At 49.2% G+C, this 282,655-nt stretch overlaps 4 protein-coding genes across 9 annotated transcripts in view; all 4 read left to right on the top strand.

Annotated features, from left to right (window-relative positions):
- The window catches only part of DNAJC6 (DnaJ heat shock protein family (Hsp40) member C6), a 56,341-nt gene extending 13,299 nt beyond the window's left edge, over positions 1–43,042 (top strand). For all 3 annotated transcript variants that reach the window (XM_063406896.1, XM_063406897.1, XM_063406895.1), the window contains 18 exons: positions 15,870–16,020; positions 16,760–16,809; positions 16,909–17,057; positions 21,868–21,990; positions 24,882–25,015; positions 26,461–26,655; positions 28,436–28,553; positions 29,088–29,167; positions 29,339–29,532; positions 29,644–29,724; positions 30,338–30,781; positions 32,916–33,062; positions 33,821–33,889; positions 34,487–34,621; positions 37,830–38,087; positions 38,587–38,732; positions 39,744–39,920; positions 40,812–43,042. In XM_063406896.1, coding sequence (XP_063262966.1) covers positions 15,870–16,020; positions 16,760–16,809; positions 16,909–17,057; positions 21,868–21,990; positions 24,882–25,015; positions 26,461–26,655; positions 28,436–28,553; positions 29,088–29,167; positions 29,339–29,532; positions 29,644–29,724; positions 30,338–30,781; positions 32,916–33,062; positions 33,821–33,889; positions 34,487–34,621; positions 37,830–38,087; positions 38,587–38,732; positions 39,744–39,920; positions 40,812–40,913 — 2,753 coding nt within the window. In that variant the 3' untranslated portion in view covers positions 40,914–43,042. The remainder of the gene's footprint in view (positions 1–15,869; positions 16,021–16,759; positions 16,810–16,908; positions 17,058–21,867; positions 21,991–24,881; positions 25,016–26,460; positions 26,656–28,435; positions 28,554–29,087; positions 29,168–29,338; positions 29,533–29,643; positions 29,725–30,337; positions 30,782–32,915; positions 33,063–33,820; positions 33,890–34,486; positions 34,622–37,829; positions 38,088–38,586; positions 38,733–39,743; positions 39,921–40,811) is intronic.
- Positions 43,043–43,977: 935 nt separating this feature from the next.
- Positions 43,978–49,037, top strand: LEPROT (leptin receptor overlapping transcript). Of its 2 annotated transcripts, XM_063406893.1 has the most exons (5): positions 43,978–44,106; positions 44,315–44,390; positions 45,137–45,323; positions 46,453–46,587; positions 48,611–49,037. In XM_063406893.1, the coding sequence occupies exons 1-4, from the start codon at positions 44,091–44,093 to the stop codon at positions 46,567–46,569; spliced, it is 396 nt and encodes a 131-aa protein (XP_063262963.1). In that variant the 5' UTR covers positions 43,978–44,090; the 3' UTR covers positions 46,570–46,587; positions 48,611–49,037. The 2 variants fall into 2 exon arrangements, with proteins under 2 accessions (XP_063262963.1, XP_063262962.1); XM_063406892.1 differs by having other exon boundaries at positions 43,986–44,106; positions 46,453–49,037.
- Positions 49,038–64,747: 15,710 nt separating this feature from the next.
- On the top strand, positions 64,748–91,994 carry LEPR (leptin receptor). Its single transcript, XM_063406966.1, has 18 exons — positions 64,748–64,787; positions 66,895–67,188; positions 68,728–68,839; positions 73,168–73,373; positions 77,072–77,229; positions 77,886–78,033; positions 79,016–79,312; positions 79,581–79,695; positions 82,344–82,543; positions 84,033–84,184; positions 84,957–85,116; positions 85,198–85,280; positions 86,502–86,718; positions 87,416–87,598; positions 88,099–88,194; positions 88,558–88,660; positions 89,252–89,327; positions 90,304–91,994. Exons 1-18 carry the CDS (start codon positions 64,748–64,750, stop codon positions 91,054–91,056), a joined length of 3,393 nt encoding a protein of 1,130 aa, XP_063263036.1. The 3' UTR covers positions 91,057–91,994.
- A 10,970-nt stretch (positions 91,995–102,964) lies between these two features.
- Positions 102,965–280,001, top strand: PDE4B (phosphodiesterase 4B). Of its 3 annotated transcripts, XM_063406891.1 has the most exons (17): positions 102,965–103,281; positions 123,084–123,192; positions 125,221–125,453; positions 216,839–217,033; positions 218,861–218,897; positions 218,985–219,055; positions 224,140–224,189; positions 251,302–251,414; positions 267,530–267,623; positions 271,171–271,349; positions 271,706–271,804; positions 271,923–272,087; positions 272,606–272,705; positions 273,347–273,501; positions 273,594–273,716; positions 275,118–275,300; positions 277,966–280,001. In XM_063406891.1, the coding sequence occupies exons 2-17, from the start codon at positions 123,151–123,153 to the stop codon at positions 278,329–278,331; spliced, it is 2,205 nt and encodes a 734-aa protein (XP_063262961.1). In that variant the 5' UTR covers positions 102,965–103,281; positions 123,084–123,150; the 3' UTR covers positions 278,332–280,001. The 3 variants fall into 3 exon arrangements, with proteins under 3 accessions (XP_063262961.1, XP_063262958.1, XP_063262959.1); XM_063406888.1 differs by lacking the exons at positions 102,965–103,281; positions 123,084–123,192; positions 125,221–125,453; ... (3 more) ...; positions 224,140–224,189; positions 251,302–251,414 and adding an exon at positions 253,995–254,202; XM_063406889.1 differs by lacking the exons at positions 102,965–103,281; positions 123,084–123,192; positions 125,221–125,453; ... (3 more) ...; positions 224,140–224,189; positions 251,302–251,414 and adding an exon at positions 255,747–256,001.
- Positions 280,002–282,655: the final 2,654 nt, after the last annotated feature.

Raw genomic sequence — 282,655 nt, 5'->3', positions numbered from 1 at the left:
GGTGTTATAAACGCCAGGACAAATTTATTGCCAAATTCAATAGTTTGGTTTATTAACATCCAAATCACAAAATTTAGAATCAAATTATAACAATTTCAAACAATAAAAACAAAACAATACGAACCCCACGAACAGCAAACTTACTTGACCGAAGTTCTCCCGGGAAAAGTAGAGCCAAGGGTGACCCCAGAGACACAGGACCTGGCAGCCTTGTCTCTAGCTGGGTTCACAAACTTGCCCACCTAAAGACCCAACTTAAATACACTTAGTTTCCCCCTCGGCAACTTTCCTCCCATTGTTTCTCTAATCATCGACCATTAACTTTATTTACATTAATTCCCGAAAGGGTCCCCGGGCACATTCAAATGCTAATGTCCAGAGTTAGTCCTTGCTTTGAGTAACTGTCGTAGAGGTGTGTGATGACCGGTGTAAGTCCTCGCTGGCACGTCTTTGCTGGCACGTAGCGTTTGACCTGTTGCGAGTCCCAATGAGTTGAGCTGCACGTAGGCAGGGGCAAGTCGTTCTCACCTTCCATTTTTGGAACCCGGAAGATCAGGGAGGTGCTTTACAGAAATTCATACAATATATATCACAGTTCCCAATCTATAATTATTTATAAAACATGAATTAAATAACCATATTTCCCACAACTCCCCCATTTCTTTTCTTTTGTCAATAATTTTAATTCATGTTTTGTATTTAACTTAATTGTTTTCCTCTCTCGAGTTTCCCGTTCCTTGGAGAAACACCTGACCAGCGATTCCTGAACCATGTTTGCCTTTTCTGCTTTTCTTCTATCTTTCCAATTCCCATGTCCCTGACTGCCTTTGAGTGCCAGCTAGTTACTTGTGTCTTAACAGGGGTAACTTTTTGGAGGAGCCTTATGTCACACTCCCTAGAGTGATCCGCAGAGGCTTCCCTCTGTCTGGCCCAGCGTCTGTCGGGTTGCAACCGAACAACGGGGAAGTTTCTTCGCGACAGCAGGGGCTCTCTGCTCGGACCCTCGGGGTGGTTCGGACGGCACACCTCCTTTTTTAAAAATTCCCCACCGAGATTACTTTACTTGCTCTGCCACCCACGGCACTACATTAGTTCGACGGCACTCCGTGGCTAACACTTGGGCCTTTAGATCCAATTTTCCCTTTAACCCCTTTTCGTATATTGAATACCACCCGGGATACTTTGGTTCTATCAATCCCAAACGTGTGGCACAGTTTAAGAATCGCATAGTCAGAGTCTGTTTTTCCTCAGAACACCTGGGGCATAACCCCAGCGGCCCCCCCACCCCCACTTGCAGTGCACCACCCAAATTTCAAGACAATAATTGTATTTGAAATGGATATATGGATTGCAGGGGGGCATCCAGGTTCAGAGCAGCGCATGGATATTTCTTCTGCCATTTGTTTCTGATATCCTGGGGTTGGAGTTCTTTCTCTTTAAATTTCTGGAGCTCCGGATTCACCCTTCCTGATGTTCTAACACCTTCCTTCTGGTTACCCTTCCCTCTCTCAGTCCTCCTTGTCGGGTGGTTATTAAGTTTCCTTTGAGGCTCCTCTAGGCTGCAGCTTAATGTTTCCAGGGTGTTGGCATCCTCGGTGCAGCCGGACCCTCAGATCTCCGGGGGAAGAGATGACCTTCCATTCGGGGTTTTCCCTCGGGGCTGTTAGTTTCTTAACCCTGGAGGCGTGTGTCCAGCCTCTTTCAGCTGTTCGGATGGTTGTATCTGTAGTTAAAAGGACAAGAAAGGGTCCCTCCTAATGAGGGGTTAATGACACCGCTTTCCAAGCTCTGATCAGTACTTTACCTCCTGGTTGTATCTCATGAATATACATCGAAATCCTGCAACTTCCTCAGATTGAATTTACCTAATACAAAATTCCAAACCAGCCCAATACTACAAGAATATTGTATAAAGAGAATCCCTGTCATGTCTACCATTCAGAAAATCTGAATATTAGAACAAGTTATCTAATAGTACATTCACACCTTTACCATAAAAACAATTTTGTCCCTGGATCACTATGATTCTCACCTCACTATCCACCCAATGTACCATACCATCCAGAATTTTTCCCCTTTTTTGTACTGTTACAAGAAAAATCAGAAAGAAAATTTTACTTCTTATTAAACATACAAACAATTCTTTTTACATCCTACCAATACTTCTGACAGTGTCCACTGGATATATAGCGAGCAAACAATAAACACTAAGACTACTCCAAATCCCATAGTATTAACACAGGTTTTAGCTTTTTAAAGAAAAATTCAGTTTAAAAAATCATAGATGAGCACAAACAATTTGGGCTTATTTCAAGAATCAAACTCAGCACATTCAGAGTGATTTGGCATACAAACAAACATTCATAAAACCCAGTATCCTACAATGCTCGGTGACAACAGCAGTTTCCAGGACAATCAGCTGTTAAGGTTACACACATCCTCACTCAGTTTCTACAGCCTCAGTGTAATGAGTCTGCACTGCTGCTAATTAACTGAACTACAAATTTATATTCCAGACCCCTACTCAGCACATTCTCAGATACACACAGCCAAAAGAAGGACGCAACTTGAGTGAGACAATGAGACCACCTTGTCCCTATTTTCGATGTGCACCCTGCCATGGCCATTCTCACTCAGCCTCCAAGAAGCATCTGCCTTCACAACTGCTTCTCACCCTTGCTTCAGCCACCCCTAATGATCAGCAAAATTAACACAATTCCAGAAGCACTATCGGACCTTTCAGCTCTGCTGTTAGCTTGATGGCGACACTTCTTATTTTGGTTTGTAATTCCACTGCCTCGTAGCAATTGTGACTACACTCCTCAGATCCTCCCCAGGACCGAAACTGGGCGGGGTTTCAAGCAGCAGCAGTACGGAGTTCTAACTCCGGGGAATTTACCAGAATTGCCTCATATTTCAATAGCCGGGATTCAGTAAGCCATTTAAAACATACCCCACCGGTTTCCTGGCTCCCGCCCACTCCTGTGTAAGAACTCCATACGCCGTGTGATTGCTAACATCCACGAAAAGCTGGAACTCCCGGTTAATATACCGGGGCAGTTCCCATCAACTACTCGTGCAGATCCGTCTACAAACCATTTCTCACAGACAGGATCAGCTGCAGACCCCTATTTCAGCGTGGCAAGATACAATCCTGCAGCAGTAGCTGAAGTGACTTCTTCCCTTCATCAGAGAGCCAATTCAAACAGTCAGTGAGTAGTACAACTTAATAAAGGATAACTTTAAGCAAAATTTGTACAAATTAAGAGAAAAACTTAAGACCTCACCCATAATCCTGGGGGAGTATTTTAACAAGACCGAAAAAACAAAGCACACCAAATAGAAGAAACTATTACAAAGAGCAGAACTTACTCTGTAATAAACCATACATTACTTAAATTCGGAACTTAAAACCCAGAAGTTTTCCAAAGCCAGGAGTCACTGTAAACATCAGGCCCCGGTAATCAGACAGCTTTATCTAGTACAATTATCAGAACATTAACACTACTGCTTTTTACTTCAGTCCAAAAAAACTTCACAAACTTAGCCTTTCTTAACAAACAAACTCGAGATAACTTGTGCCTAATTCCCAAAGTAAAGCTCCTGTATTTGCTATACATTCTTGCGTATTATTAAACTTAAATACACAAGCAAACACCGACCAAACTTAACACCGGTGACAAAATGCTGCCTCTCATACATCACTTACTCTCCACCAGAAAAACACAGGCACCAGGGCAACCTCAAGGTTCACATCCTCCAAATTGAGGAGCAAGTAAGAAGACATAATATCAAAGGGACAACACAAACCATCTAAAATTAAGAATCCCGGTTCCCAACTAGATAAAATACATACAGAATAGGAACTGCAAAGAATAAAGAAAAATCCTGTAACTACCAACACAGAGAATTATACCACTTTCCCAACTTAATACTAGAATCCTGACTCCAATTACCATTCCAACACTATCTCGACAGAAAGATTTAGTTTCCTGCCTCTCAACAGCCGCTTTAATTTGGACTTCACCGGCCACATGCTTCAACCTTTTGAAAGAAAAACTGAAACACACAAAACCCTTGCAGTACACTGTCTGCCAACACAAATGCCATATTCCTGCTCAAGCTGACAATCCGAATTCAAAATGTAGCAATTGTTTCAAACATAGACGAGCTACATCCACCATACTATCAACCTTTTGATTTGCACAAAATCCTCACATACAGTAGACAGACAACTAAAAGGAAGATATATTTTCAGCTTTTCAAGAACAAACACCTAGGTATTTCCTACGCATAAGTATAGCTCCCATTCTTGGTCTCTTCTCTCAATACTTTTATCTATTTTTGCTTCTTATTTCGCCTTACAGGGCGGTTTTCTGCCCCGGGCAGCCTTGTCTAATCACTTTAAAACTGCCGCTTTCCTTCGTCTCCCGGCAACCATGGACTGACTCGCCCTGCCGCTTGCGGGAAGGGGCGGGTTTCGTTCCATTCCCACGTTAGTGAAAAGAAAAAGAAAAAAAAAAAACAACTCCGCCGATCTCGTCCAGGAGAAAAAAAACTCTTAAAGCAAAATACACAACTCTAGGGAGTCTCCAAAATGTATTCAGCCTGAAGTAAAAGATCTACCACCACCAAGGAAAAGAGTAGGCAAGATTCCTTTTAATCCCTTTTCTATCTTTTTCTCCTTTTGCAGACTTGCGTGAATTTTCGCATTTCTAATTTGCACGCTTCCCAACACCACTAGTTATTCTCTAATGCATTCCAATTCACCTTTGGTAATTTCTGTTTTGCTCTACTGTCAAATTTCTTACGGGAATGCTTCTTTTCCCCCATTTTTCCTCCCGGGCCATTCTTGCTCTCACACCAACTGTCCCACCCCGAATCCCTCCCGGGCTCTTCAAGATCTCCTTCGGGGGTCCTGGTTTTAGCCAGGGCTCTAACTGGTATATACCTGTCTGGTTTATTCTTCCACCCTTCGTTTTCCTTACCCTTCTTCTCTTTTTCTCCATATTTTAGCGTCGGTGGCCGAGGTGCGGGGTCAGGACCAGAAACGGGGGCAGGATTCCCTCTCGGGAATCTCCTTGAACGGGAGGGAGGTTTCTGGAGTGGCCGCTGAGCTCGGGGCTCCGCATGGGTCTCGGATGGCAGTGTTAACTCTGCCCCTGAGAAGGCCGGGGAGGAGGAAGTGGTAGGGGTAGGGGCTGGCAGGACGGGGGCCACCGAGCCGTGAGAGAAGTTTATCCCGTAGTCCAGTTCATTCCGTGTTTCCCTTTCCTCAGAACACAGCTTTACTCGTACCTCATACCATAACAGAACATATGCCAATTCCTCAAATTCTCTCCTTTTCTTCTTCGCTACATGTTCCCACAGAGCTTCCCACGCCCATTCGTCAAAAGTACCAAACACAGGCCATATAATATTAGGTCCTATCTCCTTTCCTCCCCAAACATTCATACACAAATAAATCATCCGATCTTTAGATGCTCCTCTCCTAATTGGGCATTCTTGCCAACCTTGCAACAACTTTCCTAATGGACTTTTCCGAGGAATTTCAAGATCAGCCCTCGCTGAGGTTTCCCTTAAAGAATCCTCCCGATCTCTGCTGAGATCTGATCCCATACTCCCCGTGGCACAGAAGTTATGGGATACCAAAAATTAAATCCCGAGTTTCCGAACTCGATGCCGTTAACTTAATGATCCAGCGGATGACCGTTCCGTGGATGTTCGGTTAACGGCGGGGCTCTGTAACCGCCACCGAAAAAATTAAGCGACCCCCCTGGTCGCGGTCAAGAAGGCTTACTCGTCCCCGAACTCAAAAAGGGACGTCCTCTTTCCTTCAGGACCCCTGGTGACCTCCCCCACCCCGTCGGGTAGCACTCACACACGAAGCGAAATATCACACGTTCCAATCGCTTCCCCGTCGGTCGGCCGTGTCCCTCGCGGGAGCAGCGGAAACGCGACCTTAAGGTCCGCTCTCGCTTCGTGATAAATCACGTCTCATTCACACACACACTCACACACATACACGTTCTCAAGCACTTGGTCACCCCCACTCAACCACGCTATACTTACGGTCCTTTTCCTGCGTGGATTCTTCGTGCACTTAGATTTTTACGAGTGAAACAATACCGCGGTTCCAGGGGAAAACCCCTGCTGAGTTCCCGAGCCCCCCCAAGCTAGCTTGTCCTAATGCCTAATCCCTTTGCTGTTGTGGGTTCTGGGTTCGTAAAGCCAGTTCGTTCTTCCGGACTTACCCGCTCTGCCAGGCCGCTTTTTACGGCGGGGCGCCCCCCGGTCAGAAGCAGGGATCCGTAGAATATTCAAAACTGGCCCCGCTGTTGGGCGTCAAAATTGTTATAAACGCCAGGACAAATTTATTGCCAAATTCAATAGTTTGGTTTATTAACATCCAAATCACAAAATTTAGAATCAAATTATAACAATTTCAAACAATAAAAACAAAACAATACGAACCCCACGAACAGCAAACTTACTTGACCGAAGTTCTCCCGGGAAAAGTAGAGCCAAGGGTGACCCCAGAGACACAGGACCTGGCAGCCTTGTCTCTAGCTGGGTTCACAAACTTGCCCACCTAAAGACCCAACTTAAATACACTTAGTTTCCCCCTCGGCAACTTTCCTCCCATTGTTTCTCTAATCATCGACCATTAACTTTATTTACATTAATTCCCGAAAGGGTCCCCGGGCACATTCAAATGCTAATGTCCAGAGTTAGTCCTTGCTTTGAGTAACTGTCGTAGAGGTGTGTGATGACCGGTGTAAGTCCTCGCTGGCACGTCTTTGCTGGCACGTAGCGTTTGACCTGTTGCGAGTCCCAATGAGTTGAGCTGCACGTAGGCAGGGGCAAGTCGTTCTCACCTTCCATTTTTGGAACCCGGAAGATCAGGGAGGTGCTTTACAGAAATTCATACAATATATATCACAGTTCCCAATCTATAATTATTTATAAAACATGAATTAAATAACCATATTTCCCACACAGGGAACAATTCCTGCCCAATCTCCCACCCATCCCTGCCCTCTGGCAGTGGGAGCCATTCCCTGTGTCCTGTCCCTCCATCCCTTGTCCCCAGCCCCTCTCCAGCTCTCCTGGAGCCCCTTCAGGCCCTGCCAGGGGCTCTGAGCTCTCCCTGGAGCCTTCTCCTCTCCAGGGGAGCCCCCCCAGCTCTCCCAGCCCGGCTCCAGAGGGGCTCCAGCCCTGGAGCATCTCCAGGGTCTCCTCTGGACTATCCCAAGCACAGGGATGGGAGATCTGTGTCCTGGACAGTTCTGGGAATGATGCAGGGTCACAGCTCCAGCTCCTGGCAATGGCCAGATCCTCCTGCAGATACCCTGGACTTGGGATGGAGGTTTGGGAATGGATGAAGGATGGTTTGGGAATGGACGAAGGATGGTTTGGGAATGGACAAAGAGAGGTTCAAAGAGAGACCTGAGCTGAACCTTACAGGCCACAAACCACTGCCAATTTAAAAAAACACATTCCAAGAACAGCCTCTACTCAGAGCTGCTTCTGTCTCTTCCTTTTTAAGTGGCTGCAAGTGCTCACAAGATGAGGACCAGGCAGTGAAGGAGCCAATTTATTTGGGTTTTTGCTGTGGCATTCAGTTCTGCTTTCTTAGCAGCTGGCTGAGCACTGAAAGAAGAGGTCCTAGGAAAAAAGATGCAAAAGTAACAGCAAGGATAGTTGCTATGAAAGGGAAAAAAAAGTCTTTCTGTGCTGTTCTGTGGTGTTTATAATCTAGAAAAGCTAGAAAAGAGCTTTTTACCAGTTGGAGCACAGACTTGCTTGTGCTCTGTGCCTCCTTAGGCGGAGCAACCAGGGAGAAAAGCAGGGAGCAAAAGCGTCTGAAAGAAACTGCAAGTGGTGAAATCGAGATTTCTTGAAGCGTTTCACACTTGCAAGCACGATGTCTTGTGCTCTGGTGATTCCTTTTCACTGAGTCAGAAGAGAGACATCTCCATGTCACTGGCACGGGGACAAAGGCCTGGCCTGACAATGTTGCCTTGTGTTTGCCTTTTCAAACGGGGAGCTTGGCTTTAATGACTCCTTTGTTTGCTCGGTGTGTTTTTGGACACTTGAATGGTTTGGTGCTGGCAGGGGTGTTGTCTTTTTTCAGTTGTTTTGACAGGGAGGAGAGGCAGAGCGAACATCGATCAGCCTCAGAGGCCCCCGGTGCCCAGCCCGGCCTGCACCCTGCTCGCTGCAGGAGGGCTTTCATGAGGGGAAAATTTTAACAAATGACACAAATCTGGCCGGTACTGGGTGGCAATTCACCCCCTCCTCTCTCAACATCACTATTCTGCTAAAAAAGTGGAGTAAACCCCTCCTTTTTGTGGGAATCCTCCACGGTTTTTGGTGCAAGCTGCATTCCCCAGTTTTCTCTTCTCAAGCAAAGGCAGAACTACCTTAATTCTTCAACTTTCCATGAAGTTTACATTTAAGCAGCCTCAAACGAACTTTTGGATAAAAAGGGGTTTGTGCAAATGTTAGTTCTGGAATTTTATCCCAGCAAAGCTCAAAAAGAGGTTCTTGAGCTGCTCTACCCCAAAGTTTGCTGCCGGGGCTCCGAGTGCTTCCCACAGAGCAGGGACCCTCTGCTGCCCAACAGAAGCACAGAATTATGGAATTATTCAGGTTGGAAAAACCCTCTGGGACCACCCAGTCCAGCCATTCCTCATGTCCCCAAGTGCCACATCTTTAAAGGCTTTTAAATTCTTCCAGGGATGTCTCCTGCCAGGGCTGGGCAACACTTTTGAGGGAGAAATTTTCCCAATATCCAACTTAAACCTCCCCTGTTTTGGGGCATTTTCCACATCTTTAAAGGCTTTTAAATCCTTCCAGGGATTTCTCCTGCCAGGGCTGGGCAATACTTTTGGGGGAGAAATTTTCTCAATATCCAACTTAAACCTCCCCATATTTTGAGGCATTTTCCATCTCTCCCTGGCAAAAGGCCTGGATGGGGCAGTACCAGTTAATTGCTGGAGAGCTGCAGTAAAAACCAAACCAAATAATAACCTCATAAACAACAACTCCCTACTCAGTTGAATAAATTATTGAAGGTATCTTGATGCTGGGGATGCTTCTGTGCCTCATGATTGTCTGCTTAGGAGAGAAATATTCTGGCTTTACCCTTTGGATGAGGGCCTGGAGTGACAGGAGAAGGGGGAATATCTGGAATATCCCAGAGGAAAGGCTTAGATGGGATATTGGGAAAGAATTCCTGGCTCGGAGGGTGGGGATAGAATTCCCAGAGAAGCTGTGGCTGCCCCTGGATCCCTGGAAGTGTCCCAGGATGGGGCTTGGAGCAGTCCAGGATAGTGGAAGTGTCAGGATGAGGGAAATCTGGGCTTGGGGGTGTTTCAGCACTGGTTTTATCAAATGATCAGAGCCTCTTCTGCTGCTGTGGTCCTGCAACTCTGCTCTGCACATGTTTCCCTGCTTATTTTTATGGAATAACACTTTAAGGTGTCTGTGCTCATCCTCGTAGGGGACCTCACTCTACCAGGAATCTGGGACAGTGGAGGAGGAGGAGGGGACAGATGGGACTGGTAGCAAAAAATTAGATGAAAAATAATCTATGTAGGGTCTGTGGGAGTCTGAGGAACTTCCCAAGTAATTTCTGCAGGTTTTCCCTGTGAATCCCCCTTTATCACAGTTTTAGTTGCCTCTGCTGGTGGTGATTTCTCTCCCAAACCATCACCCAGTGACTGGTGAAAAGTTGATGTGACTTTGACACTTGGGCTGTGTCTGACCTGAGGCAGGATGCAAGTGCCCATAACAGCATCCATGCTTTAGTCTTGGCTTAAATGTGGTAAAGCTCAGCTCTGTGGGTGAGAGGAGTGTGCTGGAAGGGAGGTTTGGCTTTCAGGATGTGATTTTGTACCCTTAAAACATAACTAGAACCAGAGAATCATAGATGATTTGGGTTGGGAGGGATTTTAAAGCCCATCTCCATCCAAGATTCCACATTCCCAGGCTGTTCCAAGCCCAGCTGGCACACGAAGCCCTCAGATCTCTGCACTGCTGATTATCCCTGGATGCACAGGAGCCACTGCCCAGAGATTCGCTTTTAGGAGCTCTTGCCACCCTTCCCCTGGACAGGGAAGGTTAAATTCCTCTTTGCAATCCTCTGCAGGATGGAATGTGGGCAACAGCAGGAGCTGGGAATGCTGAGGGGACCCAGGGATGTGGATTCTTGTTGCAGTGCACTCCCACACTTTAACAGATGTTCTCACATTAGGAAAGAGTTTAAGTTCCTGAACTTTTAAGAAAGAAGAACCAGAAAATTCCATGCTCTCCTTACCATAATTAGCCCAGGGCCAGGACAAAGGCACCTGTTGGATCCTTGAGCTGTTCCTCAAGGAATGTGGCTGTTTTCTCTTAGGCATCATGCATGTAGTGCTTTCACGTTGGCCAATTTCTGTTTGCCACATTTAGTGCAGTGGTATGAGTGTTTATTCTCTTTTTCCCTCTGTGAGATAGGATCAGGAGAAGCAAAGCAGGCCCAAACTTTAAGATATAAAGATAGATTTATTAACGCACACTAAAAGAAGGAAACGAGAATCAAAATGAAACTTTCAGAGCACTCTTCCTCCCCCCACAAGTGTTCACTTTTCCCCAAACAACCTAAAGAGACAAAACTCAGAACTCAGGTCGGTACCATTTATAAAATAGTCTTTCATTCAGCCCTTTTAGAGGGAAAAGTCTCTCCTGATTTTGTTCTGGTAGCTTTCCACAAGAAAAGCAGGCTGCTTGTGGCCTTTAACTCTCCCAACAGCACCTCCCCAGGAACTCCTGCAGTTGTGGACTCCCATATCCCCCAGCCTTTCCCATGGCTCCACACGGGCTGTGGACTCATTCATACTGGGGTGGATGCTCAAAGCACAGGTTTCCTCCCAAATTTGCCCTAAACCAGGACAATGCAAAAACCCCTCAAGGATCCTTGAATACTTTAGACAGAGCCCAGAGATTCTCAGGGCATTTTCGAGGTGTCTCAGCAGGTGCAAGGGCCCTCCCTGCACTGTGCATGGCTTTCATTCTTTTATTCTGTATAGTTTGTTGTTTTCTCTTTAATTAAAACCTTTTTGCTTCTCCAAACACTTCTGATCATTCCATCTCACTAATTTTTTCATAAGCCATTTCTGGGAGGCTGCTGGCAACCCTCAGAGTGTGATAAACCTTGGTGGGGCTAAAAACTCTCTGGCCCCCCACAGAAATGTATCAGATTCTCTGCTCTGCCTGGGTAGGTCTGCAGCCAACACCCTTCCATCCGTGATAAACCCTTCAAAGATGCTCCAGCCCTGTTGGTGCAGGGATTTCTGCTCCAGGGCTGCTCCTGCCTTCCTCCAGACACTTCCAAGCCTGAAGGAAAGCCCATCAGTGTGATCCTGGAGTTGTGGCAGCCTGGCTTTCCTCACTGAGGCTGGTGGGAGAGCACGTCCCACATCAGGCAGGCTCTGCTGGCTGTGGGAGGAACGTGAGCTCTGCTGCTCCTCCGCTGCCTGCTGGGGGGGAGAGGCACAAAAAGCAGCTTTTTTTTTTTTGCTGAGTGTTCCTTCAAAACAATCCAGGCTTTGTTGTTGAAGCCACAACAACAGAGGCTCGGCTCCTTTCAGTGCAGGGAACTTTCAAAGGGCCATTCCTGCCCAGGCGCAGGGCAGCCTGCACCTCTGTCTTAGGGGACAGAACAAGCAAAATCCCCTTCTTTCCCCCCAAAAAAGACTTTGTGGGGAGGAAGAAGGCTGCAACAAACAGATAAAATCATCTAGAAATGGGGAATTTGGGACACAAACACTGGAAGAAACAATTTCTTTTCCCCAGTGTAGTGCCAGGCTCTTGTGGTACCATTGGAAGAGAATTCAGAGGGGATTTAATACTCCCAAACATCTTTTCTTGGGAGGGTGGAAGATGAAGTTTTAATGCTTTTGTATGTGGACTGGGCAGCTGGAATGAGTTTTTCAAATCCCAAACCATTCTGTGATTCCATGATGAAGAACAGGGACTATTTAGATCCTTCCTCACTCCACCCCTAACAAAAGCACGGGCAGCAGCTCCCCAAACAAAAAACCACCAAACCCTTGTTTGACATTGAAGATAATTTTACACAAAATCTGGGGAGACTGAGGGAAACCTACTTCCTTTCCTATGGCTTCGTGTCTGCTTTTTGCCTGCCCTTTCAAGGCAAAAAGGGTCTGTTCCCTCCTGCTAAGTAACCTGGGAAAGGCAGCACTTCTCTGCCAAGCCTCGATTTTTTCCAGGCGTCTTCCTTCCACCTCCCCTCTCTCAGGCTCAGAGTTGCTTCATCAGCGTAAATATTCCGACTGACAGAGTCTTAAATGCCTTTTAAATGTCAGCTGGTTTCCCCTGGGCTCTCTGGGGAGCTGGAATTCAGGCCCTGTGGCTGGGAGGGTTTGTGGTTTGCCCGGGGGGGCTGCTCAGGGACCTCCCCAGGCAGAGCAGGCCTCCAACCGTGCAGGTTTTGCAGGGAATGGCTCCAAATCTGGAATTCCCGGCGGTTCCAGCAGCAGCACCTCCCTCAGCCGGTGGCAGGGTGTGACCCTCTGCTGCTGGTCACCCTGGGAGGCTGCAGGTGCTGAATGTCCCCATCCCTCCAGGTGACACCCGTGCCATCCACGCATTTCTGCCTCCAGACACCCAGATTTAAAGCAGGGTTGGTCTAAATGTCTTTGTTTTTCAGAATAAGCACAAGCACTGTTCGTGGCACCGCAGGGGACAGCAGGAGGGGTATTTCCCTTCTGGATTTGGGGGTTCTGTCCCTTTCCCTGTGCAGGAATGAGTTTCCTGGCCACCTCCTCCAGGCATTGATGGTTTTGCCACCCTCAGCTCCCCCTGCACTGAGCACATCCCTCTGAGCTCCCCTGGATCGCTGTTCTCTTCCAAAGCTCTCTCTGCCCAGGGAGGAGGAGTTCTCCTGCACATCCTTCTCCTGATCCTCTCTAAAATTACCCCTTAAGTGCTTTAATTGAGCTTTCCACACTCTCCAGCTCCCATCCTGTTCAACACCAGGCTGGTGCTGTCAGCAGGGCTCCTTCAGCCAAAATCTCACTGCTGAGGGCAGGAATGCTCCTACCTGACATATTTCACTTTTGTTAGGAGGTGCAGCAGCTTGTTGCTGTATTTGGGATTTCCTTATTGCTCTCTACATCCCCCTGGAAGGTGCCTGTGCTCAAGTGGGGTCGGTCTCTCTCTCCAGGCAGCACTGACAGAAGGAGAGGACACAGCCTCAAGCTGTGCCAAGGGAAATACAGGTTGAATATTAGGGAAGAGGTTTTTACAGAAAGTATAATAAATTAACAAAATAAAATTAATAATAAAAAGTTTATTTTAATATAATTTATATATATTTTAATAGGTATAGTATAGTATAGTATAGTATAGTATAGTATAGTATAGTATAGTATAGTATAGTATAGAATTTAATTTAATTTAGTTTTATATGTAATTTTAATTTAATTTTACTTCTATTTCTAGTGTTATATTTATATATATTTATACATATATTTATATATTTATACATATATTTATACATATATTTATATTTATATTTATACTTATACCTATACTTATACTTATACCTATACTTATATTTATTGATATCAATATCGATATTGATATTGATAGTTAATGAATGAAATATATTTAATAATAAACTAATAAAATAAACCTTCCTTCCCTTCTATAAAGCACTGGAATGTTCTGCTGGGAGGTGGTGCAGTCACCATCCCTGGATGTGTTTGACACAAGACTGGACGTGGCACTGGTGCCGTGGTTCAGTTGAGGTGTTGGGGCTGGGTTGGACTCGATGATCTTGGAGGTCCCTTCAGACCCTGTGGTTCTGTGATTGAGTCTGTGACTGGTGACTGCTGGAGGTTTATTCTGAACACAGAATGCTCCAGCCTGGCCTTGGGCACTGCCAGGGATCCAGGGGCAGCCCCAGCTGCTCTGGGAATTCTCTTCAGGACCTCCCCACCTTCCCAGGGAACAATTCCTGCCCAGTCTCCCGTCCATCCCTGCCCTCTGGCAGTGGGAGCCATTCCTTCCTCAGCCATCCTTTGTGATTCTCTGCTTTAGGGACACAGGAAACCTGGAATTGATTCCTGCTGCTTCTCTTAGAAACACAGCGAAAGTCTCCTTCTCTCTGTTTCTCCTCTTCTCTTCACTTTTTAAATCTTCAGATTGATTGCCAAAGATTTTAAGTTCTCCATACTCTCGGAGCCCTTCTGTTGCTCTCCTACAGCATTTCCAGCTGTAGGAATTTGCCCAGTGCTGTAGAACCTCTGATCCTTTGTCCCCTTTTCCCTGTTCCAAGCTACCACTTTCCTGCCTTCCTTCCTTTAAAAGCTGACCTGCAGAACTCAAAGTCCTTTTTGAACATCTCCTCCTTCCACCCCTGGCTCTTCCAGCACAGAATAACATGAAAACAAACTTTTTGAGGGGAGATCAAACACTGATTCCATGCTTGGAAGCCAACAAGCTTCTTTGATTTTTTTTTCCTTTCTCATTTTTATTTTTTTTATCATGCTCACAGGAAGTTTGGCAAAAGAAATATTCCTGTGCCTCGAGGAGGCATCTTCTGTTCTGAAGCTGGCAGAGTGTAGAGGAGAGGGGGCCTCTAATTTTACAGTCTAGGACCTGGATCAGGTCCTTGTGGGTCAGAGTAGCATCATTTCCCAAGAGGATCTCCAGTTTAAGGATTTATGGATGGCTCACCATGGGTGAGGCTGCCTGAGAGCGGGCGTGGTGCATTTGCAGCTCAATTATCATTTTATCACGGAATTGTTGAACAGTCTGGGTTGGACAAGCTTCAGTGAGGTGGCAGCTGGGATGGTTGCCCTGAAGGAGGTCCCAGGGAGCTGGGAGAGCCTTTTTCTCAATCCTGAGGTTGTTGGTGGTGATAAACAAATCAGCCAGGCTGGGTTGGGTTGGAGGTGAGGGAGCTTAGAACACAGAATGGCTTTGGTTGGAGGCGACCTTAAAGATCACGGAATCCCCAAATTAATTATGTTGGAAAAGCCCTCCCAGACCACTGAGCTGTGCCCAGTCCCCACCTTGTCACCCAGGAAGGCCTGGACACCTCCAGGGGTGGAGAGTCCAACCCTTCCTGGGCAGTTCCAGTGCCTGACCACCCTTTCCATGGGGAAATTCCTCCTATGTCCACCCTGCCCCTCCCCTGGCCCAGCCTGAGGCCGTTCCCTCTCCTCCTGTCCCTATCCCTGGGATAAGATCCCAAATCCCCCCAGCTGTCCCTTCCTGTCAGTAGCTGTGCAGAGCCACAAGGTCCCCCCTGAGCCTCCTTTTCTCCAGGCTCAGCCCCTTTCCAGCTCCCTCAGCCCCTCCTGGGGCTCCAGCCCCTCTCCCAGCCCTTTTCCCTTCCCTGGCCACGCTCCAGCCCCTCAATGTCCTTCTTGTCCTGAGGGAAGTGCCCAGAACTGGACACAGCCCTCGAGGTGTGGCCTCACCAGAGCCCAGCACAGGGGGAGAATCCCTTCCCTCTCCTGCTGCCACACAATTCCTGCACAGCCCAGGTGCCAGTGGCCTCTTGGCCCACCTGGGCACACCTGGCTGACGCTCAGATCACCCAGTCCCACCCCCAGTTCAGATCCCACTGTGCTGGGACTGAACACTCAACCCACACACAGCGCCGAGAGCTCTGAGCCCGGCTGGCGGGAATGAGCCATCCCTCTTCCCTGGAAAACCACGGCTGTGGGGAGGAAAGGCACCTTCCCCCCTGCCCGGCAGGCAGCAGCTCACAGGAGGGGTTTGGTGTGGGCAGAGCAGAGGGGCTGGCTCCAGACGAGTGAGGCTGGCTCGGCTTTGCTGTGTTGAAGGTGCCTCGTCACCAGACATGGAGTCCAGCTACGGGGGAGGCCTGCTGGACATGGTGAAGGGAGGAGCAGGGAGGCTCTTCAGCAACCTGAAGGACAACCTGAAGGACACCCTGAAGGACACCTCCTCCAAGGTCATGCAGTCTGTTGCCAGGTACGGTGCACCTGAGGCAGGAGGAACAGGGAGCTGCTGGTCCCGCTGCGCACAGCGCAGCTCCCAGGGATTGAGGGAGGAGGGGGAAAATCCCAAATGACTTCTGTGGTTCTGTCTCATAATTGGGGCTTGGCCTCAAGGAAGCGGGGAAAACCAAAGTAAAACAATGTCAGCTTCATAGTGAGCACCAGCACCCTGAAATCGGGAAAATGCCAGTGAAAGTGGAGCAATTCCTGGAGGATTCCCTGTGGGATCCTTCCAGTGAAGCACCACTCAAGTATTTCTTCTGTCACTGGTTTTGATGCCTCTCTTTGCTGTGCTTGCTGATATTCCCATCCCTAAATCCACCTTGGAATGGAAAAAGGCTGAGGTGACTTTGCTTTGGGGACTCTCCTGGTGTCATCCCCGTTGCCCAGCTCCAAGGGACAGGGGCTACAAGAAATTAGGGAAATTTATTGCAAGACCCCAGAAGGTTTGAGGGATCTGCAAAGTGCAAACTGCTGGAGATTTCTCCTGGAAACTGGCACTAAAAATTAATGACAAAAGGGAAAAGGGACCTTCCTTGCAGGTTTTGCATCCAGTTAATTGCATGTGGAGAGGGGGAGGCTGGGTCACTGTCTGCATCTTAAGAATTCATTCCAAGATGATTTTTCCTTGCGTGATAAGTAGATTTTTCTGGGCAAACACTCCTAATGTGCTGCTAAAGTGCCTAAATTCTGTCTCCTGCTTTGTCTCTTAGTTACACCAAGGGAGAGCTGGATATTTCCTACATTACCTCAAGGATCATAGGTGAGCACTGCTCCGTGGAGAAATACAACCTGTAACATCCCCAAAATATGAAAGAATTCCATAACCCCCCCTCATCCTGGGCTCTCCTTGCTTTGCCAGTGATGTCTTTTCCTGCTGAAGGCGTGGAGCTGGGATTCAGGAACCACATCGAGGATGTCAGGACGTTCCTGGACTCCAGGCACCCTGACCACTACACCGTGTTCAACTTGTCACCCAAATATTATCGCAGTGCCAAGTTCCACAACAGGGTGAGTGCCTTGCATGGGGGCAGCTTCCTCAGGGAAAGGGGCAGCAGCTCCTGCTGTATCCAGAATTTAGAGAGATTTAGGAGCTAGAGGTGTTTTTAAGCTGCTGGGGTGGGTTTGGGAGTTCTAGCTGGATGAAAGAGCTGGAAAGTTCAGGGATAATGTTCACATGAGGAGCCTGGGAGAGGGAAAGGCATTTTTGCACGGAGTGGAGCCTGGGCTGCAGGGAAATTGAGAATAAAACAGAGTTTTACAGCTGCTCCTGCAGAGTGTTGGAGCTGCTGCAGGGAAAGAATAGAATGAAAAGCCTTTGGAAGGAATCACCAATAGAAGAAGGGAGATGATTTCTTTGCAGTTGGGCTTTAATCAAGCAGGCCAAGCACGGGATGGAAACGGGATCTGAGGGGCATTTTGGCTCTCGAGGCTTTAAAAAGCCACGGGATGGAAACGGGATCTGAGGGGCATTTTGGCTCTTGTGGCTTTAAAAAGCCACGGAATGGAAACGGGATCTGAGGGGCATTTTGGCTCTTGTGGCTTTAAAAAGCCACCTGCACTGCCTGGCCCAGTTTCCCTCTCTAAAACCAGAGCAGCATCAGGGAGCACTGCGAGGCTCTGCTTCATTAATGGCTTTTAGAGGAAAATCTCTATGAAATGCTGCTGCTGAAATGCAAGATTAGATTTAATCTTTCTGAAAACTTCCTGTTCTTTCCCTCTCCCACAAGGGAGTGCTGTGTTTTGGTGGTTTTTTTTTTAATTTCTAACTTTTTGGTGCCTCCAACCCAAAAGGCAACAGCAGTTGGCAGGCTTAACCCTCAGTCAGGGTAAATGAATCTAATCTAAGCCTAATTTAGTTTTAATTTGAGGTGTAGCTGAATTTATCTGCAGTAATTCTGATCACCAGAAACCACTCACTGAGACTTGAAGCAAATTTCTCTGTGGTCATCAGTAACCAGACTTCAAATAGGAGTAAATGAACAGGGAAGACTAATTATGAGATATTAAGAGCTCTGAATCTTCAGTCCTGATTGATTTTGGTGCACCACTGAGGCTGTTTGTGGGTGGAGAAAAATGTATCTGCTTCTGAAAGGCCATCATTAAAGATCTATTGCTGTGTGAGCTGGCCATAATTCCTGAATCCCTGGAATTATCTCCCATCCTACCCAACACCTCACAAGTGAATTTTAACGTCACTCCCAAAGGACAACTCAGTGCTTTGGAAGCATTGCCTTGACTCACACAGGAAGAAACTAAAATTGTCTTTTGATAAAATATTGTGTTTTCAGTTTATGGGCTGGGCAGTCCTGATTCCAAATGTTTTTCATGAGAAAGAAGGGTGAACAACACAATACACGAAATAATCACCAGGCTGAGCTTGGAGAGGAGAGGAGAGGAGAGGAGAGGAGAGGAGAGGAGAGGAGAGGAGAGGAGAGGAGAGGAGAGGAGAGGAGAGGAGAGGAGAGGAGAGGAGAGGAGAGGAGAGGAGAGGAGAGGAGAGGAGAGGAGAGGAGAGGAGAGGAGAGGAGAGGAGAGGAGAGGAGAGGAGAGGAGAGGAGAGGAGAGGAGAGGAGAGGAGAGGAGAGGAGAGGAGAGGAGAGGAGAGGAGAGGAGAGGAGAGGAGAGGAGAGGAGAGGAGAGGAGAGGAGAGGAGAGGAGAACTCCCACGGGTCTTAGAGCAGTCTCAAAACACAAAACTCCAATCTAACATTAAACAAACCCAAACTTCAAAGCCCCCCATGGGTCACATTCCTGGCAGTTGCTGCCCTGCTGCTAAAACCAAACAAGTGCTGAGTGCTTATTCCCAGAGCTGGAGCATTCCAGTTGCTTTTCCCTAAGGTTGTCTGTGCTGAGTGCTGGTGAGGTTCTGTTTGATAGAAACACCAAGCACACATTTAATTTCCTAATTGCGAACCATCAGGCAGATGTGTAATTAGAGGCAACGTAAATATGTAATTATGGGCTGGTGGGAAATGTGTATTATTTACTGGAGAAGTGATAATGGCTTTTCCAGATGCTTGGCAGAGAGGTCTGCTCAGAGGACTGTCAGTGGAGGGGTCACTGTAGGAATTCTAACAGGGAAAATCAAGGGTGTGCAAGAGAAGGAACAGAACAAACTCTGGAGACAGGAGAAAGTGGAGAGGGTAAACAGGGAATGGTCACTCCTTGCTCTCCAAACTTGGAGCACTGTTTGATTTGTTCAGTGGCTTCCACAACACAAAACCACATTTGCTCACAGCAGGATATTCTGGAGACCAGAACCTTCACAGATCTAAAAAGCAATCGGACAAACATCTAATCTGCTGTGAGACAAAAGTGGAATTTGCCAGCTTGGGCTGGCCCCGCATCCCGTGGGAGCCTTTGGGATCCTTGTTGGACACGGCACAGCCTGGGGGGCTCTGCTTGGGATCTGGGAGCTGTTTCTGCTCCAAGATGTTGTGCAGGTGTCAGACAGAACCTTAAGTGCAGTTTTTATAAAACCTGGAGCATTTCCTTCCTCTGAGAGATGAAACAGTTCTGGGGATCATGTGGCTGGTTAAGAACATCTGGCCAAATCATCTCCTTCCTTCCCCGATCCCATTAAGCAGCAGCCAAATGTCAGCTGAGAGAGAGAGAGAACCAATTCTTCAGCAGAGGACAAGCCTCGGGACATTTCTCCTTTAAATTTCTCCTGGTCAGAAATGCCTTTTAAAAAAAGATATTTCAATTAAAACCAGATGAAAGGGAGATGTCTGTCGAGGGCTATTTGATGTGACTGCAAGGACTGATTCAGACCCAGCACGCTGAGGAACAGGAACCAGACATAACTTAGGATTTGTGAGGTTTCATCTCTAAGGAGCCATTCATTTTCATGGCTCATACATTAACATTCTTACTCAGATAGGATTATTTTTAGGTTTTTTGAGCAGAACTTTCCCTTTCATCAGTTTAATATCTGTCACACAGGGCTTGGAAATCCTGCAGCACAGAAAGATTCAGAACAACAGATGCTCAGTGCCCTGTGCAGATCAGAGCAGTTTTTGGGGACACGTCGTACAAAGGCTTTAGAAATCAATGCGAGACTGGAGCGTTCTGAAAGAGCCCCTCCAGATAATCTGATGTGAAATGTAAATTTTGAGAAATGTGCAGCCAGGAACAACACATCAGCCCGGTGTTATTTCATTGAGAAAGCTTTTCCTTCTGCCTCCTCGTAACTCATGCGAGGCACGGCGCCGAGTTACGCACGAGGAGACAAGGAGTAGGTTTGCAGCACGTAACTCCAGGTTGTAAAGGACAAGTGGGTTCCTTGGCAGGGAGAACTTGTAGAGCAGGGCTTGTTTAATGCTCTGCCGTGATTTGGAAGGACAGGTGTCTGCTAAGGAAGGCAGGAGCTTCCCTTGGAATGGAGAATGTAAACCCCTCCTTCTAAATTATTATAATTTTGCAATTAAGAGGCTTTCAGGCAGAGATACGGGAATAGGAATAACAGTTCTTTACTAGGAATATTAAAAATACAAATGTAGTAGTACAAAAAAGCAAATAAACAAAAATAAACCCCTGCCAGGGTCAGGCATAGCCTGGCACCTGCTGGTGCTGCTCAGGGCGCTGCAGCCCAGCCCAGCCCTCCTGCAGTGCAGCTGTGGCTCTGTGGGAGCAGAGGGGATCCTGGAGCAGGGGCAGCTCCCTCTGGAGGTGCCGTGGGGTGAGATGGGGCTGGTGTTCCTCTGGGAATGCAGAGCACACAGGCTGTGCTGGGCTCTGAATGCCAGGGTTTATCCAGGTGGGAATGCAGTGCACACAGGCTGTGCTGGGCTCTGAATGCCAGGGTTTATCCAGGTGGGAATGCAGTGCACACAGGCTGTGCTGGGCTCTGAATGCCAGGGTTTATCCAGGTGGGAATGCAGAGCACACAGGCTGTGCTGGGCTCTGAATGCCAGGGTTTATCCAGGTGGGAATGCAGTGCACACAGGCTGTGCTGGGCTCTGAATCCCAGGGTTTATCCATTGGGAATGCAGAGCACACAGGCTGTGCTGGGCTCTGAATGCCAGGGTTTATCCAGGTGGGAATGCAGAGCACACAGGCTGTGCTGGGCTCTGAATGCCAGGGTTTATCCAGGTGGGAATGCAGAGCACACAGGCTGTGCTGGGCTCTGAATGCCAGGGTTTATCCAGGTGGGAATGCAGAGCACACAGGCTGTGCTGGGCTCTGAATGCCAGGGTTTATCCAGCTGGGAATGCAGAGCACACAGGCTGTGCTGGGCTCTGAATGCCAGGGTTTATCCAGGTGGGAATGCAGAGCACACAGGCTGTGCTGGGCTCTGAATGCCAGGGTTTATCCAGGTGGGAATGCAGAGCACACAGGCTGTGCTGGGCTCTGAATGCCAGGGTTTATCCAGGTGGGAATGCAGTGCACACAGGCTGTGCTGGGCTCTGAATCCCAGGGTTTATCCAGGTGGGAATGCAGAGCACACAGGCTGTGCTGGTGTTACAAATCCCAGGGTTTATCCAGGTGGGAATGCTGGGCTCCTCCCCTGGGTGCAGCATCTCCCATGGGTGATGGAATTGGATCAGCCCTGCAGGGAGCCTCGATGGCCCCTGGACAGCAGAGATCCCCTGGGGGGAGGATGGGTCCTGGAAGGGATAAAGAACCCTGCCACAGCTGGGTTTAACAGCTGCCCAGTGACAGAAGGCCCCCAACCCCTGGATTTATGAGGAGTGGGTTATACAAGAGAGAAAGACAACCAGTTTCAACAATGGCAAACAGAACACAACTTTTGGTTGCACACTGGAACCCCAGCCGTGCTCCCACAAAGCTGTTTTTGGTGGCTGTCACCCCGCAGGTGTCGGAGTGCAGCTGGCCCGTGCGGCAGGCGCCCAGCCTGCACAACCTCTACGCTGTCTGCAAGAACATGCACAACTGGCTGCAGCAGAACCCCAAAAACGTCTGCGTCATCCACTGCATGGTGAGAAGCTCTTTATTGTTTATATGAAGTTATATTTGTACATTTTGAAACTGTTGCTCATGTGATTACGCATTACTTGGTTGGTGCTTGTATTTTGTTCACCATTTTAGTACGTACTTTTTAGGAAATATGATTGGTTACAGTTTAGTGTTTCACGGTCCTCTTTTATTTAGTTCTTGCAGTCTTGGTGTTTTGTTTTTCAGTCTCTCCTTTCTTATTTTTGAACAATTTATGTCTTAACTTTGACGAGGTCTAGGGGGTTCTGATAAGAACGACTAAAGACGGTTTGTCTGGAGCACGCTGTGGCTTAATTTGTTCAAATACTTTGCTGCATGTGAGATGGGGAGAATTCCTGAGAGAGCAGGGGTGGGGTGGGATGGGATGGGATGGTATGGGTTGGGATGGGATGGGATGGGATGGGATGGGATGGGATGGGATGGGATGGGATGGGATGGGATGGGATGGGATGGGATGGGATGGGATGGGATGGGATGGGATGGGATGGGATGGGATGGGATGGGATTGACCCAGAGGAAGGTACATCATCACCCAAAGCTCAGCTGGAAGAGAATCACTGAATGAGAAGCAGGAATGCAAGGAGAAGCAAGGGAGGTCCAAATCATTCTCTAGGAGAACGGTTTGAATTTCACCCAAGGGTTGGCAGCTTGCTGTGACTTGCCCAGGTTGCCCAGAGCAGCTGTGGCTGCCCCTGGGTCCCTGGCAGTGCCCCAGGCCAGGCTGGAGCAGCCTGGGACAGTGGGAGGTGTCCCTGCCATGGCAGAGGTGGCCCTGGATGGGCTTTAAAGTTCCTCCCAACACAGCCCATTCTGTGATTTGCATTTTAATCGAAGTGCTCACAGGAGAAACTGCAGCCTTTAGACTGAAGGGGGCTGGAAATTGGGCAGGAAACACAGAGGTGGGAAACACAGGAAACACAGAGGTGGGAATTGTGTCCCGCTGTGAAATGGAGGCTGTTGAAGCCTCCTGCCCTCAGGAGGGCTCAGGCCTGGCTGAGGAGCGCAGCTGCCTCTGCTGTGGGACAGCCCCACGGGATTATCCAGCAGTGCTGGGCTCTGGGACAGCCCCACAGGGATTATCCAGCAGTGCTGGGCTCTGGGACAGCCCCACGGGATTATCCAGCAATGCTGGACTCTGGGACAGCCCCACGGGATTATCCAGCAGTGCTGGGCTGTGGGACAGCCCCACGGGATTATCCAGCAGTGCTGGGCTCTGGGACAGCCCCACAGGGATTATCCAGCAGTGCTGGGCTGTGGGACAGCCCCACGGGATTATCCAGCAGTGCTGGGCTCTGGGACAGCCCCACGGGATTATCCAGCAGTGCTGGGCTCTGGGACAGCCCCACAGGGATTATCCAGCAGTGCTGGGCTCTGGGACAGCCCCACAGGGATTATCCAGCAGTGCTGGGCTCTGGGACAGCCCCACAGGGATTATCCAGCAGTGCTGGGCTCTGGGACAGCCCCACAGGGATTATCCAGCAGTGCTGGGCTCTGGGACAGCCCCACAGGGATTATCCAGCAGTGCTGGGCTCTGGGACAGCCCCACAGGGATTATCCAGCAGTGCTGGGCTCTGGGACAGCCCCACAGGGATTATCCAGCAGTGCTGGGCTGTGTGAGGGCGCTGTGATCCTGGATCACTCCGGATTTACTCCATCCAGCCTTTCACACTGACAGCAGTGCCCAAAAGCAGAGCTCTGCTCTGCTTCTGGAGCCTCAATTAAACCACGAGGCTGTCAGCCCCCATCAGCAGAGACTGGGAGGAAAGGAGGAAATGACTGATCCCAAATTGCACCCAGCTCCCATGAGAGTCTGGAATTTCTGCCTTGCACAGCACAGCCAGTGCCTCCGGGACATAAATTCCCTTCAAACAGAGAGAAGGATGCACTTGATGCCTCCAATCCTGGAAATCAAGCTCAAAAATCCAATTCCTTTCCTGCCCTTTGAGCAGTGGATCTCAGGATAATGTGATAAAGGACAGGCTGCCTAACCAGGCTGCAGAAACCCACTCTAGTTTATGTGAGCCTGAGAGATCTTGTCAGAAACAGCTGGCAGGGGCTAAACTTGGAAAAAAGCAAACAGCCTCTTCATGTCAGCAGGGTCCTGGGGTCTGGATCAGCTCCAGCACGGAAAGTCCTACAGAAAATGGCTGGAATGCCTAAAAGGTGCCTGAAAAAAACAATTACAAGGAGCAAGAGCGGTGAGGCCTTGAGGAGTTGTGGATTCCCCATCCCTGGAAATGTTCACAGGGGTTTGGAGCAACTTGGGATAGTGGAAGGTGTATATCAGGAACCCAGGGCACTGGGAATACATTGATTTTCTCCTGCTCTTCATACATTTTTGATCTATCAATATGACTCAGCAAACTTTCCCCCATAATCACCTTAAAAAAACCCATCAGGAGCAATCTGTAAGCTCAGAGCTGTGGATGTGTTTGGGTGAGGGAGCCTGGAGTTGGATTTTTGGTTTGTTTATCCTTTTCCAGGATAAATTTCTATTAGAGGAGTGCCTGCAGCTGTAGGATGGATGCACTCTCGCCCCCGTGGTCACTTCCAGGCCTATGTTTGAAATAATTATAAAATTACAGCTGGGGAGCAGCCACAAAACACCAACATTTGCAGCCAAAATGTTCTTGTGGGCTTTCCAAACAAGTGTCAACCACCCTCAGCTTTGGCTGCTCCCTGGATTTTATCTTAGCTTTGATTGTTCACTGAAGTCCTGGGTGTTGAACAAATGACACAGAACTCAAAATTCCCCATCATCTTGTGGTTTCCTGGACAAATTATATTTTGTGATTTCAGGAGGAGTGGAGAGCTCAGATTGAAAGGATCTTTCTGACACTCACAGTTTTTCCTCTCTGCCCCTTTCCTTGCCAGGACGGCCGTGCAGCCTCAGCAGTCCTGGTCAGTGCAATGTTCTGTTTCTGTCACCTCTTCTCTCACCCTGGCCCCGCTGTGCAGCTGCTGAACACAAAGAGACCTGGAATTGTACTGTGGCCATCTCACAGGAGGTACAGAACCCTGGCTCAGCACTTCAGCTCCGTTCTCGTGCTCAAAGCTGCCCCAAGGCCTGCCAGGGGTGCTTTGGCCCCAGGCTCAGACAGGCTCCACACCCACAGTTCCTCAGAAATGAGGGGGGATCAGGGGCTGGGAGAATTGCCCAGAGCACCTGTGGGGTTTCTTTCCTTGGAGATCCTCGGTGGGGTGCTGGTGCCTTGGGAAGGCTGAGCTGGAACAGAGACTGGACAGAGCCAGAGAATAAAGCAGAGATTTATTGAAAGGCTTTTAGGGTACACCTTGGGCAGGAGAAGAGCCTGTGCTACACCCAAGGTGGGCCCAAAATTGACACAAAATGGACAAACGGTCATGAGGTTTCACACTTTTACAAGTTTTGGTCCATTTGCATTTTGAGGTTTAATTGTCCAATTCCAGCTCCAGGCTGGGAGGTCCCATCCTTCTTGTTCCTCCCTCCAGCCACCCTTGTTTGTGCTTTTGGGCTGAAAGTTGTCCTTGGTGTGCAGCAGGGAAAGGATTTGTTTTGTGTCCCTGCTGTGTGCAGAGCTGAGTGACCCTGAGTGTGAGCTCAGAGCTGCACCCTGGGCAGCACAGGGGCTGGAAAACATGAAAGATAAAACTTGAGACATCATTTCCCCCCTTTAGAGGCTTGACAAGGCCTATTCCTTGTTGAGTCTCTATTCTAAATATCTACTAATAATAGGTATTAACTTAAGGCATCAGTATCACCCTAGCACAAAATCAAGTTCTGAGACAGAGCTGTGAAGCTGCTCCTGCTCAGATCTCCCAGCCTGAATTATTCCAGTATTTAAGATGTCTCTGCTCATTGCAGAGGGTGGGATTAGGTGACTGCTAAAGGTCCTTCCTACCCAACCCTCCCATGCTGAACCTGTGGTTAACAGGGCCTCGCTGAATCCCTCTCCTGTGCCAGCTGCATCCCTACAGAAACAGAGCTGGAAGTGCAGATGCTGGGCCAGCTGCAGGGATGTGGGAGCACATGGAAACTCCAGTCCTGCCTCTGCAAGAATAGCACTGGCACAGGATTTTGAGGCAGATTTTGAGTACGAAATGAAAGCAACGGAGATTTCATCCCTGGTTGTTCCATTCCCCTGTGGGAATGGTTTCTCCTCCCTCAGGGACCCCTAGAGCTTGTGCCATGTAGTTTGACTCTTCCTTCCCTTTATTGACCCCCTTGGCTGTGTTCCAATTGCCCCACCCTCAGAAGTCCTGAGAAAAGACCCTGTTCCCCTGGGCACATCCTCTTTCCCCTGGAGACCACCTAGAATAAACATCTTACTGCAGCTAAGGGTGAGAGCCTCTTTTGAGTCCTTTTTCCTGTCTTTTGATATATTCCTCCAAGGCCTGAGAAAGACTGAGCTATCTTAGACCCTTAAGGGAATTAAAGGAAGATTTATTTATCACTGGTTTTCTCTGCCTGCAGGTACATAGGGTACATTTGTGACCTAATAGCAGACAAACCTGTCATCCCCCACTGCAAGCCGCTCACCATCAAGTCAGTCACGCTCAGCCCCGTGCCCTGCTTCAACAAGCAGCGCAACGGCTGCCGGCCCTTCTGCGACATCCTCAGCGGGGAGACCCGCATCCTCAGCACCGCCCAGGACTACGAGAGGATGAAGTGAGTGCGGAGCCGGCCCCCGGGAGCCCTGCACCCTGCTGGGGAACACCGGAGCTGCAGGCACGGCCTGCGCTGGGAAATGGGGAGAGCCACGGAGAGAGCCTGGGGTGGAGAGAAATGGCCAGGGGGATCTGAGGGTGGCAGGAGTGGATAACTGCACACACATCAGGATCTGGGGATCAGGAGTGGATAACTGCACACAGAGCAGGATCTGAGGTGATCAGGAGTGGATAACTGCACACAGAGCAGGATCTGGGGATCAGGAGTGGATAACTGCACACAGAGCAGGATCTGAGGGTGGCAGGAGTGGATAACTGCACACACATCAGGATCTGGGGATCAGGAGTGGATAACTGCACACACATCAGGATCTGAGGGGATCAGGAGTGGATAACTGCACACACATCAGGATCTGAGGGTGGCAGGAGTGGATAACTGCACACACATCAGGATCTGAGGGGATCAGGAGTGGATAACTGCACACAGAGCAGGATCTGAGGGGATCAGGAGTGGATAACTGCACACACATCAGGATCTGAGGGGATCAGGAGTGGATAACTGCACACACATCAGGATCTGAGGGGATCAGGAGTGGATAACTGCACACACATCAGGATCTGAGGTGATCAGGAGTGGATAACTGCACACACATCAGGATCTGAGGGTGGCAGGAGTGGATAAGTGCACACAGAGCAGGATCTGAGGGTGGCAGGAGTGGATAACTGCACACACATCAGGATCTGAGGTGATCAGAAGTGGATAACTGCACACACATCAGGATCTGAGGGGATCAGGAGTGGATAACTGCACACACATCAGGATCTGGGGATCAGGAGTGGATAACTGCACACAGATCAGGATCTGAGGGTGGCAGGAGTGGATAACTGCACACACATCAGGATCTGGGGATCAGGAGTGGATAACTGCACACACATCAGGATCTGAGGTGATCAGGAGTGGATAACTGCACACAGAGCAGGATCTGAGGGGATCAGGAGTGGATAACTGCACACAGAGCAGGATCTGAGGTGATCAGGAGTGGATAACTGCACACACATCAGGATCTGAGGGGATCAGGAGTGGATAACTGCACACACATCAGGATCTGAGGTGATCAGGAGTGGATAACTGCACACACATCAGGATCTGAGGGGATCAGGAGTGGATAACTGCACACACATCAGGATCTGAGGGGATCAGGAGTGGGTAACTGCACACACATCAGGATCTGAGGGTGGCAGGAGTGGATAACTGCACACACATCAGGATCTGAGGGTGGCAGGAGTGGATAACTGCACACACATCAGGATCTGAGGGTGGCAGGAGTGGATAACTGCACACAGAGCAGGATCTGAGGTGATCAGGAGTGGATAACTGCACACACATCAGGATCTGAGGGGATCAGGAGTGGATAACTGCACACACATCAGGATCCGAGGGTGGCAGGAGTGGATAACTGCACACACATCAGGATCTGAGGGGATCAGGAGTGGATAACTGCACACACATCAGGATCTGAGGTGATCAGGAGTGGATAACTGCACACACATCAGGATCTGAGGGGATCAGGAGTGGATAACTGCACACACATCAGGATCTGAGGCTGGCAGGATCTAGGATACCCTCCTAGTGCTCTGTTGGTTCCCCCTGTGGAATATTTTAGTTTTAACCATGCAGAACACTGAATGCTCCTCCTTGCTGGGCCTGCAGGAGGTGAGAGCTTTGACACGTGGCAGAAGGGAGGTTAACCCTTCTCCCTTTCCCCCTCTTCCCCTCCAAGAGAATACCGTGTGCAGGAGGGGAAGGTGCTGATCCCTCTGGGAGCCACCGTCCATGGAGATGTTGTTGTGTCCGTGTACCACATGAGATCGACCATCGGGGGACGCCTCCAGGCCAAGGTGGGAGCTGGCTCCACTTCTCCTGTGGAGGCAGGGAGGGGAACTCAGGGCTGGAATCCCCATAATTTCCCTGAGGATGTATTTGAAACCTGAATGTTCAAGTGGCAGAGTGGGCAGTGAATATTTTCCTCCCCTCCCCATGTCATTGCTGCCCTTTGCTGTGTAGATGAGATTTCCCTGAGGCCTCCAGTTCAAGTGAAATGGTTTTGTGTTTTTGGGGACACAAACCTGTTGCTCCAATGTGTTCAGTGGGAACAGCCTAATTTCAGTGCAAAATTGATAAGCAGATCCCAGAAATAAGGAGAAGCAGGGAAAGAAGGCCTCTTCCTGAAGGTTTTCTGCTGCACAGAGGCTGCAGCAGCAGAGTTGAAGGCAGATGGAAATACTGGGAATATTTGTGAATATTGAGAAGGAATATTGCCTGTAGTAGAATGAATTCAGTTATGCAGCAGTGAAGATTAGAGTAGACTTAACTAACTCCTGTATTTAAGCCCTTGTTCAGTCTGGTTCTCTCTGCTTTTTTTTTCTTTTCAGATGACCAACACACAAATATTCCAAATTCAATTTCACACTGGATTCATAGCCCTGGGAACAACCACTCTCAAATTCACCAAGTGAGTGTTTGAAGCTGAACATTAATCAAACCTGATGCATAAAAGCCTGATGAAGGCTGAGGGAGAACAGTCACAAATGAAATATGAAAAGCCTGAATATACTGAAAGCCTTTTTATAGCTTTCCAGAAATATTCTTCCCTTTTAAACTGGACGACTCTTGTCCCCTTTAGGCCTGAGCTGGACGCCTGTGACTCTCCAGACAAATACCCTCAGCTCTTTCACGTTATACTGGACATAGAAATACAGTCTGCAGACAGACAAACTGAATTAACTCCCCCATGGGAGAACTTCACGACAAAAGACATCAATCCCTCCATTCTCTTCTCCTCCCACCAGGAGCACCAGGACACTCTTGCTTTGGCAGGTAAGGATAAAATAATATAATAAATCTGCATGGATTTATTCCCTTTCCCTGAATCCTTCCTGCTGAGCTGGCTGTTGTTCAATCCCACCTCTCTGCCGCTCTGTGCCGCAGGTAGAGGTGCCACGGACTCCCCCCAGGATAACATCAGGAACGTTGGGCAGAGCGCATTCTTCTCCTCCCTCAGCTGGCAAGGTAGGCAAGGCTTGGTCTTTGGAGTCCAACCTGCCCCAAAGAGCACACAGAACTCCTGTTCCCCTGCCCCGAGCACGGAGCGAGGCTGAGGGGTCCCCCCATAGCACGGCTCTGCTGTCAGACCCCAATGTTGCCATGGAATGGGAATTCCTGTCCCACAGCATCCTCTCCAAACTGGGCTCTGTGGGACCATTATTGACACAGTTCCTGGGTGAACCTTCACCCGAGGCCTTCTTTGTGATAAAACTCGAAATAAATAAGCCTTGATGAGAAAATTTAGGTTAATCTTGGCAAAGGAATCACGGGATCATTTAGGTTGGAAAAGACCTTTAAGGTCATTAAGGTCATTAAGACCATTCCCCAGCCAAGGCCACCACTGACCATGTCCCCAAGTGCCACATTCTCCATGGATGGGGCCCCCAGGTGTGCCAGGGCTGCAAAACCCTTCTGGGGAAGGAATTTGCCAGCTTTTATTTTAAAAAGCAAAATTATATTAGCCAAATGCTGCTGTGCTGTTCTCAGCTTTCTGTTCTGCTTGTAAGCTGATTTTTTACGGGACCTTTGTGATGACCAAACTAACAGCTGCCTAATTTTATTTTCAATCATCATTTAGATCAGAAATCTGACAAAAGTAGCTCTCACCCCACCTCAGAGGATCGAGCAGCGTTGGTGCATGAGGAAAGCGAACAGTCAGATGACGAACTCTTGTCCCTTTCCAGTCAGCACAGCAACGCCAGCGGTGACAAACCCCACGGGACACCCAAACACAGCAAAAAGCAGCCAGAGCCTCCAGCAACAGCAGCGCCTCCCCCTGAAGACGTGGACCTGCTGGGCCTGGATGGCAGCCCCACGAGCAGGAGCTTTCCCTCGCAGCCCAGCGCTGCCCCCTCTAACTCCGACCTGCTGAACGATCTGTTCGGGGGCGGCGGGCCGGGCGCGCAGGGCGCAGCCGCTGCCGAGGAGGTTTTCCCCGGGGGCGCACCCGGCTCTGTGCACTCCACCCCGCGGCGCTCGGCAGCTTCGGCGTCCCCGTCCCCGTCCCCGAGGGTAGGAGAAGGTAATGGCGGCTTTGCCGAGCGGGGGGACCGGGGCTCGGAGGGTCCCTCTGGGGGAGCTGCCCCTGGGGGATCCCCCCTTTCACCTGGGGGATCCCTCTGGGGGAGCTGCCCCTGGGGGATCCCCCCTTTCACCTGGAGGATCCCTCTGGGGGAGCTGCTCTTGGGGGATCTGGGCGATCCCTCTGGGGGAGCTGCCCATGGGGGATCCCCCCTTTCACCTGGGGGAGCTGCTCTTGGGGGATGCCCCCTTTCACCTGGGCGATCCCTCTGGGGGAGCTGCTCTTGGGAGATCCCCCCTTTCACCTGGGGGAGCTGCTCTTAGGGGATCTGGGGGATCCCTCTGGGGGAGCTGCTCCTGGGGGATCCCCCCTTTCACCTGGAGGATCCCTCTGGGATAGCTGCTCTTGGGGGATCCCCCTTTCATCTGGAGGATCCCTCTGGGGGAGCTGCTCTTGGGGGATCTGGGGGATCTCTCTGGGGGAGCTGCTCTTGGGGGATCCTTCCTTTTCACCTGGAGGATCCCTCTGGGGGAGCTGCTCTGCTCTTGGGGGATCCCCCCTTTCACCTGGGGGATCCCTCTGGGGGAGCTGCTCTTGGGGGATCTCCTCTTTCACCTGGAGGATCCCTCTGGGGGAGCTGCTCTTGGGGGATCCCCCCTTTCACCTGGAGGATCCCTCTGGGGGAGCTGCTCTGCTCTTGGGGGACCCCCCCTTTCACCTGGAGGATCCCTCTGGGGGAGCTGCTCTTGAGGGATCTGGGGGATCCCTCTGGGGGAGCTGCTCTTGGGGATCCCCCCTTTCACCTGGGGGATCCCGAGGTGCCAGCCAGCTCCTCTGCTCTAGGCTGGTGCATCCTCACCAAACCAGTCCCTGCTGGGGCACACCTGGGGGTTTGGAGGCTCCTCACACCAACAGCCACTGGGGATCCTCAGTTTTGCCCTCATTTTGTGTCCAGTAGTGCACATGAGGGGATTATGAGGTTTAAAAACAATCCTCTGGGTGTTTGGGTAGACCTACAGCACTGTGAATTGAATTTCTCTTTTAACTTAGGGGGTTCGGAGCTGTGAGAGTGATCTGGGTCTAGGAAATAGAGAATTCCTGTTTCTTCCAAGACCAGGCTGCAGGAGTGGTTGGGTAGATATTAGGGAGAGGGATCTTTTGAAGGATACAGCAGAGCAAGTGCAAAGAGAGAGGAGAAGAATCCAAGTTTCAGTGGAAGAAATTGGTCACTTGTGCCTGGAGAAGGTTTCTCTTGCTGTGGCTCTTGTGGGCTCAGTCTGAGACCTCTCACCCAGGGGAGGTTCTGCAGACACATCACACAAGAGGTGCAGCAACAGATCAGGAAAAGATTTAGGGATTTATCAGAGCCAGAATCACACAGCTCAATGGTCCCAAGCCACGAAAACAAGGATAAGAGCTTGGGAAATGAGTGAAGAGTAGTGACTGAGTAACATAAGTAATGAGTAGCATCATTAACACACTGCAGAGCTTCTAGGGATTGTACCTTTCAGGATGCTTCTAACCTTAAATTTGTTGACAAGAATCTGAGTGACTTCACAGGAATTTCTTTTGGTTGAGTTTGTTGGGGTTTTACATGAAAAAGAGAAGACTGAACAAATTGATCAGAAATGGAGTTGGAGAAGAACTGGATTTTTGTAACAAGAGATGTAGGAAACATATCCATTATTTCCTAAAGCTGTTTCTAAAAGCCTTTTTATCCCCAGCATGGATAACCTTTGCTAGCCTGAAATCACCTTGAGAGGAAGCAGGGATGGCAGGGATTGCACCAGGGCAGTAACTCCAAGCTCCAGACTGCCTTCCACTCTCTACTGGCAGTTCAAACCCCATCAGAAGTGCCTGCACACTTTAATACTCGCTTTGCCTGGCTGTAAATTCAGCCTCCCTTAGGAAACGAGAGATGGGGTCAGTTTGTTGCCATGACCAAGTCATGGGGCTCTTTAGGTGCCCAGAATTTGGGATATTTTTGCCCTCCAGTTGCTCCCCCACAGTCTCAGGCTGTCTCCTATTTGCTACCTGCAGGTATCAGATTTCCTCTCCCCACAGCACCCCCTTACCCTGGAGCACATTCCTGGTGCAAGTTAATGATTTCATTTTCTCAAATATGTTTTCACAGCCTTTGATCCATTTGGGAGTAGCCCCAAGCAAACTGGTCCAGACCTCCTGGGTTCCTTCCTTGGCTCCTCAGCTGTCCCTGGGGATCCTTTCCTCCAAGCCACAAGAAGCCCTTCCCCAACTGTGCACAGCGATCCCTTTCACATGGGTAAGAGAGGGGAGGCTCTTCCAGGCTGTTTAAATAAATGTAAAATGTTGCTTTGAAATAGAAATGGAGCCATTAAGTATAAACTGATTCTTCCCATAAAACAACTCTAAACCACAGAAACCCCACGAAACAGGAAAGAGCTTTTTGTCTCTGGACTTGAAGTATATTCAGCATCTGAAGTGTGGTAGGATGAGCTGAGTTTTGCTCAGGTCTTAGACTTAATTAATAGGCTATTTGTAGAAATAAAAAAAGAGGCCATGAGCAATGTCTGCCCACATATTCCTGTGGTTATGAGGTCTCCTTTGAACCAAACTACCATTAATTGCACCAAACTCAGCCATATTTAGAGAAAACACACATCCTTGGGTGATTTTAGTTGCAGGCACCAACTTTCTTTAGCTCCAGTACTAACCCTAACCAAACTCACAGCCGAATTTGACTGAAGGGAAGGAATTTTCTTCTCTTTGTTTAAAAGTTCCCTAATTTCCTCCTTCTCATCCCAAAATTTAGCATGTAACCCTGTCTGAAAGACATTCAGCCATGGATTTGTTGGTGCCTGATCATCTAAAACATGCTCCAGGGGAGAATCTCCCTGGAAAGTTAGGAGGGATCTGAAAGATCATCCAGTTCCAGCCCCTGCCGTGGGCAGAGCTGCCTCCCACGTGAGGTTCTGAGGCTTTGTGGGGTCCCGTGGCTCCCTGGGCCATGCTGGCTTTGCTGCACTGCTTTGAGATTCTGATACCAACCATTCTCTTTAGCTTCGAGCACTCCGACCGTTTCCATCCAGCCAGATGTTTCCAGTGGTTGGGACTGGCCCAATAAGGCAGGTATGTGTCCTAAAATTCAGGGTGGTTAGCAAAAAAAACCCAAACAATCCAAACCCAATCCTTTAAGGAGCTCTGAGAAGCAGAGGGAAAATGCTGGCAGTGACTGCAAAGAACAGTTCCCTCCAAAGATTTCCATACTAAAACAAAAATCTGGGTTTGTTTCCTCCAGAGCAGCACAGGTGAGGTCAGAGTGTCCAGAGGTTGTTTCATTCCATGTAGAGCCATGGAAAAACCTGGGAAGTGCTGTGCATTCCCAGGATGCCACTAAAGGACTGCAGGATCCTTTCTAATCTTGGGAGAGTGTGTATGGCCTCCCAGAGTTGCTTCCTGAAGGCTTCTAGTTCTTAAAATATATCCGTGTGTCACAATTCCTGTGGCAGTGCAGACAGTCTGGGAACATTCCCGCTGCTGCTGCTAATTGGGAGTGGGAGTGCAACAAGTCTGAGGCTGCTGAGGAACCTGACAATGGCACACTCAGTTTTAATAGCAGTCTTCTAATACGTGCCTGAGCACTGGGGAAGAGCTGCACTCACATCAAACAGGAGGAAAAATGTTCCTTTTTTCTTTTATATATATTTTTTTTCCTTTCTTTTTAAGGTGGTCTAGGAATGGGAAGTAAGTCTGCTGCCACCAGTCCTACAGGATCCCTCCACAGCACTCCCACTCATCAGGCTAAACCCCAAACTCTGGATCCCTTTGCTGACCTGGGAAGCCTTGGAGCGAGTTTAGCAGGTTTGCATCCCTTAGTAAAAAAAGGAAAATAATAATAAATTACCAGCATTCTTTTAGAGAAACAGGCTGAGCAGCCTGCTATGTGTGGGGCCTGTCAACCCACCCGGCTGCCAGCGCTGCTGCCAGGCTTTCCCTTCTGCCTGATTCTCTGTCAACTCTCACAAATCCCTGCTTCTCCTCATCCCCAGTCAAAAAATGTGCTGGCAACGTGCAGGGAGCTCAGCAGGCTCCAGGATTGCAAAGCACAACCTCTGATAAGTCCCAACACGCTCTGGCTGAGGATGCTCTGTGTTCAAGTGCTGCTGCACGCCTGGGAGGAGAATTTGGCTCTGCAAAGCTGCTGGGGTTCTTGAGGAACTGCTTCCTCCTAGACTTGACTCATTTTCCTGCTTTGTGAGAAAAGCTGTGGAATTGATCTGCCTCTAATTTGCAGTATTATCTAAAGTGGGGTATTTGCACTGGGCTACAAAGCTTGGCTGCTTAGAAAAGCCTTTTTCCCTCATTTTATGTCATGAAACAATCACCAAATGCTCAATTCCATGTTTAAAAGGCAGTTCTGAGAAATTATTGAAGCTTTCCTTGAGCCCAGCATTGTCTGAGTGTGGTAAATAGATTTTTCTTGCCTTTGTTGCTGCCCTCAGCTCCTTGTGAGCCCGTGTGGTTTGGTGTGATGTTTGTTTTCCCCTTTGCGTCAGTCCCAGCATGGCTCTGGAATTCGGTTTCCCAGTTCCCTCTGCTGGATTTCAGGCTGCTCTGCAGGAGCAAAACAAAAAGGCTGCCAAGCCCCATGTCAGAGGCACCGAGGTCCTTTTGAAACTCCCATTCTGTAGGAGAGTGGTGGGGTATAAAAACAAACGGCTTAGCATCCCCAGGATATTTAAGCACATTTTTGTTGATCGTGACTAACTGAAAAGCACTTCATCCAGTTTCCATGACACATTTCCGAGCTGGGAGCTGAGTGTGGATGTCAGTGTGAAATAATAAAACCCTGACACTGGGTACCTCCCACAAACACAACCAGAGCCAGAGGAGCATCCCCTGAAGCAATGAGGTGCTGGGACACATCCCTGTGGATGGCTTTAATCAGCACAGCGTGAGGAGGCACGAGCTCAACAACACCAGCTCTGTGTGGGCACTGGCACAGGCTGCCCAGGGAGATTCCTCATCCCTGGAAGTGCTCAGGCCAGGCTGGATGGGGCTCTGAGCAACCCAGGAAAGTGGAATGGAAGTGGATGAGCTTTCAGGTCCCTCCCAATTTTAATCATTCCATCATTCTGTGTTGCCACCATCCACACGGAGCTGTGGCTCCTTTTTAGCTACATCCATCTTCCCCTGTTTCCTCGAGGCACCTCCAGTTCCTCACATCCTCAAAGGCAGGTGCTGCCCTACAAACACTCACAGAGCACCCTCGGTGCAAAAGCGATGGTGTAAAAATCCACGGCAGAGTTTCCATCCCCACAGTGAGCCCCTCCTGTGTGCAGGAGATGTCCCGGTGCAGAGAGGTCAGAGGAGGTGCAGAACCCCAGGCAGCTCTGCTCCAAAATGCTGTTTATTGCAGAGGTGGCTTTACAGCAGTGCAGGCTCGTGGGTGAGACAGAGCCCAGCCTAAAAGCTGCCAGCTCCAGCTTAGAGCCATGCCTGAGAGACCCCTGAGTTCTGGTTACAACACATTGTCTCTTTTTCTGTACTCAATGTGCTAATTTACAACATCCAACCAGTAAAAGACACAAATCCTATAGAATGCTATACAGCCTATTAGAAATACTACATTACCATACTGTGTTACATTTTAAACCCTAAAAGCTGCTTTCTCCACCCCTTTTCTCTTCCCTGCCACATGGGCAGGGTCTCCCCTGATTCTTGAACCCTTGGCATCCCTTTATTTGCTGAGGGTATTGTTCGATCCAGAGGGATTCTCCCTCAGCTGGCCAAACCCTTCTTTTCCAGTTGTTCAGTAATTAAGGGCTCGGCATCTCCCATCTCAAAGCTCACCTTCATTGCTGCTTCACTTATAGGCTTCACATCCTCGAAATTGTTAGAAATTAGACGCTTGACACGGCCAATAGATCAAACAGCAATTCAATTTAATAATTAATTAATTAACATGGTAAAGTGTGAGCAAAGGCAGCGCTGGGTACAGCGGAAGGATTTTCCCTACCACTGCACACCCATTGCTGGACTTGCTGGGATTTTATTTGCTATATTCATACATATTCATAAACTTTCCCAGCAGTTTCCATTTCTAGTTTTAACATCACAATTCAACACTTAACAGTCATAAATCCATAGTTGATCCTGTATAATTCTATAGGCTGTTGTGATCTATTTCGATATTTCAGTATTCCAGGATGTACACCCAGGATATGTCTCCCAGACTGGGGGGTCCATCAGTTGTTTATTAGAACTCACCTTTATAACTGTCCCATGGCCGTGTTCCACAACTACAATTACACAGATTCTCTTCATTTCCCTGACACGAAACACAACTCTGTATTTCACAAAATCCTTTGCCAAGTGTAATAAACCCTAATCGCTTGGTTTTGAAATTTATGAAAGTTTAATACAAATAAAATGGTTATAAAAAAATAGTAATACAAATATAATAATAAAGGTTAAACAATTTAGAGTTAGGACAATTAATAAGACAATAATAGCAAAGAGTTACAGCCTGGGCTGGGCCCTCCCCCTTCCTAGACAAAAGTCAGTCAGGAGAAGGGCAACGTCAAAAGAGAATTCACCCCTTAAGAGGAATAACCTCATAATTTATGCATATTTTATTTAAAACAATTCTGTTTGTCTGGTACTTGTCAGAAACTTTCTGTTAGTCCCCTAGGTGCCTTTGAAGTCTGAGTCAAGCTTGAAGAGGTTGTTTCTGTTGATTAGGAAGCCATAAGTCTCTCTCCTCTGGAAAATTTAGGGGTTTCTGTAATTGATATCTCTGTGCGAAGAATTTCTTGGTTATCTTCTCTTTCTCTTGAGCTAAAAAAAAATATCTCACACACATAATTTTTATTTTTGATTACTAAAGCTTAATTTTAATTACAAAACTCCATTTACTATATTATTCAAACACCAATACAGCATAACTTTTCAACTTACCATACTACATATAGCAAATATCTGCGTAGAGCCATATAATACGCATTTTTCACACCAAGCAATCATATTTCTAAAACTTTCCCGTTCCATCTTCCCTTGCCGTCCGCAGGTGGCCCCTCGTTCGCCAGCAAGCCCACCACGCCCACGGGCATGGGCGGGGGCTTCCCGCCGTCGCCGCAGAAGGCGCCCCCGCAGCCCGCGGGTGGCAGCGGGTGGCAGCAGGGCCCGGGCTACGGCTGGCAGGGGACAGCGCCCAAACCCCCGCCCGGAGCTCCCCACGCCTCCCCACAGAACAAACCCAACTACAACGTGAGCTTCTCGGCCACGGGAGCGCCGGGAGAGCGGGGGAAAGGAGCCGCCGGCGCCGGTAAGAGCGGTGGAATTCAGCATCCCTCCCCACCGCATCCGATATCCCTTTAGGGCTGAGCAAGCCAGGCACCGTGGTTATTTGGTGCTTTATGCTGTCCTAGATGCTAAATTGTGCTGTTTATTCCAGATGAGCTTCCAAAATAATCCTGGAAGTGTCCAAGGGCAGGGTGGATGGGGCTTGGAGCAACTGGCGTAGTGGAAGGTGTCCATGCCCATGGCAGGGGGTTGGGACTGGATAAACTTAAAACTTGAACTCCCTTCCAACACAAACCATTCTGCGATTCCATAATAATAATAATAACAACTTAAAAGTAACATCTGAGTTACTTAAAGTTACTTAAAAGTTACACTGAGTAACATCTTTCATGAGAACCTGCATGTTCATTAGCACTGGGAGACTGTTAATGTGATTAACCAAAGGATGTATCTTATGTAGAAAGCCAGTGTTAAATGCACCCATGCCATGATGATAATTTCAAGTCTTCTCGGTTTTCAAGATTCCAAGCCAAAAGTGTCTGCAGATTTTGAAGATTTATTATCTGGTCAAGGGTTTAATGCCCACAAGGACAAGAAGGGCCCCAAAACAATAGCTGAGATGAGAAAAGAAGAAATGGCAAAGGAGATGGACCCCGAAAAACTAAAAGTAAGTAAAATTCTTGGTGATGTTCTCCCAGTCATTCAATGTCCTCAACAGATTTAAAACTGAAGGTTACATTTCTGTCCTCAAGCAGACCACATCAACAATGCCTCGCTCAGTGCCACTGTCTGGGCTGCTGCTGTTCCACAGCACTCCAGCCCTGATTAGCAGGCGCAGCTAATTGAACTAATCCTCTGCCTCATTAATCCTGCCTGCTTTGGAATTCTCTCGTCTCTCCTCAATAAATTGCCAAACTGCAGATCTCTTATGAAAGGGAAGGGAATTCAGTCTGTCCTTCTCTGTATGTGAAATATGAGACTACAAATTGGAATTACAGAAGGAGAGAGAACTCAGAGGAAAAGCTGCAGCAGAAGCCAAGCAGAGTTCTAGAAAACAGAATGATCCTCTCACAATTTCCTGGGTTTAGCCTTGTGAAAGGTTTTAACCTTTGGGAAGTGACCACACTGAACACCATCAGCCACAACAGTTGGACAGAGGTCAGGCCGTGGAGTGGGCAGGAGTTCTCCCAGCTCCCATTTTTATCCCCACAAAAGCTGTCGAGTCCCTGAAGCTCCCAGCTGATTTGTCCTTCCCAATGTAATTCTCTTTGCTCTGATGTGTTTTTATTTCATTGAGGCAGCTCAGCCTGGAACTGTAAAGTAGATTTATGCTTTGGTGTTCACATTTACATTTTAGCTTAGCTGAGCTTAGTTTAGGTGTGCAATTAACCTTGCTAAAGAACCAGACAGTTGAACACTTAATTTGTCCTTTGACTATTCCATCAAGCATTACTAAGTCAGTGTTTTTAGCAGGGATGTTGCTCAAAGTCTGCCTTAACTTTCAAGCAGTGATATAAAAATTAACGACAATTAGACAAAGGTATTCTGAAGGTTTTCTAAAGCACAGAAAGAAATTTAAGATGCTCGCCGGGGTCACAGCTATTCAAATGAAGAAACTCTGTCCGGGTAGAATATCTAATGTGAGGCATAAACAGAGACTTTACCCTCCTTTCTGCAGGTGCTGGAGTGGATCGAGGGGAAGGAGAGGAACATCAGGGCGCTGCTGTCCACCATGCACACGGTGCTGTGGGCAGGGGAGACCAAGTGGAAGCCTGTGAGTATGGCAGACCTGGTGACCCCAGAGCAGGTGAAGAAGGTGTACAGGCGGGCTGTGCTCGTCGTCCACCCCGACAAGGTAAGGCTGGGCTGCCCCCACCTCAGGGGAGGTTAGAAAATGTTGGGTGGGATCGCTGGGATCACTGCTGCAAACAGCTCTGCAGAAAGTGGGAGCTCAAGATTTTTGCTGGTTTCGGAAAGTTGTGAGCTCTAAACTCATCCCTGGAAGTGTTCAAGGCCAGGTTGGAGCAACCTGGGTTGGTGGAAGGTGTCCCTGCCCATGGAACCATTCAGTCTTTAAGGTGCCTCCCATCCCAGACCAGTCAGGGGTTTTGTGAAACCACTGCCAGCCCCAAGACTGTGCCTGGAACCCGCTGCTTGGAGCAGCAGAAATTCAGAGCTTTTGTCCCCCTCACTCTGACTCTCAGCCGTTCTGCTGCTGGACAACAGTTCCTGCTAAAGGAGATCCAAATCCAGCTCCCACAATGGAACCATCAGCTTGTTGGGTTGCCCAGCTTGGGGCTGGTGCCCTGGCTCCTGCCACAGGGAGCAAGGACTCCATCTGGGACACGGGGAGGAGGGAATTCCTGGCAGGCAATGGAAGCCCTGAGAGTCTCAAGGCTTGGGAGGATGTGGAATTCTGAGTTCATCCAGGAACTGCTCAGGTGGCAGCTCTTCCCCTGCCGTGCAGGTGAAATTCCTCTCCCAATGCCAAAGTTATATTGATTATTTAGAATGTTGCATTTATTATGCCCATGGGACAGTGTTTTATCCCACTCTGAGGATTGTCAGCTCTGAGGAGCAGCAAAGCCAAGAAATTCTTAAGGACAGCAACCCTCCAGAGTAGCTTATTCTTGTCAAGGAAAAAGTGAAAATTCATGGAACTGCTTGGGACTCTGCTCACGTGCCAGCTGCTGTGGTTGGGTTTGGGAGCTCTGATGTCCCTCTTTTCTCTCTCTTTTCATTGCAGGCTACTGGGCAGCCATATGAACAATATGCAAAGATGATCTTTATGGAGCTCAACGATGCCTGGTCAGAATTTGAAAACCAAGGACAAAAACCCCTGTATTAGGTACTTCCTCAGCCTCCAGACCCGTGCTAGTGCTTATAGAGTCTCTTGTCACAAATGTCACAGGTCAGCCAAACTCTGGCTGCAAATTCAGAAGTTTCAGAGAACTAAGAGCCTAATACTTATCATGAAGAACACGAGAAAGGTTTCCTAACACTTGTCTCCAGAATCCTGAGCTCAGAGGAACTCTGGCCACCTGGCTCACCCTACCAGAGCCACAGGGCTGCAGTTTCTGGTAACTTTTCTATTTTCTTTTGGATTCCAGTGGGACAAGAGAGAACACGTACTGGGGAAAGGTGGAATTGGTCTGTCTCCAACAAAGTGTAGCTGGTGAATTTCCTACTTTTGTTTTTTATTTTGTGAGGTGTGATACGGCAACGCTTCAGTTGTGTCCAACAACTGCTGGTGAGGCCCAAACTTCAATGTACCTTTTTTTTCCTGGGTTTGGATAGAATTATCCAGTTGAAGTGCTCAGCTGTGGTTTAGGCACACTCCTAACAGTCACCATTTGCTGCTTAATTGCTCATCTTTGTAGTCTGGCTGAATAGAGCCAAAGCTGAATCGTGGGCTGGGTCAGCGTGGCAGCCTCTCGCTGCTTCTGCATTAATTCTGCATTAATTCTGCATTAGTGCTGTGCTTCCCCTCAAGGCCCCGCAGTGAAATGTGCAGGCAGAATTCCTCAGCAAGAGCTTTGGGAAGCAAGCAGCGAGTCCTTGATCCAACAGCCCCTGTTGGTTTGTTAGGCAGCAGTTTTGGGGGGAAGGTGAATCCACCTTGTCCAAGTGAGGAATGAGCACGTGCTGCGTTTCCTATGGTTCTCATCAGCAGCTTGAAACCATCCAAGAAATAGCAACAACTTAAAATTCTGCTGGACAGGTTTAGAAACTTCCCAGCTTGTCGGTAACACTTCCCCTGCTGAGCATTCAGAACTTTCTCCAGCCCACTTGTATCACCTTTATGCCTTTATCAGCTCCAGAGCACTTGGCCAAGGCTCTTGGCAGGCTGAAACCTGTTGCAGCTTCATTTTTCAGATCATGGTGTACGAGCTGTCACACAGACACCCACAGACCAGGTCTGATTTCTGAGGTCACTCCAGTGCAAATTGATTATCTTAGAAGTTTATATTGGACCAAAGCAATAACATCACAAGGAAATCTCTCTGTTGCTGAAGCTGAAGCAGCTTTCCTAGTTCAAAAGCGAGTTGAAATTCAAACTTCACCCCAAATTCTGGCGTTCTTTTGTAGAGTAACTTAAGCTAGCAGTTTATTTACCAACACCTATCTGCATTTGAGGGATACTCAGAAGATGGGCAGGAAATAATGTGAATTTACTGCCTCAGGAACAGGTTGCCATCGGATGTGAGTCTTGAAGGCTGGTGGTTTTTCAAGACAATCCACTACTTGTTGCACTTACATTTTCAAGTGGCAAAGCTATTACTGCAAAGACAGTGTGTCAAAGTACATGGCTTTCTGTATAAAACTCATCCTTTTGTTGTACTGGTCCATTATTTACTGCCATTAACTGAAAATGTGAAACCAACACATAGGTCTCCTTTTATATAAAAGACCTTAAGATAATAGTAACAAACTGGATGTTATTTATTAATGTTTTGATCCAGTATGTGCTTGTCTTATTTAAAGAGATAACTGGAATGTGAATCATGTTCCTGTGATTTGTTGGTTTATTGTTTCTCATTCACATTTGTAGATATTGTGACCTATGCCTATATAATAAAAAAGGATCTCATTACTATAACGTACTTTTTTTAATGATGAAAACCTCATTAGCTTTGTATCGAGTTTGTCACAGCACATAACTCTGGATACTCATCCATTCACAAAATACAAATCCACCATTAAACTTTACCAAAAAAAACCCCACCCCAACCCTCTACCCCACTTAAGCTTTGATTATTTCCATCCCTAATGTTTTTATGGATGCATGAAGGTATTAGGACGTATGTATATCCAAATAGTTAACTAAAAAAAAACCCCATTCTTGTCATATCTGGTAGTGACAGAGGTTATCAATGTTCAGGTTTACTGTTTGACTAAATTATTGTAATTTTTGTAAATACGGTATATACTCGATGAAATTGTGACTGGTCTAAAACATTTGTACATACATTAAAAAGCTCAAATTAACATATTTAGGTATCTTTTGTGCTTGTGACCACGAGGTTCAAGTCCCACATCTGCTCCTGTGTAGCTGGGTCAGTTTTGTCACTGTCATTATCCCCAGGCTGGTATTCCAGGTGCTTTTCCCAAATTATTTGGAAACAACTTGGCATTGCTGTTGTTAGGCAAACAAGTCAGTGAACCAAATTTTTTAAATTTTTTAAAGTATTTAGTGGATAAAGCCTGTTTTAATAAGCCTTCTGGCTCAAAATAATTTAAAATCATGAAAAAATGGGATAAAAATATGGATCCGGGAACATATAAAGAGAAGAGCTGAGGAGGGAGGTATCTGAAGAAATGCACCCCCGGGAGGGTTATTGAAAAAGCTGTGCAAAATGTACCTCTAAAAGGCTTTTCTTGGGACAAAAATGCTGTTCTTGGAGCAAAAAGACCGTTGCTGAATTAATAAGGCTGTTCTAGGGTTGGAAGACCATTGTAGGGGCAAAAAGGCTTCTCTTGGGTCAAAAATGGGAGCTCCAAAATGTCACCTCAAAAAATCCAGAGCTTGAAAAACACGGCTTTAAAAAAGAGCTGTGCCTTTCTTAGTGCGGATTAGCAGAAGGGTGGATGATGTAGGCCCTGCTGGAGGCAAACCGGCTCCATTTTTGGGGTGAAACCAGCGGTTTTCAGGAGCCCCCACAAAACAGCAGTGCCTGAGGGGCGGGGGCTCTTTAGAGCGGTGTTGATGGATTCAAACCGCGGCTGCGCGCAAATACACCCTTCTTACGCACACATATGAGTTTAATGCGCACGCATATACATTTATTACACTCATACGTGGCTTATATATTAAAATAAAGCCATTTGTTTGCAAGGGTTACGTGCGTCAAACCCCACCCCGGGGCTGCCCCTCAGGACGCCCCGCCCCCTGTCGCGAGCGAGGGCGTGGCGGGAAAAGGCGCTGCCGCGCCCCGCCCGCCCTTTTAAATGCTCGGTCACGTGACGCGGGGAAAAGGGGCGGGGCCGGAGGGCGGAAGTCGCGCGGTGCCAGCGGAGCCCGGACATGGCGGGCGTGAAAGGTACCGGGGGTGCCCGTGAGGGAGCGCGGCCCGGGCAGCGCCTCGGCGCGGGGAGTGGCGGGGAGGGGGGCCCGGCGCCGGGGGAGGCAATCCCGGCCCGCGCTGAGGGATGCCCGGCCCTCGGTGAGGCGGTTGACGGTGCCCCGGGAGGGATGCTCGGTGCCCTGTGCGGCCGCCCCCCCTCACCGCCCGCCCTGTGCCGTTGCAGCTCTCGTGGCCCTGTCCTTCAGCGGAGCCATCGGGCTGACCTTCCTCATGCTGGGCTGCGCCCTGGAGTACTACGGGTGAGCGGGCCGGCGCCCTTCCCAAGCGTGTCCTGTTTAAAATGCATTAACTGAGGCGTTCCCCCATTTCATGGAGCTGTTCGGCTCCTCTTGCAGCCCCCCCGCGTGCAGGCTCTCGGCACGTGGCAGTTTGTTGTGATTTAACATCACTTCCTCAGGCGGATTTGCATTTCTGTTAAAATAAAAAGCCCGCAAGAGCTCTGTGCTGCCTCGGGAGGAGTTTGGAGCCTCACACAAGCATTTTCCGTAATTTCCCGTTTCTCTGAACAATCCTCCTCCCAAGTTTCCATTTGGAATGACCCCGCCCAAGGCAGGGGCTGGAGCTGGGTGAGCTTTGGGCTCCCTTCCAGCCCAAACTGTTCATTAATTCCGTGATCCTGTGTCTGTAACACTTTAAAATTCCAGGGGAGGCTGGTGGGAGCTCTGACACTATGGTGAGGTGCCAGGGTGTGCCTGCTTCACCCCTGGAATTTGGGAAAGCTTCTCCTCCCCTGCCCCAGTGCATTTCCTGCTTCCCGACTCTGTGGCCAGGGTTGAATCAGCAAAATGATCCAAAACTGGATGCAAAAGTGAAATAAATCCACCCTTGCTCCTGTGAGAGGGTGGGTGCTGCTCTGTCAGTGCAGGGAAAACGAGGTGGGATTGCCCCATTTGAAGCCAAAAATCAGGATTAGGAGTGTTGCACCAACTCTCTGACTGAAATACCAGTTTTAACTGCTGTGCATTTCTCTTTTCCCCCTGCCCAGTGTGTACTGGCCCCTGTTTGTGTTGATCTTTTACTTCCTCTGCCCCATTCCCCACTTCATTGCCAAGAGGGTGGGCGATGACAGCGACGCAGCCAGCAGTGCCTGCAGGGAGCTGGCCTATTTCTTCACCACGGGAATTGTTGTCTCTGCCTTTGGACTCCCTATCATCCTTGCACGGGTGGAAGCAGTAAGTCCTTGCTCATTTTTATTCTCAGACACCACTTGCTGGATCTCCCCTTCAGTCCTGCTTTTGTTTCATTGTTGTGCTGTCTCCTGGTGAAAATAATCCACTGAAATTTGAGCTAAAAAAAAAAGAACTGACATGACTGAAAAGTTTTTAGCTGTTTTTTTTCCCCCTCCAGCCTTGCTTTAGTCCAACACAAGATCATCTCTCCTCCTCCACCTCATGCCTCTCTGTCTCATGACCCTTTGCATCACTCCTTCCTCCAGCTTCCTTGTTTTTCTCTTGGAATGCTTTCTCCATTTGGGATGGAGATTAATGTTAGGAATTAAAAGTAAAAGGCCAAGCTTCCAGAGCTGCCCCTGTGGCTCCCAAAGCCTTTCCCAAGCTTTGGCCCCTCAAAGCCTGAGGAAGCCCTGCCCCAGTTCTCTCCTCTTTCCTTTCTGGACTCTCCAGTGGGGACATTTTGGTCACATTTGTCAGAAAGGAAAGAATCCCCCTGTCCCAACCACGCTGTGATCTTTGACTGAGTCCTCTTGGTTTTCTCCTTCACTTTCCATCCTTTAAATTTTGTGTGCTTGCTCTGAATTTACTTGCAATGCCCTGTTCCCCTGATATTTTTATTTTGGAGCTGTGGCCTGGCAGCAGCAGAACAGCCACGAGAGGGAACTCTCAGTCATGTGTTTTAAGAGCAAATGTTTATTTAAGTAAATTACTTGTGCACTCATTAAAAAAACCAAACCCTGTTTACTTTTAAATCCACGTTTTCCGTGCCTGTGACTTGTTTCAAAGGAGATCTTTTGATTTTGTTGCATGGCAATGAAAGGAGAGCACTGATTTCACCAGATTTCTCTCTGATTTAGGTGTGTTTTAATGATTTGTAAGGCAAGTCATCATTTCCTTCTAAATCCTAGCAGTAGCTTGGCTGAAATGTTTATTAGTGACACCAGTGGCTGCTAACTGAATAATTAGTCACACAAATTGAATTATTTATTGTTTGCCTGTTCTGCTTTTAGCATCCCTCTGTAGTATTTTGATTTTTTGGTAGTGTTTTAGCTGATCTAATGCCTAGAAATAACTGCCCTGAGCGTCTCTTCCAAGAACTGCCTTGACTGTTCCATTTCTTGCATTTCAGATCAAATGGGGAGCCTGTGGCCTGGTGCTGGCTGGCAATGCAGTCATTTTCCTTACTATTTTAGGCTTTTTCCTTGTGTTTGGCAGAGGAGATGACTTTAGCTGGGAGCAGTGGTAGGAGCTCGCTGTGGTGCTGGTAATTTTGGATATTTTACAGCTTTTTTTCTCCCCTCCCTGTCCTGTGTGTATGTACAGATATTATAATATGTGTGGTATGTTATCCAATTCACGTGGCTTTATGTTATCACTTAATAATTTGCTTTTTTAAATGCACTTCAGCCAAAGGGACCTTGCTGACAGTTGGCTTGAAGTAGTCACTAAAATGTGGAATTATTAGGAATTTATCCTTGAAGAAGTTTACAGAACATAAGCAGTTTTACCCATTTTCACCCTATTTGCATTAATTTTTGGTTTAATTGCAGTGTCATTGAGCCATTGGTCACTATTCCTGTTGGGGTTTTAACCATATAATCAAAGAATAATGTAAAGATTATCCTAATTGGGATTGTTCAACTTGATCAGTCTTTCTGCTTTAATTAGGATGAGTTAGTATTTCATTTACATCTCATTAATTGTCATTTTTCTTAATGATAGAAAGCCAAATGTAAGTGATGTCAACCCTTACTCCCTAATGAAAGCAAGAGACAATAACCCTGGTTAAAAACCCTTCCAATTATGTTTGTTTAAAGATCAGTTTCTCCCCACAAAGGTATTTTCTGTCTCTGTTCAGTTCAAAAATTGTGGCTACATTTGGGGGATAATATATTTTAATACATCTTAAAGCTGCCATGACTTCTATGAAGGTTCACAGAAGGAGGAACTACCCTCAGGACACTCAAAAATCACAATTTAGTGTTCAACTCCGTATTTTTATGGGTGTGAATTGCAAGGAATTGAGTGTTCTGCTGGGTGGGATTTCTTATTTCCTCCTTGCTTTTAAAACACACTTCTTCAGCTCCTATTTTTTTGTCTGGAAGGAGGTTGTTATTCCATTAAAACACTTTCTTTTTAAACAGCATTATCCTAGTAACCATTGAAATAATGACACTTCAGCAAGTATAATTTTATTACTTTAGTTTTGTAGGAATAGAAGGAATGGTCAGTGATTAATTACGTGAGCACTCTGAAATGGGGACAGAAATAATTTTGTGGTCCCCGTTCATGGGCTGTGGCTCAGGCAGGACTGGGAAATGGAGTTCCAGGGAGGGTAATTCCATGTTTTCAGTGGGAATTTCTGCTGTGAGAAGGAACAGTTGAGTTTCCAGGTTGCCTCCTGCTAAAAGAAGAATTAACATTAAAGGATGGGGGTTTTTTTGATGTTAATGCTCCATCCAAGACATAACAGGATAAACTTATAAAAATCCTGGGAATAACAAATTATCTGAGTGTCTTCTTCCTGCTTTTGCTGAAATCTGTCAGAACTGGGGAATTGACTTGTTTTAAACCAAATTCTTCAGATTAAACATCATTTCCATGTTTAAATCCAGCTTTGATTTTAGAGAAGATGCCTTTTTCCCCTACACAGTGGCATTTTCCACTCAATAATGAAACAAAAAAGTGAAATAAAACCCAGTCAGTGCCTAATGAGAAATTCTTAATGCCATTGCTAACAATTCCATTTAACTCCTCCTGGATTGGGGTTGGATCCTAGAAAGCTTTTACTCCATTTATGTACCAAAGGCTGCAATAGAAATCTACAAAATACTGAATTCCTGGTGGGGTTTTGGGGAGGAAATCAGCTGAGATGGGATTTTTCCTTTATTTAAATCCTTCTCTGTGGGCTCTGCTGTGGGGTGTGACAGGAGCAGGGAGCAGGGACAATCTGAAGTGACCAGGAGAAGCAGAAAGTGCTGGTTTAAATTTGCTTTTTGCCAAATTTTTCTGTTGTACTGTATCCCCTTTGAGCTGTGTTGGTGGGTGTTGAGGGGAGAAGGTCAATGCTTTTTTTATTGTTATTTTTATTATTGTTATTCTTTGGAAGTAGCTACGTGCACTAATCCCTAATGTGAATTTCATGCAGTTTTCACCTGGACTTTACATTTAATGTTTAAAATTGTGTTGAAATCATGGAGATCTCCCTTAACCTCTGTAAAGCACATTTACTTTGTTATCAAATACGGTAAAAAATAATATTTCAGTGGGTTTTTTTTTACCTCCAGAGCTTCATTGCCACTAAGCTCTGCGGGTGTGCCCTGGGAGTTGTGTCCATCCCTGCAGGGGAATCACTGTGCTTTCTCTGGAATGCTTTTCCCTGTGGAATACTGTGTATCCAAAGTGCCTTAACCTCCACACAACGCTGATTTTTGTGCACCCACATGGCAAGATCAGCGTGCCAGAAGCAGCTGCAAATCCATGGCTGCGTTTTCCAGAGCTTCCTTGTGGGCTAATCCCGTTTCCTGCCGTGGGGAGATGAGGGCAGTGCAGCTTTTGTACCTTTTGTAAACTGTTTTTATCTCTGTGATCACCACGTCCTTCAGATCATGGAGTATCAAAGCACGGACATTCAAACATATTCTACTTTTCTTTCCAAGTTGCCTACTAAAACTGACTTTTGGAATTGTCTAATAAACATATCTGATGCTTAAAGGTTTGTCTGTCTTAAATTTCACGGGGGGAAGGTAAAACATGTCCAGTGCTGCTTTCCTGATGGTGGAATGGACAATTCCAGCAGCCGTGGAAGTGGAATTAACGTGGAACGTGCTGGAAAGGCAAAGGATCATCACTTAGTGATGATGAAGTGGCGAGCCTGGGAGGTTTGTAAAAGCATTCCATGAAAAGGATGGGATGTGAGGTGGTGCCTGAGCTTTTCCACAGCCCTTTCTTCCAGGGAGTCTGGAGTTCTCTGCCAGCAGGGCAGGGATGCCGAGGGCAGCAGAGCTCTGCTCCTCTTCCAGGTCACTTCTGCTATTAAGGCGATGAAAATATCAAAGTGGGGAGCTCTGATCTCCCCAGAGCTTGGGAAAATGGAGTTACTGAATCCCCCAGTGTGAGGAGGAGTGTGTGGTGTCTGTGTGGAGAGGCTGGAGCTTTCTCTTCACAGGTGAAAAGGTGAGGTCAGAGCTGCTGCCTGTGCTCAGGAGATTTTGGGGATGCTGCTCACCCTTGGCAGAGTCACTCCAGCCCTGGGCTGGCTCAGGGAGTTTTTGGGAATGCTGTTCACCTTTTTTTCACCACTCCAGCCCTGGGCTGGCTCAGGGAGTTTTTGGGAATGCTGCTCACCCTTTTTTCACCACTCCAGCCCTGGGCTCGCTCAGGGAGTTTTTGGGAATGCTGCTCACCCTTGGCAGAGTCACTCCAGCCCTGGGCTGGCTCAGGGAGTTTTTGGGAATGCTGTTCACCTTTTTTTCACCACTCCAGCCCTGGGCTGGGTCCTGAGCTCCCTTTTTTGACTGCTGCTGCATTTGGGGGTGGTGTCTGTGCGGGGTAACTTTGATCTCCTGTCCCTCCCACCCTTGCTCAGGTGTTTTTCTTTGGTTATTCCTGTCACATCCATTGAGTTGGATTAAAAAAACCAGTCTGGCACTGGTTTTGTGGGTTCTTCAGTCCTTTCAGAAGCTGGTAACCTTCCTGAGCAATTGTTACAACCTTGGGTGACTTCCTAAAACCTTTAAACATCTTTTAATGCCATAAAATAAGTTTAAGCTCATTAACATTGATACCCAAACAAAGTGTCCTGGTGAGACACAATTCAAATTGTGGTGTTAAACTGCAGGTGATGGAAAGCTCATTTTAGATAAAATGGGTGAGGAGGCATTGGCTGCTGAGTTGGGATCACATTTTAAAGATCAGCTGGAGACATTTTCTCCAAAGGCCTGTGCTGTATTTGTCTTTCCTTATTGGTTTGCTTTTGCTCTTTATTTTGAGGTTCAGCTGTTTCTGGGTTATATTAAAAATGGGTTACAGGTGTTTATTCCCATGATTGGTACATTTTTTAAAATGGATTTATGACTTCCTATAGAATAGTTCTAAATTGTAACAAATATTCTGTATATTAATTTTCCAGGATATTCATATTTCTGGATATCCATTTTTGCCCTTTATTTTGAGGTTTGGTTCAGCTGTTTCTGGGTTATATTAAAAATGGGTTGCAGGTGTTTATTCTCCCTGACCAGGACTTATTTTTTTTTTAATGGATTTATGACTTCCTATAGAATAGCTCTAGGTTGTAACAAATATTCTGGATATTCATTTTTCTCATGGACTGCTCTGCCTGTGCAGGAGATTCCACACTTGGAGCTGCCTCTGGCCACCTCCGAGGGAGCTCCTGCTGGGGAGACAACAGGAATTATGAAAACATCCCTCTTTTCCCTTAAAAAATTCATAGGGAACAGGTAGGAGCTTGTTTTCAAAGTGAGACTCAACCCATGGCTTTCTATAATAGAGTAATTTAGAGGTAGTGAACGTAACTGTGCAAAATGACACATAATAATAATAAATCCACATAATGTTAATAATAAATACACATTATACAGCATAATAAGCCTTCCTTTTGCAGTTTTGCATTCAGAGAAGGTTGCTGTGAAGTGATCAGAAGAGGAATTTCACATCAGCCCAGGTGCTGGCTTCTGAACCCCTCATATTTTTTAGCTCCTTGCCTGCCACAGCCACATTCAGATGGAAATTCCCTGTGGAAACTGCCTGTGTTGCATTTTTATGTATTTTTAATTGCACGTTTTTTTGGGGAATGCTGAGAAAATGAAGTGCTGGCTGTTGTGGAGTTAAAAACAAAGCAGAAATCATCTTCAGGCTGGAGTTTTGTATTATTTGAAACCCTTAAAAGGAGAATAATGCTGAGATCCACAGAGCAGTGTTGGTGTCCCTGGTAGGTCCAAGGGGTCATTTCAGGTTATCAATGCCTCTGAATTGATCTGAATTTTGATTTATCACTGCTTGGAGCTTCATTTCCCAATGCCCTGACTGTGCTGCTTTCCTTTCCTTGGGCCTTGTGAATAAATGGCAGATGCTGCTTGGGTGTTTTTGGTTTTTTGAGGATTTGGGGACAAGTTAAAGGGTGTTTAAAGTGCCTTTGAAAGCAGGGCTTGGAATAAGAGGACGGAGGGTGACATTTGTGTGTTTTGCTCGCCCTTTGTTGGGGCTGTTTGATCTGGGGTTGTGATTTTGCTGCTCTGGCATTTCCCAGGATAACAGGAGCCTTTGTTCCCAATTTTCCATCTTTAAAGGGAAAAAACCCAAAACAACCAAACCCTTGACACCAGCCAGGAACAAAAGCTGCAGGAGCTGTCACCTTCTGGCTGCAGATCAGATCTCCCTTGGGAGCTGATGGGGATTTGGGATGGGGAGGATGGGAATTTGGGATGGGAAGCTGATGGGAATTTGGGATGGGGAGCTGAGGGGAATTTGGGGTGGGGAGCTGATGGGAATTTGGGGTGGGAGAGGATGGGAATTTGGGATGGAAGCTGAGGGGAATTTGGAATGGGGGAGGATGGGAATTTGGGATGGAAGCTGATGGGAATTTGGGATGGGGAGCTGATGGGAATTTGGGATGGAAGCTGATGGGAATTTGGGATGGGGAGCTGATGGGAATTTGGGGTGGGAATTTGGGGTGGGAAGCTGATGGGAATTTGGGATGGAAGCTGATGGGAATTTGGGATGGAAGCTGATGGGAATTTGGGATGGGGAGCTGAGGGGAATTTGGGATGGGGAGCTGATGGGAATTTGGGATGGAAGCTGAGGGGAATTTGGGATGGAAGCTGATGGGAATTTGGGATGGGGAGGATGGGAATTTGGGATGGAAGCTGATGGGAATTTGGGATGGGAAGCTGATGGGAATTTGGGATGGAAGCTGAGGGGAATTTGGGATGGGGAGCTGATGGGAATTTGGGGTGGGAAGCTGATGGGAATTTGGGATGGGGAGCTGATGGGAATTTGGGATGGGGAGCTGAGGGGAATTTGGGATGGAAGCTGATGGGAATTTGGGATGGGGAGCTGATGGGAATTTGGGATGGGGAGGATGAAAGGCTGATGCAGTTGGGTTGGTGACCCCTGGAATGTGAGTGGGGCTGGCATTTCTGGGGTGGTGCATCCCCAAATCCCTGCTTTAGACACAGGCACAGGATTTCCCAGCTTGTCCTCGTTCCTAGGAACAAACTCGGGCTCACCCTGTGTGGGCAGGTTTTTATCACCAAAGAAATGATGCAGGCAGACATTCAGATGTTTTAAACAGCTCCAGGATGATAAAAGCATTTCCCAAATAAAATATCCCAGAAGAAAACTCTGCTCTGTTGCATTTTAACAGATTAAGAAATGCAGAATATTTCTCCTGCTTAAATAAATAAATAAATTAATAAATCTTTTACATCAGATTATACAAACTAATATAATTTAGCCAGTCCAGAGTATGCTGGGTTTCCTTCCCATTCCTTTAAAGATTGCATTCCTAACAAATATTTTGCTGCTTAATTAAAATCTACAGCAGAAAATAAATCAGTTTTCATGGATCTCTTAATAACCAGCCAGTCATTAGAAACAATTTCCAAATGCCCAGCCTTTGTCTGGGAGTGTGAGAAGTGGGGAATGTGCAAAGTTAATTAGGATTCCTCCAATATCCTCAATTAGGATTGGGATTATTCTCTCCCTTTGGACACCTGAGGATCATCACAGGTATCTCTGTTTCTCTGCTCTTTTACAGGGGTTGATTTGTCACATTTGGAAGGTTTTAAATTCAGAACAATTCTTATGAAACATAAACCCCTCATCAGCGTTACCAGGTTTTGAAAAGAAATCTGTTTGTTTTGCTGTGTGATGTTTTGAGATGGTTTCTCAAGCTCTGTGGGCCGTGAGGTATTTTTAACACGTGGCCTTTGATTTAATGTGAAAAATGGCCCAATTAACTTAATTTTAGTCTCATCTTGTTGATGCAGTGATGCTTCTGACAAGTGATGGAAGTCACAGTGAGTGACAGCGCTGCTCCCTTTTCCTTTAGTGATGGGAATAATTAAAACAGCAATAAAGTCAATTTGAGGGATCATTTCCAAATGGATCCCAAACTTTTGGATTCTTTGCAGAATTTTAAGTAAATCAAAAGGCAAACCCAATTTTCTGCCACCTGCTTGTCTGACATTGAAGGGTTTCTATTGCCCACAACTCTTCAGTTTGGTGTGAGGTGCTCCAAGTTCCTGCAATAATTGTATTTTCTGCTCTGTAATGGGCAGGCAATGAGGTAAACTCATTTTGAGGGTCAGTGAACACCTGATTTCCTGTAGCACTTTTTGTAATCTCATTAAATTAATAGTAGCTAACTTTTAAATGGCAGTAATAGGTCATTCCTTAGGGCTGTATTTTTATTTGGAGACTGAGTGTTGGCAGCAGGATTTAGGCTGATTCGGTCCCATTTAGACTTCAAAACTGCCCCCAAATGAAACCTTTTGAAATTAACATTATTAATCAAGTTTAATAGTCAATTTTATCTCTTATTAACCCATGCCCAAAGAAATTGGAGTGGTGATGTGGAACTGGATGATTCAGGGGTGCTCGGATGTCCTGCAGCCAGATCCAGGATGGAATAACTCTGCATTAAATCAATAAATGTGACCTTTCTGAAGGGAAAACCTGTCTGCACTGAATAATCAAATCAGCTTTGTGCCTGACAGCCTTCCAGGGGAGACCTTTTGCCACAAATACCTGATCAGTAGGGGGAGTTTGGAGATGTAGAGCGTCTGTAAAAGTGCAAAAATGAAATTTAAATGGTTCAGGGCCTGGGATGTGAGCGGGGGCTGGAGCGTGTTGTGAGTTTGAGCGTTCTGCTCCTGCCTGGTGTGCTCTGAGCAGCTCTGGCTGTGGAAGGCCTGGAATTCCTGCCTGATTTCCTTGGAATTCTGATTTTTGGGGGGATTTGCTGAATGTGGGAGAGTTGCTCCCATTTTCTGCCAAAAACTGGGAATGGCTGTCCCAGGCACTGCTGCTCCCATTTTCTGCCAAAAACTGGGAATGGCTGTGCCAGGCACTGCTGCTCCCATTTTTCTTCCAAAAACTGGGAATGGCTGTGCCAGGCACTGCTGCTCCCATTTTTCTTCCAAAAACTGGGAATGGCTGTCCCAGGCACTGCTGCTCCCATTTTTATTCCAAAAATTGAGAATGGCTGTCCCAGGCACTGCTGCTCCCATTTTATTCCAAAAACTGGGAATGGCTGTCCCAGGCACTGCTGCTCCCATTTTTCTCCCAAAAACTGGGAATGGCTGTCGCAGGCACTACTGCTCCCATTTTTCTTCCAAAAACTGGGAATGGCTGTCCCAGGCACTGCTGCTCCCATTTTTATTTCAAAAATTGGGAATGGCTGTCCCAGGCACTGCTGCTCCCATTTTTCTTCCAAAAACTGGGAATGTCCCAGGCACTGCTGCTCCCATTTTTCTGCCAAAAACTGGGAGTGGCTGTCCCAGGCAGTGCTGCTCCACTTTATTTTTCTGTCAAATAGAGGGAACAATTTCAGCATCCAGCATCCCAGTGTTCCCACCATCCCATAAATCTGAGGGCACAGCATCCCTGCCTTTCAAGGTTTCACCCTTTCTGGTGGGACTCGGTGTCCTTGCCCCTTTTCCCGCTGTCAGAATTCCAGGATCATCCCTTCACTCACACTTCCTCCGTGCCAGCACTGTCTGGACACATCATTCCCGCCCCAGAAGGATCCATCTGCTCCTTGTTCTTGCCTCTTCCCATATCTTCCCTCCCTAGCCCAGTTTTTCCTGTTTTCCCACCGCACACTCAATAGCCCTGTAGTTTTTCCCCTCATGCAATTCCTCCTCACTTGTTGTTATCTAGAAAACCAGCAGAAAATCAACATCTCAGCAGATGGATCCAGCCATTGCACACTCCAGCTAAACAGGGATGAAATGCTGCCAGATTCTGGACACTGAACCCCAAATCTCCCAAGGATTTACCCCAAAATTAGAGCCCAAACCTGTGCTTGGTAGGAGCTAAAAACTGGACACTACTCCAGCACTTCCCTTGATGTTTAGGTGAAATAATCGGACTTTTGAGAATAATGCTGCTGAAAAGAGCCACGAAAGATGTGTGAGGTTGTCTCTTATTTAGGAATGTTTTTTTCCCTTTTGGAATGAAAGATGTGTGAGGTTGTCTCTTATTTAGGAATTTTTTTTTTCCCTTTTGGAATGAAAGATGTGTGAGGTTGTCTCTTATTTAGGAATGGTTTTTTTTTTTCCCTTTTGGAATGAAAGATGTGTGAGGTTGTCTCTTATTTAGGAATCTTTTTTTCCCTTTTAGGATGGTGGGACAGGGTGGGGGAGGATCCTTGTTCCAGTTGTCAAACTTCCTTCTCTAATGAAAAAATGGTGGCATTTTTAAAAAAACTTTAACGCTCCTTCCAACCCTTCCATGATTTCCATTTGTTGTGGGCATGAGTAGATGGGGTTTCTATTTCATGTTGGATGAAACTCATCACTGAGATATAAACATTTAAGTAAAATCTTCTCTCCATAGCCAAAAACACAAGAGTGGCCTCAATTTGGATTAAACCACCCATCTGATATTTTTTCTGAGTCTGTAACTATCACAAACTGATTTTTTTTACAGATTTAGAAACATTTAAATCGATAAAAAGCCTAGAATTTTAATATTTTTTTTTTAAATGAAGGCATTTATTGAAAATCCCTCCTCATTTTCTGCAGCGTTTCTCTCTCTGCAGCTCCGTGCTGTGAATCCCTGGCCTCTGGGTGAGATCCCACTTGAGAACCCAGACTGGTGCCAGCTTTTCTGCAGTGCTGCTGGAAATAGCTCCCCACACCGCCCCCTGAGGGGGAAAATCGTGGTGTTTGCTTTCTCCTCGCCGAGGTGGAGCTGAGTGTGTCATCCTGGCAGGGCTGTGGGGATAACAGACCAAACAAACTCGGGAATCTCAAGTAGATCCTGTTTTTTTTTCATGGTTGTGACATCAGCAAAGCTTTCCATGGCCAGCAGTGTTTGGGTTGTTCCACACTCCCATCCTTGCACGTTTGCACTAAAATCTGATTTCAGGTGATGCACATCAGGTAGAAAACAGCAGGAAAATCAAGCCAAGCTGTTGGAGAGGTGATGGCTCTAAGTTTCCTTCACTCTTCCCGTTATCCTCCTCATTTTCCAGCTGCTAATTCCTGTTAAGGGCATGCACGACTGAAAAGTCTTTTTCTGGGAATGGAGAGCCCTGGATGGTTTCATTTCCTCACCCCTGGGGGATATTTACACACGTTTTGCTGTGTAAATATTCGGGTGCTGTTGAGTGAAAGCAGAGCTGGACCAGGAAAACCTCATGGAAGAGTAAAAAAGCAAAATTTGTCTTATCTGATGGAATTGTGGAGTCCTGGAATGGTTTGGCTTGGAAAGGACCTGAAGCCCATGGCAGGGACACCTCCCACTATCCCAGGCTGCTCCAAGAGCCCAGCCTGGCCTTGGACAATCCCAGGAATCCATGGATTTCCCCATGCTGCAGTTTCCTTTCCATGCAATCCCTGTTCTCCCTGGCACCAGGAGTGCTGTTCCCACACACGGGGCTGAGTCACTGCAGAGCCAACCAGCTCAAACGCATCCTCATTTCCAAGCTGAGACGGAAAACACGGAGGAAAAAAGGAAATTATTTATTAGAAAACAGGCTTGCCATGTAAAACATCGGCGTGAAGCACAAAGGTGAGCAGAGCAGATTGCTTTTCTGTGCCTCAGAGGCAGCGTGAGCACAACCTCTGATGTAAATGTTACTATAGTAACAGTGGTTTTATTTAAGAGCCCATTAAATAGACATATCAAACACATCCAGCCTGTCAAAATGAAAGTTAAACCGCACAGCCTGCTGCTTCAAGGACCACTTTATTTTTTTTTTTGCCAAACTTGTGTATTTTGCTGCAATTTCCCCCTTGGATGCACTCAGGATCCTCTTCTTGCCAAATGACACTGTGGCACTTGGGAAATAAGCTGCACTAATGGTGACAGCACTAATTACCTGGGACCTCTCTCCAGCCTTGTGAAGGCTTTAAAAGGGATGGAAATTCCTTCTGGGAAATTTGCTGTACATCATTCCCCGCTGCTTCCCTCAAAAGCTTGTTCCTAACAGAGCTTAATGATTTAAAAAATGAAGAGTGTGGTATGAAATATTATCTATTGGTCTGGTTCAGCTGAACTTCCCTTGGGAGGCCAAGGGTGTTTGGTGCCACTTGGTTTTCCTCCCTTTTTTCCTTTTTTCCTCTCCATCAGCAGCTGCTGTGGCTCTGCCCCTCCTGGCCTGGTGTCAGTTCTGCCTCTCAAACCATGCTTTGATTCTAAAGTAATTACAAATTTGCAGAAATGAAGAGTTATATCTTGTTTATAGGGTTTATGGGGTTTGTGCTCATATTTTTCACTTTGGGAACTTCCCAGTGCTTGCTGTGGTGTAAACTCCTGGTGTTCTTTGCTCAAAAGATGAATAGTTCTGAACAAGCGATGGAGGGACAGGACACAGGGAATGGCTTCACATTGAAAGACAGCAGGTTTGGGTTGGATATTGGGAAGGAATTCCAGACTGGGAGGGTGGGGAGGGGCTGGGATGGAATTCCCAGAGCAGCTATGGCTGTCCCTGTCCCCTGGCAGTGCCCAAGGCCAGGCTGGGACACCCTGGCACAGTGGAAGTGTCCCTGCCATGGCAGGGGTGGCACTGGGGGGGATTTGAGATCCCTCCCAACCCAAACCCAGCCTGGCATCTCTGCTCCTCCTCAGATAATTCATATGGATGTAAAACCAGGAGATCACTGACTCAGGAAAGCTGAGCAGGGCATTAGCAATTTTTATTTGTAAGAGATCAGGGAATTATTATGATCTGCCCCACAGAGGCTCGGTGACTGTATCCAGCATAATTGGTGGAAGGAATTGCTTTAATGTCACATTTTTAAAATAAATAAACCCTCAAGGCTGGAGTTTTGTTCTGTTGGAGAACAGTTCTGTTTCCTGCTCACACTTGGATTCAAAACATGCACATAGGTCACTGAAATCTTCTCATGTGCTTTGCAAAACCACTCGGGGCTTGGTATTTTACGGTATTTTGTTATTTTTCAACATGAAACTCATTGAAAGGCTTCTGGCCCCTCGTTATTTTTATAATGCTTTGAGGGAGAAAATCTGAGGTGAAATGTGGGGGCTGAGAGGAAAAACCAAACATTTCCTTGTTTGTATTTATAATAAAAGCCTCTCCAAAAGTTGTTTTAATTCCACAAAAGGGGGAGGCCCTGAGCAGGGGGGATGCTGTGCTGAGGCTGGAGAATATCCTGAATTTCCATATCCTAGTGAATAAAGCACTGAGAAACTGAAAATTCTGGAGTCAAAGTGGCACTGGCAGAACAGACCCTGGGTGAGGTAATTCAGACACGAAGAGAAGCACAGAACAGGGTTGAAAATGTTTGAGCATTTTCAATAAATGTCAATAAAGTAAGAGAATCCCAGAATTTAAGTTGGAAAATCCCTCCAAGGTCAGCGAGCCCTGATCCCCACCCTGTCCCCAGCCCAGAGCACTGAGTGCCACCTCCAGGAATTCCTTGGGCACCTCCAGGGATGGGAACTCCAACCCTCCCTGGGCAGTACCAGTGCCTGAGCTCCTTTTCCATGGAGAAATTCCTGCTGCTGCCCACCCTGAGCCTCCTGTCTTGTCCTGTCCCTGTTCCCTGACTCCCCCTGGTTCCCCAGTCCTGGCAGGGATCTGTGGAGAGCCAGCTCAGCCTTAGGAGCCCTCCAGGAAAGCTGATCTATAAAGAAAGACAGAATTAAACTGGAATTGAAGTTTACACAAAGGATGGTCAGTGTGAAACAACAACACAGCACACGTCAGAGAACTCTGAAAGGAGGAATTACCTGTCTTCTGTCTGCCCCAAGGGGATTAAGCTCAAGGAAGTTTTAGTTTAGGTATTATGAGAGGGGAAAAAAGCCTTCAAAAATAAATAAATATGCACTAGTGGAGGCTTTATAGGGGATTTTTTTTCCCCTGGTTGGCTGAGCAGCAGTGGCACATGGGAAAGTGAAAGAAAACTCTGTCAAATGTTTGTCTCAAGATATTCTAAATAAAAGGATTTGCTAGTGGCAGCTTTTGACAGCTTTTGCTTACACTGTGAAAGACTGGGATACGAAAGCTTCAGTGGCTTCCTAACCTCAGACAGGAGCTGTGTTTAGTCACATTTCCCAAACTGCCATATCAGAATCAGGAAATACTTTAAAAATAGGATTTGCCAATTACGAGAGGGTTATTTTAATAAGGAGTGAAATTGGCTGATGCTGCTTTGAGGAAATGGATTGTGAATTACAGAAAGTCAATAAATGAATTAAAGCCAGTCACTGGGTTTGCTCATGGGAAAAGAGTTTGCAACACCCAAAAGATCGTTTCAGTCTGGTTACTTGAGAAGAGCTTGCAATAGGGAAACAAAAATATTTGTCTTTATACCTCATGAAGAGATAGTGGGTTTGCATTTCTTTTAAAATAATATTGCTGAAAAGAAAAACCATTGTATAAAACCCTCAGCTGGGCCTGGCTGGGACTTTCCAGTCTCTGGTTCACTGGTTCTAAATTTTTGTTGCCTTTTACAAAAGGATGAGGACAAACAAAATTAAAGGTCCATCTTTCCTAGCAGGGCTCGGTCCTTGCTTGAAATGCCTTGAAATAATTTTTGGGTGTTGTTTTTTTAATTGCAAGTTCCTGTTAAATACGTGGTGTTGCTTTACATCTGTCAGCTCCTCAAACACTGAAGTGCAAAAGGGTCAAAAATGTGATTTAGTCCATTACTTGTGGAGTAAAAGATAATTGATATCAACTGCTCTTAAATTAGAGCCAGCAGATAATGGATGTGTGCATTACAGCACAACCAGGTCTTGAGATATTTGAATTAATTAACATCATTAAGAGGCGCCCGGCCAGGCTGGATGAGCCTTGGACAAGCCGGTGTAGCAGAAAGTGGCACGGGTGCAATGCAATGGGCTTCAGCTCTTCCAAGGCTCTCCCTGCTGCTGTGTCTGTGGGAATTTCAGTTTCCTGCTCCCTTGTTATCCTTCCTGCTCCTGGTCAACATTGGTGTTTTTATGCCAAAGGGAGATTCTGACTGAACGTGAGGAGCAGATCCTAAACTTCCACAGGCTGTCCCCTCCTGTCAGGAGCTGTGCAGAGCCACAAGATCCCCCCTGAGCGTCCTTTTCTCCAGGCTGAGCCCCTTCCCAGCTCCCTCAGGGATTCTCCAGCCCCTTCCCAGCTCCCTCAGGGATTCTCCAGCCCCTTCCCAGCTCCCTCAGCCTCTCCTGGGGCTCCAAACCCTTCCCAGCCCCTTTCCCGCTCTCCCGTGTGAGGGTCCCGGTGCTCCAGACTCTTCCCGGCTTCATTCCCGCTCTCCCGTGTGAGGGTCCCGGTGCTCCAGACCCTTCCCAGCCCCTTTCCCGCTCTCCCGTGTGAAGGTCCCGGTGCTCCAGACCCTTCCCAGCCCCTTCCCCGCTCTCCCGTGTGAGGGTCCCGGTGCTAAAGACCCTTCCCGGCTTCGTTCCTCTCTTCCGTGTGAGGGTCCCGGGGCTCCAGACCCTTCCCAGCCCCTTCCCCGCTATCTCATGTGAGGGTCCCGGTGCTCCAGACCCTTCCCCGCTCTCCCGTGTGAGGGTCCCGGTGCTCCAGACCCTTCCCAGCCCCTTCCCCGCTATCTCATGTGAGGGTCCCGGTGCTCCAGACCCTTCCCCGCTCTCCCGTGTGAGGGTCCCGGTGCTCCAGACCCTTCCCGGCTCCGTTCCCGCTCTCCCGTGTGAGGGGCCGGGCCGGGCGGGGCGCTGGGCCGGGGCGGGGCGGCGGAAGGGTCGGGGCTGAGGGGAACCGGGGGAAACTGAGGGGAACCGGGCTGGGGACGGAGGGATCGGGGCTGAAGGGAGCGGGGGGAGGCTGAGGGGAGCCGGGCTGAGGGGAGCCGGGCTGAGGGGAGCCGGGGAAGGCTGAGGGGAGCCGGGGAAGGCTGAGGGGAGCCGGGCTGAGGGGAGCCGGGCTGAGGGGAGCCGGGCTGAAGGGAGCCGGGCTGAGGGGAGCCGGGCTGAGGGGAGCGCCCGTCCGGGGCTCGCCATCGGAGCAGCACCGTGGCAGCGTCGCTTCAGCCGCCAATCGAAACCCCGAGAGCGAGGAGAAGCAGGTTGGTGAATTTACTTTTATCTCCTTTTTCATCCGCTTTCCCCCACTCCAATTTCCTGAAGCATCCCCCCGAACACAGCCCCAGCCGGTCCCACATCCCGCTCGCAGATCCAGGCGGTTTCAGTGTTCCCCAATCAGCCCTTTCCTTCCTTATATTCCCTGGATTCAGTGTCAGAAATAAAAATAAATCTCGGTGAATGTGGGCTGTGAGTCCCCGCTGCTGCGGGATAGAGGAGAACTTGGGAAAGTTCCCGGGTGGTACAGCGTGTATAAATGGAGTTTATAATGACCACTGAGAGCCCTTCCATGTGTGCTATAACGTGGATAAAACCTTCAAGTGCCAAGGAATCCCAGGAGCTCTGCACGTAGGAAAGGACAGATCCACAGCATGAATTAGGATGTTTTCACTACAAACAGCAGAAATTCCACCATCTGGACAAAGTTCTTTGAAGAGTTCGGGACGTTTTGCTGTCGAGTCTTTGGGGAGAGGCTCCACCAGCAGGTTTAGGGTTGGATTTGTGGCTGTGCTTCTGCCCAGCTTGGATTGCCTTTATTAAAGCTTTAATATTAGCAAAATTATTCCGTGTGGGTCATACCCATTTCTATTTTGTGTGTACCACTTATCAGAACTCTTTATTAAGAATGATTTTTAGTATATTCTGTGGCAAATTGAATTCCATGCTCAGACCAATAGGACTGGAACTTGGCACCATTAAAGAGCATGTCAGAAGATGCTGTGCATGGATATTGTTACTAAAATATTTTTATGCTTTCTAGAGATTTTTAATGTTTTAAACCAGCTGTAGTGCATTGCTTGCAAAAGTCAGGGATGGTTTATATGGTTTTCCATGCCCAGTGCAGGTGTTTGTGAGTCCTGCTCATTTCAGGTTATGCTGAATGTGTTTCCCATGCTGATAAACGAGGGAATTTTATCATTTCTCACCTCTCCTGCAAATAAAAGTGATCTTATTTCATTGCTCTCCCCCTTGCCTCTCATATCTGTTGTGTTTTAGTTTTAATCCCAACTCTTGCTGAACTGTCCTGTGGTTGATATGGAGAGGAATATAGTAGTTACATAAGAAATCAGAAAATTTCTTGGACAGCAGCAAGTCAGTGGTTCCAGAATAATTTAAGATATATTTGTTTAAAAAGTATGCCAATTCCTTCATTTTGTGTGGACACTTCCCCAGCCACAAATAAAAAATAAAAAACCCCAATTTGTCCTGGCTGTGTTAATTTATTCTTTCCAGGACAGCACTTAGAAGTTTTAATAACTCTCTTTATTTCACTTCCTGTTCCAAAAGTTTTAATAACTCTCTTTATTTAACTTCCTGTTCCCTATAAATGTTCCTGTAAAACTTGTATTCTTTCTTACAAAGGAGCAAGGAATTCTGGCAAGTTTTCTGTTCTCAATGGAAAGGATTTGGGGGAATCCTTGTCCCCTCCAGTATTTCCTTTATCCTGCCCTGGGATTTACCTGGAGATGTCTCTTTTTACCCAATTCTGCTGAGTTTACCCAAGGAAAGCTGAACTTTGAGCAGCAGAGGGGCCTCCTGCTCCAAGTGTTGAATGAGTGCTGAGATCAGAATCTCTGATTGCTCTGTCTGGCCATTTTTATGTCAGAATGTCATTTTTATGTCCTCCAAGACCATCAAGTCCCACCTTGTCCCAGCCCAGAGCTCTGAGTGCCACCTCCAGGAGTTCCTGGGACACCTCCAGGGATGGGCACTCCCTGGGCAGCCCCTGCCAATCCTGACCACCCTTTCCAGGGAGAAATTCTCCCTTAATTTTTTTTTCATGCCCATCAGGAAATTAAAAAGCCTTTACCTTCACTAAATTACACGTAAATTATAATTTTCCTTCCCTGTGGGGTTCTGGGGTTCTGTAGTTGTTTTCTTCCCAGTGTAAATGGGTATTTCATGGGGGAAACTCTGACACCCAGGACCTCTGGATGACTTTTATAAATTTTGGAAATGGATGTCCAGTTTTCCTGGGAGTGATCTCTGCCACTTTCCTGCTGGGAAGTGGCTGAAGGATGGACAGGGAATTTTTTGTTGCACCTGTAAAACAGAGCTGTTTCTCATTAAACCATTTAATAGTGTGAATAATGTACATTTTTGTTGAGTAAACTCTTTTAAAAGGTACTTTAAACTTCTGAAATTAGGGAAAATCTACCTAATTTCAATTATTTGGAAATAATTCCTGCCTGTATCTCTGTGAAATGACCTGGTAGCTCCATAATTCCTCTGGGCCTCTGATAGGAATAAACTGATGGAAAAGGAGCAGGGGAGGGTATCCAGCTACCAGCTGTGCTGAGAGCCAGATTGTGCCCTCAAACGGGCTGGGAAAATTCAAGATTCCCTCCTTAATAGCTGAAAATGAAGCTGGAAAAGCAGATGGATGGGGAGAAAAGTGGCTGGGATTGACTGATCCTGCAGAAATTCAGGGAGAGCAGACAGGGAGCTGGGAATTGTGACTTCCCTGGGCAGCAGGCTGCTGCTTCAGGGATAGGGAATAGATAAAGAAATAGATTTTATAGAATAGAATAGATGCAGCCCCAAACTGCAAGGCCAGTGCATTACATAACCTTGGCACTGCCTCTTTTGGCTCCGGGGGTGTTCTCAAGGAAACTCAGAAATATTTCAGGAATTTCTTTGGAGGGATTCCCTAACTCGAATTTCTTGCCCTGGAATTTGCTGTCTGACTTGAGCTGTGGGTTTTACTCAGCACTCAGTTCTTGACTGCAACAGCAGCCAAACTCTGCTCTGTGGAGCTTCAAGTGTAAAATTATAGTTAGATTTTAGCAGAATTTATGTAACTCTTGGATGAAAATAAAAAAGAACAAAGTATCTGAAATGAAGGAACAATAATGAAATGTTGCTGTAAAGTTTAGTGAGGTCTTCACTGTTGAAATGGGTGAGGGCTTCTGTGTATGCTGCTCTTGGAAAATTCTCATTTTTTCTCATTTTCTGGCCTGTTCTTCCTCTCCTGGTATAGAGAAAAGTGTCTCTCTCCATCCCAGAGTGCTGGAATGAGATGATTTTTAACTTCCTTTCCAAACCACTCTGGTTTTCCATGATTCTGCTTACAAAGGTGTGAGCATCAAATGAACTGAAGTGCACCAAACGAAATAATTATAAGCCCTCAATTAATTTTCTGCGTGTTTTTCAGGTCAGCTCTACAAACCAAGATGTGTTGGCAAATCATCCCAACCCTGCTTGTGCTGATGGGTAAGTCACTAAAAAACATCCCAAAAACCAGACTGGGTTTTTCAGATCAGGAAACGTCAGTAAAAAATATGTACTGAGTCAAGACAAATCCAAATAAATGCCCTGATGGGATAAACATTTGTTTGGAGTTTGTCTTTTTGCCCCAAAGTGCAAGGAAAGATCTCTGCTCCCATGGGCACAGGGCTGCCAAAGGGTGCTCAGCTCGCTGCAAATGCTGCACTGATAAACTGGGAAATGCCTCTGACAATATTGGCATCTGCTCTGCAAGGACAGCTGGTATTTGCCTTCCTTTTTTATTTTTTTTAATTCAAATAAGGGTTATTTAAAGGGTTTTGATGGTGGCGCTGAGGGAGAAAGCAAACCCTGCAATCCAGTGGAGTTATTGGGAAAATTTGTGCCATCTTTACAAAACAGGAATCAAAAAAATGACAAAATCATTAGATTTAGGTACCTGTTATATACATAAACAATTTTATCTTGCTCTATATATACTTTTATCCACTCAGTGTCAAATATTGCATTGTTGGAATCCTTTTAAGTACCTTTTGTGATCTGGACACATTGAGTAGCTTGGACTGGAGAGCCTGGATGCTGCAGGGAGGTTTGCTGGGTGTCAGAGCAGTTTGTCACCATCTGATGGCCCCTCTCACCCAGCCACGCTGCTGCTCTGGGGCAGAACTGCAAGTCAGGCCTTCCTCTGCCTCATTTTAATTCATTTTTTCCTTTTCTGATGAAAGGGGCTGAGCACGTTTTTGGCTTTATGAGGTTTAATTAATCCCTGGAGATGATCTGTGATACTCGAGGGGGAGGTTCCTTAGAAAAAGGTGAGCTGGGGACAGTGTTGGTTCTCTGTCCTGCTCTGTGTCACTTTTTTATCCCTTTTTAAACCATGGATTATGGCCTGAGAGTTTGTTTGCTGCACTCCTCCTGCCGGAGGCCTAACGAAGCTGGGATTTACAGAGGCACAGCCTGTTCAGAGGGAAAGGAGGGGGCAGCAGAGCCCTGCAGGAGCCCAAATCTGTGTGGAGAGAAGGCAAAGCCCTCTGCAGATCAGCACTCTGCATCTCCTGGTTTTAACAGCTTTTTGAGAGCTCTCATCTCCTATTTTGGAATTATTTAACTCACGCTCTGTGCTCTGGGATGAAAATAAAAAAGAACGAAGTATCTGAAATGAAGGAACAATAATGAAATGTTGCTGTAAAGTTTAGTGGAGTCTTCACTGTAGAATCACTAGAGAATGATGAATTTCTATGAATCAAACAGTGCCAGAGATATTCTGGCATTTCTTATTTTGGCCCTTTGCAAGGCATAGAGCATCAATTAATTTCTATTTAATGACCTGCTTAAAGTTTCTGCCTGTCCTGAGCTGAATGAGAAGTGCACCAATGCCCCTGTGCCTTGCTGCAAGTAAAGTTTAATCTTTAAATTCACAGGGTGTTTTACAGGAAGTTGTTCCCTGCTCATCCTTCTCTAAACCACTGCGAGCACAATTCAAGCTGTGACATCAACAAATGTGCTCAGAGTGCTTTTATTTTAAGTCTGATGGGAAAAAATAACATTTTCCTGCCTCTCCCTTCCCAGAGAATGTCCTGGGGTTGTGCAGTTGCACCCACAGCAATATTGTCCTTTTTTATTTAAGAGGTACAGTGGGACCATGTTTTATATTTACAACAGGATTATATTTTTATGGAAATTGAGCTGTTTTAAAAGAGCTGGAGGGGATCTGTTCCAGGGAAGATGAGACTCGCAGCCAGTTTAGGATTCACTGTATTTTTGGTTAATAAAAGCAGTTTATCCCAAAGAGATGCTTTGCCTACAATGTTGGCCTTGACTTTTTTCAGGAGATTGAGAAAACAAAAGTTCAGGTGCAGTGAGGTTGGGTAAAAGGCTGTGACACCGTTCAGAGAGGGTGTTTTTAATAATTCTGTCTTTACCTAGAGGGGATGTTTTTATTAATTTTGTCTTTACCTCAGGGAACAACCCCTGGAAACAACCTGATTTTTACCTCCTGAATGCATTTCTGTATCACATCAACCACTCCCTTTTAACTGTTTAAAAAAATGAACTTTTCCTTTTATTTCCAACGCTTTCCCCTTTATATTTGCAGGCTTCCTTCAGGTGGCAGCTGCCCATTGCATGGTGCATCCAGTTCCTGCCAGGAATTTCACTCTGCCCTGTGTGCTGCTCAACGAGACCTTCCTGAGCCCTTTCTCAGCTGGGAGCTGGGCTGGACTCAGGAGAGAACTTGGAGCATCCCAAATCAAACCTTTAATGAGTGAAGAAAGTTTTCTGTGTTGCCTTTGGAGTGCCAGCAACATTGATTGTTCTTTGTACACAGCAAGCATGCAGGCAAGGAAGTTTATTCCTTCAGAAATAAATCTCTCTGCTCCTCAGCAAATAGGTGGGTTTAGCACTCGAGGGCACAAGGAGTTAATTCTTCAAAAAATATTTAGGGTTTTTTTTTGTTGTTTGGGAGGAGAGGGGTGGATTAATGGGGATTCACTTTTATACTGGGCAGGCAATGCAGTGTGATAAAATTCTTCCTCAGTGTGATAAAATCCTTCCTCAGTGTGGTAAAATCATTTCTCAGAGAGGTAAAATCCTTCCTCAGTGTGGTGAAATCCTTCCTCAGTGTGGTAGAATCCTTTCTCAGTATGGCAAAATTCTTTCTCAGATAGGTAAATTCCTTTCCCAATGTGGCCAAATCCTTTCTCAATGTGGTAAAATCCTTCCTCAGTGTGGTAAAATCCTTTCTCAATATGGTAAAATCCTTTCTTAGAGAGGTAAATTCCTTTCTCAATGTGGTAAAATCATTTCTCAGAGAGGTAAATTCCTTCCTCAATGTGGTAAAATCCTTTCTCAATGTGGTAAAATCTTTCCTCAGTGTGGCAAAATCCTTCCTCAGGGTGGTAAAACCCTTTCTCAATGTGGTAAAATCCTTCCTCAGTGTGACAAAATCCTTCCTCAGTGTGGTGAAATCCTTCCTCAATGTGGTGAAATCCTTCCTCAGTGTGGTAAAATCTTTCCTCAATGTGGTAAAATCCTTTCTCAATGTGGTAAAATCCTTCCTCAATATGGTAAAATCCTTTCTCAGAGGGGTAAATTCCTTCTTCAATGTGGTGAAATCCTTTCTCAGTGTGATAAAATTCTTCCTCAATGTGATAAAATCCTTCCTCAATATGGTAAAATCTTTCCTCAATGTGGTAAAATCCTTCCTCAGAACGTAGTGGAAGGTGGAGGAATTGTACAGCACAGTTTCAAAAGGGAAAGAAAGGTTGGCTGCCTTTCCAGGGGAATTGTCAATAAAATATGGAGCACTGCATAGGAGGACATAAACCCAGATCTTCAAAGGAGTTTAGACACTGTGAGGAACATTTGAAATATTTTTGGTGGATGTGGGCTTTAAGCTCCATCAGCAGGCAGGGGAGATGGAGAGCACATGGCATCATTTCCACATGAACTATGAGTATTTAAATAATAAATGTGCAGTCAATATCTGTAGATGGATTAGGAATTTTTTCCCAAGGTTTTTTCCCTGTCCTGTCTCTGAGGAGCACAGAGCTGGCATCCTGCTGCCAGGAACCTCATTGACCTCAGAAAGAAAATTGCATTTCACCAATCCCCAGCTGAGGCTGTGCCACTTCCCAGGACTCAGCAAGCACCATCAGCTTCATTTTTCTTCACCCTGCAGCCTTGTCCCTAGCTCCAGGTAAAAAACATTCCTTCTTCAATCGTGACAGAGCAGAACCACGTGGATTGTGAGCCTTGGAAGGGTTTAAGGTGCCCAACTCAGATTATTCATAAATATTTTCCTGTTTGTGGTGCAGCTTCACTTTCAGGAGTGTCTGTTCCTTGTGCTCTCTTTGTGAGGGAGTTCTGTCCAGTGTTTTATTTTGTTTTGGTGCCGTTCAGAAGTGTGGGATCCCTTTCTTTTGTCCAGATTGGAGTGTGGAATGCTGGATTAGAGGCAAGCTGGACCTGTTGGTTTGTAACCTGCAGCTTTTGAGGCTGGACCTGAGGACTGACCTCAAGGTGAACCTTTTATACTCTGAGTAAGTACAGGCCCTGATAAATTTGTCTGGAAAACTGAAAGCATTTCCTAAAAGAGCAACATTCCAGCTTCCAGCATGATGGGAGCTTTAGCTGTGCAGGTTTTACTGTGTCCTGTCTAAAAGGAATCCTGAATAATATGGAGAGTTTGTGGTTTTTCTAATGAAAAATGGTTGGAATGGAGAGTCCCCCTTCCATGTGCTTCCCATGTTTCTTAAAGTATTTTAATGAAATCAGCATTGACTTCTGAAAGTATCTTTGTTGTTAGAATTTCTTAATTTTACATTCTATATTCTGCTTTTTATTTGTTTTTTGGCCATAATATTGTCTCTCCTGAAGTAACGTGGTACTCAATGTGTGATCCAATGCAAATGCTGCTAAATCTCATTGTCACTGGAATCTCAATATTCCCTGGAATGCTGAGGGATGGAATCACCCTGGCTGTGCCACGGGCAGCTCTCAAATACATTGGTTACAAAAAGATCTGTTTGATTCCATGAGCCCACCCTGGTTTTCTCTGGGTTGTTGGGAGGTTTGAAGGATTGGTGTAAACACCCAGACTTCCTTTCCTTAGGGAACAGGATAAATTAAAAAGCCAAATTAGCTGAATTTACAGGGGAGGCCTTTCTGAACAGCCAGAGGTTGTTTGGCACAAACCATCCCTGTAGTCAGAGTAGAAACCAAGTGCATTCTTTAGGAATAAATATAAAATAAGGTTATTTAGCTGCCACAATATTTTAGTGCCATTTTGTTGAGGTGGGCACCCATTCCCCGTGTTCCTCATGACTGTGATTCCTGAAATACCATTCCATGGGAGTTTGTGGGGGAAGCAGCTCTGGCTTTGCTCTGCTCCATCCAGGCTCAGCTGCACAGGAGAAGCTTTGCCACTGATCCCAGTGCAGAAATCTCTGGACTGGAATTTTTTGGGATGCCACCAGTTTGGAGCCCCAGCTGGGCTGAGGAGGTTCCTTGTGCTAGGAAGGGAATTCAGTGGAGAATTTAGGAGAGCAGGCCCTGTGGACTCACCAGAGTCTCTGATTCTTCTTTGCTGCAAAGCAAAACCTTGGAGAATTCATTTCCCTCCCCACATTCCATATTAATATTTTCCTTTTAGGTCCCTGTGTTCTGGGGGAACAGCAAGCACAAGCATTCCAGCCTTTGGGAAGGTGACAGCTTTCCCTGTTGGCTCTCTGATACCTTAACATTTTATTCCTGAGCCAAAATACCTTGAAAACATTCCCAGTTTTAAAAATATGCATTCCTGGCATGTGTTTCTCCCTGGGAGTCTGGAGATCCAGCCAGGATTCTCACATCCAGGGCAATGCACAAAAATAATGACACAGGAGAATCTACAACAGAAAAGCTTGGGCCTCTCACAGCTTTTCAACATTGGAGAAGTCTCCTCTCATTTATCACATCCACAGTTTTCCTGCTTGGAAATAATCAGGAATGGGAATGTTCTGTTCTGCCCATGGCAGTGCTGGGTGAGAGGCTCAAGTGAGGGAGGTGATGGGGCTTTGGGAGAGAAAAGGTTATTCCAAAAGGACAGGAAAGAAAAGAGGAGAAAAGGTTATTCCAGAGCTTCCTTGGACAGGTTGGGTTAATTGTCTACCAAACATCTTTGCAGCTGTCTGATCCCAGGAATGCTGTCAGCCCAGGGTTAATTCCATCAGCTGGAATCTTTAGCCTCAGGGATCCCCTCTGTGAGTGCTCCCAGTTTAATTTTGAGCACTGATTATCATTTGCCCTTTGAGCTCATGAGGCTGCATTCATATTTTGACTTATTTGAAGGCTCTTCTGCAGTTCTGGGACTCAATTCCATGTTTTTTAAGGATAAATCAGGCAGTTTGCCTCGAGTGCATCAGTTGTGCATTGAGCCTCTCCAGCCAGAGAAAATCAGCCTCTCATTAGAGATTGATGAGCTCAGCAGCCCCAGATCTGCTGCAGTCTAACAGGGCAGCTTCTTCAAATAAGGATTTTTCTAGACCTACCATCCATCAAAAACTTTGGAAAGTATTTATGGAAAAATCCTGGAACCCCCAGGCAGCTTTGCTCCAGCCATTCCCAATAAAGGCAGTGTTGGGAAAGGATATAGGAATAATGTGACAGAGTTACAGTGGTGACCCTATTTCACACCACCTGGCTGAGATGGACCTTTCCTGAAAATTCAGGTAATTCTTCCTAAAAGAAGTTCTGGTTTTTTTATTATTATTATTTTCACTTGCAAGAACAGGATTGAAATTCAGCCAGGACATTTTGCAGCATCTAATTGAAAGTCTCCAAGCTCCCCATGGGGCCACAGATGAATTTAGCAGGAGAAGCATCACCTTCTGAAGGGGATGAATATAAATATAAAACATTTAGGACTTCCTAAATGTTTTTTTTTCTGAGGTTTTCCAAGGTGTTGGCTAAAAGAACTCTCTGTGACAGGGTTTGAGTGGAGGAGCCCCTGACCTCTCCTCAGCTTGTGAGGGTTAATAAGGGTCTCTAGCATTTTTCTCCCTTTTTTTGGTGCAAACAAATTCATTTGGATGGTTAAAAATTGAAATAAATATTAGGAATGATGAGAGGCTGGTGTGGTGGTCACCACTTTCCAGACAGATCAGATCAAAGACATGGTCTGAAGAAAAAGCTAAATTTTCATGGATTGACTGCGGCTTTTGGAGAGCAATAAAATCTGTTAACAACAGGAGAAGGCAGGGAGGCTTCAAAGAAAATTCTGCAAAGTCTTTCAAAGGAAATTCAGGAGAAAACAGTGCAGCCACATCTAGAAAAACAGAATTATTCCAAGTAATTTCAGAGCTCCATGTCTGCCAGATACCATCAGCATAACTCCTGTGTCCCAGAGTCTGTGAGTCCTGGTGGGAATTACTGTAGGAATGTCAGGATTGGCTGTCTGGAGCATTAATAAATGTAAACCATACCTTGATATGGACCTGCCTGGGGCTGTTCCTGCAGAGCACAGGAGCTGGGAGGGCAGGGCTGCTGAAATTCCGTGTTTTTCCAGCCTCAGAGGATCCCAGGATGCAGAAAGATGAGTGAGGGATGAGGGGAGCGGGGCTGGGATGATCCAGGAGCGGTTCCTGCAGTCCCAGCCTCGGCTCTTCCCATCCTCTGTAATTCTCCTCAGATTTGTGACCTTTTCCTCTCTGAGCAGGGCAGGATATGGAAATGGAACTGGTGAATCATGCCCACTTCCCAGTGCTCTGCTCTCAGATAAATGGAGCAGATAACAAATGGACTAAACCCAAGAAATAAAGCAGCAAATCTCGTCCTTCCCTCCCCTCCAATGCAGGGATCTCTGCCCTGCCTGAATCCGAGTGCTCAGTGACTCATGCCAGCTATAAAACCATTGGAACAATGCACAGAGAGGCTCTTATTCCATGAATTTCCATTCCTTTCTCCGAATTCGTGAAACAAAACCCTTACTGGACAGAAATAATTCCAAAATCTCTTCAGAACAATTTCAAACAGGAGCTTTTTCTTTTTTTTGGGTGAGGATGAAACATGAAAAGCAGGAGAGAAGCCGAGGTGATTGAACTGTCAGGGTTTGTCTTGGCTTTGCCGCTGGGAGAAATTTGGCCACAAGTTATTTGCACTATTAAATTCCCAACCTTGGGGAGGCTTTAGTCACTGGATACCTGCAGAATTCCATAAATGTGGCTTTCTGGAAGAGCCTGAAAAGCAGAGATGAGGATGAAGAATCCTTTGGGAGCTGCTGCTTCCAGAGATTTTGGTGGGATATTGGGAGGGGATTGTTCCTTGGGAGGGTGAGGAGGCCCTGGGATGGATTTCCCAGGGAAGCTGTGGCTGCCCCTGGATCCCTGGAATGTCCAGGGATGGAGCTTGGAGCAACCTGGGGTAGTGGAAAAGGTCCCTGTTCATGGCAGGGCTGGATTGGGATGGGATTTAAGGTCCCTCCCAATCCAAACCATTCCATGATTGTAATATTCCCAGTAATGCTCAATGTAGGAGCTGGAGGGAACATTAAATTGTTTTGGTGTTGTTTCAGTGCCTCACGAATGGAAATTAGAAATTCATCTCTTTTGGGATGGCAGGGAGCTGGGAAGGTAAAACAGCACTGTGTGCCTAAAAAAGATCTGGGAATGCTGTCATGGAATTGTGTTCATTACTTGAGAACCATTTAGAAAGGGAAAAGCAGCAAAGTTAAAGCAATTGGTTACAATTATTATTTTTTCTCATTAACTTAATTTTTTGATCAATAAACCATATCCAGATGGCCAAGACTATTGAGATACAGAAAAAAACCCAAAATACTGAATTGTTTTGTTTCCTGGTTTGTTTTGTGTCTGTGGTTTGTCCCCTGCAGGTCGGAGCCGTCCCTGGGTGCTGCCTCCACGGGCTCCCTGCAGGGCAGGGTGTGGGTGGCCCCGTGTGGCTGCGGGGGCCAGGCCACCTGTGAGTGCCTGGTGGCCTCCCCCAGCCTCAACCACTCCTACCTGCTGTGGCTGGAGGGGGTGGCGGGTGCCACCGCCCTGGGGTCCCCGCCCATGTCCCTGCGGCCCGCGGACCTCGGTGAGTGACGGAGCTTGGTGTGGGCAGAGGGAACCACCCCTCGAGATGGGCCCAGTGTGGGGCTGAGCTGCAGCCTCCAGAGGGGAACCTGGGGGGCTGGCAAGAAAGCCAGTTAGCAATAAATCCAGTTAGCAAGAACTCCAGTTAGCAAGAACTCCAGTTAGCAATAAATCCAGTTAGCAAAAACTCCCGTTAGCAATAAATCCAGTTAGCAAGAACTCCAGTTAGCAAGAACTCCAGTTAGCAAGAACTCCAGTTAGCAATAAATCCAGTTAGCAATAAATCCAGTTAGCAAGAACTCCAGTTAGCAATAAATCCAGTTAGCAAGAACTCCAGTTAGCAAGAATTCCAGTTAGCAACAACTCCAGTTAGCAAGAACTCCAGTTAGCAAGAACTCCAGTTAGCAAAAACTCCAGTTAGCAAGAACTCCAGTTAGCAAAAACTCCAGTTAGCAAAAACTCCAGTTAGCAAGAACTCCAGTTAGCAAAAACTCCAGTTAGCAAGAATTCCAGTTAGCAATAAATCCAGTTAGCAAGAACTCCAGTTAGCAAGAATTCCAGTTAGCAATAAATCCAGTTAGCAAGAATTCCAGTTAGCAAGAATTCCAGTTAGCAATAAATCCAGTTAGCAAGAACTCCAGTTAGCAAGAACTCCAGTTAGCAACAACTCCAGTTAGCAAAAACTCCAGTTAGCAATAAATCCAGTTAGCAAGAATTCCAGTTAGCAAGAACTCCAGTTAGCAAGAACTCCAGTTAGCAAGAACTCCAGTTAGCAATAAATCCAGTTAGCAAGAACTCCAGTTAGCAAGAACTCCAGTTAGCAAAAACTCCAGTTAGCAAGAACTCCAGTTAGCAAAAACTCCAGTTAGCAATAAATCCAGTTAGCAATAAATCCAGTTAGCAATAAATCCAGTTAGCAAGAACTCCAGTTAGCAAGAACTCCAGTTAGCAAGAACTCCAGGTAGCAATAAATCCAGTTAGCAAGAATTCCAGTTAGCAATAAATCCAGTTAGCAAAAACTCCAGTTAGCAAAAACTCCAGTTAGCAATAAATCCAGTTAGCAAGAATTCCAGTTAGCAAGAATTCCAGTTAGCAAGAATTCCAGTTGGCAACAACTCCAGTTAGCAATAAATCCAGTTAGCAATAAATCCAGTTAGCAAGAATTCCAGTTAGCAAAAACTCCAGTTAGCAATAAATCCAGTTAGCAAAAACTCCAGTTAGCAAGAACTCCAGTTAGCAAAAACTCCAGTTAGCAAGAATTCCAGTTAGCAAGAATTCCAGTTATCAGGAAATGCTTTTTGACCTCCCGTGTATCGAGTCTGAGGGCTGACCTGCAGCCTCCAGAGGTGGCTCCTTGGGTGTGTTTTGTAAAGCAAAGGCTTTAATAAAAGAGAAAATAACAAACAATACAGAAAGAAAAGAACAAAGCTGTGCAGGTAAGCATCTGACACCTGGCTAAGACAGCCCAAGAAGCACCTGAGCACCTCTGTGCCCCTTCTGGAGTATACAGGGATTGAGGGGGGATAATTTGGCTACTGCCAGTAGGAACAGCTCCAGGTTTTGAGAAATCTCCTGTGCTGGCACTGGGCCGATTCCAGTGAGAAGGGCATGCAGGATTCTGCCTTGGCTCCCTTACACGTGCAGAGGAAAATCAAAACTTTTGTCCTCAAACAGAACCATTTGCTTGGTGTGGAAATGCCCCAGGTGAGCAGGGCTGAGGGCTGTGTCCATGGAGAGCAGCAGCTCTGCTGGGAAAGGGGCACAGACAGGGCAGGAACAGCTCCCTAATCCCTGTCTGGGCTCCAGTGCAAACCACACCGAGCACAGCCCAGGCACTCCATAAATTATTTCTCATTTTTTCCTCTCTGATCAGGACCTCTCTGTGCCCAAGGCTGGCCCAGTGGTGGAGCTTGTTGCTGAGGACTTAAATTAAATTTAAAAAGCTGTTCCCAAAGTTGCTTAGCAAAGAATCCCACTCATTTTCCCAAGCAGCTCTCTGATCCTGATGTTTTCCTCCTCACCCATGCAACCCCAAACATTCCTGTGTGTTTGATCAAGCTCAAGCTCTCCTGACATGATGAATTTGATATGTGTTGCTATCCAACGTGCCCAGTTATTGCAGATTTGGGCAGATTTCATAAAGGCAGGAGCTGTCAGCTGCAGGGAAAGAAAAATTAAAGTTTTATGAACATCTTATTAACTTAAAAACTTTGGAATTTTATAAACTTCCTCCTAACTGATGTGCTCTGCAGACAGAACCAGTTAAAATCTCTGGGTGGGCTTGTTTGGAAGATGAGAGGTGGCATTTTTCATCCTGCTGGTTTGAAACGATGCTGCAGGAAGAAATTAAAAATTCAGCCTGGAGTCTGCCAGTATTTAAAAATGACACAATGAGTTAGCTCTGCTTAGTGAAGCATGTTTTTAAAAATGCACAATATTAATATATGTTCTGCCAAGATTTAGCTCAATTAAAACTGTTTTGAATGTACAGCTCGGGAGTTCTTGGAGCACGTGGATTTAATGTGCTGATTGTGGAGCAGGTGGCATCACAGCCATCATAATCTGCAGGGAAATGTGATGGAAAAGCCTCTGGCTTCTGTTTGCCTGCTCCCCAATCACTCCCTGCTGGCCTTCATGAAGTTAATTGCTTTGAGACGGTCTAGAAGGGGAAATTAAATAAAATCTGACTTGGTGTGGTGGATTTATACTGAAAATAATTAGAGTTATTGGATATAACTGAGTGACATTCCAGTAATGCATTTAAAAGGGACACTTGGAGAGCTGGACTCCAGTGCAGATGGAATTTGAAGGGAGCTTTGTCCACAGCCCAGAATTTTTGGGAATGTTTTCCCTTCAGCTTCTGCACGTGGTGCTCATCCTGCAGTGGTTTGGAGCAGGGATTTACTGATCCATGGGAAAAACTTGGCTGTGGGTGAGGACAGGGCCAGCCAAGGTCTCAGCCCCAGGTGAAAGCAGGGCTTGGTTCCTTTTCTTTCTCCAAGCAATGGAATCCTCAGGACTTCCCCTCCATTCCCCACTCCAGAGCTCCCTTCCTCCTCATGGGAATATCCAAACTCTCCACTTTGACTTCACCCTCACATAGCTCTCCTGGAGACCTCCTTTCACAGCCATGATCCCTGTGGAAGGTGGGAATATTTAGAAAATCCTTGTAAGGAGCAAATTGATTTTCTCAGCATTCCCATCCCTCTCTCCCTCATTCCCTCTTTCCAGCAAGGCAGGTAAACCAGGGCTTGGCTGCTGGGAAAAGCTGTGGCCAAAGGGCAGAAATTCTACAGATTTGAGGGAGATGGGAGGTCAAACAGCATTTCTTGATAAATTTAACAGCACCAGGGGGATTTTCCAGGGATGTGACACAACATCACTGCCATGGAGTAGAGCAGCTCTTGAGAACTGAGTTTGAGAGAACTGAGCTTAAGAGAACTGAGTTTAAGACAAATGAGTTTGAGAGAACTGAGTTTGAGAGAACTGAGCTTAAGAGAACTGAGTTTAAGACAAATGAGTTTGAGAGAACTGAGCTTGAGAGAACTGAGTTTGAGAGAACTGGGTTTAAGAGAACTGAGTTTGAGAGAACTGAGTTTGAGAGAACTGAGTTTAAGGCCCGAATTGCGACTCAGTGGAATGCAGCAGGCTGGGACAGCGGGGTTGGGGTTAATTAATTGCTGATTAATTTGTGTGCAGTGAGGCCCGAAGCCCCCGTGCAGCTGCACCTGGAGCTGGCTGAGCGGGGCCAGGTGAGGCTGTGCTGGTCCAGCCCTGCTGTGCTGCCCTTCCCTCTGCAGCACCAAGTGAGGATCTCTGCTCCTCCGGGACACGGGGACAGCCAGGTGAGGGGCTCTGTGCCTTTCCAGGGAGGGGATTCCCAAATCCCACCATTCCCACCACCCTCATGGTCCTTGCATTGAGAGCTGGGCTGAGCACGTGGTTTTTTCCTGGAAAAAACAGATTTTACATCTGTCCACCCTGAGAGAAGCCCCATCTCCTGCTGGCTCTCACAAACAAACTCCCTTGAGTGAAATCCTGGTTTCTGTGAAGTCCAAACCCATTTTCTTTCAGCATTCTGTATGTTCTGTAATACATTTGTATTTAATATTTATTTTGTATTTAATATTTATTTATATTTATAACTTTTAATATAAATAGGGGTTTTTTCTGTTCCTACCACGCAAGTGGCTCTGGAATAACAAGCAGCTGTTAATTAGCAACCCATAATGAAACAACTCATTTCCCACAGAGTTATACTGCTGCCACTCTCACATTGACAGTAAATTTAAAGAGGATTTTTTTACCCAACTTGCTACCTAAAAACTTAGAAAACCCTTGTCTATCTCCTGTCTCTTAAGGAGCAAATTGATTTACTCAGCACTCCCAAAAACTGAGTGTAAAGAGAAGGCATGAAAGGGAATTCAATGAATGCTGACTCCATCCTATTTATTTCTGTTCCCTGTGTCTCTTTTCCTGTTTCCTTTCCCAACGATGGGTTTGGATGGCCCAGCAGGTGCTCCAGGTGGCTCTGGACAGCTCCGTGGCCATTGACAGCGCCCTGCTCGACTGCCCCTGCTCAGTGCAAGTGAGGAGCAGGAATCTCCATGGCCCAGGCTTCTGGAGTGACTGGAGCTCCCCCTACAACCTCACCTCGGGAGGTAGGACCCCACAGGGTTCTGGAATAAAGCTGATTTTTCACATTTTCCTGTTGGTTTTGTGGATTTGGTATTGGAGGACTTGAGCTGGGAGGAAGAATCCTGTGAAGCTTTTCCTGCCTGAGGCTCGGCTCCTTCCCTGTGCCAGGCTGGCACTGGGAATTCTGGAGAATTCTCTGTGGCTGTCACTCCCTCAGCAGCACCTGCTCAGACCCACACAAAGCTCTTTTCCCCAGAGCTTTTCCATTTCCAGCTCCAGCTGGCAGTGCTGAACCTCCCCTCAATTCGAGATTTTTCTCCTGATGCTTTCTCTCACTCCTGATTTTGCTTTTGTAGCTGAACTGAAGGCCCAGAGCAAAAACAAATGTACTTTTTATACAGTCCAGCCTGGTTTGTGATGCTGAGCCCTGTGCAAAACTGGCTGTCTGATTGTTTTGTTGTATTTTTCCATGCTCTGCTCAGAATTCCTTGGGAATATTTTGGTCTCTGCTGCCTCAGGAATTCTCTGAACTCAGTGCTTTTCCTGAGCCTATAAATAAGGACCTGCACCAAAGAAAGAACTAAACCTTGGGAAAAAGAGCTTTTTTCCTAATAAAACCTTAAACAACAGATCCTAAATCTGCTTCACTGCCTGAGAAAGGGAAACCAGTTTCAAATCTCCATGGATTTTTCCCCCCCTTTTTCCTTTTGTGTAGCCTGGGGGATATTAAAGATTATTTTAACCAGAACTGAGAAACTTCAGGTGTGGAGGGAGACAGTCCAAGGCTAATTTCTGCTCTTGTTCATCGTGATTAGGTTGGAAAGTTAGAAATACAACTGGAGGATGATAATAACAATAACAATAACAATAACAATAACAATAACAATAATAATAATAATAATAATAATAATAGTAATAATAAAAATTGACAATTGCTTTTGTGTTTTTTGTTTCAGCTTCAAATCTCAATGGATTTTTTCCCCCTTTTTCCCCCTTTTCATGCAGCTCAAGTCCTGTACTTCCCTCCCAAGACCCTGACCAGTGCTGGCTCCAACATTTCCTTTCTGTGCATCTATAAAAACCACACGCAGCCCGTAGAGGCCCGGGAGGTGGTTTGGTGGCTGAATTTAGCAGAGGAAATCCCAGCCAGCCAATATTCCCTTGTCAACAACCGTGTAAGCAAAGTTACTCTTTTCAACTTGAAAGCAACCCAGCCTAGAGGAAGTTTCTTCTATAACGCTTTGTACTGTTGTCACCAAAGTAGGGAATGTCACCATAGATACGCTGAATTCTATGTAGTAGGTAAGATTCCAGAGGGTTTTCCATTCTCCTTTGGGGGCATTTTCCTAGGAAGGATCTAATATTTCCAATATTTCCATTTAAAATCCATTTATTGCCTTTGTTGGTTGGGTCTTTGGTTGGGTTTTTTTTCTTTCTTCTTTTTTTTGTGTGTGTGTGTTTTGGTTTTTGGGGTTTTTTTTTGTTTTTTGGGGTTTTTTTTGTGGGTTTTTTTTTTTTTTGTAGCAACCATATTGTCATATTAATTAAGCTTTCCATGTCTTTTAATTAGACATGGATTTTAATATCTCCTGTCAGACTGATGGATACTTGACCAAAATGACTTGCAGGTGGTCTGCAAATCCAACCACCTTGCTCCTGGGGAGTTTGCAGTTAAGATATTACAGGTAGGGATGGGATTTAATTCTCTTTTTATGTTTGGCAAGCATTGCTCAAAATACTACTGTGCCAAAGAATTCTGGATAAATGTAATGATAGAATTCTTTATCCAGAACCAGAGATACCTGAGTATGTAACAGATCTTATTTATAAGGTTTTTCAGCGTTTTTCAACCTGTTTGGGAGCCAGTTCTCTCCAAGAAGGTTTCTTGGATCAGTTAAAAAATGATTCCAGTTGCTCCTATCTACAAGGTGTAAGGAAAAAAGGGAAAAGCCCATTCCCAGTGGGAATGTCTGCCTGGGGGAGCTGTGGAATCCCTGCTCTTGGAGCCTCTCAGATCCTGACAGCTCCACCCGATGTGAATTTAACTGCTCTGAGTCTGAGATGGGCTCCTGAGACTCACTCCTGGATTTTTCTATAATTTTATATCTTTTTTTTTCCCTATGTAGACGCAGGTAAAAATAGAGGATGAAACAAATTCATTCCAAGGTGGGGAAAAATCTTGCTTAGAGAACCGAACCTGAGCTCATGAAGGGAATATTGCTCTGTGAGGGCAGCAGCTTGGGCTGCAGCGAATCCCAGATTACTGGAATCCTGGAATCCCAGAATCCTGGAATCCCAGAATTCCGGAATCCCAGAATCTCAGAATCCTGAATCCCAGAATCCCGGAATCCCGGAATCTCGGAATCCCGGAATCCCAGAATCCCGGAATCCCAGAATCCCGGAATCTTGGAATCCCAGAATCCCGGAATCCCGGAATCCCAGAATCTTGGAATCCCGGAATCCCGGAATCCCAGAATCCCAGAATCTTGGAATGCCAGAATCCCAGAATCCCAGAATCCCGGAATCCCGGAATCCCGGAATCTTGGAATCCCAGAATCACGGAATCTTGGAATCCCAGAATCCCGGAATCCCAGAATCCTGGAATCCCAGATTCCCAGAATCCCAGAATCCCGGAATCCCAGAATCCCAGAATCCCAGAATCCCGGAATCCCAGATTCCCAGAATCCCGGAATCCCAGATTCCCAGAATCCCGGAATCCCAGATTCCCAGAATCCCAGAATCCCGGAATCCCAGAATCCCAGACTGGTTTGGGCTGGGAGGTGCCTCACAGCTCATCCCATCCCACCCCTGGTATGTTGAGTTTGAGAATTTCCTAGAACCACTCAGACAGACAGACAGACAGACAGACAGACAGACAGACACACAGACAGACAGACAGACAGACAGCTCTTCCTGAGGCAAAAATTCCATAACTCCACTGCTCTGCTGGGCTGGATGTGCAGAAATTTTGGCAAGCAGCTCCAGCAGCTCTAATCCTTTGGGAAGCCAGCCTGTGTTCTGTGGTGGAGTTTGGACAGTCCCGGTACCCAGGTGAACACTTCCCAGGATTTGTGGACTGAGGGAATATCTGGAATGCTGGAAAGTTCAAGTGGAGGCTTTGGGGCAGGATTAATGCCTGGCTGAGCGCTGAGGCAGCTTTTGTTTAACCTGCCTTCAAAAATAGGAATATAATGAGTGCCCTGCAGGGCAGGGAGCTGGGAATAAACCCCCTGCTGCTCATCAGGGCTTTTATTCCCACTTTCTCACTGCTCAGGTTTAGCTAAAAATGTAATTTTCTAGTAGGAGGTGATAATGTGGAGATTTGCTCATGTTCCTGCGAGATCAAACAGTGACATTACCACTGCCTGCAAATCCTTGCCAGGCGCTGCTGATCCTTCTTTTTGCTCTGATTTTTGTGGTTGCTGGTTCAGAGTGAGACCTGAAAAAGAGGAAAATGCAATAAAATAAATGCAATAAAATGCAAAAAATGCAATAAAACTCCTGCTGCTGCTGTCCTTTGCTGCTGCTGGGTTTTGTGTGATGCTCTGGCTGCGGGGTTTTGTTTTGCTTGGGCTGTTCCTGCATCTTCCTCTGCAGGCAGAGCTGCCAGGAGCAGCAGCTCCAGAGGGAGCATCCTGTGGGAGCAGGGAGGGCTCCAAGCCCTCCCGAGCACCAGGCACTGCTTTCATCCTGGGGGCAGCGAGAGGAAACTGCAACCAGGTGTAACCCTGGTGGTTCGGCTGAGTAACTCACACCCTGCCTGTCTCCTCTCCTCACAAGGCTGAGGGGAAAGCTGGAAAATTCTCACTCCAAGCATTTATCCAGTTCCATTTCATCCAGAGCCCAGGGCTCCTCTCTTGTGTTGCCAGGGGTGATAACTGGATTTTTAATGGGGATTTTTAATCCAGAGTTGATGTTTTTATGGGATTTCCATCTCCTGGAGACCTCGGTGGGTCTCTGTGGCAGCTTCCCCCTGGTTGCCAGCTGGGATTTTGGAAGTCATTCCCGACTGGAGTCAATTCTTGGCAGATTTTCCTCGCTGTGTTTCTTGCCAATCCCTAAAATCCCACAACTGACGAGGATTTGGAGCTGCCTTCTCTTGCTGTACCTGTTGCTTTTTGTTGTTTGTCCTGCCTTTTCCAGAGCCAAAGCTTTGAGGAGTGCCTCTGAAATGGTTTTTATCCATTCAGTGCAGATTCAGGTTCAAGATCCAAACAATCCTCAAAATCCCAGGACATTTCCAGCGCCACCACTCCTTTTAATTCCCTCCAGATTTACACTTGCAATGCATCAACCCAATGTGGTTTTTTTTCAATTTTTTCCCTCTTTTAAGGAGCCAAATTTATTGCTCTGACTTTCCAAGCCCCCCTCCAAGCTCGGAGGTGAAGGAATGCCGTTTGCAGAGGAATCATTCCTACGAGTGCACCTTCCAGCCCATTTTCCTTTTGTCTGGATACACCCTGTGGATCGAATTCCAGCATTTCCTGGGAACGCTGCAATCCTCCCCAACTTGTGTCATTCCAGCAGATGTGGGTAGGTGAATCCATGAATCTCTCTTCCCTCATGCCCTCTGGATTTTAAATGGTGTAGGGAAAGAATTTTTCCACCGGTTTTAAATTAAAATATGAGAGTTTTGATGTTACCTTAAAAAAAAAAAGGATTAAATGTCATTTCCATACAGGAGCAGATTTTAAATGAAACATCCACTTCCGCCTGTTATTCCCTCTACAGAAAATGCAAGTGTTGTATTGCAAAATGCTCATTTTTAAGGTTTTGGTTATTTAATTGTTCAGATTGATTTGTCTTCAATTAATTAAGTTTATACCTCAGTACAGTGTATTATTTATACAATTATAAATCCATTTAAAACCATGGGGACTGTCCCTGCTTTTCCATGCTGGTACAAAGTTTTGTGATACACAGAGAACTTAAATTTGGATCAAAACAAGAGGCAGGAGCAGTGGCTGAGTGTTTTAAAAACTCCAAAATGTGCAAATCACCTCTTCTTATCTGCTTTGTGATGGAGAATTCACTGGGAATTTTTTGGACACCAATGTGAACAGGGGTGACAGCAAACAAGGCAGCTGGAACCCAGAGGTGCTGGGTTCCATGAAATAAATTGGAGTTATAAAATTATGAAATAAATTCGAGTTATAGAATGATGAAATAACTTAGAGTTACATAGTTATGAAATAAATTTGAATTATATAATTATAAAATCCATTTATAATGTGGTGACAATGGATGGAATGATTTATCCCAGATGCAGGGTGCTCTGTGTTGTAGTAAGGCAAAGCAAACCTGTTCCAGCACCATCCAAAAAGAAAAAAATTATTTTTTGTTGATGTTTTTTCTCCTCATTCACATCTGATTTTCCAAAATAAGTTCATTTCAATTTGGCTTTATTGACAAAGAGGTGTTTTGGGGGATTCCTGTTCTGGAGAAGCTGGATTTGAGGAGAATTTCCCATTAATAAAATAAAAACATTTCCATTAATCACTGCACAGTGTCTGCCCCAGCCTGTGCAGGAGCTGCTGCTTTCTGCAGGGGTGACCCCATGAAAATCATGGAATTGCTAAGGTTGGAAAAGCCCTGGAGATCACAGAGTCCAACAATTCCCGAGGCCACCACTGACCCCGTCCCCAAGTGCCACATCCACATGGATTTTACATCCCTGCAGGAATGGGGATCCCCCCTGCCCCACAGCTGTTCCAGTGCCTGATCACCCTTCCCATGGAGAAATTTCCCAAATATCCATCCTAAACCTCGAAATTTATTGCCAGGCTCTGTCTTTTGCTCTCGATCCCGGGGCAGGCAGCACCAAAAGAATCTGTTGTGCTTTAAATGGAAATGAAACTCATGGAAACACTCCCATGGATTCTGTGCTTCCAGCCCTGCTTTTTCTGGAATAGCAGAGGCCGTGTGTCACCCACCCCCTGAGGACAAGGAAAATCCATGATGTGATTAATGGGAAGTGTCAGTGCAGACACCGCAGTCATTTTCTCATCTTTCCCTTTTCCAGTGAAGCCTCTCCCGCCCTCCAGCGTGGGAGCAGAGCTCAGCAGGAGCGCGGGGCTGCTGAACGTGAGCTGGAGCCGGCCCGTGTTTGCCAGCAGGGACCTGACATTCCAGATCCGCTGGAAATCAGGGAATGGGCAGGACATTCCCTGGCAGGTACAGTCTGTCCCCCCGGCTGCAGCAGGGTCCTGACATTCCAGATCCGCTGGAAATCAGGGAATGGGCAGGACATTCCCTGGCAGGTACACTGTCCCCAGGGCTGCAGCAGGGTCCTGACATTCCAGATCCGCTGGAAATCAGGGAATGGGCAGGACATTCCCTGGCAGGTACACTGTCCCCAGGGCTGCAGCAGGGTCCTGACATTCCAGATCCGCTGGAAATCAGGGAATGGGCAGGACATTCCCTGGCAGGTACACTGTCCCCAGGGCTGCAGCAGGGTCCTGACATTCCAGATCCGCTGGAAATCAGGGAATGGGCAGGACATTCCCTGGCAGGTACACTGTCCCCAGGGCTGCAGCAGGGACCTCTGCACTGCTGCCCTGCAGGGTGGAGCTGCTCTTTACGGGATTTATCCACGGAGGAAATCACGGGTGTGTCAGAAATGAGACCCTTGACACGGCCAATAGATCAAGCAGCAATCCAATGTAATAATTAATTAATTAACATGGTAAAGTGTGAGCGACGGCAGCGCTGGGTACACTGGAAGGATTTTCCCTACCACTGCACCCCCATTGCTGGACTTGCTGGGATTTTATTTGCTGTATTCATCCATATTCACAAGCTTCATATACATAGATATATAAAATACATATATAGCATAACACATATACTAAATATCTGCATAGAGCCATATAACATGCATTTCTCACAGCTCTAAGAGCTGCCTGAGCACCCCCGTGTTCTCACGTGGCTTTCCCGTCTCCCGCAGCTGTACTCGGTGCCGGAGGCGGCGGGCGGCGGGGCGGCGCTGGCCGTGCCGCAGCTCTGCGTGCCCTACCTGGTGCAGGTGCGCTGCAGGGAGCGCCGGGGTTCCGCCTTCTGGAGCGACTGGAGCGGCACAGCCCGAACCCTGGTGCGGGACATCCGAGGTGTGTGCTGCTGGCAGGGACACCCCGGGCTGGGCTCTGCCAGCCTCGGGGGACTGTCCCGCCCCAATCGTTGTTTTGCAGCTCCCTTGCAAGGCCCGGAATTTTGGAGAGTCGTTTCTGAGGATCCGGCGAGGAAGCAGAGGAATGTCACGCTGCTGTGGAAGGTGGGAGCAGCTGCGTTTGGGGCTTGCCCTTTGGTCCTAAATCCAGGGGGATTTGCCAGAAGGGGAGTCTGACAGTTCTTCATGATAAGTATTAGGCTCTTAGCTTTCTGAAACTTATGAAAAAAAACCCCCATACATCGAAGTTTGGGCCTCACCAGCAGTTGTTGGACACAACTGAAGCGTTGCCGTATCACACCTCACAAAATAAAAAACAAAAGTAGGAAATTCACCAGCTACACTTTGTTGGAGACAGAGCAATTCCACCTTTCCCCAGTACGTGTTCTCTCTTGTCCCACTGGAATCCAAAATAAAATAGAAAAGTTACCAGAAACTGCAGCCCTGTGGCTCTGGTAGGGTGAGCCAGGTGGCCAGAGTTCCTCTGAGCTCAGGATTCTGGAGACAAGTGTTAGGAAACCTTTCTCGTGTTCTTCATGATAAGTATTAGGCTCTTAGTTCTCTGAAACTTCTGAATTTGCAGCCAGAGTTTGGCTGACCTGTGACATTTGTGACAAGAGACTCTATAAGCACTAGCACGGGTCTGGAGGCTGAGGAAGTACCTAATACAGGGGTTTTTGTCCTTGGTTTTCAAATTCTGACCAGGCATCGTTGAGCTCCATAAAGATCATCTTTGCATATTGTTCATATGGCTGCCCAGTAGCCTGCAATGAAAAGAGAGAGAAAAGAGGGACATCAGAGCTCCCAAACCCAACCACAGGCACGTGAGCAGAGTCTGACAGGCACATGGGGCTGGTGGAAATCAGGATTTCCCTTGCTCTGTGTTCCTGACAATTGCTTGGCTCATCCTAGAGGCAAGAGGCGAATCCTGGTGGGAATTCTGGGCTAAAATGGGAGATGGTTTTGCCTTCTTCGCCTTCAAATGTTAATGCAGGACAGGAAAAGTCCCTCAGTGCCCGTTCCTGTTTGCTCATGTGCTGCTCTGGGGTTTGAACCCTGGAAAATGTCAAACAGGGAATTGCTGTGGGAATCTGGAAGTTTGGCTCTCCTTGTCCTTCCCTTTGCTGGGAAGAGAGGGAATGAGAGTGAGCTCTCAGAGGGAAATAAAGCCTTTAAAGGGACTCCAGTCCTAGAAAGGCAAGAGCCAGAATATCTTTATTGGCTCCTGTTTCCTTAAAATTGGACCTGCCCAACCACTGCTCTGGGCATCAGGGAGTGGGGAAGGAATTGAGGAATTAACACCCATTAATTAATTAATTGCTGCAGCCTCTGACGGAGAATCAGGCATTGTGCAGCGTGAGCAGATACATCATAAAGCACCAGAGCCCAGGGAAGAGCTCCTGGGAGGAATCTGTGGATGGTGGCACCAGCTGGACCTTCCCCTGGACTGAGCCGAGCCACACCGTCACCGTCCTAGCCATGAATTCAGTTGGGATTTCTGCCTTTAATTCCAATTTAACTCTATCCCAGCAAATGAGCACAGGTAAGAGCAGCAGGGAGAGGCATGTGGGAGATGCCAGGAGTCCTGGTGATGTTCATGGGCAGAGCTTTCCTTGGGATAAAATTCCCTCTGGTGGAGTAAGGAATATTTTGTGGGGATTCAGCACCAACAGAGCTGTTGGAAAACTGAGATTTCCATCATGAAAATCCTAATGGGTTTTGGGTTGGGAAAAGAGTTGTCTTGTCTCTGGGCTGTGTTCCCATCACTAATAAATATAAAGTAATTAATCAAAGAGAAATAAAATCCTGATGGAAAACCATTCTTTCATCTCCTTTGATTTGGGAACACCCAACATTCCTGCTGGGGAAATGTTTTGTTGTTTCCAAAATGAAACGTGGTTGTGTTTTGGGCTGCCAAGGTCCTCAGACTTCCTGAGCAGCAATTCCTGGATTTGGCTGCACCCTGCTTCATTTATTCTGGAGGATTCAGGAGTTTTTAATTTTTTGGTTAAGGATAATGAAGGAATTGCAGGTGAGAACTGGGATATTTGATGTCTGTAAGAAACTTGATCTGTTTAGTGCTTGGGACTGGTTTAGTGTAACCCAAATTTTGATGGCTTGAGGAAAAAAAACTCTCAGCTGCTGTGGCTTTATTATACAAAAAATAATCAAAGTGATGAAGTGGTGAAACTTGAGCAGTTTATGGGATGTGGATCCGGGGTTTTTCCCTGTTTTCCCAGTGGATGCTGTGCAGTCCCTGAGTGCTTACCTGGTGAACAGCACCTGTGTGGTCGTGGTTTGGAGCCTCTGCCCCCAAATCCCTGGGATAAAATCCTTTGTGATTGAGTGGAAGAACCTGAACAAAGAGGAGCAGATGAAATGGCTGCGAGTTCCTCCAGACCGCAGGAAATATTTTATTTATGGTGAGTGTGTGCTTGAAAAAAGAATTCTTGCTGTTAATTGGTGTGGAACAGAAAAATGTGGAATTTCTGAGCCCCTTTTCCCCCTTCCCTGTTTCTGATCACTTTTATTGACCAATAAACCAAATTGGATGCTCATTAGAGGATTGCCTGTTGCAATAATAATCACTTTAAGCTCTGGAGTGAGTTCATTTTGTGACAACACAATAAAAATTAGTTCTGGAATATTGAACATACCAGCTAATTATTCAAATTAATATCTGCATTTGCTTTGCATTTTGACTTTACTCGTAGAAATTACCACAGCAGCTCCATAAGGTGTTCATTCCATGACAGAATAATGCTGGATAAGTTGGGACGTTGGGATTTTGAAGCTCTATAAAAGATGGGTGCATTATTTCTCTCTCTGGGCTGATCTGAGCTCTGATCACAGAGCCTCTGTGGGGGGAATTGGTTAAAACGTGGATAACAGTGGATTCCAAAGGCTGATCTCCCCTTTCCAGATCACTTTCTCCTGATTGACAAGTACCACTTCAGCCTCTACCCTGTGTTTGCTGCAGGAGTTGGCAAAGCCAGAGCCACGGATCAGTTTGCCAAAGGTGACTGACAGGATCTTTTTTATGAAGTAAAAGTGACCTTTAAGTGCAAAATCTCTGTCTCATCTGAAAAAAAATAGTAATAAAGTCCCTGTAATGTACCTACAAACAGTGAGCAGATTTCAGCTTTAATTTGAAAACTCTGTGGGCTGAGCTGAGTGAGGGATTAAACTCCTATTTAAAACAATTCCTTTTTGTCTGTTTGTTCCCACGGGGAAGCTTTGTCCATGTGCAATAAAACTGTTGCTCAAGGTTATTTCCCCATCTAAGCTGTTGTTTCCACTGTTTGTTATTTCCCTCTTGCCAACTATTTGCTCCCAGACAAATAATTTCGCTGCATTAATAACCAAACTCCTTTATTTCCAGGGGGATTTGAACCTGGGAGCAGTGGCAGCCTCCACATGGTTCTGCCAATTGTTTTTTCCACCTCAGTTCTGCTGCTGGGAGTGTTGCTGGTTTCACACCAAAGGTACCTTGTGCCTTCTTATCCAGAATTCCAGGTGGTGCAGCTGCACTTCCCTGCACTCTGCTGAGCTGGGGGCACAGAATCCCAAACTGGTTTGGGTTGGGAGGGACCTTCAATCCCATCCAGGGCCACCCCAGGGACACCTTCCACTGTCCCAGGCTGCTCCAGCCTGGCCTTGGGCACTGCCAGGATCCAGGGACAGCCACAGCTGCTCTGGGAATTCTGTTCCCGGGCCTGCCCACCCTCCCAGCCAGGAATCCCTTCCCAGTATCCATCTAAATCCCCCCTTCTCCAGCTTGAAGCCATTCCCTGTGTCCTGTCCCTCCAGGCCTTGTCCCCAGTCCCCCTCCAGCTCTCCTGGAGCCCCTTCAGCCCCTGTGGGTTGTGCTCATTCAGCACAGACTGTGCCCTTTCTATTTTCCCAAACTGCCACCTGGAATGTCCCTTCTTTATGTTTGGGATTCAATTTGGGTCATTTATCATCTCCCCACTGATTATTCCATGGCCATAGTGCTGTGGATAAATCAAATGGCAGAGATTCCTTCCCTGCACAGTGGGGACAGCACCAGCTCCAGGTTTTCCCTGACATTCCAGGGTGAAGAAGCTGCTGTGGGAGGAAGTTCCCAACCCCAAGAACTGCTCGTGGGCACAGGGAGTTGATTTCCAGCAGGTTGGTATTTCCCTGGGGCTGCTGCTGCCTCCACCCAGGGCTGTTGTTCCAGCTCTGTCTCCAGTGGAAATCCAGCCCTGTTCACCCCTCTGGCTCCATCCAGAGGTTCCCATTTCCCAGGATTATGCATTGGATGTGACAAACACCTGCCAGTTTTTAGCAGGTGACAGATGGTGGCCTTTGCCAAAACACCCCTGGCCGTGCCTGGGAAGGGTTTCCTGTGTGTTTGCTGTGGTGTCCATGGAGAGGGGAAGGGATACAAACATCTCCATCACTGATAAACCACGTGCATGAGGAGAAAAAATGTTATTTTCATTGTTTGAAAGCTGCCTGTTCATTTTGATGTGGGAAGGTGATGGATCTGTGTGGGGAAAATCCCAGATTCAGGGCCCAGGTGTCACCAGCAGCGAGTCAAATAATTTTACTCTTTGCTCTAACTCCCCACTACCCCGAGTATTTTGACATTTTCCTCATTATTTTGGCAGCTTCCCTGCTGTAAAACATGGTTTGTTAATCCACAAAATACCTGGGTTTATCTGTTTTGTCCTGAATTCATTAGGAACTACAAGGGAATTCTCCCTTGGAGCTCTGGAGCTGCTGTCAGCTCATCCTGGTGGATCATTCTCGTGTGCAGTAAATCCTGCATTTCTCCCAAACAGAGGGGTTTCACTCAGTTCAAACATGCAGGTGGGAATGCTCCAAAAATCCTTTGGAAAGGCTGAATTTGACCTGGATAATCCAGTCCTGGCAGGGAAGGTTCCTTCAGCTGATGTACCAATGATTAAATCTGAGCAGATTCTGTTGTAGAGGATTTTCAATGATAAATTCTTAAAAAACGATGTGTGAAGTCGATGTGGCAAAATTCCAGGCTGCTGGGAATGACCTTTGGTGTGGGGTGCTGCGATCCATAAAACCTGGAGAGTGAAATAAAGCTGTTCCATGATGAATGAGCACTGAAATCCCTCTTTTTTTCCAGCCTGAAGCTCTGGAACATCTCTTTGCCAAGCACCCCGAGCTGACGCCGTGCGAGCCGCTCCTCCCGGAGGCAGAGCTGGTGCTGGAGGACATCAGCATCACCAAAACCATGGAGAAAGAGGAGCCGGGGGATTTTTTAGGAATTGAATCCACGTTTCCACCCCCCCAGGACTCGGGATGTGACTCCAGCATGCCCTTCCAGAGCAGCAGCTCCTCCAGGAGCTCCCGGGACGGGGAGGGCTCGGCTCAGGGTGACCTCAAGTACGCCACGGTCATCAGCAATCCCCGCTGCAGCGGGCTGTGCCGGCGGAACCGCAGCCCACGGGGCTGCCTGGAGAGCTGCAGCCCAGGGGAGGGCTCCATCCTCTCAGAGGCCTTCTCCAGGAGTGCCTGGGTCGGGAACGGGGCGCTCCTGGTGTTCCCTGGCTCCCAGCCCGGCAGGGCTCTGTCCCTGGTTTCCTCGGAGGGGTTCTCGGAGCCTTTGGATGAAGCTTTCCCAGGCAGCGCCGAGAGGAGCCTGTGTTACCTGGGGATAACAGCCCTGGAAAAGGGACACAGGGATGTTTTCCTGCCAGACAGCTCCAGGGGGCCGTGTCAGCTCCACAGCACGGATCTGCTCACGGAGAGGGGACACATCCCAACAAATGTCAGGGAGTTTATCCACAGCAGCCTCAAGCCTAAAGCCACCGTTCCCTATGTCCCACAGTTCCGGGTGCCTACAGCCAAAGGGCAGGAGGCCACGGAGAAAAAGTGACATAATCACCCCCAAATTCGGTATTCCTGAAGTTTGTCCAGGTGTTGATGCATTCCCCCCTTTTCCCTCCCTTGATTTATCCAGCTTGTTCTGGGTTTGGGCTTCACTGGAGCGCCCAAGGGTGAGAGAGCTGATCCTGGAATATTTCTGTGGGAGAAAAGCTGGAATGTGCCATTTCCCTGGAATGATCTGTGCCATGCAGCCTGGATGTGGTGGAAGGAATGGATCAAGGATCAAGGATCAAGGATCAAGGAAAGGTTCAGGGTACTGCAGGAAGAGGAAGAGAATCCAGATTCCTGGGCCTCCATTAATTGGATAAAATGATGTATTTAAAGTAAAGTGTCCACATTTTATTGTGGAACACAAGATTCCAAGTGGTGCAGTTTTACACCGACATCTCTTCCCAAGCTCTTTCCTGAGATTCCATGGGAGAAAAGACAGCAATTTGATCCAAGGACCCTGCATTTTTGATTTTGGGGGATCCAACCTGTCTGTGTGGCCTTGGAGAAGTCACTTTGCCTCTACAACCCTGCCAGGAAGCCTCGGGTGGGAGTAAATCAGGTCTGGATTTTCTGGGAGAAGCAGGGAAACAAACCCACACCTATTTGCAAGCCAAAGCTATTTTTCCTTTTTATTTCATAGTTCATAAATATTTTTCTACACCTGCCATTTCAGAGAGCTATTTTGAGGAGTGAAGGAGGATGAATTTATTGTGTATTCCAAAGAATAAATTTCTGTCAAACTTCAGAGAGACAAAAGTAAAAGGGCAAAACTGATGTTAAAAACCAAAGCAAGGGTGAATTTAAACCCAGCTTAACACAAAACCCCACTGCTGGTTTTTGTTAAGCTGCTGGCCTGGCTCTTGTGGGGCTGTTTAATGCTGGATGTGACACAGATCTGATGTTCTGGTTTCCAAAATGTTGTGTGGGGTGAGGAATTAAAACCTGGTTTGTATTAGGAACCAAAACTTGTCACTGTGATTGGAGATGAACCTGCAGGCTCCTGTAGCATCCCAGGCTAAAGCTGGGATGGATCCTGGCCTTGGGATTCACTTCCTGCTGTTGGGAAGGGACAGGAGAGCTCATTTCTCTGGAGAATGGAATGATCCTTCCATGGAAGCGTCCAGAAAAATGAGTTGGTTGTGTTTGAAGATCATCTTTCTGCAGAAATAAAAAGCTGATGTTGATTTTAGCCTGCCCAGTCCTTCCCCAGTAATTCCATACAAACAGAGGGAGCTTAACCATGGGAATGATCAGCTGAGGGGCCAGGGAAGGTTTCCCTGGGAACACGGGGAAATTCAGGAATCAGGAGCTGTGCAGGAGGTCTCAGTGGGCACGGGCACATTCCCAGGTTTCTTTGGGAGCCCAGCCCATCCTCCCACTGCATCCCATGATTTTCCTAATGGCCTGAGCAGGAAAACCAGTGGATCTCCTCTGCAAACTCCTGCGGGAAATACAGCAAATCCGAGCTGCTCCAGCAAAAAGAGAAGATTTGGGGTGTGATTGGATCCCTTCCTGGGCCGTTCCTGTGCACGTCTGCCACCCCAGAGTTCCCAGGGATGCTGCAAATCCAGGTCCTGACCCACAGCTCCATCAATAATTCCTGAGCCCGGCGTTTCCATCCTGACGGAAAGGACACCCGATGCCGCTCCTCACCTCTCCGTGCTCCCACGGAAAGCCAAAATCTGCATCTCCCGAATGCTCCATCTGCTGCCTCCGCCCCCGGCACGGCTCCGGCCGCGCCCCGGCTGCCTCGGGGAGGGAGAACGGGGAGCTGGGGAGGAGCGGGAGCTGGGGCCGGTTATTTTCCATCATTGTTCCCCCCTCAGCTTCAGGTCGGGTTGTCTCCCACAGCTGAGCCCTGGGGGATCGCTGTGTTTGCAGCCACAGGAGCAAAATCTCCTCGGCTTATTCCTGGCTGAGCTGGAGGTGGGAATGTGCAGCGCCGGGGGGTTTTGGAGGGCAGGGAAGTTTTTGTCGGACCCGCAAGAAGCTGCCGCTCATTCCTGAAGAATTGTCCCTGTGAGGGACGCGGGTGTCACCCCGGGGAGGGCTGGAGGGGCTTTGTTCCAGGAGCTGTCCTTGAAAATGTCTGGAGCAGGGAATCTGCGCTCCCTTGGCAGGAGAGCTGGGAAAGCCCTGCCAAGGAACAAGGAGAAAGTAGGGAACAGGGTCATGCCAGGATCTGTGCTGGGGGGAAAATGGGTTTAAAGGGAAGATCTTCAGCTCCAGCTCTGCTCTGAGGGGTCTCCTGCACCCCTGGGTCAGTGCCTGCCACATCCAAAGGGATTCACCTGCCCCCGGGCATGGGGAGGGAGCAAACCCCATGGAATTGCGCTTGGGAGCAGCCCAAGAGCAGCCACAGGAGTGACCCAGCACAGTTTCTGTTTCCTTCACAGGGAAAACGCTGCTGCTTCTCCAGAAATGCTCCTGTGGCACAAACAATCCCGAGCCAATCCCCAGGGAGGCTGGGCATGTTGCAGAGAAATGGGATTTTTTGGCCGTGGCCTCGCACTCACCAGGAAAGGCCTTTTCAGTCTGAACCAAGCAATTTTAGGAACCATGTGCAGCTTCTGAAGTACAAATTAACATCCTGCAGATTCGTTTTGAAGAGCATTCAGGAGTGCAGCTCTTTTATGTAAGAAAATTAATCAAATGTGTCATTTTCCCTTTCCCATGTCACTTGCAGCTACAGTTAAATTCCCCCTCCCTTTTTGTTTTTAATTTGGGATTGATGTTTGAAGCAGCAAAACCTTCCCATGCCAGGGATTTGGAACTCGATCCCCTTTAAGGGCCCTTCCAACCCAGGCCATTCCATGATTCCCTGATTTAAAAGCACAGAAGGGATCAATGCATCCTTCAAATCCTTTCCCAGGCCATGACCTTGTAGTGGGTATTCCAGATTTTGTGTTCCCTGCTGGAGAAAAGGGAGTTAAAAAGGGAGTTTAAAAGGGAGTTAAAAAGGGAGTTAAAGGTTTCTGGTGGGAATTTCTGCAACAGGAAGGATCCCATTCCTCCAATCCTCCTCCTGCTGGGAAAACAACTTTCTTTCTCAAGGTTTGAATTAAATCCCTTTGGGGGTGTGCATCCAGGTTTTTCCCGGTAAAACACCAGGATTTCAGCACCTGTCCAGAGCCTGCTGTTGACAAGGACACAGCAGCACCAAAAGGACCCAAAAAACCCCAAATTCCTTTCAGGAAGAGCCAAACTGGGAAGCCGGAGCATCCCTGTGGCCGGAAAAGCATGTGGGTTTGGCAGGTGCCCTTTTGCCCGCTAATGATCCCAAACAAAAAGCCGGGAATGGTCTGTGGGGTCTCTCATTAATTAATTAATGACTCCCTGTCAGGAGCTGGCAGCGGCAGGGCCGGCTCTGAGAACTCTCCCCGGGAAGCTGCGAACCAGCCCTGACGGCTCGTGGAGTCCTGCTGGGAGGGGATGGATGGAAAAACGAGGGAGGGAGAGGGATGGAGGAAGGGACAGCCCGGGGGGAGGATGCTGAGGAGAAGCAGCGAGGTCTGGGGGCCGTGAGAGGCAAAGGCCACGGCAGTGCCACCTCTGGAGCTCAGAGCTGATTAAAGGGTCTCCTCTGGCCTTCTGATCACCTCTTTTCCCTCTTTTCCCCCTTTTCCCCCCTTTCCCCCCTTTTCCCCCTTTTCCCGTCATTCTGGATGGGCCCTTTTGGGATGCAAATGAAGTTTATTTCCTAGCCCTGAAAATTCCTTCAAGAGCAGCCATTGATACCTTCGGGTCCAAGAGGGGAGTGAGGGATGGGACACAAACACAAACCCAGCCGGTGCTGCTCTCCCAGAGCTTTCCCAGCAAAGCAAGCACTTCCATAGGGATCCAGCACCTGGCAAAGGAGGAGGAGCAGCCTGGGCTGGGGGAAGGTGTCCCGAGCCTTGGGTGGATGAGATGGGCTTTAATCTCCATCCAAATCCAAAGCGTTGTGGGATTTTAGAATTCTGGGAATTCTGTGAATGGGATTTTAGAATCTGTGAATGGATGGGATGGGAAAGCCAAGGAGCAGCTCTCTGCTAGATCCCCCAAATCCATCCAGGACACACAGGTGGGCAAGAGACCCAGCTCAGGCTGCAAAGGAGCGCTCAGAGCCTCACCTCGAGCTTCCAAAAATGATTAAAGATCTGGCAGGGAAAGAATTGTTTAATCCTGTGCCTGCCTAATGTCAGAAGCTCGTCAGAGACCGGCTGCTGTTTGCAGGAACAGCTTGGAATCCCTCTGCTCCAGCTGGATGGTCAGGAAAACTCCAGCTGGATCTTCAGGAAAACTCCAGCTGGATCTTCAGGAAAACTCCAGATATATGGTCAGGAGAAATCCATCTGGATCTTCAGGAAAACTCCATCTGTATTATCAGGAAAACTCCAGATGGATGGTCAGGAGAAATCCATCTGGATCTTCAGGAAAACTCCAGCTGGATCATCAGGAGAACTCCATCTGGATCATCAGGAGAAATCCATCTGGATCATCAGGAGAAATCCATCTGGATCATCAGGAGAATTCCAGCTGGGAGAGGACCCCCTCCCTCCTGAGCACCGGGACCAGCAGGGACGGTGATGGACTCAGCCCTGCTCCCCATTTCTGCCCCCTGGACTGTCCCTCACACCCTGGGAACAGCTCCTGCCTGGAGCAGGGATGGTTCCAGAGGGATTTCTTCCACCAGCTCCAGCCGAAGTGAAGGATTTGGGGTTTCTTTTTGTTTTCAGTCGACAGCATTTTGCATGTGCTCTGAAAGTAAAAGGATTGGTTTAGGTTGTTGTCTTGGAGCTGGGAAGGATCTGGAGCAGCAGATAGAGGTGGGAAGGGTCTGGAGCCCCAGGAGAGGCTGAGGGAGCTGGGAAGGGTCTGGAGCCCCAGGAGAGGCTGAGGGAGCTGGGAAGGGGCTCAGCCTGGAGAAAAGGAGGCTCAGGGGGACCCTGTGGCTCTGCACAGCTCCTGACAGGAGGGGACAGCCAGGGAACAGGGACAGGATAAGGCAAGGGCTTCAGGGAAGGTTCATCTTGGGTATTATGGAAAATTTCTTCATGGAAAAAGTCTTCCAGCCCTGGCCTAGCTTCCCAGGGCAGTGCTGAGTCCCCATCCCTGGAGGGGTTTAAAAGCCCTGTGGATGTGGCACTTGGGGACACGGGGCAGTGCTGGCCTTGGCAGTGCTGGGAAACAATTGGACCTGATGGTCTCAGAGGGCTTTTCCAAGGTTAATGATTCCAGGATTTATGGTTTTATAACTGTGGGAGCCTTTTTGTCTTTTCCCATCATCTGGATGTGAAAATAGATGTTGGAGTGGGAGCCCTGCCCTCATCCCTGTGAGGACTCCAATCCAATTCCCTGCCTGGAGCTGGGAGAGATTGCTCTGAACCCCTCAGAGCTCCTTGGGCTCTGGCTGAAATAGGGAGCTAAAAACTGCGCAGATGGAAATTCAGGAGATCTGAAGATTATTTCCCTGCAAGTCCTGCTCTGTGTCACCTGCCCAGACCCTTTCCGTGGTGACAGCACCCAGAAACACAAGCCAGGGTTGCCAGGCTAAAACACAGAAAGGTTTCTTGTTGGTTTTAAAATCTGCTCTGTTTTTTGGGTTATTTTTTTTTGTAGGCAAAAAGACAGTGGAACCTTTCCTGCCAATTTGAGATCCCTTTTCCCACTTCAAATAAACCAATCCCAGGATTAGGGGCTAAAATCTTTATGGCCACTGCTTTGGTGTGGCTTTAGGGAGCTGATGTTAATTAACTGAGCTCTTTACAGTGAGGAAAATCCCTTCCCTGGGCACTTCCCAGGCTCTCCCTGGCACAGATTTCCTCTCCCTGCAAGTGTCCAAGGCCAGGCTGGAGCAACCTGGGGTAGTGGAAGGTGTCCTTGCCCATGGAGGAGGGACTGGATAATCCCTGAGCTCCCTCCCAACCCAAACCATTCCAGGATCCCATTCCATGAGGAATTCGAGCTTTAATCTTATATCTCTTCAATGTGTTACTTGTGTTTATTCAGACAAGATTTTAGCTGCTTCCTCCATCAAATCCAAGGACCTTCCAGCCCTGGCTGTTTTACAGGATGAATAATCCTGTCAGTGGCTATTTATTCCCAGGATTCATCAACTTCCAGACGCAAATCCTTCCTCCAGCTGGATAAACTGGGCTGGGGACAGGCTGTGGGTTCAGAGAGGAGAACATTCCCCAGCCCCTCTCAGCCCTGACCCGCAGCTCCTCCCGCACCCTGCCAGGGCTTGGGATGCTCCCCGAGAGCTCGGCGGGATGAGTCAGCTCCGTGTCTGCCAGGCTGTGCTGAGGGGGAGGAAGAGGAGCGAGGAGCCTGTGCTGATCCAGGGAGGCTGCAGCACCAGAGAAAAGTGACAGGAGCTTCTTCCTTCCTCCATTCCTTGCCTGGAAAATCCACCTTTTCCTGTCCTGCCTGCTAAAGCCAACACCTGACCCCTCGGTGCCACCTTTGAGGCAGTGGGAACATCCAGCTTTTCCAGAGCAGGCACAACACGATCCTAATCCACCTTCCTGCTGGTATTTTTGCTGCTCTGTTCCATGTTTTTATCCAGAGCATCCAGCACTTCCCAGCTGTGTCAGGGATGATGCCCGTGGCTGAGGACTCAAGCCCATCCTGCCTCCTAAAGCCCAGGCTACAGAGAAAATTGGGAATCTGAGATCTCAGCCTCACATCCCAGGAAATGCTGCAATGTTCCTTGCTGTTGTCTTTCACCAAAATATTTGGGTTTCCAAAAGAAGGAGAAATCCTCCATGGAATTACCCTCGTTGTTTTGGGGCTGTGAGAAATCCTTTCCTCTTCCCATCTCCTGCACCTGTCTGCTGCTTTATGGATGAGAAATTCCAGCGGTTCCATTCCAGCCCTGGCGGTGCTCCAGGGAAGTGTCTGCCTGTAAAAACTGCCCAGCATTTTCAAAGGAATAAAAAGTGGCTCCATAAGCTCCTGCCCCTTTCCCAGGAAAGCTGGTTGGTTTTTTTTAGGGAAGCCACCCTGCTGGAGGGGAGCTGCCTGGGCTGCTGGTTTATCCATTTCCATGCAGGATTTAGGAACCCACAGCAGCTCCCCAGAGTGAAAAACCTCATCAACGCCTCCCGAAGGGATTTTTGGAGGGGTGGGAAGCACATCCTTCACTGCACAGCTGCTGCTCCATGCACTTCTCCCAAATAAATCCCTAATAAAGCTCCAGGAAGCAAAGGAGGGATGGAATGTGTGCCCTGCACCTCTTCCCTCCTCGCTCAGCTCCTCTCTCCCTCTTGATATCAAAACCAACAATTCTTCCACTCCTGGTATGAAATGGGGAGGGGAAATTCCATTGCCTGGTCCCAGCATCTGTTATATCCCATTTAATTCCCGTTTATTTGATATCCATGAGCTCCTTCAGCTGGAGGGACAGAGAAGGGAGCACAAATATTCATTAATTCTGCCCAATTAATTAATTAATTCACATATCTCATACAGTATCTGGGGTATTTGTTTATTTTCCCAGTTTCTATCCTGTCCTGGTAATCTCCCAACAATCTGCAGCCTCCCTCAGTTTTCACCTGAGTCCCTTTTCCTGGCACCAATATTTTTATGGAAGAGGAGGAAAGATGACAAAGACATTTGGGTTTGATGAGCTAAGGCTACAGAGGAGGAAAAAAAATCCTGTGGGGAGACCCTGGCTGGCTTTGCTTGGTGTAGGCAGTGCCAAGAAATCTCCTGATCCTCCCTGAAAAGAGGGATTTTGGAAGGGGAGGGCATCCAGAAAATCAGGGAAAATACCCCAAAATGGTCTCAGGGGAGGTTTGAGGCTGCCTGGGGTGTGCTAGAGGGCTCCTGTTTATATCAACCATTCTCATTCCAGCATTTCCTGCTGCTCGCTCCCTGTTTTAATGGGAAATGTATCCTTTGACAGGACCTCACGGAATCCATTTATCCCGTTCTGTTCCAGCTCTCCTGCCACATTTATCACCCAAGGATCTGAGTGCATTCAGCACAACCACAGACATCTGCCAGCTTTTTTTTTTTTTTTTTGCCTCTCAGTCTCCTCAGGAGAAAAAATGAAATGAGTGCAACAGTTTTCCTATTTTAGGAAGTTGGACTTTTCCCCCAGCCTCCCTCCCACAAACATTGCTTTAGTATTTTTCTAGCAGAGAAAACAAATCCCCACAGGATCCACATACTCAGGTTTGATCCCGACACAGTTTTACTTTCCAGAAACCAAGCTGGACCATCCCTCCACTGCCCAGCTCTAGGGAAGGGGGCAGGAATATCAGGAATTCTCTTCCTCTCACCAGGGAACTTTTTGGCTGGAGGATTGGAGATGTGGGAATCTTGCACCACAATGGGACAGAAGTGGTTTCAAGTCACAGGGGAATGAGGAAAAGAATCACCTGGACCCGTGAGAGCTCTGTGTCAACAATGGATCCCAAAAATCCTCCTGAGTTACTGCCTGAAGTGATCCCTGTGCATCACCCCTGTGGTGCTGGATTTAAAAAATCATGGAATGGTTTGGGTTGGGAGGGAGCTCAAACCCATTTAATTCCAAACTCTGCCATGGGCAGGGACACTTCCACTGTCCCAGGCTGCTCCAAGCCCCATCCAAGCCCCTGGGACACTTCCAGGGATCCAGGGGCAGCCACAGCTTCTCTGGAAATTCTATTCCAGGGTCTCTCCACCCTCCCAGCCAGGAATTCCCAATTTCCAGTCTCCCATCTAGCCCTGCCCTCTGGAAGCCATTCCCTGTGTCCTGGCACTCCAGAGCTCTGGAACCGAGGGTTCACCCACAAATGTTCACCCTGTGCCTGTTTGGGACCTTGCCAGGGGAGGAACACGGAGAGAGGGATGTTCCCCTTTATCATGGGAATTATCCTGGGAATTCCTGTGTGGAAGGCAGCGGGATCCCAGGTTAAAAGTTGGGAAGAGAGAGGAGCTTCCCTGCCGCTTGCTGAGGGAGCTGTCCAGTTCCTGACCGCCCGCAGAATTCCTTCATCCCCTTCTGTGCTGTCACAGAGATCCTTTGGGCAGCTTCCCTCAGGACCCTCCCAGGAATGGGGAGGTTTGGCCAGGAAGAGAAGCAGGATAACCAAAAACCTCCAGGAATTCACAGGTTTGGGTTGAAAAGGGCCTTCAAGATGACCTCAAAGACGATCTCAGAGCTCCTGTGTGTGACTGCTGCGTGTTGGAGAGCTCAGAGCAGCTGTGGCCACTAGGAAGTGCCTTTTCCCAAGGCTGGCAGGATCTCAGCTGGATTTATGGATGTGAAGTCCTTCAGGATGGCCAGAGCTTCTCAATGATGAAACGCTGATGCCTGTGAGCGGCATTTGGTGCCTGCAGCAGGCAGGGAGTGCTGCAGCTCTCAGGGTTCCCTTTGGTGTGGATCAGGAGCGCTCAGGGAATATCTCAGTGCCAGGAATGACTCCTTGGAGCTGGCCTGGCACACTCAGAGGAGATGAGAGTAACTCGAGCCTGTGATGTGATCGCGGCTCTGAGGAGCTCCTTCATTTCACCCTCCTGCTCTCAGCGTTCCCTCCCGGCACCCGAGCTCCCAGGGGATGGCAGGGAAGAGAGGAGGGCCCCTGGGAGCTGCTGCAAACAGAACAGCCCCGTCCTTCCCAGCAGGGTGAAGCACTGCCACTGTTCCCAGCCTCTGGAATTGCATCCGTGGCTCTGAATCGCTGCCTGAATCGGGAGTGCTGATCTCTCCTGTTGCCAGGGAGTTGAAAGGCTTGGATGTGCTGCCTGAAGGCTGGGAATGACCAAGAGCAGCAGTTGAGTTTCCCTGGCCTTGTAGTCTGGAAGGGCAGAGTTTCTCTCAGCTATTTGGGAATTCTGTATCCTGCCCTCATCTGTGTTGCTCAGAAGAGGCAATTCCTAAATATTCCAAATATTTGCCTAAAGCACAGGGTTTACACCTGGAATCCAGGGCAGGATTGCAGAAGTGACTTCTCTGTGGAGTTTCACAGGTTTAACACCTTTGCACACCAAACTCTGGGCCAGATTCCTCACATGTGATCTGTGTCCAAGGCAGCAGACAGGGACAAAAATTCACCTTGGTTCTCCTCACCGCAGCCCAAATTTTGTAAAAGGCATTGGCACGTTGAAATTTGATTGATAATGAGTTCTATATTTTAAAAGAAACTCCTGTATGTTACAGAAATCTCTCCATTAATAATTAACTCTTAATTTTACTGAGCTGGACAGACAATCTTTTCTCCTCTGCATGATTACGTGGCACAAAACCTTCATTCAATATTGTTCTTTCATTGCATAAAGAGTGGTTTATCAAGATCTGCTGTGGTCTGCCCTGTGGGTCTGTGGGATCTTGGGCCATGGGATGGGATTGGAGCAGGAATCCCAACACAGCAGCCTTCTGTTCACTTCTCAGAGGCTGCAGTCATGAATCCCTGGAAAAAATCAAGGGGTGGTGTGTCATCCACAAATAACCAGCTTAACTCTTCTTTTAAAAGCTTTGATAATGAATAGATTTTATTTTTCCCTGCTGGACTCTGAGGTTTTGGGGAATTGGGGTGGGTTCTTTAAGCCTTTTAAATGCTTCTCCCCGGCCCTGAAGACCAGAAAATTCCTCTTTTACCACGTGAGCCAAGTCTTCATGTTATTACTCCAGAAACTTGGCCTTTGATGAGGACATCAAACACCCAAAGATCTCGTGTTTAGGATGAAACAGAAGTGAGAAACCATATAAAGAGAATTACCCTTTATGTGCTGGGTGTTTGGGGTGGTGTGACCGGGCAGCAGGGACATGGGACATTTCATGGGATGTAAAATCTTTGAGGTGAGCAGCTCTTGTTTGCAGGGCCTCACCTCCCTCACAGGGAGGAATTCCTCCCCAAAATCCCATCCCGGCTGTGCTCGGTGCTCTGTACCTGCTCCTCCCCTGGCTGTGCAGTGTCCTCTGCTCCGGGGAGAGTTCCCAAACCACCACCAGCCGCCTCCTCTCTCCTGCCCCTGTGGATGCAGTGATATGATATATGCAGTGATATGATATATGCAGTGATATGATACATGCAGTGATATGATATATGCAGTGATATGATATATGCAGTGATATGATATATGCAATGATACCATATATGCAATGATACGATATATGCAATGATACGATATATGCAATGATACCATATATGCAATGATACGATATATGCAATGATATGATATATGCAATGATATGATATATGCAGTGATATGATATATGCAATGATATGATATATGCAATGATATGATATATGCAGTGATATGATATATGCAATGATACCATATATGCAATGATACGATATATGCAATGATATGATATATGCAATGATACGATATATGCAATGATATGATATATGCAGTGATACGATATATGCAATGATATGATATATGCAGTGATACCATATATGCAGTGATATGATATATGCAATGATATGATATATGCAATGATACCATATATGCAATGATATGATATATGCAATGATACCATATATGCAATGATACCATATATGCAATGATATGATATATGCAATGATATGATATATGCAGTGATATGATATATGCAATGATATGATATATGCAATGATAAACTGGTGTTTCATTCCTCGGAATCCCAGCCCGGTTTGGGTTGGGGAGGGACCTCAGCGCTCCCCTCATCCCACCCCCGCCATGGGCAAGCCATGCCACGCACTAGCCCGGTTGCTCCCAGCCCCATCCAGGCTGGAATTTGGCTGGATTTGCTGCAGAGCCGCTCCCGGAGCTCGCCTTGGCTCGGACCCGGCCGAGGGGGGACCCGGGGCCGGGGCTGCGGCGGGGGAGGGCCGGACGGAGCGGGGCGGGACGGGCGGAACCGTGAGGGGAGAGCGGAGGGAGCGCGCAGGGAACGGGAAGGAAGGAGCAGAGCGGCGAGGGGAGGGAAGCAGAGGAGCAGGCGGGGAAGGAGAGGGAAAGGAAGGGACGGAAAGGCAAAGGAAGGCGAGGAGAAGGAAAGGAAGGCAAGCAGAGGAGCGGGGAGCGAAGGGAAGGCAGGCGAGCCGCCGAGCCGTGCCTGAGGCGCTCCCCGCGGGGCCGGCCCCGCTCGCTCCGCAGCGCCGGGGAAGCGCGGCCGCCGCTCCGCCGCCAGCGCCGGGGCCATGGAGCGCTGAGGGGCTGCGGGAGCCTGAGGAGAGCCCGAGGGGAGCCCGAGGAGAACCGGAGGAGAACCGGAGGAGAAGCTGCGGGGAGCCCCCGGAGCCGCCGCCACGGCCGGAGGAAGGTAAGCGCTGCTCGCCTGTGGGGCCGCGGCCGCCGCCCGGGCCGGCGCTGAGGCGGCCCCGGGCTCTGAGGGGACCCTGCCCGGCCCTGAGGGGACCCGCGGGGTCCCGGTCCCTGCGCCGTGCCCGGGGCCGATGGAGCCCAAGGACCGAGTCACTTGTGGGGTGTTCGCGTGGCCCCAGTTAAGTTTTGTCGTGGGGAATCACCTGGCCTTCAGAGAAAAAAAACCAAAACAACCAAAAAAAACAAACCAACCCAAGAAACAAGGGTTGCGGTTTGCCAGAGAGCGGATGTGCACTTTAATTGTTTTTTTAAATCACTTTATTTCTGCGCTCTCTGTACCTTCTGGATATTCTGTGTATGTGTTTATTTCCCGTTTTCTTTCTCCCCGGGTTCCTGCCGGGATCTCCCGTTCGATCCGGCCGTGCTGGGGCTCCTGTGCCGCGGCCGCTCCTGGAGCCGCAGTCCGGGCTTGGCGCCTCGCAGTGCCCGGGACGGGGCTGCCCCGCCGGGCCGCCCTCCCCGGGCAGCGCAGCCCAGCCCAGCCCCGGAGCGATCTGCGGCCCCCATCCGCCAACCCCGGCTGGGCTGAGCCCGCCCGGCGCTCCTCTGCCAGAGACATTTCCTCTGCATCGCCTCCCTGCCATGTGCTTTGAGCCAGTTTGTTTTTCCTGAGCCTCCTTTGCCCGGTTCGGAGCCTGGTGGGAGCTGCGAGTTCAGAGAGGATCTGGGAGCTGTTCCCTTGGTGTGGCTCCGCATCAGCTCCACAAAGAGGAGCTTTTCCCCCTCCTCAGGTGGAGTTACAAATCAGTTCTGCTGAGGAACGAGGTGTTCGCCGTGGTCTCTGGGGCTGGGATGGAGCCACGAGGGCACAGAGTTGTTTTGTGTGATGCTCAGCATCTGTTGCTACGGGGAACATCCCAAGAGATCCTCCACTGAAGAGAGAATCCCTGCTAGATCCCTCTTGCACGAGACTCTTCCCACCAGAATCCAGACAATCTCTTTTATTTTTTTCCCCTGGAATCCTGGTGTCCATAGGAAGCAGCAGTGAATAAGCTGAATAATTGCATTTGCAGGTCATAAATCCAGTGGAGCAGGGAACTTTTTTAGGCCAATGTGAGAGAGATGCTCATTTGTAGTGTTCCTCATTATCAGCTCCAGAGAAGGAGCTGATGGTTAAAAAGGTTATGAACAAATCTATGATCCATAAATCATCTGGAATAAAAGCTTGTTAGCACAACAAGTGCCTTTGCTAGCAGATTATTCATTGGAATTCTCTGTCATCTCATCTATTTTAATGTTTCCTTATGCCTGCTCAGGTGCTCCAGGTATAGCTGTACCCTACTTTATTCTCCTTTTTGGACATTTTAGATTCCAGGAGATAATTTTTAGTGCAATGCTTTAATGTGAAGGTGAAGTAAAGGACGATATTGAGCCTTTTTGGCTGTTTTTTCCAACAACATATTCAGGTTTTCTTCACCACTTTTGTATTTACTTCCCAGCTCTTCCCACGTCACATGGAAACCTCTCCTTATTCAGCATTCAAATCCTGATTTATCCATCAGGAAGCTTAACCCAGATTAGCTGAGTAATCGTCTCTGGGAACACGAGGCTCCTTTAAAAAGTCATTCCAGTCAAATCCCTGGAATTTCCATGTTTGAAATGGACACGGACGGAGCTGGGAAATGCTGCCTAAAATGGCAGTTTTAAATTGGAATGATTTGTTTAACACAAACATCCTTTCCTTGGAGTGATCCACGTGGAGCTGTCCATGGAGCAATGTGGGAAGTTTTAAACATTTGGGGAAAATAGTGACAAAACCAGTGCTTGGAAACACCTTTATTCCTTTAAATTAAGTGCCTGTCTTTCCAGTTTTCAATCTTTATATGGTTCCCTCAGCAAATAAAATTGGGTAATTGTGGCAGTGGGATAAATACAGCCTTGGCAGATAGGGAAAAATAATGGAAAGGTGTAGGACAAATAATGAGGTAAAAAACCTCCAACTTGATGCCTGTTGCAAACAGATGAGTGGATATTTATAGGAAATATTGCTTTGAAGGAAAAGCATTTTAACCTGATGTTATTACTCATGCTCTGGGGTGTTTTTTTCCCCCTCTTTTCCTTCAGTTTAGAGAATGAAAATAATTTGTCAGCTTCACTTTGGGCTCCTTGCTGCTGCAGTGTTTTGGTTTCAGGCGATGCAGGGGGATGCTTGAGCTGGGGTAGGTGAATTCAGCCGAGTTTCTTTAATTATGAAAGCAGCTCTCAGCTTCAAGCTTGCTTTTACAAAAAGAAGAACAAATTGATACCGTCCTGTTGCTGCTAAAACACGCAGGGAAAGCCAGGCTGTGCTTCCTGTTACATCTCTGAGTGTTCCATTCATCTGTGAGCCCTTCATATCCCAGATAATTCAAGGATATATCCATTATTCAGGTCAGAGTCTTAGAAAGAGTTTGAAGAATGGTACAGAGAAAGTAAATTAAGAACTTTTCTCTTGGTTATGCAGCGAAATTGAAAAATCTAAGCCTTTGAATTTAATTTTTAACTTGATTTTTCATTAGATGTCTAATTAGACCAAGGGCTCATTCGCCAGAGTGTTCTTGAGGCACAAAACTTGGCAAAATAATTCCTGTCAATCAAGAGGAATCCAGAAGTCTGAGAAACTTTGCACAAGGAAAAAGACAATTTTAGAGAACAACAAAGAAAACATAAAATGGTTCATCCTTTGTGTTTGAAAGCAGAGTGAGAGATAAGAGGGAACTTCCTGGGAGAGCAGACGATTCCATGTCTGCCTCCCGTGGAATTCCTGCGCTTTCTGCTGCAGCATCTGGCACTGCTGGCAGTGATGAGAAAACAGATTAGAGGATGAGGCTGGGTTAAATCCGGCCTTATTCAGGTGCTTAAAAAATGTCATTTTGTGCACCCCGAGTTTGGTTTTTCCTCATGCTCGGCCACTTAAGGATACACTTTGTTTATAAATAACTCAGGGGAGGAAAATCCAGAAAATTCCTCTTCTTTGGTCTTTGTTTCTCCCTTTTCTGTCTGTCCATGTGGGGTTTTATGTGTGGATTGTGGGATTTTTTTTCCTTTCCTCCATCCATTTTCTTTCCTGAATTTCTCTCCTCTCTGGAAGCCAAGCAAAGAGGGTTGTGGATATTTTTACCCATGGGAATGAAGTAGAACCAAGGCAGATCCAGGGCCTGGGAGAAATTAAGGACAATCTTGGTGGTGCTGAAAATATAGGTTGGGAATTGGGACAGCATGGAGCAAAGATATTGCTTAGAGTGAGATATTTTATAGAGCAAAATCAGAGAAAAAAGTGCTTATTTGGGGTAAAATTACAAAACTTGGCACCCTCAGGGCTGAACACCAGAAAAATGCTGAATTATGGACTTTAAACTGTGGGGACTGGAGCCAGGTGGGCAAAATCCCTTTGGGTTGGAGACGAGCTGGAGTTTGGACCCAGTTTCCATGAAAACCTGCTGTGGGTCTGGGATTCCCTGTCAGGATTTTCCCTGAATTTTCCTGTTGGTTGCCCAGGGAATATCGCGGCATTCCCCCTGTCCCGTGGGCTCAGGAGGAGTGAGGGAATGCCAGCATTTGATGGGTAAATTGGATTAGTTTGTGGTGAGAGGAAAGCAGCAGAAGCCCCAGGATCCCCATGTCCCCATGGGTGAGGGCACCGATGTCCCCTGGGTGTCTCGGGGTGTCCTGGACGGGAGGACACTTTCCAGAGGATGGAAACTCCCCAGGGATTTGTGTTCTGGGAAGAGCTGGGCTCTGTTCGGTGGATGCAGCCTAGGTGACATTTTGAGGAGTATTTGGAATATTCCTTTGCAGACAGCTGTTGAGAACGCCCCTCTGAGCTGTTCAAGAGTTAACCCAGCCTCGTTGCTCTCTAATTAATTTGCTGGGGGATAATACCTCACGTTTGACCTGATTTTGGCGGCAGATTTGGTGGGGGCAGCTGCTGGTCCTGGCAGTGCAGGAGGTGTTGGGGGGCAGGGGCACCACGAAGAGCACCCAGAGCCCTTCCCCAGGAGCTGCTCCCTGCCCTGGCCAAGCCTGAGGAGGGAGCACAGGGATTGTTGGCAATAAAATAAGGATTTGTTCAGAGCTCCTGGAACCACGGGCACAGCTCGCTGTGCTGCATGCAAAGGTGTAGGAAGAGAGAAGAGGGGAAAGGGAGGTCAGCTGAAATGAATCCAAGGAAACAATCCACCCTTGGAGACTCCAGGGGAGCACGGCAGAGGGGAAACAGAAAATAAACTGATGTAAGCCAGAGAATTCACCTGAGCTCTCCCAAATCCAGAGGGAATCTCCACCTGCTGCAGGGACAGCAATCCCTGGGTGGTTTTGATGGGGGAGCTGAGTGGAGCTGCCAGAGGATTTGCTCCTCGGGATTCTTTTGGATGCTGTGCTTTTATTTCAGTGGTTCTGGACCTGGAAACAAGAAGCTGACCCTTTGCTTGAGTAAATAACCACCGGGTTTGCAGGTTTGTTTGTGCCTGGGCTCCTCTGTGAGCTCAGGTGCCTCTGGCACATCCAAGGAGTTGGGTTTCTTTTGGGAGTTGAGGCAAATAAAGGCACTGCCTGGAGCTTGGAAGGAATCTGGGACTTGTTGGAGTTTCCTCACTGATGTGCAGAAATCAGCTTTGGTGCCTGAAATCTGAAGTGTAAAGAAAAAAAAGGGAGAAATTTCCCTTGATGGAATAGAACCTTTTCTAACCTTGTTGCTAAACAAAGCTGAGCCTCTGAGTCACTCCCAGGGATCTGGGTTGAATATTTGCTGTCTGCAGGATGGGCACTGAGGGGTAAATCCCTCCTGGCCTTTGGGCAAGGGTTAGGACTGTGCTCAGATGGAAAAAGAAATTCTTGCCATTGATTTTTGTCCCATTCATGCTTTTGTAATTCAGCAATTGCTCGAGGAAGCCACAGACAGGATCCGACTGGAATAAACAGCACAGAAAATCTGGGATTGCCAGGAGATTCCCTCTGGATTTGGGAGAGCTCAGGGCTCCTGGGAGATGTGGGGGTAAATCTGGAGAGGGATAAATCTGGAGAGGAATAAATCCTTCCTTGCAACAGGGACACTTCCAAGGGTGCTTATGAAGAGTGGGAGCAGGAACTTTGGGAAGAGAGGAATCCAAAAGGATGAATCTTCGGGAGTCACTGGTTCTGGAAGCTGCAGCTCAAACGAGGAGCAGAAAATGATCCAGCAGCTCAGGAGCTCTGGAGGAGAAAATCTGTGAGAATTTGGGAACCTCCAGGGCTGCTCCGTTTGAGGGGTTCTGCTCAAGGCAGGGCAGATTCTCAGGATGCCCAGCGTGCTCAGGACCAGGGGTCTCCATCTCCCAGGGGTTTTCCATCTTCCTCATGGAAAGCTCTGTGTGGAGTTTTTGGGATCCTCAGAGGACAGCAGGAAGCTTGTCCTGGATTGTCCTCTCCTTCTCCGGGGTCTCAGTGATGAGGGGCAGGGCAGCAAGAGCAGAGCAGGGTGTGGGATGTTCTTTGGAGAGCTTGGGTTCCCAGCACTGCTCCTTCCAGAGGTGCTGCTTCTCCTGATGGAAAACTCTGTGGGGATCTTCTGGGATCCCTGGAAGCGCTGGAAGTTTGTCCCAGATTCTCCTCTTGCCTCTCCAGGGGCGGTTCCAGGGCAGGAGGGGCAGATCTGGGACCATCCTGCTGATCTAAAGGGTTCTTGGCAGGCTCTTGTCTGAGACAATTCCAAAAGAGGCTCCTCATGGCAAACTCCCCTGCCAGAACTGGAATTATTCATCCAAAATAATTGTTGGGATGCCCTTTCCCCAGGTTGTTCCCCAGCTGGGAGAAGGGAATATTCCTCCGTTGTTCTTGTGTGCCTTTTCCTTTCCCTTCCTTCTTTCCTCTGCATTCAGTTCTCAATTCTGCATTTCCTTCCTGGAATCCATCCCAGAATTCCATTGCAAGCCCCTTTCCCTGCCCTTTCCTAGTGAATCCATGGAATCTCTGCCTGTTCTTCTGGTCTTTGGTGTGTTTTTTGTGTGTGTCCAGCTCTGGGGGAGAGCTGGGCCCGTGTTTTTCCCATTTTCCTTATTCCTGCAGGAGCCACAGGAACACTGTGGGTCACTGATTAATCAATTCCATTAAAATGGAAGGTTTTCCATGCCTTTTTCCCAGAAAAGCAAGAACAAGGCAGTATTCAAATGAAGTCAGGCAGAAGAACTATAAAAATAAACATTTATTTCACCTCATTCTTCGTTCCCTTCTGGAGCCATATTCCCAGAAATCCAGTTATTTTTAAGAAAAGGGAAAAGCAATCCAGTCACAGGCAGTGAAAGCAAATAGAAAAATAATTTTTTTTCATCTTTCCCTGTTTTTCAAGCACCCACTCTCAGCATAAAAATATTTAGTGCAAGACTCCTGTCGTGTAAAATAATTGTAATTAATTCCTCGAGTCAGGACTGTGTAGGAAAATTCAGGAAGAATTTCCTAAGCACAGAATAAGGGATTTATTTAGACTCATGGAAAACCAGAGAAGCTTTATGATTAAAAAATAATGATTTAGCTCTGAGCAGACCCTTCCTGACTTTTAAGAAGCTTTGGTGAGTTTTCCTGGATGAAATATAGGATTTTTTCCATGACCTGAGGTGTTCCTGGTGTGGATTTTGCTGGCAAAATTGAGGCAGCATTTTTGGGGTTGTTTGTTTATAAAACAGGAGAAATCTCCCCAAATCCTCTCATGGAATGGCAGCCAATCCCCAAAATTCCCTTCTCCCTTCCCATAATTCAGTGTATGGGCAAGCTGGAACATTCCTGGCTATTCCTTTTCCCATTTCACTCACCAGAGTTGTTGAATTATTCCCTTTTTTGCTCCATCCTGCGCTGTCTTATGGATCCAACACCAGTTTGGTGCTGCCCATTTGCTTCCAAGCACAGCAATTCCTACATTTTTGGCTGGATAAACCAGATTTTCTTCAACTTCCCATGAAACCAAAGCTATTTTGGTTTTTATTATTGATATTGTGCCCTTGGGAGCAAGCCTGGATCGATGCTGGGAATCCTGCAGCTGCTTTGGTTTGGATTTCAGACCCACGCTTCCATCAGGTTTTTTTTGGAATTGTGGTTGCACTGATGGGTTTTCAAAGGGTATTTGTAGGTGTGTAACGACTGCCCTTTAATCAGAGGGATGAAATTCATGGAAATTTGTCATTTGAGATGGAAAAAATTGGAGGCAGCACCAAAATGTTCCCCCTGTGTTTATCTGTGGCTTGGTGACTAAAGCAGCGCGGGGTTTCACACTGGAAATAGAATCAGATCATCATTTCCATGATTTTTTAAAGTGTAAAATATCTGCAGAGGGCTTCTTTCCCAGCTGGAATTCTGTGGGCTCGGAGCCTCTCCCCTTTCCTGCAGAGGAGGGGAAAGGAGTGTTCTCCATCTGGCCGGGGGCTTAAAATGATCCCGTGTTTTGATGGCCCTGTGGATGAGTTCAGTCTTGCATTCCACACCCAAACCTGGGGAATTCAGTGAGGAAAAAAGCAGGAATTCTTCATTCCTGAGCCATTCCAGCTGCAGGAAGTGCAGGTTCTCCATTGCACCCAGTGCTTTCCATGTTTTTGGGCTGGTATTTGAAGTGGGACCTTTTCCTTTCAGCGAGCGGGAGACACGTTCCTAAAAATAAACGGATCAAGTGATATTGGAATTTTCATTTGTAAATTCTCTGGGAATCTGCCAAAACTTCCATCAGAGACCTGCAGTCATTTGTGAGGAGGCACAGGCTGTTCCCAAGCCGAGGGAATTCAGGTGGGAGGGATATAGAGAGGGAAGAAATTCCTGACTGAGGGTAAAGTTGAGGTTTTCCAGAGGATCTTTGGCTGCCCCATCCCTGGAAATATCCAAGGCCAGGCTGGACAGGGCTTGGAGCAGCCTGGGATAGAGGGAGGTCCCTGCCATGGCAGGGGTGGGATGGGTTTTGAGGTCCTCCCAAACCAGTGTGGAATTCTGTGATTCCGTGGGGTCAGCACTGTTTGATCCCTGTGGGAATGGAGCAGGAAATGCCCTTTCCCTGTTCCCTTTCCCTGTTCCCTTTCCCTGTCCCCTTTCCCTGTTCCCCTTCCCTGTTCCCTTTCCCTGTTCCCCTTCCCTGTTCCCTTTCCCTGTTCCCTTTCCCTGTTCCCCTTCCCTGTTCCCTTTCCCTGTTCCCCTTCCCTGTTCCCCAGGCTGAGGAAACTTTTCCATAGGAGGGGAAGGGGAAAAGGGAAAAGGGAAAAGGAGAGGGAAAGGGAAGGGAAGGGAAGGGAAAGGGAAGGGAAAGGGAAAGGGAAGGGAAGGGAAAGGGAAGGGAAGGGAAGGGAAGGGAAGGGAAGGGAAGGGAAGGAAGGGAAGGGAAGGGAAGGGAAGGGAAGGGAAGGGAAGGGAAGGGAAGGGAAGGGAAGGGAAGGGAAGGGAAGGGAAGGGAAGGGAAGGGAAGGGAAGGGAAGGGAAGGGAAGGGAAGGGAAGGGAAGGGAAGGGAAGGGAAGGGAAGGGAAGGGAAGGGAAGGGAAGGGAAGGGAAGGGAAGGGAAGGGAAGGGAAGGGAAGGGAAGGGAAGGGAAGGGAAGGGAAGGGAAGGGAAGGGAAGGGAAGGGAAGGGAAGGGAAGGGAAAGGGAAAGGGAAGGGAAAGGGAAAGGGAAGGGAAGGGAAGGGAAGGGAAGGGAAGGGAAGGGAAGGGAAGGGAAGGGAAGGGAAGGGAAGGGAAGGGAAGGGAAGGGAAGGGAAGGGAAGGGAAGGGAAGGGAAGGGAAGGGAAGGGAAGGGAAGGGAAGGGAAGGGAAGGGAAGGGAAGGGAAGGGAAGGGAAAGGGAAGGGAAAGGGAAAGGGAAGGGAAGGGAAGGGAAGGGAAGGGAAGGGAAGGGAAGGGAAGGGAAGGGAAGGGAAGGGAAGGGAAGGGAAGGGAAGGGAAGGGAAGGGAAGGGAAGGGAAGGGAAGGGAAGGGAAGGGAAGGGAAGGGAAGGGAAGGAAAGGAAAGGAAAGGAAAGGAAAGGAAAGGAAAGGAAAGGAAAGGAAAGGAAAGGAAAGGAAAGGAAAGGAAAGGAAAGGAAAGGAAAGGAAAGGAAAGGAAAGGAAAGGAAAGGAAAGGAAAGGAAAGGAAAGGAAAGGAAAGGAAAGGTGAAAAAGGAAAAAGGAAGGAAATCCCTCTGTTCTCCTGGGTAGAGGTGTCCCTTCAGCTCTCCAGCTCCAAGCTGATCCAGAGGAAAATGAAAGGGGCTCACTGTGCTCAGTCCAACACCTCGGGAATTGCCTGGAGTGTGCTGCCTTTCCCTGCCTTTTCCAGCAGCAGAGGTTTCCCGTTCACACCTCAGGATGTGCAGTTCAGCCCCAATAAAGCAGATTCCAGCTGCTCCTTCGCTCTGGCTCCCAGCTTTGCTTCCAAAGGGCTCATTCCCTCCGTGCTGGGGTGGATTATATTCCAGGCTGTTCCCAGCTCCACATTTGCTGCAGGAAAACAGCTGAGGGCCCAGATTTTGCAGTTTTATTTCGGGCATCTTGTTTGTTTTGAGGAAAAAAACCCCATTTCCTTCTATTCTGAGTTTCAAAGGGAGGAGTATCAGCATTTCCTTATCTCCGTGGAAGCAGATTCATGAGGGGAGCACCTGAGTGTGGGAGAGAGCTGGGAATGAAAAACCTTTGGAAGGGAGAAGGGAGAAGGGAGAAGGGAGAAGAAGGGAGAAGAAGGGAGAAGAAGGGAGAAGGGAGAAAGGAGAAGGGGGAAGGGAGAAGGGAGAAGGGAGAGGGGAGAGGGGAGAGGGGAGAAGGGAGAAGGGAGAAGGGAGAAGGGAGAGGGAAGAAGGGAGAAGGGAGAAGGGAGAAGGGAAAAGAGAAGGGAGAAGGGAGAAGGGAAAAGAGAAGGGAGAAGGGAGAGGGGAGAGGGGAGAGGGGAGAGGGGAGAAGGGAGAAGGGAGAAGGGAGAAGGGAGAAGGGAGAAGGGAGAAGGGAGAAGAGAGAAGGGAGAGGGGAGGGGAGAAGGGAAAAGAGAGAAGGGAGAAGGGAGAGGGGAGAAGGGAGAAGAGAGAAGGGAGAAGGGAGAGGGAAGAAGGGAGAAGGGAGAAGGGAGAAGGGAGAAGGGAGAGGGAAGAAGGGAGAAGGGAGAAGGGAGAGGGGAGAAGGGAGAAGGGAGAAGGGAGAAGAGAGAAGGGAGAGGGAAGAAGGGAGAAGGGAGAAAGGAGAAGGGAGAGGGGAGAGGGGAGAGGGGAGAAGGGAGAAGGGAGAAGGGAGAGGGAAGAAGGGAGAAGGGAGAAGGAGAAAGCAGAAGGGAAGCTCTCCTGGAGTGCCTGATCCTGGAGCAGCAGATTAGGGCTGAATGTAATTAATAACCAGAAGAAATCCATGAAGTTGTTATAGTAACTGGGAAGTGAGGTTGGAATTCATGATCCGAGTGACTCAGCTCCGGGGGAAGGGATCTGGGAGCCCAGGGAGGGAGAGCTGGAGCTTCCCTTTCCCTGCTCACCCCTCAGCCCCTTCCCAGGAAACTCTGGAACAGGCAGGGACAAGGATCTGGCAGCCCCTGAGCAGGAAAACAAACTCATCCCATCCTCTTGTCTCTCTGCTTGTGATCCTGGCAAAGTTGGGAAAACTCTCCCCAAGTCACCCATGTGGTAATGGAATCCTGCTGGGTTTTTCCAGGAATACAAAAATGCCCTTCGGCTTTTCTGCAAAGTAATCCCGAAAAATGAGAACTGCAAAACTCCTCTGCTGCTGCTCCTTTGGGAATTCAGGGAGCTGCGTGGGGATTTCAGCATTTGGGAGCTGTGCATCTTCTAAATCTGCATTTTTTTTTGTCCAAGGAAAGCACATCCTAAGAATAAAATAGGAAAGCTTCTGGAGAGGTTGGGTCGTTCCTGTGACTTGGAGAATTTTTGTGTTGTATTTTTGTATTTGCAGTGCTGGCTGCCCAAAAATAAAATATTTGGGTGTTGTTGGGATATTGTTCATTCCAAGTAGCCTCAAGGGTTTTGGGTTTTCCCGTTCCTTGCGTGGAAAAACATCCTGGATTAGTTTTAAATGATCCTTTTATCCAGGCCTCAGCCTCCAAAATCCCAGAATTCCAGACTGGTTAGGGTTGGAAGGGAAATTAAAAATCCTCAAATCCCCACTATCCCAAACTGCTCCAGGCTGGCCTTGGACACTTCCAGGGATCCAGGGGCAGCCACAGCTTCTCTGGGAATTCTGTTCCAGGCCCTCCCCACCCTCCCAGCCAAGAATTCCTTCCCGATATCCCATGGAATTCCATCCTCTTGCAGCTTTTTCCATCTTCAGTCGCTGTCATTGCCCAGAATTGTGATTTTCCTAGTGAGACTGGATGGATCCAGATTGGGATTCCTCTTAGAACACCCTGGCACTCTCCTACATCCCAATATTTCAGAATTTCCACTTTTTCCATTCCCTCTGCAATCTCAGCATGGAATAACTTGACCAGAAGAGGGAGATTTTTTTCTGGTGTCACACACAAGGACCCTGACACGGAGCTGATCCCTGGGAAATGAGAATTTCCTGTGGGGAGCGCCGGGATTTTGGAGCAGGGGTTATTGAACAGGGCTGTCCTCATTAACTGCAGCCTTTGAAGTGATGGAATTGGATAAAAAATTTCAAAATGTGCAGCAAGAGGCAGTGCAAGGATCACTCCACACAATTAAAGGAGTTTTTGATAACTAGGGAAGAAATTATTGGGAGAAAATGCTGGAATTGCCACTTTCACCTCACTTCAGAGCCCTTCATTTGGGAGAAAATCGCAGAATGAGCTAAATCACTTTTTTTCATTAAAGAAAAATGCTGATCATTCAGCCTGGCATCGACAATAATGCAAATATTTGCCCAAGAAGCAAAACACCAGATCCAGAAGGAAAGAAAACAACCACAGTCTAAGGAAACAGGAACATCTGCTTTGGCTCTGAGGAAAAACCCTGGAATAAGAACGCTGAAATGTCCCTCTAAATCAGGTTTTTTCCCTTTAATCTCCTGTTATAAATTAGTGCTGTCCAAGATGCCACTTCAAATATCCTGAAATAAAATATGGAAGTGGCTGCTGGGAAACGTGGGAGCATTTCCAGAATGCCAAATGCTTTTTCTTTTAATCTTAATTTCCTTTTATTTATTGGACGGGCAGACAGAAATTTCAGTCTGGAGATTGCTAAGATGGAAAAAAACCTGGGATAAATCAGATTTGGAGCTGGTGCTGTCATGTCGTGTTTAACATTCCCAGTGCTCTGCCTTTGCAGTTTTGGATGAATATTGTGGAAAAGGCAATTCCAGAATCCATTTCCTGGAAAGGAGAGGACACGGAGGGCAGGATTTAAACAGCAGCAGGAATTTGTTGTGGCACAAATCCTCAGATTTCCCCTTTTATTTGGATTATAATTGAATAATTGATCTGGAAGTGTTTGTTCTGATTGGAACGTGTTTTTCCTCAGGCGCTGGAATTGTTTTTTAGCTGCTGGTTGTATTTGGGAATCCAGGATGTTTTCCCAAAAAACCAGGATTATTTTGGACAGAAACCCAGGGGGCTCCGTCCTGGAGAGCCCTTTTCCCATTGCTGGCTTGGTCACATCCTCACCCCCAATTTTCTGGGTGTAAATCCTGGAATCCTGGAATGATTTCTATTGGAAGAGATATTAAAACTCATTTTTTTCCAACTTCCTCCAAGCCCCTTCCTTACAGGTCTCAGCTTTCCCTTGGTTCTCCGGGGTTCTCCTAAAAAATTGGATTTAAAAGCCTAAAAAAGTGGGGTTGGAGCAATTTTTGGCTCTGCAAAGATGGAATTTTGGGTTTAAGCACTTCAAACTTTCAGCCTGGAATTCTGTGATGGAATTCTGATGTTCTTGTGATGTTCCCAAGAGGGGTTGAGCTTTGAAAGCACATAAAAAGTGGATTTAAAAGCCTAAAAAAAGTGGATTTTAGGGCAATTTTTGGCTCTGTAGAGGTGGAATTTGGGGGTTGAGGGGTTTGGAAATTCAGCCTGGAACTCCTTCATGGACTTCTGGTGTTTCTGTGGAGTTCCCGAGGGAGTTTAAGCTTGGAAAACCTCAAAAATGGATTTAAAAGCCTAAAAAAGTGGGATTGGGGCAATTTTTGGCTCTGCAAAGATGGAATTTTGGGTTTAAGCACTTCAAACTTTCAGCCTGGAATTCTGTGATGGAATTCTGATGTTCTTGTGGAATTTCCAAAGGGTTTTGAGATTGGAAAACTTCAAAAAAAGTGGATTTAGAAGCTTAAAAATGAAGTTGCTGCTCTAATTTTGGATTTAATCTTTCCCCACTATTCTTAGTGGTTTTTCCAAAGGACAAGGTTTGGAAAATCTCTGTTTTCTAAGACTTCTGGAGAACGAGGGTGGGCTCTTTGTAGGCTCCGTTCTGTTCTGATGTTCTTGAGGTCATGGCTCAGCTCTAAAATAAAACTAAAAAGAAAAAAGGGAATAAAAAATTCCTTCTTTTCAGGCAATTCGGCTCCTTCCAGAAAAACTCCTGGGGAAGGAGATCTGAGGATTTAAAAACTTTTCTTTTGGAGAAATGTTCTAAAACTCAACCTGAGAGAGTTTAGGAAGGGAAAAGTAAATGAGGGACAGGAGCCAAGGGCTGCTGATTCCCACTGATTCTGCAGTGTCTATCCCATAATAATCCCACAGCATTCCCATTTTTTGGGAAGCCCAGCAAAGCTTGGGGATGGTGCTTCTTTCCCAATAAAAGCACAGGGGGAACATCGAGTCTAATTTAGAAAAAATCAGCCTAAAAATCGACAGGAAGAAAAATCTGTGTGGCTGAATTTTCTGGGGTTTGGTGTCCCTTAAAATTGATATACAAATTGATATAAAAATCGACATAAATTGATTAAAATTGATTAAAATTTATATAAAATCGATATAAAATTGATATAAAAATGGATATAAAAACAAAAACAAAATAATAATAACTGTAAATATAAATATAAAATAAATAAATAATAAACATTAATGATAAAAATAATTATTATAATGATGATGATGATAATAATAATAATTCTGGTCTCTGAGAGCTGCTCAGCTGCTCTGAGGAGTGGGAGGCTCAAGGAACAAGAAGGAGAGAAATTGCATCTTTTAATAGTCTCATTTTTCCCTGTAATTACCTTGGAAATCCTGATGTGGGGAACACTTGAACTGAATCCTTTGGAGCTGTCAGAGCTGATTGTTAATTTTGCTTCATTTTTGCACAATAGGAGATGAGCTTTTTAGAGAGAGATAAGATTAAAAAACCCTGACATAATCAGGAAAATAGAAATTTTTTTTTCTGCTCAAGCTGTGAATATTTGTCTGGAAATTTCCTATAAAAACAGGGCCAGTGAAAACTCCAGGAAAAGAAATCCATAAAAATTTGTGAAAATTTCCCTCTCTCAAAGTTGTGAAAATTTGAAAATTGTGTTTCATGGGAATTCTGCAGAGCATCTCAGGCCTAAGGACAGCAAAATACGGATTTTTATTTTTATTTTTTTTGGTTGGAATTGAAAGAAATGAAGAGAGATGACAGCCAGGTCATGTCCTCTGCTGGAAATCCAAGAATTCCTGGAATTTCTGGGACAGACTGACTGGGATATTCCCAGTTTAATGCTTGGATTGACTCCAGAGGAAGAGGAGTCCTTGCAATCCTCCTAATCTTGCTGATATCCTGGGAAGGAACCTAATTAAAGCTGAGGCACAGTTTGAATAATAATTAATTATTTAAAGGTTTTGTTTTGGCCATGCCCAGCTTGGTCGGAATTTCCTCAAGGATCTGCAAAGATCATCCTGCCTTTATCATTTTTTACTGGTAGGAAAATCGGCTGGGTTTATTCTTGGAGATAAATCTGTGACTTTATCCCCAATTTAAACCAGCAAATTTGGGTTTTAAACTCAGCCTGGCAGTTAGGACAGGCTCAGGGCAGCCTCTGGAGAGGTCAAAGTGGGAAAATCCCTTCTCCAGAGCCTGGGGAGAGGCCAAACCAGGAAAATCCCTTCTCCAGAGCCTGGGGAGAGGCCAAGGTGAGAAAATCCCTTCTCCAGAGCCTCGGGAGAGGCCAAAGTGGGAAAATCCCTTCTCCAGAGCCTTGGGACAGGCCAAGGTGGGAAAATCCCTTCTCCAGAGCCTTGGGAGAGGCCAAAGTGGGAAAATCCCTTCTCCAGAGCCTTGGGACAGGCCAAGGTGGGAAAATCCCTTCTCCAGAGCCTTGGGAGAGGCCAAAGTGGGAAAATCCCTTCTCCAGAGCCTCGGGAGAGGCCAAGGTGGGAAAATCCCTTCTCCAGAGCCTCAGGAAAGGCCAAGGTGGGAAAATCCCTTCTCCAGAGCCTTGGGAGAGGCCAAAGTGGGAAAATCTCTTCTCCAGAGCCTCGGGAGAGGCCAAAGTGGGAAAATCCCTTCTCCAGAGCCTCGGGACAGGTCAAAGTGAGAAAATCCCTTCTCCAGAGCCTCGGGAGAGGCCAAAGTGGGAAAATCCCTTCTCCAGAGCTTCGGGAGAGGCCAAACCAGGAAAATCCCTTCTCCAGAGCCTCGGGAGAGGCCAAACCAGGAAAATCCCTTCTCCAGAGCCTTGGGACAGGCCAAACCAGGAAAATCCCTTCTCCAGAGCCTCGGGAGAGGCCAAACCAGGAAAATCCCTTCTCCAGAGCCTTGGGACAGGCCAAACCAGGAAAATCCCTTCTCCAGAGCCTCGGGAGAGGCCAAGGTGAGAAAATCCCTTCTCCAGAGCCTCGAGAGAGGCCAAAGTGGGAAAATCCCTTCTCCAGAGCCTCGAGAGAGGCCAAATCAGGAAAATCCCTTCTCCAGAGCCTCAGGAAAGGCCAAACCAGGAAAATCCCTTCTCCAGAGCCTCAGGAAAGGCCGAAGTGAGAAAATCCCTTCTCCAGAGCCTTGGGAGAGGCCAAGGTGGGAAAATCCCTTCTCCAGAGCCTCGGGAGTAGCCAAAGTGGGAAAATCCCTTCTCCAGAGCCTCAGGAGTAGCCAAGGTGGGAAAATCCCTTCTCCAGAGCCTCGGGAGTGGCCAAAGTGGGAAAATCCCTTCTCCAGAGCCTCAGGAGTAGCCAAGGTGGGAAAATCCCTTCTCCATCTGGATGGAACTGGTGGTGTCAGTCAGCAAAGCGATTTAAGAATGGCAGTGCCAGGAAATGAAGGCTGTGACAGCTCTGAGGGCAAATCCAGCTGATGGAATCCAGCAGAGGAGGGATGTGGAGCTGGTGGAAGGAACCAGAGGCTGGAAATCCCAAACGTGCACGTGGAGATGTGGTTTGGGAATTTCTGTAAGGAGGGCATTTCACACTGATCGAGCTGGGCAGCTGGCTTTAACCACTGGTAGGAAAATCAGGCTGCATCCCGTGCATCCATGGGGTTTTATCCTCCATCTGCAGGATGATCCGAGGGATGGAGCAGCTCTGCTGGGGGAGCTGGGAATGTTCACCTGGAGAGGAGAAGCTTTGGGGTGACCCCAGTGTGGCCTTGCAGGGCCTGAAGGAGCTGCAGGAAACACGGAGAGGGACTGGGGACAAGGATGGAGGGACAGGAAACAGGGAATGGATTCCAAGGGTAGGGGTAGAGGGATATTGGGAGGAAATTCCTCCCTGTGAGGGTGGGGAGAGGCTGGGCTGGAATTCCCAGAGAAGCTGTGGCTGCTCCTGGATCCCTGGCAGTGCCCAAGGCCAGGCTGGACAGAGCTTGGAGCAGCCTTGGAGAGAGGCAGGTGTCTCATGGCAGGATCAGAACTGGCTGAGCTTTAACCCAAACCATTCCATGATTCCATGAACTCCCTCTTTCCTGAGTAGCTTTTCCCAAGTTCCAGCCCTTGGTGCCGATGGATGCCCTTGCTTACATTTTGCAGAGCGCTGTGGAATCTTCCCAGCTTTTGCTGGAAATGAGAACAGCTTGGGCTTTCTGAGGAGGAGGGAATTTCTCAGAGCTGCCAGGAGCTCTGCAGAGCGCCTGAGCTGCTGCTGCTCACAAGAAACAGGGAAAGGTTACAGAAAAGAACAACATTTTCCTCAGGAAATAAGTAATAAAAAGGGGGAATTCTTAGGGATGTGTCCGAGGAGGGCTGGGGCAGCTGAAGGAGAAAAGGAGGCTCAGGAGGGACCTTCTCACCCCACAGCTCCTGACAGGAGGGGACAGCCGGGGGGATTTGGGATCTTATCCCAGGAACAGGGACAGGAGGAGAGGGAACGGCCCCACAGGAGGTTCAGGTTGGATACTGGAAAACCAATTTTCCCTGGAAGCGTGGTGAGGCATTGGAATAAGTTCCCAGGGAGGTGTTGGTGTGACTGCCTGGAAGTGTTGCAGCCTTTCCCTCCTTTCTCAGTGCCCAGAGCAGCTCTGGCTGTCCCTGGATCCCTGGAACTGCCCCAGGCCAGGCTGGAGCAGCCCGGGATAATGGGAGGTGTCTCTGCCATGGCAGGGGTGGGATGGGTTGAGTTTAAATCTCCCTTCCAACCCGCAACATTCCGTGATTTTATGTGAAACAGGAGCCCATCTGTTCCTCCTGGGAGAGCCAGACCTGAGATTGTCACTTTTTTTTGGTGGCTGTCACCCTGTCTGGGTCGGTGCCTCTCCTCGTGGAGTTCTCATGGGTTTTAAAGAGAATCCAGTTTGGATTCCAGCTCACAAATGATGCAATTCCCTGTGGGATCAAACCATCTCTTCATCCCTTTCCTTGGAAAAACTTCTCCAGTAATTCACAATTCAGGTGCCTGGGGTTTATCTCTGAGCATTTTCAGGATCAACATTTTTTTGGGGAGGAAAAATCCTGCTCCAGGAATGTGGTGGAAGCGAGGAAGAAGCAGGTGTGGGATTGCAGGATGTGCTGTCATGGGAATTTCCCTGGGATTTGGTTTGGTTTTTCACTCTGTATTTGTGCCCTGCCTCCGTGGAAAGTGGGAGGAATTGGATTTGGAGGCTGAAGGGAGCAGGATAAACAGCTCTGCTTCCCAAAACTGCTTCATCCAGGGAAGGGAAAACTGGGATTCTGATCCAGCCTTGGCTGTGTTTTCTGGGAGAGGGGGATCTTCAGGGGTGGGGGGATCAATCTGCTCCTCACATCCCCCTGGAGCTTTAATCCTGCCCCTGGAGAGGCCCAAACGTGGGAAAACACAGGGTGGAATGTGGGGCTTGTATTCCAAACTCGCACATGGGTTTTAGGAATTTCTGGAAATGGGGGATTTCTCCCTGGATGAGCTGGGAAGTTGTTTTGTAACCAGTGTGCAGGAAAATCAGGAAAAGCAGCGTCTCCATGGGGTTTTCTCCTCACTGGCTCATTGGGAACCCTTTCATTCACGCCCTGCCTGGATCCCTCTGGAATTCCTGCAGTGTTTTCCCAGCAGTTTTGAAACACCAGGTCACGGAACACAAAAATCTTCAGGTGCAAGCTTGGTGGAAAAAGAAAATTCATATTCCATTGGGATATATTCCAGGAAAATGGATCGGACACAACTGCAGCACTGATTTTTCTTCACAATTTATTAACAAATGCAAAGCTTGGCTGCTGTTCAGTATTCCCTGATCCCAGACCCAACCACTCCTTTGGGATACAGAGCTTTTTTTGGAAGATTTGGGAGAATTTTGGAGAATTTAATTATTTGGGTGCTGGAGAGGAGATCTCTGCATGTAATGAAAATCTGCATCAATGAGAAAACGTTCATGAGGAAAACATTCCCAGGAATCCTCTCTGGAGTGTTTTCCTGAGGTTTATTCTCCCCTGGAATGCTCATCCCAGGTGTCAGGTTTTTCTGGGAAGGCACAGGAGAGAATGAGTCAGGTTTTAATGGGAATTCAGTCATGGCTGAAGGAAATGTTGGATTTCTTCAGGCCTCAGAGCTGCAATTCACAGAACAAAAGCTGGATTTTATCATTATCCATGCTCTGCTTAAATTAACTTTGCCCAGTTAATAAATATTTATGAACTTGTGGTGAGAGAGGGGTCAGATTTTCACAGAAATGATCTTCAGTCAGCCCGGCCCATCCCTCCACATCCCATTCCCTGCAGTTCAGCAAAATTTGGGAAATATTCTTAAACTCTCACTTTTGTTTTTTTTCCCAAAGAATGTGTGGATTGAGGTTTAGTGGAGAATATGGGGGTGATGCTGGTTGAAACTGATGGTCCTGAAGGTCTTTTCCTGGCCTTGATGACCATCAATAGTATTTATATAATAATCTTGATCAACATATAATTAATTAATATATAAAAATAATACAGAAATAGAAAATATAGAAACATATAAATTACATATAAATTATATATAATGATATATAATTATATATAAAAATAAAATTATATATCAATTATATATGTATATGCATAATACTATATTATATATAATTATATCTAAATAATTCCTACATATGCATCTACATGGAATATTTTATATGCTATATATATTATATAATGTATATATGTTATAATGTATAACATATAATGTATGTAATGTATTATAATTATATAATGTATATATATATAAAGTATATATACATATATAATGCACATGTATAATATATGCAATATATATTTTATATATATAATATAATTATAAATTATATATAATTATAGTTATAAATTATATATATAATTATATATAATTATAAATTATATATATAAATTTATAAAATAAATATATATACAATTATATCGCTTATAAATATATATTTTATAAGCAATATATATATATTATATTTTTATATATAGAATATATATAAATTTATATATTTATATACACAATTACAATATACATATTTAAATATAATTATAGAAATAAATAATTTATATGTGTTCGTAAGTGAAAATATATAACTTTTTTTTTTCTTTCAGGTTGCCCCTCTGAAGAAATTCTATTTACCAGAAGTTTTTAATCCCGGGCTGCACTTGAATCTCAATAATGAAGAAAAGCAGAAGTGTCATGACAGTGACTGCAGATGAGGTGAGTTCCTGCTGAAGGTTTATTTTGCCTGATTTTTCTTTCCTTTTCCTTTTTTTCACCTTGTGAAAATGAGCTGAAAGTTGATTTTATCTTCTTTGGTAAATAGAAACTGCTTTGGCTTGGATTGCTGATGGATAATCTTGGAGGATTTTTAGATAAGGAGCAGAAAATAAGAGCAGCACATTAAAAATGAATAACTCAAGCCCTGGGAAGGGTTTGGAGGAGTTTCCTGCAGGTTTTCCTGCCCCGGTCTTTGGGCAGTGCAGTGTGGGCAGGGAATGTTGCTGGGATTTATGGAATATTTGCTCTGGATCCCACCTTTTTAATGTGTAAATATATCAATGTTCCAACAGCTCAACACCTGCTGCGATGATGCATTTTTTATTTCAGCATTACTCTAATAATCCTCATCATTCCCTACTAATTAAACTCCAGTTCCATTCCCTGGGGAATGAGGCCTGAAGCCTTAATTGGCTGGTTTGTCCTAGGGCTCCCAAAAATGCCAAATCACTTGAAATGGCAGGAAAAGAGTGCAAAAGAAGGGTTTGGGTATCCTGGAGCACTTCTCCAACAAATAAATAAATGTTGTTTCCCACTCTTAGCCCAAGTTTTGCACAGCTCCATGGGATTAATGACCTTGGAGGTCTTTCCTGGCTTTAATTACTCTGAGATTCTCTGGTGATGAAACAACACTCACCAGGGGGGAAATTCCAAATGCATTGGTGATGATAAAATAAAACCAGAGCACTCAGGCTCTGCCAAGTTCTGGAGTTGTGGAGTTCTGGAGTTCTCATCTCCTGGGATAGTTCTGGCTGGAGAATCCAGTGTGGTTTATCCTTGTGGAGGAAATAATTTGTCTGTAGGGTTTAGTTCTGGAGTTGTGGAATTTTCCTGGGATAGTTCTGGCTGGAGAGTTGAGTGTGGTTTATTCTTTGTGGTTTATCCTTGTGGAGGAAATAATTGGTTTGTAGAGTTTAGTTCTGGAATTGTGGAATTCTCATCTCCTGGGATAATTCTGGCTGAAGAGTTGAATGTGGTTTATTCTTGTGGAGGAGATAATTTGTAGAATTTACTTGTGGACTTTTGGAGTTCTCATCTCCTGGGATACTTCTGGCTGGAGAATCGAGTATCGTTTATTTTTGTGGAGGAAATCATTTGTTTGTAGAATTTAATTCTGGAGTTGGGGATAGTTGTGGCTGGAGAATCAAGTGTGTTTTACCATTATTTTGTGGTGGAAACAATTTGTTTGCAGAATTTAGTTGTGGAGTTCTCTTCTTCTGGAATCGCTCTGGCTGGAGAACTGAGTGGGGTTTATCCTCCTGGAGAGAACAATTAGTAGAATCTAGTTCTGGAATTGTGGAGTTCTCATCTCCTGGGATAGTTCTGGTGGAGAATTGTGTTTTATCTTCATGGAGGGAATAATGTGTCTGCAGAATTTAGTTCTGGACTTGTGGAGCTCTCTTCTGCTGGGGCGGTTGTGGCTGGAGAATCGAGTGTGGTTTATTCTTGTGGACGAAATCATTTGTTTGCAGAATTTACTTCTGGACTTGTGGAATTCTCCTGGGATACTTCTGGCTGGAGAATCGAGTATCATTTATTCTTGTGGAGGAAATCATTTGTTTGTAGAATTTAATTCTGGAGTTGTGGGATAGTTGTGGCTGGAGAATCAAGTGTGTTTTACCATTATTTTGTGGTGGAAATAATTTGTTTGCAGAATTTACTTCTGGACTTGTGGAATTCTCCTGGGATAGTTCTGGCTGAAGAATTGAGTATCGTTTATTCTTGTGGAGGAAATAATTTGTTTGTAGAATTTAGTTCTGGAGTTGTGGAATTCTCATCTCCTGGGATAGTTCTGGTGGAGAATTGTGTTTTATCTTCATGGAGGGAATAATTTGTCTGCAGAATGTAGTTCTGGAGCTCTCTTCTCCCGGGATGGTTCTGGCTGGAGAATGGAGTGTGGTTTGTCCTCCTGGAGGAGCTCCTCCGTTCCCAGAATTTGGCAGTCTCAGCGGCCTCTCTGTGTTGCAGAACTCCCCGGATTACCTGGAGTGCGGGCTCAGCAAATCCTACAGCACCTCCAGCCACTCCCTGGGCATCGACCTGTGGCGGGGCCGGCGGTGCTGCTCGGGGAGCCTGCAGCTGCCGCCGCTGGCGCAGCGACAGACGGAGAGCGCGCGGAGCCCCGACAGGGACACGGTCAGCCGGCCCACCACGCTGGCACTGCCACCACCCAGCATCGCCGTCACCGCCTGCCACGACGGGTGAGTCTGCTTCTGCAGTCAGTGCGGTCATTAATTAATCAATTAATGCGTGTGTCCTGCTTGCAAACCGGCTTTTGGCCCTTCTTTTGTTATAGAAGCACACGTCTAGTTATCTTATATATCACACATCTAGTTATCTTACATATCACACATCTAGTTATCTTAAATATCACACACATCTAGTTATCTTACATTATCACACCTAGTTATCTTACATTATCACACACATCTAGTTATCTTATATATCACACACATCTAGTTATTTTATATATCACACACCTAGTTATCTTACATTATCACACCTAGTTATCTTACATTATCACACACATCTGGTTATCTTACATATCACACACATCTAGTTATCTTACATATCACACACATCTAGTTATCTTATATATCACACATCTAGTTATCTTACATATCACATCTAGTTATCTCACGTCACATCTAGTTATCTTAAATTATCACACACATCTAGTTATCTCACATATCACATCTAGTTATCTCACATTATCACACACATGTAGTTATCTTGCATATCACATCTAGTTATCTTAAATATCACACACATCTAGTTATGTTACATTATCACATCTAGTTATGTTACATTATCACATCTAGTTATGTTACATTATCACACCCATCTAGTTATCTTATATATCACATCTAATTATCTTATATAATCACACACATCCAGTTATCTCACATATCACATCTAGTTATAATCTCACATTATCACACACATCTAGTTATCTTAAATCATCACATACGTCTAGTTATCTTAAATTATCACACACATCTAGTTATCTTACATATCACATCTAGTTATCTCACATTATCACATCTAATTATCTCACATTATCACATACATTTAGTTATCTTATATATCACCTCTAGTTATCTCACATATCACACACATCTAGTTATCTTATATATCACACATCTAGTTATCTTACATTAATCTGATTAATCAACCTCCATCGATTGTTGTATCATGGATATCAGTTTATGAAACAAAATTTAAAAATTTTTTTTTGAAATTCTACTTTGTTAAAAAGTGAAATTTAAGTATTTCCTCTCCCAAAACTCCTGATTCCGGTCTCAACCAGAGGATTTGTGTTCCTAACTTTGCATCCACATTGAGTTTGGGATGGTGCTGAACTCTCCCTCAAAGGACTGAGGAAAAGGCTTTGACTCTCTGGATGTTTCTCATCCCTCTGTGAGGAAAAAGGCTTGGAAAACCCCACTGGGGTCTAAGGTTAACCTTGAGATAAATCCCCAAGAAAAATTCAGAGAGCTGAGTACAAGGGGGTTGCTCTGAGGTGAGTTCCAAAATTGGAGCTGGGCTGAAGTGCCGAAACGAGGGAATTAATCCAGAGGGAGAGGAGAGTTTTCCTGTGCTGGAATTGGGTTTTATGGCAACATAAGGTGTGTCCTGCTTGTCGTAGCAATATTGAGGTGATATTACTGTGACTTTAAATTCTGTGCTCTCAGCTTTGGGTTTAGAGCCAGTTTTAGGCTCCAGTTTATGACTGCTCCACTCTCAGCTCCGTTTGCTGCTCCATGTTCCCATTGTTATTCCAGGCTGGAATCTGGGTTTGTGTTCAGCTCAGCACTCTCTGCATTTGTGCAGCTGTAGAGGATCCCATAAGCTCGAGATAAGTCCCAAAGAAACCACAGAGAGCTGATTACAGGGGGGTTGCTCCGAGGTGAATTCCAGAATTGGAACTGGTGTTGAGTGCCAAAACGAGGGAATTAATCCAGAGGGAGAGGGGGAAGGCAAAGCCTTGGCTGTTCCTGTGCTGGAACTGGATTTTATGGCAAAATAAGGATGAGTGTCCTGCTTTTCATGGGAATATTGAGGTTACATTAATTACACATTAAATTCTGTGCTCGCACTTGGGTTTAGGATTGGTTTTAGATTCTAAACTTTCCTCTCTTGGCTCCATTTGCTGCTTCATGTTCCCATCATTATTCCAAGCTGGAATCTGGGTTTCTGTCAAGCTCAGCGCTTTCCATTTGAACAGCTCTAGGTGACATCCCAAATCCATTTGTTAAAGTCCTTTGGAAAGAGTTTTCCTGCTGAAAACAGGATTTCTAAACTGCCCTGGAATAGCTGAGAGAGAGGAACTGTAGGAACTTTTGTCCAGGTTTTGTGATTCATTGCTGGGATAAATGCAACCAAATGAGTTCCCTCCGTTTGGATGGATTGGAATTCGAGCAATAAAAGGGTTGGCTCTCCTTGGTGGGCATTGTGTGAATGTTCCCTCCTGTGGGGAGGAATTTGTGTTCCTGACTCCCGCAGGAGCCTTTCCATGGGGTGGCCTTGCAGGGATGGGTCCGCTCTGGTCCCTCTGTCCGTGGCTGGGGAGAAACGCCAGGAATTGCCGTGGATTTGTCGTGGAAATATCGCTTGGAACACCAGAGGGCAGCGCTGCTCCTCCTCCCCAGCCCCGCAGAATCCTTGGATGTGGATTTTCCTGGAGCGGTGTGTGCGGGCACAGGGAGCGCTGACAGCGCTGCTCAGGCTGTTGCTGTTCCCGTAGTGCCCTAAAATTCCTGGTTTTCCCTAGGAGCTCAGATTTGCTGGTGAGACTGGGATGCAGCGCTGTCCCAGCTCCTCTTCCTGCATCCTCCTCGCCTCCCTGAGCACTTAGATAGGCTGATCCTATAAAAACTGGGCTGAGCATTCCCATTTTTTATTGAAGTCCTAATCCTCACCTTCCTGACCACTTAATCGGCTGATCCTATAAAAACTGGGCTTGAATTTCCCATTTTTTATTGAAGTCCTAATCCTAACCTCCCTGACCATTTACATCATCTGATCATACAAAAATGGGGCTGAAATTCCGATTTTTTATTTCACTCCTAATCCTCACCTCCCTGACCACTTACATTGGCTGATCCTACAGAAACTGGGCTGAAATTCCCATTTTTGATTGAAGTTTTGGGCGTGGAGGGGTTGTGGTCCAGGTTAGCACTGAGCTCTGCCCCATTCCAGGCAGTGGTTCCCTGTGGAATTCCTCCCACCCTCTCAGGGAGCACAGCCAGGGAATCCTGGAATGTTAAGGTTGGAGAAGATCATGGATTTGGGATAGAAATCCAACAGAGCTGCAAGATCAGTGTTTATTAGTGATCCAGACCCCAAATTAATGGAAGATTTGAAGGAAAAAATAGCTGATAAAACACAGAAGGTGTTTCTGGAGGCAGCCAGAAAACCAAGGGAGGCTGATCCCCAAGCAGTGGTTCCAAACCAGCTGTGATGGAATTAAATTTTGTGTGGGAAAGGAAGGGAATATTCCCACAAAACAGCTTTTATGGATCCTGCAAGGCAGGAGGGACACGGGATGGAGATCTTCAGGTGCCAGGCTGAGCGGAGAAGCCTTCCAAGCTGCTTTTCCACGATTTTTGTCCCTATTTTCATCCAAGTTGTTCCAATGTTTCCCCAATGCTGCTCCATATTTTCTAACTCCAGCTTTGTGATAAGAAATCCAGGCAGGAGGGAAGAGTGAGGGTGTGAAGAATAAATTTGTAGCTACACTTGGAGCATCCAAAGGAGTTCTTTTCCCAATTTTTTTTTTGCTCCTTAGCATCTCCTGGGTTGATTTGGCAGCTGGCTGCTCATCCCCACCATTCCTCCACATTTCCCTCAGATGTGTGAGGGATATTTGGATATTTTGAAGGGTTTGCAGCAAATTTTGATGTTGAAACAAAAATGGGATTTATGGTGAATCCCAAAGCGTGAGGAAATCAAGGCTTTAAGAATTCCGTGAGGAGTTGACCCGGTTTAATATTAAATATTGGAATGTGCTTTTTTAGGGATTAGAGAGGCCGGTAAATATTTAGGATATGGCAATAAATACTTTATTAAAATAGAGATTTGCTGCCTTATTATCCCTCATTTATGTCCTTTTTCTTCTGGAATAATTTTATTGAGGAGCCTGAAGATGAGATTCTGTCAGGAAAATATGAAGGGATTGATCCTATCCCCACATCCACCTGGAAACCTTCCTGGAGTTGGGATAAATCTACTCAGTCCCTACTCCTGTAGTACCCACGTTGTTCTCCAGGTGGTGGTGGTGGGCAGCGAATTCAAACCAGCGTTAAAAGCTAAATCAGACCGAAATTCGGGATAATTTTGGGCTCTGAGTTACTCCAGACCTTCCTCGGGAATTCTGGCTCCAGCCACAGCCGGCTCGGCCTCCCTGGGAAGCTGTTGGGAGTTAATTGAGGGATTGATAAAATGGGAATTAATTAGAGGATTGATCAGATGGGAATTAATTGAGGGGTAGATAAGGGGGGATTAATTGAGGGGTAGATAAGGAAAGTTAGGATGATAAAGGGGATGAGATTTGCATGGAGAATTAAGGATAACAAAGCTGGAATCAGGCTGGGGAACCAAGGCCTTGCTCCTTCCATATCCCACGGATGAAAGGAAATATTTGGGAAGATTTAGCAGGAATTGTAGGGTGAATCCCAGAAATTCAGAAGGAGAAATGATGTTTTGGAGAAATGTGTTCATTTCTTTTTTAATTTTCTTTTATTTTTTCAATGCTGTTCCAGACCTTGTGATGATACCCTGAGAAATTGGAGTTTTATTTCTTAGATAATTTCAAATTCCAGGAGATAAGGACTGAAGGAATGTGCTGCAAGCTTGGAATAGGGGAAAAAAGAAAAAAAAGAGATGACCTGGCTTCCCATGTGGTGTGAAAAACAAAAAACCTGAAGGAAAAAACACTTAAAAGCAGGGCTCTAATTTTTATACTGATAATTAAAATTATTTAAATCACAGGATGGACATCACCTAGTTCCAAATACGGCTAATTTCCATAAATCCCGTCAGTTTTTGTGCTAATGAGCAGGATCAATTATTCTGATTGAACATCCTTCCTGGATTTCAAAAGCCTGCTCCACATTTCCGGGGGGCATTTCCTTACCTTGGAAAAGGAGGTCAGTGATGTTCCTCAGGACATCCCATAATCTGCAGGGAAAAAGGGTTTTAATTATTCCTTGCAGTTGCTGGGAAATGTCTGTGGAAACTTAATCCTGAAACTCAGAATTCCTGCGATTTTTCCAAAGCTTCCCAACAATATCAGAGATGTCTTGGAGAAATCTTGGAATGTCCACGAAGGATTTTCTGCTCTGGGATTTTGTTTTCAGTCGGTGGAAATATTTCCTGGTCTGTCTGGGGCTTTTTCCTGGGAAAGAACTTGGGATTTGGTGGGATCTTGGAGAGCTGAGATCCCTCAAAACAGTGGGAAAAGCTGGGAATGTTGTTGGGAGATGGGAACCCCTGGGTTGTCTGCAGGTGGATCATAAAAAACAGAGCTTAAATCCATTTGAAATCCCCCAAGTGGGAAGCAGGGGCCTTGTTTGGTGTGGAAAGAAGAAATTCCTTGGATTTTGGCCTTGTTACCACCATTTAAACTCCTGACAGGGACCTGGAGGAGGAAATGGCGATGGAGAATTTAATTTGGAAACAACTTCCATAAAATTTGCTGTTTGCTCACGTTGTGAGGTGTTCCCACAGGGAATATCCTCGGTTGGGATGGGGTTATTCCCATTATTTTCCAGTGTTCCCACAGGGAATATCCTTGGTTGGCATGGGGTTATTCCCAGGATTTTCCAGTGTTCCCACAGGGAATATCCCACATTCCTGACGGGGTTGGGATGGGGTTATTCCCAGGATTTTCCAGTGTTCCCACAGGGAATATCCCACATTCCTGATGGGGTTGGGATGGGGTTATTCCCAGGATTTTGCAGTGTTCCCACAGGGAATATCCTGGGTTGGGATGGGGTTATTCCCAATATTTTCCAGTGTTCCCACAGGGAATATCCTGGGTTGGGATGGGGTTATTCCCAGGATTTTGCAGTGTTCCCACAGGGAATATCCTGGGTTGGGATGGGGTTATTCCCAATATTCTGCAGTGTTCCCACAGGGAATATCCTGGGTTGGGATGGGGTTATTCCCAATATTCTGCAGTGTTCCCACAGGGAATATCCTGGGTTGGGATGGGGTTATTCCCAATATTCTGCAGTGTTCCCACAGGGAATATCCTGGGTTGGGATGGGGTTATTCCCAATATTCTGCAGTGTTCCCACAGGGAATATCCTGGGTTGGGATGGGGTTATTCCCAGGATTTTGCAGTGTTCCCACAGGGAATATCCGGGGTTATTCCCATGTGGAATGCAGGCTCAGTCAGAGCAGTAAACCCAAGCTGGGTTTGTGGGGTCTGTGGCACTCAGGGGTTTGAGGGGTCACCTCTGACATCCCACCCCAAATCCCGGAGATCTCCTGCCAGAATAAACCCCAAAAATCCTTTATATCCACAAAAACATGTGCAGGCCACATCTCCCCAGGTCACTGCTGCTGCGTCATTCCAAATGCCAACCCATCCCCAAAAACTGGGAATAAAGGTAATTTTGCTCCCTCTGACTTAGCTCTGCTGTTATTTCTCAGCTAAAAATACCCAGAGAAGTGTTTTGTCTGCCTATATTTGGATTTTGGCTGGTGCCATCAGTTTCTGAAGCTCTTGCAGCTTCAGAAAACTTCATTTTTATGTTTTCGTGGAGGTCTAAATAAAAGAACTATGATTAATGTGAGGTGTAGTTACCCAGAGGAATTTTAAGATGAATTAATCATAGGTCAGGAATCAAAATTATGGTTATTTCAAAATCATTTTTTGTCCACAACTTTTATTTTGTTGTTGCCACCTAATCTTTTCATTCCTTCCTGTTTATTGAATTATTTTACTCTAAATACTCCAAATAACATCCCCTGTTAGTGTGAATTGCAAGGTGATCCCAATAATTTTATTAAGGATGAGCCTGTGAGTTTGGAGCTGCACGGTTTTGCCTGGAGATAAAAGTGGTTGAAAACAGAAGCACACACACACAAAAAAAAGGTTTTTAATGATTCAATTTTAATTATACACCTCAAAGCTGAGTGCAAAAAGACAGCTTGGGGTGTGTGTGGAAGGGGGAGAAATGAGTCACTGTTAATCAGCAGAAGACAACAGAGCTTCTGAAATATTTCCTTCAAACTTCACCCTCGCTAGAAAAGAAAATAAATGAAAATTATGGAAATGGAGTTGATGGAAAAGCTGAATCAGACAGGAGGGTGACAGGATTCTGACTAACGAGAACTCATGTGCAAGGAAAGAGCAAAGCCGGGTTGTTTGTACCTGCAGGACCTGCTGGGGCTCAGCTGGGACTGTTTGTACCTGCAGGACCTGCTGGGGGCTGTTTGTACCTACAGGACCTGCCTGGGCTCAGCCGGGGCTGTTTGTACCTGCAGGACCTGCTGGGGGCTGTTTGTACCTGCAGGACCTGCTGGGGCTCAGCCGGGGCTGTTTGTACCTGCAGGACCTGCTGGGGGCTGTTTGTACCTACAGGACCTGCTGTGGCTCAGCTGGGGCTGTTTGTACCTGCAGGACCTGCTGTGGCTCAGCTGGGGCTGTTTGTACCTGCAGGACCTGCTGTGGCTCAGCCGGGGCTGTTTGTACCTGCAGGACCTGCCTGGGCTCAGCTGGGGCTGTTTGTACCTGCAGGACCTGCTGTGGCTCAGCTGGGGCTGTTTGTACCTGCAGGACCTGCTGTGGCTCAGCTGGGGCTGTTTGTACCTGCAGGACCTGCTGTGGCTCAGCTGGGGCTGTTTGTACCTGCAGGACCTGCTGGTGGCTTTTGTTCACATTTTGGTTCATTTTGTACAGGATTTGGTGGTTTCGTACAGGATTTGGTTGTTTTGTTCAGGTTTTGGTTGTTCAGTTTTTTGATTGTTTTTGTTCCGTTTTTGGTTAGTTTTGTTCAATTTTTGGTTGGTTTAGTTCAGTTTCTGATTTTTGGTCAGAATTTGATTGGTTTTGTTTAGCTTTTGGCTGGTTTTGTTCAGTTTTTGCTTGGTTTCATTCAATTTTTCATGGGTTTCGTTCTGGATTTGGTTGGTTTTGTTCGGTTTTAGCTTGGTTTAGTTCAGTTTTTTTGTTTATTTTAGTTCAGGATTTGGTTGGTTTTGTCCAGTTTTTGCTTGGTTTAGTTCAGTTTTTGGTTATTTTAGTTCAGGATTTGGTTGGTTTTGTCCAGTTTTTGGTGATTTTGGTTCAGTTTTTGGTTATTTTGGTTCAGTTTTTGGTTGGTTTAGTTCAGTTTTTGGTGATTTTGGTTCAGTTTTTGGTTGGTTTAGTTCAGTATTTTGTTATTTTGGTTCAGTTTTCAGTTGGTTTAGTTCAGTTTTTGGTTCGTAACTCCTGGGACATGGTCAGTGATGGACATGGAGGTGGTGCTGGCTGAGGGTTGGACTTCCTGATCCTAAAGGTCTTTTCCAACATTAATCATTCTGTGATTCCACGATTTTGTGATTTCCCAAGCAAACCTCACCAAGATTCACCTATAAATCCCATTTTTCATCCCTTGTGGCCAAGCTGCTCCCTCAGTTTCCCGAATTCCTCGTGGTCCATCTCTGCCTGGCCCTGGGGGCTCCGGTGCCTTTGGATTTTCCCTGATGTGTTTCCAGTCTGACCCACATCTGGAACATTTCCAAATTTACTTTTTGTGGCAATTCCCTGCTGGAATATTTGGAACAGAGGCCTGGATAACACTGGGAATGTCACTGGAACGAAGCAGAGGATTGGGAATTCAGGATTGTCCCTGCCTCAGCCACGTCCTCACCCCCACTGCAGCTCCAGAGGCTTTCACCCAGCACCGGAGACTTTTTATCCCTTAAAAAATCATGGAATGTTGGATTTCCTCGGCCAGGCCACAGCCAGCTCCTCGCTGACCCCGTTTTTATTGGCAGTGGCACCGAGCTGCTCTCGAGGGTTTTTGGCTGTGGATTTATTCCTTTAATTAAGCCGTAGTGGACAAAGCTTTCTGTAATTCTGACAACAATTCAGAATTACAATTCTGTAATTCTGAAAGAGCAAATCCTGCTCTTTCCCAGCTCCAAAACGTGAGGCACTGGCAAAGCTGGAACAGGGAATGTTGTGAGTTTTTCCCTGGAATTCCTAAAAAAAAATCCACTTTATAAACTTGATTCTGGTTAATCTGGGGGGGAAATGATCTGAGGCACAAAGAAATCAAAATAACCGGAATGAAACTGGAATTAGGTTCTGTAAATCAACTGAAAGTCTGGAAAAGCAGGAGGAAAATACAAAACTTTGGATTAATGGTGGAATTTTCTGTTCCTCAGCCATTGTGGGAGCAATATCAGAGAAATTTGTTGGCTCATGGAGATAATTTCAATCCTTTTGTGGCAAGGAAGGGCAGGGTGCTCCAGGACTCCTTTTTGTCCCTTTCTTGGGCAGTTTTCCATGGGAATCCATGGCAGGATGCAAAAATGGCCTGGCAAAGTGCCTGGATTAGATCCATGGGATTATTTGGGAATACCAAGAAGTGACAGAGCAATATTTGGGGTTTATTTTGGTATTTGTTGTTGTTTTTAAAAAATCGTGGCATTGTTTAGGTTGGAAAAGCTTCTGAGGTCATCAAATCCCTCCAACTATCACATCCACACAGCTTTTAAATCCCTCCAGGAATGGAGATTCCACCACTGCCCTGGGCTGGAAAACCTTTCCCATGAAGGAATTTTCCCTGCTCCATCTCTATTAACACAAAGCCTTTCCTCGTCAGGATATACAAAATTTTCAGGATTTTTCCATCAGCTTCTCCTTTCTCTGGAGTCACCCTGGAGGTCTCTGCCTCTGAGGAATAAATTGAATTTTTTTGGTAATATATTACAAATATCTTTTCCTCAAATTAACTTGTAATCTGTAGCTGTGAAATGAGGAAATAATCACAATTATTACAGATTGCTCTGACATATGGGATTACTCACTCTGGATATATAGAAGGCATTTCAGTGTTCTCTGGGAATAAATCAGGCACAATCCCAAGTTGCTAAGCAAATTCCCTTCTTACATCACGCCCTGGTGGCTTATATAATTTGATAATCAAAGTCTAAATGATATAAATTTATAATGAATTTATAAATATCAATTTATTCCCAGTTACTAGGAGGGAACAGCAGAAATACCTGTAAGAAAAAAGGGGCATCACAGCGTGGTAAGAAATTGTAGTTTTTGGCAGATAAATCGTGTTTTGTGGAGGATTTAACATGGAAAAAACTGTTCCAAATCCAGTTTAGGGAACGTTTCCTGAAGATGGAATTGGTTTTTTTGGGACTGCTCTGGAAATGATTCTGGGCCTGCTTGGCCTTGTTGAGATTCTGGGTATTTTAATACAGGAAAACTTTTGGTTTAGTTCCATTTTTGGTTGGTTTAGTTCAGTTTTTGGTTGTTTTTGTTCCATTTTTGGTTGTTTTTGTTCCATTTTTGGTTGGTTTGGTTCAGTTTTTGGTTGGTTTAGTTCCATTTTTGGTTGGTTTAGTTCAGTTTTTGGTTGTTTTTGTTCCATTTTTGGTTGTTTTTGTTCCATTTTTGGTTGGTTTAGTTCAGTTTTTGGTTGGTTTAGTTCAGTTTTTAGTTGGTTTTGTTCCATTTTTGGTTGGTTTAGTTCAGTTTTTGGTTGGTTTGGTTCAGTTTTTAGTTGGTTTAGTTCCATTTTTGGTTGGTTTTGTTCAGTCTTTGCTTGGTTTCCCAATCAAAAATTCCCTTCTCAGAAATTCCAGCGACCCCTAAATCTGTGAGAATGGAGATCCAAACTGGATAATTTAAAACTATTAAATCTAAACCAACCTTATCTCCCAACAGGAATCTAAATAACAGTGGCTTGTTATTAATATTTTTTGCCTCTCAAACGTGGGGAATTTGTCACGCAAACCTGTAATTAGGGATGGATTCCTGTTTCTCGTGCAGCGGGAAGCGTTCAGGGCAGGAGAAGGAAAATCCCAAACATTTAATTTCCAGTTTTCTGTTGTGGATCTTTCAGAAGGCAGCAGATGCAAGGGCAGCTGTTTTGGGGATTTTTTCCCTTAAAATTTGACCAGCTGAACACCCTGAAACCTTCTGCTTTTGGGCTGGAAAGATTTTCCTGGGATTTGTTCACCCTTCTGTTCGAAAGAGATGATTAAGGGAGGGTTGAAGATTTTTATTGTGTGGAATTCCGGAGTGGTTTGGGTTGGAAGGGATTTTAAGGATCTTCTCATCTCATGCCATGGCAGGGACACCTCCCACTGTCCCAGGCTGCTCCAAGCCCTGTCCAGCCTGGCCTTGGACATTCCAGGGATGCAGGGACATCCCCATTATCTCTGGGAAACGTCATCAGCATCCCTGCACAGATTAAGGGATGGTGCTCCCAAATATTTCTTTGCTGTTCCTTTTTATCCCTGTTAGGCCCTGGAGTTTTGTGGTGTGTTCTGGAAGGGGGTTTGGCTCTCCTGCCTTGCAGGGGGATGGGACTGATCCAGTGCAGCTCCAATTCCAGTGGTGAATTCCTGGTTTTCAGGTGAAATCACCATTTTAACCCCCAGAGAGGTGTGGGATGGTTAAAATGCCAGTGGGGTGTTTAAGTCGAGCCTAGCAGCAGATTTGCTGCTGCTCTGAGGGAGTTAAACTGGGACTAGGATGGAGTGGGATTAACTAGGACTGGGCTGTCCCTGATGGAGTTAGTGGCAGTCCCCTGGGATGCTCACAGGGCATCTCTTGGATGTGATGAAAGGGAAATAAGGAAAAAATGATTTCTATTTTGTATCATTTCCTCTCATGTCAGTCCCTTTCCTGCTTTCTTTTCCCGTTCTCTCCGCTCCTGTTGTGTCTCCAGAGCTGCTCCATCCCTGCAGAGGTTCCAGTTCTGTGCCACAAACTCGTCCTTCCCTGCAGCTTTGAATTCTTGGGAATCTTTTCCAGCTTTTGGCCGTGCTGCTCCCAGCTCTCCTTTCCACATCCCTGCCACCTTCTCCTCTCCTCCCTGGCAGCCACTGCTCCCACTCCTTCCTTATCTTGACATTTTAATCCACCTCAGTTCCCCATTCAAGCCCCATTCCCTGGCATCTCTTTTCCTGGCTGCTTCTCTTTGGTTTGCAGCTCCTTGATGTTTTCCTTGCCTTGCTGCAGACATTTCTCCCTTTGATTCTTTTTTTTCTGCCTGTCTCCCATTCCCGGGGCTGCTCTGATTTATTCCCGGTGCTGGCTCGTGCTGGCAGCTGCAGCTGCAGCCTGAGGGGCAGAGCTGAGGATCACATCCCTGTCACTGCTGTGACATTTCCACTGCAGATCCGCTCTGTGCTCTGCTGCTGCCTCTGAAACCCGGTTATTTTCCAGCACAAACCACAATTCCTGTATTCTGCACTCTCTCATTCCTTCTCATTCCCTCCTTTTTCTCTCCAGTCACTGTGTTGGTTTAGTCCAAGGAAAAGTTGTTGTTTTGGAGGGTTTTTTCTGCCTTAGCTTGGTTTGCTTTTCCTCAAAATCTCCTTTCCCACAGCCTGACATTCCTCTTTTCCTTTTATTTCCTGCTGGGAGTGCTCTGTGGCTGATGTCCCTGCCTCCATCTCTCCCAGAGCTAATGGAGCTGCTTGGCTCCTGGAATTTCCCTCCTGGAGATCCATCATGGATCCTTTCCCAACCCATTTGGCAGAAATCCACACTAAGCAGGGACAGTGCTGTGAAATTCCATCCATTCCATGATGGGCTTTTTCCCCATCAAATGTGGTCTAATTTCAGTCTAAAAGGGATTTTAAGGGGTTGAATCCTTCCCTTGTGCATCCTCAGCTTCAATAAATGTCCTGGAATTGTCCATCTCTCCTGACATTCCCAGTCCTGGGCCTGATTTAAGCCAAGGAAACCCTGCTGTGTGTGAGAGACCTTCCAAGTAATTCCAGAACTAATGAACAGCCCCTGTTGCTCCAGGAGCACAGGGATATTCCATGGAGTAAATAACAAATTACTGAACAGCATTTAAAACACAGAGAGAATCTGTGCTTGATATTTCATAAAGAATAATCTTAATTTTCAGATCGTTTGGAAGTTGAATAAAGATTTTATTTTTGCTGTGAAGGAGGGAATTCTATCAGCCAGGATTTCTGGAAAGGAGACCTTGTACTTGATTAAAAATACGTTTTCCCCTGGGTTTCTTTGCTTGGAGAAAGAAGCCCAAGTAGCACCAGCAAAGCCCAATGCCTTGAAATAATTTCTCTAATTAATTTGCTGTGGGGTGGGTGGAATTTTTGGGATGCCCTTGGGATGGATGAAGAGTGACTGGAGTAAGAGAAGGGCACTCCTGCCTGTTTTTATCTAAATGTGCTCTGAGGAAGAATTTTCCCATCACGCTGCCCCTGGCTGGAAGCGCTGTGAGAAGTCAGCTAAAAGCTTTTCCTTTGCCACTGGAGCGTGTAGGACACTGCACAATTCCCTTTTCCCTGGGGTTTCACTCCGTCCTGGCTCTTAGGACTCGGGAGCAGGTAAATAATGGTGCTGCCAAAGAAAAATGATGTGTTCTTGTTGCTTAGCAATTGCTCTCAGCACACTCAGGATCAGCGTTTGACGAGGAGTTGCAGGCTTGGAAATGTTGTTTCCCACCCTATCAGTTATTTTAATCAAATGTATTGAAACTTCCAGCACTTCCAAACTATTCAGTGAGTTGGGAAATGGGGATGGAATCTCACCCAAATGCACTTAAACTTCTGAAAGTTGCCTTAATTGTCCTTTTTCTTCCAAGTGGTCCCATTTTCCTGCCAGGCACTTTCCTTCAATCATCGTTTCCGCCTCCTCAACAATTCCTTCATATTTCTGATCCCTTTTCCGATGGAATTGCAGACAATAATCTGTGGTGATGGACAGGTCAGTGCAGTCCGGGGTGTTCCTGGGGTTTTCAGGGATTTATCTGGGAATCATTTCCATTTGTAATCCTGGCCCTGCACTCCTGGGGTGAGTCCAGGCTTGGGATGGAGAGATGGAAAACAGCCCTGGGAGGATTGGGAGGGATGATGGGCGAGACTGGGGCGGGTTCTGCCCCTCTCAGGTGAGGCCCCACCTGCAGAGCTCCCCAGCCCTGGGGTCCAACCCCAGGAGGAGCTGGAGCTGCTGGAGAGAGCCCAGAGGAGCCCCGGAGCTGCTGCAGGGCTGGAGCCCCTCTGGAGCCGGGCTGGGAGAGCTGGGGGGGCTCCCCTGGAGAGGAGAAGGCTCCAGGGTGAGCTCAGAGCCCCTGGCAGGGCCTGAAGGGGCTCCAGGAGAGCTGGAGAGGGGCTGGGGACAGGGGCTGGAGGGACAGGACACAGGGAATGGCTCCCACTGCCAGAGGGCAGGGCTGGGTGGGAGATTGGGCAGGAATTGTTCCCTGGCAGGGTGGGCAGGCCCTGGAATAGAATTCCCAGAGCAGCTGTGGCTGCCCCTGGATCCCTGGCAGTGCCCAAGGCCAGGTTGGACAGGGCTTGGAGCAGCCTGGGACAGTGGGAGGTGTCCCTGCCATGGCAGGGGTGGCACTGGAGGGGATTTAAGTTCCCTTCCCCCCCAAACCATTCCAGGATTCCGTGAACCCTCCCAAAGCTCGGATGCCCTGGGTGCTCTCTGTTCCTGCCGGGATTTTCAGATCCCAGCTTTCCTGCCAGCCAGCTCCAGTGTCTGGTTCTCACCTCCTCTTGGCTCATCCTGGAGTGAAGCAGCGTGTCTGGCCAGAATTCCAAGCTGTAAATCCATGGAGAGCTCAGGTTGTTGGCTGCAGGGTCCTGTGGAACACCAGACGCTGGCAGCATGAGGGGTGGGAGCTGGAATTCCAGGAGAGCTGTGCTAGGGCCTTTCCCAGGGAATTTTGACAGGGAATTGTTGATCCATTGCCACCAGGAGCTGGAAGGTGTTGGAAAATTCTCCTGTGCTCTGGATCAGCCTTCCAAGTGCTCCAAACAACCTCGGCTTGGAGAAGCTCCTGCATTCCCTGGATGGGTGGCACTTTGTGTTCCCTCTCTTCCTGCTTTCCCAAGGGAATGAAGCCGGCTCCTCTCCCTCCTCTCAGCTCCACTCTCTGGAATTTCTCTGCCCATCCTACAGGACATTGTCCGGGCTCTGGGGCTGCCAGGTCATTGCTAATTTATGGATGGCCAAATGATGGGGAGCACTTCCTTAATGGGCACCCTGGAAAACAGTTTATTGCTTTTAAAATGTGATTTCCCTCTGTTCTCCCTGCCCTTTGAAAAGCTTTAGGAAAAGGCATGGACACTTCTCCAATACCAGATGTATCCTCACAACCCCCTCCGATATCCCACTAGAGTTAGAAAGTTCATTTTCATTTCTGTTTGGAATTCCATTTTTTGTTTCTGTTTGGAATTCCATTTTTTATTTCTGTTAGGAGTTCCATTTTTTATTTCTGTTTGGAATTCCAATTTTTATTTCTGTTGGGAATTCCAGTTCCAGAGCATTTGTGTGGATCTGATTCCCCCTTCAGCTCCCAGGCTCCCGTTTGTCTCTCCCTGCCTGTCAGTGGAGTAACAGATCCCAGCCTAGCACGGCAGAATTCCTAAATCATCCAATATTCCCGTTCTGCTGCTGCCTGACGCTCTCAGGATTGAATCCCACTGCGGTTGCACTGCCCTGCAGCCAGGCTTGGGCAGACGCTTTGGTTTATTTTGGGTTTTGGTGACTGGGAGCAGGGCACGGGGCAGGTTGGTGGGATATCTGGGAAGGGAGGTTCTCCAGGACAAGGCTTTGCTGGAAGCTGAGGAAGGCACCCGGTGCTCCTGTCGAGTGTTTTGGGGGTAAAAAACCCGCAGGAATGGAGCCACAGGGATTTGCTGTGGAATTGATGCCTGCACTGTGCAACCAGAGCACTTTCCTGTCCCTGACTCCTCCTCCTTTAAAAACATTTAATTCATCTGCAGTTTCGGTCACATAGTTCTGACCAGTTTAATAGCCCCTCTCTCGGGATTTGTTGTGTTTTTACACTCAGCTCCTGGTTTTTACCTGAACATCACTTTTTATCCTTGGAAACGTCGAACTTGCTTTCGTGGTGTTGATATCCGGAGATAAAATTCCTGTTTTTTTCTGTTTGAAATACACAGACTCTAAAAATTATTGGAATTAACATCGGAGGGAGCTGCCAGCTCCCCCATCCCTTGATTTGGCAGAGGTTTTTTGGCTCTGCAGCCCAGGACGGTGGAGCCTTTCCATGGAGCGGGAATTCCTGCATGCTTTGTTCCTGCAGAACAGAATTCCGTGCCTTTGTTTTTATTCCCTCTTAGCCTTTATCTCCACTCCTCGTACTCTCCCATCCCTCCCAGAGCCGGGAGCAATATCGGGATGTTGGACAGGTCCTTAAATTTTCCTGGGAATGCCAGGAGGGCAGGCCAGAGCCCGCTTGTCACAATAACCCCGAGCCAATGAGCGCGGCTTGGGTGGAGCCACGGCGGTGCGGGCAAAACTAATTCTCAATGAACGCCGCGAGCGGAGCGGGGCTGAAAACCTGAAAACCCCCAAACCCCGGCGCTCTTCCCGCTCGGGGAGGGCGGGCTGCTCCAGCACGGCCTGATGCATTTTTCATGAGCCACCACAGCAGCACCGGCAGCAGGGAGAAGCGGGCAGAGCCGGGGCTTTGTGGCAGCGCCGCCGCTGCGGGCGGGGCTCGCTGCATGAGCGGCGGCAGCAGCGGGGGCTGCGCGCCCGCCGGCCCCGAGCGCCCGCAGCGATGACGGCCCGGGAGCCCTCCCGGGACAGCCCCGCTGCCGAGGCCGAGCTCTACATCAGGACTTTCAAGGAGCAGATGCACCTGGAGCTGGAGCTGCCCAGGCTGCCCGGGAACAGACCCACGTCGCCAAAGATTTCTCCTCGCAGCTCGCCCAGGAACTCTCCCTGCTTTTTCAGAAAGTTGCTGGTGAATAAAAGCATCCGCCAGCGCCGGCGCTTCACGGTGGCGCACACATGGTAAGGCGTGCCGGGTTTAGACTGGGTTTAAGCTGGGTTTAAAGCATGGAGCTGTGGGCAGGAGGAGCGCGGGTCGTTCGTGGGCTCTCCCGGCGGGGAATGGAGCAGGAAAGCGGCCGGGGATGCTTCGTGCGCGGTCTCCATCGCCGCCGCTCTCCGGAGAAATGCAGCGCTTTATTCCCGGGAACAAAGGCACAGCCCGCAACTTTCCCCGCGCGGTGTGGCCGTGTGGGAGAGCCCGGGGTGTCACTGCAGAGCCCAGGAATTCAGCAGAGCCCCGGAATTCATTTCTGAGCTGGGAATGTATTTCGTAGCCCGTTAGTTCAGTTCAGAACGGATGGAATGATTTCAGAACTCATGAATTCATGACAGAGCCCAGAAATTCATCTCAGAGCCCATGAAGTCATTTCAGAACCCAGGAATTCATCTCAGAGCCCATCAATTTGTTTCAGGACCTGTGAATGCATTTCAGAGCCTGTGAATGCATTTCAGAGCCTGTGAATTCATTTCAGAGCCTGTGAATTCATTTCAGAACCCAGGAATTCATTTCACAGCCCATCAGTTCATTTCAGGACCCATGAATTCATTCCAGGGCTCATTTCTGAGCCCATGAATTCATCTCAGGACCCAGGAATCCATCTCAGAACACATTTCTGAGCCCATCAATTAATCCCAGAGCCCAGGAATCCATCTCGGAGCCTTCAGGACACATTTTTTCCTTCACTCTCAGCTCAGGATGATTCGAGCAGGGCACTCTCAGAGTTAAATCCTGGAAAAGGCTTTGACACAGTTTTTGCTGGGTACAAATCTCCCTCCTTTCCACCTTTTTTTCCAAGGGAATCCTGGCTGAGAGGCTTCTTTCCCACCCCTACGAATCTCTAACCCCAAACAGTCGATTTGGGTGCCATTACAGCTGATTGGGGCTGCCTCGGAGGGTCACTTATCCTGCTTAAACCATAAACAGCCATCAAAAGTAAAATAAAATCCAGGAAAATCCATGAGGATCTCGCTGGTTCATTTCCTAAATTTCCTTTGGATGTGCCTTGCAGGATCCACCTTTTAAATCCCCAAATATGCACCAGTTGAGTGTGGGAATTGAACCAGAAAACTTTGAGTAATGAGAATTTTTTAATCCCTCCTCCCACAGCCGTATATCCATTACTTTCCCATTCCTGTAGAATTCGGGAATCCTGCAGATTTTCTGTTTTTTGTTGTTGTTTTGGTGTTGTTGTTTGTTTTGTTTTTGTTTTTAAATTGAAATCCAAGCAGCAATAACAGCCTCAAGCTGGTTGTGAGCTGTAGCAGCTCCAGAGTGTTCCTGGGGATTTTAATTGCTCGGAGTCCCCGGTGTTTGGGGTGACTCACATTAATTCCCTGGAACATCTGTCACGGAGCTCATCTGATCCTATCCAGAGAAACCAGGGAAGGATGGTCCAGCTGGGAATTAGGGGAGCACGGCAGGACCAGACCCAGCATCTGTCTCGTTGGGTAAAAAAAGAATTCAAACATTGCATTTGGAGATGGAACTGGATCAACTTGTGAAGGAGGTGGGATCCCTCTGAATGGAAAAAAAGGAAAGCTGTCAAGTCAGCTTTTAGGATTTTTTAATATCAGGTGATTTGGAACTGTTTTAAGCTTAGATAAGAAAGAAATAAATGTAGAAATTAAGAAAATCACTCTTAAAAGTGATTTTCAAAATCTCTTGAAAGGTTCCGAGAGTGTTTGAGTGTGAGCACACCCTCAACACAAACCACACACCAAACCCAGCTTCAGTTTAATGTGAATATTTTAAATTTCAATATTTCCCTGTGCTCCAGCTTTTCCTTGGAGTGTCTGGAGGGTGTTCCGTGCGTGCTGTGGGGTCCAGCTGAGCCCCTGGGTGTGCTGGGGAATTTTGGGATCGGGATGCAGGGCATGGAGCAGCCTCACCTGTGCCCAGCCAAATGCCACTTACGTAAGGTGCCCTTTGTGGGAGCTGAGGGAAGGAATTGCCTCGGGAATAAACGGGAATAAACGGGAATAAATGGGAATAAATGGGAATAGCAGGCACACAGCAGTGCCGAGCCAGGGAAGTAATCCATGTAGGATTTTATGGAATCTTTAACTTTTCCAGCCTCCTGAGCAGGGAACTTCCTCACTCTGGGGGTGGTAAATCAGCATTTTCACCACGCTGATGCCGTTGTTTGGGGAATCTTCTGCTCCTTTTTCCTGTTTTCAGTTTTCTGCCTTCCCTCACTCCTCTTTCCCTTTGAAATGATGGCCTTTCCCAGGCATTTTCCTGCTTTTCTCACAATCCATGGAAATTTCCTTCTCCTGCTGGTGCTGATGGAATCTGTGTCACCACAAGCTGCTCCCGTACCCAGTCAGAAAACAAAAGAAAGCAAATGTTGAGTTGTTTTTTTTAAAGAATAAGGCCATGATTCAAGTGTTTCCATGATCCAAAGGATTCTTTTCCTCGGGGAGCGGCCGTTCCCATGGCCACGATCCACGTGTGACCTCCAGACCTGTGTCAGTCCCAGCCCTGCCTGCTCCAAACCCTGCATCCCTCTCCAAACGCCTCATTCCCACGAAAGAACAGCACTAAACCTCCGGAGATCTCAGATTTCCCCCCACCAGGCTCATTCCTGCCTTACCTCTGGCAGTTTTGCCGCGGAGATCCCGGAATTCCGCGCTCTCCTTCTTCCTTGGATGATTCCCCTCGTAGCCCTTGGTGCATTTTGGGGGGATTTTGTGGGAGAAAAGGCAGGCAGAAGCCATGGAAATTTTGGACGTGGTTTCTTTTGGAGTGACTGGAGAGGATCCTCAGCTCTTTTTCCTGCCAGCCAAATCCCAGCACATTCCCATTCCACATCCCCCAGTCTGCTCTCCCTCACCCCATCCATACCTTGAGATTTCCAGAGGAATCATTTTTAAAATATCTTTGATGTTTTACACCTCTTCCATCTTGTTTTTGCCAAACAAGAGCTTTAAATCACCTATTTTACCCCCATAGCAAGGTCCTTCCCAGCAATGTCTTGGAAGATCCCAAAATTCACTGTTCTCCAAGTGCACTCTGCAGTTTATAACACAGGTTCCCTTATTTTGCTGGATTTAATCTCAAAATTATAAATAGTTCCTCAAGGCCAGGTTGGACAGGCTTGGAGAAACCTGGGATAGTGGGAGGTGTCCCTGCCCATGGGAATGGGTTGAGATTTAAATTCCCTTTGAACCCAAATCATCCTGGAATTCCATGAATATTTCCAACCTAAATCATTTATTCCATTTTTATTTATTCAGGCTCTGGTGAGCATTTAAAGAAGGAATTTCTACAATTTGATGTTGATTGTCTTTTCATAATTAAGATTTTTGTGGATTTTTCCCAAATTAATTGACATTTAGCTTCAATAATTTAATAATTACCTGTTACCTCCTTGATGAAGAAAATACAGGACAGAGCAGAAATTAAACCTTGGGAAGTTTTGCTCTGCTTTTTCTCTTGGTTATCCCTCAGTTCAGCTAAAACACAGCCAGCATTTTGCTTTTCAAAATATAATATCAAACATAAATAATTTTATTTTATATCCATTTTTTTTTGGCAAACATGCTCTGTTTTCATGGCACACCCATCTGCCATGGAGGATAACTCCACGGGAGTTAAATAACATGGCTCAGTCCAGCTGAGATTTTTCCAAGCCTGGTGAGCAACAACGGAGCTCTTGAATTCCTGGGAGCTGCAAAACTTCATGGAGCCGAATGGAAATGATCAAATTATTGTGCTGGGTTTTGTTTTGTGATCAGGGAGCCAAATATGGAAGAATTCAATGGAATGGTGCTTCAGAAAATGGAATTTTGGAGAGCATTTACCGGGAATTGCTGAGGGGAACAGGAACTGAATTTCTCCAGAGGTTTGGTGGTGGTGGAGGAGCTCAGGTGCTCCTGGTGGAATGGATGAGATCCATGAATTTCTCTGGTGGTTTGGTGCAGGTGGAATTGATGGGATCCATGAATTTCTGTGATGGTTTGGTGCAGTTGGAATGGATGAGATCCATGAATTTCTCCAGAGGTTTGGTGGTGGTGGAATTGATGGGATCCATGAATTTCTCCAGGGGTTTGGTGCAGGTGGAATTGATGGGATCCATGAATTTCTCTGGTGGTTTGGTGCTATTGGAATTGATGGGATCCATGAATTTCTCCAGGGGTTTGGTGCTGCTGGAATTGATGGGCTCCATGAATTTCTCCGGAGGTTTGGTGGTGCTGGAGAAGCTCGGGTTCTCCTGGTGGCTCCCTGGAATTGATGGGATCGATGAATTTCTCCAGAGGTTTGGTTTGGAGAAGCTCAGGTGCTCCTGGTGGCTCCTGTGCCACCCCCGGCGTGTCCTGCTCTGCTGAGGTGGCCCTGCCCAGCGCTGGCATTCCGGGATCCCAAATCCAAGCTCTCCTGGCCACCTTCTCCCAGGATTTGGCCTGGGGGAGCTGATCCTGCTTTTGGGACAAACCCACTCTCTGTCACTCGTGCTGGGTGATCCCAGAGGCCTTTTCCAGCCTTGGTAGTTCCGGGATTTCTCAGGATGGGCTGCTGGAGCCGTTTCCGTTCCATATTTAGCAGGATCCATTCCCATATCCCAGTGCTGGGAGCACCCTTGGCTGTGCTTGGATGAGCTGCTCTGCCTGTGTTTCTCAGCCTCTCTGGGTGTGATTTCCAGCTGCTTTTCCCAGTTTGGAGAAAAGCAGGATGGTTCTGCTGCTTCCAGGCTGGGGTTGGACACGCTGTGTTTCTCAGTTCTCCACGGAAAGTTCCAGGAGAAACAAACTGAGAGGAGTAGGGAAAGGGATGGGGGGAAAACCAGAGGGTTCCTCACTTTTTCTTGGCTGTGTTCTCCCATCTGTCTCCATCTCGGAGGAGAATTCCTCAGCTCTTGGAGGAGGGATTGTGAGGGACACGGAGGTGAGGAGGACACAGCAACAAGCCCACACGACAGCCACAGAACCAGCTGTGCCATCCCTACATCTGCTCTCTCCAGGGAAATTGGCTCCCAGCCCTGGCTGAATCCATGGAAAACAGAAAGGAGCAACTTCCTTCATCCCCCAGCCACATATGTGGGAAAAGATGGTGTTCAAATAGTGCCCAGCTGTTCAAAATTCCAGCAAAATCCAACAGATCCTTGGATTAATAACTGGAGTTGGATGGGTTCAGCCATTCCCTGTGAAGGGGAGAGAGGAAAGGAGCAGATTCCTTCTCAGAGAAATTACTTCTGGAGTTTTAATACCTTTAAATAGCTTTTAATGCCTTTAAATAACTTTTAATCCCTTTAAATAATTTTTTAATGTTTGCAATGTCCAACTCTCTGAGGAATGAACATTCCCAGAGGATCTGTGGTGGCTGAGACCTGCCAGGAGAATCCCTGGCCTCCAACCCTCCCGCGTGGGCTTAACTGAAGTGAAATTTTCTGTGGCAAAAGAGTTTCTCCAGGAGGTTTTCCTGCCGGATTTGGCTTTGTTGGAAGTGTTGATGTGTGGAGCTTCCCTGGTGGCAGCATCCCCGTGTTTGGGCTGTGTTTTTGGGATGTGCATTCCCATGTTGGGCTGTGTTTTTGGGATGTGCATTCCCACATTTGGGGCTGTGTTTTTGGGATGTGCACTTCCCACGTTGGGCTGTGTTTTTGGGATGTGCATTCCCACATTGGGCTGTGTTTTTGGGATGTGCATTCCCACATTGGGCTGTGTTTTTGGGATGTGCATTCCCACGTTTGGGGCTGTGTTTTTGGGATGTGCATTCCCACGTTGGGCTGTGTTTTTGGGATGTGCATTCCCACATTTGGGGCTGTGTTTTTGGGATGTGCATTCCCACGTTGGGCTGTGTTTTTGGGATGTGCATTCCCACATTGGGCTGTGTTTTTGGGATGTGCATTCCCATGTTTGGGGCTGTGTTTTTGGGATGTGCATTCCCACATTTGGGCTGTGTTTTTGGGATGTGCATTCCCACATTGGGCTGTGTTTTTGGGATGTGCATTCCCACATTGGGCTGTGTTTTTGGGATGTGCATTCCCACGTTTGGGGCTGTGTTTTTGGGATGTGCATTCCCACATTTGGGGCTCTGTTTTTGGGATGTGCACTTGGCTCTTCCCGGGCTCTGCTCGCTTGCCAGGACAGGCTGTGACAGACACACTCCTGGTTTATCATCATTTAGGCTCTGTGGGTTGGCTTCACTGCAGATCTCGACGTTCCCTCATCCTTTCTGGAGTTTTTCTGGTTGTTTTTTAGCTGTTTTGGTTCTGAATAATCCCAGTGTTTTACTTGGATTGTCCAGCATCACCTCAGGGGTTCCACAGGGATCAGGGGATCGTGGAATCATAAAGCCAGGATGGTTTGGGATGGGAGGGACCTTAAAAATCCTCCCATTCACCCCCTGCCATGGACACCTTCCACCACTGCCCTGGTGGAGCCTTTTCCAATGGATCACGGACCTTTCCATGAAAAAATTACCTGAATATCCAACATAAACATCAACCTGAGGCCATTCCCTCTCCTCCTGTTCCTGGGAGCACAGCATGGCCCCTCTGGCTGTCCCCTCCTGTCAGGAGTTGTGCAGAGCCAGAAGATCCCCCTGAGCCTTTTCCTAGGATTTTTCTTTTCCTAGGATTTTCTGTATATTCCTAAAATGTCTTGTGCTGCACCTCTGTTTCCAAAAGCTTTAATGAACCCTGCAGGTAAAAACTGCAGAATGATGGACAGCTTCATTAGGTGAAAGTTGCCTTCCCTAGCAATAAGGGAAAATCAGCTTTTCCATGTTATTGGATCTGTTATTCCTGAGCTCATTGGGGCAGCTGAGCCCGCTGTATTTCAGAGCTCATTCCACAAAAATGAGGTTTAAGGGAATTCAGCAATGTTCAAAGGCATCCAGACCTTGTGGGTTCAAAGGTATTTTCAGATTTCTGTCCCTTGAAACATCATAGGAAGTCAAATTATGTGTTATTAATTAGAGTTGTTAATGCAGCAAGCCTTGGGAACATGGACAACATTCCCTGGGACAGGCTGGAATTGTGGGGTGTCTGTGCAGGGCCAGGGCTTGGACTGGGTGATCCCTGTGGGTCCCTTCCCATCAGGGAATCCTGAGGGTTTATCCTGCCTGGATAAACTGTCCTCTTGCTTATCCAGGGATTCTTTTGTTCTGTGTTTTTTCTGAGGAAGGTGGAGAAAGAATGGAAAAGCATCAAATGTGAAATGTGGAATTTCAGGAAGGGGACAAGGCAAAGAGAGAAAGGGAGAAGGGCAAGCAAATCCAGGTCTGGTGCTGTCCGTACATCATAAAATTTTGGGAAAATAAGAAAAATTCACAGCATGAGAAACTCGTGTTCCTCGTCCTGCCTTATCTCCAAAACCTGGGAATTTATCCTGGAATTGCTGCTGGATATTGGAGTGCTGGACAGCATTTTATATTTGAGTTCTCCCTTAGTGGCTGACTGAAGGAGGAAAGTTTTGAAAGCAAATGGCAATTATAGGACTGGGATCACTATAAATTAATGATGGCAAGAGCTGCGTGTCCGGCTGTTTTCCAAAGCTTTCTGGTGTCCTTAGGGAATGTGTCCTTTCAAATCTGCATTGCCAGACTGGCTCCTCTCAGCAGACTGTTCTGTGGAGCTGCTGGAGGTCAGGGCTGGGACAGGAGGACAAATGGCCCTGCTGTCACCTCCCCCGTGGGCTGAGCTCCTTCCAGCTGGTGCTGGGCTCAGTATTCCCCTTTTCCCAGGAGCTTCCTCCTGGATTAAACCCCTGGATCCATTTGTAAACAAACCCGTGGGGATGTCACAGGGTGTTCATAAATTATGGCTTTGGGTTTGGTGCCGTTTGATATCAGTTTCATCTGGAGCCTCCTTCAGCTCCACGGGAGATGGATAAAAGCAGCAAATGGATTTCTGAGGCAGAGCCAGGGACAGCATTTATGGATTTTTCCTCTCAAAGACAGCCGGGAACAAAGGAGGAATTATGTCCTCACCACAAAAACACCCACAAAACCCTCAGACAGCTCCACTGTCGTGGAGCTGATATCTGGCAGACAAACATCCCTAACTTTGGAGAGGAATCCATGAGGAGCAATCCTGCAGTCTCAGGAGATTTCTGTGAGATCCAGGTGATCCCGCTGGGATTAAGGCAAAGAGGGAGCAAGAGGGAGGAGGTGGGACAGGACGGAGGAGATGCTCATGGAGTGAGAACTGGGGTGAAAACCAGCCCTCCCCTCTACAGACCTGATCTGGAGGGGTTTCCCTGGAGTCCGAGGTCTTGGCCAGCTCCACTCTGGGATCCCCACTCAGCTGCTGCTGTTTTTTCCAGCTTTTTCTTCCCTATAAACACAAGGGTCTCTTCTCCCCCCCTGCCTTCAACACCACCCCCTTCCCCAGCCACCCAGACTCCAGACTTTGGTTTTTCCAGCAGAGGTTGATGGAAATGTGCTCTGCTGCTCTTGCAGGCTGCCTGCAGAAGGGAGGAGAACAATCCTGAAATGTCAGCCTTTGCTATTTTTGCAGCCTTTCCCAGGAAGCAGCTCCGGCTTTGCCGTCTGCATCCCCGTCGGGATCCGCCGGATCCCATTCTCCCTGTCTGGCTTGGCCCTGTCTGCTGTTGCTGTACAGGGGGAAAAGCTGTTGTAGGAACTTGTAAATGCCTCAGTTGGTGAGCCCGGGGTGAACGGAGTGGGAATGATCCTCAGGAATACATTGGGGGCTTTGGGGAACAGCCTTGGAGCTTTGGGTTGGGATTTTGTGGGTTTGAATTCTGTAAATTCCAGAATCCTGGAATGGTTTGAGTTGGGAGGGACCTTAAAGCTCATTCCATGGGCAGGGACACCCTCCAGCACCCCAGGGTGCTCTCCAGCCCTCCTTGAACAATCCCCTGAGGAGCCCACACCACTGGGATTCCTTGGCAACAAGAACCAGGTCTCCAAGGAGGGTAAAGGACAAACGTCAGGGCTCTGTGGGCTGCAGGGCCCTCCTGAGGGTTGTTCCGTGGTGTTTATTTGGGAATTGTTGGGAAATTTATTTGGGAAAAGTTTTTATTGTTGGGAATTCATGGTTCCCCACCAACAACCTTGGCTCGGAATTGCCTCCAGCCGGGCCTGAGGTGGACTCAGATCAGCTGAAATTCATTAGAAGGACTTCAATCGGTATTAATCACAAAGCAAAACTGGGAAAATGTTGTGGATTAAGCTCATGGATCTATTGTGTAAGAACAGGTGGAAAAATCAGGAATTCTCCTCATGGGCTGGGCTGACAATTGGATTTGTCAGAGAATTCCCCTCAATCCCATCTGGATCACTCATCCCCATCACTTCTGTCACTGGACACCACTCACACTCAAATACCATTCACACTCACATTTCAGACCAGGCTTCTTATTAATTTTGCTGTTAATTAACTTATTTTCACTTATTATTTAAATCTCAAAAACGCAATTTAATGGAAACCCAGGATTTGCTCCAGTGCTGGAAGGTGGGAGAGGAACATCAATGGTGGGACTTGATCTTAGAGGTCTTTTCCAACATTTTTAGTTCTGGGATTTTAAGGAGCACGAAACAATCCAGCACAATAATTAGAGTTGCTTTATTAACAGTGTAAATAATTAGGATGGCAGCAAGCTCAGAAATATTTGGTGTTGATGTTTTCAATACTCATTTAGAGGTTTGTGCATGGCAATAGCAGGGAAATATTCACAAAATCTGGAAGAGATGGGATTTATGAGTTAAAATTCACAAAACCAGTGACTGGACAGTCAAAACTGGTGTGAACTGGGGGTAACTGGAGAGGCCAAGCTGGAGATTCGAATCTCAGGCATTTCGTTGTCTGTTGGTTGAGTTTTGTATTTATTTAGTGCTTCCCACTGTATTATATTGTTAAAAATCAAATTTTCGAGTTGTTCAGGATGAACTGCTCTCCTAAACCAGGTCTTGGCTTATCTCTGATTTCTCTCAGTGAGAGAGGCAAAGATACAGAAATTCGGATTATTTCAGTGCTTCAAAGCAAACATTCGGTGTGCAGTCACCGCCCCGGGTGGGTTCACTCAGACATCCCGCGGTGGGAATGGATTCCCTGGGGAAGGAGCTTTGGGAATGAGCGGCAGCAGCGTTGTCACATCCCAAACCCTCCTTGGGAGGGGAATGCGGTGACACAAAGCGGGAATGGCACTGCCCCAGGCACATCAGCCTGTCCGGATGGGATTCTGCACAGAGAACAAGCTCAGCCCCGATTGTGCTTTCACTTCCATTCATGGCTCAGGGAAAGGCAAGAGAAGAAACTGAAGCAGATTAGTAAATGTTCCTTTTAGCTCGGGATCACTCCAGGCAAAAGTCGGGATGCCTTAAGGAATCTCGGGGAAAAAACTGCGGTGTTTAGAGAGAAAAATAGAATATTTAATGTGGTTTTGTTCAGTTGAAAACGGCTGGGGGATTGGGGAGAGCATTTGGCTAAATAGCTAATGAATAATTCAGGGTTACTAATTTAGGAACTCTGTCATATAGATTAAAATCCAGCGGTTTGGGCTGTAAACAAAGAGAATAAACACCCAGCATTTAACTAAACAACAAATTCAGGGCTCGAAGCCTGTGGACCTTTGAAGGGCACCAGCTCTTGGCTGACAGAGGGACAATTTAATTAGCATGGATTTTTTTAGTAGTCAATATTAAAATGTCTCCCCAGAAGCTGTAACTCTAATTCCAAAAGATTATATTGCTAAAGCACCAGGATTTATAGGGTAGAAAGTTTGGGTCCAAGCACAGAAGGGAAATTTCAGGAGCTTCTCTCCCATGGAATGGTTTTGTTGATCCCAAAATCTGAGGCGTTTTTGATGCTGTCCCTCTGCCAGGCCTGACGGGGAGCTACAAAACAAAGGAGAGGATGTTCCCTGGTGAGCTCCCAGCCTTAATTAACACGATTAACAAATACAATTACCACAGAGAAAGGTTAAAAAGAGATAGGAGAGATGAAAGCAGATCTCCAAGAGGGACAGGAATGAAAGCAGGGATGTTGATGTTCAATCCTGGGATCCAGATGCTTTTCCCAGCTCCGAGTGCCCCATTTTCATCCCGGATCTCTTGATCTGCCTTTGCAGGAGTTGAAATCTTGCATTTCAAAGGCACAGGAAGAATTCCTGAGACTTGGAGAACAGAGGATTGTGACACGTGTCACCTTTCCAGACAGACACGGTTCTGAGGCGTTTGGGATTTACAGGAATGCAGAAATCTCCAGAAAATGTTTGTTGTACTTGAAAATAACCCTTTAGTTCCCTTTATTCCAGTGTGATCCCAATAGGGAATTTCCTGATGTTCCCATTGACAAATAACCCTTTATTTTCCTTTATTCCAGTGTGATCCCAATAGGGAATTTCCTGATGTTCCCATTGACAAATAACCCTTTATTTTCCTTTATTCCAGTGTGATCCCAATAGGGAATTTCCTGATATCCCTGTTGGACAAATAACTCTTTTATTTCCCTTACTGGTGTGAACTGGTGTAGAGAATTTCCTGATGTTCCCATTACCTGACATTCCCAGTGACAAATAACCCTTTATTTCCCTTTATTCCAGTGTGATCCCAGTGTAGGCAATTTCCTGACATTCCCATTGACAAATAACCCTTTATTTCCCTTTATTCCAGTGTGATCCCAGTGTAGGGAATTTCCTGATATTCCCATTGACAAATAACCCTTTATTTCCCATTCCAGTGTGATCCCGATAGGGAATTTCCTGATATTCCCATTTGTCATCTCCCTAGGTTGGGAATCCTGTGCCTTGTAAGAGTTGAGTGGATGCTCCTGCTCCAAGGGAGAGCTCCCAAAATCCCAGTAATTTTACCTGAGACAAAACAAAAAAGCAGTTATCACTTGGAATTTCAGAGCTGTCCCTTCAGTGGCCTTTTTTTGGGACAGACGTCTCCTTCAGATCCCTTTTCCTTGATTTTTGCTGCTCCAGTGGTGGCTTTGGGGTATAATTTTATAGATTTATTTATTTAGCTGGGGTTGGGTTTTTTCCTGAGGATCTGCTCCTCCACAGGGCTTTCCTGTGGCTCTGGGAGCTGGGCTGGGAGGATTTGGTGGTGCAAAATCGATTTTTGTGGTGCAGCTCCATGCTCTGAATTAAATTGATGTGAGAACTGTGGCTGGTTTTGTCACCAGTAATTCCTGCCTCGAGCAGGATATTAAAGAGGACAAATGAATTCAGAACAAAACCACCACCAACCACACATTTTTTATTTGACTTCCTGAGTGTTCAATTAATTGTTGACAGAGATTTTTTTGGGGTAGATTGGGTTGGGGCTGTACTTTAAATTAAGCTTTTGTGGGTTTATTTTGCACGCAGGGAAGATCCTGCCCGAGTTTGAAAAGGTCAGCACCGTTAATCATTTCAGGGAGGCAAGAAAACATTCGAGTAATGACTCAACTGAGAGGAATAACCAAGATTAAAAGCTTCTTACTGCTTAATAACCGTGATCTTGATTAGCTCATGTTTTTGTGACAAAGGTTTGATTGTCGAGCTGAAAAATAATCTTTTTTTTTTTTTTTGAGGGGTGTTACTCGGTTTTAGGGGTTTTGAGTTGATTCCACAATTTAAAAATTGAAGATTGATGAGAAGAAGGAATGACAGGTACCTGCTGCAGCCAGTCCTGATGTGGAATTGTCACAAATTTGTTTTCCAGGAGATGGGTTGGGGATGAGAAAATTGTCCCAGGTCTCACGGGAACGAGGTCCTGTTTTCATCCTCAGGCTCTTTATTTGTCAGCAGTTTTAGTCATCCTTTAGCACCACTGAGTGATTTTTGAAAATGATCCATCAGATTTCCATAGAGCTTGGGATTTATGTTAAACAGGATGTATGGATATAAAACAAATAGAGAACTGACCACCTTTGAAGGAATTCAGAGTTGCTTTTTCTTGTTTTCCTTCCCCTCACCCCAAAATCTGGGATTCCTGGCTAAATACTGAGGGATTTATCATCACAATAGTAATTTATTGTATTTTTTATTATCTACCAAATGCATTTTTAATACACCAAATGATCAGGACTATTCATATTTAGTAAATATAGCGGTCTAGAAGGTTTTTTAATAATCCACACTTCTATTCTGCATTTCATTCCATTATTGCTGGTAATACTTTTATCTTTTACCGCTCTAAGATGATTTTATTTTTGTGTTAATACCTGCAAACAAATGTTGACAATCAGCATAACTATTTTAGCTAAAAGAGGGCTGTTTTCTTATATTAATCCTTCTATATTCTAATCCCATGGGGGGTTTATGCTGTTTTTTAATTTCCTTTCAAACCCATCTGGTTTCTCACCCACGTTTCAGGTGCGAGCGTTGAGTTTCCGTGCCTGGAGTATCCCTATTGTGCTAATTTCTCCTGATCAACGAGGGAATTTGGAATGCTGCAGACACATGATCCAAAGAATCCAATTTCATCCCAGTGTCCTGCTGCTCTTGCATCTCTCTAATGCATTTTCCTGTAGACAATTTGTTTAGCTGAGGATTTAATCAGCCGGAACATCTATTTTTGATCCTGCTTTTACCAGGCCGGGCCTCATAGGGAGTGCATGAATTCGCACTCAAGCTGAGGTGAAAAATGTCACATTTCTGATCTTGAGTTTAGTTTTTAGAATTAGGAGGTGCATCTTCATAATTTTCAATATTTTTAAGGCCCTGGTTTGAGCTTTTAAAGCGTTTTCCTGGTTGCTCTGCTCTAATCCTTGGCTGAACTGGTTTTGGTTGGTGTGACACGTGTGGGCCTCCCGCTGCCGTCCCTGGATTTACGTTCCCTGCACAAGATTAATCCCAGGTCATCGGGCTGAAGTCTCCTGAGGACAGAGCAGAGGAGTTTTCTGTGCTGGGTGTTCCTGAATTCAGGCCTCAGCAGCATCCAGGGGCATCCAGCAGCATCCTAATCTTGTCCCTCTTCCCTTGTCCCTTTGGAGTCCCCGTGGGTGTGACTGCAGGGGAAGGGACAGCGCTGTCCGAGTGATTTTAACTTTAGGGTTTCAACTTTTCTATTCTCCATCTGTTTGTAATCCTGCAGTTCTTTAGTGGAGAATCTAAACTCCACACACAGTGTGAGCTGCTGCTTTCCCATTTTGGTCAGACACAGCAATTCCTCTAAATTACAGAATATTAGAATAAAGGACACCTCACTGCCTCAGGCCTGAGAGATGGAAACAAAAGTGAGTTTGGGGGAGCAAACTTGGGGTGAATGAGTTCATTACCTGAAGCTGTAATTGGGAGATTAACCCAAATATGCAAATGGACCAAACTGATAAAAGTGAAAACCTGTGACCCATTGTCCATTTTGGGTGTAGCCCCTTGGGGAGGCTTTGTCTGCCCAAAATGTCCCTGAAGGCCCTTCAATAAATATATATATATATATCTGCTTTTTATTCTCTTAGTTCTGTCTGGCCTTTGGAGGTGAGCCCTGGCAGGGCAGCCCTGGTGTCCCAGCGAGGTGTCCCAGTGGGGTGTCCCAGTGGGGTGTCCCAGTGGGGTGTCCCAGTGGGGTGTCCCAGTGGGGTGTCCCAGTGGGGTGTCCCAGTGGGGTGTCCCAGTGAGGTGTCCCAGTGGAGTGTCCCAGTGGAGTGTCCCAGTGGGGTGTCCCAGTGAGGTGTCCCAGTGGGGTGTCCCAGTGGGGTGTCCCAGTGGGGTGTCCCAGTGGAGTGTCCCAGTGAGGTGTCCCAGTGAAGTGTCCCAGTGAAGTGTCCCAGTGGAGTGTCCCAGTGGGGTGTCCCAGTGGGGTGTCCCAGTGGGGTGTCCCAGTGAGGTGTCCCAGTGAAGTGTCCCAGTGAAGTGTCCCAGTGGAGTGTCCCAGTGGAGTGTCCCAGTGGAGTGTCCCAGTGGGGTGTCCCAGTGAGGTGTCCCAGTGGGGTGTCCCAGTGAGGTGTCCCAGCGAGGTGTGGCACTGCTCTGCACTGGGGACAGCAGCAGGGCTGAAGCAGCTCCTGGCTCCCAGGGAATTCCATTCCCCATGAGCTGGGAGATCCCTCAGGACCAGGAGTTGAAATGGGGGGTTTGGGATGATCCAGGGGCTGTGTTCCCTCTAAATGTGGGACAGGAGCAGCTCCAGAGGAGTTTGTGTCCAGAGGGACAACGGGAGAGGAAATGGAGCAGGAGGGAGATGGCAGGGGGAAGGAGCCACACGTTAAATATTATTTAAATTAAGGAGAAATGATCTTAAACTGCCAGAGGGCAGCGTTAGGTGGGATATTGGGGAGGAATTGTCCCCTGGCAGGGTGGGGAGGCCCTGGCATGAATTCCCAGAGCAGCTGTGACTGTCCCTGTCCCCTGGCAGTGCCCAAGGCCAGGCTGGAGCAGCCTGGGACAGTGGGAGGTGTCCCTGCCATGGCAGGGGTGGCACTGGAGGGGATTTAAGGTCCTGACTTATCCCAGGTTGTGCTTGTGGGGTTTTATTTGAGTTTTCTTTTCCTGGCAAACCAATATTCCAGGGCACCATGCTGTGTTTGAGGCAGGAGCAGACCCAGTCCAGTAATTACACCCAAAAATGTTGAGGTTCATCTCCCATTTTTAATTGGGTTTTGGTCCCTTAATAAGCCCCCTGTGGATAATTCTGTGGAAAAGTGCAGTGTGATCACTTCATTTCTTCATTCTCAAAATGTCTTTGCCTGGAACCACCACAGCTAAACCTGTGAGTGCTGACAGTGTTTTGGATTTTGGAGAGCTGAATTTTATGAGTTTGGGAAAACGATTTCCAATTTCCTTCAGTTAATGCATTAAATTTTAATGGCTGAAAATACCCATAGAGTGTCCTGATGGAGTGCAAGTCAAACTTGTTCCAGTTTTGTTGTTGAAATAAGAATTGGAAATTTAACCACTCCAAATTTTGAGGCGTCGTGTGGTTGAGGGCAGTTGATCTCTGATAAAAACGAGGCTGAAACCCAGGAATTTCCAACATAAATCCCAATTCTGTGTTTTGCTTCCAGCACAAATTGGCCAAGGGCTCTTTTCCGTGCCTATGGGTGAGTTTTGAACTCAGCACAGCATGAGGGGAACTGCAGGTTCCATGAAATGTTTCATTTTTAAGTTCCTTTATTATGGATGTTCACAGTCATCCCATTAATTCTTTCTGGGATTTCAGTCGTTTTTCCCTAATGGAATTAATAACGTTGCAGATAGAAATTGTTTATTTGTATCACAGGGAATTATTTGTGTCTGTGGGACTCTGGTGAATGGTGTGGGCAGGATTCACGGGCACTGAGCGTACCTGCTTTGGTGTTTTCCAGTCCAAACCATGGAAAAAAGGTTTGTGGAAGCTCTCTTTGACCTAACCACGATCACCAGGCTCTGGCAGAAATTATGATGGGAAAAAAGAGGGGAAGAACACGAAATTTGGGGATTTCTGCCTCCTCTTGGCTGCTGATCATACCCAGAGCGGGGAATTTCCTCCTTTTGAGGAATGACCACCCCAGTGCTGTTTTCCTTGGATTTTGGGGCTCTTTGCAGGCACCTGTCAGGTGAAGCTGCTTGTGTGTCAGCCCTGTGGGGAGTTCTGGAAGCCGGGACTGGCAGGGCTTGATTTCCCCGTTATTTCAGCACATTCACGGCTGATTTTCCCTTTGAGGAGCATGACTGTTCCGATGATTCACGGCTGCTTTCTCGGAGCCATTCCAGCACCGAGTCACAATCACCCCGCTCCTGTTGCCGCTTGTTTACTGCAGCAAACATCCAGAGCACAAATTGGAATTCATTAATCTGGCTGCATCTTCCCAATTAGAATTGTTAAATTAATTTTCGGGGGTTTGGAGCCAATTTCATGGGGATGATCTCCGTGCGCACATCACGCTTCACCACTGGCCTTGTGCTGCTTTAATACTGAAATCTTGATTTTAGGCCAGCAGAGAGGATTGATATTTTTGCCTCCAGCACTAAAAAAGAATTGTTTTGAGCTTTGTAATCTGTTACAACAACAATTTGCTTCTTCTTGCAGTACATCTTTTTATTTGGCTGGCTGAGCAATATTTTCATTTGTAACCTCTGTGTCCAGAATGGAAAATGGAACACCAGAGCAGCCTGAGGAAACACCCTCGGAGCAAATAATTTGCATTTTCACAGGTTAATTTTAGGAGAAGCTACAGAATTTTGCTGTGAAAAAAAAATGTGGCAGACAGGAAGAAGCAAAGCAAAATTTTCATCAGAAAAGAAAAAGGCAGAAATAGGAAAACATCGGGGGAGATTTAAAAATTGGTATTATTTACTCTCCAGGCAGTTGCTTTCTCTTAGCTCCATGGAAATTGCAGGAGAAAGAAACTTTTTCCCATTTAGGGCAAGGAATAATTACAGAACTTGCAGCAAGGGACCTAATCAGGATTTGGGGGCTTGGAAAAGCTTTGGAGGGAGCATGGAGAGCACCTGAGCTCCCTCCCCGGGCAGGCTGGGAGGTCTTGAGCCTCAATCCTTTGCTGAGTGAGGCTGGGAAGTTTTGGATTAATTAGGACCAGATTTGGATGATGGGAAGAGAACAGAACATCCTGGAAATGTTCCTTGCAGAGGTGGATTTCTGCCCACAGCACAGGAACTGGGGGAATTCCAGGGAATTTCTGTGGGGAACTGAAGGAATTCATGGAGCATGTTGGGTTGGGTGGGATCTCAGGGACTGTCCAGGGACACCCCCACTGTCCCAGGCTGCTCCAGCCCCAGTGCCCAGCCTGGCCTTGGCACTGCCAGGGATCCAGGAACAGCCAGAACCTCTCTGGGCATCCCATCCCAGCCCCTCCCCACCCTCACCAGGAATTCCCTCCCAAAATCCCGTCTAAACCGACCCTCTTCCAGCTTAGAGCCATTCCCTGTGTCCCATCCCTCCATCCCTTGTCCCAAATCTGTCTCCAGCTCTTTTGGAGCCCCTTCAGGCCCTGGCAAACCTCCCCATAACAACGTAGTACAAATAGTAAAACAACAGCTCTGAACATAAAAGAACATTTATCTTAAAAACCATTACTCATTTATCTATTTAAAGCCCCTTTTTTTATGCAGGGGAGTACAAATCTCATTGTACTCCATGAATCCAGGGGAAAGGAGCCTCTGGCAGCAGTGCCAGGGTGTTCTGTCACCTCCACCTCCCACCTCTGCCTCTCCGGGCTTTGTTGGCCCACACGACTCCAAAGGAATAAAAGCTGGATCTGCTCTAAGAAAAAAAAAACCTGGAGAGGGTTACAGTGCAGTGGGAAGGGAGGGTTGGAGCAGTCACATCCCTGCTTTGCCTGCAGGTTTTTTTCTGTAAAAATCCACGGTTTTGGTGAATTTGTTGTGTCAGAGATACCCTGCACAGGCTGATTAGTCACTGCAATTAAAGCTTGAACCTCCCTGGGAAGGCAGAGGTCCCCTGGATTGTGTGTGTGTCGCTTGAACTGCGGGTCAGGGAGGGAAATAATTGCTGGCAAATTGATGGCTGCAGTTCCAAAGGTCACGGATCCTGCTTTGCTCATCCCTGCAGTCCTGGTGTGGGGTGTGAAACGTGGCAGGAATGGCAGCAGGAGCAGCAGCAGAGGGGGAATTTTGCCCCTCTCAGGTGAGGCCCCACCTGCAGAGCTGCCCCAGCCCTGGGGTCCAACCCCAGGAGGAGCTGGAGCTGCTGGAGAGAGCCCAGAGGAGCCCCGGAGCTGCTGCAGGGCTGGAGCCCCTCTGGAGCTGGGCTGGGAGAGCTGGGGGGGCTCCCCTGGAGAGGAGAAGGCTCCAGGGAGAGCTCAGAGCCCCTGGCAGGGCCTGAAGGGGCTCCAGGAGAGCTGGAGAGGGGCTGGGGACAAGGGATGGAGGGACAGGACACATCCCTGGATGCATCCCTGGGTTTGTGCTGGGTGTCCTTGTCCAAAGGGATTCCTGCCAGCCCTGGGCCAGCCTGGAGGAGGTGCTGGAGTGAGGAACATCCTGGGTGCAGCTCTAACAGGGAATCAGGGAATGGTTGGGTGGAAGGACCTGAAATCCCATCCCATTCCACTGGGACACCTCCCACTGTCCCAGGCTGCCCCAAACCCATCCAGCCTGGCCTTGGGCACTGCCAGGGATCCAGGGACAGCCACAGCTGCTCTGGGAATGGCTTCAAACTGGAAAAGTGCAGATTTGGGTGGGGAATTGGGAAGGAATTCCTGGCTGTGAGCGTGAGGAGGGGCTGGGCTGGAATTCCCAGAGCAGCTGTGGCTGCCCCTGGATCCTGGCAGTGCCCAAGGCCAGGCTGGAGCAGCCTGGGACAGTGGGAGGTGTCCCTGTTGTCCCTGTCCCTGGGCTTTAAGGTCCCTCCCAACCCAAACCAGTCCAGGATTTTTGGTCCTGCACCATTCCCATCCCCGCTGTGACTGTTCCCAGCAGATTATTGACTCCCAGGAAGATTCAAACACTCCAGGTCTCTTCTCCAGCAAATCATTTTATCTGGAGGACTCTTTCCTTGTTTTTCCTGGAGCAGCAGCTGTGTCTCCCCTTCCTCCCTTCTCCAAGTACTGATATCTGGAGTGTTACAAAAGCTGGATTCCATCAATTCCTGCTATTGTGGGCATCCCCTCTCCCTGTCAGACCAAAGCCTCTCTCCAGACATCCCCACAAAGAGGAAATCCCCTAAAAGTCTTATCCCCCTCAATTATATCCATGGTTCTATGGAACAGCAATGGAAGTTTTAAAAAAATCCACCAGAATTGTATCTTGTCCAGCTCTGGATTGAGATTGGGTTTGCTTTATTCCAATTATTGAAATGAGTGGTCTGTGAAATCCAGGAAATTCGTATTTAATTCCTTTTTTTTGGATTGAATTGAGGAGCTGGCAAATGGTGCAGCTCTCCCAGAGGAATTTTCACCTGGTTTCAGAGCTGGGAAATTGTTCCTGTATCCCCAAATTCTGCGTATCCAACTCTGTGATGCCAAAACCCAGCAGGGTTTTCCGGGCAGGATTTAATGTTGTATTTGTTCCTTACTAAAGTATAAATCTTGGTGTTGTTAATCCAATTCTTTGGTCTCTGAATAGAATAAAAGCAGCCCTTTATGTTAGGCAGGACCTGAATCCAAGGTTAATTCGAATTTTATGGATAATCCCTCACTCTGTTCTGGGCACAATTGGATAGACCTTCCCAGAATTTGAACATCACATCCTTAATAAGGTTTTATTTCGATTATAAAGCATTTTAGTGGCAATGGATGAATGTTCCCGCTCAGGTATCACCTCAGGAGTGTATCCCTTGATTGTTTTATTTTAATTTATTAGGGTATTACTTTGTCTTTACTCTTTGGCTAAAAGCTCCTTTGCTTCCTGGGACACTTTGTCCCTTCACCCAGGAGTTCATTCAATGAGGTGAAGCCATGGAATTCTCACTAAAAAAAAATAGAAATCTAATTTTTCCTTATTCTGTTGTGCAATTACTGACAATTTTCAGGGATTCAAACAAAGATGATTTCTTTTTGCCATCTGCTTCTCTTCTCAAACCCCTCTGAATGCAGTTCCTGTTGTAGGAATATTATGGAATCATGGAATGGGTTGGTTTGGAGTAGAACTGGGTGAGCTCCCAACCTGAATTCCCTGTCTGGAATTCCACGTTCATGGAGAGATGACAAAATGGATTTAGGAACGGAGTGAATTCTGTCCCTGGGAGTTTTCTGCTCTGCTCCCCCGTGGATCCCCAGGACTGGGAATCCTTCCTGCTGGAATTTTCCCTCCCTGTTGCTGCTGTGGGTGCAGATCCCTGTTTTTAACCCCAGTCCCTCATTCCAGGCTGGCAGGACCCTGCTGGCTGCACGTGGGGCAGAGCTCAGCACCAGCAAATGCAGGACGAGAGAAATGAGTGCAGAATTCCCTGGGTGTTCATTCCTGGGCAATAATGGGAGCTGATTCAGGGCAGCGCTGGAGATTGAATTAGGATTTGAAGTGGATCCTTCATTAAGAGCAATTTCTGAGGGTCCCTTCTCCACCAAGCAATAATTCTTAGGGAAAAATGCTCCTGAAACCAGGCACAAAATGGGATTTTCAGTTCTGTTCTCAACAGGGAGCACTGGGAATTTTGACCTTTAAATATTCACTTTTTTGATATTTAAATTGAACAGGATTGGGTTTTTTTCTGTGTTGATGTAACATTCATTAAAAGAGGTGTCAGCATCCAGGTCCTGTTCAGTTGTAAATAAATAAGAAATAAATACTAATTTGGGGTTGAATTACCTCAAAGAGGGCAGTGAGTGCAGAAAAATCATCCTTATTTTAGGGAAATGCAATCAGCAGAGCCTAATAAAGGAAATTAATGCCTACCACTAAAATAATTCCATTTTTTAAAAGCATTTCCATGGGTGGAAATTTCCATTGTGTCCTGCAGTTGGATGTGTTTGAGTTTGACTTTGTGAAATGCTGGATGTTGTTCCAACCCTGGGAAAAGGCAGGAGCTGCTCCTCTTCAATCATCAGGAATCGACAGATTTTACTGAAAGTCTGACAATGTTCATTTCTGAATATTGAATATTGAATATTGAATATTGAATATTGAATATTGAATATTGAATATTGAATATTGAATATTGAATATTCATTTCTGACAGGGGTTTTCCATAGGATCTCCTGGTTGGAATTGTTCTCAGAGGTTCCTTTCCACTGAAACAATTCTGGAATCTCAGAACCTGTTTGTGGAGGAACTTCAGAGGTTTAAATTGAGGAGTGTGGATGTTGTAGCAGTGTTGGGATGTTTTTCCCAGGGATTTTCCTTGCTTTTATTTCAGTGGAAGCTCTGCCTCCCCTCATTTACTGAGAACGGTTCTATCGCTGTCAGAACAGGGGAATTCGAGCCGATTTCACCAGAAATCGAGGGGGGTTAATTGAATTTAATTTAAATTTTTAATTTAATCATGCAAAAGACCGAACATCTTGGACTGCAGACACATCCCAGGCATCCAGCTGATGATTAAAACCCAAATAAAAGGTGGAAAGGACAAAAAAAATCAGCTGAAAACAGAAAGATTTGGGGTTTGGCCTTTTCAAATTTGTTTTAATTGGTTTGAAGTCTGAGCATGCTGTGGCAGGGAATGGCCTGGAGTAGGTTCAGCCCCAAATCCTTGGCTGTCATTTCCATTTCCCTGTGACATTTATTGTCTGTCACTTGCTCATCACTTTAAAAACAGTGGTGCAGGGGGAAAAAAACTGGGAAATAATGGGAAAGCAGCGGTTGTGTCAAGAGAACGCCTGAAATTCTGCACTTTAATTATTGCCTTCTGCCATGAAAGGCACGGGTGGGAGTCTCTAACTCCAAAATAACCCAAAAAAACAACACACCCCAAAGCAGCCTCCTGGAAAACAGATAATGGGGAAATTGCAGGTGAATTCAGTAACGAGGAAAATGAGAAAATTGCATAATAACGAGTAAAGATTGACAGGAGCAAAATTTTTCTGGGGAAGGAGCAACAGGGAAGAGAAAAGGGGGAATGTTTGGAAATGCCAGTGGAGATTTAGGATTGCACATGAGGTCTGAGATAAAAGCAAATATTGGGAGGGGAAAACCACAGGAAAGGCCAACTGTGGAAATTCCAGCCTGGAAAAGGATCTCCTACCTGCCCTCCAGAGCTGTTAGTGGGGTCTAAATCCCAGGAATGTTTGGGAATTCCATTGGAGATTTGGAATTGCACAAAAAGCTTGAGGTACAAGATAATGTAGTGAGGGCAAAACCACAGGAAAGGCCAACAATGGAAATTCCTGCCTGGAAAGAGCCTTTTTCCTGCACTCCAGAGCTGTAATTGGGGTGTTATTCCAGGAATGTTTGGGAATTCCAATGGAGATTTCAAATTATGAGCAAATATTGTGAGGGATAAAAATACTGGAAAGGCCAACAGTGGAAATTCCTGCCTGGAAAAGGATCTCTTATCTGCCCTCCAGAGCTGTTATTTGGGTTTTAATCCAAGAAATTTAAGTTTTAGCAGGATGGAAAATGAGCAGGTTTGGAAATGAGGGAAGACAGGAGGGAGAGCAGGCTGGAATTACCCCTGGGGTTCTGAGTGTCCCCCAGCCTGGAGCGTTGTGGTTGTTGTGTGTGGCGTGGAGCGACAGAACAATCAGAATAATATTCTCCAGAATAATCAGGAGAGCTCGGAGCCAGCTCGGGAGCCTTGGGAAGCGCTGAGTAACTTCTTTAATAATCAAAGCCATTAAAATGTAATGAGGAGGGGGAGGGGAGGGCTCGTCCTGGCTCATCCCCTCCTTTGCTGCTGTATGGGGGCAAATTTCCCTGGGATTCGTCCCAGGATATTAAAATATCAACTGTCCCCTCCAAAAAATCCCCTGGGTGTGGGATCCAGGGTGGGGAAGGGAAATTTCTCTTGGATTCTTCCTGGGATGTGAAAAAATATCCACTGTCCCTTCCAAAACCCCCCTGGATGTGGGATCCAGAGTGGGAAGGGAAATGTCCCTTGGATTCTTCCTGGGATATTGAAACACTCACTGCCCCCTCCCTCCAAACCCCCTGAATGTGGGATCTAGAGTGGGAAGGGAAATTTCCCTTGGATTCGTCCTGGGATACTGAAAAAACATTGACTGCCTTGTCCAAACCCCACCCTGGATGTGGGATCCAGGGTGGGAAGGGAAATTTCCCTTGGTTATTAAAACACTCACTGCCCCCTCCAACACCCCCTGGATGTGGGATCCAGGATGGGGAAGGGAAATTTCCCTTGGATTCTTCTCAGGATATTAAAACATATCCACTGTCCCTTCCAAAGATCCCCCTGGATGTGGGATCCAGAGTGGGAAGGGAAATTTCCCTGGGATATTAAAACACTCACTGCCCCCTCCAACACTCCCTGGATGTGGGATCCAGGGTGGGGAGGGGAATTTCCCTGGGATTCTTCCCAGAATACTAAAACACCAGCTGGCCCCTCCAACCCTCCCTGGATATGGGATCCAGAGTGGGAAGGGAAAATTCTTTTGGATATTAAAACACCCACTGCCCCCACCAATCCCCCTGGATGTGGGATCCAGGATGGGAAGGGAAATTTCCCTGGGATATTAAAACACCCACTGTCCACTCCAACACCCCCTGGATGTGGGATCCAGAGTGGGAAGGGAAAATTCTCTTAGATATTAAAACACTCACTGCCCCTACCAACACCCCCTGGATGTGGGATCCAGGGTGGGAAGGGAAATTTCCCTGGGATATTAAAACACCCACTGTCCACTCCAACACCCCCTGGATGTGGGATCCAGGGTGGGGAGGGAAATTTCCCTGGGATATTAAAACACCCACTGTCCACTCCAACACCCCCTGGATGTGGGATCCAGGGTGGGAAGGGGAATTTCCCTGGGCTCCTTCCCGGGATATGGAAGCACTGCCTGTCCCTCCAAGGGCGGCTGGATGCGGGATCCAGGGAGGGATGGAGCCGGGCTCGGCGGTTCCCGAGCGCAGAGGCAGAGGCAGAGCAGAGGCAGAGCAGAGGCAGGGATGCTTCCTGCGGCATTGTTGTAACCATGACTGCACGGACGTCATCCCGGGAAAACTGCGCCGGGAACATTCGTGGAACAAAGCCCAGGGTCCTCGGCGGAGCGCTGCCATATGCACGCCGCTCATTTGCATATAGATTAACTCCCAAATTGAAATCCGAGCTGCGAACGGAGCCGCGGGAATCGTGGCAGGGGTCGGGAAGGCGATTCCAGAGAGATGGATGGGGACGGGACAGGCTCATTCCCGGGGAGGAGATTCCAGAGGGATGGGGACGGGACAGGCTCATTCCCGGGGAGGAGATTCCAGAGGGATGGGGACGGGACAGGCTCATTCCCGGGGAGGAGATTCCAGAGGGATGGGGACGGGGCAGGCTCATTCCCGGGAAGGCGATTCCAGAGGGATGGGGACAGGGCAGGCTCATTCCCGGGAAGGAGATTCCAGAGGAATGGATGGGGACGGGGCAGGCTCATTCCCGGGGAGGAGATTCCAGAGGGATGGATGGGGACGGGGCAGGCTCATTCCCGGGAAGGCGATTCCAGAGGGATGGGGACGGGGCCCGCTCGTTCCCGCTGGGGCTTTGGCTCTGCTGATTCAGCAGCTCCGGTCCCTCCCCTCTGGACTGACCCTGCTGGGGCTGGGATGGAGAAGCCCTGGGAGCGCCCTTGAAGCCCTTAAAACGCTGGGAAAGGGGGAGCAGATGGAAAACAGAGGGATGAAGGAATGCCAGAGGAGGGGAAGGACCAAGGGATGGAGGCTGGAGGAAGGCAGAGCGGGGCAGGGGCTCAGCAGAGCTTGGACACCCCAGCCTGGCCTCCCTCCTCTCCCCATCCCATCCCAATTCCATCCTGCTCCAACAGCTGGGAAGGATGCAGGAGCACCGAGCATCCACAGGCACGATCCTGCCTGGATCCACACGGATCCTGTGCTCCTGGGGAGGGAGCAGGAGCATCCACAGGCACGATCCTGCCTGGATCCACACGGATCCTGTGCTCCTGGGGAGGGAGCAGGAGCACCGAGCATCCACAGGCACGATCCTGCCTGGATCCACACGGATCCTGTGCTCCTGGGGAGGGAGCAGGAGCATCCACAGGCACGATCCTGCCTGGATCCACACGGATCCTGTGCTCCTGGGAATGTGGGGCGCCCCTGGGCCCTGCTGGAGGCACAGCCCTGCCGTGGTTGGGATGTTTCCCACCTGGAAGAGCCTGACAGGGCACAGGGATTGTACCTGGCGGCTTCCAGGTGTGTGGTGCCTTAGGATTGATCATAAAAACATTTAAAATTGCATTTTTGGAAATTTTTTTTTATGCCAAGGCCTCTGGGTTCTGTTCCAGTTTTCCCTAGAGTAGAATGAAAAAAAAAAAAAGATGGGATTATAGAGGAATGATCCCACTGGAAATGCCCAAAAAGTAAATCCCTCCTCGTTTGCAGCGGGATTGTTTGGCAGGAGGTCAGAGCAACAAGGAATCATTCCAAGAGAATTCCCAGGTGTCCTTCCAAGGTAGAAATCATTCCAAGGGAATTCCAAGGTGTCCTTCCAAGGTAGAAATCATTCCAAGGAAATTCCAAGTGTCCTTCCAAGGTAGAAATCCTTCCAAGGGAATTCCAAGGTGTCCTTCCAAGGTAGAAATCATTCCAGGGAATTCCAAGGTGTCCTTCCTAGGTAGAAATCATTCCAGGGAATTCCCAGGTGTCCTTCCAAGGTAGAAATCATTCCAGGGAATTCCCAGGTGTCCTTCCAAGGTAGAAATCATTCCAAGGGAATTCTAAGGTGTCCTTCCAAGGTAGAAATCATTCCAAGGGAATTCTAAGGTGTCCTTCCAAGGTAGAAATCATTCCAAGGAAATTCCCAGGTGTCCTTCCAAGGTAGAAATCATTCCAGGGAATTCCAAGGTGTCATTCCAAGGTAGAAATCATTCCAGGGAATTCCCAGGTGTCCTTCCAAGCTGACAGGGTCTCCCTGGAAATTTGAAGCCCACCTCCAAGGAACAGGTTTTTCCCCCCTTTGAAAATTTAAAGTTTACCAATAATTCCCAATTCTTTTTCCATGAAAACTGAAAGTTTGCCGATCATTAACAAAATGATCAGCAGGAAGATTAATTATTATTTTGAATATTTTGCCTTTTAAAAAAGACAGAGTTATCCGTGTTTGTGGATAAATATTGTTATCAGAGCTTTTCCATGCGTAAAATAAATTGTCAGGAAATAAAATTATATTGAACATTTTCATCTCTTGATACAATGAGAGGAAAATCAAGTTTTGAATAAATTTCCAGATTTTTTTTGTGCTGCTTAGAGAAGTTCAGGGAAAATTTACTTCAGGGAATAAATTCAGCAGAAATCCTGGAGAAATTAGGAGTTCTTTTCATTCCTGTGGGCTTTTCCAGTCTAAAAACTGGACATCACTTTCCCAGTCAGAAATATTCCTGTGCTCAGGGGACTTTCCTGCGCTCTTTGAAGCAAAAAGTGCATTTCTTCCCAGTAAAAAAAAATCTTATAAATCCTAAAGTAGTTATAATCCGTGCCATATTCCATGAGAGTGCTGCTGCTGGGATTCTCCGGGCTGGAAGGAGAATTTAGGAAGTTTATCCCTGTGCATTGAGGGCTTCCAGATGATCTCCAGGAGATCAAAGTCCCTCTTGGTGGAGTGACGGGTGTGACTCATCTGCAGCTGAGTCATCCCTAATATCCAACCATCCTTCAAAGGAAGGAAATCTTGGAAAACTTTCACTCCTGGCAACCCCCACACCAAAGACTAGAGTCAATAAATCCAGCACAGCAGAGGTGACATCAAAGGATTCCAAGTTTTCTTTGGCAAAGCCCATCCCAGCGTGAGAGGAAAGGCGAATCCCTTCCCAGGCTGCCGGAACCATGGAGCATCTGCTCCAAAGGGGGCTGTCCTGGGATCAGAGCTTCTTCCCTCCGGAATTTATCCACCTGGGAATCAGTGCGGAGTTTCCAGAATTCCCTGGCGCTCTGCAGGGCCCTGAGGGTGGAGTTTGGAGCAGGAGGGGAGGATGGGTGGGATGAGCTCAGCCGGGGGCAGAGGAGGCGGCTCCTGCAGGGATTCCCTGCCCGGGACTGGCCGGGTGCATCCCTGGGTTTGTGCTGGGTGTCCTTGTCCAAAGGGATTCCTGCCAGCCCTGGGCCAGCCTGGAGGAGGTGTTGGAGTGAGGAACATCCTGAGTGCAGCTCAAACAGGGAATCAGGGAATGGTTGGGTGGAAGGACCTGAAATCCCATCCCATTCCACTGGGACACCTCCCACTGTCCCAGGCTGCTCCAAACCCATCCAGCCTGGCCTTGGGCACTGCCAGGGATCCAGGGACAGCCACAGCTGCTCTGGGAATTCTGTTCCAGCCCCTCCCCACCCTCCCAGCCAGGAATTCCTTCCCAATCTCCATCGAAATCTGTGTCCTGTATCCATTCCCTGTGTCCTGTCCCTCCATCCCTTGTCCCCAGCCCCTCTCCAGCTCTCCTGGAGCCCCTTCAGGCCCTGCCAGGGGCTCTGAGCTCTCCCTGGAGCCTTCTCCTCTCCAGGGGAGCCCCCCCAGCTCTCCCAGCCCGGCTCCAGAGGGGCTCCAGCCCTGCAGCAGCTCCGGGGCTCCTCTGGGCTCTCTCCAGCAGCTCCAGCTCCTCCTGATCCCACATTCCTGGTGTGTGCAGCTTTAAAAGCGAGCTGGATTGACTCACATCCCTTCCCTGGGATGTGGCAGTGGGATTTGTACTACTCCATCTGCCACCTGAGGAGGAGGGCGAGAAATGCGCCTTAACGAGGAGAACTTCGGGAAGACAAACATATGGACTTGGGAATTTGATGGATTCTTTTTTAATAGCTTGGAGCTCTCCGAGTGGGGCTGAAATCATTATAATTCCCAGGAAAAAGGCTCAGGGAACAGCTCCTTAATTGGACCTGAACAAGGTGATGTGAATGGAAAAGTGGGAGTGCTGAAAGAGCTTCCCATGGTAGATTCTCCATCAAGGGAGTTTTGCAGTTCTTTCCTCCTAAATCAACAATTTAGGATAAAACCCCAGGAATTTCTCAGCTGGATTTTGAAGTGTAACAGGATTGTGGAAATTTGGGGAAATGGAACAACAGGGGACCTCCAGCGTGGTTACAAAACTCACACTGAGCTATTTTTATTCCATATCCAAGCGGACTGAGGTGGAGTTCTAGGGAGGGAGTTTGGAAACAGAACAGATCCATTGGCAGTATTTATTTGCCACTTGTAGTTTTTCCCTGGATTTCACCTTTCCTAAAAGAATTCCCTCTGGATGGGAGGTCACACCTAGCAAAGCTGCATTCCCACCTCAAATTTTCCAGGTTTTTCCTTCCCTTTTCTGGCTTTCCCCCAGAAATTTCTGCCCTTCTTTCAAGCCTTTAAGCCAAAATTTTAATTAAATGCAAATAGAGCATAGTTTATTTTAATTTTGATTTTAAGAGTTCATGGGGTACCCATTCCAAACTTAGGGAATATTCAGTGGTGTTGCCACAGAATTCCAGTGGTGCTTTTTATCTTTATCCTCTTCCAGACCTGTATTTTTGAGGATTCTGATCCATAGGCACTGAAAGAGCTAAAATTTGGTGTTTCATTCTTTTAGAGGATTTGAAGAACTTTGGAAAAGAGCTTTGCCATAAATTATACAAGTAATGAATATATTTGGGAAGCACTCAGGGTTGGATGGGACTTGGAGCATCCTGGGGTAGGGATTGGAAAACTTGGACAGGAGGATCCCTGTCCACGGCAGGAGGTGGAACGGGGTGGGATTTAAACTCCTTTCCATCCCAAACCACCCCACGAAATACAGATTTTATCTTTCCCTACTAAATGTGAAACCCATGTTTTTATTGACTGGATATATTCAGCATTTTTCCCAAATTTTTTAATTTTGGAAAGGTTCCTAACTGCCAGCTATGGGATTTAGTGGTTTCCTTGAGTTTCTTCCCAAAGAAGTCTGGGAGAATACAGGATAATAATTAGGTGCTATTTTCTTATCTAGAGATATTAAAAATACACATAAATATATAAATGTGGATCTAAACCCCTGGAACACATCCACAGCCAGGAAAAGCATCCCTCAGTCACGGGAACGATTGGGAGAACAAATCCTGTGCTGTTTTTAGGCCGTCTCCAGAGCAGGGCCCATCAAATCCGCGTGAGCTCCACGCCAGGGACGGCTCCAGCTCTCCTGTGTCCGGGTTTTCTCTGGAATTCCGTGTTTTCTCTGGAATTCCGTGTTCTGCACACCAGGCAGGCTCAGGAGGGTCAGCGCTCCCGGCTCTGATGGATTGGACCCGACAGCTCCGCGGCCTCAGGGCGCCCTCGGGAGCCTCCTTGGGAAGCAGGTGGAAAAGGAGGCTGGAAAAGAGGAGTCAGCCTTTGTGTCCCTCCTGCTGTTTTCCCCTGGAGCTTTCCCTTTTTTTGTGTTTTCGTGGATTAGTTGTGATGTGAGACATCCATGGGGAAGGCGGAGCGGCTGGAGCCCTGTGGGACACGGGCCAGAGGTGGCACCAGGGCTCCTTTGGCCCATCCAGGCGTGGGATTGGGTTTATTCCAAAGGGATTCTGCCAGACAGAGCCAGGCTGGGAATTGTCCCGGCTGTCACCATCCCTGGCACTGGAGATTCCACAGGGATTAAACCCCTGGGCTGGAGAAGGGAAGGATCCAGGGAGAGCTCAGAGCCCCTGGCAGAGCCTGAAGGGGCTCCAGGAGAGCTGGAGAGGGGCTGGGGACAAGGGCTGGAGGGACAGGACACAGGGAATGGCTTCCAGTGACAAAGGTTGGATGGGATATTGGGAAGGAATTCCTGCCTGGGAGGGTGGGGAAGGGCTGGAATAGAATTCCCAGAGCAGCTGTGGCTGCCCCTGGATCCCTGGAAATGTCCAAGGCCAGGCTGGACAGGGCTTGGAGCAGCCTGGGACAGTGGGAGGTGTCCCTGCCATGGCAGGGGTGGGATGGGATGAGCTTTAAGGTCCCACCCAACCCAAACCATTCCCAGATTCCATCTGCACATTCCATTTTTTTCTGGATTTTTTACCTGGATCCCAAATGTGAGCGTTTACAGCAGGTGGGGATGGATCCTGGAGTTCCTGAGCCGCTGCCTTTTCCTGGCAGAGCTTGGCTGGGATCAGCACTCCTGGAAAGCTTTTTAATGTCCCGTAATCAAATCCATCATCAACAGAATGAATTCCCATCATTCTTCTCTCCTGGTTCTCATGGAAAACCCAAACTGCTCAAATGCTCCTAATTCAGGGTTTTCCTGGAGTATTCCAAGTGATTCTCTTTTGATCCAAGTGTTAATCGCTAATTTTGATGGCATTTGTTTTACCTGGAGTTACCTTTTCCCAAAGTGTGGAAAACCTTTGGCAGGGAGTGCTGTTGGCATAAATTTAAACCCAGGGAAGGATTTTCCTGAACAAGGAACTTTTCGTGGTTGGAAGTTTTCCACAATCAGCTGGGGCTGGGATTTCATGTAAAAAGTGAACTTTGCGTTCTCATTTGATTTTATGGTTTTAGTTGAATGCTAATGAGCCTTTAATTATCATTTCTGAAAGTTAATGACTGAGATAATGGGCTCGGGGCTGTTCCCTGTGGTGCTCCGTGGGGGATCTCAGATCCTGCACATCCTCGGGATGAGCAGGTTGGATGCAGCTCCAGGAATGAGCCCTGCTCTCCCCAGCTCTGCTTGTCCTTGAGCAGGGACAGGATCCAGGGAATGGCTGCAGCTGTGCCAGGGAAGGTTTGGGTTGGATATTGGGAAAAGGGGATGAGGGGCACTGAGCAGATCCCGTGGGAATGGTCACGTTCCCAAGGCTGCCAGAGCTGCAGGAGCGTTTGAAAACAGGCCCAGCATGGATTGCTGGGGTGTGTGCAGAGCCAGCAGCTGCATCCGTGATCCTGTGGATCCTTTCCAGCTCAGGGCATTCCATGGATTTATGACTGTGCCGTTCCTTTGTCCCTGATGTTCTGCTCTGTCCTGCTCATTCCTGTCCCTCTCCACCCCTGCGTGGTTCTCCCTGAACTTGGAAGCCCAGGATTGATCCCAGTGCTGGGCAAACCCAACTTTCCATCCTCATCCTCACATTCCCTGGGAAACTTCCCAAAACCTGTTGGACCGGGTTGATTAAACCCAGATTTTGAATTCTGTTCCTCAAAACCCTGGAGCTCGTTCTGCTGTGGCTGCTGCAGACCCACTCTGCCTTCCCCAAGTTGTTTTCTTGTTGCTTTTCTATGGAAAAAGAGGATTATTCTGGTTGCAATTTCCATGGAAACAATTACCATAAAGTATTGATCGCCCAGGATAGATTGGGAAGCATGAAAGGATAGAGGTTGTCTCCATGGAAACACGGACATTTCGAGCTTTTTATCCCTTAAGAAAAGAATTCTTATGCCTTTCCTTTCAACAAGTTTCTGGTCCAGTTGAAAATAATTGTGTCGTTTTAATTAAAATTGTTGGTGTAATCAAGAATCTGTTTTAATAGCATTCCTAAATTGCAAGGAAAAGTCCAGAATAGCATTTTCCTAAAAAAAATAATAAATGTTTTGCATCATTTGCACAGCATTTTTGCACCGAAAAGCAGCTGAGCCACATCATTAATTGTCTGTGAAAAACAGCTCCAAAATTGGCCTTTTCCTTCTGGAATTTCGGGATTTTTTGGTAGGATTTTCATGGATTGATAAAGGAATCTCAACCTGGGACAGCTGCGGGTGGCACAGGGAGTTCCAAACCCTCAGGGTGGATTTGGTTCAGAGCTGAGGTTGGATTTCAATTCCTGTGATTTCAGATCTTCTGTTCCTCATCTCAGAACCTTCAGGGCTTCGTTGCTGGGGGTGTTTGGGGCACCTCAGAAATCCCTCCAGGGAAATGGTGGGAGAGTGGATCCTTTGTGGTTTCAGGAATGGTTTGGGTGCTCCAACCTCCCATCCCAGAATCCCAGACTGGTTTGGGTTGGAGGGACCTTCCAGCCCTCCTTGTTCCTGCCTGGGCACCTTCCACCACCCCAGGCTGCTCCCAGCCCCGTCCAGCCTGGCCTGGGGCATTCCAGGGATGGGGAATCCACAACCCCTTCACAAAACCCAATCCCCAAATTCCCAAATAACCCATCCTGGCTGCCAGCCTGGGATCACTCCAGGCTTTTCCCTGGATGGTCTGGTACCAGTGGAGACTTCTCAGGAGCCTTTGGATGGATTTAGAAATCTGGTGGGATTGAGTGGCCCAAGGAAAACCCTTGGAACATCCACATCCCCATGGAGGGGTCTGGGTTTGGAGCATGGAATGTTCCAGATGTGGAATCGTGGGCTCATGGAATGATTTGGGTGGAAGGGACCTTCAAGCCCATCCCACCCCTGCCATGGGAATGGATTTTTTCTGTTTCTACCTAAAAGCTGATTTTTGCTTTTACGGCTTCCTATCCATGTTTCTGTACCAGACTCCAGGGATTTTTTCCTAATTCCCTTTTTCAAATCAAAGGTTCAGAGCTGACCTCACCTCCAGATCCTGCTCCGCATCATTCCTTACGTTTACATCTCGGTTATTCCCAGAAAATCCAATATTTTTCCTGCTTTATCCCAAAAACCTTTCCTTTCCCTGTCTTCATGCTCTGATTCCCTTCATCAGCGTGAGAGCTGCTAAATATTTAGTGTGATATAAACAAGGACCTCGATACCACATTAAACATTCCATCAATTAAAATTCCAGCTAATTGAAGGCAAAACTTGTCAGTCTGATGGAAAATGAGTCCATTAAGGCAGGAAAAATGGCATTTAAGAGGGAATGGGATTGTTTTGGCAGCTACAAAACAATTGCAGCTTTTTCAGACTATATATAATTATTTTCTGCTCTTTTTGAGCTTTTTTCTATGCAAATTGAGGGTGAGACCTTGCTGGGGATTTGGGAATTCCATGAAGAGGGATGTGCAAACTCCTCCTTTCCAGCAGGAAACACTCAGGCTGTGGAGACAAAACAAAGATTTTCTTAATATCTTTTTTTGTTTCATTCCAGGATATTTTCCCCCCCTTTTTTAGTGGCATCAGGAATGTCTGGTTTCTGTAACTTGGATTTGAATTGTTTCTAGCTGTACTTGGATTTATGGCATTAATCCCTGGTTGGAATCACAGAATCCTGGAATGTGTTGGGTTGGGAAGGACCTTGAGGATGATCCCATGGGCAGTGACACCTTCCCACCATCCCAGACTGCTCCAGCCTCCAATAAAACCGGGAATACTCCCTGGTTAATTTTGGAAAGGAGGGAAAAGCGGGAATTACTACACAGCAGATCTGCTGGAGCAAGGGGGAAGTGAGAGGATCCAGGAAAAGCTGAGGATGACGGAGCAGGGGAAAAGCAGGAGCTGGAGGATCCTCGGGTGTGTGGGCTGGCAGCAAACGTGGCTCAGCAGGAGAGGGAGCAGTCCGGGATGTCAGAGGGGTGAGGGATGGCAGGGCAGGCCTTTGAGGCTGAGACCTGCCCCTGGAACTGGGATTTGCTTCCCAAATTCCTGGTGTGGTCCAGAGTTCAGTCCTGGTTCAGTCCCAGCTGCTGAGGTGTGCTGGAAGCAGAGTTTGTCCTGGAGATCTGCAGGGAAAATCCGAGTTTGTGCTGGAGGCTGGAGTGAAGGGCTGGGAGATGGCAGGGATAATCCTAACGAGCTGAACATTCCCATTTCGTGTCCTTTTCCTGGAAAAATGCAAATAAAGGGATTATGGGGAGGGCACAGAAGATTTCCTGTGCTGGGACAGGAGGTGGATTTGGGCAGATGAGGCCAGGGAAGGGATCAGCCTTGGATTCAGGCTGTTCCCACTGCTCCTGATGCTGAACCCACGTGGATGAGTTGGTTTCCCTCTGCCCCCAGAGCTCAACCTCTGCCCCGAAAGGAGGAGGAGGGAATTTCCAGGAACACTGGGAAATCTCCAGCTGGGAATTCCTGCTTCAATCCAGCTGTGGAAGCAGGAGCTGCTGGGAAGGAGCCTGTTCAGAACCATTCACTGATCCCTGATTTAGGCAGAGTTTTCTGCCCAATGTTTCCCAATTTTTATTCTTGGTGGCTTGGGAAGTTTTTTCTCTCAGCCTCCCTTCTGGCATTTGGTGCAGCTGGAGATTTTTCCATCCCAGACTGGTTTGGACTGGGAAGGACCTTAAAGCTCATCCCATCCTTGGGCAGGGACACCTTCCATAGTCCAGGTGGCTCCAGCCTGGCCTTGGGCACTTCCAGGGATCCAGAGGAGCCACAGCTTCTCTGGGAATTCCATTCCAGGGCCTCCCAACACTCCCAGCCAGGAATCCCTTCCCAATCTCCCACCCATCCCTGCCCTCGGGCAGTGGGAGCCATTCCTGTCCTGTCCCTCCATCCCTTGTCCCCAGCCCCTCTGCAGCTCTCCCGGAGCCCCTCGAGGCTCTGGGAAGCTCCTGGAAGTTGGAATTCCTGGGGCAGTGTTGGAATTCCTGGGGCAGTGTCCGTGGGAACGCTGCTCCTGATGGAGGTTTGGAGTGGCCATTCCGGGGTCTCCCAGTGCTCCCAGTCTCATTTTGGTGCTCCCAGTCTCATTTTGGTGCTCCCAGTCTCATTTTGGTGTTCTCTGAGTCAAACCAGGGCGGCAGCAGCGGCTCAGCCACCGCAGCCCCAGCAAATCCCATTTCTGTAAAGTCAAACCTTTGTTTGTTCTGAAGCTCTGAGGTAAATATTGCGAGACCCAGAGGAATAACCCATTTCTCCTGGAAAAGGGAACGTGTCCCTTACCAGGCTCAGCAGAATTCCAAGATTGGTGATGTCAGGTGGAAAAGAAACCTTTTATTGTTGTTATTGAGGCCTTTGATGATGTCTTTAATCTCCAGCTGCAGCTCTTCCATGTTTGATGGGAAAGGAAAAATTCAATATCCCTGCAAGGTGCACAGCAAACCCCTGACCTGCTTCCACATCCTTCCATCGGCTCCTTCAGTGGAATTCCAGCCCTTTCCAACAGCTCTGCTGCAGGAGGCCCCTCTGGAAATTTTATTTATTAAATTCCAAGCAAACCCTTTAATCTCCAGCTGCCCCAGCTGCTGCTTCCCTGGAAGTTGAGGGGTTATTTTTGTGTTAGTTCGGAAGGAATATTTGGAAAATTTCAGGATGATTTCTGTCTGTGGAATTCCAGAATCCCAGAACCACTGAGGCTGGAAAAGCCCTGCAAGAGCATCGAGTCTCTTCACAGAATTCCAGAATGGTTCAGGTTGGAAGGGAATTCAATCCCATCCCACCTTCTACCCTCCCAGGCTGCTCCGAGCCCTTTCCAGTCTGGCCTTGGACATTCCAGGGATGGGGACTCCAGAACCTCCCCGAAACCCCCAAATTCACAAATAACAAATAACAGCCGGCCTGGAGAACATTCCAGTCACTGGAAGAGGCTGCCGTGATTTCAAGGATCTTCCCAAATTCCAGAGGCCATCCAGGAGCCTTTTATTCCACTGGGAACCGATCTTGGAAAAACACTGGGAAAAGAAAGCTCCTGCGCTTTTTCCCTGCTGTTATTTTCATTCCTTTGTGTTCTGTTTGCACAGAGGCTTCACAATTCCATTTGCTGCCTCCCACACGGAGCTGCTGCCTCCCAAACGCAGCAGGTTCCTGTGGAGCCGGGAGCAAATCCGCCCGGATTCCCAAAAAAAATGAGGAATTTTGTTTCCCTGAGTTGCCAGCGAGGGGATCGGGATGTATTTGGATTTTGGGATGGGATTTGCCTCTGGAAAAGGCTCTAAATTCATTTTAGATGTTGGGTTTGGAATTGAATGTTTGTGCTTTGCCATAAAATATGAAATTTATTAAAAGTATGGAGGTGTTGTTTAATCCAGGTTTTACCTCCCACTTCCCAGCTCACATCAAATTTCTGGGTTCTAAATTAGTTTGGAAAAGCACTTGGTGATAAAACAGCAGGGTTGGGGTTTGGGATTGTTCTGATGCTTTCCTTGGGTGTAGTTTCCATCATTTTATCTGGAATTTCATCAGTTGGAATAATGAAATGAACATAAAATATTCATTTAATGCCATGAAATTGTCACCCACAGAAAGTGTACAAGAGGGGATGGTTTATCCTGGGGTTTGACTGGAGATTTTATTTAAATTTAACTGAGAATTCCTGTTCAAAGTGCAGCAACTCATCCCAAACGTTGGGAATTGAGAGATTCCTTGGGATCCTGGGAGTGGCTGCCAGGTTGGAGGAGCCAAACCCGTGGATCCCACAGAACTGGGGTGGGAATTACATCCAGAGGTTCTGGATGGATGCAAAAATAGGACATGAGGCAGGTGAGCAACGTTCCTGGGAAAGAGAAGCTGCAGATTTTTATGGATCACTTCCTTGGAATTGAGTTTCCTGGAATTCCACCCATTTTCCTGGAATTCCACCCATTTTAGGAGCTCTTCCCGGGACTATTTTTAATATTCATGGCACATTTTATATGCTAAGAACAGCGTGTTATGGATGGATGGTATGGACATTGTAATTGTAAATTACAGCGTTTAGCTGGGTGAAATTCCTAATTAACTCCCTAACGAGCTGCCAGGGCAATTAGCGAAGGCAGGGTTTAAGAGCGAGGGGAGAGCTGGATTTCATGGACGTGGGTGGGGAAACTTGGCTTGGAATTAAACTTGGAAAAGTGGAATTTCTTGACCAGTGTTCCATTGCTCCAGCGCTGACTGGGGGACATGGATCTGATCCCGGGGGATTGTTTTTTGGGAAAACAGGAGTTTTCCTAAAAATCCCAGCAGTTGCCTTTGGCCACGTCTCCAACCATTCCTGACTGATCAATCCCGGATTTTCAGCCTTCCTGAGGCCGATTTCCAGGGAGCTTTAAGGACCTTCCCACCCAAACCATTCCAAGATTCCACGATATTCCAACAGGATTTAATTGGAGCCCAAGGTAATGAAATTAATTAGTTAAAAACGGGAACAAACCAGCTGAAAACACAACAAATTCCCCATTTCAGTTTTCCCCACCAGGAGGACAAAATTCCTCATGGAAATCGGGACTAAAATCCATTTTAAGGCGGATTTGTCCAACAAACTGAATTATTCATGGCAGCTGCAATGGCAGGGAGGGGCTGCAGGGAGAATAATTAATTAATAATTAATTAATTACCCCCCTCAGCCTCTAAGGGCCACTGGAAGCCCCCTGGGTGGGATTCCTGTCGTGTCCAATTAGCAGCTCATTAATCCAGAGGTGACTCTTCCCTTGAGGAGGGATCCCATCCCATTGGTTTGGTTCTGCTTTTATTAACTGGGAGCTGATTTTATTCATTGGAATCTCGTTCTGATTTTTGGTCCCATTTCCAGACAGAACAGTCTCCAGCTGCTCTCCAAATCCCAAAAAAATAAACATTCCCTGGCCCAAAAAGTGGGGTTTTCCCAGTTTTCATGTCTCAACACGCCAATATTGGTGCCTGGAGATTTCCAGATGGGAAAACTTGGGAAAAAAGTCAGGCTCAGGCCAAGTTTTTGTTCTGGTAAGTTCAGGAATAATTTTGCAGCTGAGTCTGCTCCCCCTTGGAATTGCTGCTTGGAGTGGGAAAGCCTTGGAGCTTTCAGAGCTTCCCACTGGAGGTGTTGGGGGAGTTGTTGGAAAATTTGGATGGCGTCCATGTGGAATTTGTGTGAAATCCTGGAATATCCTGAGCTGAGGGACGCACAAGGATCATGGATCCAACTCCTGCCCTGCAGAACAGTCCCCAAATCCCCCCTGTGCATCCCAAATCCCCCCTGTGCATCCCAAATCCACCCTGTGCATCCCTAAATCCCAAATCCCACCCTGTGGATCCCAAATCCACCCCCTGCATCCCAAATCCCCCCTGTGCATCCCAAATCCCCCCTGTGCATCCCAAATCCTCCCTGTGCATCCCAAATCCACCCTGTGCATCCCTAAATCCCAAATCCACCCTGTGCATCCCAAATCCCCCCTGTGCATCCCAAATCCCACCCTGTGCATCCCCAGAGCGTTTTCCAAGCTGCTGCAGCTCCGGGAGGTTTGGGATGTGCCCATTCCCTGGGGAGCTCCTCCAGGGCCTGACTCCCTCTGGGGCAGGAATTTCTCCTGGTATTTCCAAGGGGATCCACTCCAGTGGCTGGGCTGACACAAACTGATTCTGTTTTGTTCTTCCATGATCCAAATTTCCCCTCCCTGCATTCCGTGGTTTTATCTGACTTCAGCCTTCCCTGTCACCCACATGAAATCACCCATGGCACAGCTATTCCCTGAAACCCATGGGAATTCCTGACATTCCAGCAGCTCAGCATCCCATCCCTCACCAAAAAATAAATCAGAATTTCAGCAGAGTTTTACATTTTCCAATGGTCATTCCAGATCTGACTGCTCTCCGTAGCTGGGATGGCTCCCAGGGCACTTCTTTGGAGCTGAAGAGATTAAAACTCTGTTTTAAGAAGAAATTTAAGCTCATTTTCGACATCAAGCGCAATAATCTTTATCCATAAAAGCCTGAAAATTCCCTGCCCTGTGCTTCACCTCAGCTGCTTCGCCTCAAAAGTGTCGGGATGCTTCCTTTGATTGAAAACTCCTCTATTTATGGTGGAAAAAAAACCCCTAAAATGCAGTGTTTAATCCAAAAATGTGAAGGGCAGGGGATAAATCTTCCTCATTTCCAAACATTTATACAAGGAAAAGGAAAATCCATCCTAATCCAAGGGAAGAATCTCCAGAGAACAAATAAAACTTCAGGGCTGTGGAAGAATTTCACTCCTGGGTTCTTTTTTGCTGTGTGAAACACGAAGTTACGATTTTGTAACTCTTGTTTTTCATCTGGTTTTTAATTTGATAAATTTGTTTTTAATGTTTTATTTCCCTGAGCAGCCCAACAGACAAATTGAACAGAAATGTTTGATGATCTGCTCAGTGCACAGCAAAAATACCCTGGAATTCAGAGAAGTATCCAAGGATCAAACCCAACCATGGAGCTGGAAAATGACCCAAAATTACAGATTTAGAGAAGAAATAACTCCATGATTTTTGATATTTCTTCTCTGGAGAAAACAGCAACTTCACAGGAGAATTTCAGAGTGAATTCTTTTAAATTTCAGGGTGGATTCTTCCAAATTGATCATTTCAGGTGATTTTAGAATAGAATTCCACTGGCATCTCTTTAATTGCAGAGATTTTCTCCAGGAAAACCACCCAGGTATCATCAGCACCATAGGATTGGCCAATCTATTTTCAATTAAACTCTCCAATTCCTTGATCTAATTCCATTATCCCGGGATCATTAGGGTTGGAAGAGAGCCCCAGGATCAAGCCCAACCTCCAGGGAATGAATCCATTTTCCCTCCTGAGTTTTCAGGTTTGTCACCTGAAGGTTCTCTTTGATTCTCTCAGGTTTGTCACCTCAAGTTTTGCTTTTAACCCTGGCTCAGAGCATCTCAAAATCCAAATATCCCAATTTATCTTTCTCCCCAAAGGCCAGGCAATTCTTCTCCTCGGCACAATTCCGTGGGTTTATTGTTTGGGTGGACACAGCCATTTCCTCCCCCAATAATCGAGATAAGTGTGTTCTCCTCGGGTTCTATTCCTAATAAAACAGTTGGGATTTCACATCTCGGGGGCTAAAAATAGCCAGGCCTTGGGTTTAATTACAGAGTTTTCTTTTCCCGAGGATTGTGTGCGCTGGAGGTTGGAAGGGTTTTGTTTCCAAGGAAACAAATGCTCTGCGCTCACCGCGCTTCCTGCGGGAAAACGCCACCGCCGGTCCTGGCAGAGGGGAGCCTGGGAGGGGGCAGCTCCTGAAAATTCCCATTTTCCTGGGAATGGCAGCCCGTGGCTCCAGCTGCTGTTGGGATTCCAGGGGAGTGGTGGTGTCCCAATCCCAGTCTCCGCTCCGTGGGTGCCCCAAGGGCTCCTGGAGGATGTGGGGCTGCAGGAGTGACCTGGAGTGAGAGCCCTGGGCTGAATTCTCTCATGGAATATTAAATTCCGTGGTAAATAAGGAAGTCAGAGCAGTTTTACACTTTTACACGGGGAATGGCTGCCCATTTCCCCAAGAACAATGAGGAGAATGTGGCAGAGGTTCGTTCCACAGGGTGGGGTTTTCCAGGCGTGGAAGGTGGAGGGACAGGACACAGGGAATGGCTCCCACTGGCAGAGGGATAGGTGGGATTTTGGGAAGGAATTCCTCCCTGAGAGGGTGGGGAGGCCTTGGAATGGATTTCCCAGAGCTGCTGTGGCTGCCCCTGGATCCCTGGAATTGTCCTGGGCAGGGCTTGGAGCACCCTGGACAGTGGAAGTTGTCCCTGCCCATGGCAGGGGTGGAATGGGATCATCTTTAGGATCCCTCCCAACCCAAACCATTCCAGGATTCCAGGATTTTGGGAATGGTTTGGGAATAGTTGTTCTTATGGGTTGCAGGTGTGATGTGGGAAAGGGCAGAGCGGTGCCAAGGGGAGAGGCTTCCCAATTCCATCCCCATCCCCCTGAAAATCAGGGGAATGGGAGAATCAAAACAGTCTGAAAATCACAGGAATGGGCAAACACCTTGCAAAGATGCTGAAGTCTAAACATTTTTGTGTGAGTGGAGGGGAATTTTTGGGAAGACTTTGGGAAGAGCCTCTCTTCTCCCAGTTCTGAGATGAGGATATTTGGAGGGCAGGGAATGATGGTTGAGTTCACACATTCACCGTGTGGGGATGTGTGACGTGGAATATTCTGGGAATCGGGATTAAATCCCTCAGAGGACTGAACCTCTCCCTGGAAGCTGCTCTGGGAGCAGCCCTTCCCCACCACATCCAACGGGGCTCCTGCACAGCTGCAGAGGGACTTCCCAAAGCCGTTATTTGATATTTTTGAAGTTTATTGTCGAGCCTCCTTGGAGAACAGGTGCACCCAGGTGGAATTTGAAGGAAAATCCACGTTTATTCCCAACGGAGCAGCTCCAAGGCTCTGTTTTTCCATACCAGGCTCTGCATAACAAAGCTCAGCTCAACTGCGTGCAGTTAACTCTGGGAAATGTTCTGGCACATCCACTCTTCCCAAATTATTTAAAAATTAGTGCTGTTGTGAATGTTCACAGTTTCCAGCGTGCCAAAATCTCCTGGCTTGGCTGAGCGCATGGAGAAGGGAATATTAATGTGCTGCTGGGGGCTGGAATGGGAGTTGTTTTCCATGGAAAAATAGCTGCTGTCAAGAAGAGTTAATTTTCGTGGCAGAAATTTAGGGTGTGATTGAGAGGGGAGCCTCAGTATGTCAAGGAAATGATCCCGGAATTCCAGACAGGTTTGGACTGGGAGGGATCTCAAAGTTGGTGCCATTCCATGGTCAGGGACACCTTCCACAAGCCTCGTCCAACCTCATCATCCGAAGGATCTGTGGGACTGAATCCCAAGGCTTGTCGGGTTTCCAGGGTTTTCACTCCTTTAGTTGTCAGGGAGGGTTTGGGAAGCTGAAGATTCCCAACTTTTCAGGGTTTAGGACCTGCTTTAGAGAGAAAATCAGGAGTTGGGGATTGTTAAAGGAGGATGAAGAGCTCTGTCCTTAGGAGTGCAGGCAGGACCCCTCTGTCTGTCCTGCTCCAAGGCTCCTCCTATTCCAGCTTTTCTTTGGATGCTGTAGGGGTGTGACAGCTGGAGATGGGACAGTGGTGACACCAGGCAGCCTCCAGGAGCTGCAAAGATTTGGGATCTTCTCCCCCTGGGATCACCGTGGCCGTGGTGGGTGTGGAGCTCTAAGTGAGGAAAATTGCAGAAAACAGGATTGAACTTCCCTGGCTGCCCTGGGGCTTCCTCCCTGCCACCCAGTCTGATGGAACAGGAAATATTGTAAAACATTTCCATGCAGATGGATTTGTGCTCCAAGGAACTTGAGAGAGGATGGGAGTGAACATTAGGGGAGAGGAGAAAGGAGCAATCCGAGGAAAGTGCTGCTTTCCCTGGCTCCTGGCAGGAAATCGCTCCTTAAGTGGCACTCCCGAATTGTCAGCTGCTTGTTTTAACACCAAATGTGTAAAAATCCAGCCCTGCTTCTCTCCAGGAGATGGGAAAGCTCTGGAGAGCTGCAGCTTCAGGGCTTGGAGACAGGGAAAAAAACTGTGGGGGTTATAAGTCATAATATTGTGACCTATTCCAGAGGCAGTGATTTTATTCCCTGATAAATAAAGATAAATCAGTGCTGTGGAGGAGGTGCAGGGAAACCAGGAAGGTTTGGGAATGCTCCCCATCCTGCTCCTTGTGGAGATCCAGCTCTTTGTGTTCGGGGCTGAACCCAAATCCAGCTTTGGATGCTCCAGGCTGGAAATGCCACCAGGGGGTTTTCACTCATCCAGGGACACCCAGGGGCTCAGCTTCGCTCCTGGCCTGGACAGGGGAGAGAATTCCAGTCTGGGGGTTCCTTTGGCAGCTGCTTTTCCTGGGGGATTCCCTGGGGGAGAGGGACCCGAGTCAGAGCCTGGAGAGCTGGGGAAGCCTCAGGGTGCTGGGGAGGAGGCACAGCCGGATCACGGCGTGCCCACGGCGGTCCTGAGCCCCAGGGCATCTGCAGCTGGAGGAAAGGAGGCTCTGCACAGCTCCAGGGATCGGGCTCTGCTCCCAGGAACAGCCTGAGGGAAGGCACAGCTTGGCCATCAGCAGGAATTCCTCCATGGAAGGGCTGTCAGCATTGGGAAGGGCTGGAATCCCCACCCTGGAAGTGTCCAAGGAAGGGCGCTGGGCTGGGGACAAGGCAGGGATTGGGCACAGCTTGGGCTCGATGACCTTGAGGTGCTTTTCCAGTTCCATGAATTCCAGCACTTTTCTCCTGTTGTTTCATTTCGTTTCATGCAGAGAGCAGCCAGCACTGCTGCTTCCCTGACTGAGGGAATATCTGCATTCCCAAAATGTGGAGCACCAAAGAAATTTCACTTTAGGCCCCAAGTCTGTGGCATTTTCTGCTCCTGGAATCACTTCCATGCTGGGAGCCCTGCAGCAGCCTCTCCACAAACTGTGAAAGCTCCAGAGGCTGGAAGGAGCCAAAGTGGAACATAAAATTCAGCTCCCTGAAGATGCAATAAAAGGAGAGGTCAGGATTTAATCCAGGTGGGAGCTGGGAGTGTGCTGGGAGCTGCTCATTCCCAGCTCCCGGGGCTGGCCGTGCTCCGCCGGGAGTGCTGGAAGGATGTCAGCAGAGCTGGTGTTGATGGAAAATAGATCCAAACATTCATTAATTGCCAGCTCAGCGAGCCCCAGACCCCTCTGCACAAAGCAGCTGCTGCTGTTGAGTCATTTGGTTGGAAACTCTTCAGGAACTTTGCAGGGATGAGATGATTTTCCTTCTTCTGTGCTTTTGTTCCCTCCGTTCCTGGTACAGCTTTTCCTGCCCCTGTCCCGCTCCCCCCACCCCAGTCTGGTGGCTCTGGCTCCCAGTTTGGCCCCTCTGCGTGAAGGGTTTGCTTGGAAGCTCCTCCTCTCCCACGCTGAATTCCTGGGATAGAGCATTACCCACGGGAAATGAGATTTTATTTGTGGGAAGATGGGAAGTGTTGGTGAGAGGATGGAGGAGCTGTGTCTGCCTGGGGAGGAGGGATGGTCCTGGGGGCGCTCTGGGGTTGGATTTGTGGAGCACAGATCGGGGTGGGCTGAGAGCAGCACTCTGGGAATGGCAAATTCCCTCTGGAAAATCACTTTTAGGGATCCCATTTCTGGAAAACGCCACGTGCTTGTGACATCTCCGGAGAGATTTTATCCAGAGCTCTGAAAACTGAGAGGAACCTTCTGGAAGGAGCCCAGAGGAGCTGCCCAGGGCTGGAGCCGGGCTGGGAGAGCTGGGGGGGCTCCCCTGGAGAGGAGAAGGCTCCAGGGAGAGCTCAGAGCCCCTGGCAGGGCCTGAAGGGGCTCCAGGAGAGCTGGAGAGGGGCTGGGGACAAGGGATGGAGGGACAGGACACAGGGAATGGATACAGGACACAGATTTAGATGGGATCTTGGGCAGGAATTCCTGGCTAGGAGGGTGGGGAGATGTTGGGATGGAATTCCCCGGTTTGCTGTGACTGTCCCTGTCCCCTGGCAGTGCCCAAGGCCAGGCTGGAGCAGCCTGGGACAGTGGAAGTGTCCCTGGAAGGTGGCCCTGGGTGGGTTTGAAGTTCCCTTCCCACCCAAACCATTCCAGGATTCCACGATTTAATGATGGAGCACCCAGCACATCAAACCTCCTGCAGGTTTGGAGCCACCCTACTGTTGGTACAGCTCGTTATTCACAGGACAGAATTCCCAAATTTCTGAAAAAACCATAGATATCTGAAAATGAGGGGTTATGAGCTGAGGGTTGGGAGTGGATCTGTGTTTCGGGATCTGAACTAGGTGTGCTTTTCAGGACTTCATGGAGAATGGTGGTGTTTATTGTAAGGGCTGGCAAAATAATATTCCTGGAGCTCTTGGGCGGCCTGTTCAGGAAAAAGAAGGGAATTAGAATTGCAAATCAGGATTTCATCATCCTCAATCAGCGTGGCCAGCAAGGAGGGATGAATGAGGAGCTGCTCAGGAGCCCCAGCAATCACGGCCTTCCCAAATCAATAAATGGCTTTGTGCTCCCCACAGGGGCACTGGATTGTGCCAAAAACCCCAGGAATTTCAGTGTTTGGGAAAGGGTCGATGCTGCTGAGAAAAACAGACAAGGAAATGCCAGGAGCAGCGTGGGGGAAGCTCCTTTCGGGGTGGTTTTTGATGATCAGCTGGGGTGGTTGTGTGTTATCCTGATTATTCCATAATTAGCAACGAGGGGGAAGAAAAATATCCCTGAAAACATAATTAGGGTTAATTTACCTGGGGTGAAACCCCATTATCTGGAGTGAAAACCCCAATATTACCTCAGGGTCGGTCTTGAATCTGGGGAGACAGAGCACAGAATAAACTCCTCTTTATGTTCTGTGCCTCTGGTTTGTCTCAACATTCCCAAAATATCCGCTGCTGCTTTTCAGGCTGCTGTGAGGACAGGGAACATTCCTGAGCCTCTCCAGGAGCCTGCTGCTGATTGAGGGAATAAAGGTGCCCCAGCGCTGCAGGCCTGGAGAGTTTCAAGGCAGCAGGAGAGCAGGGGCTGCCTTATGTAACTTCGCTCAAAGAGGTGGAAAAAAAAAGAAAACCCAACCCCATTCCGGGCTGGTTTTCCGGTTTCTGTGCGATTTTTCAGGAAATGTTTGAAGTTTCCCTGGAGGAGCATCAATGTTGGGGCTGCCAGGATGGCCCGGTGGGAGGAGGAGGCTCCTCGTTAGCACGGCTTGCAAAGGCTAATTAATAAATAGGCGGAATCTGGAGATCCAGATGAACAATTTGGGGATTTGGGAAGCGTGTGGGATGGGAGGGAGGGAGGCCCAGTGGGTTCTGATCCCAGCCCTGGGATTTTGTTCATTTCTTCCCTGTTGATCCTGCAATTCCTGGGTTTTCACTCGGGATAATTATTGGACTGTCTAAGAAACTGCAGGAGGAAAATCCCAGGGAATGATTATTCTCCTTCCCACCCAGGCACCCTGTGATTACTGCCACGCTCCCTGCAATTCTCCACGTCAAATTCAGGATGCTGGATGCAGGGAAAGGCTGGATTGTGAAGGGAGACGCCAGAAAAATGGGAATAGGGAGGGAAAATGCACAAACTCAGCGTGGTGGGCTTGGAAAAACCAGCAGCTGATGGAAGTGGCTGCTCCAGAACCAGCAGAGAATTAATTCAGGCTTTTTCCCCAAGAACAATGAGGAGAATGTGGCAGAGGTTCGTTCCACAGGGTGGGATTTTCCAGGCGTGGAAGGTGGAGGGACAGGACAGGGAATGGCTCCCACTGGCAGAGGGTTGGGTGGGATTTGGGGAAGGAATTCCTGGCTGGGAGGGTGGGCAGGCCCTGGAATAGAATTCCCAGAGGAGCTGTGGCTGCTCCTGGGTCCTGGCAGTGTCCCAGGCCAGGCTGGAACACCTTGGGACAGTGGAGGTGTCCCTTGGGATTTAAGGTCCCTTCCATCCCAACCCATTCCATGATTTGTTCATGGCTGTGGATCTGTACATTCACCTCCCTCCATGGACGCTGGGCACCTTTTCCATGGACAAGAGGCAGAATTCCGTGGTCTCCACGAAATCCTTCACCACTGAGAGTAAAAGTGGCTCCTGCCAAAGCAGAGTGGAGCTGGAGCAAAGCCAGGGGGAGGTGCAAACTTTTGGAATATCGATCATCCATGCTCTATACTGCTCTTTTCCTTATACCTTTCCTTTGCCCCTATTTTTATAAAGTTTTTTTTATATTTTTATCAATAACGTCAATAGAATAAAAATACAGATTTATGCCTCCCAGTTAGAGGAGAGAACCACACAGTTTTTCCAGTCTGGAAAAGCTTTTCCTCAGTGTTGAGTGTGTCAGAGCAGCTGGGCAGTCTGAGTGGGGATGGAATGACACTGCCACTCTCCCCCTTCCCTGGATTTTTAATTTGGATTTGGCATCTTAATTGCTGGAACAGCTCCTCATCCCACCCTTCAGCTGGGAGTTAACTGCAGGGAGGGGGGCTTGGCTTGAGGGTCCTCTGAGACCCACGGGGGACCCTGCTCTGTCCCCTCCTGCTCTCTGGGAATAGGGAATCTTATGGATCGCTGATGGCTGATGAGATTTATCCATCACCTCTAGAAATCTCATTTATCCATCACCTATAAAAACCCATTTATCCATCACCTATACAAATCCATCACCTGTAAAAACCCCCTTTGTTCCCCTCTCCCGACACCTTTGATTCCGGCTGATGAATAAAATCCCTTCCTTTGGCTGTCAAAGGGAAACGTCTGGAGACTCCAGGGGAAAAAAAAAAAAAAAAGAAAACCAAACCAAACCCGGCGAAGGGGAAAAGTTCCCGTGCCCGCTGCGCCTTGGGTGCCGCCGAACTTTGTCCTTGCCGAGGGCAGGAGGCCCCATCGGGTCCCCTTTGTCACCTCTGTCCCCCGCAAGGTGCGGGCGGGGCAGAGCCCTGCCGGCATTCCCGATCCGTGCCCGGCGCCGCTGGAAGCGCCTTCCCTCCCCTCCATCCCTCCATCCCTCCGTGCTCGTTCCCGCCGCCTCCCTTTGTCCCCCGGGCCGGAATTTCGGGAGCCGCTCCCGGGCGGATGCGGCCCCATCTCCCACCCACCCCTGACGTGTGGATGCGCCAGGGAGCCGCGCCGGGTTTGATGTGCAGCGGCGGGATTGAGATCTCGTAAATCTTGTAAAATTCCATTTTATGCAGAGAGAGACACAGACACACAGATCCGGCGGCGCCGCGCGGGGCGAGGCTGCGGCTGCCGGGATTTTCCCGCAGGAGCAGCACCTGGATCGGGATGGGCAGGGCTGGGAGCCCGTGCGGAGGCACAGCCCCGCTCCCGGGTGACAGCGGTGACAGAGGGAGGGACGGGAGCGCTGAGCACTCCCCCCTCGGCTCGCAGTGACCCCTGGCAGGAGCTGGCAGAGCGTTCCCGCCCGGCGGGATGGGCGATCCAGGCCTTTTCCCGGCGCTGCCCGCTCCCCGCCGCCCGTAGCCCCTCTCCGGGAGCTGCGGCCCCGCTGCTCCCGGGAATCTCATCCCGTGGATGCTCCGCGGGAGGGACCCGCCGCCGGGGTTTCTGCAGCGTCACAAAACTTTGCCTCGGCTCCGGAGGAAGGAGGGATGTGACCTGGAAAGGAAGAACAGGAAAAAGGGGATGTTGCTGCAGCTTGGAAAAGCTTTTTTTTCCCCTCCTTGTCTCAGGATCACTGCAAGGGATTATACAAATGAGAGCAGGAAGCTGCAGCCAAGGGGGGTGCCAGAAATAGATTTATTTTTTTCTTTCTCCTGCTAGAAATGAAGAAATTTGGGAGTCCGTAGAGGCTGTTCCACAGGCACCCCCACTTTTTGCTTGCCAAGGCATTTGCATTCCTCTAGAGAGTGACATCCACCTGCAAGGGGAGTTGCCATGTAATCCCAAAGAATAAAAACTCCTGGAAACATCTCCGTGCCCTGAGCCAACTCCAGAGAGACCCGAGGTTGGAATAAGCAGGACATGTCCTGACTCTTTTCGGATGAGGAGGAGAAGGAGCAGCCGGGAAGATGTTAAACATTAATATTTTACCCAATCGCCGCCATTCGTGGATTTGGTGAGTATGCCATGGGCTTGTCCGGACCACAGCACTTCTGCTGGGCACAAAAGCTTGGAAATCTGGAATTTTCCTGCCTGAGAAGCAGCTGCTGGATGGGCACATGGATAAGGGGCTCCCTGGAGCTGTGGGTTTGCTGAATATTTTCTTCTCTGATCTTCCCTGCCCAGAGTTGGATCCGAGGCGCCCTCGCGACGCCTCCGAACGGGGACCGTGGGGACAGGGTGGGGAAAGGATGGAAAATTTCCTCTTGTCCTGGTTTATTTTCCCTCTCAGGTGTTTATGAACCTCAATTTTCCTTTAAAAATTAATGAGTCCCTAAAACGTCCTTTGCTGGAGCGATTCCATGGTGCCACCTCGGCTCCCTCTCCCTGTTGCATTTTAATGAGCAGATGGAGCAGCTGCTGCTGCCTCTGCTCCAGCGGGGCAGGGCACAGGGGGAGGACAGGGACATTCCCAGGGCATTTCCCAGCCTGGGCTTGGGGGACAGCACCAAAACCTCATTTTGGAGGTAAAGATCCGCTGGAGGAGTTCAGGGCTGGAGCCTTTGGGTGGTGTCCCCTTCCAGTGTGGGTAATCTGTGGGAATATAGAGATAATTTTATATTGTTCAAATCCTGCGTTCTGTGATCTCACCTACACACAAATATTCTGGTTTTCCAGAGAATTTATTCTCTGTAATCTCGTTATGGTTTTTAATCGTGTAACCGCGGCTCTGGGATCAACCTACAGGTCAATGTTTGTATATAGGAATGAAAATATCCAGGCTCTGAGCCTTGGAATGGTGCTGGGTGCTGGGGTTGGGTTCTCCAGGGCACGTCCTGCTCCCCTCGTGTGCAATTCCAGGGCTGAGAAAACGGGAAGGGAAATGTTTGGAGAAGAGGAAAACCCTGAGCTTGTATTAAAATTATGGAATCCTGGAATGGGTTGGGTTGGAGATAATCCCATTCCATGCAGGGACACCTTCCACTATCCCAGGCTGCTCCAAGCTGGCCTTGGACACTTCCAGGGATCAGGGGCAGCCACAGCTTCCCTGGGAAATCCATCCCTGGCTCACAGGGAGGAATTCCTTCCCAACATTTCTTCCTAACTCCCAATCTCACCCACCCTACCTTGGAGTTTCTCCCCTGGCTTCCCCTTGGTGTGTCAAAGTTGTTGGTTTGGTTTGGAAAGTTCCTCTGAGGAGGAGCCCCAGTAAACCGAGAAAGAGGAATGTTGGGTGGGAAGTGTTGATTGATTTTCCAAATTTACAAATGAAGGGGAGAGGAGAGACCCTGTGCGTTAATTACAGACATAATCAACGCCCAAAGAGCCCAGGAAGTTATGGAAGAAATGCTTTTCCCTTGGAGACAGGAGAAGCCCATTTCTGTGGCTGCAGGAGAACAGAAATCATTGTAGCTCCAGGAGCTGGAACAAACCCTGAGCAGCCCCGAAATCCCAGGGGAGATTGTCAGGGATGGGCCTGGGGCAGATCGGAGCCCTCGGGTCTGGCAGGGGATTCCAGGTGATCAAAACGGGGCAGCTCAGAGGAGCCCTGGCAGGGCGTGGATTTATGAAGGAAGGGATAAAGTTATCCCAAAAAATTCACCTCACCCGTGCCCAGGTGAAAACAAAGCCAATCCTTCAGCTTGTGCTGGCCTAGCAGAGTCAGACTGAGCCTTGCTAAGCCAGACCTGGGTAAGCTCCTGGCTGCTGTTCAGAGCCCACACAGGGGGTGAGACTCATGAATTCCTGGTTGAAATATCTTCAGGGATTTCCTCCCTCTGGAATAAATGTTCTGGGCTTCTTCAGAGCTTCTCCCTGCTCTGTCCCATCATCCAAAAGGAGATTTTTAACTGGATCTTCCCCCTGGCCTAGGGGAAGGTGTCCTGCCCATGGCAGGACTTGGGTTAGAAGAACTTTCAGGCTCCCTTCCAAACCATTCCATGATTCCATGGATGGCCTTTGGCTTCCCTGTTCTCTGCCAAGTCCAGGAGAGGAGCTGGTGGCTTCCATGCCCCCGTGGACAATGTGGGGCCTGGTCCACTGCTGCTTTTGGGGTGCAGAGGGGAGGGGATGGGGTCTGGGGCACGTTTGGGGAGATGGAGGCTGGGCTTGCACCAGCACAGCGGTTCCTGCTGGAGAAATGTGGGAATTCGTGGCTGTCCATGGGGATGGCTCCAAACTCAGGCCTGGCCCCTGCACTGGAGCTGCAGAGGCTGAACTCTGGCAGGGGGAGCAGAAACTGTGTGGGACCAAATCCCAGGATTTGTGACAGCTCAGGAGTCTTGGGGAGGTGTCCCACAGCTCCTGGGTGGCAGTGGAGTGACAGGTCCTGCTGGAATAGGAACAGATTTATCGGTGCAGTGATAACCACGGGATCAGGAGTCAGCCTGACCTTGGCTCCCTCAGCTCCCCTGCCTCAGGCTGAGATTTGGCACTGGGATGTGAGGCTGGAGGGGTTTTCCACAAGGTGGTACCACAATCATGGAATTACTGGCCTTGGAAAGGCCCTCGGAGACCTCTGAGTCCCCAGCACTGCCCCATGTCCCCAAGTGCCACATCCACAGGGCTTTTCAGTCCCTCCAGGCCTGGGCACTCCCCTCCTGCAGCTGTGCCAAGGCTGGAAAGGAAGAAATTTTCCCAAAAATCCAATCTAAACCTCCTCTGGGACAACTTGAGGCTGTGTCCTGTTGTCCTGTCACTGTTCCCAGGGAGCAGAGCCCGATCCCCGCCTCACTCCATGGACAAATTTCACTTTGATTTTCATATTGACTTTCAAAACACTCGGGGTTTGCTCTGGGAATTAACATTCTGCAGACCTGCGGGTTAAACCTTCCAGTCACCTTATTCCCATGAATTTCAGCTGGATCTTAAACCATTCTGGTTTTCCTCACGGATTAATTCCGCAGCCTCCTATAAATAGGCAGGATTTCCAGGGAAGCGATGATTTATATGCAGGAGGTAGATTTGAGAGACAGAACTCTGAAATCTGTAGGCACAGTTTAGAAAGGAGAGGCCAAATATTTCTCCTGCGCTCGCAAGTGCCTGTTTGAAGCACAAAGAGCTGGCTGTGTGTGCAGCACAGACAATGCCTGCCTGAGAGGGGATGGGGAGAAACGCTGGGATTTAACTGGCAGCGTGTGCGGGGTGGGGAGGGGGCACGGAGGGAGGAGCAGGGCTGGGATTTCGTGACCTTTCCCTTCTCCTCGGGCTGGGTCTTTTCAAGTCGTTCCTGGCTGTGTTTTCCCGCTGCTTTTGAAAGGCAGGAGATAAGAGTTGGAGGCTGCTCCTGACGTATTTACATTTCCATATTTCCATTCATTATCTTCACTGCCAGGGACAGAATCCGGGTGGCTTCGCTGGGATGGGAAACTTTTCAGCCGAGTTCACAGATGTCTCTGCCTGTCATGCACACAGAGCTGTTTTTCCAGACCATTCCTCCTCTGCTGCTCCTTGCATTGTCCAAGGGGCACGGTCTGAGCCCCCCCTGCCTGCAGAGACCCCTCGGGACGGGCCTGGGTGGAGCAGCCGCTCCCCAGCCCGGCTTTGGTGTCTCCAGTGAGCATCTCCTGGGAGAGGTGACAGCCAGGGGTGAGCAGGGAGCCCCAGCGCTGCTTCCCGGGGTTCTTGGGACTCCAGGAGGAGCTGGAGCTGCTGGAACAACTCCAGAGGAGCCCCGGAGCTGCTGCAGGGCTGGAGCCCCTCTGGAGCCGGGCTGGGAGAGCTGGGGGGAGAGGAGAAGGCTCCAGGGAGAGCTCAGAGCCCCTGGCAGGGCCTGAAGGGGCTCCAGGAGAGCTGGAGAGGGGCTGGGGACAAGGGATGGAGGGACAGGACACAGGGAATGGCTCCCACTGCCAGAGGGCAGGGCTGGGTGGGAGATTGGGCAGGAATTCCTGGGTGGGAGAGCATTGAGGCTCTGGAATAGAATTCCCAGAGCAGCTGTGGCTGCCCCTGGATCCCTGGCAGTGCCCAAGGCCAGGCTGGAGCAGCCTGTGACAATGGAAGTGTCCCTGCCATGGCAGGGGATGGGATCAGGTGCTCCTTGAGGCCTTTTCCAGCCTGGACCATTCCAGGATCCTGGAATGTGACCTCAGCTCTCAGCATTTCTAAGAAATTCTGATGCTCTTTGCACTCTCGCATCTTAGCAGGCTTAGGAGTGCAGATTCCTGTTCTGAGAGCTTGATCAGGATTTCTTTCCTAACCCTCTTCTCTGGGGGCTAATAACCTGGATATGGATTTCTTTTAGCTCCAATTCCCTGGCAGATTAGGCAGTCTCAGGCACTCAGCGAGCACCATGAAGGAAAAGGGGTTTCTTTTCTTCTTTCCAGCAGAAAGAAGCAAAATTTAATAAGGGAAATTTGGGCTTCCTGCTGACCTGGAGATTGTCACGCACAAAGAATCGCAGAAGTTGAGTGAATTGTTGTGTTCAAACACGGCCTCCATGGCTGTGATTCCAGCCCTGCCATCCTGAGAGCAGCTCCCGCTGAGCCAGGCCCTGCAAGGGATCCCCTTGGAAGGTGGGAATAAGGGAAGAGCTTTTCCAGGGGTGGACAACATTCCCAGGCACTTGTGTGCCCAAGTTCTTTTGCCAGGATAAATCCAGTGTCCCCAGAGTCCGAGTTCCCAACAGAGAGCAGGGCAGGGGGATGTTGGGAATTCCCTCTGCTCCCCAAAGCTCAGCCCAAGTTTAATCCTAAGAACTAAACAAAGGATTTTCCAGTGCTTTTCCCCATCCTGACTTCCACAGGAGCCTCCTCAAAGGAATCCAGGTGTGATTAAAACCTTCCCCTCCAGCCTGCAATCCCAAACCTGTCACCATCATCCCTCTGCTCTCCCCACTGCCCTGGGAATTCTGGGTTCTGGCAGAGCTCTGGGACCAGACAGGGAACGCCTTTGCTGCTCATTTTGAGGGCAGCCACTTCGAAAAGAAACATTCTGGAGCTTAGAATCGTGGAGTTGTGGAATAATAGAACCATAGAATTGTGGAATTAGGGAATCATAGAATCATGGAATAATAGAATCATGGAATCATAGAATCATAGAATCATAGAATCATAGAATCATGGAATAATAGAATCATAGAATCATAGAATCATAGAATCATGGAATCATAGAATCATAGAATCATAGAATCATAGAATCATGGAATAATAGAATCATAGAATCATAGAATCATGGAATAATGTAATCACAGAATCGTGGAATCCTGGAATTAGGGAATAGAATCATGGAATCACAGAATCATGAAATTAGGTAATAATAGAATCATGGAATCACAGAATCATGAAATTAGGGAATAATAGAATCATGGAATCACAGGATATCCTGAGCTGAGCCCAGCTTTTGTCACAGGACACCTTCATTCCGTGCACTGTGGGATGTTGTGTTTTTTAGTGAGGGTTGGAAGATCATTCCCTAACCATGTGAACTCCAGTGCAAAGAGCCGTTCCCCCACCTTTGGGAGCACACAGAGTGTCCTTCACAGCATTTGCATTTTCTTGGTTCACTTTATCCCAGAATCCCAGCCTGGTGTGGGCTGGACAGAGCCTGAAAAATCCTCTCATCCCATTCCCCCTCCACGGGCGGGCCTGACCCTGCTGCTTGTTTTAATCGCGTTTGGATTGATCTGAAAACTCGATGAGGGGTGTGAAGAAAGGCGCACAAAGCAAACCCCCGTGGTTTGTGTGCTGCTGGAGCTGCCGGGGTCTGCAGCCTTTCCTGCCTCAGCTCTCCCGACGAGCTCTGAGAGCTCCCGCTGACGTCAATGGAGCGGCGGAGCGGGAGCAGCCTCCTGTAAATCCCACACCCCAGCACATCCCAGTGCATCCCAGTGCATCCCGGTTCATCCCAGTGCATCCCGGTTCATCCCAGTGCATCCCAGCGAATCCCGGCACATCCCAGCACATCCCAGTCCATCCCAGTGCATCCCGGTTCATCCCAGTGCATCCCGGTGCATCCCAGCGAATCCCGGCACATCCCAGCACATCCCAGTCCATCCCAGTGCATCCCGGTGCATCCTGGCACATCCCAGTGCATCCCAGTGCATCCCAGCACATCCCAGCACATCCTAGTCCGTCCCAGTGCATCCCAGTGCATCCCGGTTCATCCCAGTGCATCCCAGCGAATCCCGGCACATCCCAGCACATCCCGGTGCATCCCAGCACATCCCGGTTCATCCCAGCACATCCCAGTGCATCCCAGCACATCCCGGTTCATCCCAGTGCATCCCGGCACAGCCCAGCACATCCCAGCACCTCCCAGACCATCCCAGTGCATCCCGGTTCATCCCAGTGCATCCCGGTGCATCCTGGCACATCCCAGTGCATCCCGGCACATCCCAGTGCATCCCGGTGCATCCCAGACCATCCCGGTACATCCCGGTGCATCCCAGTGCATTCCAGTGCATCCCGGCACATCCCAGCACATCCCAGTGCATCCCAGTACATCCCAGACCATCCCGGTACATCCCTGTGCATCCCAGCACATCCCAGCTCATCCCAGCTCATCCCAGCACATCCCAGCACATCCCAGTGCATCCCAGCTCATCCCAGCTCATCCCAGCACCTCCCAGCCCTGCCCCGGCCCTCGGGGAGTCGCCCTTGGCCGGCACAATTAACAACAGCCCTGTTAGGGATGTGTGAAGTGCTAACACCGCTCCTTAAATGCTGGAGGGTTTATTCCAGGGAGAAGAAATCAAATTTCAAAGTGACAAAATTATTGCTTGGCTTAAAGAGGGGTTTAATAATCATTTTATAGGCTCTATTCACCGCTTTATAGGGCTTGTTTCTCCCAGCCCCAGTTACTCGGGTGCTTTTGTTGCTTTTTTGCTGTAAACTCGTATTTATAATTCTCATTTTTTTATGTAACTCTAAATTCTAGGGCAGAAAATGCCTGCGAGCCTTTCAGAGCAGTTTCTCTTTTTTTAGCTTTTTGTTGGAAGGAAAAGCCTGGGAAAAACGTGTTAATTGTCTCAATCTGGGAATGCTGCAAAGGAGCTCAGTCGGGAGCCAAGCCGTGACACTGAGCTGAGGATTCCTGCTGGGAGGCCTCAGCCCACAGCTCCTGAGGTTTTCAGGGATGGTCCCAGTGCTTCCAACCTTTCTGGCATCTCCTCAGCCCCCACGGGGCACAGGAGTGGGAAATGCTGGGGAAAATGGGAATTAGTGGGGGGAACGTGGCCGGGATGAGGTGTCAGGACACAGCAGGGAGGGGGAAATTGTGTTGGGATAAATCAAATTATCTTCACTCTCTGTAGCACTGTGGAAAATGAAACTCCCAAGTGATGAGGGGAAAACCCTGGGATACAGAGGCTGGAGAGCAGGGAAGGGCATCGGGACAGCTCTGCAAACCAGGGGGGCACCCACTGGAGACCCCTGGGTGGGAGGAGAGCACTGTCTCCCCTGGGGAGGCATTCCAGAATCCTGGAATGGGAATGGCCCTAAAACTCATCCTGTGGGGCACAGGGACACTCCCACAGCCCAGGCTGCTCCTGGGGTTCCTGGGGAATGCTGAGGAGGCTCCAGTCCCTGCTTGGTTCCCTTCCAAAGGACCATCCCTGAGTCAGGCACGGGGGTTTCTCGGGAAGGGGCTGCTCCTGACTAACCCTGCCTCTCCTGCCAAGTGGAAAATGGAACTTTACAGGAGACAAAACAAAAGAAACCAAAGCCTGGAGGCTGCTGCAGCTCGGCAGGAGCAGGTGGGGCTGTGGCTCTGCAGCTTTGCCACGGTGTTATTCCCAAAATCAGCTCCCGGGTTTATCCCCAAAATCAGCTCCTGGGTTTATTCCCAAAATCAGCTCCTGGGTTTATCCCCAAAATCAACTCCCGGGTTTATCCCCAAAATCAACTCCCAGGTTTATTCCCAAAATCAGCTCCTGGATTTATTCCCAAAATCAGCTCCTGAGTTTATCCCCAAAATGAGCTCCTGGGTTTATCCCCAAAATCAGCTCCCGGGTTTATTCCCAAAATGAGCTCCGTTTCTCCAGGAGCTTTCCAGCAGGCTCCATCCCGAGCAGGGGGAGCTTGGCCTGGCTCTGGCATCATCCCTGGGATTGCAGTGGAAAGTTTTAAGGAATTTTTGCTGAGCCTCCCTCAGGTGTTTATATTTCTATGTTAATTCCAAGTAAACTTGAACAATTCCAGTAAGGAGCAACAACAAAACTAAACCTGATTCTGTGGTGGTTACAACTCTGAAACTTCATACAAATTCCCACTTTTCTGATGGAAGATTCCCACCTTTCCTTTTTCTGGCTGTTTAGGTTTGCCTGGATTGGAGATCAGCAGGAAATTTGGAGTTGGGACACAAATGGCACATGTGGAATTTGGGATTAGGGCCATTCCCTTCCGTGTCCCTTTGCTTCCCAGGGATCTGCTGGACCACAGGGATTGGGGATTTAGGAAATGTCCCAGGCCGTGCTCCCACTGACTGTGAGGGAACGATGCTCAGTGTTCCCTGGAAGCTCCAGGATATTCCAAGCTAAAGTTTATCCCTGTTTTCTTTGATGGAGGCCATAGGTGTAGATTTGCTGGTGAAATAGGAGTGAAGTGAATTAATCCAAAGGGTTGGATTCCTTCATAGAATATTTTTAGGAGCCATGAATGAATCGTGGTGGGTTGATGATACCAACTCCTGGAATTACTGCATTATTTGATGATTTTTGGGTAGGAATACAGAAAAAACCAGAGGACTGGGAAAAGCCAGTATGGTTGGAAGAGATGCCCAGGTAGTGGTGGGGGTTCTTGCTCCCACAGGATGAAACTTTTCCACGGACAGCTGCCAGAAAAGCAGATTTGCCCCGCTGGAAGCAGCAGGGTCTGTGGTGCCTCTCTGTTTTGGGAATGTTTGGATTTCAGGGGTTTGGGAAGCCCCAGCTCAGCAGCTGGGATTGTCCTGGGAGTCGGGGAGCTGGGAGAGGAGCTGCCTTGGACAGACAGGGTATTCCTGGCTTTTGGGAGAGCACGGAATTCAACTTGGAGTGCTCGAGCTGAGGCTCCCAACAGGGGAGCTGGGGCTGGGAGTGGGAGATCCAGGAGCACCCATGGGATCCCACAGGGCCAGGCAGCTCCGGGAGCCTGGGATCACCCGGGAGGGAGTCAGGTCTGCAGGGGGGTGAGGAGGAGCCCTGGTGTGGAAAGGTTGGAGAAGTGAGGAATAAACACTCAGTTTGCTGTGTGGAGGAGAAGGGGGGAGCTGGGAAGGGCTGGACATGGGTAGCGGGAAAGGTGAAATGAGGATGAACCCAAAAATGCTGGGAATAACATGAGAAGCAAAGTGGAAGTCTGGGAGGGACCTTTGGAGCGGCAGCCTCGGTTTCTAGGGCAGCACTGACGTCTTTCCTGGGAAGGCAGAGCAGCTCTCGGGAGCTCCGGGCTGCAGCAGTGAAGGAGGCAGGGGAGGGCTGGGGGGGCTGCAGGGACTCTCAGGTGGGGCCCCACCTGCAGAGCTGCCCCAGCCCTGGGGTCCAACCCCAGGAGGAGCTGGAGCTGCTGGAGAGAGCCCAGAGGAGCCCCGGAGCTGCTGCAGGGCTGGAGCCCCTCTGGAGCCAATTCCTTCCCAGTATCCCATCTTCTCCTCTGGAAAGCCATTCCCTGTGTCCTGTCCCTCCATCCCTTGTCCCCAGTCCCTCTCCAGCTCTCCTGGAGCCCCTTCAGGCCCTGCCAGGGGCTCTGAGCTCTCCCTGGAGCCTTCTCCTCTCCAGGGGAGCACCCCCAGCTCTCCCAGCCTCGACAATCTCTTCCTTTTGGCTTCCCTGTATCCCATCCCTGGAGCTGTTCCCTTGTGTTTTCCTGATTCCTGACTGCTTTCCTCTCTCTCCCTGGTTTTACTGCAGCAGGACTCTCCTCTGCTGCCAGGACCAGAGCTGTGGGACCGGGAATCCTTTCCTGAACCCCCCGGGCTCACTTTAAGCCGTGCCAGTCGTGTGGGATGGCAGCAGAGCCCTCCAGGCCGGGCGTGCCCCGTTCCCTGAATTCAGTGAAATATTCCCCGCATTCCAGTGAAGCGTGGCCCGGTTTTGTTTTTATGGCCGGGCCGTGCTGACCCGGAGCTGCTCGGTTCAGCCCCTGCTGGCTGCTTTGCCATGCCGCACACACAGGAGCGGGACTATTCTGGGCTCGGATCCCGGGAACGGCCGTGACTCATCAGCCGCAGCAGCAGCCAGGAGATGAGGAGCTATTTATTACGGCTCTTCCAGGCTCTGAGTTCTTCTGAGCAGCCAGTTCAGCGAGGAATTATGTAATTATTCCTCCTGGATGATTTCTCTTATTGGTTTGTAATTACAAAATCTTCTCAGCACACTCCTGGATTTTCAAATGAAATCCTAGGAATGACTTAATGTGAGGAGGAGGGAGAGATTCGATCTTCCCTTGTTTATGTTTTGTTTGGCTTTAGCAGGGATGGGTTTGCATAAACTTCACGTCTATTTTTTTTTTTTTTTATGGTGAAACTGTTTCGCTCCTCCTTTACTGGTTTGGAAGTTTCTAAACAAATGTTTGGGATGAAATCATCTGGTCTTGGAAACTGGCAGGAGGGGAATTCCGTGTGGGAGTTCCCGGCTGGCTGGGTGGGAGAAGGGCTGGATCTGGAGCTGCTGGAGTTGTCCTGGTGCCTCCCGAGTGCTGGCTCTTCCCCAGCAGGATGAGGAGACCCAGGAGGTTTTAGGGAGGGGTGCTGCCCTCCCCAGCTGTCCTTGTTTCCATCAACAGCCGGCACTGCCCGTGCCTGCTCAGCCCGGGAAAAGCATCCCCGCCACTCCCAGGAGTGAGAGGAAGAGACTGGCAAAACCTTCTTCCTAAAAAAGAGGGGAAGGTGGGTGTGAGACCCTCGCTGAGGCTCCTGGAGGAGGAGCTGGGGATGCTCCCGGTGCCTCCCACAGCCCCTGGAGCTCTGGAGCAGCATTCCAGCCTGCTGGGGCCTTTCCAGCCCTGCGGGAAGCAGATCCTCTGCCCTGCTGCTCGGTGGAACCAGGATCCTGCCCCGCGGCCTCCAGGAGAGCTGAAAGCAGGAACCGGGATCTGCTGAACCTCACCCGAGTGCTGGATCCTCACAGGCTCCACTCCTGCTTTGCTGAGGGGTTGGATAAATATTTATTCCTTTTAATCCCCAATAAAAGAGAAAAAAGCCACATCCTTGGATTTATAATCTCAGAACTGTGCTATAAACTCATCACAGCCTGAGTATTCCAAAAGTCACACAGAGGGTGAGCTGGCAGAGCTTTGGCAAAGCTCTAAATCACATTTTAGTGTCCAGTTATCTTAGGGAAAGCTATTATTTTTACACTGATCGTGGATAATTTGGCTTTAATCTGTATTCTGTGCTCTGTTTTGACTTTGCTGGTCAATTTTTATCACTCCCTTAGGAAGAGACTTTTAAAGATGGTTTAGCAATGAGTTTGGAAGGAGAGATTAATTCAGAATCTGAAGGCGGTGATGGAGTGGGTCCATCTCAGGTACAACATCTGAGCTCCTCTTGGCTGTTCCAAATTAGATTTTTTTCCCCCAAGATGTGAGATCATGGAGTGGTTTAGGTTGGAAAAGCCCTCTCAGACCATCGAGTCCAACCTTGCTCCGTGTCCCCAAGTGCCACATCCACAGGGACTTTAAATCCCTCCAAGGATGGGGACTCCACCCTGCCCTGGGCAGCTGTGGCAGGGCTGGAAAACCCGTCCTTGAAGGAATTTTCCCAGTATCCCTGATGGGAAAAGAATGAGCCATCCCATTCCCGAGGGTCTCAGCGTCCCTATCCCCGCTCTTGTTTTTTTGGGAACCATTCCCTCTGCAATTCCCTTGTCCCAGCCGTGGGATCAGTGGCTCGGTGTCCCAGCTGTGTCCCAGCTCCAGCAGCCCCTGGAACGTTCCTTGTCCTGGGCTGGGTGGGATTGGGGGGATGGAAACAGAGCAGGCTGAGCCCTGAGCAAACTTTACCGGAAAAAAACCGGGAAAGGAGCCTGGAGGCGGCCGGGGGAAGCGCAGGCAGGAATTTCTTATACCTCATCGCCGTGGCAGCTAAAAGGAGAATTCCCAAAAACGTCAGCGTTTCCCGGCCCCGGCAAAGCCCCGGGGACGTCGGAGCCGGGTGACATCACAAGGACCGGGAATGAATCCGCTGACGCCAGGGAAAATTCCGGGCTTTGGCGGCTGAGCCGAGCCTTGCAAAGCGGGGCAGGGAAAGGCGGGGCGCACCGAGAGCTCCGGGTGTGACTCAGTTTGAGCTGGGGCTCAAGATTTGGGGACCAAATCTTCTTCTTGTCCTAAAGAAACCTTTCCCGGGGCGAGGAGCAGCCGCGGTTCCGTGGGTCGGTGTAAGCCCACCTGGGATCACACAGGTAAATCCTGGTAAATCCCCCAGGCAGGGCTGCAGCTCCCGGGGCTGTGGGACACCAAAGCGGGGAGAGCAGCTGGATCCAGCTGTTGGCTCTTAGGGACACTCAGGGGACAGAGATTGACGGGGGCAGGGAGGAGATGCTCTGTCTGTGTCTCTCCATTTAAGTGCATCACAGAACTCTCTGGAAAGTGCAGAGAATAAATATTGGCTGAAGGAATCGAGGTCTGTGAGTGAAGGCTTGAAGTGGGGCTGTATTGAATGCCCCAGTTTCCCTCAGATCACAAAAGGCTGCCGACACTTTTCATCCATAAAGACATTAAATTGTTTGGAGTGGAGGCTGGAAGAACAAGCTGACCCCCTTTTGCTTTGCTGCATCCAAATTGTGCAGTGTAAGAATTATTCCATTAAACTCTGCCCTCACTCCTGCTCTCCCAGACCAGTTTAACTCCAGGAAAGAAAGCCAGCTGATGACAGATGGAATATGATGGGTTTATTTCAGATTAAAAGTGTTGAAAAGTGGATTCTGGCAGCAAAAAACCCAACATGTTTTCCTGAGGAAACACAGAAAATTGTCAGAGTTCTTAGAAATTGTCACCTTGCATGAGGTCTGGCCTGGCAGCACAGCAGCTGGGGAGGGGGAACTGTGTGAGGCTGACAAAGGTCGGTTCTTCCTCCAGGCTGGGAGGGGCTGGGGCTGCAGGGAGCCACAGGCAGGGGGAACAGTCCATGGAGTCATGGAATCATCCTGTCCCCCTGTGCCAGGGCAGGGACACCTTCCCCTGTCCCAGGCTGCTCCAGCCTGGCCTTGGGCACTGCCAGGGATCCAGGGGCAGCCACAGCTGCTCTGGGAATTCCATTCCAGGGACTCCCCACCCTGCCAGGGAACAATTCCTGCCCAATCTCCCACCCAGCCCTGCCCTCTGGCAGTGGGAGCCATTCCCTGTGTCCTGTCCCTCCATCCCTTGTCCCCAGTCCCTCTCCAGCTCTCCTGGAGCCCCTTCAGGCCCTGCCAGGGGCTCTGAGCTCTCCCTGGAGCCTTCTCCTCTCCAGGGGAGCCCCCCCAGCTCTCCCAGCCCGGCTCCAGAGGGGCTCCAGCCCTGCAGCAGCTCCTTGGATCTTTATAGAGTCAGAAATTGAGTTTCTGAGTATGGACCAGCCCCTTCAATAAACTCTGGAATTCCATCCTCCCTTCAGAAGAGGTGGAATTTCTCGGGCTGGTGCTGCAGGGCTCCAGGCTCCCAGCTGGGGACAGTGGCAGCCAGGAGTGCCAGCCCAAATCCTGTCTCTCTCTGCTTCTCCAAGTTTGTGTATTTGTCAGACTCCTATTTTTATGCAATTTAATATCTTTTCCATGGCTTCATTTTCCCTCCTGTTATTAGAGAAGCAAAGGAAAAGCTCTCCTGGGCATGAATGAGGAGCTGTGTAATGGGTTGCAATGGCTCCATCCAAACCATTGTGCTCTGTCTTGTGAATATCTATTTAATCAGCGGTTTTAAAGGAGCTGATTTGTGCTAAGTGATTTTTCTTTCTTTGACTGCAGCAAGAGCCTCATCCTCTGCTGAGGATGCAGCAAAGGCAGTCCAGCTATTCTGGGCTTCAATGGCTCCATTGAGCCGGGGAGAGGTTCAAGGAGCAGGATCCATTGAGATGATTGTGGAGTGCTGTGAGGAGGGAGCTCTGCAGGAGGCTCTGCGGGGATGGAGCACCAGGGTTTATTAACTCATCCATCCCGCTCAATCAGGAGCTGGGTTATGTTTTCTACTCCACAGATTTGCTGTGCTTTAGGAGTTTGGCCAGCTCTGGGTGTGTTGGAGGCGCCCAAGTTTCAGGTCTTGCTCCTGGAGGGAGCTTTGCTCATCAGCCCGAGGGGAGCTGCCCTCAGCACGTGTGCTTGAGGTGGCACTGCTGCCCCTCTGCCACCCCAGGACAGTCACAGGGGGACGAGAGCCACCAGTGTGGCCATGGTTGGGTTCTCAGCCTGTCTCAGGGGCTTTTTGCTTCCCCCTCATGAAAAAGGGTTGGGGTTCATCGTGCCTTTGTTCACTGCAGGTACAAATTTAGCCAGAATTTGGGTTTGTGAGCGGCAAGTTACAGCACACAGAGGAGCACTGCTGGGTTTACAGTCACTCCCAGAGAGCATTCCTTGCAAGAGCACAGTAAAAGCCATCATGAAGGTGTTGTGAGCAGCAATAACTCCCTCACGTGAGCAGGGTGGGTCCTGCCCAGCCTCCCAGGCTGGCACTCGCTGTTCTGCTGTCACTGCTGTCACTGCACCCTGCACAGCCTCCCTGCCCAAACACAGCAGCACCCTGGCAGAAGGCAAAACCCAAGACACGAGGCTTTTGTTGCCCTCTCCTTATCTTGTTTGCTCCTCACATGATCTCAGCAGGCCCTGGCTATCTGCGTGGCATTTGCTGTCCCCTGGCTCAGCTGTTGTGCTGCCTGACACCGGGGTATTAATAGGGAGTGTCACGTTGGATTCTGGCTGAGGGATATCAGGACAATCCCGTTGTTGGCCTCTCACCCTGGCCCTGCGTGTTGATGGTTCCCAGAGGCTGTCAGGGATCGGCCTCCCCGCCAGCAGCCAGCCCCAGCAACGTCCACACGGTGCCACAAACATCTCCTGACCTCAGAACCAGGGCTGGCCCAGCAAGGACAAAAGGGGATTGGGTCCTGCTGGGGCTGTGACACAGGGACACATCCAGGTGGGTTTGGAAATCTCCAGTGCTCTGCCACCCTCCGTGTAAAGAAGCTCTTCCCCATGTTCAGGTGGAATTTGTGTTTTAGTTTAAGGCCATTGCTCCTTGTCCTGTGGCTCTGAAGGTCTGGCACCATAGACTCCAGCAGCTCCTCACTAAATTCAGGTGTTTTCACTAAATCCTTACCAGTTTCAGGTGTTTTTATCAGCTTCTCACTAGTTTCAGGTGTTCTCACTAAATCCTGACTAATTTCAGGTGTTTCCAGCAGCTCCTCACCAGTTTCAGGTATTCTCACTAAATCCTGACTAATTTCAGATGTTTCCAGCAGCTCCTCACCAGTTTCAGATGTTTCCAGCAGCTCCTCACCAGTTTCAGGTGTTCTCACTAAATCCTGACTAATTTCAGGTGTTTTCTCTCCTGTGTTCCATCAGTGAACTCAAACATCTCTCCCTCCCCATGGGAGCACCCCCTCAGTGCCTCCTCACCACACCAAATGTTTCCACACAGTGAGTCAATATTTTTAAATGGCTCCACTTTGGCCATCGATTACCTCTGCCCGCTCATTCTTCGTTAGCTCAGGTCAGACCCTTTATCAATACCCTTTATCAATACCCTCAAACACCCAGGATGGCTCAATTCCTATTAGCTCAGCAATGAGGCTTTAACTGCAATCAGATACAATGATTTTGTGCCAGGCCCACACATTTGTGCTTACTCACACTGCAAACTTTACCTTCTGTATAATTAAGCAGTAATTAATCGTAGCAAGTGCTCTGCTCCTATTTATTCCAAATTTCCAAGTGGCTGTGGCTGCTTTGTTGTGTTGTTTGATGCTCCTGGACTTGATGACTTGTTTCAGATTTTAGTTTTGGGCTGATTTACTCAGTGCCCCCACATCTCGTATTTCTTTTGAAAAGCTTTATGGTTTGGAGGAAGTGGCTCCAAAACAGTGATTCCAGCAAGTGATTTTCAATATGAAACAGAGCTTCTAAAGCATCATTAATTAAGGGAGATCAAAATGAGCCCTGGAGCAGGTCTGGAGAAGATTTGCAGGTCTAGGGAACATTAACAGTGTTATTAAATGATATTTTGGGTGCCAGCAGCGCTCTATCTGTTTTCACATCAGCGAAATCATCCCAGGGGGGTTTGATTTGCTGCCTGACCCCACCATTTGGCACAAACCACATGAAATGTGCTGCAGGAGTTTTGCCCTGCCTGGATTTTTGGCCTCACAGTCATTCCTTTAAAAGGTTTTGTTCTTGCTCCCTGCCACCTCTGACTTCTCTCCACGCTGCAGAAGCTTCTCCTTCTGCTAAATCCAGTTTGCTGTCCTGAGTGATTAAAGCTCATTGCAGGCCATGTGATTTAACGGCAGAAACTGAAAATCTGGGTTCCCAGCCTGACCCTCTTTCCCCCTTTTGTTTTGCAGCTGCCCGAGGAGGAGGGGAGGCAGTGTGGGCAGGCAGAGCTGTCCCTGCTGAAGGGTCCCTTCTGCCTCACTGGCCTTAGGAAAAATGCAGATTTATGGAAATTCTGTCTGGGCTGGCAGGCTTTGTGTTCCCTGCCTCTGCCTGTGCCCGAGCTGGGCTGGGCGTTTCATGGAATTGTGGAATTGTGGAATGGTTTGCATTGGAAGGGATCTCAAAGCTCATCTCGTTCCTGCCATGGATCACCTTTCCACTGTCCCAGGCTGCTCCAGCCTGGCCTTGGGCACTGCCAGGGATCCAGGGATCCCACGGCTCTGGGCACCCTGTGGGAACAATTCCTGCCCAGGATCCCACCCCGCTTTGTCATGGGGAAGCCACCCCCCTTGTCCTGTCATTCCTTATCCCAAGTGCCTCTCCAGCTCTCCTGGAGCCCCTTTAGGTCCTGGAAGGGCCTTTAGGATCTCCCTGGAGCAATGTTTCGTAGTTACACTATTAGTCCCACCAGGAATAACACCAAGTTGGTGTTTACCCCCATCACTCCCACGGGAAAGCTGTTCAGTGCTCCGGCTGCTCTCGAGGCACAGATTTCCCTCTGATTTCACACCTCAGTTTATTCCTGTCCATTTTATCCCCTCTTGTTTTTACACCAGCGCTGTCCTTTAGCACAAAGCTCCCGTTCCCTTTGGTGGCCGTTGCCTCTGGCACTTGTGACACCCCCCTGTGTGGGAGCAGCAGGTGCCATTCCCAGCCATCCCTGTGATCCAAACCCCTCAAACCCCCCAGAGCAAACTCTTTGTGCCAAAGGGCCGGGATTTTCCACCTCTCATCTCTTCCCCTCAAACAGCAGCAGGTGGCAGACGCTCGTGGTTTGGATGAGGCAACTTCTGCATTGAGCTTCTGCTGGCCCCAAAATGATCAATGAGAGGTCTAAAACAAATTACCCTTGGAATCACATCCATGGGCTGTGACATTTGCTATCACAGTGTCCTTTCCTGTGGGTAGGAGGGATGGAGAGTGAGGTATTTCAGAGATGTGAAGCAAGCAAAATGCTGCCGAAATGTACGCAATTGGATTAATTATTGTTAAAGGCCAAGTCTCCAAAGGATTTAATGATCTGAATACCATCTTAGGACATTTCGCTGTCTTTTTACTGACAGGCTCCACGGATCCCAATTATGGAGATAAATCCAAAAACCAGGTCAAATAATTATTCCATGAATCAAGTGGAAAGGCTGGATGCATTTCTGAGCATGGCAGCTTTCCACACACCCATCACTGGACTTTTGGATACCGTGGAAGGGCTGGGGGGAATTTAAAACATTAGTGCAGGAAATGTGTAAATCCTCCACCTCAAAGGCTGCCTGTTCGGCTCAGGTGAAATGGAAGCTCCGTGGTGTCTGCAGGTTGTCACCACGGCTGTCACTTTGTTCCTGTCTCCAGCGTGGTTGACAGCAGATGAGAGGAGCTGTGTGAAGTGGGGCTGGACGGAATGAGGCAGCTCAGAGCCTCCCCACTGCTCGGAAAGGCAAAAGTGCCTCTGGAGCCACGCCAGGCTCCTGTGTGTAAGGGCAGGGTGGGATAAAGCCTGGCTCTGGCCAGCAGCCCCTGATGCTCCGGCGCCGTGCGGATCCGGGAACGCTTTCCTGAGGCCATTTGTGGATGGGACCCTTGAGACCCCTGCTGAGGGCTTGGCTTTGCCGTCAGTGCTCTGGGAAGGGAGTTAAGTGCAGACTGCACTTAGGAGGGGTAGGAGATCACTGAAGATGCATCAATAAAAGATGGAATATAGGACTGGAATTCCCCTTCTGTTGCCGGTAATATCCCAGTGGGGAAAAGGCAGGGCTGGACTCTGTGTTCCCATTTGCTGTGTGGAATTATCTTCCCCCTGCTGGTTCTGGGCAGGGATCAGGGCTTGTCCAGAGGCAGAAGGGCTGGAAGGTGTCCTGGAGCACCACACGGACACCAGTGTCCCTGTCACATGAGCCAGGCCACCGCAGGCAGCCTCCTCCGTGGGAGGCAAATCTGTGTGCTGTGGATTGGGAGAGACAGTCTGAGAAATGCTACAGGGCTTGGCTGGAGCTGGGAAAGCTGGAAAAGCTGCAGTGACACTGAGCAGCCAGAGCAGCCAGGCCAGGCTGGGACAGGCACTGCCCTGTGGCTGGAATGGAAACATCTGTGCCGTGGGACAGCAGCGTGCCACAGAGCAGGTGCTGCCAACACCCCGTGTGTGGAGCACCGAGCTGTCCCTGTGCCACCTGTCCTGCTGGCTGTGAGCCATTCCAGCATTTCCCAGCAGGGACAAGTGGCAGCTTTCCCCCGGGAACACTCAGCTGGGTTCTTCCATGCAGCAGAAGCACAGCCCGTGCTGGTTCGGGGCTGGTGAGCCATGGGGGTGGAGGGTGCTGGGCAGGAACACCTCGAGGTGAGCAGAGCTGTCAGTGCTGCACAGAATATCACAGAATCCTGGGATATTCTGGACTGGGAGGGACCTCCAGGATCATCTTGGGCATGGGCAGGGACACCTCCCACTGTCCCAGGCTGCTCCAAGCCTGGCCGTGGGCACTGCCAGGGATCCAGGGGCAGCCAGAGCTGCTCTGGGCACCCTGTGCCAGTCGCACCTCAGCTGGGTAGGAAGGGAAGCAACTTCCTATTTCAGAAATATTTTCAAGAGGAAAAAGCCCTTGGGAAATGGCATTGCTGCTCATGTTGGGAATGATCAGGCTCATATCCACATGTCTTTCCAAGCTCTGGAAGTAAAAATAGAGGTGGGGTGTCTGCTGTGTTTGACTGTGCCTTGCGTTTTCCAAAGATTAATGGCAGAGAACCATTGGGAGAGGATGAAATAGCCCAGGATGTACATTTGGAAAAATAACTACTGGATTTTAGCACTCAGGATTCCTTCTCTGGAGGACTTAAACAACCCCATGATGTTCACTTGTTACAGGATAATGTCAAGCTGCTTATCTGTAGTAAACATGAAAAGGATTAAGTTTTTTGGAACCCTTCATGCTAAGAGAGAATACAAACTCATTTTTACCTCCTGCTGTACTTTTCCAGCCATCTCCTGGTGGCTGCTCCAACCCGGCACGGTGCTGGATACAATCCCTGACATTTGCTGTGCAAACCAGGAGCCTCCCCGGGGTGCTGCTGGATGAGGTCTGAGAGCTGGGAGGGCTCTGGAGACTGAAGGTGGATTTGGGCTGCAAAGGGAGCAGCAGCAGCTCTTGGCTCTGTGTTGGGCTCCAGGTGTGAGCAGGGCAGGGGCTCTGGTTACTCTGCCTCTGTTGTACCTATTGAGAACAGAAACAGTGAATTGAAGTCACAGAATGGTTTGGATTGAAAGGGACCTTAATGATTATCCAGTGCCACCCTCTGCCGAGGGCAGGGACACCTCCCAGCAGCCCGGTTTGCTCCAAGCCCTGTCCGACCCGGCCTTGAACTTCTTTATTCAGAGAAGACAAAGTCAAGTAAACACTTATTTTGCTTTTGGATACATGCAGAGGCTTAATGATGTGTTTAGCAGCAGCTGACAGCTTCTGTTACCAACACTTCAGTCAGTGCTGCCGGGTGCCTGTGCCAGGCAGCTGTGACAGCGCTGGGAGGGGCTGCAGGGCGCTGCCGTGGTGTGGGGACACTGAGGGGACACTGAGCTCTGGAGACTGCGGGGTCACAGAACCACAGACCGGTTTGGCCTCAGTGGGACCTTGGAAATCATCCCCCTCCACCCCCTGCCATGGCAGGGACACTTCCACTGTCCCAGGCTGCCCCAAGTGTCCAGCCTGGCCTTGGACATTTCCAGGGATCCAGGGGCAGCCACAGCTGCTCTGGGAATTCTATTCCAGCCTCTCCCCACCCTCCCAGGGAACAATTCCTGCCCAATCTCCCACCCATCCCTGCTCTCTGGCACTGGAAGCCATTCCCTGTGTCCTGTCCCTCCATCCCTTGTCCCCAGCCCCTCTTCAGCTCTCCTGGAGCCCCTTCAGGCCCTGCCAGGGGCTCTGAGCTCTCCCTGGAGCCTTCTCCTCTCCAGGGGAGCCCCCCCAGCTCTCCCAGCCCGGCTCCAGAGGGGCTCCAGCCCTGCAGCAGCTCCGGGGCTCCTCTGGGCTCTCTGCAGCAGCTACAGCTCCTCCTGGGGTTGGACCCCAGGGCTGGGGAGCTCTGCAGGTGGGGCCTCACCTGGATAAAAAAGTCAGGAGCCACATGAGGGACAAACCCAGCAGGGGAATTTGAACTCTTTAAGAGTCCCTAAGACTGACAATGTTTTCCCTAAGTGGGAGAAGGTGGGGCGGGGAAGAAGGTCAGCAATGCCTGTGGAGCTGGGAGCTGTCACCCCAGGGAGCCCTGTGCCCGTGCCAGGGCTGTGCTCTGCTCCTCGTGTCCCATCCCGGGCCATTAAGTGCCGATGGTTTCAAGCACAGCCCTTTCCACATGGAAGATTATTTAGGAAAAGCAGCAAGCTGTTCGGATAATGGGGAACAGGTGCACAGCATTAGAGAGCAGCCAGGCAGTGGAAGGAACAGCATTTTCCCGTGTTTATGGGTATAAGAATCCTGAGCGGTGTCTTCACGAGACTCACAAATCTCAAAAAGGGGCTTTATAATTAACAAAGTCTGCCCAAACCTTTGGAAATATTTTGGAAGTATTTGATATCGTAAAGGTGGTACTGTAGTTAGGAGATGGGGAGTAATGTCCTCAGGAATGACCTTGGCTTGGGAAGGCAAAGCTGGTGGTGAACCTTCTTGGTAAGTCAGTGCTGTCATCCTCAGGAAAAGTGTAAATTCCCAACATAACCAAAACTCCCTGAGCCTGCCTGGGCTGCTGGGCTGAAATGTGTTTGTGCTCATACTCCAGAGCAGACTGTGGGGCTGTGTGGCTCTCACGGAAACCACTTGACTGGCAATGACTACTCGAATGACTCTGAATTACATCCAGATCGTGGTGCATTCCTGTTTCTCAGTCTTTTTGCCAGATTTTGCCACGTTCCAAGACCATTGGTGGGCAATGCTAATCCAGGGACATCGGTTCCTGAAGCTGGTGAAGGGTCTGGAGTGGAAATGTGAGGAATGGCTTAGGGCACTTGGTTTGAGGGGAGGCTCACCAGGGTCTGTAGCTCCTCCCGAGGGCAGTGCAGGGGCAGGCACCAATTCATTCTCTCTGTAACAGGGACAGGATCCCAGGGAAGGCTGCAGCTCTGCCCAGGGAGGTTTAGGTTGGATTTTGGGAAAGGTTCTTCCCCCACAGGGTGCTGGCACTGCCCAGGCTCCCCAGGGAACGGGCACAGCCCCGAGGCTGCCAGAGCAGCTCTAGGAAGGTTTGGCCAGCCCTGCCAGGGATGCCCAGGGTAGGATTGTTGGGTGTCTGTGCAGGGCCAGGGGCTGGATCAGTGATCCCTGTGGGTGCTTCCAGCCCGGAGAGTCTCTGATGCTGTGGCTGTCACGGTAACACTGCAGCATTGGAGCAGCTGGCGGTTGCTGTTATGAGTTCTTTGTTTGCAGAGTGACTCACGGAGCCTCGCTGTGTTGTACAATGATTTCTCCTGGCTCGCCGTTGTCTGTTCATTACCGTGGCTCAGGCACTGCTTAGCACCGGTCCGGGGCCGGTGCCCGCTCGCAGCTAACTCCTGCCACCTGCTGTCTCCTTCCTTGTCGCTTCCCCAGGATCCTGGGCTTCGGGATGCGGAGGGATAAAGGAATGGAGCTGCAGCAGTGCTGCTCCCCCTCTGCCCCTGCGCCTCCCCTGCTCCTCCATCCCAGAGAGCCTCATGTGGAGTGTGCAGAGAGATCCAGGAACAGCCTCCTTCCCTGCCAGCTCTGCACTGCTGAGAGACAGCACTGGCTGGGCAAGGCCCATGCCATTCCCTTCCCTTGGAAAAGATCTCCAAGACCTTCAAATCCATCCATTCCCACCCCTGACCGTGTCCCCAAGTGCCACATTTACACAGTTGGAAATCCCCCCAGGAATAGAGACTCTGCCCTGGGCAGTGCTGCTGGTGCTGCTGTCACCTTTCCTCCTCTGGAGCCTGTTTGACTCCTGGGCTCAGTTCCCTGGGATCCCTTGGTGGCCTCCGGACACACGGTCACCCCTGAGAGTGTCCAGCACTGGGAAATGTTGGTAAATAGATCTGGTAACACAGGTTGGAGGCAGGCAGGGAATGCTGGCAGATCCCACATGTACTAGAGAGATCTGCTATGGACTATGGAAGGATTTATAGGAACCTTAGATATCAAATTTCTGGCCCATATGTTTAGGTAACACAATTTATATCACAAATGGGGTGGCTCACTGTGAGTGCTGTTACTTGAGGATAAACTGGAAAGGAAATTTTGGGTTTTTTTGTGCTTTGTGTTCTGCCATCCTTATTTTTAATTAGCCAAATGCATCTTTTTTTCCGTTTAGACAAAGCCTGTGGGGTGTGCAAACTTTGGAGAGGACCCCCACAGTCTGTGCATTGTTCTGAACGTGGTGATGAAGTTTTTCCAGCAGAGCTCGGCAGTTAACTTCCAAAAGAAAAAAATAGTGGGAAACGCAGCTCTGAGAGGGCAACTTTACAGTCCCATTGCAGCTCTTACCCATTCCAGCAAATGTTTGTTTGGGGGTATTTTTGGCATCAGGACACGGCTCCAGGTGGGTGTTGTGCAAACCAGGAGCAACTGGTGACAAACACAAGGTTAAACTCTTGCTCTGTCTATCTCAGGTCACATTTTCCTGACACTGGATCGTCCACAGGGAATATTTTCCCATATTCCCGTTCTTGTAACTATTAAAAAGCAGTGACAGCAGAGCTTTTCCTGCATTTTGAGGCTCTTGCTCACAGGCTGTGCCTCTGGGGGTGCCTGTTCACTCCTGGCAGAGGTAACTCCAGACTCTGGGATTGGTCACTTTTTGGGGAATTTTCTGCTGACTTCTGGCTGAGCACATGGGTGGCCGAGTGCTGGATCAAGGCCAAGGAAAAAGAGCCTGAGAGCTGTTGTGGCTCCACGTTGAACTTGAGGAAAGGAATAAAAGCACTTTTCAGTTGGATTAACCACATGATCCGTACAGCAACATTCCAGGTGCTGGAACAGGGAACAGGGAAGCGGGCAGCAGGAGCTGGAGCAGCCACGGCATTCCCAGCTGGGCACTGGCTGTGCCAGGCTTCTCATCAGGGCAGCCTGAGTGTGCCCAGCTCATGTGGAAGTCTGGAAAACTCATGGAATTCAGACAAGTTCAGGCATTAATGTTTCATGTGCTTTTCCTGCCGCAGTTAAAGCTCTCTCTGCAGAGAGGAGGGAGAGCTGGGGCCTTCTCTGCCGCTGTGCTCAGGGAATCTTCTGGATTAAGGAGTGGAGGGATGGAGAAAGGCATGGCAGGGACCACAGCCTGGTGTCCCAGTGGGACAGCATCTGCCATGGGATGGGGTATTGGAGCAAGCACTCAACTCCTACTGCAAGGAGACAAAACCTGACTTCCACAGGCAAGGAAATTCCCCCTGGCGTGGCCGTACCTCACTTGGCTTTCTGGGCCGTGGTCGCACATCTGGTGTTTCTATCAGGCCCAAATGCCCAGGCTCATGAGGCCAACCTGCCCATTTTCAGCATTTATGAGGGGTGTCACTTGCTAGAGTGGCCAGGGTGACTTCAGACACGGGTCGCAGCAGCCAAGTTATGAAACCACAAGAAAGTGGGTGTAAAATGGAAAAGGTGACAAAAAGTTTTGTGCCTTTTTTTAAAATTTTTAAACAGCCCTTTTTTTTTTTTTTTTGAAGCATAGCTGTTTAAAATTCATTGAACTGATACCTTGAATGGCTAAAACATGGTTTGGGCACCTGGCTCCCACAACTGCCAAGTGCTCGCAAATCTTACAGGATTTCAGAAGTTTGGCTCCAGAGCAGATGAGGACAGGGCTGGACTGGAGGGTGTTGTGGTGTCTTTAGTCCTGTTGTGCTTGTAAGGAGCGAGGTTTGGCAAATTGAACCCCAGGGCTTGTGCAAAAGGCCTTGAGGGTGGAGTGCAGTGTTTAGAATCATGGAATCCTGGAGTGGTTTGGGCTGGGAGGTACCTAAAAGCCCATCCCATTCCATCCCATGCCATGGGCAGGGACACCTTCCACTGTCCCAGGCTGCTCCAAGCCCCGTCCAACCTGGCCTGGGACACTGCCAGGGATCCAGGGGCAGCCACAGCTACTCTGGGCACCTCTCCCAGGGCCTCCCCACCCTTGCAGGGATGGATTCTCCATCATCTCTAATCCATCCCTGCCCTCTTCAGCTGCTGTGTGCTCGTGTTGAGAGCTGTGCTGAGCTGTGAGAAATTCCTGCTGAGGGAAGCACGAGCAGAGGCAGTCAGGACAGGAGTGAACGTTTATGGTCACGCAGGGCCCTCCTTGCAACACAGGAGAAGCAGCTCCGGTGACCGCAGGGCGGTGACACGGTGTGAGCCGGTGAGGTGACATGGTGTGAGCCGGTGAGGTGACACGGTGAGAGCTGGTGAGGTGACACGGTGTGAGCCGGTGAGGTGACATGGTGAGAGCTGGTGAGGTGACACGATGAGAGCCGGCTGAGGTGACATGGTGAGAGCCGGCTGAGGTGACACGGTGAGAGCCGGCTGAGGTGACACGGTGTGAGCCGGCTGAGGGGACACGGTGTGAGCTGGCTGAGGGGACACGGTGTGAGCCGGCTGAGGGGACACGGTGTGAGCCGGTGAGGGGACACGGTGTGAGCCGGCTGAGGGGACACGGTGTGAGCCGGCTGAGGGGACACGGTGTGAGCCGGTGAGGGGACACGGTGTGAGCCGGCTGAGGGGACACAGTGAGAGCCGGCTGAGGGGACACAATGAGAGCCGGTGAGGGGACACGGTGTGAGCCGGCTGAGGTGACACAGTGAGAGCCTGTTGAGGGGACACGGTGAGAGCCGGTGAGGTGACACGGTGAGAGCCTGTTGAGGGGACACGGTGAGAGCCGGTGAGGTGACACAGTGTGAGCCAGTGAGGTGACATGGTGAAAGCCGGCTGAGGGGACACAGTGAGAGCCAGCTGAGGTGACACGGTGAGAGCCGGTGAGGTGACACGGTGAGAGCCAGCTGAGGTGACACGGTGAGAGTCGGCTGAGGGGACACGGTGTGAGCCGGTGAGGTGACACGGTGAGAGCCGGTGAGGGGACACGGTGAGAGCCGGTGAGGTGACACGGTGAGAGCCGGTGAGGTGACACGGTGAGAGCCGGTGAGGGGACACGGTGTGAGCCGGTGAGGTGACACAGTGAGAGCCGGTGAGGTGACACAGTGAGAGCCGGCTGAGGGGACACAGTGAGAGCCGGTGAGGTGACACGGTGAGAGCCGGTGAGGTGACACGGTGAGAGCCGGTGAGGGGACACGGTGTGAGCCGGTGAGGTGACACGGTGTGAGCCGGCTGAGGGGACACGGTGTGAGCCAGTGAGGTGACACGGTGAGAGCCGGTGAGGTGACACGGTGAGAGCCGGTGAGGTGACACGGTGAGAGCCGGCTGAGGTGACACGGTGAGAGCCGGCTGAGGTGACATGGTGAGAGCCGGTGAGGTGACACGGTGAGAGCCGGCTGAGGGGACACGGTGTGAGCCGGCTGAGGGGACACGGTGAGAGCCGGTGAGGTGACACGGTGGAAGCCGGTGAGGTGACACGGTGGAAGCCGGTGAGGTGACACTAGCCCTGCAAGCCCTCTGGTGGCAGAGTGTGACACGGATCTGTGTTCGTTCGCAGCTTCGATGTGGAGAACGGCCCGTCCCCGGGGCGCAGCCCGCTGGACCCGCAGGCCAGCTCCTCGTCGGGACTCGTCCTGCACACGACATTCCCGGGCCACAGCCAGCGCCGGGAATCGTTCCTGTACAGATCCGACAGCGACTATGACCTCTCACCAAAGACCATGTCCAGGAACTCCTCCCTGCCCAGTGAACAGTAAGCATCAATCCAGCTCGTGTTTTACACTCTGAGAGCTTTCTGTGCTGCTCTAATCCTCAGAGCTCTGTTAAGAGGAGCTTATGGGTGGTACTGGAGAATTTCATGGCTGGAATGCGCAAAACAGATGTTGATCCAGCATCCTTTCCAATGCCATCCTTCAAATATTCAAATTTTCTCCAGAATTTAGCAGAAAAGCTTTCAAAGCTGTATCCTGGAATAACAGAGAAGTCGTGGTGTACTTTTATTTACAGTATTGCTGTCACCCATCCTGTTTTGGGGGCTGTTCCCTAGAACTGAGTGGAAAATGAGCCCAGACAGATGGCTGAGCTCCAGAGGATCGATACCCATAGACTGTCCTGGTTTCCCGGCCCTTTATTTTGAAAGGCACATTTTAAAGTCTTGAAGTGGCCATTAAGCTATAAAAAAAGTTAAACAAAGTCGAACTGTTGCGAAAGTTTTGTCACGGAATGGAAATCTGAATATTAGCCAGATCCACGAGAATTCTGCAAGAAAATCTCCCTGCTGTGAGTTAAAACTGAGTAAATATTTATTGAAGGAAACACTCCAAATGATGCAAATAGTGTTTGGTGTAAACGGTGGGTTGTAGCAATTCCCAGCAGTGTGCTGGGGTGGGGGAATCCCATAATTTCCCCCAAATTCGTGGCTGTCTGCAACTGAAGTGTCCATCCACCGTGGGCATCGAGGCTCTGTTAGCACTTGGGAGAGAGTCTCCATTAGTGTTGAGACAATTTTAATTAAATTTAGACTTAATAGCACTAATACCCAAGTGAGGACAAGGGATGCCCTCTGTGGCAGCACAGTGGGGAGAATTCCTATTTGGAGGGGTCCAGAACTGGTGGACAGTTCTGTGGCAGCATGGAGCCAGCCTTGCTGCCCTTGCTTAGTGCATCTTGTTATTAATTATGAGATTAAGAATAGAATTGACCACAACATTGTTCGCGAGAGTGCCTAAAGGGGCTCCAAAACAGCAGAAGAGGCGCTTGGGACAAGGGATGGAGGGACAGGACAAGGGGGAATGGATTTAAGCTGAAAGTGGGTAGATTTAAATTAATATTGTGAAGGAATTCCTGGCTGTGAGGGTGCAGGGGCCCTGGAATAGAATCCCCAGAGCAGCTGTGGCTGCCCCTGGATCCCTGGAAGTGTCCAAGGCCAGGCTGGATGGGGCTTGGATCCACTGGAATACTGGATGTCCTTGCAATGGCAGGGGGTGGGACTGGATGGGCTTTAAGCTCCCTCCCAACCCAAACTTTTCAGTGATTCTATACCCTGCCATCTCTCAGTTACATAAATCATACAGAAGGTTTTATACACGCGCAAGTACCGTAATTAATACACCACCACCACCAAAAAAATCCCTCCTATTGCTGGCATTCGTGTATTTTGCTCACAACTTCTGCTCAAACCTTCCGTGATGAAAACAGCCAGACAAAACCCGGCGTCTGAACAAGGTTAAAGACTGCGACAGAGATCAACAAAAGCCAGGAAATTCAAAGGTGACCTTTCCCTGCACCACTACGGTTGGTTATTTTCCACCGCGGTACAAGCGTGAGCCTTAACTTTTGAATTTCCTGGCTTTTATTGCCTGGCGTTCCCAGTCTGAACGCTCGCTCCAGCCGGTTGTTTTGGATATACACAGTGACCTTCCCATTAGGAACAAGTTTTTATGTGGTGTTAACTAAATGCTGCATGGGTTATTTCATGAGGAAAACCCCCTCAGGAAAACGCTCACTCCCTGAGGTGAATTTCGCTGTTTGAAGATAAATCTGCACAAAAATTTATACATTTTTCTCCGTTCTTCCTTAGGCATGGCGACGACCTGATCGTCACACCTTTCGCCCAGGTGAGTTGGTGTCATATCGGCCTCTAAAATAATTTTTCTAAAGCATTAAAGCGGAGAAGGTGACACCTGCGGTTTTGTCTCCCTCAGGTGCTGGCCAGCCTACGAAGCGTAAGGAACAACTTCACGCTTCTCACCAATTTACACGGCACCTCCAACAAGTAAGCCTGGCTTTTAAAGCTCCTTTCGTGCACGAGAGGCGGCGGCGCGGGCCGAGCAGGGGCCGGGGAGCAGCGGGGCTGGGGAGCCGCGGCCACGGTGCCTCAGGCTCCGCCATGGCCTCAGGCTCCGCCATGGCCTCAGGCTCCGCCATGGCCTCAGGCTCCGCCATGGCCTCACGGCCCCTCCGTGGCCTCACGGCTCTGCCATGGCCTCACGGCCCCTCCATGGCCTCACGGCTCTGCCATGGCCTCACGGCTCTGCCATGGCCTCAGCTCCGCCATGGCCTCACGGCCCCGCCATGGCCTCAGGCTCTGCCATGGCCTCACGGCTCTGCCATGGCCTCAGGCTCCGCCATGGCCTCACGGCTCTGCCATGGCCTCACGGCCCCGCCATGGCCTCACGGCTCTGCCATGGCCTCAGGGCTCCGCCATGGCCTCAGGCTCCGCCATGGCCTCACGGCCCCGCCATGGCCTCACGGCTCCGCCATGGCCTCAGGCTCCGCCATGGCCTCACGGCTCTGCCATGGCCTCAGGCCCCGCCATGGCCTCAGGCTCTGCCATGGCCTCACGGCTCTGCCATGGCCTCAGGCTCTGCCATGGCCTCACGGCTCTGCCATGGCCTCAGGCTCTGCCATGGCCTCACGGCTCTGCCATGGCCTCAGGGCTCCGCCGTGGCCTCAGGCTCCGCCACGGTTTGCGCGCCACACCAGGGGGCGCCCTCTCCTCTCCTCTCCCTCACAGCCTCCGTCGCCTCATCCCGACATCCCCTCATCCGTTCATACCCTCATCCTCTCGTTCCCTCATCCCTTTATCCCCTCACTCCTCATTCCCTCATCCTCTCATCCCCTCATCTCCTTATCTCCTTGTCCCCTCGTCCCCTCATGCCCTCATGCCCTCATGCCCTCATCCCCTCAACCTCTCGTCCCCTCATCTCCTCATCCCCCTCATTCCCTCATTCCCTCATCCCCTCATCCCCTCATCCCCTCATCCCCTCATCCCCTCATCCCCTCACTCCTCATCCCCTCATCCCCTCACTCCTCATCCCCTCATCCCCTCATCCCCTCATCCCCTCACTCCTCATCCCCTCATCCCCTCACTCCTCATCCCCTCATCCCCTCATCCCCTCATCCCCTCACTCCTCATCCCCTCATCCCCTCACTCCTCATCCCCTCATCCCCTCACTCCTCATCCCCTCATCCCCTCATCCCCTCATCCCCTCACTCCTCATCCCCTCATCCTCTCATCCCCTCATCCTCTCATCCCCTCATCCCCTCATCCCCTCATCCCCTCACTCCTCATCCCCTCATCCCCTCATCCCCTCATCCCCTCATCCCCTCATCCCCTCATCCTCTCATCCCCTCAGCCCCTCAGCCCTCAGGTCCTCCCTGAGGAACAACCAATGTGTTTTGTCTTGTGCGATGTCCACCATGAATCGTGGGGGCAGTTTGGGGCACCACACTACAAAAAAACAACATGGAAAGGTTGGAGAGTGAGAAGAAAACGGATCTAGGGAAGGGTCTGGAGCCCCAGGAGGGGCTGAGGGAGCTGGAAAGGGGCTCAGCCTGGAGAAAAGGAGGCTCAGGGGGGACCTGGTGGCTCTGCACAGCTCCTGACAGGAGGGGACAGCCAGGGGGATTTGGGATCTTATCCCAGGGAGCAGGGACAGGAGAGGGAACAGCCCCAGGCTGTGCCAGAGATGGTTTATTTGAATATCAGGAAGAGTTTCTTCCCAGAAAGGGTTGCCCAGCCCTGGCACAGCTGCCCGGGGCAGAGCTGAGTCCCCATCCTTGGAAGGATTTAAAATCCCTGTGGATGTGGCACTTGGGGACATTGGGCAGTGCTGGCCTTGGCAGTGCTGGGTTGGACGTGGTGATCTCAGAGATCTCTATCAACCTAAACAATTCCATGATCTTGATCACGTTGCCACCTTGGCTATCCCAAGCATTCCATATGTGCCCAGCTTGGAGCAGAGGCATCATCTCTGTTCAGCCAAGCCATGGTCCTGCCCTGCATTTCCACCACTGCTTCACAGAGCAGTAACAATCCCAGAGCTGTCCAAGTTGAAAGAGATCCAGCAGAATCAATTCCAACTCTTAAATAGCCCATAGAGGGATCAAACCCCCAAACTTGGTGTTATCAGCACAGGCTCTGCCCAACTGAGCCGATCTCACGTGAGCTGTTCATGGCCAAAGGGCAGATGTCAAGGGGGGCACCCCAAACTTGGGGCTCTGGGGGCAACAAGGATTTCCCCCAGCAGCATCCTGGAGCTCAGCTGCGAGAGGGCAGCCCAGAGAACTGAATCCCACATCACTTCCTTTGACCCTGATTGCTCTGAATGAGGAAGGTGATGCACTCAGGAGGAGGATGTTGTTTTTTCTACCTGCTGAACAGGAGAAACCAAACAAACTCCTTTTTACGCCTTTGTCCGGAACCACGGTTTCCCCCTGGCTATTTATACTGAGCCAGTCATCATCTTCCTCTGGCCTGCTTGGCCCCAGGAGAGCTGTTCAGCCTCAAACCAACATCATCCATTCCTGGCGAGGTCTGGTGTGCACCCACCCATGGCACTGATCCCACCCTGGGGCTGGCAGGCGCCCGCTCCCTCCGGCTCCAGAAGGGAAGGGTGAGGTGCAGGGATGTCCCCAGCGGGACACCACGGGCTCACTCTGCTCCAGGTGTGAGTGGCATCACCTGGTGCCCACCAGGAGCTCACAATCTTTATTTTACATAAAGCCCAGCATTTTATCCAAGCATGAGGTTTTTCCTCCTGTTGATTCCTGTTGGCAAATTTTGATAGGAAGGAACCACCGCAGTCCAAGATGGAGGTTAATAAAAAAAACAGATGGCTTAAATATTCCTGGGGTTTTTTTAAGCTTTGCTTTTTTGGAAAGCTCGGGCATTTTGGCAGTTCCTAATGAGGAATCTGAAATTGGACAGGGCCGGAAGGAAGTGAGGGTGTAACCTGTAGGAGACACAGGCATCTTACAGTGTCCTTTGGAAAACATTCCCAGATTTGATTGAGGTATAAAGTCGTTTGCCTGGCCAAAGTAAAAGTCATTAAGTTTTTAAACCATCCCGTGCCAAACATCCCAACCCATGGCAGAATGTTCTTCCAGGTGCTGCAGAGCTTCCCGCACAGTTTCCAGAGAGCTCTGCTGGGTTGCAGCCATGCTGCCAGCTTATGGTTTTATCATATGTCTCATGATATGTGATATTTTACTTAAACTTCTGCTCTGGAGATCATGAGAATCTCAGCTTTCCTTTAACCCCTCCTCTCCTCTCGTTTTTCCTCCTCCTCCTCCACCCCTCCTGGCCCGAGCAAGGAAAAAGAGGATGCTGTCCCACATATTTGCTGGAAAATATGAATGTTAAGGCCTGGAGGAAAAAAAAACAACTGGCAGTCATACTTTTTGGACTTTAACGTCAGGGTTCTTGAGGCAGTTTCCTGATTGGAAAAGAGGAGAGGATGATTAATGGCTTTGGAGTGCCGGAGTTTGGCAATTGCAGCCCAGGACGCGGTCGGGAGGCATCCGGAGCTGCTCCGTGTAACACCCGCGGCAGGAGGGAAGGAGCGGGCAGCAGTGGTGGCTGAGGAGGGACGGTGCCTCAAATCCCACATCTCCCATCCTGGCTGCCTGGGAAACAGGATGGGCACGTGGATTTGAGGATGGCGGGAGCGGTGCCGGCTCTGGAGCGGGGAATACCGTGTGGAGCTCATCCCTCCCCACCCCCCAAAGGCATGTCAGAGCAGCTCGGGCTTTGGAGATCCCTGGAGCTCCGATCCCTCGGTTCTGGGAGTGCTGCAGCCGTGGCGTGGTGTCCCTGTCGGGGAGTTTCTGTTTTTTAGAGATTTCAAGATTTGGCTTTTGAAAGGCTCAGCAGAGGCAGGTCGGGGCACATTTGCAGGGAATTGAGCACCCGACGTGTGTGCCCTGTGCTGAACCCTTCAGAGAGCCCGGGTCCTGCACATCCTGCCAGAACAGCCCTTGGGTGCCAGGGAGGCTCTGCCGGGAGCGGGCTGAGGAGGGCTGGAAGCGGGGCTGGAATTGCTCTCCAGACTCACCTGGGCAGCGAGGCCTTCCCGGAGCACTTCTGAAGAACCCCCCGGAGCTACAATTGCAGCACAATTGAGCCGCTCTGCCTGCTTTGATTCGAGCTTCAAAGGAGAGCTGGCGAATCCTGGATGTTGCAGCTCAGTGGCTGACTCCGAAATTTGGGGTTAGGAGGGAGGTTGGTGAAGGGAGAGTGGGGAAATCTGGCTTCTGTTAAAATGGATCTGAAACTTCTTGGGGAAGCAGAAGCCCCAAGTTTCATTTTTGGTCAGCCTGAAATCCAAACTGAAGTGTCTCGATTTTGGTGTCAACTCTTTTTAACTCCTTTAAAAAGCAAGTCTCTGGTGATGGTTTCAGCTTGAAAAATTAAGTTGTGTTTGGCAAGTCTCACAGGGAACTGTGTTGACATTTGGAGAGAATCTGCACCTTTTTCCAGTCAGACCCTGTTGGCTTGACTTGAACCAGTTTTTTTCGAATAGGTTTTGGCCCCTCCAAAATCCAGGAATTGCAGCTGAAATTGTTGCTGAGAGTCCAAAAAGTGTCCTTCAGCTGTTTCAGAACTAAACAATAGTGACTGCAGCATCCTCTTCCTCGCTTCAGGAGCAATTCCAGTGTTAACTGCAGGGTTTAAATGCACATTTCTGACCTTACCTGTGGCATTGCCTCGCAGCAGTTTGGCATCACTTCAGGGTCCGTTCCAGACTCTGTAGGGAAAAACTTTATGGGCAAAGTCCTTCACCGTGGGGGAGCCACCAAAGCCTGGCCCTTGCTGCCTTCAGACACATTTTGAGCACCAAGTTCAAAGGCAGTGTGGGATGGTGGCACATTGCTCCTCGTTTCCAGCTCGTGGAACAGGCAGGGAGCAGCCATCTCTGGCTTTTCCTAACAGATCTGTCAATACCGCTCAACAAATCTTTGTGAAGTGTTTGGGGTTTTTGGGGAGAATGGGAAAGGATTTTTAACTGAGGGAGCTGGCAGGGTTTGGAAAGATCAAATCCCACCTCCTGACAGAGAATTCTTTATCCCTCTTAGGAGATCTCCAGCCACGAGTCAGCCACCTGTCTCCAGAGTGAACCTGCAAGGTAGGTGTGGGAGTGGGGATGGGCTGCCAGGCTAAGTGCACACCACACTTATTGCCCAGTCCTGCTCACAGCTGCTTCTCTGCCCCCTCCCCACTGCAGAAACCCATAGGAGAGAACTGTCAGGTTCCAAATATTGTTATTTTAATCGTTTGGTTTGGGGTTTCTGCTGGTGTATTAGCACAGGAGATGAACACGATTTTGGTTTGATAGTCATGGCCACAGTGGCTGCTGTTCTTGTGAGTCCTGCGAGCACAGGCCTGGACAAGCCCCAGCCCACGAGCCTTGAACAGGCTCAGACACAGCTGGGTCTTTTTTTTTGCTGTTTATTTCAGTTTGTTTCCATGTGATCTGTGTACTCAAACCTTTCCTGGGTGAGACTTCCTTGGCTTCCTGCTGGGAAGGGGATGCCAGGGCGAGGTGGGGTGGGCAGCGCCGTGAGGGCTGCTCAGGCAGGGGAAGGATGAGGCTGAGCAGCAGGACCTGATTAGTTAGGACGGGTTTATTTGCTGTGACACCCGGGTTTAGCCTAGCTGAGGGTCTGTAGAACCCCGCTCGGGATCAGAGCTGGCCTTACTTGCACTAATTCAAAGGTTGCTCCAGAGAGAAGGAGATAAGATTTGGAGCAGTGCCCATTTGTAAGGTTTAATCTCAGCCTTTCCAATAATTACATGCTTGGAGGGACTTAATAAAGCTTAATTTTCACAGCGTGTGAAGCCTGGATAACTATCATTTCCTCTCCTGCTGTGTGTTATTTATTCTCAGGGGACACGCAGAGTCCTGCACACTTCCAGATTAGGTTCCTCCAAACTTGTTAATGGGAGATGGAAACCTCTGATGCAAAAATAAAACTGGACAACACAGTCTTAAACTCCTTTTCTTTCTGTCACGGCCAGCAGGAACTCAACTCATCACCTGATTTAAAGCTGGGTCTAATGAGGCTTTGGGTTTGTGCCTGTGTGAAAAAAAATCATGGAAAATTTCCTAGGCTTTCCATAGATCTGTTTATGTATGTTAGACAATCGAATAATGCCCTTCCAGGAATTTTTTAGGTTCATTTTCTTAACACTTTCCATGGAAAAAGTTGCTCTCAACTTTTTAACACTTTGGGGATATTTTTCTACACTATTCCCAATGAGACCTGTAGGACATTTGGTACTTTTTAGCTGATCCAAGCTTCTAATGCTGGGAATACGTGAAAATTCCTTTAGGAATGAAGTGTTTGGCACACAGAACTGTAGAGCAAGTTTTGTGTTACCTTCTAAAGGTTGGATTTGTGGCCCCTTAAAATAAATAGGTTTTTAACAACAAATCTTAACTGCTTTTAGGTGAAATCTTCAAATAAACTTTTAAAAAGTGAGTTGGATCATTACAGCTTCAGTAAATGGTGACACTTTGTAGGTAAGAAGGAGATGCATTTTTGAGATTAATAGGAAATTGTGTGATTTCTTTCATAAAACCAGCCAATGTTGTCATTATTGGTAGAAAATCCTGGGGTTCCTGGTTAAATTCAGGCCATTGCCTTCCTCTGCCTCTTCACTGCCACTGTCACACCTGAAATCCTTTCCAGGCAGCAGAAAACAATCACAACCCTTGACTTTCTAAGGAAGTTTCCATTTAATTCAGCAAGGACAGAGACTTTTAAGGATTTTTTTTTTTCAGTGTTTGCACCTTTCCCCCCCCGCCCTTGACAGCTTCTGCTTTGAAAATTGTGATCAGAAAGAGAAATTTTCCTATCAGAACCCTTCCAGTTCTGTGCCAGCAGCAGAGAGGATGCAGAGTGTTTTTCCTGAAGGTTTTGCAGGAGGAAGCAGTCGTGTTTTGATTGGGACCAGGCTGCCTCACATCTCTCTAGATAAAAGTCTGCATTTGGAATGAACTGGGCTTAGATTCACGAGATTTGTTGGAGCTTGGGATTTGATCTTAACCCCCCAATGTCACCCATTGATTCATGGCTTCACCACAACCCGCTGACATCACTGTGAGCATCTTGTGGATGTCTCCTTCGATTTGTCATTACTGGGGTGATTTATATCCTGTTCTGAGAAATACAGAACGCGGGGTTTAAAGCCAACGAGGCTGCATTAATAAAATTACCCTGGAGGGAGGCAAATTGCATCCAGCGTTTGCACTGCAAGGAATACACGCCAGCTATTTACTCCAGCTGGAATATTCCAGGATTTTCCAAGCAACAACAGCCAAATCTGCTGCTGGTGTTGCATCACTGAGGACCCAGGCCCGTGGTGGAATAAATGAGCTGTGGTGAAGTGAGGAAATTCTTTTTTGCTTTCATTTTCTTCTAAGTAGGAAAACTTTTGGCCGGGTTTTTCCTGGGACAAAGGGCTTTGAAAGGCACTGCTGGTGTCACTGTGAATTTCAGAACTTTCTTAACCTTGCAAGTGCAGCCAGAGAAGGAAGGGGAATATGGATTGAACATCCTGTGTTTTGTCCTTGGTATCAGCTGAAGTAAATCTGGCAGATTTTTCCTGTTATTTTGTTATAACTGCAGCTCACAGGAACGCACAAAATCGCTTTTATGAATTAACTGAGGAACCATAACATGGAAATACAAAGCCATAGCAGAAGTCCATCAATCCCTAATTAGCTGGGCAGGATGGTGGGAATGCTGTGGGGTTCCTGCGTGGTGTGTGACATCCCCAGCAGCTGTGCTGCTCAGCCACCTCTGGGTTACAGAAACAATGAGAGACACAGTGTCACACAGTGTCCCTGAGGGTTCTTTCTCCTGAGCTTTCTTTCTCCTGTCCCCCTTGGTTCCTGCTGAGCCTGGCCTCTGCCACAGTTGCTTTTGGTGACCTTTGTGCCACCTTGGGCTCAGGAATCCATCGCTGCCTTCCCTTCTCCGTCCAGCTCTCCCCTCGCCTGGCCCCAGTGAAAGGTCTGCAGTTCCTACCCAATGATTCAACCAATAACACCTTCAACCAGCAACAAGTCTGGCTTTTCCTGCTTGGTTTTGTTCCTTCTCCCATATTTATTCCCCTCAGGGACCCTTATTCCCTCTGAATTAAATGACCTTTCACTGCCTGCCACCGTCAGTCGAAGCCTCTCGTTCTTCCATGAGTTTGGTCCGAACTTTTCCCAGCCTGTTTTGTGCCCTCACCATCAATCCTGGATTGTTATCCCAATCCTGGACGGTGTTTTCCCATTCCTGTTTGATCCACTGCCACGTTTAATGTCACCAGTGGTGACAGAAGCAAAGCACTGAGTTATGGATCAGACAGCACCGAGTTTTCCCCAGACTGTGCAGGGTTTGCAGGGGCTCTTCTCAAGATCCCCTTGGATACCCTCAGCACTCACTAATTACCATTCTCCTCTCAATTAATTAATCCAATATTTCTGATCCCCGGCAGCCCCAGGCTTGGGAGGTGCAGCCCTTTGGGATATGTCACCCACAGCATTTCAGGGCTCAGGGGATTAAAGCTTTGTTCAAATTCCTCTCTGGGGATGGGAGGGAAGGGTCGGTGTTTTTCTTGCTTGTGCCTTAGCTCTGCTTTCCTGTACCTCGGCACGTTTGTCTGCACTTCTCACATGCCTTTACACGACCTCCAAACTCGTACTCTTTCATTTTTCCTGTGGGTGTAGGACGTACACAGACTCATGCACGAACCTTTGTGTAAAGCATAAACAAAGACTGGATAATGCTCTGAGAGCCCCAAGTTTTCGTAGGGGTTAAGGAGCCTTGTGCATCCAAGTGACCCCTGGGGTACAAATATCTCCGAATCCCGAGTAATTAGCACGGAGCTGCTGCTCTTGCACCATCCTCCTGTGCTTGGCACATGCAGCATGGCTCTGGGCACACACCGAGGAGAGGATTCATTTTGAAATTCTGTTTCTTTGCTGGGAGTTTGGCTGAAGATTTGACCTTTTGATTTGGAGAGCGACTGTAAAAGTCAGATGGTTGTGGTGCTTTGGGCTTTTACAGGAGTGCAGAGGAACCACGAGTTCCCGAGCAGCTGAGCCACAGAGTCACTGCTGCCTGCACAAATGGAGCCTTGTTAGCACCTACAGATATTATTTTTAAGGGAAGCAGCGCAGGCACGATGCAGATTATTCAGAAACCCTCCAAAACCCTGTAAGAAATCAGCTAGATAACGAGCTTTAATGACGCGCCTAAAACGAGGGCTGCTGAGCACTAAAGTGATTCTTGCCGCTCGTCAAAGAGCGAAATCAAAGCGAATTTGAGAGCGGGGCTGGGGCAGCTCCGGGCAGCCCCGAGGCTCTCCCGGGGCAGTTCGTTCCTGCGCGGACTCCGCTCCGCGTGTTGCGCCCGCCTGCCTCGAACACACCCCCCGAAAGTTGGACTCACTCGTCTTAGTAAGTATTTCAGTTATGCCATTGACGTCAATGCAGTCATTAAATAGATTGCCGGCCCTCCCAGCAGCAAACCTGTGCCAAAGACCTAGAGGCAGACACATTTTAAAAGAAGAACATCAGGTTTGCTTTTAGCATTTGGAGAGAATAAGGGAAAAGTTTCTTCTGAAGTCACCCTTTGCAATAAGAGTGGGTTTTTTGGTTCGTTTTCTAAGGCTCGTTTTCAGTGAAGATAATTGCTGTGTTTTATTGAACACACGTTGGCTGCGTTGCTGTGTGCATAAACATCTCCAAACGAGGATAAAAAGTCATTTTTGTGACCGGCTCCGGCTGACAAGTGACACTTGTTTCAGGTCCCCTGGCTAGATTTATTTGTGTATCGAGTGACAGGAGGCATTCTGGCAAACCTGCTTAGCCTTTGACTCCCGAAATTCTGCCAGGATCGATTTCATGACATCTATATAAGAAAATAGCCTTCATTTCTCCTCGGCAGGCTCTGAAGACACACAAGCTAATCACGACTCCATAGCAACGCATAAAAACTGTTTTCCCCTCCGCCCCACCTGTGGATGTCACATGAAGATGCTCCACGTGCTGCTGCCATCAGGAGCCTGTCACTCCCCGGGGCCAGCTGCCTCCTGCGGCCGGGGGTGTGCGGGGCTCCCTGAGCATTCCCTCTGTCCTGCTGCATTCCCTCTGTCCTGCTGCATTCCCCCTGTCCTGCTGCATTCCCTCTGTCCTTCTGCATCCCTGCTGTCCCGCTGCATTCCCTCTGTCCTTCTGCATTCCCTCTGTCCTTCTGCATCCCTGCTGTCCTGCTGCATTTCCGCTGTCCTGCTGCATTCCCTCTGTCCTGCTGCATTCCCTCTGTCCCGCTGCATTCCCTCTATCCTGCTGCATTCCCTCTGTCCTGCTGCATTCCCCCTGTCCTGCTGCATTCCTGCTGTCCCGCTGCATTCCCTCTGTCCTGCTGCATTCCCCCTGTCCTGCTGCATTCCTGCTGTCCCGCTGCATTCCCTCTGTCCTGCTGCATTCCCTCTGTCCTGCTGCATCCCCGCTGTCCCGCTGCATTCCCACTGTCCTGCTGCATTCCCTGTCCTGCTGCATTCCCGCTGTCCCGCTGCATTCCCTCTGTCCTGCTGCATTTCCGCTGTCCTGCTGCATTCCCTCTATCCTGCCGCATTCCCTCTGTCCTGCTGCATTCCCGCTGTCCCGCTGCATTCCCTCTATCCTGCCGCATTCCCTCTGTCCTGCTGCATTCCCTCTGTCCCGCTGCATTCCCTCTGTCCTGCCGCATTCCCTCTGTCCTGCTGCATCCCCTCTGTCCTGCTGCATTCCCGCTGTCCTCCTGCATCCCCGCTGTCCTGCTGCATTCCCTCTGTCCTGCTGCATTCCCGGGGCTGCCTGGGACACCCATTCACCCCCGTGGAAGCCTGAGGCAGCCCTGGCCCCTTCTCCTGGGCGGGAATGGCTCTGGACAGGGGCTGGTGATGCCTTGGGGTGGCTGCCGAAAACAGAGGCTGGGCAAAATTAGAATAAAAGTGGGTATTTATTGAAGGCCTTCACCTTGGGCAGCCAAAAGCGTCCCAGGGGCTACACCCAAGATGGATGATGGTAATGAGCTTTTAATAGTTATAAGTTTGGTCCATTTACGTATCAAGGGTTAATCCTCCAATTACAGCTTCAGGTAATGAAGTAATTTACTCTCAGTTTGCACCCCCAGTTCACGTTGTTTACATCTCTCGGGGCCTGGGACAGTGAGGTGTCCTTGAGTCTCAGGCCTAGAGAGGAATTGCTGTGTCCGAATAAAATAGGAGAACAGCAGCTGCCAGGCTGTGGAGTTTTAGAGTTACACCTAAAGCAGCACAGGATCTGAAAAATACAAAAGCTGAATCCTTGTGCATTCCTGGGAGCTGGGCCCTGAGGACACACGGAGCTGGCGTCCTCAGTGGGTGAGGGAGCAGCCAGGAGCAGCAGGGCTGCTGTGGCAGCAGCAGCAGGGCTGTGGTGATGCGTTTGGGAGAGGTCACGGAGCCAAACCCCGCGTTTTTGGTGAGGTTATTTCACTGATGAGCCCACACTCGGCTATGTGGATAAACCATCACTCCAGGCCGGGTTATTGGAGGCCTTTATCTGATGGGTGGCTTCTGTGGGAGCGGTGGCGGTGAGGGGACCTTGGGAGTGGCACGGTCCCGTTGTACTGTGGGTATGTGACGTGTATTGTCATCATCAAGGCCTCCAAAATGCTTCTAAAATGCAGTTGTAGAATGTGTTATATTTATTGCAGTGCTTTTAAAAATCCCCTATCCGTTCATCGGGGGCTTATTGGATTTTGTCCTTTTCATTTTTACTTTTTTGATCAAAAAAATGTTAGACACAAATCCTACTGAAATTCAGTGCAGGTTTTTTTTCAGTTGATTTCAGTCACACATTCACAATTTCAGGCTCAATAATGTACAAATACAGCATGACTTTTTGGGAGCATTTATACACCAAAGCCAATTTGAAAGCTTGTGCTGTTTTATATAGAATACACTAAGATGTCACAGCACAAATGTGGTTCCCACAACCTGACCAGTGCAGAAGAAAGAGAAATACAAGTCCTTTGGCAGCTTCTTGCTTCAGACGAAGGAGTCCCTGGCTGCTCCTTGGGGCAGGTCGGGCGCTGGGCTCCCTCCCAGCCCGCGGCCTTGCGCAAGGGCCCTGCGGAGACAATGGGGCCGTGCCATCGCTGATATCAGCGCTGATAAAATCTGTGTCTCCTTTGTTTGCTGCACACAGCCGCCAGGGCTGCTGGGGGGACATTCTGACAGCGCAGTCCTCGGCACCCTGAATCACTTCCAGATGAGAATGAGAGATGTGTCCTGGACCAGAGGGAAAAACAACCCAAACCAAACAAAACCACCCAAACCAAACCTCTGGCAGGCCGGGTTATTTTTTTAGGTCGCAGGGCACAGTGTGTGTGTGCCTTAGGGATGAACATTGTCCCGCTGGTTGAGTCCTTTCAGCTTCCATGTCACAGCATTTCCAGGCAGTGGGAATGGCAGTGGCCTCCCCAGAGCTCCGGGCAGCAGCTCAGCCCCACAGCTCTGGAGAAGTTTCTCCTTCCTCCCCCAGGCTGAGCTCAGTGCAGGGCGTTGTGTCCTGCACACACCATGGGACAGGGAGAGGCTGCATCCAAAATCCAAAATGCAGAGACATTCCCAGGGAAACGCACTGCTCACATCCCACAGCCAGCCCCAAAGGCCAAACCTTTGTCCTCCTGCAGGATCTGATTCCCAGTGGAAGTTGCTTTCTTCTTGTGTTTTAAAAAAGTGTTTCTAACGTTGTGTTCTGATTCTCAGCAGCCAAATTGTTTGGTTCGTAGTTGGGCAGGAATTCCCCAATATTTTTTTTATATTTATTCATCTTGGTGGGAGCAGGGGTTGTTCCAGGTTGGAAGGGAATATAAAGAGGGGAAAGTGCTGTTCCTGAAGGACAGAATCAAAATTTGCCCTCCTCTGCAGGGACATTCTGCTCACCAAACTTAATGCTACAATTCCAAAATAACAATCACAAAGATTAAAACTTTCAGAGCTTTAAAAGTCAAGGTAGGATTAAAAGAGGAAGCAAAGGGTTGCTCTGGAACTTTTCCCTCTATTCCATATGGAATTGCATCCATTCTGATTCACCCTCAGCAGTTACCAAACAGCGACACTGAACAATGAACATATTGATCGTTTCGATGTTCAAATCACCCAGAAATGTTCTGGTTTTATCGCCAGTTTCATCTCCTGATGAACTAAAAATGATTTCTGTAGCCAAGCAAGGTGTGCTAATTAATGTAACCATCATTGTGCAAGCGGGGAGGAGCATTACACTAAGAGTTAATGAAACATTTCATTGTAATATTTGCTCCAAGAGGTGCCTGTAAATGACAGCCTTAAGGATGCTTTAATTGCAATACCTTTTCTGACAGAAACAGCTGCTAATTATTTATGGTTATTAATCAAACCTGTCAGTTTATTCAAAGTTCATCCGATTCACTGTAAATATGTATGACTACCAACATTTAAATGGTTTAAGCAGTAGCCTTTAAAAACTATGTAAATATACCTCTTCCTGTGGGATAGATTCTCACATCTAAAGGTGGCATTGATTGGCTTTGCTGTGCATTCAAGCACAGAATCATTTTAGGAACTCAGAATAATGATAAAAAATCCCTTCCAAAATCCTGCAGGGTGTTGATTTGAAAATTAATATCTTTTGATTTTGTAGTCAGGACTGTGCTTCTGGAAGGGACAAACATGAGCCAGGAGCAGAATCTGACCCAAGGTTTGCTGAGATCCAAGATCTGTTATTCAGTGCTGAGGAACTCCATGGTTAAATTGAATTTTAAAGGAACTGTGCATTTTAATGTAGATATTCCAGTATAAATATCCTGCTGTCAGAACTCTCCCTTTCCAGGAGCAAATTAATCATCTGTGCATGCTAAACTCCTCCACCACACCTTCACACTCTTCAAAAGCTTTCTGAAACAGTTTTTTCCCTGGACCTCAAAGCCTCCAGGTTCCAGGCGTTTGGAGAGAGGCTTTGGCTGCAGCTTGCCAGGTCCCTTGGAGCATATTCCAGACACCCCAAAGTTTCCATTCCAAGTGGGTCGAGTCCTGTCAGACCTTTCGTGCCTCAAGCGTGTGTTTAGAGACATTTGTCAGGCTTAGCACTTCATATCAAAATGCTTCTGAAATGTCACATTTTACAAGCAATGTTTTTTTCTTGAAATAACAGATATTAGGCTGACAAAAGCAGGAGCTGGTCAGAGCAGCCTTTCTGTTCCCTGAAAAACCAGGGCAGAATTCTGGGAAGTGGAAAAGCCAGCCTGTTTTCCTGCACCTCTTCCCTCCCTCCCTGCCTCATTCCTTGTATAAACTTTACAAGAAGTGACCCAGAATCGTGTCCCTGCTGCTGCTGACTGGAGAACAGGACGTCTGGAGCCATGCTGGGAGCATTTGTGCTGCTCTGGGACAGCCCCAGAGGATGTGGGATAACGTCTGTTCTGTGGGGATTGTCACTCAGCACAGTGTGGGGCCAGTCCTGCTAAGAAAATTCCAAGAATAAAAAGAATAAACACACACAAGTGCAGGGTTTGTTGGAAATGGACTTTGCTGGCATTTGACAGCTGCAAAATCTTTTCCTCCCTTTTCTTCCCCAAGATCTTCTGGAAGAAGAGAGCTCCAGGGAGAAGTTTCCAGTTGAACTGGAGTGTTTCTGCTTTAGGCTTTATGGGACAGGATCCCCATCCAGCTCCTCCTCAAATACTGCTGGGGCTCCATCTGAATCACAGCTCTCTGGGCAGGGTATTTCCCAAAATTCCTGTTCCGCTTCCTGGCTTTCAGCTCTATTGCACAGAACTTTTCAACATCCCGTGCAGGTAAAAGCCAAAAGCTGCTCCTCACCCCCTCTGGGTCAGGAAGGAGGAGCCCAGGCAGAGATGTTGCTCACACCACATTTTCCAGCAGCTGCTGCTCCCTCTTTTGTGACACTTCCAAATGTGGCTGCGAGCGCTGCTACAACAGCTCCGGGTGCACATGGCCTGAGTGGGGAGTCACGTGCTGAAATCAGCCTCAAATCCACCAGAATTGGGGGAATTGGGCTGGATTTCCTGCACAGAATTCGTGACAGTGTGAGTGACAGCACAGAGACCTTGGCCAAGGCTGACACCAGGTGCCTCTTACGCTGCTAAATGGAAGAAGTTCTGGAAAATGCCTTAGAGTATAAAACTTAGAGCAGGAGAAGTAACCTCTGGAATAATCCTCAGCAGGCTGAGCCATAGCTGACCTTCAGTGGGGAACATTTCCATTTCCATGTCCGTTCAAATCTGATATTTGAACTGGAATTGTTAATAGGAGGTGCTTTTAACGCTGACATTTTGATTTCCTTGAATTCAGATGGAGGTGCTTAAATAAATGTGTTTTGAGGGCTTTAATCAAATGGTGTTTGAGAGTGAAAGGCTGTTCTTAGCTCTGCTGGCTGCAGCCATTTGGGGAGTGGTTACACTTTCATGTCTGCCTGTCATTACTGGGCCATGTCTGTCCCCATCTGCTCCTTCCAGGCATCTCTGTGGTCTAAAAAACCTGACTTGGGTCAGGTTTTTGGGTCAGGACTGACCCCAGGTTTAAGGAATGTTGTCATACAGGACTCAGAATCCTCACATTTGGTTGAAATAGTCCAGATCTAGAAAAAAAACTACAAATAAATGAATATCTAGTGTTCTATAATATCAAATTCTGATTATGAATCTGATGTTGTTTCCCTGGTAATTTCAGGGCAGATCTGTCCCAAACACACCTTTTAACCAGCCAGGGTGTGCTGGCCTCAGCTCCCAGGTGGAGATCAGCACGTGCAGGGTTTAATACGGAACATTAAAAGCTGTCAAAACAAATGATGCTGCTCTGGAGGCTCCTGCCATCTCCCTCTTCCTCCCCACCCCGCTCCTCGTGGGACTCACTCCGTGATTTTCAGCAGATCATTCCAAAAGCTCTGCGTGCACTTAGGGAAACAGAAAGGCCAGTGAGTCACAGGCTGTGCACTGAGGGAGGTGAATACCCACGACAGCACGGGGATGTTTTAGCTCTGTTCTCAGCCACTGAGGATTTTGAGTTTGGGGCTTGAAAGGATTTTGAGTTTGGGGCACCCCAAAATCAGAGTTACGGTGTGGGGCTGGACAAAACCTGTGTGTTTTGGGGAGCCACAGCCCAGCTCACATGCAAAATATTCTGCATTTTTATAAGCAGGAGGGCTGTGGATCAGGAAATTGAGATTGTCCGAGCTCCGTGTGCTGGTTCTGCCCCCTGACCTCGCGCCGTGTCCCGCGCTGCAATCCCAGATCTGCCGATAGCGCTGACTCACGGCTCCGCTCCTCAGCCCCATCGGCCCAAACAGGCAATTTTCTGCAACATTCTGCATTCTTGGGTGACTCTGCTGCCTGCAGATACCCCTGGATTTCAGCTGGGGGATGACAGTCCCAGGCATCTCGGTGAGAGGCAAACCCAGGGCACAAAGTTCAGCTGAGGTGAATCGGCGAGGTTGACATTTCCCCCTTGGGTACATAAAATAACTATTGGAGGAAAACAGATTAAAATTCCAAACTAAAGCGGGTTTTTAAGCTGCCATCCTAAAAGATAATGCTTTCAAGTAATTACATTTAGCCATGAAAAACACCCACCATTTTGTTATATTTTATAATTAATGTCATTGAAATGCTCGCTCAAAATGTAAGGGGTGACTTTGAGTCCTGTCTTTTCGTGGCTCGAGCAAGGCATGGGGACACAAAGGGTGCCATGTGTCTGAAAGAATTCCTATGGATTACAGCTGGGCTGCTTCCCGAAGCCACATTCTCAACTTTCATATTGAGAAACTTCAGGAAATTAAACTGAGAGAAAATAGAGGCAAATTGAGTGTTGAATTTGACCTTTTAACCTTCCCAGGAGCCAAGGAACCTGACTTAAACAGGTCTAACATTTTACCAGTGGCCTGCTCTATGTGGCTCTGGTGATGTGGGCAGCCTTGCTCTGCCCCTTGTTTAACATTTCTGAATAATTTTCCTCATGAAGAGCTAAGGATTATTAATAAACTTTGTCTTTGCATGCAGTGCCAGTGGCCTAGTGGGGCTTTTCAGGTAGATCCAGAACTGTGCTTTGAACTTGCAGGATTCATCCCTGAGGTTCCTCTTCCATTTCCTCCGCCAGCATTTGTTTCACCACAAAGGACTTTCACTCTTGACAGCCTCTTTAGACCAGAAGTTTTATTATCTCCAGGTTAAAACCTGATTTAACAGCTCCAGACGGGTCTGGGGATGAAAGCAGCACCTGGATTTGGGGGCAGATCCAAGCGAGGGCCTCTCTGCTCGTGGTTTGCCAACCCCTTGTGAAGGGGTGACACAGAGCACAGTTAATCCTCTGCCTCTCTCAGACCTTGGGGTTGTTTTTTCCTCTGGTTGAACTCAGATCGTTGCTGTGTGGTCTGGTGGGGAGTTCCTTCCGTGCCGGGGGCCTCTTGTGAAAGTCATCTCGAGGGTTCAGAGCAGGAGGTTTTGGGGCGCCTGCAGGGGTGCAGGAGGTGTTTCTGCACAGATGTGAGGATGGAGGGAGCTCGGGCTGGAGGGGTTTGGGACAGGGGGAGCCCCTGGGCTCGGCTGGGGGCCCGCACAAGCAGAGCCCCTCTCCAGCACACCCCAGGAATCCTCGGCCGGGCTGTGGCTGAGCCAGCTCCAGAGCCGGAAGCCGGCCAGCCACAACAGCCCAGGATGCTGCTCCACCTAATTAAGGCTGTTGAAAGGCAGGGCTAATTAGTTTAGGTGGAGCACCTCGTTAGCACAGGGATGTTGCTTCCAGGATCCAAGTCGGTTTCCCCGCACGTGTGAGCTCCCCAGCGCTCTCCCGCATGCAGCAAATGAGATAATGCAGTGCCCAGGTAAATCCTAGGTGGGTACCGGGTCATTGCATCATCATATCCTGAGTTTTCCAGGGCTTTCTCACACTCCTGCACTCACGTGTGCTCGGGAAGAAAACAATTCTGCTCACGCAGTGAAATGTTCTTGCTGTGACCCAGCCTGGCCTCGTTTAGTTAGAGAAACAAAAACACAATGTGGGCACGCTGTGATTTGCAGGAGGCTGGAATTGGGAATTGAAATCCTCAGGCTCAGCTCTAGGGCTGCGCTGGAGGCTTCATTCCCATCCAAACCCGTGGGCATCTCCATCCCAGCCTGCAGCTCCCCGGTCACTGCTGTTTGGGGCCTGTGGGGAGGAAAGCTGGGACAGGGCTTCACTTAATTCTAAAATCCATCATGACCTGGGAAAGTCTGACTTCAGGAATGTGCTCAAAGTGTGTTAAATTCCCTGCAGAATCGTTCCCAGTGTTCTCCTTGCAGCTCCCTCCCCTGTGTGCACTGTCCATGTTCTGCACTTGTTAGACCCTGAGCAGGAGAATTCCTCTCTTGCTTCCTATTTTTCCTCCTGTCTTCTGATCAAGGCAAGAACCCTCCAGGGCAAGGCGGAATCAGCGTGGTCAGTGAAAGGATAATGTGCCAAACCCTGAGATAAAGTTGGAACTGAGGAATCTTTCCCGTTCATTCGGCAGGCCGAGATTAGATTCCGCCTCTCTTGCCATTTCTGCTTCTCGCTCTCGGTGGACCGAGGAATTCCTACTATGCAGGCAAATCCCGTTCCCGGATTCCCCGGTGATGGCGCTGCTAAGTGACATCTGACAGGATGCTTCCTGCATTTTGTTACTTCCATTTGGCACCATAAAAGCACTGTCACTTACCCCCCTGATTTGTGACACCTCGGCTGCATTGTTCCCCGCAGGGGGAAGGACTCCGGGAAACGGGATCGCCTTGTGGTGAAACCATCCCACCCTGCAGGAGATGCTATCTCCAGTCCAAATCCTTCCTCAGACTGTCTCCAGTTCTCCTTCCTCGTTAGCATTTCAGATTAAACCTTTAGGCTTATCTCCACATCAGAAATTACCTCTCTGGGAAGCTTCATCAGCTTCTATCAGCCACCTTTAGGTGTTCTTGGTGTTCACACCTCGTTTTTTGCACCTCATTGTCATGCGAAAGGCGCAGTGGAGCTTGGCTTTGGGGATCTGGAGCTTTCATCTCTTCCTGTAAAGTCTTCAAAGCTGAGCTTTGCAGGGCTGACGTACAATCAGACACATTAAAACACAAAATTGATATAAAAGTTCTTTTTGAGTTTAATTCTGGAGCAAGACTTTTTATTAGCTGCTCCTTTCCAAGTGTTCCCAGTGCTCTGTTGGAGATGTTAGTGTTGTTTATTGTGTGGGAATGAAGGTCCTGGTGAAACGTCTTCTACAATGCCCATTAAAGCTCAGGTCCTTCACTCCCAGCAGCATTTGGGATCTTGGAAAGACAAAACTTGAGTAGCCCCATCTCTGCATTTTTCAGTCTGGTTTTGGGGTGTCTGTGGGGGATATCACAAGGTCTTCCTGAAAAACCAGAGCAGTGGACTCCTGTGTTAAATTCAGAGCTTCAGTTTCTGGTGTTTAGCCAGGCTCTGATCCAGCTGGGTTTATCCAAGGTGCTGTGCCAGCTCCTGGTTGCCTCTCCCATGTGATCCTGCTCTCCCAGCAGTGCCATCCCCATCCTCTCCTGCAAGGGGAGGTGCTGTTGGCACTCCTGGCCCTGCTGCCCGTGGCTGGTGCCCCTGCAGGACTGGCTGCAGTGGGAAGCGCCATCCCCACCAAGCCTGGCCAAACGAGCGGCTCCGGAGGTAATGACCCGCAATCACGGCGCCGTGCACTAATTGCTGGGCAGTTCTGGTTGCTCAGCAGGCTGTGGGCTGCCAGGGAGCTGCCAGCCCGTGCTGGTGGCCTCGGTGACCCGATTCTCATGACCTGGGTGGTGATCACTGCCCCAGCCGGCACTGGTGGGGACAGGCAGGACTCCGCAGGTTTGGCCAGTTCTGCCCTGACCGGCTTCCTCAGCCTTGGCTCCCACTCCAGGCTGACCTCCTGGCATGAGCTGCCTGGAAATGCTTCATTTCTGCTCCCAGGCTGCAGCTGATGTCCTGCTGCCCTCCCTGGGCTGCCTCACAGGGACTGGGATCAAACTGGGACTGGCCAGCACCAGGGCTCTGCAGGAGCTCCTCTGTTTGCTGCCCAGGCCTTCCACTCCTGCTTGCTCTCAAGACTCTGTCACTGTCATAAGATTCATTTCATCCCACTTCAGCCACCTAAAAATTATAGACCAGTCTTAAGTGGTGGCTGCTTTTGGAAGGAAAGCTCGGGAGCAAACCATCCTGTTGTGCAGGAAGATCAGGAATTCCAGCGGAAGCCGACTCGGTGAAGCAAGGAGCTCCTCAGAGAGTCAAAATGCAAGAAAAGAGCAGGCAAAGAGCAAGGAAGACTGGGAACAAGGGAGGCCTGGAAAACTTTGGGCACATGGGGTGTGTTGGGCTGACCAAAGGCTGATGGAGCTGTGAGTGGTGAGGGGACTGCAGTGGTGGTGTGGAGTAGGGAAAGGAAATACAGAAAAAAGTGTTGATCCAGGGGTGAAACAACCTAATGATAATGGTACAGGAAAGACCAAAACAGTGGGGTTTTGTCTCAGTCTTCATCCCCCAGCCTGCTTGGGAAGATAAGGGATGGAGGACAACCTAGAGGAGATGGAGGTGTCCAGGTCCACATCACTGGAGCAGGGTCAGGCTGGAAAAGCTGTAAGGTCACCGTGAGTCGCTCATGAAAACTGTGGTGCTTAGGAAGGTGACAACAGGAAAAAGGTGCTTCTTTGAGAAGGGTGGAGCAGATACGGGGAACTGTGGACTGGTCAGACTCTTCTCATCACCCAGAGGTCACCGAGGGTGTCTGCTGGAGTCTATTTCTAAACACGTGAAAGACAAAAAAAGACAAGAGCCTGGCCAGGGCGACACCCAAGGTGGGCCCAAAATGGTCACAAAATGGATCACAGGTCACGAGGTCTCACACTTCTCTAAGTTTTGGTCCATTTTCATATTGGGGTTTAATTGTCCAATTATAGCTTCAGATTTTGAGATCCCATCCTTCTCGTTTTCTCTCTTCAGCCACCCTTGTGGCTTTTGGGATTCAGATTTTGGGCCTGAAAACTTGTAACAGTTGTGCTTGGTCTCCAGCAGGAGAAGGATTTGTTTTGTCTCCCTGCTCTGTGAAGAGAGCTCACTGACACTGACTGTGAGCTCAGAGCTGCACCCCTGGGCAGCACAGAACCTGAAATACAGGAAAGCTCAAACTGAAGGGCTCAGCCCCCAGCTGGGATGGTCCCGCTGTGGGTGGGAGGCCGGGGCAGGTGACCCCCAGGGCAGGTGACCCCGAGGGTCCCTTCCTGTGGTTGGGGCAGAGAGGAGCAGAGTGACAGCACCTCCGGAGGGTGATTCAGCCCATCCCAGGGACTGAGAATAGACCAGGATCACCCCTTGGAGCTCCCAGCCTCTTTCCACTGCTGTGCAGGAGCTTAGGTGATTAACTGGGGCTGGCTAAAGATAGCCCCGCTGGGCCCCCCAGGGCAGTGACATTTCTGCAGCCCGAGATTCCTGCTCGGATTACCCCGCAGCTGGCCCGGGGCTCAGAGCTCAGGGCTGGCTGTTGACTCAGAAACATCGCTGCTACTATGGCACTGAGAGGCTGCCGGGCTCACACTGCAGGAATTCTCCCCTCGCTGGGAGCCTCTGCTTCCCAGCTGGGCCTTCTTCCTTCTTGGGATGCTGCAGCCCTTCGGTTTTGTGGCATTCCCTGCAGACAGGAGGTTTTTCCTTCTCCTTTTCATTCCCCGTGCTGACAGAAACTGGGGCTTCTTCCTTCTTGCAGCCATTTTTTGTGGTGTTCCCTGCATCCACGAGGATTTTCCTCCTCCTTTTCATTCCCCATGTCTTCTCCTGGTGGGACATCTCCTCTTGTTTCCCAGAATCTTCCAGTTTGAACCTGGATGTGTCTGGATTTCCCAGAATCTTCCAGTTTGAAACTGGGGCTTCATCCTTCTTGCAGCCATTTTTTGTGGTGTTCCCTGCATCCACAAAGATTTTCCTCCTCCTTTTCATTCCCTGTGCCTTCTCTTGGTGAGACATCTCCTCTTGTTTCCCAGGATCTTCCAGTTTGAACCTGGATGTGTCTTGGATGTTCTTGGCGAGTGCTGGTTTTTTTTAATCACTGCCATGACGTCTTCAGCAGCTCTGGAGCCGTTTTTCTTGGGGCTGAGTTTTCCCAGCAGCTGGAATGGTGTGTCCCAGAAAGGACCTGTCTTTAATTAGGGAACTTAGAATGCCAGGCTCCTCAACAATCCAACAAAAAAAAGTTCATTTTTCCTGCTCCCTGTTGTTTGGAAAAGAGAAAAGAAAATAAAAATGCCCCCCAAAATCTTGGCTGTATTTTGCCAGAGGCTGCAGCTGATGTCAAACGCTCTCATCCCCAATTTCAGTCTCCCACATTATTCCTGGCAGCTCCAGCTCACTCATTTCCTGGCATTTTTCGCAATTAGCAGTAAAAAGCTTTCACTTCATTTTTTTGTCCCTATCTTCCCCTCTCATCTCCGAAGCCAGCCTGAATAGAGGCCCCATTGTTCCCCTGCTCTGAGCCCCTGTTGGGATTCCACCCGCGTCCCCCACAGCTGGAGCCCCTCCAGTGCCACCTCGCCGGTGACACCCTGCCAGTGGCTCTGCCCCTTCGTCCCATCGCCTCTCTCCGCAGGGATTTCACTTCCCAGGCCTTTCTGCCCACATCTCGTGCATTCACAGAGGAAAATCTCCATTTCCAAAGCACTTTTTTTGTTGAAAGAATAACCGGGAGACAGCTCTGTGCTCATTCGCATGCAGCGCCCGTGCCCGCTCCGGCTGCAGCGCTCCCAGCTCCTGCCTGGCCCCGCTACACCAGCAAAGAGCCCTTCCTCTCCCTGCCACCTCCCCTGTGCACCGGGGGGAGGCTGCAGGTGTGAGAAACCTGAGAGGGGGACAGCTCGAGTGACTGGTCGGACTGGAGTCCCAAAAATACGGCGAGGGGAGAAGGGCAGGCTCATCCATTTGTTGGGGAGTTGCTCAAGAGCGCGACGGTGGCTCCACCTGTTCCGCGGGCGCTGGGGCTCTGTGCCTTCCTGAGCACATCTGCACTCATCTTTGCAGGAGATATAATTAGGCTGTGTGGCACACGGTGGGGAGGAGGGGGAAAGGCAGCTGAAGGCTCCGTGGTTCCCATGGATTTTGGCTCACCCCTCGTTCCAGCCCCGCGGTCCGGCGGATCCGCAGCGTCCGCAGGAGCTGCAGGAGGGAACGCGTTGGGAGCTGGGGCTGGGTGGTGCTGCTGGGTGCAGCTTCTCAATCACCTCCTTTGGGTGCCCATGTGGATTTGTGCTCGGGGGAAAGAAAGGCTGGGAATCTGCTCCGTGGATTCCCTGGATATTGGAAGGCGTGTGGGGGATCTATGAAGGAAACTTGTCATTACAGGATTTTTTCAGTGCTTGCAGTTTGGGAGGTGGTGCTGTAAGATTTAGACATTTCATTGCAGATTTGAAGTGAATCCTGGGGGTTGTGCTCTGTGCCTTTGATTGTTTTCCATGTGACTTTCCAAATCTGTCCCACAGAAGGATTTCCACAGGAATATTCTCTGTAGAACAATGCTTTAATGCAAGGAAATGGCTCTCGGAGCGCACTAACAGGATACATTAAACAAATAAATCACTCGGTGTCAGTTATTCCCTCGGCATTGTGAGGGATAAATATGTAAACATGTCCACACGATCCGTGAGCAACCACAGCTCCATTAGGGAAGGCAAAGGGTGAACGGCTCCCAGCCTGCACAAGGCCCTTTTCCATCAAGTTCTGGCATGTCCTTTGTTGATAAACCTGTTTTACTCAACGTGCTCCGGGGTTTGAGAGTGATGCTAGGCACTGGTAGTAATTAACTAACGTGGGGCAATATTCCTGCTAATGAACCTCATGTTATGGAGGTGAAATAGCCATTTTCTGACACTGGCTAGTAATTAATGTGGGCTGATATTCCTGCTAATGAACCTTGTGTTGGGGAGGTGAAAGAACCATTTTCTTTTGGGGAACGGGAGGGCCTTTTGTCATCTGGGTCTGTGGGGCTTTTATCTGAGCCATGGCCAGGTGGGTGTACCTTGGTAAACCACTCTGAGCACCCTCCTTCTCCTTCTCCTTCTCCTTCTCCTTCTCCTTCTCCTTCTCCTTCTCCTTCTCCTTCTCCTTCTCCTTCTCCTTCTCCTTCTCCTTCTCCTTCTCCTTCTCCTTCTCCTTCTCCTTCTCCTTCTCCTTCTCCTTCTCCTTCTCCTTCTCCTTCTCCTTCTCCTTCTCCTTCTCCTTCTCCTTCTCCTTCTCCTTCTCCTTCTCCTTCTCCTTCTCCTTCTCTTCTCCTTCTCCTTCCCCTTCTCCCATCTCTTCTTCATCTCCTCCTTCCTCTTTCTTTCTCTTTCTTTCTCCTTCTTTCTCTTTCTTTCTCTTTTCTTCTTTCTCCTTCCCTTTCTGTTCCCCCTCTTCCATCTCCTCCCTTTCCCTGCCCTCTCTCCTGCCCCAGGAGTTCAGATCCTGCCGTTCCCAGCTCAGCCCAGGTGGGATCAGCTGCTGGCTCAGTTGGGATGGACTCTCCCACCTTCCCCCCACACGAGCTCTTAGTCACGAGCAGCCAAGGAGTGAGGAATGCAAATGAGGCCTTCAGTGACATTAATGAGCTCTACCAGCTCCCAAACAATCATCTGCCATTCACATGATCTGCTCCAGCATCTGCCTGCTCTTGCAAATCTTTTGTGTCATCTGCAATAATGACAACAATTAGGATAATCTGTAATAAATAGAGAATAATTAACAGTGGGCTGCTTCAAGGAAGGTCCTCTGATGAATGCAAACTCTGGGCTTGTGTCCTATGGCTTCACCTGGGAATCAGGGGCATTTTAAAATTGTATCCTTAATGGATTTTCCAGTAGGGAGTCTGGGACTGTGCTGTCAGATGTTTCCTAAAGCAGAGTTTTCATGCTCCAGGATAAACATTCCCACCTTCCCATACACGTACACGAGGACTCCAGAATCCTCATCTCGCCCACGAGCCGTGGTGCAGCTCAGGTTCCCAAATCTGCTCCCTCTTCACCTCTTCCCTGTCACTGCTGGAGGGAAGGGAACATTTTCCTCTGTAACCCTTGGATTTTAATCTTTGGGGGTTTATGAGTGTTTGTCTGCTCTAGGTTCTGCTGAATTTTATCAGCTTGTCCAACACTGCCACATTGTAGACACTGGATTGAGGAATAAATCCAGCACCAAAACCTTTCCCAGGCAAAAGGGGGCAACTGCTCTTATTCATTTTCCTTTTAGAGGAACAGATTTTATCCTGAGTCTAAACCTGAGGCAAGGTTTAGATAGAGTGATAATATTTTATTAAATCCATTGGAATCACTGGAAAATGACTTTGGTGACCTCGAGTCCCAGCTGTTGTTGCTTCCAAGGCAGCTGGAGCTTGAGCTTGGAAGGACAGCCCCAAACACTGAAGAACTTTATAAATAGTCCCCATTTATTGCAGCCAGGATGCAATGAGGAGTAAATAACTCAGAAGATGTCTTATGGCACTGTAAACATGTGGAATAGGATGGATAGACTGAGTTGGGAGAGCTGCTGGAAGCTGCTTTTAACCTTCCATGTGAAAGTTTCTCTTGGGATTTTTGGCAGAGTCTATCAGGGTCGGGGTTTTTTTAAGTCTTAAACTCCACATGTCCAAGGCTTACAAGGAAAGTTGTGATCCAGTAGAAGGAATTCTTCTTTTTCCTTGCAGAAGCAGAAATGAAGACTTTTACCAGTACAGTGAGCCCACAATTTGATCTTTAGCAGTTAAGGAGAGCCGAGTTTGAAAAGATACTGGCAAATATTTGTCTTCAACATTTCTTGTCCACCAGACTGGACAATCTGCTCACAACTCAATCCCACTGGGAATATTCCTCCTGCATTATGGAAAGCTGAGTTTTTGGCAGCTGGAAAGGGAACTTCAACTGCTCCCCAAGTTCATTAATTCACCTGGTTGGGATGTGCTGCTTTGGCCCTAAAACTCTTGTGGCCTTATGGCCTTTGCACTTCCCTCCAGAAGAAGTCCTAATGCTTTTATTTATCAGGACTGGGTGACAAGAGGGAATCATGAGGGAATCAGGAGAGAGAAAATAAACCCCACTTGAAATTTTGGCATTTGGATCTCATTTCAAAACGTTTCCTAGCTCGGTTCATCTCCTGCGTCAGTCAAGGGCAAAGCCACCGATCCCTCCTGCCGGCTGGGGACTCTCTGCCCACCCCCCTGCCTTGCTGTGGCACTTGGGGACATGATGGGGACAGTTTGTGGGTTAAGAGAGGAACCCTGCAGCTGCAGATAATGCTGGCCTCGTGCTCAGGTCCCTGCAGGCACCGAGGGGCTGGAGCTGTGCTGGGAGAAGATGGCACAGAAGGGATTTGGGGGGAGCCAAGGGTGAGTTTGTCCCATTCGCCCCCTTCCCATCCGTGACACTTCAGGAGCCTCCTGATGGAGCGTGTGCTTGTCCTTACACTGAGCTACTCCCAGAAAGGAGAATGTTCCCCAAAACCTTTCACTTTCCAAGTGTTCAAGAATAAAAAAACCCCTCAAGTCCATATTGGTGAGCAGCTCTCCCTTTTCCCTCTGTACCCAGCACTGGTGAGGCCACACCTCAAATCCTGGGGTCACTTTTGGGCCCATCATGACATGAAGGACATTGAGGGCCTGGAGTGTGTCCAGGGAAGGGAAAGGAGCTGGGAATGGGCTGGAGCAGCTGAGGGAAAGGGAAAGGGGCTCAGCCTGGAGAAAAGGAGGCTCAGGGGGACCTTGTGGCTCTGCACAGCTCCTGACAAGAGGGGACAGCCGGGGGGATTTGGGATCTGCTCCCAGGAACAGGGACAGGAGGAGAGGGAACGGCCTCAGGCTGGGTCAGGGGACGTTTAGATTGGATATTTGAGAAAATTCCTTCTGGAAAGGGCTCTCCAGCCCTGGCACAGCTGCCCAGGGCAGTGGCGAGTCCCTGTCCCTGGCAAGATTTAAAAGTGGATGTGGCACTTGGGCACATGGGGCAGCAGTGGCCTTGACCTTGGCAGTGCTGGGCATGGTTGTGCTGGATTGTCTGAGATGGTCTGAGAGGGATTTTCCAACCTAAACAGTTGTGTGAGAAAAAGAGAGTGCAGAAATGTCAGTAAGTGGGAAAAAGCCTCTAAAAAGGGGCTGCTAAATCACTTCTGCAGTGAGAGGGTCCGTGTGTTCCGTCACCTTACAGAGCTGGAAAAGGAACAGATGGCAAAACCGACCAAAAATGCAGTTGTTGCAAAATCCCAGCACTGGAAAGGAGCTGCAAGTCAGGAGATTGCAGCGGAGAAACACGAGGCGAGGGCTGCCTCTGTCCTCAGAGTGATGCCTTAAGTTTGAGCTTTTGTATTTTCAGACTCTGCCCAGTCTGCCAGGGATCAGCTCTGAGCTCACACTCAGGGTCACTCTGCTCTGGACACAGCAGGGACACAAAACAAATCCTTTCCCTGCTGCACTCCAAGGACAACTTTCAGCCCAAAAGCACAAACAAGGGTGGCTAGAGGGAGAACAAGAAGGATGGGACCTCACAGCCTGCAGCTGGAATTGGACAATTAAACCCCAATAAGCAAATGGACCAAAACTTATAAAAGTGTGAGATCTCATGACTGGCCAGCCATTTTGTGCCCATTTTGTGTCCATTTTGTGTCCATTTTGTGTCCATTTTGTGACCATTTTGGGTCCATCTTGGGTGTAGCCCTGGTCAGGCTCTTCTCCTGCCCAAGGTGGATCCTGGAGGCCTTTCAGTAAATCTGTGCTTTATTCCTTAGCTCTGTCCAGTCTCTGTTCCAGCTCAGCCTGCCCAAGGCATCAGGAGGGACTGGCAGCAGGTCACTGAGGAAATGTCACCTCAGCTCCTGCTGAGTGCCACCAGCACCAGCCCTCCTGCGCAAACACCGGGCAGGATTGAAAAACCGAAACTCCTCTGGTTCCTCACTTCCCTATTCTGTGTCAGCAATGACTTCACCCGTGCAAACACGACCAAAGCACTGCTGCAATTTACGGGTTTGGCTTATGCAACCCCCAGATAGACACTGAAATGTGAGAGGGCTGAAGATGCGTCCTGAAGTGTTCCAGGAGCCCAGCTCCCGAAATGGCAGGAGTGTTTCTGGAAGTGCCCATGTGCCTGGGCTGTACCAGGAAGGTGATGGAAGTCAGCCACCAGCCTGGGTTTGGGAGCTTTTCTGGCAGGGGGAGTTGCTCTGCTGATGTCAGTGGGATGCTCACGTTGGGTTCAGGGAAAGAACAACTCATGGAGCATCTAAACTTGTGTTTACTGTTTGTGGGAGTCGCTGTAGCAACAGCAGATAGCGCTCAGGGAGAGAATCCCAGGGCACTTCAGCCCTGTCCTCTGCTCTGGAGCCAGGCTGGGAGAGCTGGGGGTGGCCAGCCTGGACAGGAGAAACCTCTCAAGAGCCCCTGGCAGGGCCTGAAGTGGCTCCAAGAGCTGCAGAGGGACTTGGGACAAGGCGTGGAGGGACAGGACACAGGGAATGGCTTCCACTGCCAGAGTTAGATGGGTGGAATTAGAGATTTCCATTAGAGAATGGAATTAGATGGGATATTGGGCAGGAACTGTTCCCTGCGAGGGTGGGCAGGCCCTGGAATGGATTTCCCAGAGAAGCTGTGGCTGCCTCTGGATCCTTGGAAGTGTCCAAGGCCAGGTTGGATGGGTTTGGAGCAGTGGAAGGTGTCCCTGCCTGTGGGTGGAACTGGATGGGATTTAAGGTCCCTTCCAACCCAACCCATTCTCTGGTACCCATGAATATTAAATATGAAGAAAGGCAGAAAATATTTGTTATTTTAAGATCATTCCCACACAAAGTTTTTGGATTGGTAGAAGAGCAGCTCCTAATGGATTCTATATCTGGCTGTTATTCTGGGGTAGTTGTGGATCTGAAAATATTTCACGGGGGACTTGGAGCATATATTTTAATTTCACATGCTGGTTTTAAAAGCAAATTTAGCTTCAGGAGTGGGACTGTAGCCTCTGCTCTCACAATTCACTTGTCAATAGCCCCATGTTCATCAGAGAGAGTTGGTGCAGTTGCACACAGCCAAGGAGGGCTGGTTTGATAAGAGCTGGGGTTTCCGGGTGATGGGCTCAGACTGCGTCACTCGGTGGCTTTGGGGACACTTTTCAGTTTCTAAGAAGAGTTGAGCTGGGCTCTCTTCCTGCTGTGGGCAAGGCCAGCGGCTCTGGTGTGTGATTCTGTGAACTGAGCAGGAATGTGGTGTCTGTGGCGTTCCCTCTGCCCCAGCACGGGGAGCCCAGCTCGGCAGCACGTTCAGAAATGACTGCCCGGGGACCATGGAGGGCAGGCAGGAGGAGCTGGAGGGCTCCACACGCCCAGCAGGCAGCGTTTCACCAGGCAGCACGCTTGAGAAAATGAGTGAGAAAGGTTGAGATGAGTCAAACCCCAAAGAGCTGCACAGGAGTGCAGGTGCTGCATCTCGCTGGGTGCCAGGACCTGAGGGGGCTCTGGGCAGGCTGGCCAGTATCAGGAAAAAAGCAAATTCTGAAAGAAAATGTGAATGGTGCTTTTGAAAATCTCCTTCTGCACTGGGACAGCAGCAGAATTCACTGTTTCCCCCTAAAATGATCCTTAGCAAGAGCTGTTTGCCCTCACTTTATCGTGTCTTTGCTATTGAAATGACTTGAGGTACCTTAAGTGTCCATTTTCCAAATATCCCAGTTTAGATCGTGAATACTTTGGGCTCTCAATGGTTTTGGTGCAAAGGTTTAGGCAAGTGACAGTGCTCGTGTTTGACATGAGTAAACCACGGAGGGATCCCCGCTGCTCCCAGGATTCCCTCAGGAAACCTCCCGGGAATGCAGCGGGGAGGCAGAAACCGAGGGAAGGAGGGTCCTGATGCACCCTGCTAAAAATTCCTGAGAACACTGTGAATGTGTAAAATATTCACTCTTTATTTAGCTCATCTTCTGAAACCCAAAAATAAATATAAAATACTTACAGCCAAACCCTCTAAGCCCTCAAGTTTCCTAATTCATCTCGATATCTTTAATATGTAATAGCTTTGCTTGTTTGGGTTTTTTTTTATCTCCTTTTATTACATAAAACTCAGATTACAGAGCAAAGGAATATCCTGAATATCAGCTGTGAGGAATGTGAGTCCTTCAGTATCAAGAGATTTCTGTTCTTGGTCCTGATGGCTCTTCCCGAGGTGAAGATTGGAAGTGAAGTGACAGTGGCAGCGGGTCCTGCAGACCTGGCCAAGGCTGGAAATCCCCCAAAAGGCTAAAATTAGGGGCTGGTGTCAGAGGCTGTGTGAACCTGTTCCTTCTCCTCCTCCAGGAATGCACACATGCTGTGGCTGTGCTTCCTGAGGAGTCTCAGGGCAGGAGAACGCAGGACAAGAGCACAGGGTGTGATTTAAACATGTGGGTTTAGTCTGGCTGAGATGGGATTTTAGCTGTTCCTCAATTTATTTCACCTGTGCTGGTTTTATCAATCCCAACATTTTCTGCAACAAGTGATTTGAGCACTTCTGCATCAATTAATTTACATGATAGAATAGTTGAGAGGGAATATTCACGGTAGAAAAGAAAATACACTTGAGCTTTGTGTGATCTTTGCTATTTTTACCTGCTTTTTGATTATGCAGGAATGAGAGAACTTTCAATGTTCGGAGCTCTGTGAGCACAGTAAAAAATCCCATTAACTTCCAGTGCCACCAAGATTTGGATTCACCAAATCTTTCCAATGTGTCTGTGCCAGGTTTATTGCTGAATTACCTTTGGCAGGGTTTATTGTCTGTTTACTCTCAATCGTTTAATGGAAGATCCTTATCCAGTGCTGCTTTATTGATGTGGTGAATGACAGAGAGGAAGAGCCACCAGCACAGGGTGCAGCTCCTTCCCCTGGGGACACTGGGGCACGAGGGACACGAGGGACACGAGGACACGAGGCAGGGAGGGCAGCTCTGCAGCTCCAGCTCAGCTCCTGAGTGTGTCTGAGCAATCCTGCCCTGTGATGTCACTGGTACCTGCCACTAGAACTGCTGAATCCATTAGCTCTGACAGATTTATGGGATGAGCATATGTCACCGGGATTATGAGAAGCAGTTACATTCATGGGGAGATTTTATGATTCACCGTATCCGCTTGTGGAAACCTTAACTTTTACCCCAGAGCTGCCGGGGAGCTGCTGGCAGGGCCAGGGAGCTGAGCTCGGTGGGAGCAGGGAGCAGGGATGGTGGGTTTGGGGTGCAGGGCCTGCTGGGGGGCACTGGGGTGTGGGGACAAAGCCAGCACAGCTGGGGAGCCAGGAGTGACAGGGAGCAGGGCCAGGAGTGGGGAGCAGGGCCAGGAGTGGGGAGCAGGGTCAGGAGTTGGGACCAGGGCTGCTGGAATGGGACCAGGCAGGGCTGGGAGGCAGAGCTGGTGGGCAGTGGGGCTTGGTAGGATTAAGGAGCAGGGCTGGAGGGATTGGGGAGCAGAGCTGGTGGATATGAGGAGCAGAACTCTTGGGGAACAGGGCTGATGGGGAGAACTGTTGGGGTTCAGGGCTGTTGGGGTTCAGAACTGTTGGAGTTCAGAGCTGTTGGGGTTCAGAACTGTTGGGGTTCAGAACTGTTTGGGTTCAGGGCTGTTGGGGTTCAGAACTGTTGGGGTTCAGAACTGTTTGGGTTCAGGGCTGTTGGGGTTCAGAGGTGTTTGGGTTCAGAACTGTTTGGGTTCAGGGCTGTTTGGGTTCAGAGCTGTTGGGGTTCAGAATTGTTGGGGTTCAGGGCTGTTGGAGTTCAGAGCTGTTGGAGTTCAGAGCTGTTGGGGTTCAGGGCTAATGGGGAGCAGGCTCTGGCTCCTGCGAGAAGCGGGGCTGGCGCAGGAGCAGGAGCATCATGCCGCCAGCGGCGGGGGAGGCCGATCCCCGCAGCAGCCGGGGCGGGGGGCCGCGATGACGCTCCCCGAGCCGCAGCCCGGCCCTGCCCTGCCCGGGGGGCGCTCGGTTCGCCCCGAGCGGCGGGGGCAGGGCCGGGGCGGGCCGGGGCGGGCCGGGCCGGGGCCGGCGGCGGGCGGGGACTCGCTGGCGGCGGCCGGGGCAGCGCAGCGGCGGCCGCGTGATGAGGGAGCGGAGCGGCACCTCCGGCGGCGCTGGCGGCGGCTCGGGCGGCCCCGCCATGGAGAGGCGGCCGCAGCGCCAGCCCGACTACATGTCCGTGTGCCTCTTCGCAGAGGAGCCCTACCAGAAGCTGGCCATGGAGACGCTGGAGGAGCTCGACTGGTGCCTGGATCAGCTGGAGACCATCCAAACCTACCGCTCCGTCAGCGAGATGGCATCCAACAAGGTGAGCCCGCGTGCGGAGCGGGATGCGGGACGGGGATGGAGAGGGGGATGCGGGAGAGAGGCGCGGGGCTCTGAGCCTGGTCCCGGCTCATCCTCACGCCTGTCCAGGACAGCAGCCCCAAGTTAGTTGCGGTGAAGGGGCTGCGGGTTTCCCCGCGGAGACGCGTCCGGGGAGAACTCGCGGCGGGTGGCACGGGGAGAGTGATGGGGATGGAGACGGGAGAGCGATCCGGGATGGAGCGGGGAGAGCGATCCGGGATGGAGCGGGGAGAGCGATCCGGGATGGAGCGGGGAGAGTGATCCGGGATGGAGCGGGGAGAGCGATCCGGGATGGAGCGGGGAGAGTGATCCGGGATGGAGTGGGGAGAGTGATCCGGGATGGAGTGGGGAGAGCGATCCGGGATGGAGTGGGGAGCGCGATCCGGGGTATCGTGGAGAGCCCGATCGCTGCCACAGGCTCATTTCCGAAAATTAAAGAGGTTTCAATTAGCGCCGGTCCCTTGGAGCCGATACGAGCAGGAACACTGTGCAAACGCCCGCCTGTAGCAAATCATCACGCCAGAAGTCAATTAACTTCATTGCTTAATAATAATAACGGCGAACTGTAAACATTGTGGGTCCGGTATTTTACGGCTGTTTTGGCTTTCAGTGACGCTTTAATTTATTTTTTAGTGCGCGGGGCTGGCAGCGCTTGGCAGCACATGGGGAGGGCGGGCAGGCAGGGATGGTGACAGGGAATCGGCTCCGGGGGCTGCTGCTCTGCGGAGCTTTCCGTGGCAGCGAAAGGGGAGTTGTGAGTTTCTCTGCACAGGATAAAGCGCTGAAATAAAGCAAGAAAACTCCGTGGCGTTTAAAGTCAGGGAAGCAGGAGGAAAGCGGAGTGCCGGGAGTATCCTGACAGGCAGCAGAGAGCGAAACGCGAGTTCTGAGCGCCTGTGTGCAACTTTGGGGAGTTGAGGCTCCAGCCCGCCTGAGCGCAGCTGGGCTCCAGCACCTCCCGGCGCCTGCCTGTTCCTCGCGGCTCTCCCCGCCCCGGGGCCCGGCCGCCTCCCCGCCCGCTGCCCGCGGCTGCAGCGGAGCCGGGCAGAGCTCCGGGCAGAGCCCCGGGCAGAGCCCCGGGCAGAGCCCCAGCACAGCCCCGGCACAACCCCGGCACAGCCTCGGCACAGCCCCGGCACAGCCCCGGCACAACCCCGGCATAGAGCCTGGCAGAGCCCCGGCAGAGCCCCGGCACAGCCCCGGCACAGAGCCTGGCAGAGCCCCGGCAGAGCCCCGGCACATCCCCGGGCACAGCCCCGGGCACAACCCCGGCAGAGCCTGGCACAACCCGGGCAGAGCCCGGGCAGAGCCTGGCAGCCCCCAGCCCGCTCCTGCCCCTTCCAGGACTCCCAGCAGCGCTTCCAGTCCCGCCGTGCCCACTGGGGTTGTCACAGGTTCCCCACCCAGTGCCCGTCGCATCCACGTCCTTGCCCCATCGCGATGGTTTTAAACCAGTTCTGCACCACCCCGACGTTGTTGTTGTTTGGTTTTTATTTTTCTTTTTCCTAATTGGAAATAACTGCTATCAGAGATGCTGAATCAGAAACTGAATGCATGGAAAAAAGTTGAGCAAAGCAATCCCGAGTTGTTTCAGCTTCCTCTTCTGGTAGTGATTACCACGATGTGCAGGGGCAAAGGAAGCAGTAAAAGTTTTATAGACCGAGCTTTCAAGAAAGAAATACTCTTTTTTTCGTTTGAGTTTGCGTTGAGGGAACCCTGGATAAAAGTTGAGAAGGTTCAGGCTGCACCTCCAGTGTGAACACGACACCCTTCACTTTGAGGTTACGGGTTTGGTTTGTTTTTTCTGAGTGACAAAGCCGGCCTCGTGAAGGTGAAACTAAATTGCTTTTGTAGCACTTTAAAGTTGCGATTACTCGGGGTGCAGATGGCTTGCAGCTGGCTCGAGCAAAAGCTTCCTGAAACTTTGTTCTTTCATAACCCGTTTCTGAAATGTCTGCGCTTTTTTGGTCAGCTTCCAGTTTCACAGTTTTCAGCTGTGAAAGAGAAGCATAAAATGGCCTCACACCTCGTCTGCCTTTGCCCTGGAGCTGTAAATACTGTCACAAATCACGGTTTGGGTTGGAAAGTTTCGCTTCGGCGCCTGATGGTTTGTGGGATTTGGGTGATTTTGGGCGGTTTGGTGGCAGACGATGCGCGGAGCGGGCTGGCAGGGCTGGGTCTCCCCTGCACCTTCAGGAGGAGGCTGCAGCCGCCCTTCCCCGCTCCGAGCATCCCAGCGCCAGCTCCGCTCGGGGCAGCTCCATTTGTCACCGGCAAACAGCAAAGCCGGCAGATGTTTTGAAAACAGGATGCTTGGGCTGCGCGTTATTAAAGAAAAAACGGAAAGAGAAACAGTCTAGATAGGAAGAAAGCAAATCGGCTCGGCATGCTCCCAAGCGCAGCAGCAGAATAAACACTGACCTATCTTCCTGACCTCCGCTCTCGCCAGTTCCTGGCCCCGCGCCACCCAAGCCAAACTACGTCATTTGAGCCTGATAGTAGGCATGGCACAGCTGTTGCAAGTGTGACTCGAATTTCCTGTCTCCTTCCTGACAGACGTAGTTTAGAAAGTCCAGAGTTGCAACAACAGCGCTGAGAGAGGCAGAGGAGGCTCTCGGCATCCGTGCGCGCCGGGGATTCTCGGGAGCGCTGCGGCAAAAAAAACCCGGAGGCAGCGGAGGGGGAAGAGCCATGCGGGACGGCAGCGGGGCTTGGAGCTGATGGGGTTCGGAGGGCAGCGCTCAAAACATGTGCGTATTCCTCGGGAAGCTAAGGAATTCCCGTATTCCTCGTGAAGTTAAGGAATTCCCGTATTCCTCGGGAGCTGAGGGCGGCAGGAGCGAGGGATGAGGGCTGTGCTGCCGCCAGCGAGCCGAGGGACCCTGCAGTGCCACCCGCAGGGATCCCGCGGAGAGCGGCAGAGAGGGAACGCTGCTCCCTCCGATGCTGGCAGCGAGTCCTGGTGCATTCCCAGCGCAGCCAGCCCGGGCTCTCTGCAGAACTAACCGTGCACCCTCATCTTTCTAAGTTAGAGAAAAACAATAACCTGCAAAAATACCTGTCTGCAGCTGCCGTGAGGGGAGTTTGTTCTCCTAACCCTGAATTTCCTAACATCTTCTGCTGGGAGCTGATAGGGCCCTGCAGCTTTGCACCGAAACAACCTGGAAGGAGCTCTGCAGGCACTCGGTGCTGCCTGAGGGAGCAAACCACACTTATTTACATTATTGTTATATATATATGTACACTATTTTTCCTGCATTTATCACCCTGTCCAGCTTGCAGCTCAGGGAGCTGCTGTGTCAGAGGGGTTTGTGAGTCAGTGATGATAAAGAAGGGGGAATTTTGTGTCCTGGCATTGGGCAGCTGTCCTCAGCCTCACTCTGCTGCAGATGGGACCTGCTCTAGTCCCTGATTTGGGATCTGGGGCAGGATGTGCTCAGTGCATCCCCTGCATCATAAGAGGGAGCAGGTCTTTTTCCCAGCTGAATGCTGCCCTTGCAGCTCCAGGTTTTTGTGGGGCCATCACATCAGAGAAGGGAGGGCTGGAGAGCACGGATTGTTTCTGCAGAGCTGCCTGTCCATGTGGGATGCAGCCCAAACAGAGACACCTGCATGGGCCTGAGCAGCACCTTGGCCTCTCCTTAAACGAGACCAGGCTAATTCACAGCTTTCTGCAGCCCGTGGAGTCCAGAGAACAGAATCTGTGGTCTCTGGGGATATTCGAAGTTTAAATAGACAGAGTGTGAGCGGTGTCCTTTCACGACTTTGCAAACCCTCTTGTCTCTACCCAAACTGTTCCTTGGAGGACTCTTCCTTGCAAATCCTTAAACTCCCTTATTGCAGCTCTTAAAGCTGTTTCTGTTATTCCAAGTGCTGGAATAACTCGAGCCTTGTCCAGCTAGCGGCCCGGGACAGCAGCACAACCGCTCCGTGTTCCTCTCCCGCTGGCCAGCCGCAAGATAAACACAGCCGATTGCATTTCGCTCGCATTTCAAAGGGCATTTCGGTCAGAAAAGCGGAGCGAGGCCGCACCTCGCTTTCGGGAGAGGGTGGTTAAATAAACATCTGGCCACGAATGTAAACTGCCGGGGCCGCGCTGGAGGTCGCGGCCAAGTGCCAGCGGTGGATGTGCCGGGCACAGCGTCCCCTCCCTCGGGCCAGCCTGGCAGCCCCCGGCCCCGTCCCCTTCCTACGTGATGTTTCCCTTAAGCGGTGCCGAGCTGTTTAGTCTCCCCCCGGCTCTGCGCTGGAACTTCCTTTGTTTAATCGCCGCACAAAGAGAGGTTTGTTCGCTGCGGCAGCCGGCGGAACAAAGACACTTCCACGTCTCCTGTTTTTCCAAGGCGGGATGAATCACTGAGCTCCGCACAGCGCCGGTATTCCCGGGGATTTGCGGCGGGGAAGCGGCGGCGGGGCCGGGGGAGGCGCGGGGAGCGCCGGCCGCTCCCGCAGCGCCCCGGGCGCGCCGCGCACCCCGCGCCGCTTTGACGTCGCTCTTTAACCATTCCCTGGCCGGGCAGGACCCCGCGCCGCCGGCATGCTGCAGGAGGTAGGAGCTGGCTCCGGCCGGGGTTATTCCCCGCGGTTCGGTGATACCCGGAGGGTTCGGTCCGTGTCGGGGATGTCCTTGTGCTGGATGGAGGACAGGGCGCTGCGTTATCCGGCGCTGCGGGTTTGCAGTGGGTCCCAGAGGGGTGAGCGGGAGGTCCCACAGAAAGCTGCTGGAGCGGGAGGGAACAGCTGTGGGTGCTGGCTCTGAGCCAGGCTGGAAACCCCCGGGGATTTGGGGAGCTCGGTCCCCGTCAGCTCCTGCGTATCAGCCTGATCACCATCGTAAATGGACTTCAGGGGGGCTGTCTCTGAGCCCATCCCGTTCCTCCTCCCGTGCCTATTGCCCTCTCAAATAAATCATCCTGGGGGTGTCAAATATGCCCTAAAAGCAGGATGGAATATTGAGGCCATACATATTTAATAATGTAATATTTTGTCCTTGCGAGCCCTCTGGGCTGTCTGTCCGGATATCTTGGTTAAACTGCTTCAGGTATTTTAAAAATGGAAATCTTGTGAAGCTGCAGCATTGGCTGTGGGATGTGTGGGGACAGGATTAGGGGGCAGTGTCACCGTCTGGAATACCCTCCTCGAGCAAAGGGATTTGGGGTGCTGGATGCTTTCCCATCTTCTGGGATGTTGTGGAAAATGTGTGGGGAAAGCCCATCCAAGGGGGCTCCCTTGGCCATTGCTGGTGCAGAGATTGAGGCTTTGGCAGTAGAATTTTGGTTCAAATCCTTCTCCCCTGGAGCGTTTTTGGGAGCTGTCACTCATCCTCAGGGCCACAGCGGTGCCCAGGACCTTGCAGCATGTCCTTTAACCAATTCTGGTTTTCCTGGGATGTGATGGGGTTTTAAAAGTTCTGCATTCTCAGACTTTTACGTTATAACACGTCAGGGTGGGGCTTAAATAAATAATAGCTCAAAGGCAGGTTCAAAATGAATCACGGAGCTGAGGGCAGCACTGGAGAGTGACTAAATGTGGGGAGCAGGGACCTCTGAGGAGTGAAGGATACTGGTGACATCCCAGAGGAGCAGCATCACGTAGGATGAAGGAGCTGAGAAGGATTTCAGGGCAGTCCTAATGCTCATCCTGGTTCGGAGTGATTCTGTGAACAGCCTGACCCCAAACTCCTCATTTTTCTCCCCAGTTGTGTTGCACGGGGCTGAAACAAATATTTGCATGAAGTGAAATGGATTGAAAGACGTTGAGTTATCCAAGGCAGGACAAGTTGTGGAGAAGGTTTGTGATGGAGATTGACCCTCAGAGCTCTGAGAGGGACAGATTCCCCCGATTAAACCTGGCTTAAAGCAAACAAACCAGAAGTGCCTCACCTTGCTGCTGGCTTAGCACAGCTGGCCCAACGGCAGCAAAAGGATTCTGAGGAGCATTTGCCTATCTCTGTGTGAGAAGGAGTTTTCATTTAATTTTATCTCCATTAATTAGTGCCTTCTCTATGGGTTTGATGCTTGCATTAGGCTCATTTTCATTTTGGCAGGACCAGCTGCCACGTTTTTGGGGGGGATGCTGAGCTACACCAACTTCTCCCCTGGATTTTCACTGCCCTCGTCCCAGGACTCCCTCTTTATCCCGTGTTTGCTGAAGAAAACAAACTTCTGTTGATTCAAAGTTTTTTGTTGGTTTTTTTTTTTTTTTGCCAACATGGGCATCTTGGAAAAGTCTTCTCAGGGCACAAACTTATTTGAATTTTCCAAAGCCTGTTCTCCTACTCAGGTAAAACCCCAGCTGAATTTGCCTAAATGATGACTGCAGAGCTTGATTCAAATTTAAATTAGATTTAAATTGCTGCTTCATACGATTAACAAAATCCCATGTTTAATTGCATTGCTCTCTTCTTAAATGACAAATGCTCTGTTAGTTGTTGTTTTGGGGGCGTTTTTTTCTGATTGAGGATATAATCCAGGTTATTCCAGCCCGAATTCCCACTTCTCCTGGCTGCCCAGAGGAGCAGGGGTGGCTCTGTGAGCACAGGGGAGGCTCTGGGGTTTGTGGGCTCTCCTGACGCAGTGGCTCGGCTTCCTCTGGCACCGGGGCTGTGGTTTGCAAGGGTGTGACTGACACAAGATTTGGGGCTGAGATCTGCAGCTCCTGCAGCACTCTCTGCTCTCGGGGCCGCAGATGTTGTCAGGGCTTTCTTTAATCAGCTTCGTGTCAACAGTCGAGCTGCTGGAGGTTTGCATTTCGTGCTGCTGCCTCTCAGCACTCCCCTTCTGCTCTCAGCACATCCAACATCCTTACAGCTGGCAAAATTCTAAAAAGGACATTGCAGGACGAGTGTTTTGGCGTTTTGTGCTTTTATTCACTCACCTCTCCTTGGAGGGAAGAATAAAAGCAGTGCTGGGGTGAGAAATTGGTGTGGACACTGACCGTGCTGCTCTGGGAGCGGAGCTGGGGAGTTATCCCCGGCCTGGGATGTCCCTTTTGTGTGGTCCTTCCTGCCAGCAGTGCAATTTGTGTTGTAAAATGCACCTTTCAGTGGGGGAGAGAGAGAAAATCCATACAAAACCCAGCCAGATGAGCTGCAGACTCCAGATGCAGCTGCCAAAAGAATTGGGATATTGGAAAAGCATTTTGGATGGAGCACAAACCAACCTGAGCTTCCTCAAAGGATCCCAAAGCTTCAGGCTGGGCCAAACCTCCCTGCTGGGGTTTTTCCACCCAAGGAGACCAACAATCTGTGCTTTGTCCCATCACACAGCCAGAAATAACTGTCCAAGGCCAGGCTGGGCAGGGCTGGGAGCAGCCTGGGATGGTGGAAGGGGTGGAACGAGGTGGTTTTCAAGGTCCCTTCCACCCCAAACCAGTGTGGGCTTCTCTGAAACCCTAAACTCTGCCAGTCCTGGTATTTCACATCACTCCAGACAAATGGAAACCAAACCCAAGGGTTTGGTGTTGGAGACAGGGATCCATGACCAGTGGTGTTGGAATATTGAGACTGGAATCTGTGAGCAATGGTGTTGGATACTCCAGGATTGGGATCCATGGATTGGGATCCAGGGCAGTAGTGTTGGATACTGGAATCCATGGGCAGTGGTGTTGGATGTTCCAGGATCCAGGGCAGTGGTGTTGGACACTCCAGGGTTGGGATCCAGGGCAGTGGTGTTGGATATTTCAGGATTAGGATCCATGGGCAGTGGACACTGCAAGACTGGGATCCACGGGTTGGGATCCATTGCACTGGTGTTGGACACTCCAGGATCCAGGGCAGTGGTGTTGGATACTGCAGGATCCAGGGCAGAGGTGTTGGACACTCCAGGGTTGGGATCCAGGGCAGTGGTGTTGGACACTCCAGGACTGGGATCCATTGCACTGGTGTTGGACACTCCAGGATCCAGGGCAGTGGTGTTGGACACTGCAGGATCCAGGGCAGTGGTGTTGGACACTCCGGGGTTGGGATCCAGGGCAGTGGTGTTGGACACTTCAGGACTGGGATCCAGGGCAGAGGTGTTGGACACTCCAGGTTCCAGGGCAGTGGTGTTGGATATTCCAGGACTGGGATCCAGGGCAGTGGTGTTGGACACTGCAGGATCCAGGGCAGTGGTGTTGGACACTCCAGGTTCCAGGGCAGTGGTGTTGGACACTCCAGGGTTGGGATCCATTGCACTGGTGTTGGACACTCCAGGGTTGGGATCCATTGCACTGGTGTTGGACACTCCAGGGTTGGGATCCAGGGCAGTGGTGTTGGATACTCCAGGATCCAGGGCAGTGGTGTTGGATACTCCAGGGTTGGGATCCATTGCACTGGTGTTGGACACTCCAGGACTGGGATCCAGGGCACTGGTGTTGGACACTCCAGGATCCAGGGCAGTGGTGTTGGATACTCCAGGATCCAGGGCAGTGGTGTTGGACACTCCAGGGTTGGGATCCATTGCACTGGTGTTGGACACTCCAGGACTGGGATCCAGGGCAGTTGTGTTGGACATTCCGGGTTCCAGCCCCACAGGAGCAGGCAGGAGCAGATCCAGCCCCGCAGGGCACACGGGGATTCTCCAGGTGCCAGCCCCGTCCCGGCCGGGCACACCTTGCCCACGCATGACACACGGATTTTCAGGGAATCACAGCTGCGTGCTCCATGACCTGAGCCCTTCCCCGCGGCGCCGAGGGGGATTTCCTCCCTCAGCACTGAGTAACACCCGGAATTCTCGGGAGTGGAGCAATCCGGGCTCGCTGTGGAGCAGCACAAATCCCGGCGCTTTCCTTGGGCAGGCTCCTGCAGGGAGTTCTTCCTTTCCGGCATTCGGAGCAATTTGCATATTTCGAGTTCATTTGGCTGGAAATGAGCTGGAAATGCCCCAGTGCTGCAAACGCTCCGCTCCAGCTTCCAATTCATCACTTTTTTAAAGCCTCGTGTTGCGTAAATCCCGTCCCACCCAAGGGAGGTTCTGCTGCTCTCAGAAATGCTAAACTTCACGGGGGGGAAAATCTGAATATTGTTCTGTCTACATCAGATAGATGTTCTCGCTTTCATGAGCAGCCACATGCTGATTTATGGCAACCTGCTATTTATTTATCAACATTTACATTGTGGATTTCTAAATTATTCTAATAACATCAGGCCAACAAGTTGGTCATGATGTTGCTCCTTTAAAGTCTTCCTTTGAACGCCTCTATAAATCAAGGCTGCTTTGATGTGAAATTGGAGATTTCATAAGCCTGTGTTTACTTTTGGGTTTCCAAAATCAGCTGAAGGGAAAACAAAAAAAAAACCCCAAAAAACAAATAGTACTTTGTATCTCATTAAAAAGAGTTTCTAGCACATTAAATGCGATATTGTTTTAGGAAATAAGAACTAGAAAGGGCTGCAAAAGAAATTTGATTTTTTTAATGACTGATAGTTGACTGCAACCATTCCACTTCTCTCCAGGCACTGTAATATGGCTGAAAACTTTCTCCTTTTGTGCTGTTTAGTGTGAAACAGGCTCGTGGTTCTTGGTTTGTTTTTTTTTTATTTATTTAAGCATTAAATGCACTTCCCATCATCCTCCATGGAGTACCTAGGAAGGAAAATCGATGGGAATTATGAAGTAACAAGGACAGCTGCAAATTTGTTTGCCACGGTCCTTTCTGTAAGTGATGTAACAGCAGGAAAACACAGATAAGCAGGGTTACTGCAGCTCCAGATCCAGGAATTTTAACTCTTGACTTCCAAACTTTCGAAGAAATGCTCCACAATTCCAGAATCCAGGAGTTTGGTTCGGTGCAATGAGATGTCAGGAAGAGAGGGCCGGGCATAGCAAATGCTCCTTCGGTGGGGTGGCATTAATCCCGTTTTTTTAAACCTGGAGCGGAGTGTCGCATGCATCCCCATCCCAGACAAAGCATTCCACATTCCCTGTCCGAGCCCCATCGCTGGGTGAGTAATTTCCCTCCTGTGTGTAACTCATTTCCACCCGGGCAGGTGAGGGGCGGCTCTTCCCAATCCCAGGAAAAAAGCTGCAGTCCCACCGAGGTTTGATTGCGCCTCCGGACCTGCACTAATTACCCGCGTAATTAAGCGAGGAGGACTCAGCACGGCTGCCTCAGCGAAAGCAACCCTCGGCCCAGAAATGCTTTTGTTCTGGGGATGTGGAGGAGGGCCGGGGGCTGTGCGTCACAGGGTGGGGCGGGAGCAGGGTTTATAAACACTGGGGATGTGCAGAGATCCTGCACTGGAGCAGGGTTTATAAACACTGGGGATGTGCAGAGATCCTGCACTGGAGCAGGGTTTATAAACACTGGGGATGTGCAGAGATCCTGCACTGGGGCAGGAGCAGGGTTTATAAACACTGGGGATGTGCAGAGATCCTGCACTGGGGCGGGAGCAGGGTTTATAAACACTGGGGATGTGCAGAGATCCTGCACTGGGGCAGGGTTTATAAACACTGGGGATGTGCAGAGATCCTGCACTGGGGCAGGGTTTATAAACACTGGGGATGTGCAGAGATCCTGCACTGGGGCAGGGTTTATAAACACCGGGGATGTGCAGAGATCCTGCACTGGGGCAGGGTTTATAAACACTGGGGATGTGCAGAGATCCTGCACTGGGGCAGGGTTTATAAACACTGGGGATGTGCAGAGATCCTGCACTGGGGCAGGAGCGCCTCTGCAGAGCTCTCCAGAGCTGTCCCTTATCTCAGCTCGCCCTCTGCTCCTGCAGAGGACTCTCTGCATGAGGGCTCCTGGCCTCGGGGAGCCCCAGCTGGGCTGAGCCCACTTCAAAGGGTTCCAGCAGCAGCAGATCCCCACTCCTGGCTTTATTCTCCCCGTGATGTGCAGGAACAGCTCTCCAAGCTCCAGAGGGAACGGGAACTGGAATAACACCGGGATTCATACTGGAGTCGGTGTGAGGGCTGTGGCTGCTCCTTCGTGGCCCTCCTTAGGAGGGGAATAGAGTTCTTCTATCCATAAAGAGCCAGGAAAGTGGGAATTTCCACACTAAATCATCGGGGAGGTTTTCCCAATTCCCATCGGGGTCGTGTAATCAAATCCCAGATTGGTTTGGGTTGGGAGGGACCTTGAAGTCCATCTCATCCCATGTCCCAGGCCCCAGTGTCCAGCCTGGCCTTGGGCACAGCCAGGGATCCAGGGGCAGCCACAGCTGCTCTGGGAATTCCAGCCCAGCCCCTGCCCACCCTGCCAGGGAACAATTCCTGCTCAGTCTCCCATCCAGCCCTGCCCTCTGGCAGTGGGAGCCATTCCCTGTGTCCTGTCCCTCCATCCCTTGTCCCCAGCCCCTCTCCAGCTCTCCTGGAGCCCCTTCAGGCCCTGGAAGGTCGTGGTGAGGTCACCCTGGACCCCCCAACACAGTTGGGCTCCTAAATCTGTCATAAATTAGGCCAAATTTTCCTCCTCTGCATAAAGATGCAGCACATTTGGTGAGGATGGGGTGACGGGGCTGCTGCCAGGTGGCTCCAGGAGCTGCCATGCCCTTGGTGCCAATGTCACCGCCCTCCCAGGGCTCCTCAGAGAGGATTTCTGTGTCAGGAACCAGAGCCCAGCAAAGGAATAAAGGTGGGGAGAAGGCCTGAGCAGCGAGGTTTGGTGTGGGCAGCAGCAGCGGGGCTGGGAGTGAACTTTCCCACCGGTAATCCAGGAAATTCCCACCCGCACCAGGGCTGGAGAGGAGCTGGAAAGGAGCTGTGATTCCCTGGAGCAGAGATGCATGGAGCAGGGTCACTGCTGGTAATCCAAGAATGATTCAGGTCTGGGAGACTTAACTGGGTGCAGATGAGTCCTGCAGTTGCTTCAGAGCAGGCAAAGCAGGAGAGCTCCATGCGATGCTGAGGCTGTTCCTCACACAAGGCTCCAGGTGCTTCCAGACTGGGAATGCTGGCTGTGCCTTTGGAGATGGAATTTGGCACCCGGGCTTCACCTCATTAGTGTTATCTGCACTGCTCCCACCAGGTGAAGGCGTTCATTGCATGGTCCTGTGGTCAGAATTCGGGGTGGAGGGAAGGGAGCACTGATCCCATTTCCTGATTTTCCTCTTTTTAAGGGAAACCCCCCAGATCTGGGGTGAGCATCCCCTCCTCATCCATGCACTTCTAATTCCCATCTCTTAGTGGGCTTATCAGTGCTAATTTCCTTTGGAAAAGGCGCTGGGTTGATTATTAATTAGGAAAATTAATGAAAATAACAGCACGGGGCCCCTGCCGCCAAGGGGCATTACCGTAATTACCCGCGTGCACGCAGCGCTCTCCAAAGCCCCAATCCCTGGATTTGCTCCAGTTGGAATTTTCTCCTCACTCCCTGCAATCTGTTTGTTTTCCCCGTCGCTGTCGCATGGATTTAAGGTCGGGATTGCTACAGAGGGGTTGCACATGACATAAGCCATCGATCCCTGCAGAGGCAGCAGCCTGCTTGCTCCCTGCAGAGCAATTCCCGGGAAGCAGCGCCGCTCCAGAGCATCCTGGCATCAAAGAGAAATCCCAAAACCTGCCACGAGCCGTGGAACATCCGGGACGCCCCGGTGTTCTTGAAAGGGGGCTGTGTGATAAAGGAAATCCTGCTTAGGTGCCAGCATCACTGGGATGACAAATCCCAATAAACTCTGCACAGCTCCGGGAAGCTCAGCTGGGTTTGAGCCTCCCAGTCCTGCTGGCAGTGCTGGGATTGTGCAGCCCGTGTTTCTGACAGGCTGCCCATGAAAGGGCTGCAAAGGCGAGGGGGGTTAGGGCCGTGGGGGGCAGATTCCTGCTTCCACACGGGACACCAGAATCCCGAGGATTTCCTCCCTGCTGCAGATGCCTCGGGTGACCTTGTGGCGGCCACTTGATTGCTGTGTGCCTCTGTGGAGAGGCGGCCGCCCCCTGTGCTGGTAAAGGCATTTTATCGGCTGTTTGTGCTCCCGCACTGGCTCACTGCTGTGAAAAGGGCGTTGTGAGGAAACCTCGGCCGATTAAACGCGGTTTGCGTGATCATGCGCTCTCCCGGTGCAGATAAAGGCTGCATGCAGGGAAATGTTGCAGCACATGCTTGTCTGCCAGGCCGTGGGAGGCTCACGTGTCCCGGCTGTGGCGTGTGACCCTGCAGGGACGTCACTGGAGGGGAGAGGGGTCAGGGCTGCCCTCCCCGGCCAGCTCTGCCAGGGGTCTGCCCCTGCCGCCCCTCCTGCTCCTTCCCAAGGGGTCTCTGGGCAGTTTCCAAAGGGGGTTTGTCCCTCGTGGTTGGCAGGAGGTGGAGTGGAGACCCTGGGGGGGCAAAATCCATGGCCCAGCACTGTGGGATGTGTTCCCGGGCAGGCAGAATCCTTCACATCCCAGTCCTTCCTGCGTCCCATGGGATGCCAACCTTCACATCATGTTTCTGTCCTTATCCCATGGGATGCCAACCTTCACATCCCTGTCCTGTCCTTATCCCATGGGATTCCAACCTTCACATCCCTGTCCTGTCCTTATCCCATGGGATGCCAACCTTCACATCCCTGTCCTGCCCTTATCCCATGGGATGCTAACCTTCACATCCCTGTCCTGTCCTTATCCCATGGGATGCCAACCTTCACATCCCTGTCCTGTCCTTATCCCATGGGATGCCAACCTTCACATCCCTCTCCTTCCTGTATCCCATGAGACAGGATTTAAGCTGCTTGACTCACCTGGAATGTGAGTCTCACTGTGTGCTGGTGAGAGTAGGATTGGATGGGATATTGGGAAGGAATTCCTGGCTGGCAGGGTGGGCAGGCCCTGGCACAGGTGCCCAGAGCAGCTGTGGCTGCCCCTGGATCCCTGGCAGTGCCCAAGGCCAGGCTGGACACTGGGGCTGGAGCAGCCTGGGACAGTGGGAGGTGTCCCTGCCATGGCAGGGGTGGCACTGGAGGGGCTTTAAGGTTCTTTCCAACCCAAGCCATTCCAGGATTCCCTGTTCCTGTGACACTGTCAGGCCCCTGTGGGAGGGGACAGAGGGACAAGGTGGCATTGTCCCAGCAGGTCACACCCCACCTTTGGGCTGCACAGGTGAAAGGGAGGTGCCATCAGCTCCCCGCCTCTGCTAACCTTGAATTTAGGGAGAAGATGGGTCAGAACTTCCTTTGCTCCACGTGGCCAAAGGTTGAGCTGGAATCCCATCTGGACTTTCTGGAGCCATGCCTTGTCCAGCCAGGGGGAGCAGGAGCAGGATCTGGGGCCGTGCCCACGCCTCACGTGTCCCCCAGCACGCGGGGCAGCCTCGTGCCATCATCCCGGGAGGGGCTGGAGCTGGGAAGGCAGCTGGAGACAGGGGAGGCTTTCACAGCCCTTTTATTTTGGGAATCCTGGCCTCTGGTTGTGCCCTGTTCCCGGCACAATCACCAAGGACGTCCTGAGCAGCGGGAGGGCTGCACATCCCAGTGATCCGTGCTGGGAGCGCGGCACAAGGGGATTTTCTTTGGATTCCGTGTCAAGGACAGCTCCAGCTTCCTCCAATCCCTTCCTCATCAAGGCATTGCTTGTCGGTTTGAAACAAAAACTGCAGAACTGATTAAATATTGAAATGTGGGCTGTGAATCACAGCCCGGCTGGGGCTGGGAAGGACCTTAAAGCTCATCTCGTTCCACCCCCCGCCTTGGGCAGGGACATGACAGATGCATTCTTTTAAGAATGAATGTATGAATTTATGAATTGCAGTTACAGATTTAAGGGGATTGGGTTTTATACCTCTTATCTGAAGGATATTTCAGTTTGTAAAGGGACATTTTGCTGCCTTGCTGCATTTTGCCCTTTACACGGAGGAGGAAAAACCTGATCACGCTGCAAATGTGAAAAACGCTTTAAAAAATCCAGCTGGGAATATTTTGAAAATCTCTGTAAGGAATAGGATTAAAGCAAAGCAGGAATGGAGAGGAGCCTGCTGCCTGCTTTTTCCCTTATTTAAATATTCCAGGAGCTTCCTCCATTTTAATTTCCCCATAAAACATGGCTGTGTTAGCGGAGCTGGCATCATTTCCCTGGCGGGGCTGAGCTGAGCCGCGCTCCCGCGGAGCGGGGACCCCTCCAGGAGCTGAGGAGCAGCACGATCCCGAATTCCCCAGCGCTCCCGGGCACGCAGCCGGCTCCGTGCGGATCCATTCCCGCTCCTTTGTGCGCTCCCGGGTCCCAGCGCCGCCGCCGGGCCAGCGCATCCACCCACGGGCAGCTCGGAGGATGCGCTGCCAGCGCCGGCGGTCGCGGGGTCCGTGCCGCGGATGAGCGCTGATTTTTGGGATCGGGAGAGGGTCCCCTCCCGCCGGGGCGGCGATTTGTCCGGGAGGATTTGTGGAGCCTTGCGAGGAGCTTTCCAAAATGCCTGAAGCCAACTATTTGTTATCTGTGTCCTGGGGTTACATTAAGGTGGGTTTGATTCCTGAAGGTTTATTAATTACCGAGTTATTAATGGCTGCTTATTTTCTTTTGTGCTGTGTTGCTCGGAGAAAGCCTTTGTGAAGAAAAAATGCTTTAAAATGCTGATTTCTGTGTGTTTTGGCTAATCGTGTGTGGTGTGCATGCAGAGTCCATGGATGTTATTTTTTGGGGGGGAATTTGGCGTTGCAGGATAAAATGATGCAGCAGTGAAAATGCTGGATTATAAAATCAGCAGATCCTTCAGGTCTGGAGGATCACAGCATGAATATCTAAGGGAATAATGCCTGAATCCCACATTTTGCTGCATGATCTTCAGATTCAGGGCATATTTCTCCTCTGGATATGCAGCAGTCCATTTGTTTAATACAAAATGGAGCAAATTTAGAAAATCCAGAACAAAAGAAGGTTTAGGAACGGGGAATCTCAACCTGAGATAAAAATCTGAGCTTTCAGAGAGATTTATCTGAAACGTTCTCTCCTCATTTGCGACAGTAACAATTAACGAGCATCTTTAGAGGAAATTAATTCCGTGGGCTGAAAAGAAACACCCAGCCATGGAGACACCGAGCAGGATGGAAATGCAACCATCTGTCACTGACTCCATCCCAAAGATCCCGGGATCCTGCGTGCTGGGGGAGCCTCCCGTGCCCAGGCTGTGTGGATTTGGGGAAGGATCCCATAAAAATTCCATTTTTCTGTGCTCTCCCCCTGGCAGTTCAAGAGGATGCTGAACCGGGAGCTCACGCACCTGTCCGAGATGAGCCGCTCCGGCAACCAAGTGTCCGAGTACATTTCCAACACCTTCCTGGGTAAGGGATCATCCCCAGCTTTGGGGGGTTTTGGGGCTCAGGGAAGGGTTGAGGGCAGCCTGAGTGCCCCCGTTCACAGCTTCCCTCTTGGGGTTTTCACTTTCAAATGCCTGTGGGAGGGGGGGAACGGCGTTTGGGTAAGGTACCCACAGAGGAATTCTGTACCCACAGAGAAGTTCCTTACCCACAGAGAAGTTCCGTACCCAGAGAGGAATTCTGTACCCACAGAGGAGTTCCTTACCCACAGAGGAATTCTGTACCCACAGAGGAGTTCCTTACCCACAGAGGAGTTCCGTACCCACAGAGGAGCTCCGTACCCACAGAGGAATTCTGTACCCACAGAGGAGTTCCTTACCCACAGAGGAGTTCCTTACCCACAGAGGAATTCTGTACCCACAGAGAAGTTCCTTACCCACAGAGGAATTCCTTGCCAGCCCTGGGATGGTTCTGGGAGGGTTCCGTGGGGCTGCTGGTGCTGCCTTATGCAATGCTGGGGTTTTTGTGGTGACCTTATGGAAAGGACAAAGTCACACAGGGCCAGCTGTAACCGCTGCCTCGTTCAGCTGCAGCTTCCCTTTGAAACTAAATCATTCCCAACGTTTTATTCATTACTTTGTGCAAATTTGCTCATTTTGCACCAGAATTCAGGGAATAAAGGGAACATTTTGTGCTTCATTCATTCTGTAGGAGCTCACAGCTCCACGGACATGAATGAATCCTCTGTGTCATCATTTGTTAGGAGAAAGGGGATTTTCTCAGGAAGCAGCTTCAGGATTTGTGACCATTTCCATCAAAAATGAGGAGCCTCATGTTTGCAGACATCCCTGAATCCAACAGCTCCAGAGGCTGAGCGTCTGTGGATGCTGGGGATTTGTGCCCTGGGGTTGGAGCTGCCCGGGATGCGTTCCCTGTGTGACACACAATTATTCCCATTAAGGATTTTAAAGTGATTCCAATATCCAGCTGCAGCTGGAACTGCTGCCTGCATTTAGGACACTCGACAGCATTAATAATCCATGGAAGTTTGGAGCTGCTTTGTGGGAATGCATTGATTTTATTGCTGAGCTGAATCCAGAGCAGGGAATGGGGCTGGACTGGGATGCAGAGCGGGGCTGATCCAGGGATCTGGCTGGGGGCCAGCTCTTCCCAGCAGCCACGTGAGTGTGGAGCAGGAATTGCCACCGTGGCCACCAAAAATAAACCCCACAAACACTCAGGTAATGGAGCCTGAATCTCAGCAGGGGCTGATGAGCCAGAGCTGCTGCTGGGGTTTTATTCACAGAATTCCAGACTGGTTTGGGAGGGACCATAAGGATCACCCAGTGCCACCCCTGCCATGGCAGGGACACCTTCCCCTGTCCCAGGCTGCTCCAGCCTGGCCTTGGGCACTGCCAGGGATCCAGGGGCAGCCACAGCTGCTCTGGGAATTCTATTCCAGGGCCTGCCCAGCCTGCCAGGGAACAATTCCTGCCCAGTCTCCCACCCATCCCTGCCCTCTGGCAGTGGGAGCCATTCCCTGTGTCCTGTCCCTCCATCCCTTGTCCCCAGCCCCTCTGCAGCTCTCCTGGAGCCCCTTCAGGCCCTGCCAGGGGCTCTGAGCTCTCCCTGGAGCCTTCTCCTCTCCAGGGGAGCCCCCCCAGCTCTCCCAGCCCGGCTCCAGAGGGGCTCCAGCCCTGGAGAGGCTCCAGGGTCTCCTCTGGGCTCTCTCCAGCAGCTCCAGGTCTGAATTCCTGCTGTTCCCATGCTCAGGCAGCTCCGTTTCCCTTGGCAGGGCTGGACAATGCTCTGCTCATCCCTGTCCTGCTGCTCCTCTCATGCCTGGTGACATCCCCGTGTGAGGCCACCCCTGCTGAGGGGTCCAGGCTCTCCACGTTGGGCCAGATTGCAGCCTGATTGCTCAGCTTAAAAAAAAATAAATGAGAGAAGCTTTTAAAAGGATTGTCAGTTGTTTCAGGAAGTCGTGCTGGTACCGGTTTTGTGAATTAGATTTTTCCTCCTCTAAAATTTAATTAAATTAAATGAACACCCAAAATAACAGGAGTCTGCAAGTGAGGAGGTTGGACAAACAAACAAAAATAAATCTGTGGGTAGGACACTCATTTATCTCCCAAGCTGGGGATAATTCAGAGATATTAAACCCAGATCATGTGACATCATTCAGCCTTTTGATTTTATCAGGGCAAGGAGGGACAGGGCACAGGGAATGGTTCCCAGTGCCAGAGGGCAGGGCTGGATGGGAGATTGGGCAGGAATTGTTCCCTGTGGAGGGGAAGAGGCCCTGGCACAGGGTGCCCAACACCCCTGGCAGGGTCCAAGGCCAGGCTGGAGCACCCTGGGACAGTGGGCAGCGTCCCTGCCCTGGCAGGGGATGGAACCAGATCATCTCTGAGCTCCCTCCCATCCCAATCCTTCTGTAATTCCGTGATGGAATGAGCTGGGAGGGCTCCAGGAAGGCACAGAGGTCCAGCCCTGCTGTCCCAGCGAGGCCCTGGCTGGGAAGGGGAGGATGAGCAGCACTGGTCCCACCCCGCGTCCCCAGGGCCGGGCCGTGCCACCGCCACCCCCGGGGACACCAAGCTGGGATTTCTGCTCCAGAATGGCCATTTGATGCTGCCTTCGTCACTGCTAAGGAGATTAGGGAGAGGAAAGTCCTTCAGTGGTTCAGCAGAATGCAGGGAACACCCACTGATGTCAGCCTGGCTGTGAATGATGACTCCTCTCTGACTGCTGCTGGGGACTGCAGAGGGGCAAAAGGAACTCCTGCCTGGATTCCTCGTCCCTCTGGAAGTCCTCAAGGTGTGCAGAGGGTGTGGGGAAATCCGTGAAAAATGGTTTGGATGGAAGTAATGAGCCGCTGGAGCTGTGCTGTAATAAATCAGCTGTAGGGCAGTAAATGACACGTGGCTTTAAGATTTATTTATTTATAAATGCATCTCCACAGCCCAGTTTGGGCCCTCTCCATGTGCACTAGAACTGTGATTATCCCTGAGAATGGCAAGGGGAATTTAGCTTTGGATGTTATTCCATACATACTTATAAAGGAAAGATCTTTAATAAATCGGCAACACCCATTTGTTGCTGGTTTTAAGAGCAGGGGGTGTTGACCCTAAGAAGTGAAAATAAGGAAAATAGATGTGGGTTTACCTTATTCAGGAAAAATTTGTGTTGTTTGAACATTTTTTCCTGAAAATAGGGAGTAAAATTAACTGGGATTTATCCCTAAGGAGAACCTTTCAGGCATGGAAAATCACAGAATGGTTTAGGTTGGATATCACAGGATCCCACCATTCCCAGCCCTAATCCACGTCCCCAAGTGCCACATCCATGCACAGAGAGACATTCCTGGACATGTCCAGTGTCCCCAAACCACACAGGAGCTGCAAGAGAGCAACCAGAGCTATTATAAATGGATTTTTAAATTTATTTTTGGACCCCAGAACCCCCTGGGGCTGAGGTGGGGAGCAGAGGCAGCAGCTCAAGGACGGATCCTGGGGAATGTGCTGGGAGCTCACGTTGTGCTGACTCATTTCCCCCTGATCTCTTGCAGACAAGCAGAACGATGTGGAGATTCCTTCTCCCACCCAGAAGGACAGGGAGAAGAAGAAAAAACAGCAGCTCATGACACAGATCAGCGGGGTGAAGAAATTAATGCACAGCTCGAGCTTGAACAACACCAGCATCTCACGGTTTGGGGTGAAGACAGAAAAGGAGGATCACCTGGCCAAGGTAGGGGAGATTCCTGCTCTCCTGGGAGAGTCTGGAAGCTGGGAATGGAATTAGTGTCCCTGAAATGATGTGGCCATTAGGAATGCTGTAATTAATGGTAGCTTTAAGAGCATATTTCATATTTAAAAATACGTGAAAATAGCCCTAAAATAAAAAGAAAAAAGGTGATGAAGGCTGAGGAGAGCAATTATGAAACACAAGATCAGCACTTCACAGTTCCTCTGTTCATTAAGCTCACACGTTCAGCACTTACATAATTACAATAACCATTAAATTTGCATATTTGTGAACTTTTGGGAAAGGCAGAGTTGCCTGGAAGAGCCCTCCCAACCTTTCTCTCTTTGTGCTCTCCAAAGGAACTGGAAGACCTGAACAAGTGGGGCCTCAACATCTTCAACGTGGCCAGGTACTCGCACAACCGGCCGCTGACGTGCATCATGTACGCCATATTCCAGGTGTGTGCCCCGGGAATGCAGAATCCCTGCTGCTGCCAGAATGATTTCCATGTCCCATTCCTCTCTGCCCCTCTGCCTGGCCCAGCTCTCAGCCGGGTGTTTGTGCTCTGCCCCTCAGGAGCGGGACCTGCTGAAAACCTTCAAGATCTCCTCGGACACGTTTGTGACGTACATGATGACGCTGGAGGATCACTACCACTCGGACGTGGCCTACCACAACAGCCTGCACGCCGCCGACGTGGCCCAGTCCACACACGTGCTGCTCTCCACCCCTGCCCTGGATGTGAGTGCCTGCTGGGCTTGGCTTGGCTTGGCTTGGCTTGGCTTGGCTTGGCTTGGTTTGGCTTGGCTTGGCTTGGCTTGGCTTGGCTTGGCTTGGTTTGGCTTGGCTTGGCTTGGCTTGGATTGGATTGGATTGGTTTGGTTTGGTTTGGTTTGGTTTGGTTTGGTTTGGCTTGGTTTGGTTTGGTTTGGTTTGGTTTGGTTTGGTTTGGTTTGGTTTGGTTTGGTTTGGTTTGGTTTGGTTTGGCTTGGTTTGGTTTGGTTTGGTTTGGTTTGGTTTGGTTTGGTTTGGTTTGGTTTGGTTTGGTTTGGTTTGGAGCTGGGGTGGGACTGGCGGCTCTTCCGAGCGCTCCCTTCACACCATTAGGAGCTCTCGGCATGTGGGGTCTCTGCTTTGTCCTCACTTTGTGCCTTGTCCCATAAAACCATTTGGAAAAGCCCAATTTGTTGCCCTCAGGCATCTCCCCCAGCTGCTGGGAGGTGAAGCCCCTCTGACGGGTTGCTGTTGCTCCATCCTAGGCTGTCTTCACGGATCTGGAGATCCTCGCTGCCATTTTCGCAGCTGCAATCCATGATGTGGATCACCCCGGGGTCTCCAATCAATTCCTCATTAACACAAGTGAGTTTTGTTCTGAGCCTCTCAGAATTTCACCCAAAAGCAGTGGGAATGCTTTTTACATGTCACAACTTGGCCCTCTCAAAATATGGTGCAGTAAAGGAGTGAGACAGTTTGGAATCAAGCAGGAATTAAAAAGCAATCCCTGATAAAGGGCACCATTGAAGCACAATTTGTAAAGTCAATATTTACTACTTGTAACACACAATAATTCAGCCAGCCCCGAGTGCAAACTTCACCATTAAGATAAGATAAATAATGCTATTGCTGCTGACAACCAGAAAGGCAAATATTGGGCATTATGATGCATTCTGCCACAGGACAAGCATGGATCAGGATTCCAAAATCTGGGGCCTGTTGTGTTTTGGGAAGGGTTTTTGCAGGAGTTGACTGGGCATTATTTTGTCACAGGGACTGAACAAAGGTTGAGTGCTGGGGCTGGCATTCATGGAGCTAAAAAGAACCCCAGAATCCTAAAATTATCCATGGGCAGGGACACCTTCCCCCAGAGCAGTCTGGCCCTGAACCCTTCCAGGGATGGGGAAAGGAAACTTTCCCCACTAAAACATTTCAGTGCCAGGACAGGGCTGTAGGAAATGCCCCATTCCCGGGCTGGGGTCCAATGTTTGGTGTTCCCTCCCCAGATTCCGAGCTGGCCCTGATGTACAACGACGAGTCCGTGCTGGAGAACCATCACCTGGCCGTGGGCTTCAAGCTGCTGCAGGAGGAGCACTGTGACATCTTCCAGAACCTGACCAAGAAGCAGCGCCAGACCCTCAGGAAGATGGTGATCGACATGGTACGGCCGCTCCCTCCTCCTCTCCTCACCAAAATTGGTCATTTTTTGTGGCTTCCCCTCCTGAAATCCTGATTTTTCTCCTTTCTGGGAAGGTGTTGGCCACTGATATGTCCAAGCACATGAGTCTGTTGGCTGATCTGAAGACCATGGTGGAAACCAAGAAGGTGACCAGTTCAGGAGTTCTCCTTCTGGACAACTACACGGACAGAATACAGGTGAGGCAGCCAAATTCCCTGGATTTGAGGGTTTGGTCAGGATGAAGAGCCACACTCCCTTTTACACCGTGGCTTTGAAATGGATTGTACAGAGCAGTGGAATTCTCAGCAGTCATTGTCTCCTGCACTAAAAGATGGTCCCATAGTTTTTAGGTGGCCAGAATTAGGGTTTTTTTAACACTTGGAACTGCCAACGTGGCACATTCTGAGGTCAATTTTTGAGGGCTCCTAAATTTCCTTGCTGCTTTCTCCCATTTGTTTGTCCTTTTACAACACTGCAAGAATTTCATTTGGAACTTTGTATCCAAAGCAGCTCAGAGCAAGCTGGAATTGCTGCTGTACACTCTGTTCCCTCAGAGTTCAATAATTCAATCCTGGATTTACAGAAGTGACCAGGAGAGGCTGGAACAGGGCCGTGCAGTGAGCAGGACAAGATACATCCTGCTCTGCTCTCAGCTTTGATGACCAACTCCTTAAGAGCAGGCTCCTGGGAAAACTCTTTAAATTTTTATTTCAAACGCTCTGGCGCTGCCTAAATCCTTGTGGCCACTTAGTCAGGCCCGTTCTGTGCGTGTGTGGAAGGGATATTACTCATCCCATAAAGTGGGAGCATTTCACCTCTCCCTGGGAGCTTGGAAGTGGAGTTTGAATGGTGGGAAGCAGCTGGATTCCCAAAGAAACCTGTGTGATGTCACTGACACTTCCACAGCTGCTCCAGGTGTGAGGCTGGAGCTGTGGGAGCTCCAGGGTTCACCTCTGCCTCTGGGGCTAGGGCAGCTCAGCTCCTCCACAGGGATGGAATCACAGAATTCCACACTGGTTTGGGTTGGGAGGGACTTCAAATTCGTTCCATCCCACCCCAGCACCTCCCACTGTCCCAGGCTGCTCCAGCCCCAGTGTCCAGCCTGTCCTGGAACACTTCCAGGGATCCAGGGGCAGCCACAGCTGCTCTGGGAATTCCAGCCCAGCCCCTGCCAACCCTGCCAGGGAACAATTCCTGCCCAATCTCCCATCCATCCCTGTCCTCTGGCAGTGGGAGCCATTCCCTGTGTCCTGTCCCTCCATCCCTTGTCCCCAGCCCCTCTCCAGCTCTCCTGGAGCCGCTTCAGGCCCTGCCAGGGGCTCTGAGCTCTCCCTGGAGCCTTCTCCTCTCCAGGGGAGCCCCCCCAGCTCTCCCAGCCCGGCTCCAGAGGGGCTCCAGCCCTGGAGAGGCTCCAGGGTCTCCTCTGGGCTCCCTCCAGCAGCTCCAGGTCTTTAACGTGCTCCAGTGCAATGTTTCTGATATTTTTATGGCCTGTTTCATAACCAGAGAGTCTTTTGCTGCAACGTTTTGCAGATCCAGCTCAAAGCCTGCTGTTTTTCCAGCTGATTTTCTGAGTTTCCCGCTGGATGTGGTTGCAGGTTCTCCGGAACATGGTGCACTGTGCAGACCTGAGCAACCCCACCAAGTCCCTGGAGCTGTACCGGCAGTGGACGGACAGGATCATGGAGGAGTTCTTCCAGCAGGGGGACAAGGAGCGGGAGCGGGGCATGGAGATCAGCCCCATGTGCGACAAGCACACGGCCTCCGTGGAGAAATCCCAGGTAAGGGGGCTGCAGCTCCTCCTGCCCCAGCTTGGCCTTCCCAAGCACAGACAAAATTCAGCTGCTTGTGCAGCACAGCTGGGAGAGGAGCCAGAGTTCAGAGCTGATCCACGCTGACACCCAGCTGTGCCTGGGGCTCTCCCAGCCCTGCCAGCCCCTCTCCATCCCCTCAGCACCTCCTCATTCCCTGCTCGTGTCCCAGTTTCCAGGGGGAGCTGGGTGCCTTTGCTGGAAGTGGCAGCTCTGCTGTGCCCACCCTCCCCAGGCCCTCACACCCTCCCAGCCCCGCTGATCTGATCCAGCAGGGCTGGGAGATCCACCCCAGCACCCTGCAAAACTCTGGATGGCTCTCCTTATCCAGGACAATTCTGCATTGCACATGTCCCATTGAATTAGAGGCTTTTGGAGCTGCCCTGTGCAGGGTGAACCCCAGAAATGTTCATTTCTCTCCCTGCAAAACTCAAAAGAGGCTGGATTTGCCTCTTTTTTGGGGGTTAACTGGCTCATCCCTACTTCTGATTCATAAAGTGGTTTCAAGGTCAGATTTTGTTCTGACCTGCGTAGCACAGGCCATAAAATTTCGCCTGGATAATCTGGAATGAAACCAGGAATTTGTGTTTGTCCAAACAGATTCCAGCCTTTATATAATGCTGTCTTGGTTGTTGTTTTTGAATGACTCCAGCAAGTCATCATTGAGGTTTTTCAGCTTGAATAAGTAACAAAATTGATGATAATTATTTCCAAATGTCCTCTTGGGCTCAGCCAAGTGCTTTCAAAATTATTCACTCAACCGCGTGGTGATTTTGTTGGAAAAATCTCTCGGATTTCTTAACCTAACGAGAAATGAATCCTTCAGCCGGGCTTGCCCATGTGCCCCACGTGTGAGCTCCAGTTCATGCTTTGCTTCACATCTGCACTTCCCAGAGGCTTCCAAGTGACATTTGTGCTGTGCAAGAAGACAGGAATTGCACAAAATGTCCATGGTGGAATGGCAGAGGAGAAAGGGCAGCGGTGTGTTCCTGCTGGAGGGAAACAAGGAGTGGATTGGAAAACAATATGCAAATATTTCAAAGCTTGAGATGCCCTCTCAGTATTTTAGGATCAGTGCTGAGCCGTGTGGCCAATTATTCCATGATTTGGGATGGTTTTAAAGGAACACTGACCTGAAATGATGATTTTAAAGAAACGGTGATTAATGAGTGCTGATTTTTACCCATCAGTGCCGTGAATCCCTGGAGCATTTTGGGTTCCAACCATCCCAAACTCCTTTTTTCCAAGTGCAGCAGGGACTTTTCACCACCTTTTCTGCTGGAGCTGCCTCCCCAGCCCGTTCCAGTCGGATGCTCACGGTGCTGTTGACACCCTGTAGTGTCTGAGGGAGGCGGCGGCGATTTCCAGAGCCAACATCTGGAGCAGAGGAGCCCGTGTGAGCACACGGAGCTCCGGCAGAGCCGCGTCCCTGCTCCGGGCCGGCAGCGGGGCCGGGCTCCGCGGGCGGGAGGAGCCGGGGCGGCCGCGGCTCCCCCGTGAGTCACGGAGGAGGAGGAGGAGGAGGAGGAGGAGGCTGAGCTCAGCGGAAGGGCTGGCGGGGCATTGCCCTCACTCTTTCCACGGCCGGGACGTCACTCCCGGGCCGGGCAGCGTTCCCGGGAGGAGCTGCGCGCTTCCCCAGGAAACCTCACGGGGGGCGGCTCTGGCAGAGGGCAGGAGGAGAACGGGAAGCGTGGAACGGCTCCAAAAAGGCACAAACTGCAGGAAAACACAGGCAGGGTTTGAAGTTCGCTGTAAATGCTGCTCCCCTTGGGAGGCCTGGGGTGTTCCCAGCTGTCAGTGGGAGCCCTGGGACAAGGCCATAAACCACCAGCCTGTCCCCACTCACCTGGGAATGCTGAGAGGAACAGGCTCTGTCACTGCTGAGAGCCCCATCCAGATCCAGATCCATGGCAGGGACACCTTCCACTGTCCCAGGCTGCTCAAACCCATCCAGCTTGGCCTGGGACACTGCCAGGGATCCAGGGAGCCACAGCTGCTCTGGGAATTCTATTCCAGGATTTCTGCACCCTCACAGGGAACAATTCCTGCCTGTTATCCATCTAGCCATTCCCTGTGTCCTGTCCCTCCACCCCTTGTCCCCAGTCCCTCTGCAGCTCTCCTGGAGCCCCTTCAGGCCCTGCCAGGGGCTCTGAGCTCTCCCTGGAGCCTTCTTCTCTCCAGGGGAGCCCCCCCAGCTCTCCCAGCCCGGCTCCAGAGGGGCTCCAGCCCTGCAGCAGCTCCGGGGCTCCTCTGGGCTCTCTCCAGCAGCTCCAGCTCCTCCTGGGGTTGGACCCCAGGGCTGGGGAGCTCTGCAGGTGGGGCCTCACCTGAGAGGGGCCCAGGGGCAGAATTCCCCCTCTGCTGCTGCTGCCCACACTGGGGATCAACCCAGGGCTCTGTCCCCTGATTTTCCTGCTGGCTCCTGATTTTAGCGAAACTTGGTGCAAGGTTTGATTTTGGACAAGACACCAGCCTGACCCAACCCTGGGTATCAGATAATGGTGTCTGCATTAGGCTGTGCTGGTCTGGGGACTTGCTCCTGGTACTGTGCTCATAAAATGAATTTAATATGAACTTTTCAGGCCTCTCCCTGGGTGTTGCCTTGCCCTGAGCGTGTCCCTCTGTTTTCCAGGTGGGATTCATTGACTACATCGTGCACCCGCTGTGGGAGACGTGGGCGGACCTGGTGCAGCCCGACGCCCAGGACATCCTGGACACTCTGGAGGACAACAGGAACTGGTACCAGAGCATGATACCTCAGAGCCCATCCCCTCCCCTGGAGGAGCGGGGCCAGGACTGCCAGGGCCTGATGGAGAAGTTCCAGTTTGAACTGACGCTGGAGGAGGAGGACTCGGACGGGCCCGAGAAGGACGGCGAGAGCCTGGGCTACTTCAGCAATACAGAGACGCTCTGCGTGGCCCAGCCCGGGGAGGAGGAGCCCCCGAGGGAGGCCACCATCGAGATTGTGACAGAGGACACATCCCCTGTGGACACATAATGGCCCGGCCCCGCGGGAGTGGCTTTTAAACACTTGCGGAGCTTGCGAGCGGTCCCGGCAGCCTCTGCAGCCGGGGCTGAGGCCTCTGCCACGGGGCTGGCAGATCCTGCAGCCGCTTGAGATTGGAGTCAGGGTTACAGATGGGGTAGGGAGTGATTGCTCAGGAAATGCACGGGTGATTTGCGTTGTGGTTTGAGCCTTGTCGGCCGAGAGCGCCGCCTTGTCCCGGGGCTGGCTCGGGCCGGGCCCGCGGCGGCGCTGACGCGCGACCGAGAGATTTTATACTGTTAGTTTTGGAGTTTATACCAGTTAGACTGATAGAAACTACTGATCGATAACTCATATCCAACCTGTCCACCCGACCACCTGTCTGCAGACCTGTGTGCCTTCTTTGTAAACACTTTCATGTCTTTTCAAGAGTCTCTTAATCCAACACACGGAGCTTGGTAGTTCAAAAGCGACACAAGGTGTTTCGGAATCGATGGCTACTTTTTTGGATTCTTCCTGTTACCAGAAGCAGTCTTCCTTTTTTTTCACGGGCAATACCTGTCACTTTATTGCAGTTGATCACTTTGACAGACTAAACAGAAGGGGAAACCCTCTGCTTTGCATTACTGCACCTTGGATGTGTTCTGAACCCCCCGGTGACCCGCTGGGAGTCCCTGGCGCCATCGCGCCGTTCCCTGGCTGGCAGCAGCGGGATGTTTTCCTCCCCGGGGTTTGGGTTTGTGGTGAGCAGGACAGAGGGCAGGGTTTTTTTCCCTGGCACAGCTCAGTCCATCCCTGAGCAAGCGTGGCAAGGCAGCGTGTGACACGCCTCCCCCCTCGGCAGCTCCCTGGAATTTGCACGCTCGGATATTTGTGTTTCTCTGGCCTCTCGTCCACGTTCCCTAGGTTTAGGTCCACCATCCTCCTCCTCCTCCTGCACTGCCTCGAGCTCTACCACCTCCATTACTGTTTATAACAGTGTATTTATTACCTACTGTACATACTGTAATGTTTTGTAAGTTATTAATTTATATGCATTAGCATCGCCTGTCGGCGGCGATGTTAATGGGGTAGAAAACTCGGAATAAGAGTTGCCTTTTTTTCTTGTAACCTTTTGTATTGCATAAAGTCCAAGAACCTGAACATAGCTGAAGAGACAGACACAACCCAGGAAGGGCATTCGGGTGGCAGCCGCCCGTGGGGAGGGGACACCGCATCCCAGGGCAGCAAATTTGGGAATTTGCCAGGAACGCAGAGAGGGGGAACCGAACAAAGAACTCCCCACGCCCGGGCCGGCTTTTCAATGTCACAATGTTCCAATTTCTGAACAACCCAATGTGAATTTCTATGACAAAAAAAAGAAAAAAATGTGAACTGATGTAATAATTGTGCTGTGAAACTTCCTCTGACAAAGCTTGTCCGGCATCGTGAGCGGTGTCAATCTCAGTTTGTAAAATACGTTTCAAGCTTTTGGTCCAACTCGTGACTAATTAGTTCATGACAATAGCACAGTTGTGCATGATCAATGGGTTTGTTTGTCTGTTGAACACTGCATTGTTCCAGGTGGTTATTTTATTGTTCCCCAAAGGTTCACACTATGTATGTTATAGTATTCTATATTGTGTTCAGGCGCATTCTTAAGAGATTTTTATATGAAGTGAATAAATGAAAGCATGACCCAACCTGTGGCTCTTTTGTCAACAAGGCAGCGTGGGCTGTGTCACCTCCTCGGGGGACAGAGAATGGGATCCTCCAAACCCAGAACCCTCCCATGGCTCAATCCCAGAACTCTGCTGTGGCCAAAACCTGGAACCTCCCACAGGTGAAGCCCAGAACCCTCTCAGGCTCCATCCCAGAACTCTTCTGTGGCCAAAACACAGAATCCTGATGTGGCTAAAACACAAACCCCTCTGATGGCTGAAATCCAGAACCTTCCTTTGGCCAAAGTTGAAAACCTCCCACAACCAAAATCCAAGACCCCTGAGAGGTGAAATCCAGAACCACCCACAGCTGAAATCCAGAACTCTCCTTTGGCCAAAGCCCAGGGCCCTCCTGCAGCCAAAACCCCAAAACCTCCAATGCCTGAATCCCAGAGCCCCCCATGTCGTAAACCCAGAACCTCCCGTGGCTCAGTCCCAGAACCCTCCCACAGCCAAAACTCAGAACCCTTCTGTGGCCAAAATACAAAACCCTCCAATGGCTGAAACCCAGAATATCCTAAACCCACGTCCGAAACCCAGAACCTGCAATGTCCTAAACCCAGAACTTCCAATGTCCTAAACCCAGAACCTGCAATGTCCTAAACCCAGAACCTGCCATGTCCTGAACCCTGAATCTCCACGGCCAACTCCAGAACCTCCCGTGGCCAACCCCAGACCCTCCACTCCCCGTGGCCCCAGCAGGAGCCGTTCCTCGGGCACTGCCACCCTCCGTGGGACGCCTGGGGACCTCGTGGGGCGCCTGGGACCTCGTGGGCGCCTGGGACCTCGTGGGCGCCTGGGACCTCGTCCTTCCTGCGGGGCTGTGGCAGCGCAGGCGACAGGAAGGCGGGCGCCGGCAGGAAGCGGTGGCCGCGCACGGCCCGGCCCGCGGGAGCTTTCATGTCCCGGCCTGACCCAAAACAAGCGACTTTCCAGTAAAAAACATCCTGTGCCAGGGCAGGAGCGCCGCCCTCGCCGCGGGTGACACCGGCAGTGTCCCCTGTGGGGCTCCACAGGCTTTCCCTGCATTCGCTGGCTCCAAAGTGAAGTCGCAGGAAAACCAGTGTGGATCTCATCCCGTGCCTGCATTCCCAGAGCCCCATGGAGAGCCCCTGCCAGGCCACCTTGGGTCACATCCCTCCTGTCCCAGCAGAAGGGGCTTCAGCCAGAGGATCCTGGGGGATTTTCCCAGCACCTAACCAGGGTCTGAACCTCTGAAACCCCTTGGTGAAAATTCCTTGGTAGGAACTCCTTGAAGGGCCAGTAGTGATTTGCCTTTCCCAGTGGATTAACAGAATCCCAGAATTTGTTTGGGTTGGAAGGACCTTAAATCCCATCCAGTGCCACCCCTGCCATGGCAGGGGCACCTCCCACTGTCCCAGGCTGCTCCAAGCCCTGTCCAGCCTGGCCTTGGGCACTGCCAGGGATCCAGGGGCAGCCACAGCTGCTCTGGGCACCCTGTGCCAGGGCTGCCCACCCTGCCAGGGAACAATTCCTGCCCAGTCTCCCATCTAAATCTCTCCTCTTTTAATTTAAGCCATCCCCCCTTCACCCCAACTCATCCTTTCCCCGTCCCTGGGCTGTGGCATCCTGGGGGATGTGCAGGGCTGGGGAAGCATCGGCACTGCTGGGGGAGGGAAGCACCAAAGCAGGGGGAGCAGCAGCGCTGGGACTGCGGGTGGAGCCCCCACCCGGGCCAGGGGCAGGGGGTGCCCGGGGGATGCCCAGGGGGGTGCCCTGTCCTTGTCCCCTCCCCTCTCTCTGCCCGTGCCCCCTCCTCTCCAGCCCCGCTCTCTTCATTCCTGTCCCTTCCCTGACCCAGTTCTGCCAGGCAGCTCTGAGCTGGGCAGAGCCGCCTTCCCCTGCTCCTTCCCCGCAGCAGCACCGGGAAAATGTTCCAGTGGCTGCTGCACGGCAAAACCATCCCGGTTTCCTCCAAATCCAAAACCACGGATCCCTCCGGTGCGTGGCAGGGGTGGAGCAGGGAGGTGGCTCTTCCTTCTCTCTCCGGAGCGGGGCTGGTGGGTGCTGCTCCCCCTCCCTGCTGGTCCCAGGTCACTTCCAGGGGCTCCCAGGAGCTCCCGGTGTGCGGGGTGGATGGTGAGGGGCCCCAGCTCGGGGTCTGCACCTTCCTGGGACACGGATGCACAGGGATGCACCCGGATCTGTCCCCTCCATGCTGCCAGCATTAACCACAGATGTCACCCAGAGCCCCAGAGTGGCAGCTGCTTTGTCCCCAAGGACAGTGTTTCCCACATGGAGCTGGGATTTCAGGGGGATTTCCACCAGCCCTAAACCCACCCACGGGCATCAATCCCGGGGATGAGCAGTGGGAGCAGATCCAGCCCTTCCCGGGGCGTGGGGACAAGGGTCCCACAGAGCCCCTGCCACTGCCAGGAAACTTCTGACCCGCGGGTCACCGTCGTTCATAGAAATTGTGATGCAGAGAAATAAAATAATAAACCAGCCCCGCTGCTTTTCCCAGCTCAGCCCGCTCCCCTGGGGCTGCAGCTGGATTTCCATGTCCTTTCTCCCCCCATTCCATGGAAGTCAGGGGTGAGTGTGGCTGTTCCCACCTGAACACCCCAGTGATGTGTGACAGAGCCACAACAAGGGACAGACAGGACAAGGTGGCC

The sequence above is a fragment of the Prinia subflava genome, chromosome 10 (assembly GCF_021018805.1).
Source record: "Prinia subflava isolate CZ2003 ecotype Zambia chromosome 10, Cam_Psub_1.2, whole genome shotgun sequence".
Taxonomy (NCBI): domain Eukaryota; kingdom Metazoa; phylum Chordata; class Aves; order Passeriformes; family Cisticolidae; genus Prinia; species Prinia subflava.
The sequence above is the reverse complement of the archived record's forward strand: the minus strand, read 5'-3'. Positions and strand labels throughout refer to the sequence as shown.

Bases quoted from the DNA above. Each gene is read 5' to 3' on its own strand.
- LEPROT (XM_063406893.1), top strand. The intron at 44,391-45,136 runs GTGAGCGGGCCG...CCCCCTGCCCAG, and splicing joins TGCGCCCTGGAGTACTACGG to TGTGTACTGGCCCCTGTTTG. The intron at 45,324-46,452 runs GTAAGTCCTTGC...CTTGCATTTCAG, and splicing joins TCCTTGCACGGGTGGAAGCA to ATCAAATGGGGAGCCTGTGG.
- LEPR (XM_063406966.1), top strand. From the start codon at position 64,748: ATGTGTTGGCAAATCATCCCAACCCTGCTTGTGCTGATGG. The intron at 67,189-68,727 runs GTGGGTTTAGCA...TCTTTTGTCCAG, and splicing joins CTCTGCTCCTCAGCAAATAG to ATTGGAGTGTGGAATGCTGG. The intron at 88,661-89,251 runs GTACCTTGTGCC...CTGACATTCCAG, and splicing joins TTGCTGGTTTCACACCAAAG to GGTGAAGAAGCTGCTGTGGG.
- PDE4B (XM_063406891.1), top strand. From the start codon at position 123,151: ATGAAGAAAAGCAGAAGTGTCATGACAGTGACTGCAGATGAG. The intron at 224,190-251,301 runs GTAGGTGTGGGA...GCCTCTTCGCAG, and splicing joins CTCCAGAGTGAACCTGCAAG to AGGAGCCCTACCAGAAGCTG. The intron at 267,624-271,170 runs GTAAGGGATCAT...GATCTCTTGCAG, and splicing joins CATTTCCAACACCTTCCTGG to ACAAGCAGAACGATGTGGAG.